This window comes from Symphalangus syndactylus, chromosome X (assembly GCF_028878055.3).
Source record: "Symphalangus syndactylus isolate Jambi chromosome X, NHGRI_mSymSyn1-v2.1_pri, whole genome shotgun sequence".
NCBI classification, from domain to species: domain Eukaryota; kingdom Metazoa; phylum Chordata; class Mammalia; order Primates; family Hylobatidae; genus Symphalangus; species Symphalangus syndactylus.
In genome coordinates, this window is record NC_072447.2 from 15,425,001 (window position 1) to 15,665,000 (window position 240,000).

The following is a 240,000-nucleotide window of genomic DNA, read 5'->3' on the forward strand; positions in this document are numbered from 1 at the left end:
CTCTTTCTCCTCCTGCTCCTTCTCCTCCTCCTCCTTTTCCTCCTCCTTCTTCTTCCTCTTTTTTTTTTACCTAAAGGAATATCAAGAGTAGTTTCACTGCCCTAAAAATCCTCTGAGGTCCATGTATTCATCCCTCCCTCTGCCCAACACCTACCAACTCCGGATCTTTTTACTATTTGCATGATTTTGTCCTTTCCACGGTGTCCAAGTGTTAGAATGACTCCGTCTGCAGCCATCTCAAGGTGGCTTCTTCCCCTTAGTCATAAGTATTTAAAATTCATTCACGTCGTTTTATGTACTCACACTTTTTTTCTTCCTCTTCTTTTTTTTTTTTCACTTGCCTTTTATAGCTGTTGCAAAAGTCAAGATTTTAAAAAAAGTATAAAAGAGCAGGGCTGGGCGCAGTGGCTCATGCCTGTAATCCCAGCACTTTGGGAGGCCGAGGCAGGTGGATCACGAGGTCAGGAGATCGAGACCATCCTGGCTAACACAGTGAAACCCTGTCTCTACTAAAAATACAAAAAAAAAAAAAAAAAAAAAAAATTAGCTGGGTGTGGTGGCAGCCCCTGTAGTCCCAGCTACTTGGGAAGCTGAAGCAGGAGAATGGTGTGAACCTGGGAGGTGGAGGTTGCAGTGAGCCGAGATCGCGCCACTGCACTCCAGCCTGGGCAACAGAGCATGACTCCGTCTCAAAAAAAAGAAAAGTACAAAAGATCAAAACAAAACAAAAAAACCAGTTATGAAAATGAAAACCTGAGCCATCCTTTCTTATTTTATTTCCCCAAATCCACTAATTATTAACAGAAAGTAAAGCTATGAGAAATGAATAAAAGTGACTGCAATTTCCTTGAAATGTGTTAGAACCCACCTTTAGTGTCAGCTATGGGTTCCCTCGTGAAAGTCAGCTGAGCCATGACCCATGAACCATGGAAGCTTGATTCTAGATTGACCATCTTGAGATGCCAAAGATGTCAACGTCCTAATCCCATGTGGGAGACAGAATAATGTCCCCAAAGATGTCCACGTCCTAATCCCATGTGGAAGACAGAATAATGCCCCCCAAGATGTCCACAGCCTAGTCCCATGTGGGAGACAGAATAATGGCCCTGCAGACCTTCCCCAGCTGGCCACGATCCCTCATTCGACCAGGTCAGCAGCTGACCCCATCATCCTGGGTTTGTTTCCCCAAATCACCTCCCTGGGGTCCCCTGCCAGGAATGTCCTGGGAGAAGCACCCTTCTCACTGTGTCACACTTTCTCTCCTGCAGCTCTTCCCTTCCCTCTGACCAGCACCATGCTTCTCCTGGTGACAAGCCTTCTGCTCTGTGAGTTGCCACACCCAGCATTCCTCCTGATCCCAGAGAAATCGGGTAAGTATGGAAACCTGGCTGAACCTTCCCTGCGGCCCCTGTTTAGATGTCCTGCATCTGGAGACCTGTCTGGATACCTGGGTCCATCTGCATTTCATCTCTAATGTTTATGAGGGACCCAATAAGCACTGGCCAACCCACCAGAAGCTCAGAGCTCCTCTTGTCCTCCGTCTCCTTTCTGCTGTTAATTCCCATCCACCCATTCTACAGATGAGAAAACGGAGGCTCAGAGACCTCCACGGTTTAACCCAACGACCATCCTGGCCCAGTGATGGGGCCAGAATGAGGACCCAGGTCTGCATGGGGCCAAAGTGTTTCTTCCTGCCTGCCTGCCTTCCTTCCTGCCTTTTTCCTCCCTCCCTCCATCCTTCCTTCTCTCCTTCCTTCCATCCTTCTCTCCCTCCTGATTCTTCTTTCTTTCTCTTTCTTTCTTTCTTTCTTTCTTTCTTTCTTTTTTCTTTCTTCCTTCCTTCCCTCCTTCCCTCTCTCTTTCTTCCTTCCATTCTTTCTTTCCTTCCTTCTTTCCTTCCTTCCTTCTCTTTCTTTCCTTCCTTCTTCCTTCCTTCCTTCCCTCCTTTCCTCTGTCTTCCTTCCATTGTTTCTTTCTTTCCTTCCTTCCCTACCTCTTTCTTTCTTTCTTTCTTTCTTTCTTTCTTTCTTTCTTTCTCTCTCTTTCTTTCCCGCTTTCTTTCTCTTTCTTTCCCGCTTTCTTTCTTTTTCTCTTTCTTTTCAGAGTCTCCCTCTTGTTGCCCAGGCTGGAGTGCAATGGCTTAATCTCAGCTCACTGTAAACTCAGCCTCCCGGGTTCAAGCGATTCTCCTGCCTCAGCCTCCCTAGTAGCTGGGATTACAGGTGCCTGCCACCAGGCCCAGCTAATTTTTTGTATTTTTAATAGAGACGCGGTTTTGTCATGTTGGCCAGGCTGGTCTCAAACTCCTGGCCTCAGGTGATCCCCTGCCTCGGCCTCCCAAAGTGCTGGGATTACAGCTGTGAGTCACCATACCCAGCCTCTTGTTTTTTGACTTCTTAATAACAGCCATTGTGACTGGTGTGGAATGATAACTCATTGTGGTTTTGATTTGCATTTCCGGGAGGAACCCTCCTGACTGAGGGTGTGAGGGTCTGCTTCAGGAAAATATTTCCAGGTTTTTGTGACCTGGTTCAGGGAAGACAGACAAAGACAGCTTTCTGTTTCTGCAATTTTCTCAAATTCCTTCAGCTTTATTTTAAACTGCCAAGAGCCACATCACTCTGGATAAAGAGCCTTTGCCTGTTCTCATTCAAGCGGTTTTCTTTCTCTTTCTTTTTTTTTTTTTTTTTTTGAGACAGGATCTTGCTCTGTCACCCAGGCTGGAGTGCAGTGGCGCGATCTCGGCTCACTGCAGCCTCAACTTTCTGAGATCAAGTATCCTCCCACTTCAGCCTCCCAAGTAGCTGGGACTACAAAAATATACCACCACATCAAGCTAATTTAATTTTTTTTAATTTTATAGAGATGGGATCTTGCTATGTTGCCAAGACTGGTTTTTGATTTTTTTTTCTTTTTTTTGAGATGGAGTCTTGCTCTGTCACCCAGGCTGGAGTGCAGTGGCACGATCTCGGCTCACTGCAGCCTCCACCTCCCAGGTTCAACCGATTCTCCTGCCTCAGCCTCCTGAGTAGCTGTGATTACAGGAATCCACCACCATGTCCACCTAAATTTTTTTGTATTTTTAGTAGAGATGGGGTTTCATCATGTTGGCCAGGCTGGTCTCGAACTCCTGACCTCAGGTGATCCACCCACCTCAGCCTCCCAAAGTGCTGGGATTGCAGGCGTGAGCCACCGCGCCCAGTGAGTTTTTGATGATTTCTGCAGTAAACATCTCTATGTGGAGAAAGAGCAAGCTGGGACTACATACGTGCACCACCATGCCTGCCTAATTTAAATTTTTTTAAAAAATTGTGTTTTTTAAGAGATGCGACCTTGCTATGTTGCCCAGGTGGATCTCAACCTACTGGGCTCAAGTCAGCTTTTTGCCTCAGCCTCCCAAGGTGCTGGCATTAGAGGCGTGATCCACCACCCCCAGTCTTCAGGTGATGTTTGAGTATTTCTGCAGTAGAAATCTCCTTTTTCAGAAATAGCAAGGGGGCTGAGAAAACGAGGGAAGATGGACAAGGGAGGAACAGATACCTGAGGATGTGGGACGTCCTGGGGCCATGTGGGTGAGAGGAAAGTCAGCAGGCTCCAGCTCTGAACTTCACCTCCCAGAGCCGGGTGGGAGGAGAGAAAACAGGGCTGGCTGGGTGCTGCGGTGGCTCACGCCTGTAATCCCAGCACTTTGGGAGGCTGAGGTGGGTGGATCACCTGAGGTCGGGAGTTCGAGACCAGCCTGACCAACATGGTGAAACCCCGTGTCTACTAAAAATACAAAAATTAGCTGGGCATGGTGGTCGGCGCCTGTAATCTGAGCTACTCAGGAGGCTGAGGCAGGAGAATCACTTGAACCGGGGTGGCGGATCTTGCAGTGAGCCAAGATGGCGCTATTGCACTCCCGCCTGGGTGACAGAGCCAGACTCCGTCTCAAATAAAAAAAAAAAAAAAAAAAGGAAAAGAAAACAGGAAAAGAGGAAATTCTGAATCCAGTGCCCGCTCCTTGCAGATCCACGAACAGCGGTACCAGCCTCTAGTCTCAATGTGAGGTTTGACTCCAGGACGATGAATTTAAGCTGGGACTGCCAAGAAAATACAACCTTCAGCAGGTGTTTCTTAACTGACAAGAAGAACAGAGTTGTGGAACCCAGGGTGAGACGAATTTCCCATGCTCAACCCCTGTCCTTTACACAGCCCTTTTTGAGTTAAAAGCAACAGGGCCAACCAGGCGTGGTGGCTCATGCCTGTAATCCCGGCACTTTGGGAGGCGGAGGCGGGCGGATCACCTGAGGTCAGGAGTTCGAGACCAGCCTGACCAACATGGTGAAACCCCGTCTCTACTACAAATACAAAATTAGCCGCGCGTGCTGGTGCATGCCTGTCATCCCAGCTACTCGGGAGGCTGAGGCAGGAGAATTACTCAAACATGGGAGGCGGACGTTGCGGTGAGCCGAGATGGCGCCATTGCACTCCAGCCTGGGCAACAAGAGCAAAAGTCTGTCTCAAAAAATAATAATAATAAATTAAATAAAAGCGAGAGGGCTACGGACACAAACAAGTGTGGTATTTGGAGAAATGTCAGAGCCACAATCTCAGGGGGACTGGGAAAGTGCTGTTGGCTCATGTCCGCAATGTGTACCAGAGACTGATTCCCTGAGGCAGAGCCTATTTTACCATATTTTAGCCCAAGAGCGTATTTTACCCCAAGATAACAGAAATCCTGGCAAATGCAGTTGGATGTGCGCCTGGGTCTGTGGTGGAAGAAGGGTGGAGAAAACTAAAGTGTCAGTGACTTTTCACTGTGTCACCATCCTGGTCCCCCAAAGGATTAAGGTCAGGGTTTTTGGAACACAGGAGACAGAGAGAGAAGAGAGGGGAGAGGGGAGGGAAGGAGGGAGAAACACAGAGAAAGAGAGAATAGAAGAGGAGGGAGAGGAAGAGAAATATAGATGATCAATAGATAGGTGATAGATGATTTATTGACTGATAGGTGATAATAGATGATTGGGAGATTGATAATCAATTCTATAGATAGATGTTACACGGATGGATGGGTGGTCCTGCTATGTTACCCCAGATGACATACATTTTTTTTTTTTTGAGATGGAGTTTCGCTCTTGTTGCCCAGGCTGGAGTGCACTGGTGTGATCTCGGCTCACTGCAACCTCCACCTCCCAGGTTCAAGCGAGTCTCCTGCCTCAGCCTCCCAGTAACTGGGATTACAGGCACCTGCCACCATGCACAGCTAATTTTTGTATTTTTAGTAGAGACGGGGTTTCACCATGTTGGCCAGGCTGGTCTCCAACTCCTGACCTCATGATCCGCCCCCATTGACCTCCCAAAGTGCTGGCATTACAGGTGTGAGCCACCGTGTCCGACCTTTATTTTTTGGGATGGAGTCTTGCTCTGTCACCCAGGCTGGAGGCACTGGCGAGATCTCAGCTCACTGCAACCTCTGCCTCCCGGGTTCAAGAGATTCTCCTGCCTCAGCTTCCCGAGTAGCTGGGATTACAGGTACCTGCCACCACGCCTGGCTAATTTTTGTATTTTTAGTACAGACAGGGTTTCACCATGTTGGCCGGGCTGGTCTCAAACTCCTGACCTCAAGTGATCCACCCGCCTCGGCCTCCCAAAGTGCTGGGATTACAGGTGTGAGCCACTGCACCTGGCCTCTAGTCTGATACTTTCAGCACTGCTAGAGTATCAGATTGAGTTTTCACCTGCAAGCTGCTATTCCGCGTATCCACTCAGAGTCCTCGGAGGAAGCGTAGGGAGACGATTTCACAAAGGGAGGCAGCTGCGTGTCACCAAATCCAGGTAAAAACCAATACCACGGCCGGGCGTGGTGGCTCATGCCTGTAATCCCAGCACTTTGGGAGGGCGGGGCGGGTGGATCACCTGAGGTCAGGAGTTTGAGACCAGCCTGGCCAACATGGTGAAACCCTGTCTCTACTACAAATAATTAGCTGGATGTGGTGGCAGGTGTCTGTAATCCCAGCTACTCAGGAGGCTGAGGCAGGAGAATCGCTTGAACCTGGGAGGCGGAGGTTGCAGTGAGCCGAGATCACGCTACTGCACTCCAGCCTGAAGAATGTAGGAGACAGAAGGTGTAATTGGCTCTGTCTGGTTGCAACTCTTCAGCTCAGTAGGAATGAATGTTCATGCACATTTCGTGAAATTTGTCTACATGAAGGAGTGACATTTGAGGTTCACGTGAATACCAGTCAAAGAGGATTTCAGCAAAAACTGCTTTATCCAAACTCAGGTAAGCAAGACATCTCTGGGATCCATTTACAGCACTACCCCCCACCATCCCACCAGCATCAAAGTACATCCCGTTGAACTTCAGAGTGAAAATTGTTTTGTTTCTGCCTCTTCCCAGGAAGGGAGGGTACCGCTGCTCAGAATTTCTCCTGTTTCATCTACAATGTGGATTTCATGAACTGTTCCTGGGCGAGGGGTCCGACGGCCCCTCGTGACGTCCAGTATTTTTTGTACATACAAAACTTAAAGTAAGTGTTCACCTTATGTGAAGAATTAGGAGGAATGCAGGGATGGGAGAAAAATCACGCTGGTTTTTTTTTTTTTTCTTTTTCTGAAGACATTGTCTTGCTCTGTTGCCCAGGCTGGAATGCAATGGTGCCATCTCGGCTCACTGCAACCTCGACCTCCTGGGTTCAAGCAATTTTCTTGCCTCAGCTTCCCAGGTAGCTGAGATTACAGGCGCCCGCCACCATATCCAGCTAAATATTGTATTTTTAGCAGAGACGGGGTTTTGCCATGTTGCCCAGGCTGGTCTCAAACTCCTGACCTGAAGTGATCCGCTCGCCTTGGCCTCCCAAAGTGCTGGAATTACAGGCATGAGCCACCACACCAGGCTCCATATATTTATTTAGAGACAGGGTCTTGCTCTGTCACCCAGGCTGGAGTGTAGTGATGTGATCTCAGCTCCCTGCAACCTGTGCCTCCCTCCCGGGTTCAAGCGATTCTCCTGCCTCTGCCTCCCGAGTAGCTGGGAGTACAGGCGCACTCCATCACACCCATCTAATTTTTGTACTTTTAGTAGAGACGGGGTTTCACCATGCTGGCCAGGCTGGTCTCAAACTCCTGACCTCAAGTGATCCGCCCGCCTTGGCCTCCCAAAGTGCTGGGATTACAGACATGAGCCACCGCACTGGGCCTGTTGTTTTGTTTTGTGTTGTGTTGTTTTGTGTTTTTGTGTTTTTTAGTTTTATTTTGTTTTTGTGTTTTTCTTTTGTGTTTTTGTTTTGTTTTATGTTTTTGTTTTCTGTTTTTGTGGTTTTGTGTTTTTGTGTTTTGTTTTGTGTTTATTTTTGTTTTGTGTTTTTGGTTTGTTTTGTGTTTTTGTGTTTTTGTTTTTTTGTTTTGTTTTGTGTTGTTTTGTGTTTTTGTGTTTTTTAGTTTTGTTTTGTTTTTGTGTTTTTCTTTTGTTTTGTGTTTTTGTTTTGTTTTATGTTTTTGTTGTTTTCTGTTTTTGTGATTTTGTGTTTTTGTGTTTTGTTTTGTGTTTGTTTTGTGTTTTTGTTTTTTGTGTTTTTGGTTTGTTTTGTGTTTTTGGTTTGTTTTGTGTTTTTGTGTTTTTTGTTTTGTGTTTTTGTTTTGTTTTGTGTTTTGTGTGTTTTGTGTTTTTTGTTTTGTGTTTTTGTTTTGTTTTATGTTTTTGTGTTTTTGTTTTGTGTTTTTGTTTTGTGTTTGTTTTTGTTTTGTTTTGTGTTTTTGTGTTTTTTGTTTTGTTTTTGTGTTTTTTTGTGTTTTTGTTTTGTGTTTTGTTTTTTTGTTTTATTTTATGTTTTTGTGTTTTTGTTTTGTTTTGTGTTTGTTTTTGTTTTGTTTTGTGTTTTTTGTTTTGTGTTTTTGTGTTTTTGTTTTGTGTTTTTGTTTTGTGTTTTGTTTTTTTGTTTTATTTTATGTTTTTGTGTTTTTGTTTTGTTTTGTGTTTGTTTTGTTTTGTGTTTTGTGTTTTGTTTTTTTTGTTTTGTGTTTTTGTTTTATTTTATGTTTTTGTGTTTTTGTTTTGTGTGTTTTGTTTTGTGTTTTTGTTTTGTGTCTGTTTTTGTCTTGTTTTGTGTTTTTGTTTTGTGTCTCTGAACTCTTTCTAATCTTTCAGGAGAAAGAGGGAGATCCGGTGTCCTTATTACATACAAGACGCGGGAACCCATGTGGGATGTCACCTGGATAACCTGTCAGGATTAACTTCTCGCAATTACTTTCTGGTTAATGGAACCAGCCGAGAAATTGGCATCCAATTCTTCGATTCACTTTTGGACACAAAGAAAATAGGTGAGAATAACACATATGATTTTCCTATTGTTTATAGGTGAAATGGAATTTGCCTTAAAATCTGTGTAACTGAGGCCAAGTGTGGTGGCTCACACCTGTAATTCCAGCACTTTGGGAGGCCGAGGCAGGCCAGTCACCTGAGATCGGGTGTTCGAGACCAGCCTGACCAACATGGGGAAACCCCATCTCTACTAAAAATACAAAAATTAGCCAGGCGTGGTGGCAGGTGTCTGTAATCCCAGCTACTTGGGAGGCTGAGGAGAATCACTTGAACCTAGGAGGTGGACGTTGCAGTGAGGTGAGATTGTGCCACTGCACTCCAGCTTGAGCAACAGAGCAAGACTCTGTCTCAAAAACAAAAATTTGTGTAATTTTGGTGCTGTAACAAATTACAACTCAGCTGACTTAACTTTCCTTTTTTTGAGATACAGTTTCACTCTGTTGCCCAGGCTGGAGTGCAGTAGTGCAGTCTCAGCTCACTGCAAACTCTGCCTCCCAGGTTCAAGCGATTCTCCTGTCTCAGCCTCCTTATTAGCTTGGATTACAGGTGCCCACCACCATGCCCAGCTAATTTTTGTATTTTTAGTAGAGACAGCGTTTCAGCATCTTGGCTGGGCTGGCCTCAGTCTCCCAAAGTGCTGGGATTACAGGTGTCAGCCAACCTCCCTCTTTCTCTCCTTCCTTCTTTCCTTCCTTCCTGCCTTTCTGCCTTTCTTCTTTCTTCCCTTCTTTCTTCCCTTCCTTCCTTCCTTCTTTCCTTCCTTCCTTCCTTCCTTCTTTCCTTCCTTCCTTCTTTCCTTCCTTCCGTCCTTCCTTCCTTCCTTCCCTCCCTTCCTTCCTTCCTTCCTCCTTCCTCCCCTCCCTCCCTCTCTCCCTCCCTTCTTCCTTCCTTCCTTCCTTCTTCCTCTCCTTCCTTCTCCTTCCCTCCTTTCCTCCTTCCTTCCTCTTTTTGTTCATTTCTTCCTCACCAGCATCTCTTCGTGTCCCAGTGCTCCGCTCCTGGCTGGCCTCTTGGAGCCAGCTCCATATGCCCACACGCTCTCCTCTTCCCAAGCCCACCACATCCCACCCGTGGACTCCTTCATCCCATTGGACATTCCCAGCCTCTTCAGGCTCAGGACTCTCACAGAAGTGTGAGTCCTGCCCACCGAGCCCATCCCTACCTCCCACCCTGGACCCCCTGCCTCAGTGGGTATCTCTCCTGTACGTGGTAGCTGCCCCACCTCCACTTGCACCCAGTGTAGACAGGAGGAGACCCTGCACCACCTCCACCTGGACACGGCGCAGACGAAGAGGTGTCCCTACTCCATCTCCACCTGGACCCAGTGTAGACAAAGAGGTGTTCCAACTCCACGTCCACCTGGACCCAGTGTAGACAAAGAGGTGTCCCTAGTCCACATCCACCTGGACCTAGTGTAGACAGGAGGAGACCCTGCCCCACCTCCAACTGGACCCCGTGTAGACAAAGAGGTGTCCCTACTCCACTTCCACCTGGACCTAGTGTAGACAAAGAGGTGTCCCTACTCCACATCCACCTGGACCCAGTGTAGACAGGACCTCTCTGGTTCAGGGTTGTGTCCTGCGCCCTCATTACAGAACGATTCAACCCTCCCGGCAATGTCACTGTACGTTGCAACACGACGCACTGCCTCATACGGTGGAAACAGCCCAGGACCTATCAGAAGCTGTCGTACCTGGACTTTCAGTACCAGCTGGCCGTCCACAGAAAGGTCGGTGACGGCTCCCCGGGGCTGGGCACCAGGAGGGAGGTGTATGTGACACAGCCACAGAGGAGCCTGGGAATCCTGGGGAAGTGGCCTGGGGGAAGGATGGGTGGGTGGTGAGCGGTGACTCTGGGGTGAATGCACTTCGGGTAGCAGAGGAAGAGGTGAAGCGTCTGTGGCCTGTGAAGCCACCTTGAAGGAGGTTGCAGGGAGGATGGACAAAGATGATCCTGCAACCATGGAACCAGGAAGTGGACCGGGAGGTGTGGGGGACGATGCCACAAGGAAGGGAGAGCCTCTGCTCCACCTCCAGCTGGACGCAGTGTAGACAGAAGGAGACCCTGCCCCATGTCTACCTGGACCCAGTGTAGATAGGAGACCCCACCCCACCTCCATCTACACCCAGTGTAGACAGGAGGAGACCCTGCCCCACCTCCACCTACACCCAGTGTAGACAGGAGGAGACCCTGCCCCACCTCCACCTACACCCAGTGTAGACAGGAGGAGACCCTGCCCCACCTCCAGGTAGACCCAGTGTAGACAGGAGGAGACCCTGCCCCACCTCCACGGAGACCCAGTGTAGACAGGAGGAGACCCAACACCACCTCCACCCACACCCAGTGTAGACAGGAGGAGACCCAACACCACCTCCACCCACACCCAGTGTAGACAGGAGGAGACCCTGCCCCACCTCCAGGTAGACCCAGTGTAGACAGGAGGAGACCCTGCCCCACCTCCAGGTAGACCCAGTGTAGACAGGAGGAGACCCTGCCCCACCTCCAGGTAGACCCAGTGTAGACAGGAGGAGACCCTGCCCCACCTCCAGGTAGACCCAGTGTAGACAGGAGGAGACCCTGCCCCACCTCCAGGTAGACCCAGTGTAGACAGGAGGAGACCCTGCCCCACCTCCACGGAGACCCAGTGTAGACAGGAGGAGACCCAACACCACCTCCACCCACACCCAGTGTAGACAGGAGGAGACCCTGCCCCACCTCCATGGAGACCCAGTGTAGACAGGAGGAGCTCTTGTCCCACAACCACCTGGACCCAGTATAGACAGGAAGAGACCCTGCCCCATGTCCACCTCGATCCAGTGTACACAAGAGTAGATCTTGTCCCACAACCACCTGGACCCAGTGTAGACAAGAAAGAGAGACTGCCCCATGTCTACCTGGACCCAGTGTAGACAGAAGGAGACCCTGCCCCATGTCTACCTGGAACCAGTGTAGATAGGAGGAGACCCTGCCCCACCTCCGCGGAGACGCAGTGTAGACAGGAGGAGATCTTGTCCCACAACCACCTGGACCCAGTATAGACAAGGAGAGCCTGCTCCATATCTGCCTGGACGACAGGAGAATACCCTGCCCCAAGGCCAGTGGACCCTTTCTGGATGGGTCACAGGAAGATATCTGGCCAGGAAGAATTCCGTGTTGGCAGCTCCTCATCCTACCTGTCTTGTAGATTCGGGGTTTGTGGAGGGAGACCTGCTCGCCGCTCCTCAGGGACTCTTTCCCATTCAGTGTCCACACCAGGGGAGACACTGTGTGAACCATCTAAAGTGTTTTAGAAATGGAAACAGTGAGTCTTGTATTGTGTTTTGTTTTGTTTCTAGAATGCCCAGCCTGGCACGGAAAACCTACTGGTAAGTGAAACCACAGACCCTACTGATGACCCTCCATGTAACCCTACAGTCCCCTATTCACCAGACCTAGTGTAACCCTACAGTCCCCTATCACCACACCTAGTGTAGCCCTACAGTCCCCTATCACCACACCTAGTGTAACCCTACAGTCCCCTATCACCAGACCTAGTGTAACCCTACAGTCCCCTATCACCACACCTAGTGTAACCCTACAGTCCCCTATCACCAGACCTAGTGTAGCCCTACAGTCCCCTACTCATGAACCCCAGAGTAACCCTACAGTCTCCTACTCACGATCCCTACAGTTCCCTACTCATGACCCCGAGCATAACCATACAGTCCCCTACCCATGACCCCTGGCGTAACCCTACAATCCCCTACTCACCACACCTAGCATAACCCTACAGTCCCCTACTCATGACCCCTACAGTCTCCTACTCATGACCCCTGGAGTAACCCTACAGTCCCCTATTCACGAGCTATAGTGTAACCCTACAGTCCCCTACCCATGACCTCTGGCAGAACCCTACGATTCCCTATTCACAACCCTGGCGGAACCCTACAGTCCCCTACTCATGACCCCTAGTGTAACTGTACAGTCCTGTACCCATGACCCCTGGTGGAACCCTACAGTCCCCTACTCATGACCCCTAGTGTTGCCCCACAAACCCTAGCGTAACCCCACATGACCCCCGGCGTAACCCTACGGTCCCCTACCCACGACGCATGTCTGACTGGACCCAGGGTAGACAGGAGGAGACCCTGCCCCACCTCCACCTAGACCCAGTGTAGACAAGAAGGAGAGCCTGCCCCACGTCTACCTGGATCCAGTGTAGACAGGAGAATACTCTGACCCACATAAAGTTGAACCACTCACAACCCTAGCGTCACCCTACAGTCTCCATGAACCCAGCGTAACCCTACAGTCTTGGTTTATGAGACTGTTAGTGCCATTGTGGCCCAGGGGTGGACACGGTGGGGCGTGACCCTGAACTGGAGGATGCAGATCTCACATGGGTCTGCTCTTAGCCTCAACCTTCATGTCCCAATGGTTGAAATATTTACACTCAGCATGTTCTACTGATTTTCCCATTTTATTCCTCTTTCCTCTGAGTGGGTTAAAAATATATTCCAGTGACTGTCTAAGGAAATTATGTCTCCCTCTAAAATGCTTTTAGAGTGAGTACTGTTGCCGGATATTTACCAACTCTTGCGGCCACTCTGACCCTCAGTATCCTCCTCTGTCCAATGCATATGCTAGACTTGGGGATCTTAATATCCCTTGCTAAACTATCCATCTGAAGCTCTGTTAATATCAGTTGTTGCTCCTGAATCATTTATTTATGTACGTATGTATTTTTGAGACAGAGTCTCGCTCTGTCCCCCAGGCTGGAGTGCAGTGGTGCGATCTTGGCTCACTGTGACACTCACCTCCCAGGTTCAAGTGATTCTCCTGCCTCAGCCTCCCTGGTAGCTGGGACTACAGGCGCCCACCCCCACACCTGGCCAAAAATTTCTGTTTCAAAAAATAAAATTTTAGCCAGGCATGGTGGCTCAAGCCTGTCATCCCAGCACCATGGGAGGCTGAGGTGGGCAAATCACTTGAGGTCAGGAGTTCAAGACCAGCCTGACCAACGTGGAGAGACCCTGTCTCTGCTAAAAATACAAAAATTACCCATGCGTGGTGGCGGGTGCCTGTAATCCCAGCTATGCGGGAGGCTGAGGCAGGAGAATCGCTTGAACCCTGGAGGTAGAGGTTGCGGTGAGCCAAGATCATGCCATTGCACTCCAGCCTGGGCAACAGAGCGACAGTCTGTCTCAAATAACATCAAATAGGCTGGGCGTGGTGGCTCACACCTGTCATCCCAGCACTTTGGGAGGCTGAGGTGGGTGGATCACGAGGTCAGGGGTTCGAGACCATCCTGGCTAACATGGTGAAACCCCGTCTCCACTAAAAATACAAAAATTAGCCAGGGATGGTGCCGGGCGCCTGTAGTCCCAGCTACTCGGGAGGCTGAGGCAGGAGAATGGCATGAACCTGGGAGGCGGAGCTTGCAGTGAGCCGAGATTGCACCACTGCACTCCAGCCTGGGCGACAGAGCAAGACTCCATCTCAAAAAATAAATAAAATAACATAAAATAAAAAAATTTAAAGCCTACATCACTCAAATTTTCCCAACTTGTCTTCCATCCATATACTAACAAGCCTTGACTCTGCTTAGCTTCCAAGACCCGATCAGACCAAGTGCATTCAGAGTGGTAGAAAAAAAAAAAAAAGAAAAAAAAAAAGGAGAAAAACATTTAAAAGACAAAAGAATGAAAAAAGACAACCTTTTCCTCCACGCAGAAGACGCCTATCTCTAACTTTCTTTTTTTCCTCCAAAGATTAATGTTTCTGGTGATTTGGAAAATAGATACAACTTTCCAAGCTCTGAGCCCAGAGTGAAACATAGTGTGAAGATCAGAGCTGCAGATGTCCGTATCCTGAACTGGAGTTCCTGGAGTGAAGCCACTGAATTTGGTAAGCGTCGGGCGGAGGTGAGGGATGTTTGTGTCATCTGCCACCATCTTGGGGCAGGCACAGAGGTCAGGTGCTCTGTCCTGGGCGCTGAGATTGAATTGAGAACGTCACTGGGAGTAGTATCAGGCTCTGAGTTTATCGCTGAGGCTCAAAAGGAGGAGGTGGTCTCGTACTCAGTCACACAGCATTGCTTTGCTGATGTTTTTTCAGGATGGATGAGCTAAGCTCACTCAATAACCAGAGAAGGGCCGGGTGCAGTGGCTCACGCCTGTAATCCCAGCACTTTGGGAGGCTAAGGTGGGCGGATCACTGGAGGTCAGGAGTTTGAGACCAGCCTGGCCGACATGGTGAAACCCCGTCTCTACTAAAAATACAAAATTAGTGCAGCGTGGTGGCAGGTGCCTGTAGTCCCAGCTACTCGGGAGGCTGAGGCAGGAGAATCACTTGAACCCGGGAGGCGGAGGTTGCAGTGAGCTGGGATCATGCCACTGCACTCTAGCCTGGGCAACACAGCAAGACTCCATCTCAAAAAAAAAAAAAAAAAGCAAAAACTAGCCAGGCGTGGTGGCACGTGCCTGTAATCCCAGCTACTCGGGAGGCTGAGGCAGGAGAATGACTTGAACCCGGGAGGCAGAGGTTGCAGTGAGCTGGGATCACGCCACTGCACTCCAGCCTGGGTAACAGAGCAAGACTCCGTCTCAAAAAAAAAAAAAAGTAGAAGGAGGTGGTCTCATACTTATACGGGGTCATGCAACATTGCTTTGCTGGTGTTTTTTTCAGGATGGATGAGCTAGAATCCCTTAATAGCCAGAGAAGGGCCGGGTGCAGTGGCTCATGCCTGTAATCCCAGCACTTTGGGAGGCTGAGGTGGGCGGATCACTGGAGGTCAGGAGTTTGAGACCAGCCTGGCCGACATGGTGAAACCCCGTCTCTACTAAAAATACAAAATTAGTGCAGCGTGGTGGCAGGTGCCTGTAGTCCCAGCTACTCGGGAGGCTGAGGCAGGAGAATGACTTGAACCCGGGAGGCGGAGGTTGCAGTGAGCTGGGATCATGCCACTGCACTCTAGCCTGGGCAACACAGCAAGACTCCATCTCAAAAAAAAAAAAAAAAAAAGCAAAAACTAGCCAGGCGTGGTGGCACATGCCTGTAATCCCAGCTACTCGGGAGGCTGAGGCAGGAGAATGACTTGAACCCGGGACGCGGAGGTTGCAGTGAGCTGGGATCATGCCGCTGCACTCCAGCCTGGGTGACAGAGCAAGACTTCGTCTCAACAAAAAAAAAAGTAGAAAGAGGTGGTCTCATACTCATACGGGGTCATGCAACATTGCTTTGCTGGTGTTTTTTTCAGGATGGATGAGCTAGAATCCCTTAATAGCCAGAGAAGGACTCCAATGATAGCCCTCCTAAAGCCCCACCTCCCTCTACCCCACTGGGAAATAGTCTTTGTCCAGTCAAACCATCACCATTCTGGCTCCCTGGCCAAGAGGAAGCTCTCTCCCTCTTTTTTTTTTTTTTTTGAGATGGCCTTTCGCTCTTGTTGCCCAGGCTGGAGTGCAATGGCACCATCTCGGTTCACCGCAATCTCTGCCTCCAAGGTTCAAGCAATTCTCCAGCCTCAGCCTCCCGAGTAGCTGGGATTACAGGCACCTGCTACCGCACCTGGCTAATTTTGTATTTTTAGTAGAGACGGGGTTTCTCCATGTTGGTCACGCTGGTCTCGAACTCCCAACCTCAGGTGATCTACCCGCCTCGCCCTCCCAAAGTGCTGGGATGACAGGCGTGAGCCGCCACATCTGGCCGGGGAAGGTCTCTTCAAAGCCAGGTCTCGGCCGCCCAGGAGACAGGTCTATGCTTTTCTCTGAAGATGATTTTGAGGGCTCCAAACTGAAAAGGGGAAGGGGCAGGATATTGAGAAGTATGTGGTTTTCACCTAAACAAAGGGGACAGAGGAAAAAATGTGGGCTGGAGTGCAGTGGTGCACCTCCACCTCCCAGATCACACGGACAAAATGGGGTACAGAGATGATCAGAGGTGCATTCATGTCTGAGGGGCCAGGGTGACTGTACCTGTAAGAAATGTTTGTTTGTTTATTTTTTGTTTTTTTGAGACGGAGTCCCGCTCTGTCACCCAGGCTGGAGTGCAATGGCACGATCTCGGCTCACTGCAACCTCCACCTCCCGGGTTCAAGCAATTCTGCTGCCTCAGCCTCCTGAGTAGCTGGGATTACAGGCATGCATCACGCTTGGCCAATTTTTGTATTTTTATTTATTTTTATTTATTTATTTTGAGATGGAGTTTCACTCTGTCACCCAGGCTGGAGTGCAATGGCACGATCTCGGCTCACCGCAACCTCCGCCTCCCGGGTTCAAGTGATTCGCCTGCCTCAGCCTCCTGAGTAGCTGGGATTACAGGCATGCATCACAGTTGGCCATTTTATTTATTATTTTATTTATTTATTTATTTATTTATTTTGAGACAAATTCTCACTCTGTCTCCCAGGCTGGAGTGCAATGGCACGATCTCGGCTCACTGCAACCTCTGCCTCCCGGGTTCAAGAGATTCTCCTGCCTCAGACTCCCGAGTAGCTAGGATTACAGGTGCATGCCACCATGCCTGGCTAATTTTGTATTTTTTTTAGTAGAGACGGGGTTTCACCATGTTAGTGAGGCTGGTCTTGAACTCCTGACCTCAGATGATGCACCTGCCTCAGCCTCCCAAAGTGCTGGGATGACAGGTGTGAGCCACCGTGCCTGGCCCAATTTTTGTGTTTTTAGTGGAGATGGGGTTTCACCATGTTGCCTAGGCTGGTCTCGAACTCCTGACCTCAAGTGATCTGTCTTCCTCAGCCTCCCAAAGTGCTGGGATTACAGGCATGAGTCACTGCGTCCGGCCCATGGTGGCGAAGTTTTAACAGCTCACCACAGATTTCCTCGTGGGCAAAACATGCAGCAGGCAGGTCGCCTTTCATCTCAGAGCCATCTTACTTAGGAACCAAAAAGAGGGAGGCAGGTTTACTCTACCCAGTTCCCAGCTTGACTGTTCCCTTTGGCTAAATGCATTTGGACACCCGAAGAGATTTAATTTCCTTTCACACGTCCGTCAGTGATTCACCGCAGACGCAAACCTGTGTGTCTCTCTAGGCTCTGACGACAGAAACCTCAGCTCTGTGTACACTTACGTGCTCCTGATCCTGGGAACCCTTGTCTGTGGCATCGTCCTCGGCTTCCTCTTTAAAAGGTAATCTGTGAAACACCTGGGCCTCCCCCAGGCAAACAGGCCAGGCCGGGAGCAAAGCGCTTTCTCCAAAGTCTCTGTCTCTGTGAAAGAGAAACAGCCTTGGCCGGGCGCAGCGGCTCACGCCTGTCATCCCAGCACTTTGGGAGGCCGAGGCGGGCGGATCTCCTGAGGTCAGGAGTTCGAGACCACCCTGACCAATGTGGAGAAACCCCGTCTCTATTAAAAATACAAAATTAGCTGGGCGTGGTGGCGGGCGCCTCTCATCCCAGCTACTCGGGAGGCTGAGGCAGGAGAATCGCTTGAACCCGGGAGGCGGAGGTTGCAGTGAGCCGAGATCACGCCGTTGCACTCCAGCCTGGGCAACAAGAGCGAAACTCTGTCTCAAAAAAAAAATGATAATAAATAAAAAGAGAGAAACACAGCCTGCAAATCTACCTGGTGGTTCCATGACCCATTCAGTAATACGGAGAACTTGCTTGGGACCCCACCTTTTTGCTGGACGTGAGACGCCTCTAGAGCTCAGCTGCGGGCACAAAGGAGGTATCTTCCTGTCTCCTGTGGCTTCGCCTCTAAGGGACGATCGTTTCTGCCTTTCCCAGCTTCTGGAGGCTCCCTGCATCCCTGGGCTTGTGGCCACATCACTGCCATCTCTGCCTCCGTCTCCACGTGGCCTCCTCCTCTGTGTCTGTGTCTCCTCTTCTGCCTCTTAGAAGGGCATCTGTCATTGGATTCAGGGACCACACAGATACACACTAAGAATCACCAAATGGGCCAGGTGTGGTGGCTCACGCCTGTAATCCCAGCACTTTGGGAAACCAAGGCGGGTGGATCACGAGGTCGGGAGATCGAGACCATCCTGGCTAACACGGTGAAACCCCGTCTCTACTAAAAATACAAAAAATTAGCCGAGCGAGGTGGCGGGCACCTGTAGTCCCAGCTACTCGGGAGGCTGAGGCAGGAGAATGGCGTGAACCCAGGAGGCGGAGCTTGCAGTGAGCCGAGATTGCACCACTGCACTCCAGCCTGGGCGACAGGGCAAGACTCTGTCTCAAAACTAACAAAAAAACACCTCCAACCCAGAAGCCACGCTCTTCAAGGCTGGTGGGATCAAGGCAGACGTTTCCCCTCTGGAGCTCAGCCCTTCAACACCAGTGACCTCAGACTCCCTGAAGTTGCCCACAGCCTCAGCCTTCTGAATAGCTGGGATTACAGGCGTGCACCACGATACCCAGCTAATTTTTGTATTTTTAGTAGAGATGGGGTTTCACCATCTTAGCCAGGCTGGTCTCGAACACTTGACCTCAATTGATCCACCCGCCTCAGCCTCCCAAAGTGCTGGGATGACAGGTGTGAGCCACCATACCTGGCCTAGTTCCTTAAGATTTTTGTCATTTGGTGATTTTTTTTTTTTTTTTTCGAGATGGAATCTTGGTCTGTCACCCAGACTGGAGTGCAGTGATGTGATCTCGGCTCACTGCAACCTCCACCTTCCGGGTTCAAGCGATTCTCCTGCCTCAGCCTCCTGAATAGCTGGGATTACAGGCATGCACCACGATACTCAGCTAATTTTTGTATTTTTAGTAGAGACGGGGTTTCACCATGTTGGCCACGCTGGTCTCGAACTCCTGACCTCAAGTGATCCACCCGCCTCGGCCTCCCAGAATGTTGGCATTACAGGCGTGAGCCACTGCGCCTGGCCTGGTTCCTTAAGATTTTCGTCACTTGGTGATTCTTAGTGAAGTTGTTTTGCGCAGTTGAGCACAGATAGCCCGCACACAGCATCCCTCGGCACAGGGTGTTGATGGAAGGAACTCTGGTGACCTGGGGTTCGTTCTCTTCACACTTTTTCTCTGTGTCTCAGGTTCCTTAGGGTACAGCGACTGTTCCCGCCAGTTCCACAGATCAAAGACAAACTGAATGATAACCATGAGGTGGAAGATGAGGTAGGTAGGGGTGGGCGGAGCAGTGACCTGGGATGGAAAGAGGGTAGTGGGGAATATGGGACACAGCCTCTGAGTGTCGACCATCTTGCTTCTCCACCAGCTGCGACTGCAGCGTCGCCACGGATGTGGCTGGAATCTGTATCCCGTTCCTGGGCCTTCTCCCGGATTGGGGTCAGGGTCGTATCTGTGAGGTCAAGCAGGAGAAATTGAGGCAGGGTAGTGGTCAAAAAAAGGAGGAGAAGATGGTAGAGAGGGCCGGGCACGGTGGCTCACACCTGTCATCCCAGCACTTTGGGAGGGTGAGGCAGGTGGATCACATGAGGTCAGAAGTTCGAGACCAGCCTGGCCAACATTGTGAAACCCCATCTCTGCTAAAAATACAAAAAATTAGCCGGGTGTGGTGGTGCCCGCCTGTCATCCCAGTTACTCGGAAGGCTGGGGCAGGAGAATGGCTTGAACCCAGGGGGCGGAGGTTGCAGTGAGCCGAGATCGCACCACCACATTCCAGCCTGGGTGACAGAGTGAGACTCCATCTCAAAAGAAAAAAGAAGGTAGAGAGGAGAGGCAGAAATAAAGAGACAAGAGACAGAGGCAGAGAAAGATGGAGGGAGAGAAATGGAGGAGAGAGGAACATAGAAGAGAATGAGAAGGAGACAGAAAAGAGACGGAAACAGGCAGACAGACTGACAGAAACAAAGGCAGACAGAGAGAGAAACAGAGAAGGAGGGAGAAAAGGGAGAGGGAAAGAGAGAGAGAGACAGACAAACAACAAACATAAAGACCCAGGCAGAGGCCGGGCGCGGTGGCTCACACCTGTCATCCCAGCACTTTTGGGAGACTTGAGGTCGGGAGTTCGAGACCAGCCTGACCAACATGGAGAAACCTTGTCTCTACTAAAATTACAAAAATTAGCCAGGTGTGGTGGTGCACGCCTGTAATCCCACCTACTCTGGAGGCTGAGGCAGGAGAATCACTTGAACCCAGGAGGCGGAGGTTGCAGTGAGCCGAGATTGCGCCATTGCACTCTAACCTGGGCAACAAGAGCAAAACTCTGTATCAAAAACAAAACAAAACAAAAAAACAACCACAGCAGGGAGAGGAGAGAGACAGAGAAGAGCAGAGGCACAGAGAGGGGAGAGAGACAAACACAGAGAGTCACAGAGACAGAAAAAGAGAGAGACGGAGAAGGAGAGATAGAGACAGGGACAAAGAGAAAAAGACAGACAGAGGGAGAAACAGAGAGACATAGGTGGACACGGAGAGGGGAAGAAGAGAGAGAGAGAGAGTGATAGAAAGAGACAGACCAAGGGATGGGAGTGGAAGAGAGACACGGAGGGAGGAAAGAGACAGAGAGGGAGGCAGAGAAAAGAGACACAGAGACACGGAGAGAGACACGGAAGACAGAGGAGTGGGACTTAGACTCAGCGAGAGCCCAGAGAGGGTGAACAAGGGCGAGGAACCATGTGACCTGCACCCCGAGACCCCATTGGCGCTCCTCTCCCACCCACCTCTCTCCAGCTCAGGGACTGTGTCTTATGTTGCAGTAGGCGAGCAGGCTGGAAAGTCAGGTCAGGGCTCATGCTACATCCCAGAGGCAGAACCGTCCTGCATTCTCAGAGTAGGAGATGAAATTTTTAAAAAGGAAATAAAACTCTTGTCCAGGGAACCTCAGCTTTTATCCTTTAGACCTTCGACTGATTAGATGAGGCCCACCCTTCCCACTTTATACCTTCGACTGATTGGATGAGGCCCACCCTTCCCCCTTTAGACCTTCGACTGATTGGATGAGGCCCACCCTTCCCCTTTAGACCTTCGACTGATTAGTTGAGGCCCACCCTTCCCCCTTTAGACCTTCGACTGCTTGGATGAGGCCCACCCTTCCCCTTTAGACCTTCGACTGATTAGTTGAGGCCCACCTTTCCCCTTTAGACTTGTTTTTTTTTGGGGGATGGAGTTTCGCTCTTGTTGCCCAGGCTGGAGTGCAGTAGCGCAATTTTGGCTAACTGCAACCTCTGCCTTCCAGGTTCAAGGGATTCTCCTGTCTCAGCCTGGCGAGTAGCTAGGATTACAGGCTCACACCACCACGCCCAGCTAATTTTTTGTATTTTTAGTAGAGATTGGGTTTCACCATGCCCAGGCTGGTCTTGAACTTCTGACCTCAGGTGCTCCGCCCACCTTGGCCTCCCAGAGTGCTGGGATTACAGGCATGAGCCACTGTGCCCAGCCACTTTTAGGCTTTTGACTGATTAGATGAGGCCCACCCTTCCCCCTTTAGACCTTCAACTGATTAGACGAGACCCAGCCTTCCCCTTTAGACCTTCAACTGATTAGATGGAGCCCACCCTTCCCCTCTAGACCTTCAACTGATTAGGCCAGGCCCACCCTTCCCCTTTAGACCTTCGACTGATTAGGTGAAGCCCACTCTTCCCCCTTTACACCTTTGACTGATTATATGAGGCCCACCGTTCCTCTTTAGACCTTCAACTGATTAGATGAAGCCCACCCTTCCCCTTTAGACCATCAGCTTATTAATTAGACAAGGCCTACCCTTACCCTTTAGACTTTCAACTCATTAGATGAGGCCCACTCTCCTCGTTTAGACCTTCGACTGATTAGATGAGGCCCACCCTTCCCACTTTAGACTTTTGAATGATTAGATAAGGCCCACCCTTCCCCCTTTAGACCTTTGACTGATTAGATGAGACCCACCCTGCCCCTTTAGACCTTCAACTGATTAGATGAAGCCCAGCCTTCCCCTTTATAGCTTCAACTTATTAATTAGATAAGGCCCACCCTTACCCTTTAGACTTTCAACTGATTAGATGAGGCCCACTCTCCCTATTTAGACCTTTGGCTGATTAGATGAAGCCCAGCCTTCCCCTTTAGACCTTCAACTTATTAATTAGATGAGGTCCACCTTTCCCCCTTTAGACTTTTGACTGATTAGATGAGGCCCACTCTCCCCATTTATACCTTCGACTGATTAGATGAAGCCCACCATTCCCCTTTATACCTTCGATTGATTAGATGAAGCCCACCTTTCCCCTTTAGACCTTCAACTGATTAGATGAAGCCCACCCTTCCCCTTTAGACCTTCCCTTCCCCTTTAGACCTTCAACTGATTAGATGAAGCCCACCCTTCCCCTTTAGACCTTCCCTTCCCCTTTAGACCTTCAGCTTATTAATTAGATAAGGGCCACCCTTACCCTTTAGACTCAACTGATTAGATGAGGCCCACCCTCTCCCTTTAGGCCTTCAACTGATTAGATGAGGCCCACCTCCTTTAGACCTTTGACTGATTAGATAAAGCCCACTCACATTCTCCAGTCCAATCTCTTTTCCTGGAAATCAGTTGATTGTGAACTTGACATCTACAAAGCACCTTCGTAGCAGCCCCTGAGTCAGGGTTTGATTCAATAATTGGGGACTGTAGCCCAGTCAGGGGACATGTCATTACTGCCAGGTATCTGAGACAGAGAGCAAGAGATGAAAGGGAAACAGAGAGACTGAACCCAAAAGAGGTACACACAGGAAGATGGAGATAGAGAGAAACCCAAAGATGGGGGTGGAAGATGGTGAGATGGGGAGGAAAGAGAGACAGAGAGAGAGAGACAGAGAAAAGAGGCAGAGAGACCAAGAGAGAGAGGCTCAACAGCAAGACTCCAGAGAGGGTGACTAAGGGTGAGGGATCTGCGTGACCTGCATCCCAAGACCCCGTGGGTGCCCCTCTCCCAGCCACCTCTCTCCAGCTCAGGGGCTGTATCTTTCTCCCATGGGGAACTCCAGTTCCAGCCCAGGGCTGTCCCCAGCGCCCTGTTCCCTGCCACATAGTTAACATCCCCCCAGTTGCCCCTTGCACACCCCCGTCCTAGACCCAGCCATCTGTCATTCCGTTACCTTCCACCCCCGCGCCAGCCTCCTCCCTGGCACCCACTTTCCACTGACCCCTAGGGGTCCCCCACGTCGAGGTGCCAGGATGACAGCTTCAGGCTTCAACCATCCCTTCTCTGAGCTCCGTCGGCCCCAGGGGCTTAGCACCTGCTGTACCCTGCCCAGGTTTCACACTCACAAGCTCTTCCAAAGGCCACCCTGTTCATCGTCAACTATGAGGCCACATAAGTGGATCTGTCTCAGATCTTTACCCCAGGAAAAGCCCCTGGCCAGGCGCAGTGGCTCACGCCTGTCATTCCAGCACTTTGGGAAGCCAAGGAGAGTGGATCACCTCGAGGTCAGGACTTCGAGACCAGCCTGGCCAACATGGTGAAACCCCATCTCTACTGAAAATACAAAATTTAGCCTGTGGCAGCTAAAGGGGGAAGGGTGGGCCTCATCAGTCAAAGGTCTAAAGGGGGAAGGGTGGGCCTCATCTAATCGGTCAAAAGTCTAAAGGGGGAAGGGTGGGCCTCATCTAATCAGTCGAAGGTATATGGGGGAAGGGTGGGCCTCATCTAATCAGTCAAAGGTCTAAAGGGGGAAGGGTGGGCCTCATCTAATCAGTTGAAGGTATATAGGGAAGAGTGGGCCTCATCCAATGGGTCAAAAGTCTAAAGAGGGAAGGGTGGGCCTCATCTAACCAGTTGAAGCTATAGAGGGGAAGGGTGGGCCTCATCTAACCAGTCAAAAGTCTAAAGGGGGAAGGGTGGGCCTCATCTAATCAGTCAAAGGTATATAGGAGGAAGGGTGGGCCTCATCTAATCAGTCGAAGGTATATGGGGGAAGAGTGGGCCTCATCTAATCAGCTGAAGGTATATACGGGAAGGGTGGGCCTCATCTAATCAGTCGAAGGTATATAGGGGAAGGGTGGGCCTCATCTAATCAGTCAAATTTGTGGTGGTGGGCACCTATAATCCCAGTCACTTGAGAGGCTGAGGCAGGAGAATCACTTCAACCCAGGAGGCCGAGGTTGCAGAGAGCTGAGATCACACCACTGTACTCCAGCCTAGGCAACAGAGTGAGACTCCGTCTCGAGGGAGGAAAAGAAAATGAACACAGCCCACTGAGTCCCAGGCTGAGCTCGTGAAGATCTGACAGCCTGAATCCTCCTTTTTCTCAGATCATCTGGGAGGAATTCACCCCAGAGGAAGGGAAAGGCTACCGCGAAGAGGTCTTGACCGTGAAGGAAATTACCTGAGACCCAGAGGGTGTAGGAATGGCGTGGACATCTCCGCCTCCGTGACACTGGGGAACTGTTTTCTTGTTGATGATGCTGTGAGCCTTTATATAATTTTCTATGTTTTTATTTAAAAACATGATATTTGGGGCCAGGCACGGTGACTCACGCCTGTAATCCCAGCACTTTGGGAGGCCAAGGTGGGCAGATCACCTGAGGTCAGGAGTTCAAGACCAGCCTGACCAACATGGTGAAACCCCATCCGGACTAAAAAAAAATGCAGAAATTTACCCAGGTGCGGTGGCAGATGCCCATCATCCCAGCTACTCGGGAGGCTGAGGCAGGAGAATTACTTGAACCCGTGAGGCGGAGGTTGCAGCGAGCCAAGATCGCGCCATTGCACACCAACCTGGGTGACAGAGCAAGATTGCATCTCAAAACAAATAATAATAATAAATAATAAGTAATAAAAACCTGGTCAGGCTGGTCTCGAATTCCTGACCTCGTGTGATCCACCCACCTCAGCCTCCCGACATGCTGGGATTACAGGCGTGAGCCACCACCCCTGGCTGACTTGCCTCCATTTAAAGCCTTTACCATTGGTAAGCTGACGTCCCAGCTTGCTCCTTCCCCCATGGGAGCTGTCTACCTTTGCTGCTTTCTGGTTTTACCTAGGAGTGGGTGGGGTGGGGGTGGTGGGACCCAGACGAGCCTGAGAGAGATCCAAGGTCTAGACTCAGGGTCTGGAAAATACCCAAAGGAGGAGGAAGAGAGGCTGTGACCCTCCCTTGGGGTGGAATGAAAAAGAGGCATAGGTGCTCACGGCTGTCATCCCAGCACTTTGGGAGGCCGAGGCGGGTGGATCACGAGGTCAGGAGATCGAGACCATCCTGGCTAACACGGTGAAACCCCATCTCTACTAAAAATATAAAAAAATTAGCTAGGCGCGGTGGCGGGTGCCTGTAGTCCCAGCTACTCGGGAGGCTGAGGCAGGAGAATGGTGTGAACCCGGGAGGCGGAGCTTGCAGTGAGCCAAGACTGCGCCACTGCACTCCAGCCTGGGCGACAGAGTGAGACTGTGTCTCAAAAAAGAAAAAAGGGGCCTAGGTTTGTATGGTGCATGACAGTATGATACATATAAGCAATTCTCATTCTGCATGGCAGCTACAGCCCACAGATTTCCTGCAAACGTTGGAAGAACAAATACAGAGCCATTACCTCCTAGAGGAAATACAAGGTTAGATCCCAAGAGTTTCTCTTCACAGTTGTAATCAACCAATCAACCAATCAACGCATGACCTTGTTTGACATGTCCTTCTGTTTAAAGTCCCCTTAATTGGTCGGCAGCGGTGGCTCACAGCTCTAATCTCAGCACTCTGGGAGGCCAAGGCAGGTGGATCACGAAGTCAGGAGTTTGAGACCAGCCTGGCCAACATGGAGAAACTCCGTCTCTACTAAAATACAAAAAATTAGCCGGGCGTGGTGGCAGGTGCCTGTCATCCCAGCTACTCAGGGAGGCTGAGGCAGGAGAATCGCTGGAACCCGGGAGGCGGAGCTTGCAGTGAGCCGAGATCACGCCACTGCCCTCCAGCCTGGGCGACAAGAGCAAAACTCCACCTCGAAATAAATAAATAAATACATAAAGAATACATAAATACACACATACATACATACATAAAATTTAAAAATAAATAATAATAAAACTATCAAAGCCTGGGAAGTCAGTTTGAGACTGTTTCTGTGGCCGGCGGGTTCTGAGAAGGCAGAGATCACAGCGTGTGCAGGAGGAGGTTGGGGACGCCTCGAAGTGGTTGTAGTGAATGATAACAAGGTAGAGAATGGCAACCACAGAGCTTCATCCTTCTGCCATCCTGGAGACCAGGAGTGTGAGGTCAAGGTGTCTCACGGTGGAGCTTCCTCCAGAGGCCCCGGGGGAGGGTCCTTCCCGCCCCTCCCAGCTCCTGGGGTCTCCAGGCATCCCTGGGCTTGTGGCTGCATCACTCTGGTCTCTGCCTCCATCTCCACGTGGCCTTCTCCTCTGTGTCTGTGTCTCCTATTCTGTCTCTTAGAAGGACACCTGTCATCGCATTAAGGACCCACCCTAATCCAGGATGATCTCATCTCCAGATCCTTCACTTAATGACATCTTCAAAGACCTTTATTTCCAAATAAGGTCCCATCCACAGGTTCTGGGGGGTAAGGGATGCAGATGGAGCTTTTGAGCAGACTATAGTTCAACCCACTACAATTGTATCCAGTTCCTTCTGGAGGCCCTAGAGGAGGATCCTTCCTGCCTCTCCCAGCTCCTGGGGGCTCCAGGCATCCCTGGGCTTGTGGCTGCATCACTCCAGTCTCTGCCTCCATCTCCACATGGCCTTCTCCTCTGTGTCTGTGTCTCCTCTTCTGCCTCTTAGAAGGACACCTGTCATTGCATTTGGAGCCCACCCTAATCCAGCATGTTCTCATCTTCAGATCCCTTAATGACATCTGCAAAGACCCTATTTCCAATTAAGATCCTATTTCCAATTAAGATCCTATTCACAGATGGATGTGAATTTTGTGGGGGGCGGACACCATTCAACCCAGTACAGTTACCAAAAAGCTGTATTTTGCCAGGCGCGGTGGCTCACGCTTGTAATCCCAGCACTTTGGGAGGCCGAGGCGGGCAGATCACGAGGTCAGGAGTTCGAGACCAGCCTGACCAACACGGTGAAACCCCGTCTCTACTAAAAATACAACAATTAGCCGGGCATGGTGGTGGGTGCTTGTGATCCCAGCTACTCAGGAGGCTGAGGCAGGAGAGTCGCTTGAACCCGGGAGGCAGAGCTTGCAGTGAGCCGAGATCACACCACTGCCCTCCAGCCTGGCAACAGAGTGAGGCTCCATCTCAAAAAGTAAATAAATAAATAAAACTGAGCATAGTTGGAGCCCCTCATCCCCATGACCCCTTTGAACAGTACCCCAGGGGACGGTATGTGAAGTTCAGACAGAAGTGGGTCAGTTTTGCAACTGCCAGGAACCGTGGCCCCTGCCCTGGGTGGCTCTGAGCAGTGGCAGAACCAGCCACATTGCAGGAGCCGGGAACCAGGAGTCAGCCTCATGGTGGGGGGAGGGTGGGGGGCTGGAGGGTGCCTCATTTTCCCGGGACACACCTGCACGTCCACCCTCTTAGAAGCCAGGGTAAGAGCAAAGAGTCAGCACGCAGTGTGAGAGACCCACTGGCCATGGAAGGTCTCAGCGACACCATCCCTAGGAGGGTGTTGCAGGGGCCTGTGGGGCTAGTTCCTGGTTCCGGGCAGCCTTTACTGTCCAACCCAGGCAGGCCTGGTTTCCGTGACCCCAGTATTGCCCGTGGAATTCCCCTGAGACGTGGGGCTTTCCTGGCGAACTTTCCCAGCGAAAACGCATCCGGTCGCAGGGTCTGCAGCCCCCTCACTCCTGGGATCCCTGGGGAAGTGGGGCTGACTCTTTGAGATTTCTTTTTTTTGTTTTTTTTTTGAGATGGAGTCTCGCTCTGTCACCCAGAGTGGGGCTGAGTCTCTGAGATTTCTTTTTTTAATTGTTGTTTTTTGAGATGGAGTCTCGCTGTCACCCAGGCTGGAGTGCAGTGGTGTGATTTGGGCTCACTGCAACCTCCACCTCCCGGGTTCAAGCGATTCTCCTGTCTCAGCCTCCTGAGTAGCTGGGATCACAGGCACCCGCCACCATGTCCGGGTCATTTTTCGTATTTTTGCAGAGACGGGGTTTCACCGTGTTTCCCAGGCTGGTCTCGATCTCCTGACCTCGTGATCCACCCGCCTCGGCCTCCCAAAGTGCTGGGATTACAGGCGTGAGCCTCCGTGCCCGGCTGACTACTCCCAGTTTAATTCACCCCAGGCAAATGCAGGCTGGATGGGCTGGGACATCACGGACGATAAAGGGTGTGGCGGGGGATAGAGGGGCCAGGGGAGAGTGGTTGGCTCACTATGCCTCCCCGAAGGATGTTCACATCCCAATCCTTGGAACCTCTGAAAATGCCTCTTTCACGGCAAAGGGGTCTTTGTAGATGTCGTTAAGTAAAGGATCTGGAGATGAGATCGTTCTGGAGGGGGGTGGACGGTAAAGGCAAAGACAGGTGTCCTTCTAAGACACAGAAGAGGAGACACAGACGCAGAGGAGAAGGCCACGTGGAGATGGAGGCAGAGACTGCAGTGATGTGGCCACAAGCCCAGGGACGCCTGGAGCCCCCAGGAGCTGAGAGAGGCAGGAAGGATCTTCCCCTAGGGCCTCCAGAGGGAGCTCAACCCTGAGACACCTTTTTTTTTGTTTGTTTTCTTTTCTTTTTTTTTTTTTTGAGACGGAGTCTTGCTCTGTCACACAGGCTGGCGTGTGGTGGCACGATCTCAGCTCACTGCAACCTCTGCCTCCTGGGTTCAAGCCATTCTCCTGCCTCAGCCTCCCCAGTAGCTGGGATTACAGGCACCCGCCACCAGGCATGGCTAATTTTTGTATTTTTTAATAGAGACAGGGTTTCACCATGTTGGCCAGGCTTGTCCTGAACTCCTGATCTCATGATCCATCCACCTAGGCCTCCCAAAGTGCTGGGATTACAGGAGTGAGCCATCACACCTGGCCCGACACTGAGACATCTTGATCTCAGATTCATGACCTCCAGGACTGGGGGATAGGATATTATGATCAAGGTGCGGCCTCTGGCACAGAGATTGGCAAGGCCTGAGGTTGCTGCAGCAGGCACACAGGAGGGCTGCATCACCGGAGGGAGACCTGAGGTCTCCAGCCATCACCCAGGCTGGGGAAGAGCAGCAGACAGAACCCCAGAGGAAGGTTAACCAAAGCCAGGTCCCATCCCACTTACCTGACCACTGTGCACCCCTCAACATCCTCACAAGGGATGCCTCAGCCTCCCAAGTAGCTGGGATTACAGGCACCTGCCATCATGTGCAGCCCATTTTTTTCTTTTTCTTTTTGAGACGGAGTCTTGCTGTGTCGCCCAGGCTGGAGTGCAGTGGCACGATCTCAGCTGACTGCTACCTCCGCCTCCCGGTGTTCAAGCAATTCTCCTGTCTCAGCCTCCCCAGTAGCTGGGATTACAGGCACCTGCCATCATGTCCAGCTCATTTTTTTCTTTTTCTTTTTGAGACGGAGTCTTGCTCTGTCGCCCAGGCTGGAGTGCAGTGGCACGATCTCAGCTGACTGCTACCTCCGCCTCCCGGGGTTCAAGTGATTCTCCTGCCTCAGCCTCCCCAGTAGCTGGGAGGCGGAGGTAGCAGTGAGCCGAGATCTCAACACTGCACTCCAGCCTGGGTGACAGAGCAAGACTCCATCTCCACAAAAAAAAAAAAAAAAATTAGCTGGACATGATGGCAGGTGCCTGTCATCCCAGCTACTCGGGAAGCTGAGGCAGAAGAATCGCTTGAACCCGGGAGGAGGAGCTTGCAGCGAGCCGAGATTATGCCACTGCACTCCAGCCTGGACAACAGAGCGAGACTCCGTCTCAAAGAATAAACAAAAAGTCGGCTGTGCTCCTGGCCTGTGCGGCACACACACGAGGGTCTGCACACACAGGTGCATGCCTTGCTGCGTTAGGGAGGTTCTATTTCAGGTGTCTCCCATCTGTGCTATCTCCCAGACTCACCCACGACCCCTTCTCATTTCCTTGTTTCTGTTCCTCCCGCCGTGTGCAGGCCGGAGTCCTGCCAAGGCCGCCACCCCTCTCGCAAATTTCTGAAGCTATTCCCAATTGCCTCCCTCCTCTGCCACCAGCCCAAGGAGTTTTTCAGAATGACCCCTGCCGGGTGCATGGCTCACACCTGTAGTCCCAGCCCTTTGGGAGGCAGAGGCAGGTGGATCACCTGAGGTCAGGAGTTCAAGACCAGCCTGACCAACATGGTGAAACCCTGTCTCTACTAAAAATACAAAAATTAGCCAGACATGGTGGCAGGCACCTGTAGTCCCAGCTACTTGGGAGGATGAGGCGGGAGAATGGCATGAACCCGGGAGGCGGAGGTTGCAATGAGCTGAGATCTCGCCACTGCACTCCAGCCTGGGCTACAGAGTGAGACTCCGTCTCAAAAAAAAAAAAAAAATTAGCTGGACATGATGGCAGGTGCCTGTAATCCCAGTTACTCGGGAGGCCGAGGCAGGAGAATTGCTTGAACCCTGGGAGGCGGAGGTTGCAGTGAGCCGAGATCGCGCCACTGCATTCCAGCCTGGGCGACAGAGCAAGACTGTCTCAAAAATAAATACATACATACATACATACATACATACATATATACATAAATACATAAAATGGCCCCCACCAGGCATGGTGGCTCAAGCCTGTAATCCCAGCACTTTGGGAGGCTGGCAGATTGCCTGAGGTCAGGAGTTCAAGACCAGCCTGACCAAGAAGCTGAAACCCCGTCTCTACTAAAAATACAAAAATTAGCCAGACATGGTGGCGGGCGTCTGTAGTCGCAGCTACTCTGGCGGCTGAGGCAGGAAAATCACTTGAATCTGGGAGGCGGAGGTTGAGGTGAGCCGAGATCATGCCACTGCACTCCAGCCTGGGTGACAGAGCAAGACTCTGTCTCAAAAAAAAAAAAAAAAAAATTAGCTGGACATGATGGCAGGTGCCTGTCATCCCAGCTACTCGGGAGGCTGAGCCAGGAGAATGGTTTGAACCCGGGAGGCGGAGGTTGCAGTGAGCCGAGATCGCGCCACTGCACTCCAGCCTGGTGACAGAAAGAGACTCCATCTCCAAAAAAAAAAAAAAAAAAAAAAAGATGTGAATTCTGAGCCTGGAGGAGGAAGTAGGAGAGGAGAGCTGTGGAGACCAGAAGTCTGAGATTCAAGTTCTTCAGGGCCACGCTCCCTCTGGAGGCCCTAAGGGAGGGTCCTCCCTGCCTCTCCCAGCTCCTGGAGGCTCCAGGCATCCCTGGGCTTGTGGCCACATCACTCCAGTCTCTGCCTCCATCTCCACGTGGCCTTCTCCTCTGTGTCTGTGTTTCCTCTCCTGTCTCTTAGAAAGACACCTGTCATTGGCTTTAGGGTCCATCCTGCTCCCAGAAAATCTCATTTGAGTTAATTATATCAGCAACAACCCTCTTCTCAAATAAGGTCATGTTCTGAGACTCCAGGTGGACATAAATTTGGGGGGCGGTGGGGAGAGAGGCAGCTCACCCTGGAGTAGCAGGAGAGACAAAAGGAGCCGGGGCAGGGCCGGGCGCTGTGGCTTACACCTGTCATCCCAGCAGTTTGGGAGGTCAAAGTGGGCGGATCACTTGAGGTCAGGAGCTCGAGACCAGCCTGGCCAACACGGTGAAACCCTGTGTCTACTAAAAATAGAAAAAATTAGCCGGGCGTGGTGGCTGGCACCTGTAGTCCCAGCTACTCCGGAGGCTGAGGCAGGAGAATCACTTGAACCTGGGGCAGAGGTTGCAGGGAGCTGAGATCGCACCACTGCACTCCAGCCTGGGCGACAGAGCAAGACTCTGTCTCAAAAAAAAAAAAAAAAAACAAAAAAAACATATCTTAGTGGTCAGGTGTGGTGGCTCACGCCTGTCATCCCAGCAGTTTGGGAAGCCGACAAGGGCAGATCACCTGAGGTCAGGAGTTCGAGACCATCTGGCCAACATGGTGAAACCCCGTCTCTAGTAAAAATTTAAAAATTAGCCAGGTGTGGTGGCAGGTGCCTGTAATCCCAGCTACTTGGGAGGCTGAGGCAGGAGAATCGCCTGAACCTGGGGCAGAGGTTGCAGGGAGCCGAGATCACACCACTGCACTCCAGCCTGGGCGACAGAGCAAGCAAAGTGAGACTCCGTCTCAAAAACAAAAAAAAAACAACAGGAGCCGGGCTGCAAGGTGGAGGCTCCAGGGAAGGGCTGAGGTTGGGCTGGAATTCGGGAAGGGTGCCAAGAACGAGAGAAGACTTGATACATTCAGAGGGAGGGGAAGGGCTGTCTGGGAGTGCCTGTGCTGAGTAAACAAATAACAGATTTCAGCGTTGGAAAGGGAAGTCGGGGACAGGTTGGTGGGTGCCCCATTCAGGGCTGGACTTTACTAAGGGTTTTTGTTGGTTTGTTTTTTTCTTGTGACAGAGCTTGCTCTTGTCACCAGGCTGGAGTGCAGTGGCGCCATCCTGGCTCACTATAACCTCCGCCTCCCCGGTTTAAGCAATTCTCCTGCCTCAGCCTTGGGAGAAGCTGGGATTACAGTCACCTGCCACTACGCTTGGCTAATTTTTAAATTTTTACTAGAGACGGGTTTCACCATGTTGGCCAGGCTGGTCTCGAACTCCTGACCTCAGGTGATGCGCCCTCATTGGCCTCCTAAAGTGGTGGGATGACAGGTGTGAGCCACCACAACTGACCACTAAGACTTTTTTTTTTTTTTTTGAGACGAAGTCTTGCTCTATCGCCCTGGCTGGAGTGCAGTGGCGCCATCCTGGCTCACTGTAACCTCTCTCCCAGGTTCAAACTATTCTCCTGCCTCAGCCTTGGGAGAAGCTGGGATTACAGGCACCTGCCACCACGCCCAGCTAATTTTTAAATTTTTACTAGAGACGGGGTTTCACCATGTTGGCCAGGCTGGTCTCAAACTCCTGACCTCAGGTGATCCGCCCTCATCGGCCTCCCAAAGTGCTGGGATTATAGGCGTGAGCCACCACCCCTGACCACTAAGATATCTTTGTTTTTTTTTTTTTTTTTTTTTTGAGATGGAGTCTTGCTCTGTCGCCCAGGCTGGAGTGCAGTGGCGCAATCTCTGCTCACTGCAACCTCCGCCTCCTGGGTTCAAGTGATTCTCCTGCCTCAGCCTCCTGAGTAGCTGGGATTACAGGCACCCACGACCACACTGGGCTAATTTTTGTATTTTTAATAGAGATGGGGTTTCACTATGTTGGGCAGGATGGTCTCAATCTCTTGACCTCAAGTGATCTGCCCGCCTCGGCCTCCCAAAGTGCTGAGATGACAGGCATGAGCCACCGCACCCGGCCACTAACATATCTTTAATAAGATCTGTCATCTGAGACCGGGGGCCACCTCCCTGTCTGGGTGCCCTTTCCCATGGGACAGGGAGGAAACACAGGTAGGAACCCCTGGACACCGGCATTGACGCCTCCAGGGCTGAATTTACTATGTCAGGAAGTTGCCCAACCCTGCCTGAATAGCTAGCACGAATTCTAATTATAGCAAACAGAAACACTTGCAGGAAAAAAAAAAAAAAATGAGAACGAGAACATGACAGTTTTCAAAGAAAGAGTCTTTCTTTCAAGGAAAGTCAGGTTCATGGTTACGAAGCTGCTGACCCCAGGATCCCAGCCTGTGGGAGACAAGGGGGTCTCTGAGAGCCCCCACCCCTCCCCACTGCCATATCCTTATTGGGTCCGAGTTTCAGGGGTGGGGCCCTGGCTGGAGGTTATAAAACAGCTCAATTGGGGAGTACAACCTTTGGTTTCTCTTTGGGGAAAGCTGCTTTCAGCACATACGGGAAGCTATCGGAAGCATCCTAGGATCAGGACACCCCAGATCTTCTTGACTGGAGCCACGAAGGCTGTTTCTTCCACACAGCACTTTGATCTGCATTTAAGGTGAGGTCCCCTCTCCAGGGTGGGATGAGGGAAAAAGAGGGCAGGCAGGGGAGGCGGTGGACTGTGGGTTCCTAAGTCCATGCTGGCAGACACGGGGCATTGGCACGTAACAGGTTTCTGCTGAGACCTGCTGTCCGTGGGCACCACACCGCACATTGAACGACCTGGTACCAAAGAAGGATGTTTGCAATCTCATTCATCATTTGTAACTGGATCGCAGGCTGAAGCCATCATAGCATGTTAGATGCCTTGGGTTTATAAAGGTGATAGCATTAGAAGTAATTTGACTGTGTTTTCTGCTTTTTCGGTGTACTTGTTGGAAAATGTAAGCAACTACACGTGGCTACAGTTCTCTGTTTATTAGAAAGCGCTGGTTCAGCTAGTCAAGGAGCTCACGCCCAGGGCGAGCTGACTGCCAGCCGGGGAGCTGCTTTTGGGACTGGGACCCCAGCCTGCTTGTAGTGTTTCTTAGTGGTTTTCAAAGGCTGGTGGGACTCATGATGTTCCAGACGGCTGGTGAAACCTCAGGTCCCTCCTAGCAGTTTTATTCACAGTAGCCAAGAGGTGGAGACAGCCTTCATACCCATCTATAGATGAATGGAGAAATGTAATGTGGTCCATCCACACAGTGGAATATTACACAGCCATGAAAAGGAACAAGCAGCTTTATTCACAGTAGCCAAGAGGTGGAGACAGCCCTCATACCCCCATCTATAGATGAATGGAGAAATATAATGTGGTCCATCCACACAGTGGAATATTATGCAGCCATGAAAAGGAACAAGGCTCTGCCACAGGCGGCAATGTGGGTGAACGCTGAGGGCATCATGCTTCCTAAGAGAGGCCAGATACAAAAAGATACACAGTGTCTGTATGATTCCACGTATTCCCTATGTCCAGATACAGGCAAATCCACAGAGACAGAAAGTAGATGAGTGGTTGCCACAGGCTGGGGAGGGAAGGATGGGTCTTTAATGGGTGTGGGGTCTCCTTTTGGGGTCACGACAATGTTCTAGAAGATAGAAGTGGTGGGTTTTTTTTGAGACAGAGTCTTACTCTGTCTCCCAGGCGGGAGTGCAGTGGTGCGATCTCGGCTCACTGCAACCTCCACCTCCCGGGTTCAAGCAATTCTCCTGCCTCAGCCTCCCAAGTAGCTGGGACTACAGGCACCCACAACTATGCCTGGCTAATTTTTGTATGTTTAGTAGAATAGTAGAGATTTTGTATGTTTAGTATGTTTTGTATGTTGGTCAGGCTGGTCTCAAACTCCTGACCTCAAGCAATCCACCCCCCGCCCCCTCCCAGCCTCCCAAAGTGCCGGGATTACAGGCGTGAGCCACCGCGTCCGGCTAGTGAAAATCTTTATCAACAAATGTTAAGAGCACAGATTTCCTAACGTTCTTACTCCGGCGTCTTCCTGGACCACGGCCCCTACAGGCAAGTGTGACCGTGCATAGTGTGCCCAGCACATTTTGGACAGCGAGGCCACTATGGGCACTCACTGCCTGGTCTCTTGGCTGAGCTGACTCTGTCCCAAGGGAGACTCTAGAGATTGCCTGTTGCCTTGGAGGTGGGTTCTGGTCCCTCTGCCCAGGCAGGAAGGGGCTTCAAAGCCTGTAGAACCTCATTTCACCTTTTCTCTGCTGCCCTCAGTCCCGTCCCCTGCCTGAAGGGGCTCAGCATTTTCCAGGCTCACCCCTTCCATTTATAATTTGGAGACAAGCAAGGTCCACTGATGCTAACGCCATTTGGTTCTTTAAAAGACGTTAGGCCGGGCACGGTGGCTCACGCCTGTCATCCCAGAACTTTGGGAGGCAACGGTGGGCGGTTCGCCTGAGGTCAGGAGTTCAAGACCAGCCTGACCAACATAGTGAAACACTGCCTCTACTAAAAATACAAACATTAACTGGGCTTGGTGGCAGGTGCCTGTAGTTCTAGCTACTCGGGAGGCTGAGGCAGGAGAATCGCTTGAACCCGGGAAGCGAAGGTTGCAGTGAACCGAGATTTTGCCACTGCACTCCAGCCTGGGCAACAAGAGTGAGAATCCATCTCAAGACAAAACACACACACAAAAAACATTATTTATGGTGGTGATGGGTTTTTGAGGACAGCCCATTAGATTTGGCACTTGAGGACCAGGCACTGAGATTCGTGTTTATCATCCCAGCACTTTGGGAGTTTGAGACCAGCCTCGGCCACATAATGAGACCTTGTCTCTACAAAAGAATTAAAAAACTGCCAGGCGCGGTGGCTCACGCCTGTAATTCCAGCACTTTGGGAGGCCGAGGCGGGCGGATGACGGGGTCAGCAGATCGAGACCATCCTGGCTAATGCGGTGAAACCCCGTCTCTACTAAAAATACAAAAAATTAGCCGGGCGTGGTGGCGGGCGCCTGTAGTCCCAGCTACTCGGAGAGGCTGAGGCAGGAGAATGGTGTGAACCCGGGAGGCGGAGCTTGCAGTGAGCCGAGATCGCACCACTGCACTCCAGCCTGGGCGACAGGGCGAGACTCTGTCTCAAAAAAAAAAAAAAAAAAAAAGAATTAAAAAATTATCTAGGCGTGGTGGTGCACCAGGAGGCTGAGCTGGGAGGATCATTTATACTGGTGAGTTCGAGGTTCCAATGAGTTATGATTGAACCTTTGTACTCCATCCTGAGCAAAAGAGCAAGACCCCATCTCTAGAAATAGAACAAAAAATGCATCTCAGTACCTCCCCACCACACCCCAGTCCCTGTATGATTCTGATACTTCACCCAAGTGAATGCCTTCAGCTGATAAGCAATGCGGGATCCTCTCCAATCCCTTCTCCGTGATACCCCCTGTTCAGTTAGAAGCATTTACGTTTTTTTGTGTTTTTTTTTTGTTTGTTTGTTTGAGACAGTCTCACTCTGTTGCCCAGGCTGGAGTGCAGTGGCGCGATCTCGGCTCACTGCAACCTCCGCCTCCCGGGTTCACGCCATTCTCCTGTCTGAGTCTCCCAAATAGCTGGGACTACAGGCATGCGCCATCACACCCAGCTAATTTTTGTATTTTTAGTAGAGACGGGGTTTCCCCATGTTGGCCAGGCTGGTCTCGAACTCCTGGCCTCAGGTGATCCTCCGACCTCGGTCCCCAAAAGTGCTGGGATTACAGGCGTGAGCCACCACACCTTTCACTCCCGGTGTATCACATTCCATTTGCGTAAAAGTTGCTGCTTGTGGAATCCTTGATACTTCCATTGTGGAGATGCTCAATTTCCTGGAAGCCCCAAGGCTCTTGGCAATGGGTCAGGAGACTTTGAGCACCTCCAGCAGAGACCCTTGAATGACAGAGGCTGGAAACAGCCCTGAACCAACCAGTAGGGAGATTTTAAGCCTTGATTCCCAGCCGGGGATCCTCCAGGTAAGACCTCCTGACGGGCCCAGGGAGATTTTTTCCCCCCTGGGGAAGGGGTGGTCCCCGAGGCAGGTGAGGCTCTCAGGCACCCCATGGCAGGGTGGAAGAAGGAAAATCTCTTTGTGTGGCAGTCCCAAGCTGGTCCCTGAGGCAGGTGAGGCTCTCAGGCACCCCATGGCAGGGTGGAAGAAGGAAAATCTCTCTGCGTGGCAGCCCCAAGCTGGTCCCCGAGGCAGGTGAGGCTCTCAGGCACCTCGTGGCAGGGTGGAAGAAGGAAAATCTCTTTGCGTGGCAGCCCCAAGCTGGTCCCCGAGGCACCATTACCCAGAAGGAAGAGTCTGGATTCTTTTTACTGTTGCTAACAGAGGTGTTAAGCGTGTTTGAGAAACATGAGTGGGGCCCGGCCGGGTGCGGTGGCTCACGCCTGTCACCCCAGCACTTTGGGAGGCCGAGGCAGGCGGATCATGAGGTCAGGAGATCGAGACCATCCTGGCTAACACGGTGAAACCCCGTCTCTACTAAAAATACAAAAAAAAAAAAAAAAAAAAATTAGCCGGGCGTGGTGGCGGGCGCCTGTAGTCCCAGCTACTCAGGAGGCTCAGGCAGGAGAATAGCTTGAACCGGGAGGCGGAGCTTGCAGTGAGCCGAGATCGTGCCACTGCCCTCCAGCCTGGGCGACAAGAGTGAAACTCCGTCTCAAAAAATTTAAGAAAATAAAAGAACTCCACTTCCCAAAGGTATTGGCTAACTCCACGGGCAAAACCATACCCCTTACAATGCTGTTTTAAGATTCTTATGTATCTCTTCTAACTCCAACCTGTCACCATTTTAGATCCAAACCCACCAGTCACGAACCTAAGGATGAAAGCAAAGGCTCAGCGGTTGACCTGGGACCTTAATAGAAATGTGACCGATATCGAGTGTGTCAAAGACGCCGACTATTCTATGCCGGTAAATCATACGCTCTATTGTTTTTTATTTTTATTTTATTTATTTATTTATTTATTTTTCTGAGACGGAGTCTTGCTCTGTCGCCCAGGCTGGACTTCGGTGGGGCGATCTCGGCTCACTGCAAACTCTGCCTCCCGGGTTCACGCCATTCTCCTGCCTCAGCCTCCTGAGTAGCTGGGACTACAGGAAGGTGCAACCTCACCCGGCTAATTTTTTTGTATTTTTAGTAGAGATGGGTTTTCACCGTGTTAGCCAGGATGGTCTCGATCTCCTGACCTCGTGATCCGCCCGCCTCGGCCTCCCAAAGTGCTGGGATTACAGGCGTGAGCCACCGTGCCCGGCCCAGACTCTCTATTGTTGACAAACGAGACGTTCCCGTCTTCTGCAGGAATCTCAGAATCAATACTGCTCCCATTGCTGGTGTCATGACTACCTGGTTTCTGCCCCGAAGTCAGCTGTGGGACTGGAAGTGTCTTTGGAGGGTCTGATTCCCCATCCGTGGGATATCTAAGATACCACACACTGGACAGGGTGGATGTGAAAGTGAAATGAGGCTAAGCTATGACTTCTGCAAAACCAAACCCCACGCTGGGCGCGGTGGCTCACGCCTGTCATCCCAGCACTTTGGGAGGCGGAGGCGGGTGGATCACGAGGTCAGGAGTTCGAAACCAGCCTGGCCAACATGGTAAAATGCTGTCTCTATTAAAAATACGAAAATTAGCTGGGCACAGTGGCTCACACCTGTCATCCCAGCACTTTGAGAGGCTGAGGCGGGTGGATCACCTGGGGCCAGGAGTTTGAGACCAGCCTGGCCAACATGGTGAAACCCCGTCTCTACTAAAAATATAAAAATTAGCCGGGCATGGTGGCAGGCACCTGTAATCCCAGTTATTTGGGAGGCTAAGGAAGGAGAATTGCTTGAACCCGGGAGGCGGAGGTTGCACTGAGCCGAGATTATGCCATTGTACTGCAGCCTGGGGGACAAGAACGAGACTTCATCTCAAAAAATAAAGATTAGCCAGACGTGGTGGCGGGTGCCTGTAATCCCAGCTATTCAGGAGGCTGAGGCAGGAGAATAGCTTGAACCTGGGAGGTGGAGGGTGCAGTGAGCTGAGATCGCGCCATTGCATTCCAGCCTGGGCAACAAGAGCAAAAATCCGTTTCAAAAACAATAAAAAACAAAACAAAAAAAAAACAAAAGTGTGTGCTCAGGAAACAAGGTCCTCATCACGAAATCCTTCCGAATCCCCCTCGTCATCGCCTGCGTTCTCAGGCTTTGAGAACAGCGCCAGGCCTCATGGGGTAGCCCAGGTGAGGATGTGAGCTATTTACGAGTCAGTGTGTTATGGGAAAGGAGCACGTTTCCCTGAGAACCTATTTGGTCCCCTCCAAGTGCTATGTTCATTCAATATAATTCAAATCACGGCCCTTTATGCGTCTGCTCGGGCCACCATTACAAACTCCCACAGCCCAGGAGGCCTAAACCACAGACATGATTCTCCCACAGTCCTGGAGGCTGGAAGTCTGAGATCCAGGTGTGGGCAGGGCTGGCTCCTCCTGAGGCCTCTCTCCTGGGCTTGGAGACACCGTTTTCTCCCTGTGTCCTCACAGGCTCATCCCTCTGTGCATGTCTGTGTCCTCATCTACTTTTCTTCTTCTTCTTTTTTTGAGACAAAGTTTCACTCTTATTGCCCAGGCTGGAGTGCATTGGTGTGATCTCAGCTCACTGCAACCTCTGCCTCCTGGGTTCAAATGATTCTCCCGCCTCAGCCTCCCGAGTAGCTGGAATTACAGGTACGCGCCACCACACCCGGCTAATTTTTGTATTTTTACTAGAAACGGGGTTTCTCCATGTTGGCCAGGATGGTCTCAAACTTCTGACCTCAGGTGATCCACCTACCTCGGCCTCCCAAAGTGCTGGGATGACAGGTGTGAGCCACTGTGCCTGGCCATCATCTCCTCTTCTTATGAGATGTCTTAGTCCATCTCAGGCTGCTATCACAGAATACCATAGACTGGGCGGCTTATAAACAACAGACATTGATTCTCCCACAGTCCTGGAGGCTGGAAGTCTGAGATCCAGGTGTGGGCAGGGCTGGTTCCTCCTGAGGCCTCTCTCCTGGGCTTGGAGACGCCATCTTCTCCCTGTGTGCTCAGAGGGTCGTCCCTCTGTGTGTGTCTATGTCCTAATCTCCTATTCTTATAACACTAGTCCTCTTGGATCCGGACTCTCCCTAGTGACTTAATTTTACCTGAATTGCCTCTTTAAAGACTGCCAGCTCCAAATACAGTCACATGGAACATTAGGGCGTCGATATGTGATTTTGGAGAATAGAGATAAAACAGTCTAGAACCCCAAAGCGACTTTACCCTATACCATGGCCAACTGACTCTGAACTTTAGAACCACAAATGCTGAAACAAAAAGTTAAGGAAGTTTTGAAAAAGAAGGTGAATGAAGGAGAACCTGGCTTACTTATATCAAAAGGCACTGAAAAGCTGTCATACGCAATGTACGGATTGCTATAAGAATACACAAGTGGATTAATGAAATATGGCCGGGCGTGGTGGTGAGGCAGGAGAATTGCTTGAACCCGAGAGGTGGAGGTTGCAGTGAGCCGAGATTGCGCCACTGAACTGTCTCAACAAAAAACAAACACACAACAACAACAAAAAGAACAACAAACCAAGCAAAACAAACAGAAAAATATTTCCCTAATATTTATTGCTAAGTGGAATTATTTTTATTCAAGCTTTTGTATCTTTAGAAAAAAATTGTGGCCGGGTGCAGTGGCTCACGCCTGTAATCCCAGCACTTTGGGAGGCCGAGGCGGGCGGATCATGAGGTCAGGAGATCGAGACCATCCTGGCTAACACGGTGAAACCCCGTCTCTACTAAAAATACAAAAAAATTAGCCGGGCGTGGTGGCGGGCACCTGTAGTCCCAGCTACTCGGGAGGCTGAGGCAGGAGAATGGCGTGAACCCGGGAGGCGGAGCTTGCAGTGAGCCAAGATCGCGCCACTGCACTCCAGCCTGGGCGACAGAGACTCCATCTCAAAAAAAAAGAAAAAAATTAATGCACACACACACACACACACACACACACACACACACACACACAAATTCCTTGACAAATACAAAATAGAGTTCAAAGCATGCCCTCCGTGCTGCCCACACCCAAAGCACCTGCCGGCCTGCTAGGGACAGTGGAAGTCCCTGGCACTCCCCGTGTCCCGAGCACCAGGCAGACAGGGATCCCTGCTGGTCTTTCAACTCCCTTAGGGTTCCAGGCGGGGCTGGGAGGTCCGGACGTCGCTCCGGGTCCTGGTACTCAGGTGGCCCACAGGTGGTCACGGTGCCTGTGCAGGTGGCACTACTGCGGTGTCCCCCCCCGGACACCACCCCATATGGCGGTCAGCTCTCTGCTTCCCAGGGCCCTGGGGAGAGCCCACGGTCCCTGGTCCCCCCAGGATGGCCCCTGGTCTGTGACCGTCTCGCCCTTTCCCCCTAGAGTGCGACCAGGAGGAGGGCGTAAACGCGTGCCTGGCGGACGTTGCTGCTGATCGCGCTGGGGACGCTGCTGGCTTTGGTCTGCGTCTTCCTGATCTGCAGAGTCTCGCTCTTGTGGCCCAGGCTGGAGTGCAGTGGCGCGATCTCGGCTCACTGCAGCCTCTGCCTCCCGAGTTCAGGCGATCCTCCTGCCTCAGCCTCCCAAGTAGCTGGGGTTACAGGCACCCAGCAGCACACCCAGCTAATTTCTGTATTTTTAGTAGAGACGGGGTTTTGCCATGTTGGCCAGGCTGGTCTCAAATTCTTGGACTCAGGTGATCCAGCTGCCTCAGCCTCCCAAAGTGCTGGGATGACAGGCATGAGCCACCTCACCCAGCCTGTATTAGTATTGTTATTATTATGTTTTGAGTTTTGCTCTGTCACCCAGACTGGAGTGCAGTGCAATGGTGTGATCTCGGCTCACTGCAGCCTCCGCCTCCCAGGTTCAAGCGATTCTCCTGCCTCAGCCTCCCGAGTAGCTGGGACTACAGGCGTGCAACACTGCGCCCAGCTAATTCTTGTATTTTTAGTAGAGACAGGGTTTCACCATGTTGGCCACATTGGTCCTGAACTCCTGGCCTCAAGTGATCCCCCTGCCTTGGCCTCCCAAAGTGCTGGGATTACAGCCGTGAGTGACCGTACCTGGCCCCTTGAAAATTATTCACAAAAGACCAGGGGCCAAGTCCTCTCTGCTAGCTGCCCCCTGCCAGGAGGTCTGTAAAGCCGAAGCTGAGGGCTCTGGTGGGACCAAGGGTGTCCCCAGGGTGGAGGAGGCAGGGCCGGTCCTCCCCTGCCCTGCCCAGCTGGCCTGACATAGAGGACGGAACGCCATGCTTTCTGGTCGGGAAGGGGCCTGGGCTAACGTCAAAGCTGTCCACTTGGACGGGCCAGGATCTGTCATACAGACCAACTGCAGTTCTCAGTCACCAGCTGGGTCACCCCAGGCCCTGTCTCCTTTTTTTTTTGAGATGGAGTTTTGCTTTTGTTGCCCAGCCTGGAGTGCAATGGCACCATCTCGGCTCACTGCAACCTCTGCCTCCTGGGTTCAAGTGATTCTCCTGCCTCAGCCTCCTCAGTAGCTGGGATTACAGGGATGTGCCACCACGCCTGGCTAATTTTGTATTTTTAGTAGAGACGGGGTTTCTCTGTGTTGGTCAGGCTGGTCTTGAACTCCTGACCTCATGTGATCCACCCGCCTCGGCCTCCCAAAGTGCTGGGATTATAGGTGTGTGCCACCATGCCCAGATAATTTTGTATTTTTAGTACAGATGGGGTTTCTCCATGTTGGTCAGGCTGGTCTCGAACTCCTGACCTCAGTTGATCTGCCCGCCTGGGCCTCCCAAAGTGCTGGGATTACAGACATGAGCCACCATGACTGGCCAGGCCCTGTCTCCATCCTGCTGGGCATCAGAGCTTCACAATCTGTCAAATGGGTGCCGTGGTGATTTCTGTATCCCGAGGGAAGGAGGAGTGGGGGGGGAGGAGGGGGGAGGGAGGAGGAGAGGGGAGGGGGGAGGAGTGGGGAGAGGGAAGGGGAGAGGAAGAGGGGGAAGAGGAGAGGGGAGAGAGGAGGAGGAGGAGGGGGAGGAGAGGGGAGGGGAAGGAGGGGAGATGGGGAAGGCGGAAGGGGGAGGGGGAAAGGGGGGAGGAGAGGAGGGAGAAGGAGGAGGGGGAGGGAGAAGGGGGAGGAGGGGGAGGCAGAAGGGGGAGAAGGGAGAGGAGGGGGAGGGGGAGGTGGAAGAGGGGGAGGGAGGAGGGGGAGGGGGAAGAGGGAGAAGGGGGAGGGGGAAAGGGAAGGAAGGGGAGGGGAAGGGGGAGGAGGGGGAGGGAGAAGGGGGAGGAGGGGGAGGGAGAAGGGAGAGGAGGGGGAGGGGGAGGTGGAAGAGGGGGAGGGGAGGGGGGAGGGGAGATGAGGAGGGGAGGAAGAAGGGGGAGGGGGGAAGGGGGGAGGTGGAACACGGGGAGGGGAGGGGGGAGGGGAGATGAGGAGGAGGGGGATGAAGGGGGAGGGGAGGGGGGAGGGGAGATGAGGAGGAGGGGGATGAAGGGGGAGGGGGGAGGGGGGGAGGTGGGGAGGGGGGAAGGAGGGGAGGTGGGGGAGGTGGGGGAGGGGGGAGGGGGAAGGGGGGGAGGTGGGGGAGGGGGGAAGGAGGGGAGGTGGGGGAGGTGGGGGAGGAGGGAGGGGGAGAGGGGGAGGGGAAAGAAGGGGGAGGGGGAAAGGAGGAGGGAGGAGGGGGGAGGGGGAAGAGGATGGGGAGGAGAGTGGAGGGAAAGTGGGGGGAGGAGGAGGGGGAGGAGGAGGGGGGAGGGGGAAGGGGGGAGAAGAGGTAGGATGGGGAGGGAGGTGGGGGGAGGAGGGGGGAGGGAGGAGGGGGACGAAGGGGGAGGGAGGAGGGGGAGGATGGGGAGGGAGGTGGGGGGAGGAGGAAGCCCTTGCTGCAAGCTGTCTCAGGTCGTAAACTCAGTGACCTGAGGCACCAGGGGTCTGTCTTGGCAGCTGCACCCCTGGGTGGCTCCGGTACCAGCGCCTGCCTACGATGATTGTTGGCAGCGTGTCAGGGCCTTAGGGGCGGGGAAAGTAGAGACCCCTCGAGTAGGTGACTTGAGTGTTTTGCTCCGTCCTGGCACTGCCTGTCCTGGACACGCTGTGTCCCGGATGATGATGAGCTGGTCAGTGCTGGGTTCAGAGCTGGGCCATTTCTCTTTCCTTCGAGGTATCTGGTGATGCAGAGACTCTTTCCCCTCATCCCTCACATGAAAGACCCCATCGGTGACAGCTTCCAAAACGACAAGCTGGTATGGTGTGTTTTCTGCCGCGGGACGGGTCTGGGGGCATGATGGCCACTTTGGGAGGCCCAGGCGGGTGGACAGCTTGAGGCCAGGAACTCGAGACCAGCCTGGCCAACATGGAGAAATTCCGTCTCTACTAAAAATACAAAATTAGCTAGGCGTGGTGGCGGGCGCCTGTAATCCCAGCTACTCGGGAGGCTGAGGGAGGAGGATCACTTGAACCCTGGAGGTGGAGGCTGCAGTGAACTACGATGGAGCCACTGCATTCTGTTTGGGTGACAAGAGTGAGATGGCCTGGACTAGGAGGCTGGACACCTGTCTGCTGGTGCTGGTGGGTGGCTGGGAAAAGCTGCATGACGAAGGCAGTGGGACACTGGGCTCCCAGCCCACCGTGATCACAGGCTGTCTCCGCGCCCTGCACACCAGGGCAGACCAGATTGTTTTTTGTTTAGATGGAGTTTTGCTCTTGTTGTCCAGGCTGGAGTGCAATGGTGCGACCTCGGCTCACTGCAACCTCCACCTTCCCGGTTCAAGGTTCAAGCGATTGTCCTGCCTCAACCTCCCGAGTAGCTGGGACTATAGGCATGCACCAACACGCCCAGCTAATTTTGTATTTTTAGTATAGACGGGGTTTCACCATGTTGGCCAGGATGGTCTCGATCTCCTGAGCTTGTGATCCCCCTGCCTCGGCCTCCCAAAGTGCTGGGATGACAGGCGTGAGCCACCGTGCCCGGCCCAGTTTTCAACAAGTTTTTAATACCTCTGTCCCTAAGAGAAACGAAGGCAGAGGAAAAGGAGGCAGACATTTCTGTCAGATTTTTTTGTTTTGTTTTGTTTTTGAGACGCAGTTTTGCTCTCGTTGCCCAGGCTGGAGTGCAATGGTGCAATCTTAGCTCACTGTAACCTCCGCCTTCCTGGTTCAAGGTTCAAGCGATTCTCCTGCCTCAGCCTCCCCAGTAGCTGGGACTACAGGCTCGCACCAACATGCCCAGCTAATTTTTGTATTTTTAGTAGAGATGGGGTTTCACCATGTTGGCCAGGATGGTCTCGATCTCCTGACCTCATATTCCCCCTGCCTCGGCCTCCCAAAGTGCTGGGATGACAGGTGTGAGCCACCACGCCTGGCCCACAGAGCAGATCTGAGATGGGACAGGCCCCCGCGGATCAGGACGTGGGCTGTGTTATCTGGGGGTTGCCGACTCACCCTGCCTCCTCCTCTCATCTCTGCAGGTGGTCTGGGAGGCGGGCAAAGTCTGCCTGGAGGAGTGTCTGGTGACTGAGGTACAGGTCGTGCAGAAAACTTGAGACTGGGGTTCAGGGCCTGTGGGGGGCTGCCTCAAATCTCCCTGGCCAGGCCAGGCGCCTGCACAGACTAGCTGCTGGACCTGCGCACGCAGCCCAGGAATGGACGTTCCTAATGGGCGGTGGGCGTGGGAGATGCCTGCGTAATTTAGTCTGAAGCTGCCAGGAAGAGGAAAGAACAGAACTTTGTGTGTTTATTTCATGATAAAATGCTTTTTTTTTTTTTTTTTAACCCACTCACTGGTTCCCGTCTCTGGATTCACCCCCGTTCCTCCAACACTACGAGACTGTTTCCACTGGTTTTTTTTTTGGAGATGGAGTCTCGCTCTGTCACCCAGGCTGGAGTGCAGTGATGCAGTCTCAGCTCACTGCAACCTTCGCCTCCCGGGTTCAAGCGATTCCCCTGCCTCAGCCTCCCAAGTAGCTGGGATTACAGGTGCCCGCCACCACCCGCGACTAATTTTTGTATTTTCAGTACAGATGGGGTTTCACCATGTTGGCCAGGTTGATCTCTTGGCCAGGCTGGTCTCGAACTCCTGACCTTGTAATCCACCTGCCTTGGCCTCCCAAAGTGCTGGGATTACAGGCGTGAGCCACCACACCTGGCGTTTTTTCTTTTTTTGAGACCGAGTCTCGGTCTGTCACCCAGGCTGGAGTGCAGTGACGCGATCTCGGCTCACTGCAACCTCCGCCTCCGGGGTTCAAACGTGTCCTGCCTCAGCTTCCTGAGTAGCTGGGATTACAGGCACCTGCCACCACACCTGGCCAATTTTTGTATTTTTAGTAGAGATGGGGTTTCATCATGTTGGCTAGGCTGGTCTTGAACTCCTGACCTCAAGTGATCCACCCGCCTCGTCCTCTCAAAGTACTGGGATTACAGGCGTGAGCCACAGTGCCTAGCTTCCAGTGTTTTATAACTGCCTCCTCCAGGACTTCTGAGAAACACATCAGCTTTACTGCTTTCCGAGGGTGCCAGATGTCCAGCCTGGCCTGTCTGTCCTCTCCGGCCCCCAGTTGTACACATGACCCTGGCTGTATGGCTTTTTATTTTTTGTGACGGAGTCTCACTCTGTCGCCAGGCTGGAGTGCAATGGCACGATCTCGGCTCACTGCAACCTCCACCTCCGGGTTTCAAGCGATTCCCCTGCCTTAGCCTCCCGAGTAGCTGGGATTACAGGCGTGCGCCACCACGCCTGGCTAATTTTTGTATTTTTAGTAGAGACGGGGTTTCATCACATTAGCCAGGCTGGTCTCGATCTCTTGACCTGGTGATCCACCCTCCTCGGCCTCCCAAAGTGCTGGGATTACAGGCGTGAGCCACCGCGCCCAGCCTGGCTGCCCGTCTCTTTCTAAGCCACCTTACAGGGCTTGTGTAGCCAGGTACACTCCAATGTCCCTAAATGTGCTGTGTCCACGCACCTTTTTACCCACAGACGTGAGGAGCTGCCCACATCCGGCGGGGGCTCTGGGATCTGCCCTGACAGGTTCAGTTGTGCTCACACCCCGAGGCCAGCCTGGGCTCTTTTCTCCCCACCCTGGCCTGACCTGTGTCCCCGCCCTCATTCCCCAGAGCTGGATGGATGCTGGCTTGACTTCTGACCCCCTCCCCAGGCCCTGTCTCCCGGTTGGGATCTTCCCCACTAAGCCTCTGCTGGGTGTGAGGGCCAAACTGAAAACAGGGGTACTTGGAGCTGCAGGACCAGCGTCGCCTGTGTGTGGCGAGGGAGGCCGGGCAGCCTGGCGCAGGAAAGCAGGGAGAAGGAATCCAGGCAGCAGTGACGCTGGCAAGGAGGGAGCCCACCAGCCCACCTGCAGCCCCTGGGGACGGTCCCAACGTCTGCGGGTTGAACGTAAAACACGGAGCCCTCCCAGGGAGTCCTGGATGCCCCACTATAAATCCACAGGAAGGAACTGTTATTTTTTTTTTAGATGGAGTCTAGCTCTGTCACCCAGGCTGGAGTGCAGTGGCATGATCTCAGCTCACAGCAACCTCCACCACCCAGGTTCAAGTGATTCTCCTGCCTCAGCCTCCCGAGTAGCTGGGATTACAGGCGTGCACCACCACGCTCGGCTAATTTTTTGTATTTTTAGTAGAGACGGGGTTTCTCCATGTTGGTCAGGCTGGTCTCAAACTCCCGACCTCAGGTGATCTACCCGCCTCGGCCTCCCACAGTGCTGGGATTTCAGGCATGAATCACTGTGCCCAACCCTTTTTTTTTTTTTTTTTTTTTTGGAGACAGAGTCTTGCTCTGTCACCCAGGCTGGAGTGCAGTGGCACCATCTCAGCTCACAGCAACCTCTGCCTCCTGGGTTCAAGCGATTCTCCTGCCTCAGCCTCTCAAATAGCTGAGACTACAGGCACGTGCCACCACGGCCGGCTAACTTTGTGTTTTTAGTAGAGAAGGGGTTTCACCATGTTGGCCAGACTGGTCTGGAACTCTTGACCTCATGTGATCCGCCCACCTTGGCCTCCCACCCCCCCCCCCCCCTTTTTTTTGAGACAGTCTCACTCTGTCACTCAGGCTGGAGTGTAGTGGCGCGATCTCAGCTCACAGCAATCTCTGCCTCCTGGGTTCAAGCAACTCTCCTGCCTCAGCTTCTCGAGTAGCTGGGATTATAGGTATGCACCATCGCGCCTGGTTTTTAGTAGAGACGGGGCTTCTCCATGTTGGTTAGGCTGGTCCTGAACTCCCGACCTCAGGTGATCCACCTGTTTCACCATCCCAAAGTGCTGGGATTACAGAGGTAAACCACTGAGCCCAACCAGAACTGTGATTTTGATAGTACCCACGAGGCAGAATTCTCTTAAAAACAGCCATGCCACCACGTATTATTTCCTATTATCTCCAACACTCAGCTTGCTAAGAGCCTCAGCATTTCAAGATTGTGCAGGACTGGCCAGGCAGTTAGTGGCTCATACCTGTCATCCCAGCACTTTGGGAGGCTGAGGTGGGCGGATCACGAGGTCAGGAGATGGAGACCATCCTGGCTAACACGGTGAAACCCTCGTCTCTACTAAATATACAAAAAAATTAGCCGGGCATGGTGGCGGGTGCCTGTAGTCCCAGCTACTCGGGAGGCTGAGGCAGGAGAATGGCGTGAACCCGGGAGGTGGAGCTTGCAGTGAGCTGAGATTGCGCCACTGCACTCCAGCCTGGGTGACAGAGCGAGACTGTCTCAAAAACAAACAAAAAAACAAAATTAGCCAGGCGTGGTGGCAGGCACCTGTAATCCCAGCTACATGGGAGGCTGAGGCAGAATGGCTTGAACCTGGGAGGCGGAAGTTGCATTGAGTTGGTTATCACACCATTGCACTCCTGCCTGGGTGACAAGAGTGAGACTCCATCTCAAAGAAAAAAAAAAAATCAAGCAAAGTGCACTTGCTGATCTTTGAATTGTAACTTTGGAGACCCTCCCCCCGCCACCAAATTCCCCAAGTCCAGTGTACCATGTAAGATTTCACTTGATCTGCTGAGGAAACCATGGCCCAATTACTAGGTTAAAATCTATTAAGTGCCAGGCGCGGTGGCTCACGCCTGTAATCCCAGGACTTTGGGAGGCCGAGGAGGGTGGATCACCTGAGGTCAGGAGTTCGAAACCAGCCTGGCCAACATGGTGAAACCCCATCTTTACTAAAAATACAAACAGCCAGGCATGGTGGTGGGTGCCTGTAATCTCAGCTACTGGGGACGCTGAGGCAGGGGAATCGCTTGAACCCGGGAGGTAGAGGTTGCAGTGAGCTGAGATCGCACCATTGCACTCCAGTCTAGGGTATAGAGTGGGACTCCGTCTCAAGAAAAAGTGAAATTAAAAAAAAACTATTAAGTATCAGGAGTGAAAATACATCCAAGAGGGAATGAAGCAGTGAGCACGGCTCCAGGCAGGAACTCAGAACCCACGTCCCCGTGGGTCGCAGCTGTTTTGTGGAGGGTGTGCTGGACCTGCAGGGCTGATGGTGGAAGGTCCTGTTTCACCACTTGCCTCTGGGCCGAGTCATGTGACCAAGACGAGGGCTCACTGAGCTTTCCTGATCTCTGATTTCATCACCGGGACACAGTGAGGGTTTCTACGTGGCAAAGTGCAGAGATATAGATTGTGCCTTTCGGGCCAGGCGCGGCGGCTCACACCTGTCATCCCACCGTGTTGGGATGCTGAGGTGGACAGATCATTTGAGGCCAGGAGCTTGAGACCAGCCTGGCAAACATGGTGAAACCCCAACTCCAGTAAAAATACTAAAATCAGCCGGGTGTGGTGGTGCACGCTTAGAATCCTAGCTACTTGGGAAGCGGGAGCAGAACTGCTTGAACCTGGGAGGCAGAGGTTGCTGTGAGCTGAGATGGCGCCACTGCACTCCAGCCTGGGCGAGAGTGAGACTCCATCTCAAAAAACAAAAAGATTCTTTTTACTACAGCTGGGATTTCTGGAGAGCCCGGGAGAGCCAGCTCTGGAACCGCAGGGCTGCAGTCTCCGTGGCCCTGCCGTGGGCTGAATGTTTGCGCAGGAAGAACTCAAAGGAAGCTGTCGTGCCTGGCGGTGGGTACCCCTTGTGGTGGATTCTCACGGGTGAACCCACGGACACACAGCTGCCACTCTGGGGACCCCGGCCGACTCCACTGTTCATGCTGGAATGGGGGCTGGAGTGGCCCTCGGGAGCCACGGGAGGTGGAGAGGAATGCAAGGTGTCACGGCTGTTTCAGTGTCCCCAAGATTCAGGCTGAAAACGCCACTCTCCCAAGTGATGGCGTTGGGAAGCAGGAGTCTTTGGGAGTGATGAGCCTCATGGATGAGATCAGTGCCCTTAAAGGGACTCCAGAGAGCACCCTGGCCTCATCCATCATCTGAGGACACACAGGGAGCAGGCGCCATCTAGAAGCCAGGAACTGGGTACTCACCAGAGACTGAACCTACCATGCCTCGGTCTTCTGGGACTTCCAGCCTCCAGAGCTATGAGACATGTGGTCATACAAATGGTCTCAGAGAAGGCACAGTAAGTGCCGGTGCCCTGGGGTCCTCCAGCATTTACCAGGGAGCCCGGCTATACTTCTGCCGCTTGGTTTCTACCCCCTACCTCTTCCCAGCTGTGACCCTGTGCCCTCCGTGCCCCGGGGGTGCTGGGGAGAAGGCAGCACCGCAGGCCAGGCCTGCCCTCTGTGCCCCGGGGGTGCTGGGGAGGAGGCAGCACCGCAGGCCAGGAAAGTGGGCCAGCCACGGGGGCAGAGCGTGGCCCCATCTGCCCACAGCACCCATCTCCGGACCCCAGACCGCCCTGTGGAGAGGTGCGCGGCCAGGCAGGAGGCCCAACATAGAACATACTCGCCAGTACTCGGCTGTGCAAAACAGGGGCTAGGGCTTAAGTACAAATGGGAAAACATGATTCTTTTGCTTTAAATAAATACTTAAAACACGACTTGGGTCCTACAAGCGTCTGGACTCTTAGGTCTTGGTATTGGAGTGTCTCACCCATGGGCCCCACGCAGCGACGCCACAGTTCCCTCCCACCCCGTGATCAAGACATGGAATCGGCAGCCGACGGCTGGATCGCAACGCGCCCCTTTTCTAGAGACTTCCCCGGCCGTCTACAGGCAGGATGCAGCTGGGAAAAAGACAAACTGGAATTTCTCGAAGGTCGATGGTCCGCACGGTTGAGGATTCTACGTGGTTCTCTTGGTTCCCTTGGCGTGTGTGTGTGTGTGTGTGGAGGAGGCCGCAGCCCTTAGATCACCTTCTTGAGCTCATCGTACAGGACCAGCACGAAGGCGCCCCCCATGCCCCGCAGGACGTTGGACCACGCACCCTTGAAGAAGGCCTTGCCCCCCTCGTCTCTGAAGATCTTCCTCCAACAGTCGACGGTACCCGTGTACATGATGTCAGCTGCAACGACAGGGAGACAGTGAGACGAGGGCCTCGCCGCCAAGCTCTTCAAGACACGGATGCCACCTGCACCCACAAAAACGTTTCACAGAAGTAACACCCCAGACGCCTGAGCCACAGTTCTGATTACAGGAGGGAAACCTGAGGTTCTGGTGACCACGTGCCCCCAGCTCAAGCCCACCTCCTAAGCCACTGTCTGAAGGAGGGCTGGACACAGGACTTCAGGCCCCGCCCTGGGTGTCCCCCATCTCCACCCCTGGGGTCCATGCAGAGAGGGCAGGATCGAGGGTGTGGATGCAACCAGACGTTCTAGGAGGTGGGGATTCGGAAATTGCTGCCTGGACCATGAAACCCCAAAAAGATCAGAAGCCCATCATTCAGGAGAATCCTTCCACACAGCCAGGTTCCTTTCGGACACACTGCTGTCTAACATGCCCTGGAAGTGCCTCCTTTGATGCTTCTTGGCCTCCCACGGGCCCGGGCCGAGGAGCTTGGTTCCCCTTCCCACTGGCAAGGGTCCCCCGCCACCCGAGCCCGCGCGGGTACCTCCTTTGCGCCCAGACTGCATCATCATCCGCCGTCGCACCGTGTCGAAGGGGTAGGACACCACGCCGGCCACGGCCGTCACGGTCTGCGCGATCATCCAGCTCACCACGATGTGCGTGTTCCTGGGGTCGGGGAGCATGCCTGCGGGGGAACGGCACGTCACCTTCCGGCGCCTGCACGGCCATCCGAGACCAGGGTCAGCCTCCAGTGTGTGCTCACGGCCACCTGAGGTGGTACCGAGCTCTTGCAAGACCACCAGTGCCCCCTCCACGTGGCTGCCCAGTGCCAGCCGATGATGTTTACGACATGAAAGGTCAGGGCAGGGACAGGAGGGGAAAAGGCCACCTGCCACCTACTGGAACCCAGCAAGACAGTCTCAGAGGTCGGGGTTAGGCCTGTTTGGGGAAGAGAATAGGGCCCTGACCTTCTAAAGGGTCACAGTTATGGGAGTTGCACTGTGTCCTCAAAATCCACATGCTGAAGTCCCACCCCCACCCCAGGACCTCAGAATGCAACTGTACTTGGATATGAGGTCTTTAAAGAGGTAAGACTGAAGGAGGTCAGTAGGGTGGGCCCTGATCCTATGACCCTAGTGTCCTTCTAAAAAGAGATGAGGACACAGACACACAGAGGGACGATCCTCTGTGGGGACACAGGGAGAAGACGGCGTCTCCAAGCCCAGGAGAGAGGCCTCAGGAGGAACCAGCCCTGCCCATACCTGGATCTCAGACTTCCAGCCTCCAGGACTGTGGGGGAATCAATGTCTGTTGTTTATAAACCACCCAGTCTATGGTATTGTGACAGCAGCCTGAGATGGACTAAGACACCTCACAAGAAGATGAGGACACAGACACACACAGAGGGACGACCCTGTGAGGACACACGGAGAAGACGGCATCTCCAAGCCCAGGAGAGAGGCCTCAGGAGGAACCAGCCCTGCCCACGCCTGGATCTCAGACTTCCAGCCTCCAGGACTGTGGGAGAATCAATGTCTGTTGTTTCTAAGCCACCCAGTCTATGGTATTCTGTGATAGCAGCCTGAGATGGACTAAGAGACCTCATAAGAAGAGGAGATGAGGACACAAGACACACACAGAGGCATGACCCTGTGAGGACACAGGGAGATGACGAAGTCTCCAAGCCCAGGAGAGAGGCCTCAGGAGGAGCCAGCTCTGCCCACACCTGGATCTCAGACTTCCAGCCTCCAGGACTGTGGGAGAATCAATGTCTGTTGTTTATAATCTACCTGGTCTATCATATTCTGTGATAGCAGCCTGAGATGGTCTAAGACATCCCATAAAGAGGAGATGAGGACACAGGCACACACAGAGGGACGATGCTTTGAGGGCACAGGGAGAAGACGGCGTCTCCAAGTCCAAGAGAGAGGCCGCAGGAGGAACCAGCCCTGCCCACATCCTATCTTGGACCTTCAGCCCACGGGGCCCCAAGGGAATGTCTGCATACTGAGCCTGTCTCTGGGATTTTGCGAGGGCAGCCACACGTACCCTTGGCCGTATCGTACACGCCGAAGTAGGCCGCCCGGTAGATGATGATGCCCTGTACGGAGACACTGAAGCCCTGGTACAGGCCCCGGATGCCGTCAGACTTGGTGATCTTCACCAGGCAGTCTCCCAGGCCTCGGAACTCACGCTCTGTGCTTGACTTTCCCACGTCCGCTGCCAGGCGGGTTCTGGCGAAATCCAGCGGGTACACGAAGCAGAGGGAGGTCGCGCCGGCCGCACCGCCGGAGGCCAGGTTGCCCGCAAAGTACCTCCAGAACTGCCTGTGCTTGTCCACGCCCCCCAGGAAGATCTGCTTGTACTTATCCTTGAAGGCGAAGTTGAGGGCTTGAGTGGGGAAGTAGCGGATGACGTTGGCCAGGTTGCCCCTCCAGAAGGACAGCACGCCCTGCTCCTTGGGGATACGGACGATGCAGTCCACGATGCCCTTGTACTGCTTGTCGGCGGCGATCTGCTTGCTGGCGTGCTGGACCTGGGGGACGCAGAAGGTGTTCAGACCAGACCCGGGGCCAACCACCCAGTAAAATCCCAGCTACAGAGTGCATTCTTTTTTTTTTTTTGACACAAGTCACCCTTGTTGCCCAAGCTGGAGTGCAATGGGGTGATCAAGCGATTCTCCTGCCTCAGCCTCCCAAGTAGCTGGGACTACAGGTGCCCACGACCACACCCGGCTAATTTTTTTTGCATATTTAGTAGAGACGAGCATTCCACCACGTTAGTCAGGATGGTCTTGATCTCCTGATCTCGTGAGCCACCGCACCCGGCCCTTTCTTTTTTTAAAAAGACAAGGTCTCATGCTGTTACCCGGGTTTGAGTGTAGTGGTGCGATCTCACCTCACTGCAGCCTCCAACTCCTGGATTAAGCCATCCTCCCGCCTCAGTTCCGGAGTACCCGGGTCTACAGGTGCAGAACCATCAAGCTCCGCTAAGTTTAAAAATTACTTTTAGAGATGGAGTCTTGCTACGATGACCAAGCTGCTCTCAAACTCCTGAGCTCAAGTGATCCGCCCTGGGCCTCTCAAAGCGCTGGGACATCACGCCCTAAGTTTAAAAAAATGTTTTAAGCCAGGCACGGTGGCTCATGCCTGTAATCTCAGCACTTTGGGAGGCCGAGGTGGGCGGATCACGAGGTCAGGAGATCAAGAGCATCCTAACACGGTGAAACCCTGTCTCTACTAAAAATACAGAACATTAGCGGGGTGTGGTGGCGGGCGCCTGCTAGGGAGGCTGAGGCTGCAGTGAGCCAAGATCGCACCACTGCACTCCAGCCTGGGCGACAGAGAGAGACTCCGTCTCAAAAAAAAAAAAAAAAGGTTTTTTTAAGATGTGGGGTCTTGCTATGTTAATCTGGTTGGTCTCAAACTCCTGGGCTCAAACAATCCTCCCTGGGCCTCTCCAAGTGCTGGGACACCCCGCCCTGCTAAGTTTAAAAAATTTTCTTACACATGGGGTCTTGCTATGTTGTCCCGGCTGGTCTCAAACTCCCGGGACACGCCACCCTGCTAGGTTTAAAAAATATTATCTTAGAGATGCGGTCTTGCTGTGTTGCCCAGGCTGGTCTCAAACTCCTGGGCTCAAGCGATCCTCCCCGGGCCTCTCAATGCACTGGGACGCTCTGCTTTGTTAAGTTAAAATAATTTTTTTTTCTTTGAGGTGACGTCTTGCTATGTTGCCCCGGCTGCTCCCAAACTCCTGGCCTCAAGCGATCCTCCCCGGGCCTCTCAAAAGCGCTGAGATCGCGGGCGTGACCTGTCCTTGCAGCCAAGCCTATTCATTCCCATCACCGAGCTGTCACTGGGAGGACGTTAGCAAGGACGTCCTGGCAGCAATGTTCCTAGGCATCATGCTACTTTCCATAAGCCTCTCTCAAAAGACAAAAAAATGCATTGCTCTGGATCAGAATTGCACAAATGAGCTAAGAAGGGGGGCTAAGAACCACCAATAGCCATATTCTGGTTATTCCAGGACACCTGCGGGCAGGCTCGTTGCCCTATTGGCCTTAGAATTACCCTTCGCGGTGGAGGGGGCAAGAGCAGACACCGGCCAAGGCATCCGCCGGAAGGGTTGGTCCCAGCCCGGGGACCCGCAGGATTGAACTCAAGGCCAAGGCCCGCCCGCCGCAGGGTGCGTCCATGGGCCCTGCTCACCGCGCATGCGCCTTCCAATCCGTGCCGCATTCCCCCGCCCGCCGGGCCCAGTGCGCACGCGTGGACGTCGCCACGCCCTGCGGCAGCCGTCACGTGACGCAGCCCCCGGAAGCCGGCGGCGCATGGACAAAGCGATCGCGGCCTTCCACTTCCGGCGCCCGCCTGCAAGGATCTGCTGCCCGCGTCCCCGCCCGGCCCAGCCACTCGGTTCCCGTCCCTTTGTCCCCGGAGCGGCCGCGCCCGCGTCCCCACCTGCAGCAGCAGCTTGACCCGCTCGATCGGAGCCACGGCCGTCTTGGAGATGGCGGCGGCGATGCCTCCGGCCAAGAAGTCCTTGGCGAAGGAGATGGCCTGTTCCGTCATGGTGGCGGGGCGGGCAGCGGAACGGGCGCACAGCCGGAGAGCGGGCGCGGAGAGTGAATGGAGGGCGTCGCTGGCTCAGCCCTGCCGCCGCCGGGACCGAAAGGACGGAGCGGCTACCGCGCAGCCGCTAAGACGCCGACGCCACGCCCACTCCCCGCCCCCGCGCCTCCTCGCGCCGCGCCCATTGGCTGCGCCGCCCGGCCATGCCCCGCCCCTACCTGCGTGCCTCGCCTCCGAGGGCTGCCGGGAAGCCCGCTGCGCCCCGCCCCGCACTCCAGCGCGCCGCGCCCATTGGCTGAGCTCCCCGGAGACGCCCCGCCCCGCACCCCTAGGTATGCCGGGAACCAGGCCCCGCCCATGCACCGTAGGGGCCGCTGGGGGTTCCGCGGCAGCCTTGACCTTGTGAAGGTCACGCCGCTGCCGGTACCCGAGCGGGCGGGCGGCTGCGGAGTCAGAAGCCCACCCTGATCCCCCGTTCGCTTCGAGTGCGCCGTCCGCTTTCTCTCGGAGGCCGAGGCGACCCCGCCGGGATGCGCGACATGTGTGCCCTGACCTCCGACCCTTGACCCTTGACCGCCAGGCGGCTCCGATCCCTTCATATTATCCGGGGTCGCGCGTCGGGAGACCCCGGCCCCTGCCCGCGTGCACCCGGGGGTCTCCGCGCGAAGCCTGCTGCGGCTTCCACGTGGGCGCGGCTCAGTCCTGCTGCCGATCCGTGACTCGGCGCCGCCCTCCGCGCCCGGCCTAGGTGGAGGGTCTCTGGGCCTCCGTCCTGTGACCCCGCGCGGTGCCCTCCGCCCTGGGGTTGGGGGTTCCCCCTGGGCCGCGCCCACCCGACCGGGCTCCCCGATTTCCCCGTGTCTGCCCGGCGGGGGCTGCGGCCCGGGTGCCCCTTCCCGACCTCCCTGTCCGCCCTTCCTCCCTCCCGCCTTTTCTGCTTTCTCCTCTCCCTTCCAGGCTGTCTCCCGCCTGCCCTTTTCTCCCTGTCTCCCTCCTTCCCTGCTTTTCCGTTTGTTTTTTGCTTCTTTCTCGCCTCCCTCCTTTTTCTCCCTCTTTCCGTCTCTCCCTTCCTTTCCCTCCCTTTTTCTTTCACTTCTGTCTCCCTGTCTCCTTCCTTTCTTGCTACCTTTCTTCCCTCTTTTTCTTTTTTCTCCTCCCTCCCTTTTTCTGCTTTTCTCCCTCCGCCCTTCCTCTCTTTTTTCTTTGCTCCCTCCCTCTTCTGTTTTTCTCCCTCTTTCCGTCTCTCCTTCCCTTTTCCTCTTTCCTTCCCTTCCTCCCTTTCTGCCTTTCCCTCCTTCCCTCCCTTTTCTTTTTCCTCTTTATTTCCTGTCTCCCTCCCTCTCGTCCCTTTCTCCCCTCTCTCTTTTCCGGTTTTTTTTTTTTTTTTTTTTGAGACAGAGTTTCACTCTTGTTGCCCAGGCGGGAGTGCAACCTCTGCCTCCCTGGTTCAAGCGATTCTCCTGCCTCAGCCTCCCGAGTAGCTGGAATTACAGGCATGCGCCACCATGCCCAGTTAATTTTACATTTTCAGTAGAGACGGGGTTTCACCATGTTGGCCAGGACGGTCTGGAACTCCCTCTCCCTCTCTTTTTCCTTTCTTTTATTCTTTCCTGTCTCGCTGTTTCCTTCCTCTCTGTTTCTCCCTTTCTCCCTGTTTTCCTTTTTTTTGAGATGCAGCCTTGCTCTGTCACCCAGGCTGGAGTGCAGTGGCATGATCTCAGCTCACTGAGGTTCTAGAGATTCTTCTGCCTCAACCTCCCAAGTAGCTGGGATTACAGGCACCCGCCACCATACCTGGCTACTTTTTTTTTTTTTTTTTTTGTATTTTTAGGACAGACGGGGTTTCTCCATGTTGGCCAGGCTGGTCTTGAACTCCTGATATCAGGTGATCTGCCCACCTCGGCCTCCCAAAGTGCTGGATTACAGTCGTGCGCCACTGCGCCCCGCCTCCTTTTTTCTTCTCTCCTCCTTCTTTTTCTATCCTACCTTCCTGCCTCTTTATTCTCTCCTCCCTCCCTCCCTCTTTTTCCTTTTTCTTCTCTCCTCCCTCCCTCCTGTTTTTCTCGATCATTCCCTCTCCCTTCCTTTCTTTTTCTCCCTTTCCCCCTTTGCCTCCCTCCCCTTTTTCTTCTTTCCTGTCTCCTTTGCTCCTTTCCTCTTTCTCCCCTCCCTCCTTCCCCGCCTTCCTTTATGCTTCTTTCCCTCTCCACTGCTTCCTTTCATTTCCTGCCTTTCCCCTTCTCTCTTTCTTTCCTTCTCCTCCTGCTATCCGTCCTTCCTCCCTTTCCTCCCTTCTTTTCCTTTCTCTTCTTTCCTTGTGTCTTTCTTTTTTCTTTCCCTCCTCCCTTCCTTTTCTCTCCCTGTGTCTTTCCCGCTCTTGTTTTTCCTTTCTCTCCCCGTGTACCGAGAAGGTGACAGTCCCTGGCTGTGGGTGGGCAGGAGCGACTCGCCCCAGAGAGTGGGGTCACCCTGGGTGACTTCTGGGTGCAGCTGTGAGCCCTGCCTGAGGCTTTTCCTGACCTCTGGGGAGGGCGGCTGAGCCTGGGGCTGGAGGTTGGGGCCAGCTCTGCAGGCTGGAGTGGCTGCTGGGTGGCGGGATGGCTGTCTCAGAAGTCACTGAGGTGTGGGTAGGTCTAACCTTGGGACATTGCTGTGGGGAGGGCCGTGGAGACCAGGTACATTCCTGAGTCTCTGCCAGGGCACCGGGGGTGGACGGTATCCCCTGAGGACCCAGGACCAAGCCAGGCTCGCTGCAGGGGCCCTGGAGTAGAGGGCAGAGGCCGGGAGTGCTGTGGGTGCTGGGCGGGGTGGGGAGTTTGCTGGGGCAGCTGCACCTCACAGGCCTGTGTTCCTTTCCCAGCCTCAGCGAGGCCGGGTGGGACGGGGCCCTGGTGCTGGTTTTCAGTGCCTCAGCGAGGCTGGGCTGGAGCTGCTATTTCCAGATGAGGCTGGTTCGCATCTGCTCTTGCTGGGGCTCCAGGCCTGGGCCCTGGAGCGTGGCGTTCCCTTTCCAAGTCTGCAAAGCCTTAGGAGAGAGAAGAAGGTTCATTCCATGCGGGTGGGGATGGCTAACCATGTCCAGACACTGAGACGGCGCCCTGTGTGCTCAGCCCTCAGCCTGCACTGGCTTGGTGGCTTGGTGACCCGCCAGCAGGGTGGTGCTGTCTGTGGGCTCTGCTCAAGGTCCTCTCAGAGCCAGCAGGATGCCTGCCTGCTTGGGCCTGGCACCCAGGATGTGCTTGGCAAATGCTTCTGGGATGGATGGATGGATGAATGGATAATGAATGCATGGATAGATAATGGATGGATGGATGGATGGACAATAAATGGATGAATAATGGATGGATGGATGGATGGATGATGGATAGATGGATAATGAACAGATGATGGATAATGGATGGATGATGGATGGATGGATAATGGATGGATAATGGATGGATGGATAATGGATGAATGGATGGATGGATGATGGATAATTGATAATGGATGGATGGATGGATGGATGTAGATGGATGATGGATGCATGATGGATGGATGATGGATGGATGGATAATAGATGAATGGATGGATGGATGGATGGATATAGATGGATGATGGATGCATGATGGATGGATGGATGATGGATGGATAATGGATGGATGATGGATGGATGGGTAATGGATGGATGATGGATGGATGGAGAATGGATGGATGGATGATGGATGGATGGATAATGGATGGATGGATGGATGGATATAGATGGATGATGGATGCATGATGGATGGATGGATGGATGGATGATGGATGGATAATGGATGGAAAATGGATGATGGATGGATGGGTAATGGATGGACGGATGATGAATGGGTAGGTGGATGGATGGATAGATGGATGTGTTTGCTTGGCAAATGATTCTGGAATGAATGGATGGGTGGATGGATGGATGATGGATGGATATAGATGGATGATGGATGGATGGATGGATGGATGGATGATGGATGGATAATGGATGGATGGAAAATGGATGATGGATGGATGGATGATGAATAGGTAGGTGGATGGATGGATAGATGGATGTGTTTGCTTGACAAATGATTCTGGAATGAATGGATGGGTGGATGGATGGATGATGGATGGATGGATAATGAATGGGTGGGTGGATGGATGGATGCACTCTGTCGGCAAATGCTTCTGGGATGGATGGATGGATGATGGATGGATGGATGGATAATGAATGGGTGGGTAGATGGATGGATAGATGGATGTATTTGCTTGGTAAATGATTCTGGAATGGATGGGTGGATGGATGGATGGATAATGGATGGGTGGATGGATGGATGCGCTTGGTTGGCAAATGCTTCTGGAATGGATGGATAATGGATGGGTAGATGGATAATGAACGGGTGGGTGGATGGATGTATAGATGGATGTGTTTGCTTGGCAAATGATTCTGGAATGAATGGATGGGTGGATGGATGAATAATGAATGGGTGGATGGATGGATGCACTCGATCAGCAAATGCTTCTGGGACGGATGGATAATGGATGGGTGGATGGATAATGAACGGGTGGGTGGATGGATGGATAGATGGATGTGTTTGCTTGGCAAATGATTCTGGAATGAATGGATGGGTGGATGGATGGATGCACTCGATCAGCAAATGCTTCTGGGACGGATGGATAATGGATGGGTGGATGGATAATGAACGGGTGGGTGGATGGATGGATAGATGGATATGTTTGCTTGGCAAATGACTCTGGAATGGATGGATGGATGGATAATGAATGGGTGGGTGGGTGGATGGATGGATGCACTCTGTCGGCAAATGCTTCTGGGATGGATGGATGGATAATGGATGGATGGATGAATGGATAATGAATGGGTCGGTAGATGGATGGATAGATGGATGTATTTGCTTGGTAAATGATTCTGGAATGGATGGGTGGATGGATGGATAATGAATGGATGGGTGGATGGATGGATGCGCTCGGTTGGCAAATGCTTCTGGAATGGATGGATAATGGGTGGGTGGATGGATGGATAGATGGATGTATTTGCTTGGTAAATGATTCTGGAATGGATGGGTGGATGGATGGATGGATAATGAATGGATGGGTGGATGGATGGATGCGCTCAGTTGGCAAATGCTTCTGGAATGGATGGATAATTGGATGGATAATGGGTGGGTGGATGGATGGATAGATGGATATATTTGTTTGGTAAATGATTCTGGAATGAATGGATGGATGGATAGATGATGGATGGATGGAAGAATGGATGGATGGAAGGATAGATGGATGAATGAATTGCTAATTGGGGCTGTTTTTCCATACAGAGTGCTGCACGTGGGACTTAGCCTTGGACACTAACTCCTTTGCCCCTCGTATCTGGGAGGGAACAAAGTCGCCATGCCTAACTAGGGCATGACCTGGGAGGCCTTTGGGGCCACCTGCCCTGGAACCCGGGGACACAGCCTCCCTGGGAAAGGAGGGTCAGGTGGACCTCACACCTGGGAGTTGGAAGTGGGAGAGACAACAGCTGCTGGGTAGTGGGGGTAGAGCTGTGTCTCTCACCACCCTGCCTCTCCAAGGACTGAGAAGAAAGGATTGAGCCCCGATCTGCCTGCCAGGCACCCAGCCAGGAGAACCCCTTCTCTGCCAGCATCTGATAAAATTACCTGCGTGGCTTCAGCGATCACTGCTGCCTGACCAGCAGCTGCTCTCCTGGAATCTGCGTCCAGAAAGCCCCTTGGGGGTCAGAAAAGTAGGTGGATTAATATAGAAGTAGAGGTGGGTTTTTTGTGTGCTTATTGAGATGGAGTCTTGCTCTGTCGCCCAGGCTGGAGTGCAGTGGTGCAATCTCGGCTCACTGCAATCTCCGCCTCCCAGGTTCAAGCGTTTCTTCTGCCTCAGCCTCCCAAGTAGCTGGGATTGCAAGTGTGTGCCACCATGCCTAATTTTTATATTTTTAGTAGAGGCGGGGTTTCATCCGTCCATTCCAGAAGCATTTGCTGAGCACATCCTGGGTGCCAGGCCCAAGCAGGCTGGTCTCGAACTCCTGACCTCAAGTGATCTGCCCACCCCGGCCTCCCAAAGTGCTGGCATGACAGATGTGAGCCACCGTGCCCTGCCCAGAAGCAGAGGTGTTTTAATGGAAAGACTTCAGGCTTCATCGGACGGCCGAGAAGGAATCAGAGCAGGGGTGAGGTTGGCTTTGTGCGGGGTGGGGTGGGGTGCCAGGCTCTGTGTTGGGGGGGGGCAGCAGCACATCTTTTGTAATTAGTCATTGCCAAGGTTCTACCTGTAAGAAGTGTGGTCCAGGGAGGGCTGATGGGGCTGCAGGATGAGGGGGCTTGACAGACCCCTTTCCCCAGAAGAGGGCCCCCAAGAGACCTTCCCCCTGAAGAGGGTTCCCCAGGACCTCCTCCCTGAAAAGGGACTCCCAGGGCCACCCCCCAAAAAGGGCTCCTCCTCTGAAGGAGGCCCCCCAAGACTTCCCCCATGAAGAGGGCCGCCGCAAAGACGTCCCCCCTGAAGGTGTCCCCCAGGACCTGCCCCCTGGAAGAGGGCTCCCCAAGATTTCCCTCTTGAAGGCTCCCCAAGACCTCTCTCCCGAGAAGAGTCCCCTAAGACCTTTACCTTGGAAAAGGGCTCTCTGCAAAGCTTCCCTGGAAGTGGGCCTTCAAGCTGGGCAGGCTGGGAGGAGCTGTGTACTCAGCATCATCCTTAGGGTCCGTTGTCCTCCCGCTTCCCCTGCCCCGGTCCCCAGATAAATCCAGAGGCTGTTTTAGAGCCAGACGGACACTCCTGGTATGCACCAGGCGCTCATCGTGTAGTGCTCGCTGAGTGGAGGAGGGAGTAGGCGAACCCGGCCGGTCAGGCTGCCCTGCACGGAATTCCAGCCTTGTCACCTCACTGGTTTTTAAATCATCACAATCCTCAGGATGTTCTGTGCATGCCACACACAGACTCTCAGAGTCCAGAGGGGCTGTTTTTGCGCAGTTATTCCAATGAATAAAAAGACGGGCTTGGTGCAGTGGCTCACGCCTGTCATCCCAGCACTTTGGGAGGCCGGGGGTGGGGGTGGGGGGGTCACCTGAGGTCAGGAGTTCGAGACCAGCCTGACCAACATGGTGAAACCTCGTCTCTACTGAAAATACAAAAAAATTAGCTGTGCACGGTGGCGGGCAACTGTAATTTTAGCTACTGCGGAGGCTAAGGCAGGAGAATCACTTGAACCTGGGAGGCGGAGGTTGCAGTGAGCCGAGATCACACCACTGCACTCCAGCCTGGGCGACAGAGCGAGACTCTGTCTCGAAAAAAAAAAAAAAGTTCTAGCAGACACAGAAGGGAGAGGGAGACGAACAAGCCCCAGGGGCCCTTTATCCAGCTTCCTTCCACCTGGGGGACTCCCTCTGCGGGTCCTTGGTTTAAGGGCAAATGGCGAGGGGACCAAAACACAGGGAGGCCACGTTGGAGGTCCCTGCTGCAACCGTGTGGCCCCCCAGCCCACTCCCAGCAGCCAAGACGAAGGGGGGCCTGGGGTCCCCCTAGGGCAGGCGCCTCTGGTTCTCTCTACCGAGAGGCCCCCCCCCCATGCCGGCCTCTTCCTGGGCTGACTTCCAGAACCTTCTCGGACTCATGAACGTTTCAATCTGGATGGAGTGGGGCCTTCGCTGGGTACCCAAGTGGTGGGAATCTGTCCCTCGCCCCTAGAACTCCCGGAGGGCTGGGCCCACGTCTGTCTCCATCCTGTCCCCATTCCCCGCCCCGGGTGGCACGGGCTGGAGAGGAAGGAGCTTCAGGCTTCACAACCATCAAAGCAGGTTGCTTCCAAGATGGCCAGTGGTCACCTGAGATGGAGCAGAGAGCAGCTGTGGCGGACATCTTCTCTAGAAGCCACCTGTGAGCCCTGCAGAGGCCCCGGCCTTTGTGCCTTAAGACAGACGGCGTCCTGCAGGTACGCGGGGGAACCCTGTAGGCAGGGACTTTGCTTGCTTTCCCAGGACAGGACAGAGGAGTTTGGCTGGGGGCAGCCCAAGGTGACCGGGATGCTGTCGTCCCAGCTCTGGACCAGGCTGCCATGGGAAGGAAGGAAGGAGGGACAGCTCCAGGCCAGGCTGACGTGGAAGGGAGGGAGGAGGGAGGTAGGACCGACGGAGGCCTGGCTGCTGTCCAGGGCTGGGCTCCGTGGTATCTCCTGGTGGTTGTCAGGTCCTGCCTGGCCCCACATCGAGGCGTGTGATGGAGGGGCCTGGAAGCCTCATCCTTCTTGGTTGCCAAGCAGTGAGGGCCACAGGCATGCGCCACCGCACTGGACTCCCCCTTTCATCATCAAAGCCGAATTTTCTTCCTGCTCCATCTAGGCTTCCTGTGGAGACACCATGTGTGATTGTAAAAAAAAAAAAAAAACGAGTTAGGCCAGGCACAGTGGCTCACGCCTGCAATGCTAGCACTTTAGGAGGCCAAAGCGGGCAGATCACCTGAGGTCAGGAGTCCGAGACCAGCCTGGCCAACATGGTGAAACCCCGTCTCTACTAAAAATACAAAAATTAGCCGGGTGTGGTGACTCATGCCTGTAATCCCAGCACTTTGGGAGGCCGAGGTGGGTGGATTACCTGAGGTCAGGAGTTCGAGACCAGCCTGGCCAACGTGGTGAAACCCTGTCTCTACTAAAAATACGAAAATTAGGTGAGCGTAGTGGCAGGAGCCTGTAACCCCAGCTACTCGGGAGGCTGAGACGAGAATTGCTTGAACCCGGGAGGCGGAAGTTGCAGTGAGCCGAGATCGTGCCATTGCAGTCCAGTCTGGGCAACAGCGAGATTCTGTCTCAAAAAAACAAAAAAACAGACCAAAAAAAAAAAAAAACGGAGTCTGTCCAGAATTATACACAGTCACCCGTGCCAGGTAACAACCCTTCAGTCAACAACGGCCTTCCTAGACAGCGGAGGTCCCAGGAGATGGTAATACCGTAGTTTTCCTGTGCCTTTATTTGTACACACACAAATCCCTACCATTGTATTTATTACAGCAGCCTGCAGCACTGGGCATACTCACCTGCTGTCCAAGTTTGTAGCCCGGGAGCCGGGGGCCCTGCCACGCAGCCCAGGTGAGTAGCAGGCTGTGTGTGCCACGGCGGTATGTGTGAGTGCACCCCGTGATGGGCACACAGAGAATCGCCTAAGGATGCATTTCTCGAAACAGGTCCTTGTCATTCAGTGACACATACGACTGTGTGTGTGTGTGTGCGCAGATGGGTGTGTACGTGTATGTATGTATACACAGCTGAACACACACACCTCTACACATGTGCCTGTACATGGATAGAACACATAATTTACAGAATTTACAGAACACATAATTTATATTACATAAAATATAGAGAGGTCAGTTTTATTTATTTATTTATTTAGACAGAGTCTCGCTCTGTCTCCCAGGCTGGAGTGCAGTGGCACAATCTCAGCTCACTGCAGCCTCCACCTACTGGGTTCAAGCGATTCTCCTGTCTCAGCCTCCCCCTAGTAGCTGGGATTACAGGCTCCTGCCACCACGCCCAGCTAATGTTTGTATTTTGTGTAGAGACAGGATTTCACCATGTTGGCCAGGCTGGTCTCAAATTCCTGACCTCAGGTGATCCACCTGCCTCGGCCTCCCAGACTGCTGGGATGACAGGCGTGAGCCACTGCACCTGGCCTATTTCAGCTGTTTTCTGTTTTCTTTTTTTTTTTTTTTTGAGACGGAGTTTTGCTCTTATTGCCCAGGCTGGAGTACAATGGCGCGATCTTGGCTCACCACATCCTCCACTTCCCAGGTTAAAGCAATTCACCTGCCTCAGCCTCTCCCCAGTAGCTGGGATTATAGGCACCTGCTACCACTCCCAGCTGATTTTTGTATTTTCTGTAGAGACAGGGTTTCACCATGTTGGCCAGGCTGGTCTCGAATTCCTGACCTCAGGTGATCCACCTGCCTCGGCCTCCCAGAGTGCTGGGATGGCAGGCGTGAGCCACTGCACCCGGCCTATTTCAGCTGTTTTCTTAAAGCACAAAGCAACCTACACATTCTTCTGTGATACCAGGTAACTGTAAGGGTGGAGCAGCTTGTGACTTGGGTGTTATTGAGATCACGTGTGACCACTGCAGAAAACCTCTCCCACCTGTGCAGCAGGCACCTTGAAATAGGTCACCCAGGAGGCAGTGGTTGCAGTGAGCCGTGATTGCACTATTGCACTCCAGTCTGGGCAACAAGAGCAAAACTCCAGACTCCGTCTCCTAAAAAGGAAAACAGCTGAAATATAACGCAGACTGAGGCCCAGCCCGGAACGGGTAAGCTGGGTGCACGCACCGTGAAAACAGCACCTGGGCCTGCTCCGGTTCTCCCCGCTTTGCAGACGCCGCCTGAACCTCGGTGCCTCCTTGAGGTCAAGGCTGTGAGTTAAAGGGCTCCACCCCAGCCCGGCCCCAGGTTGGCCCAGCCATTCCCTGACGGGGGCCAGGGAGGAAAGGGAGCTGTGTGGGCACCAGAGAGGCAAACTGAGGTCTGAGGGTCGGGACACAGCCCGGCAGCAGGAACTGGGAGCGGAGCACGGGGGAAATGTGGATACGCTCAGCTCCCTACAACCGCAGTGAGCGTGTGTGCAGGGAGGGCCTCACGGGGCGGTGTGAGTCTGGCCTGCCGGGGCTTCGGGGGTTTTACAGACACATTTCAGCCCCGCAGCAGGGGCTGGGGAGGTCCCGCTCGTGACAGTCTCTGCACCAAGGCAGGAGAGACGGAAGCTGCCCGGAGAACTACCACTCCATGGCCTATGGGCGTCCGGGGTGAGCGGCGGCGATGGCGTCCCATGGAGGAAACACTGGAAGTCGTGCGGAAGGTGGGAAGATGCAGGCTGGATTGCGGAGAAGGACTGAGACCCTGCCTGGTATGGCACTGTCATAGCAGCCGTCAGCCTGCTGGGAGGCAGGAGAAAGCCCCGTCCCCACCGCCCTCCCCGGGAGTCCCCACCGGCTACTCTGGAAGGCTGCTGGCTCCCAGGACATCCGCTGGGCTGAACAGTTATCTCTGGCTGTCCCTCCGTCCTCTCCTCCCCGAATGCAGCCTCCATCTCCTCCTCCCCCAATTCAGCCTCCATCCCCTCCTCCCTGAATGCAGCCTCCTTCCCCCCTCCCAAAATGCAGCCTCTGTCTCCACTCCCCAAATGCAGCCTCTTTCCCCTCCTCCCCAATACAGCCTCCTTTCCCTCCTCCCCAAATGCAGCCTCTTTCCCCTCCTCCCCAATACAGCCTCCTTTCCCTCCTCCCCAAATGCAGCCTCCTTCCCCTCCTCCCCAATACAGCCTCCTTTCCCTCCTCCCCAAATGCAGCCTCCTTCCCCCTCCCAAAATGCAGGCTCTGTCCCCATTCCCCAAATGCAGCCTCCTCCTCCTCCCCAATGCAGCCTCCGTCCTCTCCTCCCCGAATGCAGCCTCCTCTCCTCCCCGAATGCAGCCTCCTCTCCTCCCCGAATGCAGCCTCCTGTCCTCCCCGAATGCAGGCTCCTTCCCCTCCTCCCCAAATGCAGCCTCCTTCCCCCCCCAATGCAGCCTGTTTCTTCCTTCCCAAATGCAGCCTCTTTCCCCTCCTCTTCCCCAAATGCAGCCTCCTTCCCCTCCTCCCCAAATGCAACCTCCTTCCTTCTCCCCGAATGTAGCTTCCTTCCTTCTCCCCAAATGCAGCCTCCATCTCCTCCCTCCTCCCCAATGCAGCCTCCATCCCCTCCTCCCCAAATGCAGCCTCCTTTCCCTCCTCCTCCGCAAATGCAGCCTCCTTCCCCCATCCCCAAATGCAGCCTCTGTCCCCCTCCACAAATCCAACCTCTGCCTCCCCTCCCCAAATGCTGCCTCCTTCCCCTCCTCCCCAAATGCAGCCTCTGTCTTCTACTCCCCAAATGCAGCCTCCTCCCTCATCAAAACCCCTACGGAGGAGGCAGAGACAGGCTTTTGCTTTCTTTATTCAGTCACGACTACACGCTCCTATGTGACTGTCCTATGGTACTTGGGGACCAGGCAGTGCACCTGCAGTCTGGGGGAGGACGTCCCTATAATGAACATGCTGTCTGGGCTTCAGGGGGCCATTTTGGTGGCCAAGATGGCATCCAGGACACCCCCCAAGTGCACCACTTGCACCTGGCGGAAGCCGTGCAGCTCCAGCAAGCACTGGTACTCGCCCAGGCTCCGCACCCTGCCTTCATTCTGCACCAGCATGTTCAGCGACTGTATCAGGGCGCCCTGCACCTCCCTCTCCTCCTCATCCAGGAGCGTCTCCACCAGCAGCAGGCCGGCCCCTGAGGGGAGAGAGCAGAGAGCTGGAGTCCTGACCAGCCACGCAGGGATCCTTCAGCCGGACACAGGGGACACAGCAGGCAACAGGAGCTCAGAATGGTGAGCAGAGGCTGCCGAGAACCCTTACCCACACAGGTAGGGGAGGGGAGAGAGACAGAGACTTGATGCAGGGCGGACAGACAGGGAGAAGGAGATTTGATCGAAAGATGGATGGATAGATGGATGCATCACCTGGGCCTTTTCCGGTTCTCCTGGATGCATGGATGAACAGATGGTAGACGATGGGTAGGTAGGTAGGTAGAAAGATGTATGCATAGGTGGATGCATGGATGAGAAAGATGGATGGATGAATAGATGGTAAGTGATGGGTAGGTAGATGGATGGATGGATAGATGGATGCATGTATGAGATGGATGGATGGGTGAATAGATGGTAGATGATGGGTAGGTAGGTAGATGAGTGGATGGATGGATGAGATGGATGGGTGAATAGATGGTAGATAATGGGTAGGTAGGAAGATGAATAGATGGATGCATGGATGAGATGGATGGTTGGGAGAATAGATGGTAGATGATGGGTACGTGGGTAGATGGATGCATGGATGAGATGGATGGATGGGTGAACAGATGGTAGATGATGGGTAGGCAGGTAGATGAATGGATGGACAGATGCATGGATGGGATGGATGGATGGGTGAATAGATGGTAGATGATGGGTAGGCAGGTAGATGAATGGATGGACAGATGCATGGATGGGATGGATGGATGGGTGAATAGATGGTAGATGATGGGTACGTGGGTAGATGGATGCATGGATGAGATGGATGGATGGGTGAACAGATGGTAGATGATGGGTAGGCAGGTAGATGAATGGATGCATAGATGCATGGATGGGATGGATGGATGGGTGAATAGATAGTAGATGATGGGTAGGTAGGTAGATGAATGGATGGATAGATGGATGCATGGATGAGGTGGATAGACGGGTGAATAGACAGTGGGTAGGTAGATAGTGAATGGATTGATAGATGGATGCATGGATGAGATGGATGGATGGATGGGTGAATTAGATGGTAGATGATGGGTAGGTAGATAGATGAATGGATGGATTGATGGATGTATGGATGTGATGGATGGGTGAATAGATGGTAGATGATGGGTAGGTAGGTGGAGGGATGGATAGATGGAGGCATGGATGAATGGGTGAATAGATGGGTAGGTAGGTAGATGGATAGATGGATGCATGGATGAGATGGATGGGTGAATAGATAGATGAATGGATAGATAGATGGATGCATGGATGGATGGATGGGTGAATAGATGGTAGATGACGAGTAGATAGATGAATGGGTGGATGCATGGATGTGATGGATGGATGGATGAATAGATAGTAGATGATGGGTAGGTAGGTAGATGAATGGATGGATAGATGGATGCATGGATGAGGTGGATGGATGGGTGAATAGATAGTGGGTACGTAGATAGTGAATGGATGGATAGATGGATGCATGGATGAGATGGATGGATGGATGGGTGAATAGATGGTAGATGATGGGTAGGTAGGTGGAGGGATGGATAGATGGAGGCATGGATGAATGGGTGAATAGATGGGTAGGTAGGTAGATGGATAGATGGATGGGTGAATAGATGGTAGATGATGGGTAGGTAGGTGGATAGATGGAGGCATGGATGAATGGGTGAATAGATGGGTAGGTAAGTAGATGGATGGATAGATGGATGCATGGATGAGATGGATGGATGGGTGAATAGATGGTAGATGACGGGTAGATAGATAGATGAATGGATGGATAGATAGGATAAATGATGGATGGATAGATAGATAATAAATGATAAACAGATGACAGATAGGTGACAGATCATTGTAAGAAGGCCAGACGCAGTGGCTCACACCTGTAATCCCAGCACTTTGGGAGGCTGAGGTGGGAGGATGGTTTGAGCCCAGGAGTTTGAAACCAATCTGAGCAACATAGCGAGACCCTGTCTCTATTTTATTTTTTTCAAAAAAGGATGATAGATGTATAAAGAGAGACAGAGACAGGGTGGGGAGAGGAAGAGACAGAAGATAGATAAGGAAGGGAGGAAGGAGGAGAGAGGAGAAACAGATTGATGATAGACACATAAAAAGACAGAGGAGGAGACAGGAAGAGGGAGAAGAGAGAGACAGAGAGAGGCCGGGCGCAGTGGCTGACGTCCTCAACTCCAGCATTTTGGGAGGCTGAGGCAGGAGGATCGCTTGAGTGCAGGAGATCAAGGCTACAGTGAACTATGATGACACCACTGCACTCCTGCCTGGGCGACAGCGGGAGACTCCTATCTCCACAAAAAACTTTTTTTTTTTTTTTCTGAGACAGAGTCTTGCTCTGTTGCCCAGGCTGGAGTGCAGTGGTGTGATCTCGGCTCACTGCAACCTTCGCCTCCCGGGTTCAAGTGATGTCCTGCCTCAGCCTCCTGAGTAGCTAGAATTACAGGTGTGCACTATGCCCGGCTAATTTTTGTGTTTTTAGTAGAGGCGGGGTGTCACCACGTGGCTCAGGCTGGTCTCGAACTCCTGACCTCAAGATCTGCCCGCTTCGGCCTCCCAAAGTGCTGGGACTACAGGTGTGAGCCACCGTGCCCGGTATCAGAAAAAACTTCTTAAAAAATTAGCTGGGCATGGTGATGCATGGCTGTATTTCCAGCTACTCAGGAGGCTGAGGTGGGAGGATAGCTTGAGCTTAGGAGGTCAAGGCTGCAGTGAGCTGTGACTGCGCCACTGCACACCAGCCTGGGCAGCAGAGTGAGACCTCGTCTCAAAAAATACAAAGAGAGCCGGGCGAGGTGGCTCAAGCCTGTAATCCCAGCACTTTGGGAGTCCCAGGTGGGTGGATCACCTGAGGGTGGGAGTTCGAGACCAGCCTGACCAACATGGTGAAACCCCGTCTCTATTAAAAATACAAAATTAGCCAGGTGTGATGGCAGGTGCCTGTAGTCCCAGCTACTCGGGAGGCTGAGGCAGGAGAATGGCTTGAACCCTGGGGGCACAGGTTACGGAGAGCCGAGATTGTGCCACTGCACTCCAGCCTGGGCGACAGAGCGAGACGCCGTCTCAAAAAAAAAAAAAAGAGATAGATACACAGAGAAAGAGAGAAAGGAGAGAGAGAGGGAGAGAAAAAGGATGGAAGTCTCGACCATCTGAGCCTATGGGGAGTCCTGTTTCAAAGCACAGGTGCCAGCCTTCCCAGGCCCTGGCTCTGTTAAGATAATTAAGCATTCTCTGCAAATATTCCAGGAATTCTCACTGCAGCAACAACGCTGAACTCTTGAGGGAGGCTGAGCACCCACCAGATTCCCTCAGGGCCAGCTCCTTCAACTGTGGGAATCCGATACGCAGCCCTGGCGCGAACCGGTTCCAGCAGCCCCACTGGGCTCCCAAGCAGCCTGGGTGGACGGGGAAAAACCTGATGTGAAGGCTGTGAGCCGAGCCAGTGCGTGCCGTGTGTGTGTGCACGTGTGTCTGTGTAGAAACACACAGATTAGATCCAGCTGACCCTTCAGCAACACGGCTCTAAACTGCAGAGTCCACTCATTCGTGGATTTCCCTCTGCCTCGGCCACCCCTGAGACAGCAAGACCAGCCCACGGCTTCCGCCTCCTGTGCAGCCTCCTCAATGTGAAGACAAGAATGAAGACCTTTACGATGAGCCACTTCAGCTTCATGAATAGTAAATGTATTTTCTCTTTAGGATTTTTTTTTTTTTTTTTTTTTTTTTTTTTTTTTGAGATGGAGTCTCGCTCTCTTACCCAGGCTGGAGTGCAGTGGCGCAGTCTCGGCTCACTGCAACCTCCGTCTCCAGGTTCCAGGGATTCTCCTGCCTCAGCCTCCCAAGTACCTGGGATTACAGCTGTGCACCACCACACCTGGCTAATTTTTGTATTTTTAGTAGAGATGGTTTCACCATATTGGCCAGGCTGGTCTCGAACTCCTGACCTCAAGTGATCCGCCTGCCTCAGCCTCCCAGAGTGCTGGGATTATAGGCATGAGCCACCATGCCTGGCTAATTTTTGTATTTTTAGTAGCGACGGGGTTTCACCACATTGGCCAGGCTGGTCTGGAACTCCTGACCTCAGGTGATCCACCCGCCTCGGCCTCCCAAAGTGCTGGGATGACAGGCGTGGGCCACCCCGCCCGGCCTCCTTGTAAAACTTGAACCCAAAATACTACGTCTTAAGAAAAACAGTGAACCTGACGACAGGCTCTCACCTGGCTTGCAGCTCGCGGCGACCCTGCTGAGTAACTTGTGGACTCTGGCGTCTGGCCAGTCATGCAGGATCCGGCACAGGACGTATAGCTCAGCGCTCGGGAGGGGGTCCCTGAAAAAGTCACCTGGTTTAAAGACAAAAGGCGACACATCCGTCAGGTATGGAAGAAGCAGTCCTCCCCTGGACAGATCTTGGGAGCGCCACCCACATCCTAAATCGGGGAGAGGGGTGTGGGCGGGAATGGGTCCTCCTGAAGTATATCCCCATGAGGACTCGAACAGAGATCCATGAGGAGCTGGTTAGTGATGTCACGCCCGTGCGGTTTGACGCCGGCCGAGAAAAGGCTGGGGACAGTGGCTCACACCTGTAATCTCAGCACTTTGGGAGCCTGAGGTATGTAGATTGAGCTCAGGAGTTCGAGACCAGCCTGGGCAACATGGCAAAACCCCATCTCTACTAAAAATACAAATTAGCTAGACAGGGGTGGCGGGTGCCTGTGATTCCAGCCACTCCGGGAGGCCGAGGCAGAATTGCTTGAACCTGGGAGGCAGAGGTTGCAGTGAGCTGAGATCGTGCCATTGCACTCTAGCCTGGCTGACCAAAAAAAAAAAAAGGAAGGCAGGGGAGGAAAAAAAGGAAATTCAGGGGCACCACCTGGGCAAGGCAGGCAGAGTCGGCACAAATGGGCGTCTGCCAGGGAGAGTCAGGGCAGCACTGCCGGTGAGTGGGCAACGGCAGGGCATTCTTTGGTGATTCCAATTCAGGCGCCCAGGAGGGTTGCCTGTGGGGGGTGGGGGGGGGGCGCTGCACGTAGCTGCACGCCCCTCTGTAATTGCTGAAATGAAAAGACGGTCTGCTGTAGCGCAGTGAATGGTGTCCCCTTAAAAGATACATTCAGGTGCTGACCCTTAGTCGCTGGGAATGGGACCTTATCTGGAAATAGGGTCTCTATAGATGTCACTGAGTAAAGAATTTCAAGATGAGATCATTCTGGAGTAGGGTGGGTCCTAAATGCAATGACAGGTGTCCTTTTTTTTTTTGAGACAGAGTCTTGCTCTGTCGCCCAGGCTGGAGTGCAGTGGCGCGATCTCGGCTCACTGCAAGCTCCGCCTCCCGGGTTCACACCATTCTCCCGCCTCAGCCTCTCCGAGTAGCTGGGACTACAGGCGCCCGCCACCACGCCCGGCTAATTTTTTGTATTTTTGGTAGAGACGGGGTTTCACTGTGGTCTCAATCCTGACCTCGTGATCCTCCCGCCTCGGCCTCCCAAAGTGCTGGGATTACAAGCGTGAGCCGCCGCGCCCGGCCGACAGGTGTCCTTTTAAGAGATAGAAGAGGAGACAGACTGAGAGGAGAAGGCCACGTGGAGACGGAGGCAGAGACTGCAGTGATGCAGCCACAAGCCCAGGGATGCCTGGAGCCCCCGGGAGCTGGGAGAGGCAGGAAGGATCCTCCCCAGAGCCTCCGGAGGGAACCAGCCCTGAGATGACTTGATCTCAGACTTCTGGTCTCCAGGACTGGGAGAGGATAAATTCCTGTTGTTTGGAAGTTGTGAGGCCCCCGCATGGGGTAGTTTGTTCCGGCCACCACAGGAAACCCCGTACCTACCGTGTGCTGGTGTGCACCTGTGGATGGTCACAGAAGCCTTTGTATTTATTGATTGCTAACCCTGCTCTGTTCAGCAAATACGAACCACAGCAAAGAAAGCAAGCAAGCTGTGAGTTGCATGAGGGGGAAAGAAGGGGCGGGAGAGTGTGCGGTGGGAAGTCTGAGCTGTTTTCCCCCAGCTGCAAGGAGGAGGTGCTATTTCAGGGCTTATGATTTTAAACTTTAGCATTTCTGGCTGGGCGGGGTGTAATCCCAGCACTTTGGGAGGCCGAGGCGAGTGGATCAGCTGAGGTCAGGAGTTCGAGACCAGCCTGGCCAACATGGTGAAACCCCGTCTCTACCAACAGTACAAAAATTAGCTGGGTGTGGTGGGGGGCACCTGTAACCCCAGCTACTCGGGAGGCTGAGGTGGGAGGATCACTTGAACCCAGAAAGTGGAGGTTGCAGTGAGCTAAGATCACGCCACTGCACTCCAGCCTGGGTGACAGAGTGAGACAACGTTCAAAAATAAATAAATACACTTTAGCATTGTGTTTCTGCAGATCTGGCATCCAGCCTGCGCCACAGAGCAAGACTCCATCTCAAAAAAAAAGCACAGCTATCATGACGTCCTGCAGGAGGAGCTGTAGGGTGGTTGTGTTTTGTTTTTTTAAAAACTAGAAAAGCATCCAGGAACCTCTGGGGGAGGGGTATGGAGGTCCCCAGCGCCTGCGTCCACAGGCCTGGCCACTGTTGAGTGGTGCTGAGTTACGGCACATCAGGTGTCTCTTTTTTTATTTTTATTTTTTTGAGATGGAGTTTTGCTGTGTTGCCCAGGCTGGAATGCAATGGCGTGATCTCGGCTCACGGCAAGCTCCGCCTCCCGGGTTCAAGCAATTCTCCTGCCTCAGCCTCCCGAATAGGTGGGATTATAGGCGCCCGCCACCATGCTCAGCTAATTTCTGTAATTTTAGTAGAGACGGGGTTTCACCGTGTTGCTCAGGCTGGTCTCAAACTCCTGACCTCAGGTGATCCACCCACTTCAGCCTCCCAGACTGCTGGGATTCCAGGCGTGAGCCACCGCGCCTGGCCCAGGCGTCTCCTGTCAATCCGTCCTGGCCTCAGCAGCTGCCACCTGGAAGTTCTCCAAGTCTAACCTAAGGCCGCCCTGTTACAGCTCTTGGGTCAGTTCCTTCCGTGGCCTCGGCGCCGTGGATGCCCATGAATGCTGATCTCGGCAGTTCCCCATCTCCACTCTCCTCCCATCTCGGCTACTTGCACCAATGATAACTTCACACAGCCGTCCACCTGTTTGTTTTTAATCATTATTATTATCATTGTCTTTTTTTTCTTTTTGAGATGGAGTTTCACTGTTGTTACCCAGGCTGGAGTGCAATGGTGAGATCTCAGCTCACTGCAACCTCCACCTTCCAGGTTCAAGCGATTCTCCTGCCTCAGCCTCCTGAGTAGCTGGGACTACAGACGCCCGCCACCACGCCCTGCTTATTTTTGTATTTTTAGTAGAGATGGGGTTTCACCATGTTGGCCAGGCTGGTCTCGAACTCCTGACCTCAGGTGATTCACCCGCCTCAGCCTCCCAAAGTGCTGGGATTACAGGCGTGAGCTACCACGCCCAGCCTCATCCACCTGTTTGGAGATGCCCTCGTGTCTGTGTGGACCCACAGAGAGACACGCACAGGCATACCCACGGATGCAGACATAGACATACAGGCACACACATATACCCATCGAGATGCACACACAGACATGCAGACACAAAGGCACACATGCAAGCACACACCACAAAGACATGCACACGCAGATACACTGACAGGCACACACATGGACACAGATACACCAACAAGACTGGCACACACAGACACACACAGATTCAGACATAGACACAGAGATACACTAACAGGCACACACACGCACACAGATGCAGACATGCACAGATGGGCACACACACGCACGGACACACAGATACACCAACAGGCAGACGCAGACATGCACAGATGGGCACACACAGACACACATGGACACAGATACAGTGACTGGCACACATGCAGACGCAGACATGCACAGATGGGCACACACAGACACATGGACACAGATACAGCAACTGGCACACACGCAGACATGCACAGATGGGTACACACAGACACACATGGACACACAGAGATACACCAACACACAGACGCAGACATGCACAGATAGGCGCACACAGACACATGGACATACAGTGACAGGCACACACAGACGCAGACATGCACAGATGGGCACACACAGATACAGCGACAGGCACATGCACACAGACGCAGACACATGCACACAGACGCAGACACACAGACGTACACATACCCACACAGACGCACAGAAACACACATACCCTCACAGACACATACACACCACAGAGATGTGCGTACACACGGACTCAGACACACAGAGACATTGTGACGTACAGACATGCATGCAAGGACATACCACACAGACGTGCACACACAGACTCAAACACACAAGCACAGCAGATAGCCACATATGCACACACACCATGCACATAGACACAGACACAACCACAGCAGTCACATACGCATACACACAACCACTGGCACACAGCATGCACACAGATGGGCAGAGATGCACACAGGCATGCACACATATACCCACACAGACACACCCTCACAGAAACAACCACACACCACAGAGACGTGCAGACACACGTGGGCACAGACACACAAGGACATACTACACACAGACACACAGAAGCACAGCAGTCCCATATGCACACAGATGCAGACACACAGACATGCACACACAGACACACACAAGCACAACAGTCATATGCACACACCCACCCACCCACCGGCACACAGCAGGCACACAGATGCAGACACACACACAGAGATGCACACAGAGATGCACACAGACATGCACACATACCCTCACAGAAACACACGCAACCACACACCAGAGACGTGCACAAACATGCGGATGCAGACACACACACATTCTCACGCACAGACACGCTCCAGGGCATACCACACACGCACACACACACACACATACAAGCGCAGTGGACAGTCACATTTGCACACAGACACCTACCATGGAAACGCCCAGCAGAAACACAGGTACACACACAGCCGTGCACCCTGTCTAGAAAGAGATGGTGGAGCCTGGAAAAGGTTAGCAGGGCGAACACGAGGCAGGCTCACCTGCTGCGAAGTGGATCTGCGCTGCCTGCGGTCCGGCGGGTTGGAAGTGGGCAGCCAGCTCCATGATGTCCGGGAGGTCAAACACAGTCACCTGCAGATGAGGGTACTCACGGGCCAGCTCTTGGGCCAGTGCACCTGTGCAGCCTGCAGGGAAGCAAATGCATGCTCTGCGGCCTATGGCATTGAGACCCATGCTGGAAGGGAAAGCCAGCAATGGGGAGTTTGCTGGTGTCCCAGACAAGACCGTACAAGCAGGTGAGTGTGGGGGGCACAGACCTGCAGGGAAATCCTTCCAGCCCAGGGGTGGAGGGCTGTACTCCTCCCTTCTCCTTCCTGCTGTGGGGATGTACACACGATGGCCGGTGCTACAGCAGCCACTCTGGGCCACATGTGGGGGGCACAGACCTACAGGGAAATCCTTTCAGCCCAGGGGTGGGGGGGCTGTACTCCTTTCTCCTTCCTGCTGTGGGGATGCAGACACGATGGCTGGTGCTACAGCAGCCACTCTGGACCACAAGGAGGAGAGGCATTCAGAGGTTGGGGAAATGTAAGCTGATGGTGTGAAAATCGTCCCAGGCCCCTGATCCCCCAGCAGCCCTTGGGAATGTGTGTATTGCTCCACCCACTGTCCAGGGCTGGGGTGGGGTGGAGGGTGCGTCAGGATATAATCAGACTTGCTGAGGGGAATCCAGGGGTTCCAAGGTGCTCTGCCTCAGCTCCGCAGCCAACAGAGGGCCCCCCAGTCTCTAGGGGGGCATTAAGGCATCCCCGGGGGCCTCCTGGAACTTGGGAATATCCACCCACGATCTGGGACTCAGCCTGGCCCCGTGCAGGTCGTTATCAGGTTTGTCAATGGAAAAAGGCAGTTTGCAGGTGTCCTGAGCAGGGAAGATGCCTGTGGCTTAATAAAGTAAGGAGAACCCTGGCAGTGGGGGCTACCCACCTCCCACGTCGCAGGCAGAGGAGAAGCAGGACAGATCGAAGGCTGTGGCCACCTGGCGTGCAGTCAGCTTCGCCATGCCATGCATGGCCTGCATGAACCGCAGCCGCGTCTCCGGGCTCTGGTAGTGCACGTCCTGGAACACAGTGGGTGCTTAGGGGCACCAGAGAACACGGGCCGAGGGATCGCCCAGCCTCTCCCTGGGGGTCGGAGGGAGAAGTGCAGGGCTCCAGAGCATGGGGGCTCAGCCACGCCTGGGCTGCAGAGGGGGCTTCATGCCACAGCTGTGTTGGGTACCCCTGTCTGTGTGGGGGCTGGGCTGGCTGGGGACAAAGGACCCCGAAGTGGTGGACGATCTCCTTGGAATCCCTTGGTCCACACCACAGCCTGAACTCCAAGCATCTGAGTTTCACAATAGGCTTTTCCCAATAAAGCTTTTCATCCTGGAGGCTCCAGTGGTCCACAAACACCTCACTGGAGGAAAGCGGGAGAGAAGCCGCAATGTCTCTGCAGGTGCCCCGGCTCAGCCTTCACCGCAATAGTGCAGTGTGCAGAGGGGGCTCCTCCGAGAATTCCGGCGTGCAGCGGAGAAGCTCCTCCGAGCTTCTCCAATTCCCCCCTGGTGGCACCTACCCCGGGTCCCAGAGGACCCCAGGCCCGTCCTGGTTCAGGGTTGTGTCCAGGGTTCGCCTGGACATCCCCTGTCCCCCCAGGGCAAGCAAGCACTGCTGAGGAATGCTTCTGAGCCCCGCTCCCAGCAGGACAGCCCGTCTCCATCCTGGCTCCCTAAATCCCGCAGGGCTCCCCGGCCCTCCCCTGCGTGGCTGGCAATGATGGGGCTCAGGGATCTGTCCTCTGTGATGCCCAGGCCGGCTGCTCACTCTGGCTCAGGGCCCCTGTCCATGCCTCTCGGCTTCTCTCTCCACCACTGGCTTCTCTCTCTGACTCTTTCTCCCTTGGTCTCTGTCTGTCTGTCTGTCTCTGTCTGTCTCTGTCTGTCTCTGTCTCCCTCTGTCTGTCTCTGTCTCCTGTTTCTGTCTCTATCTGCCTCATCTCTGTCTCTCCAAGCCTCCCTGTCTCTGTCTCCCTACCTCATTGTCTGTCTCCCATCTCCATGTCTCTGTCTCTTTCTGTCTCTATCTGTTTCTGTCTCTGTCTATCTCCCTGTCTCTCCGTCTCTCTCCCTATCTTACTATCTCTCTGTCTCCCATCTCTGTATCTCTCTGTCTCCCTCTATCTCTGTCTCCGTCTATCTCTGTCTCTGTCTGTCTCCCTGTCTCTGCCTCCATGTCTGTCTCTCTGTCTCTGTCTCCCTCTACCTTTCTGTCTGCCTGTCTCTCTCTGTGTCTCCCTCTGTCTGTCTGTCTCTCCCCGACATCTGAACGAAGCCCCCGGCTCCCTGGGGCTCATCTCTGCATCACACACACTCAGTGCTCGCTGCCACGGAGGAATGAGGCCATGGCCAGCTGAGCCCACAGCAGACTCCCCACGCCTGGCTGGCACAGCCCTGCAGACCGAGACCCACCCATCTGCACAGGCCCCACGGACCCCACCACATCTCCCATGTCCACCTCAGAAAGGTTCTTGCCAGGGAAAGGGGAAGGAGGGGCGAGAGGATGCAGGGAGTGCTTTGCAAACAGCGGTCTCACATAAGCGTCAATTCCATTGAAGCAAAGAAGAAACAGGGCATTCATTTAAGGCAGCCTGTCCAACTCCTTCCTATTTCTATTTTTCAGACAGACTCTAGTTCTGTCGCCCAGGCTGGAGTGCAGCAGCACCATCACGGCTCACACTGCAGCCTTGACCCCCCAGGTTCAAGTGATCGTCCCACCCACCTCGGCCTCCCAAAGTAGCTGGCTAATCATACCTGGCTCATCGTTAATTTGTTGTTTTTTGGAGACAGAGTCTTGCTGTGTTGCCCAGGCTGGAGGGCAGTGGCGTGATCTCAGCTCACTGCAACCACCACCTCCTGGGTTCAAGTGATTCTCCTGCCTCAGCCTCCTGAGTAGCTGGGACTACAGGCATGCACCACCATGCCCAGCTAATTTTTCTTGTATTTTTAGTAGAGACGGGGTTTCAGCGTGTTGGCCAAGCTGGTCTCACACTCCTGACCTCAGGTGATCAGCCCAACTTGGCCTCCCAAGCTGGCTGGGATTACAGGCTCATGTCACCGTGCCCAGCCTAATTGTTTTTTGTAGAGATGGGATCTCACTATGTTGCCCAGGCTGGTCTCAAATCATCCTCCCAACTTGGCCTCCCAAAGTGCTGGGAATGACAGGTGTGAGCCCCTAAGCGTGGCCTTCAAACCTGTTTCTAGGAGGAAATTCTAGTTTCATCAGCTGCTGGCTAACAGTGGAGGATGTCTACCTTGCACCTGTTCCAGGGCTGAGTGACACAACAGCCACAGCACTAAGGTCTCCAGGCAGAATGAGCCAAGCCTTTGGGATCTGTCAGACCGGAGACAGACTGATCAAGGTGCCTACTGATCTGTGTGTCAAAGTGCCTTAGCAAAATGCATGCTAGATAGGTGTCCGCGGCGGTGTTATGCTACCTGGAACGGATCTTCCGCCTTCTTCCCCAACGCCCTGTGGTACTGGTTTCTTCCCTCTCGGATGGCAAACTCCAGGTATGTAAAGAGGTTCCAGGTGAGGTCATTATTTTGCATGATGAAGCCATGCAGAGAGTATTCACCGTCCGATACCAGGTAGAGGTTCGCTGTCTCTGTGTTACTGTAACCTGAAGAAACGGACAGTCCTGTGACCTCCTAATGAGAAAATCCAAGGAAACCTGACCGTAGGGGATGTATCATTGAGATGTTAAAATAAACATCATCCATCTGACCGTAGCAAACCGTACACTCAAGGAAACCTGACCGTAGGGGATGCATCATTGAGATGTTAAACATCATCCATCTGACTGTAGCAAACTGTACACTCAAGGAAACCTGACCGTAGGGGATGCATCACTGAGATGTTAAAATAAACATCATCCATCTGACTGTAGCAAACCATACACTCAAGGAAACCTGACCGTAGGGGATGTATCATTGAGATGTTAAACATCATCCATCTGACCGTAGCAAACCGTACACTCAAGGAAACCTGACTGTAGGGGATGCATCATTGAGATGTTAAACATCATCCATCTGACTGTAGCAAACCGTACACTCAAGGAAACCTGACCGTAGGGGATGCATCACTGAGATGTTAAAATAAACATCATCCATCTGACTGTAGCAAACCATACACTCAAGGAAACCTGACCGTAGGGGATGTATCACTCACGCTTGTAATCCCAGCACTTTGGGAGGCCGAGGCGGGCGGATCACGAGGTCAGGAGATCGAGACCACGGTGAAACCCCGTCTCTACTAAAAATACAAAAAATTAGCTGGGTGTGGTGGCGGGCGCCTATAGTCCCAGCTACTCGGAGAGGCTGAGGCAGGAGAATGGCGTGAACCCGGGAGGCGGAGCTTGCAGTGAGCCGAGATTGTGCCACTGCACTCCAGCCTGGGCGACAGAGCGAGACTCCGTCTCAAAAAAAAAAAAAAAGATGTTAAACATCATCTATCTGACCGTAGCAAACCGTACACTCAAGGAAACCTGACCGTAGGGGATGCATCATTGAGATGTTAAACATCATCTATCTGACCGTAGCAAACCGTACACTCAAGGAAACCTGACCGTAGGGGATGCATCATTGAGATGTTAAACATCATCCATCTGACCGTAGCAAACCGTACGCTCAAGGAAACCTGACCGTAGGGGATGCATCATTGAGATGTTAAACATCATCCATCTGACCGTAGCAAACCGTACGCTCAAGGAAACCTGACCGTAGGGGATGCATCATTGAGATGTTAAACATCATCCATCTGACTGTAGCAAACCGTACACTCAAGGAAACCTGACTGTATGGGATGCATCATTGAGATGTTAAACAACATCCATCTGACTGTAGCAAACCATACACTCAAGGAAACCTGACCGTAGGGGGTGCATCATTGAGATGTTAAACATCATCCATCTGACCGTAGCAAACCGTACACTCAAGGAAACCTGACCGTAGGGGATGCATCATTGAGATGTTAAACATCATCCATCTGACTGTAGCAAACCGTACGCTCAAGGAAACCTGACCGTATGGGATGCATCATTGAGATGTTAAACAACATCCATCTGACTATAGCAAACCGTACACCCAGGGTCCACTGGGTGGGAAAACAGCAGCCACCACGCCCCAGCTGTGGACTGCTGTAACTGTTACCCACTGAGGCTGATCCTTCCTTCATGGTTGTGGCCACGCTCAAGCTCCCAGTTATGCAGGCAAACACCCGTCTAGATGTGGCTGTGGAGGTGTGCTGTAGCTGGCGTTTGCATCTACCATCAGTTTGACTTTAAGGGGATTAACCCCCCAAAATTAAAGGAGATTAACCCCCCAAAATGTGCGCTGGCCTCATCCAGCTCACTGAAAACCCCAGAAGCAAACTGAGCTTTCCTGGAGGAGAAATTCCACTTGAAGATGGAAGCAGCAGCTCTTGCTTGAGCTTCCAGCCTGCTGGCCTGCCCTGTGGATTTTGGATTTGCCAGCCTGCACAATCACGGAAGTCATTAAGATAAATTTCTTAAGTTACATCCTAGGGGTTCTGTTACCCTGGAGAGCCCCAAGTGATACAGGGAACTTCATCCTCCACCCACTTCATGTCCAGGTCAGCTGTCCATAGACCCAGCCCCCAAGCTCCCTTCCAGGATGCCCCCTCCCACAGAAGGGGAGGCTGGAAGGTGGAGGACTTGTCAGTGGAGACCTATATATGGGAACAGATGGCCTCGCACCACTCCGGTCCTCCTGTGTAAGAAACAGCCCTGTGTTCGTGTTAATGATGAAATGTTACTATTTTCCCACCGAGCTGACCCTGAGTGTACAGTTTGCTATAGTCAGATAGATGACATTTATTTTCATCATGAATAAATGATGAGACCTATGGTGAAGCAGAAGCCTGTGCAGACGTGGAACTGCTCCTAGGACTCAGCTGCACAAACCATTGTCAAAAGGAGTTGGAACAAGCTTTCATGGTGCCAGAGATGAAAAGCCTTTCTCCATATTCATCATTATTTTCTTTTTTTAAATTTTTTTTATTTTTTTTTTTTGAGATGGAGTCTTGCTGTGTCTCCCAGGCTGGAGTGCAGTGGCATGATCTCAGCTCACTGCAAGCTCCGCCTCCTGGTTTCATGCCATTCTCCTGCCTCAGCCTCCCGAATAGCTGGGACTACAGGCGCCCGCCACCATGCCCGGCTGATTTTTTGTATTTTTAGTAGAGACGGGGTTTCACCGTGTTAGCCAGGATGGTCTTGATCTCCTGACCTCATGATCCACCCACCTCGGCCTCCCAAAGTGCTGAGATTACAGGCGCGAGCCACCACACCTGGCCTATTCATCATTATTTTCAATACAGGAGAATAGTACTGAACTGCTCTAGCTGGGGAAGATATTCTGCCTTCTATGTTCCAACCCCTAAGGATATAGTCACATGTCTCTGTGGTAAGGGCACAGCCTTTGGGGCCTCAACCAGTGCATGCTTTGTCTCCTAATCACAGAAGCACAACCACCTCTGTGCAGGTGTCATCTGTCTTCCTGGCCTTCCCAAGCTACTCAAGGACTTGGCCATGTGCTGTCTGTTCTAGCACCACGCTGAAGAGTTATGTTCAATTCAGAAAATACATTGTCATCCATCCATCCATCTACCCATTCACCCACCCATCTAGTTATCCACCCACCCATCCATCACTCATCTATGCATTCCCCCACCCATCCAATCCACCCATCCACCCATCTACCCACTCATTGATCCATTCCCCCACCCGACTATCCATCCAGTGATCCACTGATACATCTATCATCCATCCTCCCACCCATCTGGCCACCCACCCATCCATCTATTCACCCACCCTCCCAATCATCCACCCAGCCATGCACCCATCCGTCCACTCATCCATCCACCCACCTACCCATCCATCCATCCATCCACTGATGGATCCACTGATCCATCCACCCATGCATGCATCCATCCATCCACGCATCCATCCATCCACATCCATTTATCCATTCATTCCCCCACCCATCCAATCACCCATCCATCCATCCATCCACCCACCCATCTATTCACCCACACTCCCAATCATCCACCCAGCCATGTGCCCATCCATCCACTCATCCATCCATTCACACGCCCACCCATCCACACGCCCACTCATCCATCCATCCACACATCCATCCACTCACCCATCCATCCACATATCCCTCCACTCACCCATCCATCCACACATCCATCCATCCATCTGTCCGTCCACCCATCCACTTGCCCACCCATCTGTGCACCCATCCACCGATTCATTGATCCATCCATCCATCTACCCACCTTTCATTTATCCATCCACCCATCCATCCACATGCACACTCATCCATCCATCCACACATCCATTCACCCACCTACCCGTCCAGTCATCCACCCTTCCATCCACACATCCATCCATCTATCCACTCACCCACTCATCCATCCACTCACCCACCCATCTATGCACTCATCCACCGATTCATCAATCTGTCCATCCATCTACCTACCCTTTCATTTATCAATCCACCTCTCCATCCGTCCATCTATCCATCCAACTTCCCATCCATGCATCTGTCCATCCTTCCTCCCATCCATCTATCCACCTACCATCCATCCATCTATCCATCCATTTATATATCAACTCTACCCATCATCTGTGTATCTATGTATCTGTCATCTCTGTATCGTCAATCTATATCAAGGTACCTATGCATTTATCATCTATCTGTGTATCTGTCTACCCATCCATCCACCTTATCTGTCTATAAAAATAAATAAGCAAGTAAATCAACATCTGTGTGCACCCTATTGGGTTCTGTTTCTCAGGAGAACACGGACTGATACAGCCCCTTTGAGACTACAGCCCATAAGGAGGTTGCGCTTCTCCTATGTGCTCACGGCCGCCACTGTTCCCTCTCTGTCGTTCACCCTCTGCTTCTCACCCTTTTGGGAAAAGCAGCATTCCTGAGGGCAGAGGGACAGAAGGTCTGGCCCTCCTTCCTCACTCTGCCCAGGATCCAGGTCACCTTCCCTCAGTGACTTCCACCTGCAAAGATTATCAGAGCAAAACCCGCTGGGTCCTGTCACCTTGTTTTGTCTTCTTCAGGACGCCCATGGCAGCACAGATGTCCAGAAGCCTCTCCGTTCCACACGCAGAGGTGTCCACTTTGCTGGCAATATCCGCAGCCTTCTGGGGTGCTTCATCTTTTAACAAATCAAACACCTTCAGCTTGCAAGCGGTGAATAAGGCCTGTTAAAAACAAGTGCAGAGAGACTCATTAAGTCACTTGTCAAGTACTTTTTACTCCCACAGACCCAAAAGATGGAGGCCAACGTTGTCGAAAGTATACAACTTGGCCACTGAGCCTTCTTTCACAGAGAACGGTGGGGATTTATAGGTCAAATCCCCAACTATAAAACAAGGCGTACACAAGGTAAAAGCACATCAACGAATATCATGCAGAAAAACCAGCCCATGGGAGAAAAATCAACGTGCTGCAGATATGGGCTGAGTTCAAAACCCATATGTTGAACCCCTAATCCCCCCAGTCCCTCAGGATGTGACTGTATTTGTAGGCAGGGTTTTAAAGAAGTGATTCAGGTAAAATGAAGTCATTTGGGTGGACCCTAATCCAATAGGACTGGGGTCCCTATAAGAAAAGGAGATGAGGACACAGACACACACGGAGGGACGGCCCTGTGAGGACACAGGGAGAAGATGGTGTCTCCAAGCCCAGGAGAGAGGCCTCAGGAGGAACCAGCCCTGCCCACATGTTGATACTGGACTTCCAGCCGCCAGGACTGTGGAAGACTCATCTGTTGTTTATAAGTCACCCCGTCTATGGTATTGTGGGACAGCAGCCTGAGATGGACTAAGACATCTCATAAGAAGAGGAGATGAGGACACAGACACACACAGAAGGATGACCCTGTGAGGACACAGGGAGAAGACGGCGTCTCCAAGCCCAGGAGAGAGGCCTCAGGAGGAACCAGCCCTGCCCACATGTTGATACTGGACTTCCAGCCGCCAGGACTGTGGGAGAATCAGTGTCTGTTATTTATAAGCCACCTGGTGGTGGTTTAATAATCACCGCTTGGTAAATTAGAGACACAGATGGAATGTGCCGTAACCACCTTTATTCCTTATTCACTGCATATTCTCTCTCCTGATGATGAATGACAAGCAGTGTCGTCAGCCCGGTCTCCCTGTCTCCCTGTCTCCAAACCTGCGCCCCTCCTGCACCTGACAGCCCCATCTCTGCTTCCCAGAGGACGCCCTGTGAGGGACCCCTGGTGTTGGGAGGGCTGCATCCCTTCTAGGCTGCCACCGAGAGGGGCCCCTGAACAGAACAGCTCCAAGATGGGGCCTCAGGCTGGGTGCAGTAGCTCACACCTGTAATCCCAGCACTTTAGGAGGCTGAGGGGGGGGGGTGGATCAGCTGAGGTCAGGAGTTCGAGACCAGCCTGGCCAACACAGTGAAACCCCATCTCTACTAAATATACAAAAATTAGCCGGGCTTGGTGGTGGGTGCCTGTAATCAGGAGGCTCCTCAGGATCTCCTCTTGAGATTCTTAATTACATCTGCCAAGACCCCTTTTTAAAACAAGGGCCCATTCACAGATTCTGGGGATCAGGCTACAGACAGATCTTTCAGGAGGACCAGTTATGCAGGAGGCTGAGGCAGGAGAATCGCTTGAATCCGGGAGGTAGAGGTTGCAGTGAGCCGAGATCATGCCACTGCACTCCAGCCTGGATGACAGAGCCAGACTCCGTCTCAAAAACAAAAAGAAAAAAGGGTCTTTGCAGACGTAAGCTATGGGACTTCAGATGAGTTGGAGTCAGTGGATTAGGGAGACCTCAAAATCCAATGACAGCTGTCCTTCTAAGAGAAGAGGAGACACAGACACAGAGGAGAAGGCCACGTGGAGGAGGTGGCAGACACTGGAGTGATGCAGCCACAAGCCCAGCGATGCCTGGAGCCCCCAGGAGCTAGGAGAGGCAGGAAGGACCCTCTCCTAGAACTTTCGGAGAAAGCGTGGCCCTGATACAACTTGACCTCAGACTGCCAGCCTCCAGGACTGTGAGAAGTAAATTCCCTTTGATTTAAGCCCAGTGTGTAGGGTCATTTGTGAAATGCGGCCTGAGGAGACAGACACAGGTACCTTCGATAGTTTAAAGCCGTCAATCAGCTCCAGGAGGCGTGTCGGGAACGGAGGCAGGGTCTCCCGAGTCCTGTGACACTCAGCCTCTGCCATGCCCTGTCCCATCGCTCCCGCGTCGGCCTTCTCATCGCGGCTGCCCGTGTCCCTCTGAGCAGGCTCTGAGCCGCCCCGCTCCACGTCACTGAGATCTTCAAAGGTGTCCACGGTCGGGATGGAGTCGTAGTTGACACGCTGCCGAGGGTCCTCCAGGCGGGGTGGGTAGTAGAGCTCCACCAGCTGCTTGCAGAAGTGGTTCAGCGGGAATCCCACCACGTTCAGGAAGTCCCCGTGTACAGATTCCACCAGCATGCCGCCCAAGGCCTGGATCCCATAGCCGCCAGCTTTGTCCCTGGGTGGGCAGGGGAAGGGAAGAGGTGACAATGGGGAGAAAAGTTTCTGGGTCTGAAAATTTCACGGCTGGGAGGCCGAGGCGGGCAGATCACAAGGTCGGGAGATCGAGGCCATCCTGGCTAACACGGTGAAACCCCGTCTCTACTAAAAATACAAAAATTAGCTGGGCATTGTGGCCGGTGCCTATGATCCCAGCTACCCAGGAGGCTGAGACAGGAGAATCACTTGAACCCAGGAGAATACTTCAGATCTGGTGTGCTGGCAATTTTCCAGTAAGACACGCTATTCCTCTAAACCACAGTCAACAGGCTGTAAAGAGCCTTGAGCTTCTTCTCCCGTCTCACTTTTTTTTTTTTTTTTAAAAGACAGAGTCTCGCTCTGTTGCCCAGTCTGGAGTGCAGTGACACAATCTCGGCTCACTGCAACCTCCACCTGCTGGGTTCAAGCGATTCTCTTGTCTCAGCCTGCTGGGTAGCTGGCATTACAGGCACCTGCCACCACACGTGGCTAATTTTTGTATTTTTAGTGGAGATGGGGTTTCACCATGTTGGCCACAATGGTCTCAAACTCCAGACTTCAGGTGATCCGCCTGCCTCGGCCTCCCAAAGTGCTGGGATTACAGGCATGAACCACCGCGTCTGGCCCTCTTTTTCTTATTTTATCTATTTATTTTTTTTTCAAGACAGGGTCTCTGTTGTTCAGGCTGAAGTGCAATGGTACATTCTTGCTTCACTGCTCCCTCAAAATTCTGGGCTCAAATGCTCTAACCTCAGCCTCCCACGTAGCAGGGACACACGTAGATGTGTGTCAACACTCTCAGCTAGTTTTATCATTTTTTGTAAAGATGGGGTTTCGCCGTGTTGCTCAGGCTGGTCTCGAACTCCTGGGCTCAAGTGATCCTCCCGTCTTGGCTTGAGCTACTGTGCCCGGCCTGTCTTTTTTTTTTTTGAGACGGAGTCTCGCTCTGTCGCCCAGTCTGGAGTGCAGTGGCGCAATCTCGGCTCACTGCAAGCTCCACCTCCCGGGTTCACACCATTCTCCTGCCTCAGCCTCCCTAGTAGCTGGGACTACAGGCGCCCGCCACTGCGCCCAGCTAATTTTTTTTTTTGTATTTTTAGTAGAGACGGGGTTTCACTGTGTTAGCCAGGATGGTCTCGATCTCCTGACCTCGTGATCCACCCGCCTCGGCCTCCCAAAGTGCTGGGATTACAGGCGTGAGCCACTGCGCCCGGCATCTTTCTTTAAATGTATATAAACATTTAAAGTATGTATGAAAGTTCAGGTGTTGGGCTGGGCGCGGTGGCTCCCAGCGCTTCGGGAGGCTGAGACAGGCAGATCACCTGAGGTCAGGAGTTCGAGACCAGCCTGGCCAACATGGCAAAACCCCTTCTCTACTAAAAATAAAAAATTCACCAGGCATGGTGGCGGGCGCCTGTAGTCCCAGCTACTCGGGAGGCTGAGGCAGGAGAATGGCGTGAACCCCGAGGGGCGGAGCTTGCAGTGAGCCGAGATCGCGCCACTGCACTCCAGCCTGGGAGACAGCGAGACTCTGTCTCAAAAAAAACAAAAACAAAAAAAAAACAATTAGCCAGGTGTGGTGGTATGCGTCTGTACACCCAGCCACTAGAGGGGCTGAGGTGAGAGGATCATTTTGACTCGAGAGGTTGATGCTGCAGTGAGCTATGACTGTGCCGCTGCACTCCAGCCCGGGTGACAGAGTGAGACCCTGTCTCAAAAAAAAAATAACAAAATTATTTATATAAATATATGAAATAAACATTTTATGCAAATGTATTTATATACATATATTTATATATTTTATATACTTTTATAATATGAAAATATATTTTATATAATTATATATTTATATAACACATAATACATTATGTTATGTATAATTAATATGTATAATTACATATATTTAATTAATATATAATTTACATATAATCACACAATTTATACTAATTATGTAATATGTATTAATATGCAGTTACATATTAATCATACTTAATACATATTATATATTATCCATATCCTATTCATATATATAATTCTATATTATATAAATAAATATATTATATAATATATAATTATATATAAATCATATAATATATAATTATATAATATATAATTATATTTTATTATAATATATAATCGATTATTTTATAATCTATTATAACAGTACCTATTATATAATCTAACAGTTATATAACCTATCATATAATCTATTATAACAGTATCTATTATAATGGTATATAATCATATTACATTAATATTAATCATTACTTAATATTAAAAGTAATCATTAAAAATTAATCATTAAATATCAAATTAATATATAATCTATATTATAATCTAGATGTAGTATGGTTATATATATTACAGTATAATCTATTACAGTATATAATATAAATATATAATGTATAATTTGTATAATGTATAATCATATATAATTAATAGAATATATAATGTGGAATACATAAATTATATATAATTGCAAATATAATTATATCATGTTACATGATATAATGTATAATTATGTAGACATTATATATGATGTAGATAAATATAATACATATAAATGCAAATGGTGGATGATGAAGTGAAGCTGATGGGTGCAGGCATAGCTCCCACGCTCACCGATCTTTGGAAGGGATGACAGGATCACCTCTTAGGGTGACTTTGCATCACACAGTTTATTCGTGCTAATTGCAGCCAGCGTCCTGGGCACAGAGCACCGGGGTCTCCTCCTCCCACCACGTGAACTTCTGTACCCCCGCCCAGCGCCTCCCCAGTCCTCACCGCAGCCCAGCGTTGGCTCCCACCCTGCCCCTCTCTGTCCTGGGAGTTTGGCTCTTTGAGCCTCCATGGATCAGTGTGGTGGTGAAGGGTTTGTGCTTCTGAGGCGGGCGACTCTCCCTCTGCCTCAGCAGCAGGGCCTCCTTCTTTCCCAAAGGCTGGGTGGGACACCCCATGTGTGAGGGTGGCTAGGCTTCCATACGTGTCCCCCGTCCCCCCACCGCCCCCGAGACTCACATGGGCTCCCCACTGTGGATGTATTCCCAGAGAAGCTCCTCAGACAGCTCCGAGAACTTCACCTTCGTTTCCTCGTAGAATTCCGAGACCCTGGTGTCCAGCTGATGGTCTGCAAGGACAGAGCCCCGGGGATGAGCGTGGATGCCAGCTTGTCACCTCTGTGCCCTGACAGCTGCATGGCTGTGCTGTGGAGCTGTGTACTCGAGCGTAGCACACAGTTCAGATATGGATGGTTCATGGGAGAATAAGGTTTATTTCAGACAAGAAAAGAGAGAAAGGGGCCAGGCGCAGTGGCTCACGCCTGTAATCCCAGCACTTTGGGAGGCCAAGGCGGGCGGATCACGAGGTCAGGAGTTTGAGACCAGCCTGGCTAATGTGGTGAAACCCCGTCTCTACTAAAAATGCAAAAAAAATTAGCCGGGCGTGGTGGCGGGTGCCTGTAGTCACAGCTACTCAGGAGGCTGAGGCAGGAGAATGGTGAACCTCCAGGTGAAGTGGAGGTGAACCCAGGAGGCAGAGCTTGCAGTGAGCCGAGATCGCCCCACTGCACTCCAGCCTGGGCAACAGAGCGAGACTCCGCCTCTAAAAACAAACAAACAAACAAACAGCACTTTGGAAGGCCGAGGCGGGTGTGGATCACCAGAGGCCAGGGGTTCAAGATCAGCCTGGCCAAACCCCATCTCCACTAAAAATATAAAAATTAGCTGGGTGTGGTGGCAGGTGCCTGTCATTCCAGCTACTTGGGAGGCTGAGGCAGGAGAATCGCTTGAACCCGGGAGGCGGAGGTTGCAGTGAGCCGAGATCACACCACTGCACTGCAGCCTGGGTGACAGAGTGAGACTCTGTCTCTAAATAATAAAAGATGTTTGGTCTCTGCCTCAGGGTCCGGACACAGAGCCCCCGAATCCCGGGAAATCTGTTGAGTGACAGGAGCGAAAGCAGGCGTTTTGCTGTGTGGTGACAAACCCCTTCATCCACAGGGGAGCTTATGTTAATGAGGGAACTTTGGGAAAGGGCAGGCTCTGGTTGTCATTGGGAACCTGCCAGGGATTTGCGGGTGGGAGGTTTGGCAGATGGAGTTTGCCCCCCAGTAGCGGCTGATGTGATTAATCCTGGCCTTTTAAGAGACCGAGAAGGGGCCGGGCGCGATGGCTCACGCCTGTAATCCCAGCACTTTGGGAGGCCGAGGCGGGCGGATCATGAGGTCACGAGATCACGACCATCGTGGCTGACACGGTGAAACCCTGTCTCTACTAAAAAAAAAAAAAATAGAAAAAATCAGCCAGGTGTGGTGGCGGGCGCCTGCAGTCCCAGCTACTCGGGAGGCTGAGGCAGGAGAATGGCGTGAACCTGGGAGGCAGAGCTTGCAGTGAGCCGAGATGGCGCCAGTGCACTCTAGCCTGGGCGACACAGCGAGACTCCGTCTCAAAAGAGAGACCCAGAAGGACAGGGTTCAGGGAGCTTCTGGTGGGTGAACACGTCAGGGTGTGGGGGGAGCTGTGCCACGGTGGGCATGGAGGCTGCATACTTCCTGCACCCGGCACCCTGCACTGTGCCTGGCTTCTGTCTGACACTCCCTGACCTGCTCCTTCGTCACAAACGCACAACCTGGGAAGGAAAGTGCTGGCCTGAGTTCTGTGAGCCCCTCGAGCAGATGACCCAACCTGAGCAGGTGCTTCGAGGAACCCCCAGTGAGCAGCAGGTAGGTCAGAAAAGTACAGGTGTGCCCAGGGATATGGGGCTGGCGTCTTCGCGGGGAGGTCCCATGGAACCCCGCCCTTCACCTGTGGGGTCTGCGCTAACTGCGACGGCTAGTGTCAGAACTGACTGAATTCTACGATGCCTCCTGGTGTCCGCCAACAAGCTGGGAATGGGTTGGTGCACACCTGCAGTCCCAGCACTTTGGGAGGCTGAGATGGGAGGATTTCTTCAGCCCAGGAGTTCCAGACCAGTCTGGGCAACATAGCAAGACCCCACCTATGAGCCAGGTGTGGTGGCGTGTGCCTGTAGTCTTTGTGACTCTAGAGGCTGAGACAGGAGGATCGCTGGAGCCCAGGAGGTTGAGGCTGCAGTGAGCTATGATCACACCACTGCACTCCAGCCTGGGTGACAGAGGGAGACCCTGTCTCAAAAAAAAAAAAAAAAAAGAAAAAGAAAAAGAAAGGCCGGGCACAGTAGCTCACGCCTGTAATCCCAGCACTTTGGGAGGCTGAGGCCGGTGGATCACCTGAGGTCAAGAGTTCGAGACCAGCCTGACCAATGTGGTGAAACCCGTCTCTATTAAAAATACAGAAGTTAACCAGGCACGGTGGCAGGCACCTATAATCCCAGCTACTCAGGAGGCTGAGGCAGGAGAATTGCTTGAACCCAGGAGGCGGGGGTTGCAGTGAGCTCAGATTGCACATCTGCACTCCAGCCTGGGTGACAGAGTGAGACTCCGTCTCAAAAAAAAAAAAAAGAAAATGGCAAAATAGGCCAGGCATGGTGGCTCACGCCTGTAATCCCAGCACTTTGGGAGGCTGAGGGGGATGGATCACCTCAGGTCAGGAGTTCGAGACCAGCCTGACCAACATGGAGAAACCCCGTCTGTACTAAAAATACAAAAATTAGCCGGCCATGGTGGCAGGTGCCTGTAATCCCAGCTACTGAGGCAGAAGGATCACTTGAACTTGGGAGGCAGAGGTTGCAGTGAGCTGAGATCGTGCCACTGCACTCCAGCCTGGGTAAGAGAGCGAGACTCCATCTCAAAAAAAAAAAAAAGAAGAAAAAGACAAACCACACATCTTCCTTTGTCCTACACACTTCCAAATCCACCGACAACTTTTCTCAAGCAGGACATAGGCACAAACCCCTCTGGGGATGGGGGTGGGCAACTGTCCTCCTCCCCCCTCAAGCCCAGGGTCCCGAGAATGTCCCAGGTTCTTGTCGCGGCCTCTGGGGGAACCCGATCCCCGGGCCGCGGTTACCTTTGCTGGAGCACTGGACAATCGCGACGCCTGTGAACACGCTGTGTTCTCTCCCGCTCAACCTGCAAGACACAACCGGTGACCACGTGACCGTGCTGTGACCCGTGGGAGCTACAAAACGAGTTTCTCAAAACCAGGGAGGCAGCAAGGCGTCCTTGGTCCTGGCTCCGTCCCCAACCTCTTCTCCCCGATCGTCCTGCTGTGGGGTCTCCAGGGAAACCTTTACGGAGAGGCCGGGGAAGGGGTCACAAATCCCACCAGCAGTGGTCCTGACGGGAGGCCCCAGGCCAGGCAGCTCTCAGCTGGGCCTATGGCAGGCGGGGGGTGCGTCTCTTCCATGTCCTGGGATGGCAATGAGGTGCCAGGCTATGGGATCAGATCCAGGACGCCCAGTGGGAAGAACAGGGCACCGCCAACTTCTCGTGACCCCAACAGTCTGCAGTGGGCATGAGACACTCTGGGATCAGTGCTGCAGAATCCTAGACAAGGATGAGCATGGAGGGATAGTGCCTGCCTCCCTACATAGCTCAGAGAGCAGGGCTCAGACAACACAGCTCACACAGCACGGCTCAGACAGCAGGGGTCAGACAGCACAGCTCACACAGCATAGCTCACATAGCACAGCTCACACAGCACAGCTCAGACAGCACCGCTTATGGAGCAGTTTAGACAGCACAGCTCACACAGCACAGCTCAGGCAGCACAGGTCACACAGCACAGCTCACACAGCACAGGTCACACAGCACAGCTCAGACAGCGCAACTCACACAGCAGAGCTCACACAGCACAGCTCAGACAGATGAGCTCACACAGCGCACCCGAGACAGCACAGCTCAGACAGACGAGCACAGACCAAAAAGCTCGGACGGCAGAGCTGAGACAGATCCACCCTGCTCCCCGGGACACCCGGCCGGATATCACAGCTACTCTGAGGCCCAGAACCCGAGACGGCTCTGAGGCCAACACGGTGCTTACAGGGACAGCATCCTGTGGGCGTCCTGCTTGTCCACCGGCTTCTCCAGAATCAGCCCCCCGACCGTCTGCGAGAGGAAGGGAACGGAGGGAGTTGGTTCCCCTGCCGAAGTCAGGCCTGTGCAAGCCCCACAGTCCCATTCACAGAAGTCACTTCTTTATGGAAATGAAGTTGACACGTCCTGAGTCGCCGTTTCAAACAACTAACCGGAGTTATCATGTTGTACCACCACTACCTGCCTGGTTCCAGAATGTTCTGGTTCCAGAATGTTCTGTTCACTCCAGAAGGAGACCCTGTCCCCACGCAGCTGTCCCTCCCCAAGGCCCCTCCCCAGATCCTGGTAACCGCCCATCCTCTTTCTTTCACTGTGCGTTTGCCTGTTGCAGACATGGCGTAGTAATGCAATCCGGCAATGCGTGGTCCTCCGTGGCTGGATTCTGTCACTGAGTGTGACGTCCTCAACGTTCATCCACGTTGCAGCCTGTTTCGCAGCCTTGTTCCTTTTTTTTTTTTTTCTTTTGAGATGGAGTCTCACTCTCTTGCCCAGGATGGGGTGCAGTGGCGCAGTCTCGGCTCACCGCAACCTCTGCCTCCAGGGTTCAAGCGATTCTCCTGCCTCAGCCTCCCATGTAGCTGGGATTACAGGTGTGCACCACCACCATGCCCAGCTAATTTTCATTATTATTTATTTATTTATTTTTTGAGACGGAGTCTCGCTCTGCCGCCCGGGCTGGAGTGCAGTGGCACAATCTTGGCTCACTGCAAACTCTGCCTCCTGGGTTCACGCCATTCTCCTGCCTCAGCCTCCCGAGTAGCTGGGACTATAGGTGCCCGCCACCATGCCCGGCTAATTTTTTGTATTTTTAGTAGAGACGGGGTTTCACCGTGGTAGCCAGGATGGTCTTGATCTCTCGACCTCGTGATCCACCTGCCTCGGCCTCCCAAAGTGCTGGGATTACAGGCGCCCACCACCACGCCCAGCTAATTTTTGTATTTTTAGTACAGACGGGGTTTCGCCTTGTTGGGCCAGGGTGCTCTCGAACTCCTGACCTCAGGTGATTTGCCCACCTCGGCCTCCCAAAGTGCTGGGATTACAGGCGTGAGCCACCGTGCCCGGCCAGCCTCGTTCCTGTTCATGGCTGCATAGTATTCCACTGTGTGTGGATGGACTATGTTGTAATTACCCATTTATCCACTGACAGACAGTTAAGCTGTTTCTGCCTTTTAGCTGTTGTGAATAGTGCTGCTGTGAACATTCGTGTAGAAGTTTTTGGTGGAACACCTGTTTTGAATCCTTTTGGGTATGTACTTAAAAGTAGATGTATTAGTCTGACCGGGCCACCATAGCAAAGTCCTATAACCCTGGTGGCTTAAACTACAGAAGTTTATTCTCCTATGGTCGTGGAGACTGGAAGGGCGAGATCCAGGTGTGGGCAGGGCTGGTTCCTCCTGAGGCCTCTCTCCTGGGCTTGGAGATGCCGTCTTCTCCCTGTGTCCTCACAGGGTCGTCCCTCCGTGTGTGTCTGTGTCCTCAATTCCTCTTCTTATGGGGTGTCTTAGTCCATTTCAGGCTGCTATCACAGAATACCATAGACTGGGTGGCTTATAAACAAAAGACATGGGCCTGGCGTGGTGGCTCACGCCTGTAATCCCAGCACTTTGGGAGGCCGAGGTGGGCGGATCACGAGGTCAACAGTGCGAGACCATCCTGTCCAACATGGTGAAACCCCGTCTCTACTAAAAATACAAAAAATTAGCCACGCGTGGTGGCGGGCACCTGTAGTCCCTGCTACTCGGGAGGCTGAGGCAGGAGAATCATTTAAACTCGGGAGGTGGAGGTTGCCATGAGCTGAGATCATGCCACTGTACTCCAGCTGCAGCGACAGAGTGAGACTCTGTCTCAGGAAGAAAAGAGAAATGGATCTTTGCCAATGTAATTAAGATGCGGTTGGACAGAATTAGGGTGGGCAGTTTATGAGTGTTGTTATAAGAAGGGGAAAATTTCAGCCGGGCGCCGTGGCTCAAGCCTGTCATCCCAGCACTATGGGAGGCTGAGGCGGGTGGATCACTTGAGGTCAGGATTTCGAGTCCAGCCTGGCCAACATGGTGAAACCCCGTCTCTACTAAAAATACAAAAATTAGCCGGGCGTGGTGGCGGGCACCTGTAATCCCAGCTACTCAGGAGGCAGGAGAATCGCTTGAACCAGGGAGGCAGAGGTTGCGGTGAGCCAAGATCATACCACTGTAATCCAGCCTGGGCAACACAGTGAGACTCTGTCTCAAAAAAAAAAAAAAAAAAAAAGAAAAAGAAAAAAAAAGAAGAAGAGGGAAAATTTGGACACAGACACCCAGAGGGGAGACGGCCACATGGAGATGGAGGCACAGATAGGAAGCACAGGACCATGAGCCAAAGGATACAAGGGGTTGCCAGCAGCCTCCAGGAGCTGGAGACAGACCAAGACCAACTTCTCCTCAGTACCTCTGGAAGGAACAAACCCTACGGACACCCTGATTTGTGGCTTCTAGCCTCCAGAACTGTGTACCTTCCCGTGTCTTTTTATTTTGAGGCAGAGTCTCACTCTTGTCACACAGGCTGGAGTGCAGTGGCACCATCTCGGCTCACTGCAACCTCCGCCTCCTGGGTTCAAGCGATTCCCCTGCCTCAGCCTCCTGAGTACCTGGGAGTACAGGCGCAGTCTGTATTCCATATCATTTATGATATGCACTGATATTACTATATTAATTGCAATATTATATTCAAACATAATAACAGATAAGCTACATGAATCTTAAATCTTAAATGATAGTAGTATATTAATTATAATTGTATATCGCATTGTAGCATATATCAACAGATAAACTACATAATTCTATATTATAAATGTTATATTAATTGCAATCCGATATTAGACAGAATTAATGTAGCTTATCTGTTACTATGTGTTATAATATTCTCTTGCAATTCATAACGTAGTATCATTTATGATACTATCAATTAGCCACCACGTCTGGCTAATTTTTGTATTTTCAGTAGAGATGGGGTTTTATCATATTGGTCAGGCTGATCTCGAACTCATGACCTAAGGTGATCTGCCCGCCTCAGCCTCCCAAAATGCTGAGATGACAGGGGTGAGCCACGGCCCCTGGCCCCTTCCCGTGCCTTTAGGCCCCTCGTCTGCTGGTAGGTGGTGATGGGAGTTTCTGGAAGCGAGTCCACTGCTGTCTTCAGAGGAATCCGGAACATCCAGAACAGGCAGATGAAAACCAAATCGGACGTTAGAAAGGAGCGACGCTGGCTGCACTCACCACGATTGTGTCCGCTCCAATGACCACGTCGGGGGTCCGCAGGTCCTTCTGCAAGAAAGCCAGATTCTGGTTTAGCGGTGATATGCCGTGGGTCGCACAGAGAACTTTTCCCGCTGGTACGGGCGTGAAACAGCATCACAGGGGCAAAGCCAGGCCCACTTTGGAAGGTGAAGCTGGGGGTGCTGAAGGTCATGGACAAGGACACCAGTGGGTCCCCCAGGTGGTCGCCCGGCAGGGGCTGGAACGTGGGTGAGGCCAGGGCCCACAGGCGCTGCGTGATCAGGGGTCAGGCACTCACGGAGCATCTCACGGGCAGTACAGGAAACAGAATGCCTGTTCTGTAAGCTTGCTCTTCCAGCGGGGCACGTACGGTTTGATTCAGGGGCCCCAAACCTCCCTGAGTTACCCAGAATTAAGGCCAAAAGGTTTTTGATACCTTCAATGTAATTTCAGAAAAAGGTACTTAGGTGCAGTGGCTCACACCTGTCATCCCAGCACTCTGGGAGGCCGAGGCGGGTGGATCACCTGAGATCAGGAGTTCGAGACCAGCCTGGCCAAGATGGTGAAACCCCGTCTCTACTAAAAATACAAAATATTAGTCAGGCACCTGTACTCTCAGCTACTCAGGAGGCTGAGGCAGCAGAATCTCTTGAACCCGGGAGGCGGAGGTTGCAGTGAGCCAAGGTTGCACCATTGCACTCCACCCTGGGTGACAGAGTGAGACTCAGTCTCCAAAAAAAAAAGAAAAAAAAAAAAAAAAAGGAAAGAAAGAAAAAGAAAAAGGTACTTAGGACGATAAAAGAAATCCAGGTTGAAAATTCAGCCTCAGAGCAACAGGCAGTCACAGGACATCTGCGTGCACCTTTGACCTTAGCTCCCCCCAGCACTGGTCTCCGTAAACTCTGCACTGCCAAAACCCACAATCAATATTCTTCTCTTCACAGCACTACTCACAACAGCCTTATCGCTAATGTATTTCTTTCTTTTTTTTTTTTTTTTGAGACGGAGTCTCACTCTGTCACCCAGGCTGGAGTGCAGTGGCATGACCTCGGCTCACGGCAAGCTCCGCCTCCCGGGTTCACGCCATTCTCCTGCCTCAGCCTCTGGAGTAGCTGGGACTACAGGCACCTGCCACCACGCCCGGCTAATTTTTTGTGTTTTTAGTAGAGACGGGGTTTCACCGTGTGAGCCAGGATGGTCTTGAACTCCTGACCTCGTGATCCGCCTGCCTCGGCCTCCCAAAGTGCTAGGATGACAGGCATGAGCCACTGCGCCCGGCCCTCTAATGTATTTCTTATATTAATGGCAATGGTGTATTGCATGATAACACACAGCAACAGGGAAGCTACGTTAACTCTGTATCCTAAATGATAGTATTATATTCATTGTAACAGCACGTTACAACACACAGCACACAGTAATAGCTATGTTAATTTTATATATTGTGACTGATGTTATGTTAGAGTCATATATTATATAACACATAGTAATTGATAAGCTACATTAATTCTTTTTTTTTTTTTTTTTTTTTTTTGAGGCAGAGTCTCGCTCTGTCGCCCAGGCTGGAGTGCAGTGACGCAATCTCGGCTCACTGCAAGCTCCGCCTCCCGGGTTCACGCCATTCTCCTGCCTCAGCCTCTCCGAGTAGCTGGGACTACAGGTACCCGCCACCACGCCCGGCTAATTTTTTGTGTTTTTAGTAGAGACGGGGTTTCACCGTGGTCTTGATCTCCTGACCTCGTGATCCACCCGCCTCGGCCTCCCAAAGTGCTGGGATTACAAGCATGAGCCACCGTGCCCGGCCTTAAGCTACATTAATTCTATATTCTAAATGACAGTAGTGTATTAATTACAATAGTGTATTACAGCGGGGAGCAGTGGCTCACGCCTGTAATCCCAACACTTTGGGAGGCTGAGGCAGGTGGATCACCTGAGGTCAGGAGTTGCAGACCAGCCTGGCCAACATGGTAAAGCCCTATCTCTACTAAAATAATAGTGTATTACACAGGAGCATATAGTAACAGATAAATGACATAATTGTACATTATGATACAATTATATTAATTGTCATAGTATATTCCATAGTGTCACACAGTAACAGACATTCTGTGTATCACAACACATAGTAATAGATGTTAATTCTATGTCGTAACTGATATTACTGTATTAATTGCAATATTCAAACATAGTAACAGATAAGCTACATGAATCTTAAATCCTAAATGATACTAGTATATTAATTATAATTGTATATTGCACTGTAGCATATAGCAACAGATAAACTACATAATTCTATATTATAAATGATGTTGGTCGGGTGCGGTGGCTCACACCTCTAATCCCAGCACTTTGGGAGGCCGAGGCGGGCGGATCACGAGGTCAGGAGATCGAGACCATCTTTGCTAATATAGTGAAACCCTGTCTCTACTAAAAATACAAAAAGAAAATTAGCCGGGCGTGGTGGCGGGCGCCTGTAGTCCCAGCTCCTCGGGCGGCTGAGGCAGGAGTATGGGGTGAACCCGGGAGGCGGAGCTTGCAGTGAGCCGAGATAGCAGCACTGCACTCCAGCCTGGGTGACAGAGCGAGACTCCGTCTCAAAAAAAAAAAAAACAAAACATGTTATATTAATTAATTGCAATCTGATATTAGTGGCACAGTAATAAGCTACATAATTCTGTATCATAAATAATACTATTATATTAATTGTAGAATATTACAACACATAGTAATAGATACAGCACATTAAGTGTATACCATAAATGATACTATTAATTGCAAGAGAATATTATAACACATAGTAATAGATAAGCTATACTAATTGTATATCATCAACGAGACTATTATATTAATTGCAAGATAATTTTTGTTTTAATTTTTTATTTTTTGGACACAAAGTCTTGCTCTGTCACCCAGGTTGGAGTGCAGTGGTATGCTCTCAGCTCACTGCAACTTCCATCTCCCGGGTTCAAGCCATTGTCCTGCCTCAGCCTCCCGAGTAGCTGGGATTACAGGCGCCCGCCACCACGCCCAGCTAATTTTTGTATTTTTAGTAGAGACGGGGTTTCAGCATGTTGGTCAGGCTGGTCTTGAATTCCTGACCTCAGGTGATCCGCCCGCCTCGGCCTCCCAAAGTGCTGGGATTATAGGTATGAGCCACCGTGCCCGGCCACAAGAGATTATAATACATAGTAATAGATAAGCTACATTAATTCTACATCATAAATGACACTATGCTATCAATTGCAAGACACTATTATAACACATAGTAACAGATAAGCTACATTAATTCTATACCGTAAATGATACTATTAGGTTCCTTGCAATACTGCATTATATTATAACATAGTAATAGCTCAACTGTGGCACCAATTGCATCTTCTGAATGACGTTTATTTGTATCATGTATATTTACCACCTGCAAATCCCCTCATCGTAGCAAAGGAATTTTCATGAGGGCCGAAGGGCAGGGGCCCCTTGCCTGGTGCATCCGGTTGGCCACCTCCAGGGCCTTCTGCTTGGCGGTCTCCATGGCGTATCCATATGGAGTGGCGAAGGAGGCTTTGTCCAGCTTCTCTTTAAACTTGGAGGGGAACACCTCAAACCTGAGACCCTGCAACAGGAGAAAGGGGTCAGGAGGGTCGACAAAAGACCCTGAGAAAAGTGAGTGGGACGTGCAAGGTTTGCAGGAGACGTTTGCTATACTCCCCGACCCTCTCCCGGGTGAGCTCATCCATCTGCAGAGCTTTCCCTAAGTGTGGCTGGGAGCTGGGGACTCACCAGGACTTTCCCTAAGTGTGGCTGGGAGCCGGGGACTCACCAGGGGCCTCTGGGGACTGACCAGCGGCCTTCTTGGCTCTCAACAGAAGAGGCTGGCAAAGGAAGAAGCCAGGAACAAATAGGCCAGCAGAGAAGTATTCACTTGGGCCCTGAACCCACGAGCCAACAGGGTGAGAGGGTTCCCGGAGACCTGAAGGTTAGGGCAGAGTACTAAAACCATCCTGCCCACAGGAAATTCAGGAAAAATGCCAGCAATGATGGCTGTGGGAAGGGAAGCAATGACGGCTCTAAATCAATCCCTGGTACCTAGGAAGAGATGACACCGTCCCTGGGGAGGCCTGGCCTAGAGGTAGTGACCCCCACAGAGACTGTGGGGTCAGGAATGATGGTGGTAAATGCCCCCAGTGGGGTTGCCCCTGCCTGCCACACCCTGCCAGGGCCCAGGGAATTCCGCGTCTCCCCTCTGACAGAGCAGAAGCATCGCCATCTTGGACACACACTGCCATCGTGCACACACACCACCATCTTGGACAGACACCACCATCGTGGACACACACCTCCATCTTGGACACACACCGCCATCTTGGACAGACACCGCCATCTTGGACACACACCGCCATCTTGGACAGACACCGCCATCGTGGACACACACCTCCATCTTGGACACACACCGCCATCTTGGACAGACACCGCCATCTTGGACACACACCGCCATCTTGGACAGACACCGCCATCTTGGACACACACCGCCATCTTGGACACACACCGCCATCTTGGACACACACCGCCATCATGGACACACACCGCCATCTTGGACACACACCGCCATCTTGGACAGACACCGCCATCTTGGACACACACCGCCATCTTGGACAGACACCGCCATCATGGACACACACCGCCATCATGGACACACACCGCCATCTTGGACACACACCGCCATCTTGGACACACACCGCCATCTTGGACACACACCGCCATCATGGACACACACCGCCATCTTGGACACACACCGCCATCATGGACACACACCGCCATCATGGACACACGCCGCCATCAGGGACACACGCCGCCATCGTGGACACACGCCTCCATCTTGGACACACGCCGCCATCTTGGACAGACACCGCCATCATGGACACACACCGCCATCTTGGACAGACACCGCCATCGGGGACACACACCGCCATCTTGGACACCACATCGCCATCTTGGACACACACCGCCATCTTGGACACACACCGCCATCTTGGACAGACACCGCCATCTTGGACAGACACCGCCATCTTGGACACACACCGCCATCTTGGACAGACACCGCCATCATGGACACACACCGCCATCTTGGACACACACCGCCATCTTGGACACACACCGCCATCTTGGACAGACACCGCCATCTTGGACACACACCGCCATCTTGGACAGACACCGCCATCATGGACACACACCGCCATCTTGGACACACACCGCCATCTTGGACACACACCGCCATCTTGCACACACACCGCCATCTTGGACACACACCGCCATCATGGACACACACCGCCATCTTGGACACACACCGCCATCATGGACACACGCCGCCATCAGGGACACACGCCGCCATCGTGGACACACGCCTCCATCTTGGACACACGCCGCCATCTTGGACAGACACCGCCATCATGGACACACACCGCCATCTTGGACAGACATCGCCATCGGGGACACACACCGCCATCTTGGACACCACATCGCCATCTTGGACACACACCGCCATCTTGGACACACACCGCCATCTTGGACACACACCGCCATCTTGGACAGACACCGCCATCTTGGACAGACACCGCCATCTTGGACAGACACCGCCATCTTGGACAGACACCGCCATCATGGACACACACCGCCATCTTGGACACACACCGCCATCTTGGACACACACCGCCATCTTGCACACACACCGCCATCATGGACACACGCCGCCATCTTGGACACACGCCGCCATCATGGACACACGCCGCCATCAGGGACACACGCCGCCATCGTGGACACACGCCTCCATCTTGGACACACGCCGCCATCTTGGACAGACGCCGCCATCATGGACACACACCGCCATCTTGGACAGACACCGCCATCGGGGACACACACCGCCATCGGGGACACACACCGCCATCTTGGACACCACACCGCCATCTTGGACACACACCTCCATCTTGGACACACACCGCCATCATGGACAGACACCGCCATCATGGACACACACCGCCATCTTGGACAGACACCGCCATCATGGACACACACCGCCATCTTGGACAGACACCGCCATCTTGGACACACACCGCCATCTTGGACACACACCGCCATCTTGGACACCACATCGCCATCTTGGACAGACACCGTCATCTTGGACAGACACCGCCATCATGGACACACACCGCCATCTTGGACAGACACCGCCATCATGGACACACACCGCCATCTTGGACACCACATCGCCATCTTGGACAGACACCGCCATCATGGACACACACCGCCATCGGGGACACACACCGCCATCTTGGACAGACACTGCCATCTTGGCCATCGTGGACACACAGTGTCATTGTGGACACACACCACCATCTTGGACAGACACCTCCCTCTTGGACACACACCGCCATCATGGACACACACCGCCATCAGGGACACACACCACCATCGTGGACACACACCGCCATCTTGGACAGACACCGCCATCATGGACAGACACCGCCATCATGGACACACACCGCCATCTTGGACACACACCGCCATCTTGGACAGACACCGCCATCATGGACACACACCGCCATCTTGGACAGACACCGCCATCGGGGACACACACCGCCATCTTGGACAGACACCGCCATCTTGGACAGACACCGCCATCATGGACACACACCGCCATCATGGACACACACCGCCATCTTGGACAGACACCGCCATCTTGGACACACACCGCCATCTTGGACACCACACCGCCATCTTGGACACACACCGCCATCATGGACACACACCGCCATCTTGGACACACACCGCCATCTTGGACAGACACCGCCATCATGGACACACACCGCCATCTTGGACAGACACCGCCATCGGGGACACACACCGCCATCTTGGACAGACACCGCCATCTTGGACAGACACCGCCATCATGGACACACACCGCCATCATGGACACACACCGCCATCTTGGACAGACACCGCCATCTTGGACACACACCGCCATCTTGGACACCACACCGCCATCTTGGACACACACCGCCATCATGGACACACACCGCCATCTTGGACAGACACCGCCATCGGGGACACACACCGCCATCTTGGACACACACCGCCATCTTGGACAGACACCGCCATCATGGACACACGCCACCATCTTGGACAGACACTGCCATCTTGGCCATCGTGGACACACAGTGTCATTGTGGACACACACCACCATCTTGGACAGACACCTCCCTCTTGGACACACACCGCCATCATGGACACACACCGCCATCAGGGACACACGCCACCATCGTGGACACACACCTCCATCTTGGACACACACCGCCATCTTGGACACCACATCGCCATCGTGGACACACACTGTCATCTTGGACAGACACCGCCATCTTGGACACACACCGCCATCATGGACACACACCGCCATCATGGACACACACTGCCATCATGGACACACACCGCCATCATGGACAGACACTGCCATCTTGGACAGACACTGCCATCGTGGACACACACCACCATCTTGGCCATCGAGGACACACACCACCATCTTGGCCATCGAGGACACACACCACCATCATGGACACACACTGCTATCGTGGACACACACTGCCATCAGGGACACACACCCCCATTATGGACAGACACCGCCATCATGGACACACACCACATCTTGGACAGACACCGCCATGTTCAACAGACACCCCCGTCTTGGACAGACACCGCCATCTTGGACACACACTTCCATTTTAAGTTCCCTTGATTAAAAACTGCCTAAATCCAGCCCCCAAACATCAGCCTAATGGCTAACGTCAGCATGACCAGAAACATTCCAGCCTTGGGATAAACCCCTGTGTGACCAGAAACCTCCCCTCCGACCAGAGACATTCCAACCCCGCAATCAATTTTCCCTCACACAGAAATATTCCGAGCTTGCGAGAAGCCCCCTTTTCCAAAACCCTTTATTGAGCCACTTTCTGTATTTTTTTTTTTTTTGAAACGGAGTCTCGCTCTGTCACCCAGGCTGGAGGGGCAGTGGCGCCATCTCGGCTCACTGCAAGCTCTGTCTCCCAGGATCAAGCGATTCTCCTGCCTCAGTCTCCCGAGTAGCTGGGATTGCAGGTGCACGCCACCATGCCTGGCTAATTTTTGTATTTTAATAGAGACGGGGTTTCGCCATGTTGGTCAGGCTGGTCTCGAACTCCTGACCTCAGGTGATCTGCCCGCCCTGGTCTCCCAAAGTGCTGGGATTACAGGCGTGAGCCACCGCGCCCAACCTCACTTTCTGTATTTCTTTCCTCCTTTTTTTTTTTTTTGAGACGGAGTCTCACTCTTTCACCCAGGCTGGAGTGCAGTGGCGCGATCTTGGCTCACTGCAGGCTCCGCCCCCCGGGGTTCACACCATTCTCCTGCCTCAGCCTCCCGCGTAGCTGGGACTACAGGTGCCCGCCACCTCGCCCGGCTAATTTTTTTTTTTTTTTATTTTTAGTAGAGACGGGGTTTCATCGTGTTAGCCAGGATGGTCTCGATCTCCTGACCTCGTGATCCACCCGCCTCGGCCTCCCAAAGTGCTGGGATTACAGGCGTGAGCCACCGCGCCCGGCCTCCTCCTCCTTTAACTCTTACATTTGGGGCCGAAACCCAGGACAGGTGTTGGGGACAGAGGCCCTCTTGCAACCCGGGATGCAGTGGGCAGGGGCAGCCCGTCCCGGGCTAACTCCTGGATCCTTTAGAGCCTCTGGCCCCCCACCCTGTCCTCTCTCTCTCTCCCTCTTCGAGCATTAGGAGTGGAGGTTCTCTTGCAACCCAGGAAGCTGTGGGCAGCAGCAGCTCATCCTGGGCTAACTCCTGGATCCTGAGGGTTCACTTTCCGAGCAACTTGTGTGAGGAGGACAAGTCACGTAAAGGGGACTTGGAGGTTCATGCTGGAGCTAATCCATGGTGGGCTCTCAAAACCCTCAGGTCTCAGAAATCCACCTCCGACCACCTGCAACAGGTATTTCGCTCCCTAACCCTTGGTCCGTCTTTCTCTTCCTCCCTCTTCTTCCCTCTCCTCTCTCTCTCTCTTCCTTGTGCGGCTCCAGTTTGGGAGCCCCTTTGCCGATTCCAACAGGAACATCCAACATCAGACACGAATCCAGCCGGCTGGTAAGATCTGCCCTCCCCTGACTTTCTCTGGGTACCCAGGAAAAGTCAGGTCGGCCGTCCCGGTCCTCGGAGGACCAGCGAGACTAAGCTAGAAGAAATCTTGAGGGATGCCCAGTATCTTCTCAGCTTGGCCGTCCTCCTTATAAAGAGGATTCCAGGTCTCTGTCTTTTGTCTGGGGTTGCCTAAAACACAGATACTCTCGGCTTCCTTTTACCAGCCCACGTGGGTGCCAAACAACTTGACATTCCTACATCCTCCCCTCTGGGATGCCTCCTTCCCAACACAGCCAAACGTGGCTTACAGAGGAGCCTAAAGCCAGAAGTGTTGAATTTTTTATTGCAACACAGTCTGGCACAAATACAAACTACATAATCACAGAAGATGGCCCAAACATGGCACCTTTAATGTGCAAATTCTCAGGGACCTTGACAACTTTATCACTAGGAAATGGCAAGAGGTTCCCTACACTCAGGCTACCTTCTACCCTCCCTATGTCAAGTTGCACCTCTCATTGTGGGCGGCAAGCCACCCAGGGGCCGAGGCAAGAGACCGAGGACACATGAGCTGTTCCAGTATAATAAAATATAAAACAAGAATAGTTATACCAGACATAAATCTTAGATATGATTATATATGAATATCATTAATCATTAGTTTGTAGCAATTACTCTTTATTCCAGTATTATAATAATCCTCGCTCTGTAATCGTAACCTAGGAAAAACCAGGCCATACAGAGATAGGAGCTGAGGGGACATAGTGAGAAGTGACCAGAAGACAAGAGTGTGAGCCTTCTGTTATGCCCAGACAGGGTCACCAGAGGGCTCCTTGGTCTAGCGGTGACGCCAGCGTCTGGGAAGACGCCCATTGCCAGGTGGACCGTGGTCTAGCGGTAGCGTAAGTGTCAAGGAAAAACACCTGCTACTTGGCAGACCAGGAAAGGGAGTCTCCCTTTCCCAGGGGGAGTTTAGAGAAGACTCTGCTCCTCCACCTCTTGTGGAGTGCCTGACATCAGTCAGGCCCACCCGCAGTTATTCGGAGGCCTAACCGTCTCCCTGTGATGCTGTGCTTCAGTGGTCACGCTCCTAGTCCGCCTTCATGTTCCATCCTGTACACCTGGCTCTGTCTTTTAGATAGCAGTAGTAAATTAGTGAAAGTACTAAAAGTCTCTGATAAGCAGAAATAATGGCGTAAGCTGTTTCTCTCCTCCTCCTACTCTCTCTCTGCCTTGGCTGCCAGGCAGGGAAGGGCCCCCTGTCCAGTGGACACGTGACCCATGTGGCCTTACCTATCATTGGAGATGGCTCACTCTCCTTATCCTGCCCCTTTTGTCTTGTATCCAATAAATATCAGTGCAGCCTGGCATTCGGGGCCACTACCGGTCTCCGCGCATTGGTGGTAGTGGTCCCCTGGGCCCAGCTGCGTTTTCTTTTATCTCTGTCTTGTGTCTTTATTTGTGCACTCTCTCGTCTCCCCATACGGGGAGAGACCCACCGAACCTGTGGGGCTGGTCCCTACATCTCATGACATTTTTTTTTTTTTTGAGATGGAGTCTCACTCTGTCGCCCGGGCCGGAGTGCAGTGGCGCAATCTCGGCTCACTGCAAGCTCCGCCTCCCAGGTTCATGCCATTCTCCTGCCTCAGCCGCCCAAGTAGCTGGGACTACAGGCGCCCGCCACCACGCCCGGCTAATTTTTTGTATTTTTAGTAGAGACGAGGTTTCACCGTGTTAGCCAGGATGGTCTCGATCTCCTGACCTCGTGATCCACCCGCCTCGGCCTCCCAAAGTGCTGGGATTACAGGCGTGAGCCACTGCGCCTGGCCTGGTCCTGTTTAAAAGGTGGTTTTATAATCCCCTGTCAAGCAGGTGCTGTTGAATGCAGGTTTCTGGTAACTTTGGAGACTGTGACATCAGAATAGAAAAAACAAAGTGTGGGACTTTTGAGAAGCTAAAGCATTCGTTCAGATGAAGCAGGACAGGAATTAACTGCATATACCAAACTAATACGCGACTGGGGTGATGGTTCTGACGTTTTAAGTCTTCTTAATTTATGGCAATATAAATGTTTGCATAAGTGCGATAAAAATCTGTTTTCTTTAATAAGAGGACATACTTGGAAAAACTCGTTATTTTACCAAAGCTTTGACTGGAATGGTGTGCTTTCCTTTAAGGAATCAAACTTAACTTATGAAGCCAAGAAAGGCCTTAGAAAACTGGCCTTCTATTTTGTGTACGCAGTCCCTGTACAGCGTTTCTGACCTGTGCCAAGAAAAGAATGTCAGTTTCTGGCCGGGCGCGGTGGCTCACGCCTGTAATCCCAGCACTTTGGGAGGCCGAGGTGGGCGGATCACGAGGTCAGGAGATCGAGACCATCCTGGCTAACAAGGTGAAACCCCATCTCTACTAAAAAAATACAAAAAATTAGCCGGGCGTGGTGGCGGGTGCCTGTAGTCCCAGCTACTCGGGAGGCTGAAGCAGGAGAATGGCGTGAACCCGGGAGGCGGAGCCTGCAGTGAGCCAAGATCACGCCACTGCACTCCAGCCTGGGCGAAACAGCGAGATTCTTTCTTAAAAAAAAAAAAAAAAGGAAAAGAATGTCAGTTTCTGACAGGCCCAGAACCCCAAGTTATCTTGGAACCTCAAGAGGAAAGAAATTCGCACGACTCATAGGTATTTAATGGTACAAACCCATGGCTGGGCTCAGCTTTAAAAAGTTCCCATATGAGCCTCCTTGAATGGAACAAAGTTCCATTGAAATGAGAACACTACTTCTCCTGTTATCCTTCCCAGCTTCTCCCCAACCTCCCCTTTTCCCTAGTTTATAAGACGGGACAAAAGGGAGAAAGCAAAAAGTTGGAAAAGAAACAGAAGTAAGATAAATAGCCAGATGACCTCGGCGCCACTACGCACCCCTGTTGGTTAATATAATAATAATAATATTAACCGCTGACCAAAACTACTGGTGTTATCTGCAAATTCCACACATTGTACGAGAAAGCACTGTAAAACTTTTTGTTCTGTGAGCTGATGCATGTAGCCCCCAGTCACGTTCCTCACGCTTACTTGATTTATCACGACCCTTTCACGTGGACCCCTTAAGAGTTATAAGCCCTTAACAGGGCTAGGAATTTCTTTTTCTGGGAGCTCAGCTCTTAAGATGCGAGTCTGCCGACGCTCCCCACCGAATAAAAACCTCTTCCTTCTTTAATCCAGTGTCTGAGGAGTTTCGTCTGCAGCTCGTCCTGCTACACCATCAAAGCCAATTTAAAAGGCCTACGTAAAAAATAATTATTCTTGGCTGGGCGCAGTGGCTCACGCCTGTAATCCCAGCACTTTGGGAGGCCGAGGCGGGCGGATCACGAGGTCAGGAGATCGAGACCATCCTGGGTAACATGGTGAAACCCCGTCTCTACTAAAAATACAAAAAATTAGCCGGGCGTGGTGGCGGGCGCCTGTAGTCCGAGCTACTCGGGAGGCTGAGGCAGGAGAATGGCGTGAACCCAGTGGGGCAGAGACTGCAGTGAGCTGAGATTGCGCCACTGCACTCCAGACTGGGTGACAAAGGGGGACTCTGTCTCAAAAAAAATTAATAAGTAAATAAATAAATAAAAGTAAAAATAATAATTATTCTTGCTGCACTGTATACATATAATTAGGCCAAGTATAATAAAGCAAACCACTCCTACCATAATTTGTCTTTTTTTTTTTTTTTTTTGAGACAGAGTCTTGCTTGTCACCCAGGCTGGAGTGCAGTGGCGCAATCTCGGCTCACTGCAAGCTCCGCCCCCCGGGTTCACGCCATTCTCCTGCCTCAGCCTCCTGAGTAGCTGGGACTGCAGGCGCCCGCCACCACGCCCGGCTAATTTTTTTGTATTTTTAGTAGAGACGACGTTTCACCGTGTTAGCCAGGATGGTCTCGATCTCCTGACCTCATGATCCGCCCGCCTTGGCCTCCCAAAGTGCTGGGATTACAGGCGTGAGCCACTGCGCCCGGCCCATAATTTGTCTTTTAATAAAAATGGGAAAACTGGAAAAAGAAAAATCATGTTTGAAAAACTATAGTTACCCCTGTCGTGACATTCTAGTCTTGCCTAATGGTTTTCAGTTTGTATTCTTTTCTACAGTTTGAATTAAATTCTAATTTTTCTGGCTACAAGTCTCCAAGATAAGGTTTTGCATTCTTCTCCTTTTTCTTTTTCTCCAATTTTTCCTAACTGAAAACCTCTGAAACCCAAGTTCTGCGTTCTTAAAGCCCTGTGAACTAAAAGCTAGATGTTTCAACAGGTGCTGCCTGGAAGGCCCCAAAATAAAGAGTGCTACCAGGAACAAATCAATCTCTTCCCCTCCAGGGCTGTGTTTGGTGACCCCTAATGACGACCTCCCTCAGCAGAAAGTGGCCGGAGAGAACACACCACCCCTCATCCTTTTATAACTAGATGGATTCACAGAGCAGGAGCATCGCCATCGTGGACACACACCGCCATCTTGGACCCATAACACCATCTTGGACAAGCACCACCATCTTGGACAAGCACCGCCATCGTGGACACACACCGCTATCTTGGATACACACCGCCATCTTGGAAATACACCGCCATCTTCGATAAGCACCACCATCTTGGACACACACCATCTTGAACACACACCACCATCTTAGATAAGCACCACCATCGTGGACACACACGATCTTGGACACACACCATCTTGGACACACACCACCATCTTAGATAAGCACCACCATCGTGGACACACACGATCTTGGACACACACCATCTTGGACACACACCACCATCTTGGATAAGCACCACCATCTTGGATACACACTGCCATCTTGGACCCATAATGCCATCTTGGATAAGCACCACCATCTTGGACACACACCATCTTGGACAAGCACTGCCATCTTGGACATGCATGGCCATCTTTGACACACAACACCATCTTGGACACACACCACCATCTTGGACACACACCACCATCTTGGACACACACCGCCATCTTGGACACACACCGCCATCATGGATAAGCACCACCATCTTGGAGACACACCATCTTGGACACACACCGCCATCTTGGATAAGCACCACCATCTTGGAGACACACCATCTTGGACACACACCGCCATCTTGGATAAGCACTGCCATCTTGGATAAGCACCACCATCTTGGACACACACCATCATGAACACACACCACTATCTTGGATAAGCACCACCATCTTGGACACACACCATCTTGGACAAGCACTGCCATCTTGGACATGCACGGCCATCTTTGACACACAACACCATCTTGGACACACACCGCCATCTTGGACACACACCGCCATCTTGGACACACACTGCCATCCTGGATAAACACCACCATCTTGGAGACACACCATCTTGGACACACACCGCCATCTTGGATAAGCACCACCATCTTGGACACACACCGCCATCTTGGATAAGCACCACCATCTTGGACACACACCATCTTGGACAAGCACTGCCATCTTGGACATGCATGGCCATCTTTGACACACACCGCCATCTTGGACACACACCGCCATGTTGGACACACACCGCCATCCTGGATAAACACCACCATCTTGGACACACACCACCATCTTGGATAAGCACCACCATCTTGGATAAGCACCACCATCTTGGACACACACCATCTTGGACAAGCACCACCATCTTGGACATGCGTGGCCATCTTTGACACACACCACCATCTTGGACACACACCACCATCTTGGACAAGCATTGCCATTTTAAGTTCCCTTGATTAAAAACTGCCTAAAACCAGCCCCCAAACATCAGCCTAATGGCTAATGTCAGCATGATCAAAAACAGTCAAACCCTGAAATAAACCGCCTCTGACCAGAAACATCCCAAGCTCAAGATAACCTCCCTTCAGACCAGAGACATTCCAACCCCTCAGTCAACTTTGCCTCACACAGAAACATTCCGAGCCTGCGATAAGATTCTCCTTCCTAAACCCTTAAATACCCTTAGTCTGTAAGAGAGAACGTTCTGCTCCTAACCTAACTCAGCCAGAAGCCCCGCTCAGGCTTGTTCTCCAAAATAAACCCATCTTTCACTGTGAAGCTACTTTTCTTCTTTTGTCTTTCTTCAACTCTTATATCCTCCTCAGCCCTCCTCACCTCTTGAAGGTGCCCCCAGATCCTGGCCCTGATGCCCATCCTGGTCTTCAGGGCAGTAGTCACCAAGTCGTGGACCTGCCCTGCAGATCTCAACCCCAGATCACATAGACCCCTGCCCTATGCCCCGTCACCCCCAATCATGGAGACCCTTGCCTTCTGTAAGGCACCCCGACCACTCTCATCCCCGTCACTAGGACCAGGCACGTGGCGTCCCCCCTCCCAGGGCACCAGACTTCCAGTCCTTAGTCCCCAAGAGTAGACTCCTGCCCCACTGCACTATCCATAGGCCACCAGTAACTACCCTACCATCACCAGTAACTTTTCTGCCATCACCAGTAACTACCTCACATCACCAGTAACTATCCCCCATCACCAGTAACTACGCCCCATCATCACGAGTAACTACCCCCCACCACCAGTAACTACCCCCCACCACCAGTAACTATCCCTCATCACCAGTAACTATCTCCCATCACCAGTAACTATCTGCCATCACCAGTAACTATCTCCCATCACCAGTAACTATCCCTCATCACCAGTAACTACTCCCCATCACCAGTAACTATGCCCCATCATCAAACCCAGTAACTATCCCACCATCACCAGTAACTATCTCCCATCACCAGTAACTATCCCTCATCAGCAGTAACTACCCCACATCACCAGTAACTACCCCCATCACCAGTAACTATGCCCCATCATCAAACCCAGTAACTATCCCACCATCACCAGTAACTACCCCCCATCACCAGTAACTATCTCCCATCACCAGTAACTACCCCCCACCACCAGTAACTATCCCTCATCACCAGTTAATTACCCATCACCAGTAACTAACCCCCATCACCAGTAACTATCCTCCCATCACCAGTAACTACCCCCCACCACCAGTAACTATCCCTCATCACCAGTTAACTACCCATCACCAGTAACTACCCCCCACCACCAGTAACTATCCCTCATCACCAGTTAACTACCCATCACCAGTAACTACCCCCCACCACCAGTAACTATCCCTCATCACCAGTTAACTACCCATCACCAGTAACTACCCCCCACCACCAGTAACTATCCCTCATCACCAGTTAACTACCCCCCATCACCAGTAACTATCCCCCATCACCAGTAACTATCCCCCATCACCAGTAACTATCCTTCCATCACCAGTAACTATCCCCCATCACCAGTAACTATCCTTCCATCACCAGTAACTATCTCCCATCACCAGTAACTATCCTTCCATCAACAGTAACTATCCCCCATCGCCAGTAACTATCCTTCCATCAACAGTAACTATCTCCCATCACCAGTAACTATCCCACATCACCTATAACTATCCCCCTGTCACCAGTAACTACCCCCCATCATGAGTAACTATCCCTTCATCACTAGACCCTCTCCTCCATGTGATTAGGGCTCCAGAGAGAGGCAGACACCCACTGCCTAGGCGTCCTGCCACCCACAATAAGATCCTCACGGGGGCACCAGGAAACACTTCCCATACCCCAGCTACAAAGTCCAACCTTCAGTCACAGGGCCCACTCCATCCCTAAAAGTCCTGAGTCACTCACCTCCTCAATCCCTAGGGGTCCCAGGTCACTCCCCTCCCCCATCCCTAGGGGTCCTGGGTCACTCTCCCCTCCCCCATCCCTCGGGGCTTCTGGGTTACTCTCCCCAACCCCATCCCTAGGGGTCCCGGGTTATTCTCCCCACCCCCATCCCTAGGGGTACCAGGCCACTCTCCCCTCCCCCATTCCTAGGGGATTCCGGGTCACTCTCCCCAACCCCATGCCTAGGGATCCTGGGTTACTCTACCCTCCCCCATCCCTAGGGGGTCCCGGGTCACTCTGCCCTCCCCATTCCTAGGGGGTCCTGGGTCACTCTCCCCTCCCCCATCCCTAGGGGCTTCCGGGTCACTCTCCCCTCCCCCATCCCTAGGGGGTCCCGGGCCACTCTCCCCACCCCCATCCCTAGGGGTCCTGGGTCACTCTGCCGTCCCCATTCATAGGGGGTCTGGGTCACTCTCCCCTCCCCCATGCCTAGGGGGTTCTGGGTCACTCTCCCCTCCCCCATCCCTAGGGGTCCCGGGCCACTCTCCCCTCCCCCATCTCTAGGGGGTTCCGGGTTACTCTCCCCACCCCCATCCCTAGGGGTCCCGGGTCACTCTGCCCTCCCCATTCCTAGGGGGTCCTGGGTCACTCTCCCCTCCCCCATGCCTAGGGGGTTCTGGGTCACTCTACCCTCCCCCATCCCTAGGGGTCCTGGGCCACTCTCCCCTCCCCCATCCCTAGGGGATTCCAGGTTACTCTCCCCACCCCCATCCCTAGGGGTCCCAGTCTACTCTCCCCTCCCCCATTCCTAGGGGGGTCCTGGGTTACTCTGCCCTCCCCATTCCTAGGGGGTCCTGGGTCACTCTCCCCTACCCCATGCCTAGGGGGTTCTGGGTCATTCTACCCTCCCCCATCCCTAGGGATCCCGGGTTACTCTACCCTCCCCCATCCCTAGGGGTTCTGGGTCACTCCACTCTCCCCCATCCCTAGGAGTCCTGGGCCACTCTACCCTCCCCCATCACTAGGGGATTCCGGGTTACTCTCCCCACCCCCATCCCTAGGGGTCCCGGTCTACTCTCCCCTCCCCCATTCCCAGGGGGATCCTGGGTTACTCTGCCCTCCCCATTCCTAGGGGGTTCTGGGTCACTCCCCCCAACCTCATGCCTAGGGGTTCTGGGTCACTCGGCCCTCCCCATTCCTAGGGGTCCTGGGTTACTCTACCCTCCCCATTCCTAGGGGTCCCGGATTAGTCTCCCCATCCCCATGCCTAGGGGTCCCGGGTTACTCTCCTCATCCCCATCCGTGGGGCTCTGGGGTCACTCTGCTGTCCCCACCCCTAGCGGTCCTGGCTCACTCTACCCTCCCCATTCTTAGGGGTCCCGGGTTACGCTCCCCTCCTCCATCCTTAAGGGGTCCCAGGTCACTCCCCACCCCCATCTCTAGGGGGTTCCGGGTTACGCTCCCCTCCCCCATCCCTAGAGGTTCCGGGTCACTCTCCCCAACCCTATCCCTGGAGGTCCCGGGACACTCTACCCTCCCCCATCCCTAAGGGTCTCAGGTCACTGTCCCATCCCTATCCCTAGGGTTCCTGAGTCGCTGGGCCCTCCTCGGTTCAGCCCCTCCGTCCCCGGTCCCCTGCCTCGCCCAGGCCCAGGCCGCACCGCGTTGCTGAGGATCTCCTGACGGCGTGGGGAGGCGCTGGCCAGCACCACGCGCTTGTGCAGCAGCTTCCCAATCACCGGGCACAGCACCATGGCGTCCACGCCAGGAGTCGGGCGTCCGCAAATCTGTGCCCGGAGCCCGCGGTGCGCGCAGCGCGGCTGCAAAAAACGGCGTCCAGAGTCCCGCTCCCCAAGGCCACGCCCCCGCCCGCCTCCGCGAGGCCACGCCCAGTCCACGCCTTCATTGGCCTCCCCGCGAGGCCACGTCCAGGCCACGCCTCCATTGACCTCTCCCCCCCAAGGCCACGCCCATGTCACGCCTCCATTGCTATCTCCGCGAGGCCACGCCCAGTCCACGCCTTCATTGGCCTCCCCGCTCCAGGACACGCCTCCATTGACCTCTCCCCCCAAGGCTACGCCCATGTCACGCCTCCATTGAAGTCTCCGCGAGGCCACGCCCAGTCCACGCCTTCATTGGCCTCCCCGCGAGGCCACGCCCAGGCCACACCCCTGCCCGCCTCCCCTCGGGCCCCGCCCCGGCCGCTCGCTGAAGCACCGCCCCCAGCTCCGCCTCCCGGGCCCCGTCCCCGCCCCTGGCGCTCGCCCCGCCCCTCCCCGCCCCGCCTGCGGCGCCGAGACGGACAATCCCGCCGAAAGCGCAGGCAGCTGGGGGGTCCCAGGGAGGAAAGGCTGGCGTGGATACTTGGGGTTCCTTGCAGGCGCGGCACGGGGAGTGGAAATGCTGGAGTTCCCGCGGAAATGCTGGGGTTGTGGGCAGCCGTGGGGGTCGGGGGTTCTTACCCGCACATGGGGGACCAGGCTCAGAGATGGGGGTCTTGTGGGCGCCGTGTCGGGGAACGTAGAGATGGGGGGTTCCCCGCGGACCCGGTGCGAGTGGCGTGGAGATGGGGGTGTCCACGGGCCTGGTGGGAGGGGCGCGGAGATGGGGGTGTCCACGGGCCTGGTGGGAGGGGCGTGGAGATGGGAGTGTCCACGGGCCTGGTGGGAGGGGCGTGGAGATGGGATTCCCCCCGGGGATGCTGGGAGGCGCGTGGAGATGGGGGTGTCCACGGGCCTGGTGGGAGGGGCGTGGAGGTGGGGGTGTCCACGGGCCTGGTGGGAGGGGCGTGGAGATGGGGGTGTCCACGGGCCTGGTGGGAGGGGCGTGGAGATGGGGGTGTCCACGGGCCTGGTGGGAGGGGCGTGGAGATGGGAGTGTCCACGGGCCTGGTGGGAGGGGCGTGGAGATGGAATTCCCCGCGGGGATGCTGGGAGGCGCGTGGAGATGGGAATTCCCGCGGGGATGGTGGGAGGGGCTTGGAGATGAGGGTCCCCGCGAGAATGCCGGGAGGGGTATGGATATGGGGGTTCTCGCGGGCCAGGTGGGAAGGGCAGGGAGATGGGGGTCCCCGCGGGCCTGGTGGGAGGGGCGTGGACATTGGGGATCCGCGCGGGCGTGGTGATGGGCGCGGCGTGGGGACCCCCTGTGGGCGCAGTGCGGGGGGCGCAGGGATGGGACCAGATGTGCCTTCCCTCCGTAAATGGACCCCACCTCCAGGGCAGCGGGTCCCTGGCGTGCCGCAGGCTGCAGGGGGCGCGCGTGAGCTGTGCGAGGATTTTTCTTAAACCTCCCCCAGAGCCCAGCTGCACCTGCTTCGTACAATCCCACCGGGGCGTGGAGACTCCGGCACTGTTTCCCCAGCCTTTGTGACTCAAAAGATTTTAAAATAAAATGTCAAAAATAATAATATGCTCAGAGCATATGCCAGTGATGTGTAGATACAGAAAATGGAATCCTACAGTTAATTTTGTTAACCGTGCAATGACATCCGAGGGTGTCCAACACATTATGCAGAAAACGAAAAACTGTATTCAGAGAAGTTACAGAAGAGTCAAAGAAAAGAGAGGAAAAAAACATCTAAACCATGTGGTGTCTGATGTTCAATATTGTGAGTTTTTGAAAAAAATTGTTTAAAAAGCAGCACATAGATTCACATTTCAGAATTTTGGAGAAGTAACTTCCTTCGTTTTGAAGCAACAGAAGGAATCACAAGTTTACAAACTGTACTGCATAGAACTTAAACTCCATGCAGGTGAAGGGTTTGTTTGTTTGTTTCTTTCTTTCTTTGTTTTTTGAGACTGAGTCTCACTGTGTCGCCCAGGCTGGAGTGCAATTGTGCAATCTCGGCTCACTGCAACCTCCGCCTCCCAGGTTCAAGCGATTCTCCTGCCTCAGCCTCCTGAGTAGCTAGGATTACAGGCACCTGCCATCACACCCGGCTAATTTTTGTATTTTTAGTAGAGATGGGGTTTCACTGTGTTGGCCAGGCTGGTCTCGAACTTCTGACCTCAGGTGATCCACCCGACTCAGCCTCCCAAAGTGCAGAGATTACAGGTGTGAGCCACCGGGCCCAGCTGCTGGTGAGATATTAAATCATAAAGAAAAATAGCAAAGGAAATTACAGTAATTCTCTATAGAAAATGAAGCCTGCCACTTCCTACACGTGTACAGGCAAAGCTGGAGAGTTTAGTGACCTAAAGTGGGGGTTGCTGGTAAATGTCACTCAAAACTCTGGGGCTTAAAACAGCAAAAATTAATTGTATTACAGCTCTGGAGGCCAGACATCTGAAATCAAGGAATAGGCAGGGCCACGCTCCCTCCGAAGGCTCTAGGGGAGGAAGCTTCCTGCCTCTCCCGGCTCCTGGGGGCTCCAGGCATCCCTGGGCTTGTGGCTGCATCGCTCCAGTCTCTGCATCCGTCTCCACATGGCCTTCTCCTCTGTGTCTGTGTCTCCTCTTCTGTCTCTTACAAGGACACGTGTCATTGGACTTAGGGTCCACCTTAATCCAGCATGATATCTTGAAATCATGAACTAATTGCACATGTAAGGACCCTATTTCCAAATAAGGTGCCGTTCACCAGGTGGACATATCTATGGGGAGGCATGAATCAACACGGTCCCCCATACCAGCATTCCAGAAGGAGTGCTAACCAGAGATGGGGTCCAGCAGCCTTTAACACGCCTCTGTTTATCCCTGTAAGTTCTCCATTACGGCCACATCATTGCAACCCCAGCAGGCAGAGCTTTAACTGCTCTGAAGCCCTGACTACTGCAGCCTCCTCAATGTGCCCTTCAGTGACTTTCAGATTTTTCTTGGCTTTTTTTTTTTTTTTTTTTTTTTTTGTTAGACTGACTCTTGCTCTGTTGCCCAGACTGGAGTGCAGTGGCGCCATCTCGGCTCACTGCAACCTCCACCTCTCAGGTTCAAGTGACTCTCCTGCCTCAGCCTCCCAAGTATCTGGGACCGCCACCACGCCCAGCTAATTTTTTGTCTTTTTTAGTAGAGACGGGGTTTCTCCATGTTGGCCAGGCTGGTCTTGAACTCCCGACCTCAGGTGATCCGCCCACTTCAGCCTCCCAAAGTGCTGGAATTACAGGCATGAGCCACTGTGCCCGGCCGATGCCTGTTTGTTTGTTTTGTTTTGTTTTCTTTGTTTGTTTTTGAGACAGAGTCTCGCTCTGTCACCCAGGCTGGAGTGCAGACATGTGATCTGGGCTCACTGCAAGCTCTGCCTCCCGGGTTCATGCCATTCTCCTGCCTCAGCCTCCTGAGTAGCTGGGACTACAGGCACCCACCACCACACCCGGCTAATTTTTTTGTGTGTTTTTTAGTAGAGACAGGGTTTCACTATGTTAGCCAGGATGGTCTCGATCTCCTGACGTGATCTGCCCACCTCGGTCTCCCAAAGTGCTGGGATTACAGGCGTGAGCCACCGTGCCCGGCCAATGCCTGTTATTAATAAGCAACCCAGTCTATGGTATTCTGTGATAGCAGCCTGCAATGGACTAAGACATCTCATAGGAAGAGGAGAAGAGGAGCTGAAGACACAGACACACATGGAGGGACGACCCTGTGAGGACACAGGGAGAAGACAGCGTCTCCAAGCCCAGGAGACAGGCCTCAGGAGGAGCCAGCCCTGCCCACACCTTGACCTCAGACCTCCAGCCTCCAGGAACGTGGAAGAATCAACGTCTGTTGTCTAAGCTGTACAGCGTACAGGACTTTGCTATGGCAACTCCAGCAAACTCATCCACCCCGTCCCACCAGGCTGGGCTTCCTTCCTTAATGTTCTGTTTCGCATTGAGCCAGCATCGCATGGTTGGAGGTTCAAAGATTCTCAAATGTGTGCATGTGTGTGGGTTTTGTGTAATTCACTTGTCACCAACTGAGGAGAGATCCTACCTTCCAAGAAACAGCTGGCAATGTCTGAAGATATTTTTGGCCCTCACGTCTGGGGGTGTGCGTGCAGTGCAGGGGTGCTGCTCCCGTCTGGTGGGTGAGCCCAGGGTCTCTGCTCAACACCCTACAGTGCCCAGGACGGCCCCACCACAGACAGTCCTCCAGCCCCAGACGTCAGCTGTGCTGAGGTGGAGGAACCCTGAGTTAGCATGAGAGGGTTTGTCTATCTATCATCTATCTATGTATCTATGTTATCCATCATGTATCCAGCTATTCATCTATCATGTATCCATCTATCTTGTCTATGTATCTGTCTATCACCCTTTCATCTATTTAGCCGTAATATCTATGTATCTCTCTATCCATCCATGTATCTATCTATGTATGTATGTGTCTATCTATCCATCTATCTATGTATGTGTCTATCCATCTATCTATGTATGTATGTATCCGTCTAGCTATCATCTATATATCTATCCATCTATGTATGTATGTATGTATCTGTCTATCATCTATCAATCTATGTATCTATCCATCTATGTATGTATGTATCTATCATCCATCTATCCATCTATGTATGTATGTATGTATCTATCATCCGTCTATCCATCTATGTATGTATGTATGTATCTATCATCCATCTATCCATCTATGTATGTATGTATGTATCTGTCTATCATCTATCCATCTATGTATGTATGAATCTATCATCTGTCTATCCATCCATCTATGTATGTGTCTACCTATCATCTATCCATCCATCTATGTATGTATGTGTCTATCATCTATCTACCCATCTATCTATGTATGTGTCTATCATGTATCTATCCATGTATGTATGTATCTGTCTATCATCTATCTATCCATCTATGTATGTATGTATGTATGTATCTGTCTATCATCTATCTATCCATCTATGTATGTATCTATCATCTATCTATCCATCTATGTATGTATGTATCTGTCTTTCTATTATCTATCTATCCATCCATCTATGTATGTACGTATCTGTCTATCATCTATCTATCTATCCATCTGTATGTATGTACGTATCTATCATCTATCTATGTATCTATCCATCTGTATGTATGTATGTATCATCTATCTATGTATCTATCCATCTATGTATCTATGTATCAATCATTTATCTATCATCTCTCAGTCTATCCATCTATGTATCTATCATCTATGATTAGATATATCATCTACCAATCTACCATCTATCTATCATCTATCTATCTATTCTACCTATCATCTATCTGTTGTGTCTACCTACCTATCTCATCTATCATTTATACCCCTCTCTTTTGTTGTCTATGTATCTATATCCATCTGTGTATCCATTATCTACCTATCATCTCTATAGCTATCATTTATTATCTATCTTTCCATCCATTCTGTTTATCTATGTATCCATCTATCTATAGTCTGTATAACTATCCATTATCTATCTTCTATCCATCTTTCTATCTTTCCATCATCAATGTATTATCTATCTTCTATCCATCTATCCATCTATCTTTCCATCATCAATCTGTTATCCATCTATCTATCCATCTATCCATCATCTATATATTCATCTATCATCTATCAATCTATCATCTACCTATCATTCATCTATCTATCTATCTATCTATCTATCTATCTATCTATCTAATCATCTCCTATCATCCATTTATCAATCTATCATCTATCTACCCATGTATGTATCTATCCATCTATCATCTATCCATTTGTCTATCCATCTTTTTTTTTTTTTGAGACAGAGTCTCCCTCTGTCACCCAGACTGGAGTGCAGTGGTGCGATCTCAGCTCACTGCAATCTCCGCCTCCCGGGTTCAAGCGATTCTCCTGCCTCAGCCTCCCGAGTAGCTGGGATTACAGGCGCCCGCCACCATGCCCGGCTAATTTTTGTAGTTTTAGTAGAGACAGGGTTTCATCATGTTGGCCAGGCTGGTCTTAAACTCCTGACCTCGTGATCCACCTGCCTCTGCCTCCCAAAGTGCTGGGATTACAGGCGTGAGCCACCACACCCAGCCCCAGCCTCTAGAACTGTGAGCAAGCAATGCCTATTGTTTGTAAGCCACCCAGTTGATGGTTGTGATGGTTAATACCAAGTGTCAACGTGATTGGATTGAAGGATACAAGTACTGATCCTGGGTGTGTCTGTGAGGGTGTTGCCAGAGGAGATGAACATTTGAGTCAGTGGGCTGGGAAAGGCAGACCCCCCCCCCTTAATGTGGGTGAGCACCATCTAATCAACTGCCATTGAGGCTAGAATATAAGCAGGCAGAAAAATGTGAAAAGGAGAGATAGGCCTAGCCTCCCAGCCTACATCTTCCTCCCGTGCTGGACGCTTCCTGCCCTTGAACATCTGACTCCAAGTTCTTCAGTTTTGGGACTGGGACTGGCTCTCCTTGCTCCTCAGCCTGCAGATGGCCTATTGTGGGACCTTGTGATCCTGTGAGTTAATACTTAATAAACTTCCCTTTATTTATTTTTGAGACGGAGTCTCACTCTGTCACCCAGGCTGAAATGCAGTGGTGTGATCTCGGCTCACTGCAACTTCGGCCTCCCGGGTTCCAGCGATTCTCCTGCCTCAGCCTCCCAAATAGCTGGGATTACAGGTGTGCACCACCACGCCCAGTCAATTTTTGTATTTTAAGTAGAGATGGGGTTTCACCATGTTGGTCAGGCTGGTCTTGAACTCCTGACCTCAGGTGATCCGCCTGCCTCGGCCTCCCAAAGTGCTGGGATTACAGGTGTGAGCCACTGTGCCCAGCCTGAAACTCTATCTATCTATCTATCATCTATCTATCTATTGATCTATCATCTATCTATCTATCTGTCTATCATCTATCTAATCTATCTACTATCTGTCTATCTAATCCATCTACTCTCTATCTGTCTGTCTGTCTGTCTAATCTATCTACTATCAATCTATCTATCTAATCTATCTACTATCTATCTAATCTGTCTATCTAATCTATCTACTATCTATCTATCTATCTATGTATCTATCTATTCATTTATTTATCTGTCTATCCTATTCTGTCCCTCTAGAGATCTCTGAGTAATGCAATGGTGTTTTGTTTGTTTGTTTGTTTGTTTCCAGCAGGATAAACAGACTAAGACAAGGAGCCTTGAAGAGGATAAGACATTGGATCCAGCATAAAATGTGATCTGTGTTTAAAATGCAAGTCCTGCAGAAATCAGAGACAGAAACACATTTGCCCTGTGCACTGGGAAAAAATAGAAGCAGCATCAAAGCTCATGTTTTTTTCTTACGTCTTATTTTTATTTTTTACAGAGATGGGGTCTCACTGTGTTGCCTAGGTTGGCCCTTGAACTCCCGAACTCAGTCAGTCCTCCCGCCTGAGCCTCCCAAAGTGCTGGGATTACCGGCATGAGCCGCCACGCCTTGATGGAGGCTGAGACTTTTTGGAATCCCTCCCTCTCTCCATGTCCTGCCAAGAACAGAAGAAAAGTTTTCCGTCTTAAAACACGTGTGTGAGTCAATAGACCTGTGTTATCTTTTCACTCAAAGCTCAGCCGGTGAACAGACTGAGTCAGCTTCCAGGAAACATCCGCGGCCGTAAGAGGGGGTGTCGGCTGCTCTCCATAGCCAAGTGTCTGCAAAAATCATCATAATGACAAAAAAAAAAAAAAAAAAATCGACACATTTTGCCTGATTGCGACGTCTTCATTTGCTGGGGGATGTCAGGGTTCTCGCACGTTGTCGAGGAAGGATATTGTCTCAGCTTCCTCTGACTCAAGCTCTCATTTTTGTTTACAAGGCAGTTTAGGGATCGTCCGTGCATTACTGTGAAGGTGCTACTCTGAGGTTTTTCACAGTTTTTTTTTTTTCCCTCATGAGACACACCCAAGGCCCACGCTCAGCACTTGCGGCGTGTGTTCCTGTGGGGTCTCTCGCTGACTGAGGACTTTCGGTCCTGGATGCTTCTGTAGCAGCTTTGCTTTCTAGGGTTCAGCTTTGGGACAGTCTAGAGAAGCAGGGGGTTAATTTTCCTCCTTCTGTGGAAGTTCTGGGTCTCTCACGCATCCTCCAGTTCCTTCTGGAGGTTCTAGGGGAGGGTCCTTCCTGCCTGTCCCAGCTCCTGGGGGCTCCAGGCGTCCCTGGGCTTGTGGCCACATCACTCCAGTCTCTGCCTCCATCTCCACGTGGCCTCCTGCTCCGTGTCTGTGTCTCCTCTTCTGTCTCTTAGAAGGACACCTGTCATTGGATTTAGGGCCCACCTTAATCCAGAATGATCCAATCTCAAGGTCCTTAACTTAATCGCATCTGCAAAGACCCTATTTCCAAATAAGGTCTTACAGACTCTGAGCATTAGGATATGGACAAATGTTTCTGGGGGCCACTATTCAATCCACTACAATTGTATCCAATTCCTTCTGGGACGCTCTAAGGGAGGGTCCTTCCTGCCTCTCCCAGCTCCTGGGAGCTCCAGGCATCCCTGGGCTTGTAGCCACATCACTCCAGTCTCTGCCTCCATCTCCACGTGGCCTCCTCCTCTGTGTCTGTGTCTCCTCTTCCATCTCTTAGAAGGACACTGGTTAGCCGGGCGCGGTGGCTCACGCTTGTAATCCCAGCACTTTGGGAGGCCGAGGCGGGCGGATCACGAGGTCAGGAGATCGAGACCATGGTGAAACCCCGTCTCTACTAAAAAATACAAAAAAATTAGCCGGGCGCGGTGGCGGGCGCCTGTAGTCCCAGCTACTCGGAGGCTGAGGCAGGAGAATGGCGTGAACCCGGGAGGCGGAGCTTGCAGTGAGCCGAGATTGCGCCACTGCACTCCAGTCCGGGAGACAGAGCGAGACTCTGTCTCAAAAAAAAAAAAAAAAAAAAAAAAAGAAGGACACTGGTCATGGCATTTAGGCTGCTTAATAATCCAGGACGATCTCATCTTCATATCCTTAAGTGATTACATATGCAAAGTTCCTTATTACCAAATAAAATCTATAATAATTTCAGGTTCTGGGCTTTAAAACAAGACATGTCTTTCTGGGGCAACTGTTCAGTGCACCACAATTATATCCAGTTCCCTCCAGAGACTTGAGGGGAGCAGCTCCTGGGGGCTGCAGGCATCCCTGGGCTTGTGGCAGCATCACTGCAGCCTCTGCCTCTGTCTTTATGTGGCCTCCTCCTCTGTGTGTGTGTCTCCTCTTCCGTCTCTCACAGGGACACTGGATGGGGTTCACTGTAAATGCAGGATGGCCTCGCCTTACTTCATTACATTTGTAAAGACCCGATTTTCAAATACGGTCCCATCCTGATGTTCCAGGTGGACACGGGTTTTGGGAATGATAATTCATTACTAAACCATCTCTGTTTTCCCGCCACAGTGATGACGGCAGGAAAGAGGCACCAACAGAGGACCTCTGAACAGCAGCTTCAGCCTCCATCAGCGTCCGCAGTGCACAGAAAGGGAGGGGCTGGGCATCCGAGGCCACTCACTGTGGAGACACAGAGACCCTGAACAGACAGGCAGCGTTCCCACTCCCACCTCCAGACTGGTCCTTCTCGCCCAAGAGAGCCTGGGATCCAATTGCACATGATGTTCCGACACCCCTGGGGAGTCAGAGCTCTTCTTTGCCCTGAACCAGCTCAGGTATTGGGGCTGGTACAGGCACATCCCGTGTGGAAGACAGACAAAGACACAGCCTGCTCACCACCCACACAGCACGGAGGGGGCTCAGCGGCTGATACCCCTGTAGGTTCCTGGGGTCCACACCTGCACCTGCTGCTCGGTCTCCAAACGGTCTCACGGGCAGGCCAGTTGGACTTGCCATGGCTGAGGCTGTCCGTGGGGGAAAAGGACGCAGAGAATGGGCAGGAGGTGGGGAACTCCCGAATCGAGCTGCACCCTTGGGTTGGCGTGGCCTGGGGGCCCGTCTCACGGAGCCTCCTTTCTACACCTGGGCCTCCCGTGGTCCTTGTCCTGAGTCACGGAGGCCTGAGTGTGTTCCAGGGACCCGATGGGACATCATTCCCTATCAGGGACTCACAGAAGCAGAATAGGGGTGGGGTCCCACCAAGCCGGGTCAGAACAACTGTGCCAAAAATCACGGTGGTCACCTCCAGGGTGGGGGTTGGGACGTGGCGGCGCGTGGGGAAGTGGGGACGCAGAGTAGCTGACTTGCTGGAGTCTCTGAAAGAAGAATTCCAAACACAGCAACTGCAATGCTCCTGAGTGAAATAAACAGAAATTTCGGTGTGCACCAAGCTACGGAGACCAGAACCTCTCGGGGGAGGGTGGGGAAGGCCAGAACCACAGCTAAGCGACGATGTCAGCAAGGAGAAGAGCTGGGAACGGGGCTCGCAGGTCGCCCCGGGAGGATATCCAGAAACGGAGTCGGGGAGGCAGTGGGGCTGGTGGAATATCCACGCTCCGGTACGGACAGGTGTGAGAAGAGGTGTCCAAGGAGCTCGGGGGTGACACCCCGGCCCTACTAAAAAAATACAAAAATTAGCCGGGCAATGGTGGCACCCGCTGTCCCGTGGCACAGAGAGGCAGAGGCACCTTCTGCAGGATAACAAAGCGCCCTGTGCACCGCTGGGCCTCGCTTTTTTCTCTACCCTGAGTGAAGGCTGGAGACCCTTCCGCACCGGTGCCTCTGCAGTGCCTGGGAGAGATGCAGCTCTTCTCCCTGAACCTCTGGCACCGTGACCTCTCCATGCGCCCCTGGATCTCCAAGCTGCTCCCCTGCGGGACTCAGAACACGCTCTCCTGCCTCTGGAGGCCGGGCCTGGGGGCCCCCTCCACCCCTTCGGGGTGCGCACCGGCCTCGGAGCGCACGGACGTGGTCCTGGCGGAGAAGAGGCTCTCGCGACGCGTGTCCAGGGGTTCTCCGGGCACCCGGCGGTAGCCCAAATACTCCCACAGGCGCAGCTGGAATTCCCGGGACGCAAAGTAATAGACAAACGGGTCCAGACAGTTGTTGAGGCAGCTGAGACACAGGGTGAGCTTGTACACGTGATAGTAGCTCTTGCCATAGAACAGGCGGCCCACGATGTGCGCCAGGAGCACGAAGTTGTTGGGGGCGAAGCAGGTGACAAACGACAGCAGGACCACTACGGCCAGGCCCACCGCGCGCCTCCGCTGCTCCCGGCCGTGCGCCTCCTCCGTGCGTAAAAGCTTGAGGATGGTGGCCGTGTAACAAGCCACGGTGACCACGAAAGGGATGAGGAACAGCAGGATGAAGATGGTGAAGAGGAACACGGCCCACATGGCCACGCTGGGGAGCATCGTCCACTTGAGCACGTCGAAGCAGGTGACGATACCCAGGGCGTGCACCGGGTAGGTGAGATCGGTGCGCGCCAGCGGGGACAGGGCGGTGAGGAGCAGCAGCCAGGTCCCTGCGCACGCGGCCACCGCGTAACGACGACGGCGCCAGCGCTTGGAGCTGAGCGGGTACAGCACCCCCAGGAAGCGCTCCACGCTGATGCATGTCATGGTGAGGATGCTGGAATACATGTTTGCGTAAAAGGCCACCGTTACCACGTTGCAAAGGAGCACCCCGAATACCCAGTGGTTGCGGTTGCAGTGGTAATAGATTTGGAAAGGCAGCACGCTGGCCAGCATCAGGTCCGTGACGCTCAGGTTGATCATGAAGATGACAGAAGGGGATCTGGGCCCGATGCGCCGGCACAGCACCCACAGGGAGAACAGGTTGCCCGGGATGCTGACCGCCGCCACCAGCGAGTACACCACGGGCAGGGCCACCGCGATCGCCGGGTTCCGAAGCATCTGCAGCGTCGCGTTGTCCGGGCCGGTGCTGTTGGGGACTTGCATCCTGGAGGGGTCCTCGCCCGGGATCTGCAAGGGAAGAGGGTGCACGGCTCAGGGGCGCAGGTGAGGGTCAGGGGCGCAGGGGAGGAGGTGGCTGCCGGGAGGGCTCCTGAGCGCCGCTCGCCCCGGGGTCCAAGGTGGGGGAAATGCTTTAGCAGGGGCCTCCCGTCTCCTCCATCCCTCCCTCCCTTGCTTCCTCCTTCCCTCTCCTCCTTCCGTCCCTCCCTCTCTGCTTCCTTTCTTCACCCTCTGTCGTTCTTTTCTTCTTTCCTCTCTTCTTCCCTTTCTGCTTCCTTCCTGCTCTCTCCCTTCCTTCTCTCCTTCCCTCCTACCTTCTCTTCTTCCCTCCTTCCTTCCTTCCCTCCCTCGGTCCCTTCCTTTCTTTTCTCCTCTCTCCCTCCCTTCTTCCCATCCTTCCTTCCCTCACTCACTCCCTCCCTTCCTTCTCTTCTTTCTTCCTTCCCTCCTTTCTTCCTTCCCTCCCTTCCTCCCTTTCTCCCTTCCTTCCTACCTTCCTTCTGTCTTTCCTCTTTCTCCTCTCTCCTTCCTTCCCTCCCTCCCTTCTTTCCTCCTTCCCTCCCATCCCTCCTCTTCCCTCCCTTCCTCCTTCATTCCTTCCCTCCCTCCGTCTCTTTCCCCCCTTCCTCCCTTCCTTCCTCCCTCCCTCCTTTCCCTCCTTCCTTCCTCCCATCCTTCCTTCTCTTCCCTCCCTTCCTCCTTCATTCCTTCCCTCCCTCCGTCTCTCTTTTCTCCCTTCCTTCCTTCCTCAATTCCTTCCTTCCTTCCTCCAATCCTTCCTTCCTCCAATCCTTCCTTCTCTTCCCTCCCTCCCTCCTTCGTTCCTTCCTTCCCTCCATCTCTCTTTCCCCCCTTCCTCTCTTCTTTCCTCCCTCCCTCCTTTCCTTCCTTCCTTCCTCCCTCCCTCCCTCCCTTCTTCCCTCCCTCCCTTCCTTCTCTTCCCTCCCTCCCACCTTTCCTTCTCTTCTCTCCCTCCCTCCTTTGTTCCTTCCCTCCCTCCCTCTCTCTTTCCTCCCTTCCTTCCTCCCTCCCTCCTTCCTTTCCCTCCTTCCTTCCTCCCATCCTTCCTTCTCTTCCCTGCCTTCCTCCTTCATTCCTTCCCTCCCTCGTCTCTTTCCCCCCTTCCTCCCTTCCTCCCTTCCTTCCTCCCTCCCTCCTTTCCTTCCTTCCTCCCTCCCTCCTTTCCTTCCTTCCTTCCTCCCTCCCTCCCTCCCTTCCTTCCTCCCTCCCTCCCTCCCTTCCTTCCTCCCTCCCTCCCTCCCTTCCTCCCTTCCTCCCTTCCTCCTTCATTCCTTCCCTCCCTCATCTCTTTCCCCCCTTCCTCCCTTCCTTCCTCCCTCCCTCCTTTCCTTCCTTCCTTCCTTCCTCCCTTCCTTCCTCCCTTCCTTCCTTCCTTCCTCCCTCCCTTCCTTCCTTCCCTCCCCGCCCTCCCTCCGTCCCCTCCTTCCTTGGATCAGGGAGGTCACTGGAGACCTCAGCCCATGTCAGAGGCTGAGACTCTTAGAAGATCCACAGTGGGGCTTGTGGCTCCCCTGGGCAGGTTGAACGCGTTGTCATACAAACCCTCACCACTCACTCAGTGTCCCCCATGGATGGAAACCACAAAGCCACCGTCAGCCCCCAGGGTGGTCTTAATGGGAATTCTTGACACCCCAGGAGCATTAGTCTGGGTGTTAGTCCTTTCGTCTCAGGGACATCTGCTCACAAAGCATCTATCAGCAGAAAACACACAATCCGAGCGCCAGGAGACCAACCCACAGCCTGCAAAGTCTTTCTAGCTTTTAACACCCATCTCAACCCACGGCTCCTCCCTGCTCTTTCTTCCTCCAGAGGAGACCTGTGACTTCTTACCAACTGCTGTACAAACAGCTTCCTCAGACTGGTTTTAAAATGGCCCAGAGTTTTCGTTTCGGTTTCAGGGAGAAGTTTTCTGCCCCTCCGGTACGTGTCCAGGTGTGAAAGCTACAGTTATGCACGTGTCAGCACCGCCCCCCACGGCCAGCTGGGCACCTCCAGCCACCTATGGCTTCAGGAGGAAAAGCAGACTCTTCCTTCTTGGGGTTCCGCTTGGTGTGGCCGTGGGGGACGTCTGGAAGGAGAGACGCTTTAGCCGTGAACTGGAGATGAAAAAGTGCCTGTCAAAGGGACACTATTTTTATTTTGAGAATGTAAAGTGAAGAGAGCTGGAAACAGGGGTGCCCTGGAATTGCTCTTCTGTTTTTGTTTGTTTTATAGAGATGGGATCTTGCTTTGCTGCCCAGGCTGGAGGGCAGTGGTGCAAATGTAATTCAGTGCAGCCTCCAACGCCTGGCCTCAAGCAATCCTCCTGCCTCAGCCTCCCAAAGCGTTGGGATTACAGGCGTGAGCCACCACACGTGGGCTGGAATTTGTTGCTTTAGTTCTCCAGGTAGGCAGCTGTGCCTGGCACACACTTAAACATGTGCTGTTGAAAGTCCTAAATGGTGGCCTCACCCAGCCACCCTCATGTCTGTACCTGTGTGGTCTGAGGATCCAGCAAGCAGCCTCTTCACAGCCAGATCTGTTGCAATTTCGAGTCTGTCCCCTGTGGCCACCGGACAGCCCCCAGGGCAGACAGACAGACAGGACTGCTGAGCAACACGGATGATTACTCAAGAAATTACCTCTAACTGACGCCAGCTGCCCTGACACAGGAGGCACTGGCTTGCGGTTTGGGCCCCGCCGAGGCTCAAGGGGAAGGATGGAAATTTTAGAAAATCAGCACAATGGTCGTTCTTGGCGGTGTGTGGCCTGCAGAGGCGGCTTCTCCAGAAATATCTGGGCACTGAATTGTCTGAAGCAACACACCGACCACAGGTGGGCACTCACGGGCTCTAGGTGGGACCTTCCTCTCCTGTCCCCTCCCCTCTCTCCTCTCTCCCCTCCCCTCTCCCCTCTCTCCCCTCCCCTCTCCCCTCTCTCCCCTCCCCTCTCTCCTCTCTCCCCTCCCCTCTCTCCTCTCTCCCCTCCCCTCTCTCCTCTCTCCCCTCCCTTCTCCTCCTCTCTCCCCTCCCCTCTCCCCTCTCTCCCCTCCCCTCTCTCCTCTCTCCTCTCTCCTCTCTCTCCTCTCTCCTCTCCCCTCCCCTCTCTCCCCTCCCCTCTCTCCTCTCTCCCCTCCCCTCTCTCCTCTCTCCCCTCTCCTCTCTCCTCCCTCCCTCCCTCCTCTCTCCCCTCCCCTCTCCCCTCTCTCCCCTCCCCTCTCTCCTCTCTCCCCTCCCCTCTCCCCTCTCTCCCCTCCCCTCTCTCCTCTCTCCCCTCCCCTCTCCCCTCTCTCCCCTCCCCTCTCTCCTCTCTCCTCTCCCCTCTCCCCTCTCTCCCCTCCCCTCTCTCCTCTCTCCCCTCCCCTCTCCCCTCTCTCCCCTCCCCTCTCTCCTCTCTCCCCTCCCCTCTCTCCTCTCTCCCCTCCCCTCTCTCCTCTCTCCCCTCCCTTCTCTCCTCTCTCCCCTCCCCTCTCTCTCCTCTCTCCCCTCCCCTCTCTCCTCTCTCCTCTCTCCTCTCTCTCCTCTCTCCTCTCCCCTCCCCTCTCTCCCCTCCCCTCTCTCCTCTCTCCCCTCCCCTCTCCCCTCTCTCCCCTCCCCTCTCTCCTCTCTCCCCTCCCCTCTCCCCTCTCTCCCCTCCCCTCTCTCCTCTCTCCCCTCCCCTCTCTCCTCTCTCCCCTCCCCTCTCTCCTCTCTCCCCTCCCTTCTCTCCTCTCTCCCCTCCCCTCTCTCTCCTCTCTCCCCTCCCCTCTCTCCTCTCTCCTCTCTCCTCTCTCTCCTCTCTCCTCTCCCCTCCCCTCTCTCCCCTCCCCTCTCTCCTCTCTCCCCTCCCCTCTCTCCTCTCTCCCCTCTCCTCTCTCCTCCCTCCCCTCCCTCCTCTCTCCCCTCTCCTCTCTCCTCCCTCCCCTCCCTCCTCTCTCCCCTCTCCTCTCTCCTCTCTCCCCTCCCTTCTCTCCTCTCTCCCCTCCCCTCTCTCTCCTCTCTCCCCTCTCCTCTCTCCTCTCTCCTCTCTCCTCTCTCTCCTCTCTCCCCTCCCCTCTCTCCTCTCTCCCCTCCCCTCTCTCTCCTCTCTCCCCTCCCTTCTCTCCTCTCTCCCCTCCCCTCTCTCTCCTCTCTCCCCTCCCCTCTCTCCCCTCCCCTCTCTCCTCTCTCCCCTCCCCTCTCTCTCCTCTCTCCCCTCCCCTCTCTCCTCTCTCCTCTCTCCTCTCTCTCCTCTCCCCTCCCCTCTCTCTCCCCTCCCGTCTCTCCTCTCTCCCCTCCCCTCTCTCCCCTCCCCTCTCTCCTCTCTCCTCTCTCTCCTCTCTCCTCTCCCCTCCCCTCTCTCTCCCCTCCCCTCTCTCCTCTCTCCCCTCCCTTCTCTCCTCTCTCCCCTCCCGTCTCTCCTCTCTCCCCTCCCCTCTCTCTCCCCTCCCCTCTCTCCTCTCTCCCCTCTCCTCTCTCCTCCCTCCCCTCCCTCCTCTCTCCCTTCCCCTCCCCTCTCTCCCCTCCCCTCTCTCTCCTCCCGTCTCTCCCCTCCCCTCTCTCCCCTCCCCTCTCTCCCCTCCCCTCTCTCTCCTCCCCTTTCTCCTCTCTCCCCTCCCCTCTCTCTCCTCTCTCCTCTCTCCCCTCCCCTCTCTCCTCTCTCCCCTCCCCTCTCTCCTCTCTCCCCTCCCCTCTCTCCTCTCTCCCCTCTCTCCCCTCCCCTCTCTCCCCTCCCCTCTCTCCCCTCCTCTCTTTCCCCTCCCCTCTCTCTCCTCCCCTTTCTCCTCTCTCCCCTCCCCTCTCTCTCCTCTCTCCTCTCTCCCCTCCCCTCTCTCCTCTCTCCCCTCCCCTCTCTCCTCTCTCCCCTCCCCTCTCTCCTCTCTCCCCTCTCCTCTCTCCTCTCTCCCCTCCCCTCTCTCCTCTCTCCCCTCCCCTCTCTCTCTTCTCTCCTCTCTCCTCTCTCGTCTCTCCCCTCCCCCTCTCGTCTCTCCCCTCCCCTCTCTCCTCTTTCCCCTCCCCTGTCTCCTCTCTCCCCTCCCCTCTCTCCTCTCTCCCCTCCCCTCTCTCCTCTCTCCCCTCCCTTCTCTCCTCTCTCCTCTCTCCTCTCTCCTCTCTCCTCTCTCCTCTCTTCTCCTCTCCCCTCCCCTCTCTCCCCTCCCCTCTCTCCTCTCTCCCCTCCCCTCTCTCCTCTCTCCCCTCCCCTCTCTCCTCTCTCCCCTCCCCTCTCTCTCCTCTCTCCCCTCCCCTCTCTCCTCTCTCCTCTCTCCTCTCTCTCCTCTCCCCTCCCCTCTCTCTCCTCTCTCCCCTCCCCTCTCTCCTCTCTCCTCTCTCCTCTCTCTCCTCTCCCCTCCCCTCTCTCTCCCCTCCCATCTCTCCTCTCTCCCCTCCCCTCTCTCCCCTCCCCTCTCTCCTCTCTCCCCTCCCCTCTCTCTCCTCTCTCCTCTCTCCCCTCCCCTCTCTCCTCTCTCCCCTCCCCTCTCTCCTCTCTCCCCTCCCCTCTCTCCTCTCTCCCCTCCCCTCTCTCCTCTCTCCCCTCCCCTCTCTCCTCTCTCCCCTCCCCTCTCTCCTCTCTCCCCTCCCCTCTCTCCTCTCTCCCCTCCCCTCTCTCTCCTCTCTCCTCTCTCCCCTCCCCTCTCTCCTCTCTCCCCTCCCCTCTCCCCTCTCTCCCCTCCCCTCTCTCCTCTCTCCCCTCCCCTCTCTCCTCTCTCCCCTCCCCTCTCTCCTCTCTCCCCTCCCCTCTCTCCTCTCTCCCCTCCCCTCTCTCCTCTCTCCCCTCCCCTCTCTCCTCTCTCCCCTCCCCTCTCTCTCCTCTCTCCCCTCCCCTCTCTCCTCTCTCCTCTCTCCTCTCTCTCCTCTCCCCTCCCCTCTCTCTCCCCTCCCATCTCTCCTCTCTCCCCTCCCCTCTCTCCCCTCCCCTCTCTCCTCTCTCCTCTCTCTCCTCTCTCCTCTCCCCTCCCCTCTCTCTCCCCTCCCCTCTCTCCTCTCTCCCCTCCCTTCTCTCCTCTCTCCCCTCCCGTCTCTCCTCTCTCCCCTCCCCTCTCTCTCCCCTCCCCTCTCTCCTCTCTCCCCTCTCCTCTCTCCTCCCTCCCCTCCCTCCTCTCTCCCCTCTCCTCTCTCCTCCCTCCCCTCCCTCCTCTCTCCCTTCCCCTCCCCTCTCTCCCCTCCCCTCTCTCTCCTCCCGTCTCTCCCCTCCCCTCTCTCCCCTCCCCTCTCTCCCCTCCCCTCTCTCTCCTCCCCTTTCTCCTCTCTCCCCTCCCCTCTCTCTCCTCTCTCCTCTCTCCCCTCCCCTCTCTCCTCTCTCCCCTCCCCTCTCTCCTCTCTCCCCTCCCCTCTCTCCTCTCTCCCCTCTCTCCCCTCCCCTCTCTCCCCTCCCCTCTCTCCCCTCCTCTCTCTCCCCTCCCCTCTCTCTCCTCCCCTTTCTCCTCTCTCCCCTCCCCTCTCTCTCCTCTCTCCTCTCTCCCCTCCCCTCTCTCCTCTCTCCCCTCCCCTCTCTCCTCTCTCCCCTCCCCTCTCTCCTCTCTCCCCTCCCCTCTCTCCTCTCTCCCCTCCCCTCTCTCCTCTCTCCCCTCCCCTCTCTCCTCTCTCCCCTCCCCTCTCTCTCTTCTCTCCTCTCTCCTCTCTCGTCTCTCCCCTCCCCCTCTCGTCTCTCCCCTCCCCTCTCTCCTCTTTCCCCTCCCCTCTCTCCTCTCTCCCCTCCCCTCTCTCCTCTCTCCCCTCCCCTCTCTCCTCTCTCCCCTCCCCTCTCTCCTCTCTCCCCTCCCCTCTCTCCTCTCTCCCCTCCCCTCTCTCCTCTCTCCCCTCCCCTCTCTCCTCTCTCCCCTCCCCTCTCTCTCTTCTCTCCTCTCTCCTCTCTCCCCTCCCCTTTCTCCTTTCTCCCCTCCTGTCTCTCTCCCCTCTCCCTCTCCTCTCTCCCCTCCTCTCTCTCCTTTCTCCCCTCCCCTCTCTCCTTTCTCCTCTCTCCTCTCTCCCCTCTTCCCTCTCCCTTCTCTGCTCTCCCCTCTCCCCTCTCCTCTCTCCCCTCTCCCCTTTCCTTTTTTCTTTTTGCAGTCTGTCATCCAGGCTGGAGTCCGATGGCACAATCTTGGCTCACTGCAACCTCTGCCTCCTGAGTTCAAGCGATTCTCCTGCCTCAGCCTCCCGAGTAGCTGGGATTACAGGCGTGCACCACCACACCTGGCTGATTTTTGTATTTTGAGTAGAGACAGGGTTTCACTGTGTTGGCCAGGCTGGTCTTGAATTCCTGACCTCAGGTGATCCACCAGCCCTGGCCTCCCAAAGTGCTGGGATGACAGGCGAGAGCCACTGCACCTGGCCAGGTTGGACCCTTTTTCTTACGCTTTGCAGGAAAATGCACACCTGTCTGGCAGCAATGCATCCAGGAATGTTTCTCGTCTGTTGAGGGTCTGTGTGTATCTCCCCCAGCCCTCTCACTTATTTCTTCTTAAAACAGCTTTACCAGCTGGGCGCGGTGGCTCACACCTGTCATCCCAGCACTTTGGGAGGCCGAGGTGGGTGGATCATGAGGTCAGGAGATCAAGACCATCCTGGCTAACACGGTGAAACCCCGTCTCTACTAAAAACAAACAAACAAACAAACCAAAAAAAATTAGCCGGGTGTGTTGGCAGGCGCCTGTGGTCCCAGCTACTCGGGAGGCTGAGGCAGGAGAATGGCACGAACCCGGGAGGCGGAGCTTGCAGTGAGCCGAGATCGCACCACTGCCCTCCATCCAGCCTGGGCAACAGAGCAAGACTGTGTCTCAAAACAAAACAAAACAAACAAAGAAAAAAACAGCTTTACCAAGATGTGAGTTACATACCATAAGCTTTCACTCATTCATACAGTTCAATGGTATTTGATATATTCACAGATGTGCAAACAACACCATAATGCAATTCCAGAACCATTTTCCTCCCTAAACAAAACTCAGAACCTGGCCGGGCATCATGGCTCACACCCGTAATCCCAGCACTCTGGGAGGCCGAGGCGGGTGGATCACCTGAGGTCAGGAATTGGAGACCAGCCTGCCCAACATGATGAAATCCTGTCTCTACTAAAAATACAAAAAAAATTAGCCAGGTGTGGTGGCACATGCCTGTAATCCCAGCTACTCCAGAGGCTGAGGCAGGAGAACCGCTTGAACCTGGGTGGGAGGCAGAGGTTGCAGTGAGCCAAGATCATGCCATTGCACTCCAGCCTGGGCAACAAAAGCAAAACTCCATCTCAAAACAAAACAAAACAAAAACCCTTCAGAACCCCACAACTGCTAATCCTGTTCTTTCCCATCCCCAGCCCCTGTCAACCTCAAATCTGCTTCCTTTCTCTGTGGATTTGCCTATTCTAGACATTTCTTAAGAATAAAATTCTACAATATATGGTCTTTTGTGTCTAGCTTCTGTCACTGGGCCAGGGGTCTTCAAAGTTCATCCACACTGCAGCCTGTGTCAGAGCTTGAGTCCTTTTAGTGGGTGCATAATTGTCCACTGTATGGATAGACCACATTCTGTTTATTCATTCCCCTGTGCATGGACATTCTGATTTTTTCTGAGTTTTTTTTTTCTTTTTTTTCTTTTGAGATGGAGTCTTGCTCTGTTGCCAAGTCTGGAGTGCAGTAACACAATCTCGGCTCACTGCAACCTCCACCTCCTGGGTTCAAGCAATTCTCCTGCCTCAGCCTCTGGAGTAGCTGGGGCTACAGGAACCTGCCACCACGCCTGGCTAATTTTTTTGGTAATTTTTTTTTTTGAGAGGGAGTTTCGCTCTTTTTGCCCAGGCTGGAGTGCAATGGTGTGATCTCGGCTCACGGCAACCTCCACTTCCTGAGTTCAAGCAATTTTCCTGCCTCCGCCTCTGGAGTAGCTGGGATTACAGGCATGCACCACCGCACCCAGCTAATTTTTGTATTTTTAGTAGAGACAGGGTTTCACCATGTTGGCCAGGCTGGTTGTGAACTGCTGATCTCAGGTGATCCACCCTCCTCGGCCTCCCAAAGTGCTGGGATTACAGATGTGAGCCACTGTGCCCAGCCCATTTTTTTTTTTTTTTTTTTTTTTTTTTTTGTAATTTTAGTAGCAACAGGGTTTCATCACATTGGCCAGGCTGGTCTCAAACTCCTGACCTCCAGTGATCCACCCTCCTCAGCCTCCCAAAGTGCTGGGATTACAGACATGAGCCACCACACCGAGCCCATTTTTTTTTTTTTCTTTTTGTAATTTTAGTAGCGACAAGGTTTCATCACATTGGCCAGGCTGGTGTCAAATTCCTGACCTCCCAGGATCCGCCCTCCTTGGCCTCCCAAAGTGCTCGGATGACAGACATGAGCTATCATGCCCAGCCCATTTTTTTTTTTTTTTTTTTGTAATTTTAGTAGCCACAAGGTTTCATCATGTTGGCCAGGCTGGTGTCAAACTCCTGACCTCCCATGATCCACCCTCCTTGGCCTCCCAAAGTGCTGGGATGACAGGTGTGAGCCACCATCCCTGGCATGTTCCTGATTCTTGGCTATTGTGAATAAAGCTGCTCTCCCCTCATTCCCAGCCCTGGGAACCCCTTTCTAAAGGGTTCAGATGCTGAGTGCAGTGATCCTACAGTCTTGTTCGGGGTGGACCTTACAGGGTTGGGAAGAGAAAGAGACAAAAGGCATCTCCTCGTGGGCAGCAGGGATTGCATGCCGCTGACAGACCCTTTTTTGCCAGCTATTGTCTTCTGGCTATAACCACCCCTCTTTCCTGAGTGCTGGGGGCCATCCCAGCTGTTGAACAGACAGGGGAGTGAGAACCCAGCCCTAAGGAACAACAAGCCAGCCCCGTGCTTGTCATCTGCTCTCCTTTCTGGTTTTCTGGGGGTGTTTGCACCACCCAGTTTGTGGTTCTTTTGATAGGGCTGTCTCAGGAGGCCCTCAACCCCAAAGGCAGCAAATGGCACTCTGTTGGAGCTGTGGTGCTGGAAGACAATCAAAACAGACGCTGGCTTCAGTTACCTACTTTGATTACATAGGAGGAAGTTGTCGTGGGCCACACCCTGACTGATACTCTTGTTATTATGGCCATTTCTTACTTAGAAATAGGGTCTGCGTCTATGTCATTAGTGAAGTCAAAATGTGGTCATAATAGAGTAGGGAGAGGCCCTAATAAAATTCACTGGTGTCCTTAGGAGAAAGAAATTTAGGCACAGACACAGAGAGAAGGCATGGGAAGATGAAGACAGAGATGAGAGTGGATGGATGGGTAGATGGGTGAATAAATGGATGGATGGGTGGGTAGATGGATGGGTAGATGCATAGATGGGTGCATGAATGGGTACATGGGTGGGTGGATGGATGGATGAATGGATGGATGGGTGGGTGAGTGGATGAGTGCATGGGTGGATAGATGGATGGGTGGGTGGATGGATGGATGGATGGATGGATGGATGGATGGATGGAGTGGATAGATGGGTGGGTGGGGGGGAGGGTGGATGTGTGGATGAATGGTGGGTGGGTAGGTGGGTGGACAGGTGGATGGATCAGTGTTTAGGTGAATGGATGTGTGGGTGGATGAATTGATGGATTGATGGGTAGATGGATGAGTGGATGTATAGATGTATAGATGAGTAGGTGGATGGGTGGGTGGATGGATGGGTGGATAGATGGATGACTAGGTGGATGGGCGGGTGGATGGATGGATGGGGATGTGTAGATGGACAGGTGGGTGGATTGATGGATGACTAGGTGGATGGGTGGGTGGATGGATGGATGGGGATGGGTAGATGGACAGGTGGGTGGAAGGGCGGATGAATGGTGGGTGGGTTTGTGAATGGGTGAGTGAGTGGGTGGGTGGATGGGTGGATGGACGGATCAGTGTTTACGTGAATGGAAGTGTGGGTGGATGAATTGATGGGTTGATGGGTGGATGTATAGATGAGTAGGTGGATGGGTGGGTGGATGGATGGGTGGATAGATGGATGAGCGGGTGGATGGATGATGAATAGATGGTGATGGGTAGATGGATGGGTGGGTGGAAGGGTGGATGAATGGTGGGTGGGTGTGTGAATGGGTGAGTGGGTGGGTGGGTAGATGGGTGGATGGATGGATCAGTGTTTATATAGGTGGATGTGTGGGTGGATGAATTGATGGGTTGATGGGTAGATGGATGGGTGGATGTATGGGTGGGTGGATGTATAGATGAGTAGGTAGATGGGTGGGTGGGTGGATGGATGGGTGAATAGACGGATGAGTGGGTGGATGGGTGGATGGATGGATGATGAATGGATGGGGATGGGTAGATGGATGGGTGGGTGCATGAATGGTGGGTGGGTTTGTGAATGGGTGAGTGGGTGGGTGGGTGGATGGGTGGATAGATGGATGAGTGGGTGGATGGATGGATGCACAGATGAGTGGATGGATGGGTGGATGGATGGGAGGGTGGATGGGTGGATGAATGGCAGGTGGGTCTGTGAATGGGTGGGTAGGTGGGTGAATGAGTGGATGGATGGATCAGTGTTTAGATAGGTGGATGTGTGGGTGGATGAATGGATGGGTTGATGGGTAGATGGATGGGTGGATGGATGGATGAGTGGGTGGATGGGTAGGTGGATGGATGGGTGGATGGATGGATGAGTGGGTGGATGGGTAGGTGGATGGATGGGTGGATGGATGGATGAGTGGGTGGATGAGTAGGTGGATGGATGGGTGGATGGATGGATGAGTGAAGATGGGTGGGTGGGTAGATGGGTGGATGGATGAATAGGTGATGCTTGGATGGATGCTTCTATCCACGATGAAATGTCAATTGTTTCCAGAAAATCACCAGAAGCTGGAGAAAAGCTTGGAACAGATTTTCCCTCAGAGCCCTAATGAGGAACCAACCCTGCCAATACCTTCACCTCAGACTTCTGGTCTCCAGGATGGCGAGAGAATGCATTGCTGTTATTTAAGCCACCACATTAATGGTAATTAGTTACGGCAGCTGTCGCAAACCAACACACCGAGAAAAGAGAGGAAAAGTTTTAACCAACAGACTTCAAAGAAATTAGAGAAAGCGTCATCATACCAAACAAAAGAGAGGAAGAACCTTAAAGAAAGACAAAGCATGAAAAGCACAAGATTATAGGATAAGAGAAAGAAATGAGGAAGAAGCCAATGGGCCTCAGAAACTCAATGGAAGACAAGGATATCAAGACGTGAAGATATAAAGATGGCACTGCAAAGCAATAACAACAACGTGTGTTCATGCAGTCCCCCTTTCTTTGGTTGACTTACTGTTGAGAAATGTCCAACACTAGCAGAATGGACCATATAGATTATCATGTGATTTGCCAAAGCCTAGGAGGAATGGCTGCATAGGACCCTCTCCTCACCTGCCATGGTAGCATTGAACCACTAAGGTAGGGAAGGAAGCAAGGCTCAGAGCTCCCTGCTCAAGCATCTTCCCTGCATGGGCCAAGACATCTTCTTGACCTTTGATATGTGGAACTATGGCACGGGGGCTGCCCAGAGCTCTCCATGACCCAGACATCAGACCCCTTCCAGCTCCAGGAGGGAGGAGGTACAGGCGCACACCTGGTGCTGACCTACAAGGGTCATGGGAAGAATCCAGCTTTGGGACACCTCCTATGACCAGGTTGTTCAAGATTTTACAATGTGGTCTCAGGGTCACTGTTTACTGCACCCAGACGTGTTTGAGCAAGAGTCCTTGATATCGATTTAGAAATATAATGGGTTGGCCGGGCGGGCGCGGTGGCCCATGCCTGTAATCCCAGCACTTTGGGAGGCTGAGGCAGGCGGATCACGAGGTCAGGAGATCGAGACCATCCTGGCTAACACGATGAAACCCCGTCTCTGCTAAAAATACAAAAAAATACAAAAAATTAGCCCAGCGTGGTGGTGGGTGCCTGTAGTCCCAGCTACTCAGGAGGCTGAGGCAGGAGAATGGCATGAACCCGGGAGGCAGAGCTTGCAGTAAGCTGAGATCGCACCACTGCACTCCAGCCTGGGTGACAAAGCGAGACTCTGTCTCAAAAAAAAAAAAAAAAAAAAAAAGAAAGAAATATAATGGGTCATGTAGATGTTTGAGACGTAGGCAAGGGTGGCTGATGCCAGGTCTAGAAGAACAAGGGTCACCTAGAAGGCTTCCCCTACCCTCAAGAATAGCTGGAAATGTAGGCGACATCCCTGGTTGTCACAACTTAAGGAAGGATGCTACTGGGATCTGGTGGGTGGAGCCCAGGGATGGTGCTCAACACTCTACCGTGCACAGGAGGGTCCCCACCACAGAGAAGCATCCAGCCTCAAATATCTACAGTGCTGAGGTTGACAACCTGGCCTGAGCATAAGAAATTCGGTGGCTCAAGCCTGTAATCTCACAACTTTGGGAGGCCGAGGTGAGTGGATCACCTGAGGTCAGGAGTTTGAGACCAACTTGGCCAACACGGTGAAGCCCTGTCTCTACTCAAAATACAAAAATTAGCCAGGTGTGGTGGCGGGCGCCTCTAATCCCAGCTACTTGGGAGTCTTAGGCAGGAGAATCACTTGAACCCGGGAGGCGGAGGTTGCAGTGAGCTGAGATCGTGCCACTGCATTCCAGCCTGGGTGACAGAGCAGACTCCATTTCAAAGAAAAAAAAAAAAAAGAAATTCACCATCTGTCTATCCATGAATCCATTTGTTGATCTATCCCCTGTCATCCGTCCATCATCTATCGTCTATCATCTATCTATATCAATCATCTATCAATCAGACAATCGTCTTGCAACCCTTGATCCATCATCTATCTATATCAATTATCTATCAATCAATCATCTGCCTATCAGTCTTCTCTCTATCAATTACTTATCTATCTAGCAATCATATCTATCATCTATCAATTATGAATCAATCATCTTTCTATGGATCTGTCATCTATTCATATCAATTACCTACCAATCAATTATCTATTAATTACATCTATCATCTGTGAATCAGTTATCTAACAATCACATATACGTGTTCATCAATTAGCTATCAATTATTTATCTATGCATCAATTATTTATCCATTCAATGGTTTGCAAATGTGAAGGATTCAGGTATCATAATTGAGAAGATGCTCCTGGCATCTGGTGGGTAGATCCCAGGGACACTGCTCAACACCCAACAGTACACAGGATGGTCCCACCACAGAAGATCATCTGGTGTGAAATGTCAGCAGTGCTGAGGCTGAGAAATCTGCCCTCAAGCAACTGTGTGACAAGAGCAGCCTTCAACAAACACACAGAGCTCAGGAGTACTTTCCAAAGAATGTCTGCAAGAGGCTTTCAGGGAGAGAAAAGACCCCAGGCAGATGTTCCTAGCAAGGAGCTGGTGTCATGAAAAGGGACAATGGTCTCATCATGGTTAGTGACCAGCTGTGGATGAAGAGCGATTCCTTAAAATGCCTGCACGTGCCCCTCATTGCCTTGCCATCATGGACCTCCCACCCCATCATAGAGGAGGAGACCTGGTCTTCAGGAAGACAGATGGAACATGAGCTAAAGCATCTCTTGGGCCCCTGAGCTGGGGTGGGGTCAGACGTCAGAGCTGTGGCCAGAAGCGATGACAAAGAGAAGTTCTTTACTCATGTGGAACCTTCCACTGGTATCTCCTGTGTCCAGTCTTAAGCATTTCTCTGTATGATGGACACCAATGCTTTTAAAATGAAAAATGGTGCTGGCAGGCATGTGTGTGTGTATGTGTGTGCGCACACAGCAGGGAAGCAGAAATTATTACCAACATATCTTTTGCAAACAGGGGTCATATAAACTAGAGAGATTGCAGAAGGCAGACTGTAGATAAGAGATTGCAGAGGGGTTGTAGGGTGACAGACAGGTCCCCTCGGGAGGGAGGAAGTAGGAAGAGAATTGGAGGTTTTCAGTATGGGAAGCTGAAGTGGCACAGGTATCTTTTATTTATTTATTTATTTTTTGAGACAGAGTCTCGCTCTGTTGTCCAGGCTGGAGTGAAGTGGTGTGATCTTGGCTCACTGCAACCTCCACCTCCCGGGTTCAAGCGATTCTCTTGCCTCAGCCTCCTGAGTAGCTGGGACTACAGGCACCTGCCACCACGTCCGGCTAATTTTTTTTTGTATTTTTAGTAGAGATGGGGTTTCAGCATGTTGGCCAGGCTGGTCTCAAACTCCTGACCTTATGATCCGCCCACCTCGGCCTCCCAAAGTGGTGGGATTGCAGGTGTGAGCCACTGCGTCCGGCACAGATATCTTTATGTGACCATAGATAGCAGGGACTGGGAAAACACAGAGGCTAGATGGTGGGCTCAGGGTGCAAAGACTATCATGGAACATACCAGAAGCCTCCCGCCCCCTGCTGTCTGCCTTTCTGGTGGTCCCTCCCCACTGAACTGCAACTTATCCTAATAAAACCAGGGTTGATACCACCGCTTCCAGGATCCCAAGTTCCAAGTCCCTTCAGCTGCAGAAGCAGATGCAATCTCTTCTGAACTTTCAGACACCATTGAGTTTTCAACCTTGGTTTAACTTTTAGACCTTCCAATTACAGAACACACACACACACTTGTTATGAGTAAAAGAATAAAGAAACATAGAGAGATCTGTATTCGTGTTTGTCTTCGTATCTTTCCCCTCCAGGTCCCACTTCCCTTCAGAAGTAACCTCTGGGAGTCCCTTTGCTCCAGAACCTCCTTTCAGACACAGGTTAAGTTTTATTTTGCGTAGTAGGACATACACCCGTCACCACCTTTGTGAATGTCTTGTGGTGTCTCTAACCATATACCCCACAGTGAGGGGATTTGGATGGATCAACTCTGCTTCAGCCTGTGCTTACACACACTCCTCTGTAAGTATTTTTGTGCATGCCTGTGAGAACATTTTCTAGGATCGATTTCTAGGAGAAGAACTGGTGATTTGAAGGGTGTGCATATTTTAAATGGCATGCTTGTATTAGAAAGGAAGTAAGATCTAAAATCAATAATTTAAGTTTCCACCTCCAGAAACTAGAAAAAGAAGAGCAAATTAAATCTAATGGAAGAAGAAAGAAATAAATTACAAATATTAGATTAGAGGAGAAATCAGTGGATTTGAAAATAGGAAATCCATAGAGGACAGAAATCAGTGGAATTGAAAACAGCAAGTCAACAGACAAAAATCAACAAAACCATAGGCTTGTTCTTTGAAATAACAATCAATGAGACTAACAAGCTTCTAGCCAGACTAACAACAAGAACAACAAAGAGTGAGAACACGAGTTACTAATACTGTAAAGGAAAGAGGTGACATCACTACAGATCCCACGGACATTAAAAAGATCATAAAGAAATATTATAAATTCTGTGCCCATAAAATTGATCACCTAGACAAAAAGAACAAAAGGATAAAATCTGACAACTCACACAAGAAGAAATAGCCAATCTGAGTGAGCCTATATCTCTTAAAGAAAGTGAATCGATAATTTAATAACCTTCCCTAACAAAAGGCTCCAGGCCCAGATGGGTTTACTGATGAATTTTCCCCAACATTTAAGGAAGAAGTTATATTGATTCTCTACAATTCCTTCCAGAAGATAGAAAGAGAGGGAATATCACCAAATATCCACCCAATAAATTTCACCAATATGTGCTTACAGCTAATAGACAAGAGCAACAATCATTCTTATACCATCATCAATAAGGGTGACAGCAACTTGCCTGAAGGGTGAGAGGTTTCAACTCATATTTTCATCACAGCAACAGAGGTTGACATGTTTCTTTATTTTCTTTCTTTTTTTTTTTTATTGGCTGAGTCAGAGTTTCCCTCTGTCACCCAGGCTGGACTGCAGTGGCACGACCTTGGCTCACTGCAGCTTGCACCTCCCAGGTTCAAACAGTGCTCCTACCTCAGCCTCCCGAGTAGCTGGGATTACAGGTGTCCTCCACCACACCAGCTAATTCTTGTAATTTTTTTTTTTTTTTTTGAGATGGAGACTCACTGTGTCACCCAGGCTGGAGTGCAGTGGCAGGATCTTGGCTCACTGCAAGCTCCACCTCCCAGGTTCACGCCATTCTTCTGCCTCAGCCTTCCAAGTAGCTGGGACTACAGGTGCCTGCCATCACACCCGGCTAATTTTTTGTATTTTAGTAGAGACGGGGTTTCACCATGTTAGCCAGGATGGTCTCGATCTCCTGACCTTGTGATCCACCCACCTCGGCCTCCCAAAGTGCTGGGATTACAGGCACGAGCCACCGCGCCCAGCCAATTCTTATATTTTTAATAGAGATGGGTTTTCACCATGTTGGCCAGGCTGGTCTCAAACTCCTGACCTCAGCTAATCTGCCCGCCTCGGCCTCCCAACGTGCTGGGATGACAGGTGTGAACCACTGTGCCCAGACAGGCTGGCATGTTTTTACATTGATTGACCACTGGTGTCCCTTTCGGGACATGGCTTTCTTAGACATTGTCTGCTGGGCCTTTTGACCCTCTCTTGTTAATGGGATGGTAATAAATATTTATATTTTTTTCTTTTGAGACAGAGTCTTGCTCTGTGGCCCGGGCTGGAGTGCAGTGGCACGATCTGGGCTCACTGCAACCTCCGCCTCCCGGGTTCACGCTATTTTCCTGCCTCAGTCCCCTGAGTAGCTGGGACTACAGGCACCTGCCACCACGCCCCGCTAATTTTTTGTATTTTTAGTAGAGATGGGGTTTCACCATGTTGGCCAGGATGGTCTCAATCTCCTGACCTTGTGATCTGCCCGCCTCGGCCTCCCAAAGTGCTGGGATTACAGGCGTGAGCCACCACACCTGGCTGTAAATATTTGTATGTCACAGGAACTGATTATATTTGTGTGGTTTTATTTCTAGGCTCCGTATGCTTAAATCTATGTGTCTTTTCGCCAATATTCCACTGTCCTTTTTTTGGTTGTTGAGACAGAGTTTTGCACTGTCACCCAGGCTGGAGTGCAGTGGTGCCATCTCACCTGGGTTCAAGTGATCCAACCACCTTGGCCTCTCAAAGGGTTGGGATTACGGGTATCAGCTAACAGACCCGAATAGAACATGCAAAACTATAAAACTTCTAGAAGATAGTAGAGAAGAGAATCTAATTGATCTCAGATTTGGTGATGACTTTTTAGACACCAGAACAAAGGCAGCATCGGGAAAGAAATAATTGAAAAGTTGGACTTTGTTCGGGTTAAAAATGTTTGGTCTGAGCTGGGTGCAGTGGCTCACGTCTGTCATCCTAGCACTCTGGGAGGCTGAGGTAGGTGGATCACCTGAGGTCCGGAGTTCAAGACCAGCCTAACCAACGTGGCGAAACCCCGTCTCTACTAAAAATATAAAAATTAGCCAGGCGTAGTGGCAGGTGCCTGTAGTCCCAGCTACTTGGGAGGCTGAGGCAGGAGAATTGCTTGAACCCTGGAGGTGGGGGTTGCAGTGAACCGAGATTGTGCCACTGTACTCCAGCCTGGGCGACAGAGTGAGACTCTGTCTCAATAATAATAAGAATAATAATGATAGTAATAATAAAACCAAAAACGTCTGGTCTGCAAAAGACATTGTGAATGGAATGAGAAGTCACAGACTTAGAGAAGATATTTTCAAAACCAGTATGCGGTAACCTGGTAACCAGTACCTGGTAACCAGTACCTGGTAACCAGTATGTGGCCAGGTGCAGAGTAGCTCATGCCTGTAATCCCAGCACTCTGGGAGGCCAAGGTGGGTGGATCACCTGAGGTCAGGAGTTTGAGACCAGTTTGGTCAACATGGAGAAACCTCGTCTCTATTAAAAATACAAAATTTAGCCAGGCACAGTGGCTCATGCCTATAATCCCAGCACTTTGGGAGGCCAAGGCGGGCTTGAGGTCAGGAGTTTGACACCAGCCTGGCCAACACGGTGAAACCCCATCTCTATTAAAAATACAAAATGAGCTGGGCATGGTGGCGCATGCCTGTAATCCCAGCTACTCAGGAGGCTGAGGCAGTAGAATTGCTTGAACCCAGGAGGTAGAGGTTGCAGTGAGCTGAGATCACACTGCTGCACTCCAGCCTGGGCGACAGTGAGATTCCATCTGAAGAAAAAAAAAAAAGGGGAGAGCTTGTCTATATGAACAATTTTAAAATATTAGCTGGGCATAGTGGCGCATGCCTGGAGTCCCAGCTTCACAGGAGGCTGAAACAGAAGGATCTCTTGAGGCCAGGAGTTCGAGGCTGCAGTGAGTGGTCATTGCACCACTGCCCCCAGCATGGTTGACAGAGCAAGACCCTGTCTCAAAAAAAAAAAAAAAAAAAAAAAAGGATGAGTTCATGTCCTTTGCAGGGACATGGATGAAGCTGGAAGCCATCATTCTCAGAAACTAACAGAGGAACAGAAAACCAAACACTGCATGTTCTCACTCATAAGTGGGAGTTGAACAATGAGAACACATGGACACAGGGAGGGGAACATCATACACCAGGGCCTGTCGGGGGGTGGGGGGCAAGGGGAGGGATAGCATTAGGACAAATACCTAATGTAGATGACGCGTTGATGGGTGCAGCAAACCACCATGGCACGTGTATACCTATGTAACAAACCTGCACGTTCTGCACATGTACCCCAGAACTTAAAGTAGAATAATAACAAAAAAAGAGAAAATAACTTTTTTTAAAACAAAGAACCAGTATGCAAAATGTGCCAAAGAAAACTCTTAAGACTCAACCACTGGAAAAAAAAAAACCCATTTAAACATGGGCCGCCTCACCAAAGATGCTTTGCAGGTGGCAAATTCACCTACGAAAAATCACTCCACGTCGTAGCTCATCGGGGGGTTGCAAATTAATACCGCCGAGACATGCCAGCCAACAGGTCTCGGGGTGACTAAGATCTAGAGATACCAACAGATGAAGTACCACAACTGTCATTGAATGCTGGTCACAAGAAGAGGGTCCCTGCACCCTCTCACCTTCAGGTCACTCTGCAGCCTGCAATACATATTTTTTTTCTTGAGGCTGAGTCTTCCTCTGTGGTCCAGGCTGGAGTGCAATGGCACAATTTTGGCTCCCTGCCACCTCCGCCTCCTGGGTTCAAGCCATTCCCCTGCCTCAGCCTCCAGAGTAGCTGACAGGCACCTGCCAGCACGCCTGGCTGTTTTGTGTTTTTAGCAGAGATGGGATTTCACTATGTTAGCCAGGCTGGTCTCGAACTCCCGACCTCAGGTGATCCACCTGCCTCCACCTCCTAAAGTGCTGGGATTACAGGCGTGAGCCACTGTGCCCAGCCATGTAGTCACATTTTCTTCAAGCTTTGGGTTTAAGGGATCCCAGCTTTGGGTTTAGGAATCCCAGCTTTGGGTTTAGGGATCCCAGCTTTGGGTTTAGGGATCCCAGCTTTGGGTTTAGGAGAACTCAGCTTTGGGCTTAGGAGAGTCCAGCTTTGGGTTTAGTGGAGCTCAGCTTCCATCCCCCGCACCCTCAAAGTTCCCCATCTTTGTAGACCCGGTGACCCCTGTTTCTGTGATAACACCTGCCTCTGAACGAACTCTGTGTTCTACTGACTTCAAAGTGACCCACCAGCCCCAGTGAACTGGCAGCTGGCAGGCGTCGGGGGATAGAGGACCTGCCAGCATCGGCCTCAGATCACAAGGCAAGAATCCTCGTAGGTAAGCACAAAAATGCGTAGGAAATGCTCTGAACTCTATCTCTCTGTGTTGATTTTCCTCTATTGCATCATCCAACCAAGCAGACCGTTTGCCCAGCGAGATTTGCATGCCATCCTCCACCGATGACCTGTGTAGATTTTGATCTGTGTTTTCTGCAAAGGCAGCGGCCGCATTTCTCTGATTTCTGTATCTCATTCTCAGAGTGTATAGCACGGGGCTTCATCACTGGCCAGAGAGCAGATTCTGAGAAACATAAGAAGCCCCTTTTTAAAACAAAATTAATTTGTTTGTGTGTGTGTGCATGGGTGGGGATGTCTGCACAGCAGCTGCAAAATCAGCCTCGCTCTGGAAGGCAGGAAGCCACTGTACGTGGAATTAAGCTAATTAACATGAAATGCCATTCGGTGAAAAAAAAAAAACCCCAAAGTGATTGAGTGTGTGAGCCCTGCCCTGCTGCAAAAGGAGTGTGGAAGTAGCACATATGCTGAAATTTAAGCACTTCTGCCGTTACTGAGCCAAAGTGCCAACGGTTTTAGCGGGTTATGGCAGACAGATTCGTTTAACAGATGAGAGAGAGGTGAGAGGAAGGTTTCCAGTCTTGACCTCCTAACAGCTGTTCTCTGTTTAAAGATTGTTGCTCTAGATACGAAGTCCTTGCCCATGCCTATGTCCTGAATGGTATTGCCTAGGTTTTCTTCTAGGGTTTTTATGGTTTTAGGTCTAACATTTAAGTCTTTAATCCATCTTGAATTAATTTTAGTATAAGGTGTAAGGAAGGGATCCAGTTTCAGCTTTCTACATATGGCTAGCCAGTTTTCCCAGCACCATTTATGAAAATTCGGCACATGTACACCATGGAATACTATGCAGCCATAAAAAATGATGAGTTCATGTCCTTTGTAGGGACATGGATGAAGCTGGAAACCATCATTCTCAGCAAACTATCACAAGGACAAAAAACCACACACTGCATGTTCTCACTCATAGGTGGGAACTGAACAATGAGAACACATGGACACAGGAAGGGGAACATCACACACCAGGGCCTGTTGTGGGGTGGGGGAGCGGGGAGGGATAACATTAGGAGATATACCTAATGCTAAATGACGAGTTAATGGGTGCAGCACACCAACATGGCACATGGATACATATGTAACAAACCTGCACGTTGTGCACATGTACCCTAGAACTTAAAGTATAATAAAAAAAGATAAAATCAATTATTTTAATTTAAATAAATAAAGATCGTTGCTCTGGGTGAGTTTGATGCTGACTTGCCTTAGGATAGTTTAACTGTGATTGGGTGGATTCTACTCATCCTGTTTCCAGCCACGTGCTCAGCAAAGCAGTCAAAGAGAAAGATTGCTGGAGAAGAAACGGAGACAGCCTCAACTACCTTGTTTCTGTCCGAAGTCAAAGCCAGACTCCCTTAGATCCAAAGCGAGGTTTCCTTAAAACCCAAACAGGAGCCAGGTGCGGTGGCTCACGCCTGTAATCTCAGCACTTTGGGAGGCTGAGGTGGGTGGATCACCTGAGGCTGGGAGTTCGAGACCAGCCCGACCAATATGGAGAAACCCCATCTCTACTAAAAATACAAAATTAGCTGGGCTTGGAGGCGCACGCCTGTAATCCCAGCTACTCGGAAGGCTGAGGCAGGAGAATTGCTTGAACCCGGGAGGCAGATGTCGCGGTGAGCCGAGATTGCGCCGTTGCACTCCAGCCTGGGCAACAAGAACAAAACTTTGTCTAAAGAAAAAAAAAAAAAAAAGAAACAACCCAAACAGGAACTCCATTAAAACCCAAAGCTGCCCTCCCTTAGACTCAAAAAGAGGCTTCCTTAAAACCCAAAGAGGGGCTGCCTTAGACCCAAAGCTGAGCTCCCCCAAACCCAAAGTTGGACTCCCCTAAACCCAAAGCTGAGTTCTCTTAACCACAAAGCTGGGCTCTCCTAAATCCAATGCTGACCTCCTTTAAACCCGAAGCTGAGCTCCCTTAGACCAAAAGCTGGACTCCCGTAAGCCCAAAGCTGGGCTCCCCTAAACCCAAAGCTGGGCCCTCATAGACCTAAAGCTGACTTCCCCTAAACCCAAAGTTGGGCCCTCATAGACCTAAAGCTGGGTTCCCCTAAACCCAAAGCTGGGCCCTCATAGACCTAAAGCTTGGTTCCCCTAAACCCAAAGCTGAGCTCCCTTAGACCCAAAGCTGGGTTCCCCTAAACCCAAAGTTGAGCTCCCTTAGACCCAAAGCTGGGCTCCCCTAAAACTCAAAGCTGAGCTCCTTTAAACCCAAAGCTGGACTCCCCTAAACCCAAAGCTGGGCCCTCATAGACCTAAAGCTGGGTTCCCCTAAACCCAAAGCTGGGCTCCCCTAAACCCAAAGCTGGGCTCCCCTAAAACTCAAAGCTGGGCTCCCTTAAACCCAAAGCTGGACTCTCCTAAACCCAAAGCTGGGCCCTCATAGACCTAAAGCTGGGTTCCCCTAAACCCAAAGCTGGGCTCCGCTAAACCCAAAGCTTGGCTCCTTTAAACCCAAAGCTGGGGTCCCTTAAACCCAAAGCTGGGCTCCCCTAAAACTCAAAGCTGGGCTCCCTTAAACCCAAAGCTGGACTCTCCTAAACCCAAAACTGGGCCCTCATAGACCTAAAGCTGGGTTCCCCTAAACCCAAAGCTGGGCTCCCCTAAACCCAAAGCTTGGCTCCTTTAAACCCAAAGCTGGGCTCCCCTAAAACTCAAAGCCGAGCTCCTTTAAACCCAAAGCTGGACTCCCCTAAACCCAAAGCTGGGCTCCCCTAAACCCAGGGAAGATTTTCATCTTTGAACACAAAGGAGTGTGTTTTTCTCTTGTTCCCTGGACCCAAACCCGCAGTGACAGGAACCCCCAGATGTGACAAGCCTCCAGTATATGTGTTTCCCCACGTGCGAGCCAGTTTCAATCTCTCTCCTGTGAAAGATACAAGGATCCCGGGGTAGCAGTGATCATAGACAGAGACTCATTTCTTTGTTCTCTTTGTGACCTAAGGGAGGTTCTCAGGCCAACAGAAGAGGATATTTTAAAAGATTTCAAAGCAGTATGCATCCTAGGCTACCACTCAGCACAAGAAATTAACATTACAGGCCGGGCGCAGGGGCTCACGCCTGTCATCTCAGCACTTTGGAAGGCTGAGGCGGGCGGATCACGAGGTCGGGAGTTCCAGACCAGCCTGGTCAACATTGCAAAACCTCGTCTTTACTAAAAATACAAAAAAAAAATTAGCCGGGTGTCGTGGCAGGTGCCTGTCATTCCAGCTACTCGGGAGGCTGAGACGGGAGAATTGCTGGAACCTGGGAGGCAGAGGTTGCAGGGAGCTGAGATCACACCACTGCACTCCAGCCTGCGCGACAGAGCAAAACCCTGTCAAAAAAAAAAAAAAAAAAAGAAGAGGCAGCTGGGGCACCTTCCTGAGCAAAAACTAGAATCCTCCGTGTCCCATTCAAGTCCTGCGTGTTTGCAAATTGACTCCAAAAATCACCGGGTGGGTCCTGAAATAGTTAACCATATCATGCACCAATTCCCCTCCTAGGTAAAAGCTGGAGACAAAGACAGGTGGAGAATTTGTTAAGCAAACATCTGATTCCTTAATGAGGTAATAATGTCTTTTTTTTTTTTTTTAGAGACAGGATTGCACTCTGTTGTTCAGGCTGCTCTCCAACTCCTAGATTCAAGAAACCCTCCTCCCTCAGCCTCCAAAAGTGTTGAGATTACAGTCTGAGCCACTGCACCCGGCTCTTAATAATGTCTTTTTTCTTCTTTTGAAGGCGGATTCTCACTCGGTCGTCCAGGCTGGAGTGCAGTGGCTTCATGGCGGCTCACTGCAACCTTCTCCTCTGGGGTTCAAGCAATTCTCATGCCTCAGCCTCCCGAGTAGCTGGAACTACAGGTGTGTGCCACCATGCCCAGCTACATTTTTGTATTTTAGTAAAGGTGGGCGTTTTACCATGTTGCCCAGGCTGGTCTCAAATTCCTGAGGTCAGACAATCCACTTGCCTTGGCCGCCCAAACTGCTAGGATTACAGGAATGAGCCACTGAGCCCAGCCCCTTAATGATGTCTTACTGTAAATTATAGCTAAATGTGTACACATTAAATTAAATATTACCTTATTAACATTTTATTTACTTTTGTCTCTTTTATATTGTAATTAAGGCTATATGGATATGTAAATTTAATAATATGTAAATATACGTAATCATATAAAGTAATATATATTATTGTATATTACATATATTATTTATATATAATTTTTATATAATAACTTATTTACAAGTTATTATATAATAAATTAAACATGTTATATAGTATGTATATTTAATAATTATATACAATATATTGTATAGTATCATTTATATGTTATATATAATTTGTGTATCATATGTAACATATTGAACATACCATATATAAAATTATATACAACATTTTATAGATCACGTTATGTGTATATATAATATATATATAATTATATGTATAATACATTATTTCTGCATGTCATTTTGGTAAGTGAGGGTAACATTAGAAAATATATAAAAAGGGGTGTGGCCGGGCGTGGTGGCTCACACCTATAATTGCAGGACTTTGGGAGGCTGAGACGGGTGGATCACCTGAGGCCGGTGGATCACCTGAGGCCAGAAGTTCGAGACCAGCCTGGCCAACATGGTGAAACCCTGTCTTTACTAAAAATACAAAATGAGCTGGGCATGGTGGCAGGTGCCTGTTATCCCAGCTACTTGGGAGGCCGAGGCAGGAGAATTGCTTGAACTGAGGAGGCGGAGGTTGCAGTGAGCGGAGATCGTGCCACTGCACTCCAGCCTGGGTGAAAAGAGTGAAACTCTGTCTCAACAACAACAAAAAATGGTTGCACCAATAAAAACTTGCAAATGAACGTTCCCTGCAGCACTCTTCACAACAGCCAAAAGGTGGAAACAGCCCAAGTGTCCGTCAACAGACAGACAGATAAACACAACGTGGCCCCCCCATGCACACAGTGGAATAGTATACAGCTATGAAAAGGAACAAGGCTGTGACCCAGGCTACACTGTGGATGAATCTTGAAGACATCACACTCAGGGACAGAAGCCAGACACAGAAGGCCACATGGTGTAGGATTCCATTTCAATAAAATGCCCAGAACAGGCCTTTGTGGGGAATGACAAAGTGGTGGAAATAGACAGAGGTGGCCGTTTCCCAGCACTGTGAATGTCCTAAATGTCCCCCAGTTATTTGCTTTAAAATGGTGAGTTGATGTAAAGCACAATCTCAACAAGAAACAATTGTCTCTTGAAGCAGGAAGGACACTCCTCAGGTTTCTGTTTTACTTCCTGCGTCCGAGCTGGCCTTCCCCCACACCCTCCTGGCTGACTCCCTTCCCCCACACCCTCCTGGCTGACTCCCTTCCCCTACACCTTCCTGGCTGACTCCCTTCCCCCACACCCTCCTGGCTGAGTCCCTTCCCCCACACCCTCCTGGCTGACTCCCTTCCCCTACACCTTCCTGGCTGACTCCCTTCCCCCACACCCTCCTGGCTGAGTCCTGAATGCTCCTGCATTCTTAATGCTGCACCGCTTGTTGCTTGGGTCTTCCTGTCCCCCAGAGAGCCCCGGCCCTGGCCACGGTGACCCTTTTACCCCAGGACAGGGCAGCCCCAGGGCCGAGCTTCTGCTTTTGGGGGATGCAGCAGTCACTGGGGCTGTAGCCAGCCTGGCCTCCTCATCCCTCAGGTCCCCACCGGGGTGTCTGGAGCTGGCTGCGCAAGCCTTCCCTGCCTGTGGTCCCTATGGCCGAGTTGACCTTGGCTGGGCATGAGTGGAGGGGAAGCAGTGGCCACCACTGTGTGAACCAGTGACCTCATGCTGTCCGTCAGGAAGCCACAGTGAAAGGCGTCCAAGTTCTCAAGTCCAGCATTGTTTCAACTTCCTCCTCCTCTTCCCTGGCCACACAAAGCTTCCTTCCTAGCTACCTGGAGATGACAGGGAAGGAGAAGGTCAAGTGTACTTGAGTCCTCAGGTGACATCGCCTGTTTCTGGAGCAGGCGTCACATTGAATGTGTGCAAACATTTTCTTGTGCACCCATCCTAGGAAGATGCGCTTATCATCTTTGCTTTACATATAGGGACACTGAGGTGCAGAGGGCATAAGGAACCTGAGCCATGAGTGATAAGGACATGGTGACTGAGACCCAGGCCCTAGGTTTTCTGGGCATGTAGAAGATGCCACACTCTGCTTTGCAATAATCTCCAAATACACGCATCTGAGCGGAAACACACCTGCACCTCTGAGCCTGAACTCTGCACCTGTCTCCGGCTGCCTGTTTCATCCTCCTTGCCCTCCCAAAGGGATTTCAGGGACTATACTGCATACCGAGAACTCCCCAAGGAGAAGAGACCTGAAGTGTATCATCCTGGTGCTCCCTGAGGCTGGAGCAGAGTCCTGGCCTGCTGGGCAGGTGCATTTGCACGTGCTCTTCACAGGGGTTGGGAACAAGTCAGAATACAGGTAAAAAAGAGGAGGCCGGGTGTGGCGGCTCATGCCTGTAATCCCAGCACTTTGGGAGGCTGAGGCGGGTGGATCACAAGGTCAGGAGATCAAGACCACCCTGGCTAACATGGTGAAACCCCGTTTCTACTAAAAATATAAAAAATTAGCCGGGCGTGGTAGCGGGCACCTGTAGTCCCAGCTACTTGGGAGGCTGAGGCAGGAGAATGGCGTAAACCCAGGAGGCGGAGCTTGCAGTCAGTCAAGATCGTGCCACTGCGCTCCAGCCTGGGCAACAGAGCGAGACGCCGTCTCAAAAAAAAAAAAAAAAGAAAAGAAAAAAGAGGAAGCTGGGCACAGTGACTCACACTTGTAATCCCAGCACTTTGGGAGGCCGAGGCGGGTGGATCACCTGAGGTCGGGAGTTCGAGACCAGCCTGACCAACATGGAGAAATCCCATCTCTACTAAAAATTAGCTGGGTGTGGTGGCGCATGCCTGCAATCCCAGCTACTTGGGAGGCTGAGGCAGGAGAATCACTTGAACCCGGCAGGTGGAGGTTGCAGTGAGCCAAGATCGCACCACTGCACTCCAGCCTGGGCAACAAGAGTGAAACTCTGTCTCAAAAAAAAAAAAAAAAAGAAGTGGGTCTCAACAGGGTCCCCAGTGTATCACTAACAGCTGAGCCTCCCCAGGAGCCCCGCAGCCTGCCTGAGTTATTACTGGAGAGGCAGAACGAGCTGAGGAATCTCACTGCCTGGTTCTGCTCTAAACCATCCTCCTGGGAAGGGGTGAATGCAAAGCTACGACGTGACTACAACTCAAAGGCTGGGGTGCTGTTTCCCCTGCTCGCTCTCAGGCACAGATGATGTGCTCATGCCAGCTTCCTTGGTACGGTGGTCTACCTGGCCCTGCAGAAGGCTGTGTCCCCACAGCGGTGGGACCAACTCAGAGATATCTCCTGTAGGTCCTCTGCCCCTGCAGCTCCTTATGCCTGTCTGCACCCAGCACGGTGTCTTGAGTGACACCTTCAACCCTCCTTCTTGGGGCATCAGCCCACCATGGACCTGCCAGAGCCTCTTGGAAATCTGCATTTCATTCCAGCCCATGGGTGCCAGCTCCTGCCTCCATGAAGACCCTCTCCTCCCCACCAGGTACCTGCTGCAAACTCTTTTGGGTCTGCTGTCCTTAGCTTAGAGCTCTGCACCCAGGATGGTCTTGGTAAATGCAGGGTGTATATGTGTGTGTGTGTGTGTGTGTGTGACACAGGACATTCCCAATGACTGTGGAGGGAATGAATGGGTGCCTGTATGAATAACACTCAGAGCATCCACACAAATGTGGAGAGAATGGATGAATGACATCCAGGATTCAGTCACGCAAATGTGGAGGGAATGAATGAATGATACCTAGGATTCACTCCCACAAATGTGGAGGAAATGAATGAATGATACCCAAGGATTCCCCACAAATATGAAGGGAAAGAATGAATGACACCCAGAGATTCATTCCCACAAATGTGCAGGGAAAGAATGAATGACACCCAGGATTCACTTCCCCAAATGTAGAGAGAATGAATGAATGATATCCAGGATTCACTTCCGCAAATGTAGAGAGAGTGAATGAATGATACCCAGGGATTCCCCACAAATGTGGAGAGAATGAATGAATGATATCCAGGGATTCCTCACAAATGTGGAGGGAATAAATGAATGACACCTAAGGATTCCTCACGAATGTGAAGGGAATGAATGAATGACACCCAGGATTCACTTCTGCAAATGTAGAGAGAATGAATGAATGATACCCAGAGATTCCCCACAATTGTGGAGGGAATGAATGACTGACACTTAAGGATTCCCCACAAATGTAGAGGGAATGAATAACACTCAAAGATTTACTCCTGCAACTGTGGAGAGAATGAATGAATGAATGACACCTAAGGATTCCTCACAAATGTGGAGGTAATGAATGAATGACACCCAGGATTCACTTCTGCAAATGTAGAGAGAATGATTTAATGATACCCAGATATTCCCCGCAAATGTGAAGGGAACGAATGAATGACATCCAGGGATTCCCCACAAATGTGGAGGGAATGAATGAATGACACCTAAGGATTCCCCACAAATGTGGAGGGAAGGAATGAATGACACCTAAGGATTCCCCACAAATGTGGAGGGAATGAATGAATGACACCCAGAGATTCATTCCTGCAAATGTGGAGGGAATGAACGAATGAGTTGCACACAGGCCTTGCTTGATAAACGAATGGGTGAATGCATAAATGAATGACGTGCAGGGTTTTCTCCCTAAACGTGGAGTGAATAAATGAAAGAGTGAATGCATGATGCCCACTAGTTCCTGACAAGTGTGGAGCAAATGAGTAAATGAGTGAATGCCATTCTGAGAATGTAGAGTGAATGAGTGATGGAATGTGTGGAGCAAATGAGTGAATGAATGGATGAATGCATGCCACTGTGAGAATGCAGAGCGAATGAGTGATGGAATGTGTGGAGCAAATGAGTGAATGAACGAATGAATGAATGCCACTCTGAGAATGCAGAGTGAATGAGTGATGGAATGTGTGCAGCAAATGAGTAAATGAATGAATGAATGAATGCCACTGTGAGAATGCAGAGTGAAGGAGTGATGGAATGTGTGGAGCAAATGAGTAAATGAATGAATGAATGAATGCCACTCTGAGAATGCAGAGTGAATGAGTGATGGAATGAATGAATGCCAGTCTGAGAATGCAGAGTGAATGAGTGATGGAATGAATGAATGCCATTCTGAGAATGTAGAGTGAAGGAGTGATGGAATGTGTGGAGCAAATGAGTGAATGAATGAATGAATGAATGCCACTCTGAGAATGCAGAGTGAATGAGTGATGGAATGAATGAATGCCATTCTGAGAATGCAGAGTGAATGAGTGATGGAATGTGTGGAGCAAATGAGTGAATGAATGAATGAATGCCACTCTGAGAATGCAGAGTGAATGAGTGATGGAATGTGTGGAGCAAATGAGTAAATGAATGAATGAATGAATGCCACTGTGAGAATGCAGAGTGAAGGAGTGATGGAATGTGTGGAGCAAATGAGTAAATGAATGAATGAATGAATGCCACTGTGAGAATGCAGAGTGAATGAGTGATGGAATGTGTGGAGCAAATGAGTAAATGAATGAATGAATGAATGCCACTGTGAGAATGCAGAGTGAAGGAGTGATGGAATGTGTGGAGCAAATGAGTAAATGAATGAATGAATGAATGCCACTCTGAGAATGCAGAGTGAATGAGTGATGGAATGTGTGGAGCAAATGAGTAAATGAATGAATGAATGAATGCCACTGTGAGAATGCAGAGTGAAGGAGTGATGGAATGTGTGGAGCAAATGAGTAAATGAATGAATGAATGAATGCCACTGTGAGAATGCAGAGTGAAGGAGTGATGGAATGTGTGGAGCAAATGAGTAAATGAATGAATGAATGAATGCCACTGTGAGAATGCAGAGTGAAGGAGTGATGGAATGTGTGGAGCAAATGAGTAAATGAATGAATGAATGAATGCCACTGTGAGAATGCAGAGTGAAGGAGTGATGGAATGTGTGGAGCAAATGAGTAAATGAATGAATGAATGAATGCCACTCTGAGAATGCAGAGTGAATGAGTGATGGAATGTGTGGAGCAAATGAGTGAATGAATGAATGAACACTGTGAGAATGCAGAGTGAATGAGTGATGGAATGTGTGGAGCAAATGAGTGAATGAATGAATGAATGCCACTGTGAGAATGCAGAGCGAATGAGTGATGGAATGTGTGGAGCAAATGAGTGAATGAATGAATGAATGCCACTCTGAGAATGCAGAGTGAATGAGTGATGGAATGTGTGCAGCAAATGAGTAAATGAATGAATGAATGAATGCCACTGTGAGAATGCAGAGTGAAGGAGTGATGGAATGTGTGGAGCAAATGAGTGAATGAATGAATGAATGAATGCCACTCTGAGAATGCAGAGTGAATGAGTGATGGAATGAATGAATGCCATTCTGAGAATGCAGTGAATGAGTGATGGAATGTGTGGAGCAAATGAGTGAATGAATGAATGAATGCCACTCTGAGAATGCAGAGTGAATGAGTGATGGAATGTGTGGAGCAAATGAATAAATGAATGAATGAATGAATGCCACTCTGAGAATGCAGAGTGAAGGAGTGATGGAATGAATGAATGCCATTCTGAGCACGGAGTGAATGAGTGATGGAATGGACAGAAGGTGGCAGGGGCAGTGTGGACGTTGGCCCCACCGCCTGCTTCTGGCCCACTTTGGTCCAGCTTGCTACTGGCCCTGACCTCTTTGCTGCATCCATGGAAACTGTAGGCCCAGCACCCCTGGCCCCTGGGGTCACTCCCTCTCTGGGCTGTGTGGTTCTCCAGGACTGCCGATCAATGAGGAGAGGGGTGTGGTCCAAGCCTTTCAATCACTGAGGATAGGGGGGTGTGGTCCAAGCCTGTCAATCACTGAAGATGGGGGTGTGTGGCCCAAGCCTGTCAATCACCCAAGAGAGGGGCGTGGCCCAAGCCTGGCCAGTTAGGGGTCCCCCTCACCCTGTTCGTAAAAATTATCTCAAGCAGTGGTCATTTGTTTCTGACATGGCTGGTCGGAACCCTTCAGGAGGTGTGACTTGTGGGTGCCAGGAGAGAGAGGGTGTCTCTTTTCCCATTTGATTCTGCTCTGAAAAGATGGGGACCCCAGGCTACCACAGACCCTCTTTCCATCGCTATAGAGAAAGTGGTCTTCCTCCAGTGATTCCACACCCTGCAGCTGAGGGAGGCAGAAAAAGGTGGGGCTGAAACGTGGGAAGAGAGAAAGAGAAAGAGGAGAAACTGATGACCATTTAAGCTCCTGGATCCAGCCATGCCTGAAGCCCCCATAGAAATCCTAATTATCCAATTTGAGGATTTCCACCTTGACTTCAGCTAGCTCGACTCAAGTTTCTATTGCTGGCCATAGAAGACAGTTATGCCTCAAGCACTAGGGGTAGGCAGGCTGGGCTCCCAGTTGAGGGACAGAATGGTCCTAGTTTCAGAGAGAGGGCCCATGGAGCCTATGCCCCCTGCCCTGGGCTGAGACATGGTTGTTCCAAAGACAGTCACGCATCATTCATCACTAATTCCCCAGCACAGTGGTTCAAGGCTAACAAGCAGCACTCAGCGCCCACCTCTGCCTCTTTCTGGTTGTAGGTCTTGAACACACCCCCACCTCCATGTCTGCCTCAGTTGCCATTACTGGTAAAACAGGGATGATCGTAGTAGCACCTGTCCCACGAAGTTTTGAAAATCCCAGAGGTCAGGCTGGGTGTGCGGTGGCTCACACCTGTAATCCCAGCACTTTGGGAGGCCAAGGTGGGTGGATCATGAGGTCAGGAGTTCTAGACCAGCCTGGCCAACATAGTGAAACCCCATCTCTACTAAAAAATACAAAAAATTAGCCAGGTGTGGTGGTGGGCACCTGTAATCCCAGCTACGTGGGAGGCTGAGGCAGGAGAATCACTTGAACCCGGCAGGTGGAGGTTGCAGTGAGCCGAGATCGTGCCACTGCACTCCAGCCTGGGCAACAATGAAAGACAAGAAAGGAAAGAAAGGAGGGGGGGAGGGGAGGGGAGAGGAAGGGGAAAGGGGAAGGAGGAAGGAGGAAGGAGGAGGAAGGAGGAAGGAAGAAAGAGGAAGGAGGAGGAAGAAAGAAAGAGGAAGGAGGAGGAAGGAGGAAGGAGGAAAGAGGAAGGAGGGAGGAAGGAGGAAGGAGGAAAGAGGAAGGAGGAAGGAGGAAGGAGGAAAGAGGAAGGAGGAAAGAGGAAGGAGGAAGGAGGAAGGAGGGAGGAAGGAGGAAGGATGGAGGGAGGGAAGGAGGAAGGAGGAAGGAGGGAGGGGAGGAGGAAGGAGGAGGAAGGAGGAAGGAGGAAACAGGAAGGAGGAAGGAGGGAGGGAGGGAAGGAAGGAAGGAAAAGATCCCAGAGATAAAAGCCTTGTAAAAGCAGCTGCTGCGTCCTTGTCACTCAATCGACGTCAACTATTTTTATTAGCGAAAAACCAAAAACAACCTCTCGTCCCCACAAAACAGAAGCAAAATAAAAGCCAAAGACAGGTGTTAAGATTTCTGGGAGAGCGCATTTTAAAGAAGGTGGACTTTGTTCATCTCGAGAGCGACCCAAGCCAGCATCTCGGCGTCCTGTACCCTTCGTCAAAGGAACAATTGACTTGAAAATTGGGAATCTCTGTTAAAACGGACAAGATGATTTTGCTCTTTTCTTGTGGCAACGTCTGAACATGTGCAAGAAAGGGGTATTTTTTAGGCCAACCTCAGCCCTCTCTGCGACCCTCGACAGCTTGTGCGAATTGCACAGCTCCTATGTGGAGGCTGTGTGTCATTTTGCAGGACTCTGGTGAGCCCGGGTTAAAAATCACACACCCCAAAGGGAAGCTGAGCTGAGGGTCTTCTCTGTCATTCAACAGCGTCTCTGGCCCGGATATGCCCTGCTAGCTGGGGTATTTCTGCAGGGCAGCCTCTCCTACCCCAACACCCACAGGTCCCCGTGACTTACAACGGTGGCTGCAGGGAGGGCAGACATCCTGGGTGATGCTGGTCTGGTGGTGCTTGTCTGAGCAGCCGTTAAGCTAGGCAGGGGGTCCTCGGGGACCCTCCTCCTGGTCCAGAGGCGGCTGCCCTACGGGAGTGAGCACTGCACAGGAGCAGGAGTGGAGGGCCAGCTGTCTGCTCTGCTGGGAAAAAAAATCCCACAGGCTGTGCCTGCGGCGCACCCTGAGGCAGGCACCAGCAGCCTCTGTAGACCCAGAGAGCTGCTCTTAGCTGCGATCTGTCATCTGCAGACTGAGATTGGTGCACGGTGGTTATGAAACCGGCCAGACCAACAATAGATGGAAAAGGTTCCTCTTTTTTGGCCCTGGGCCCCAGGGAGCGACGTCAGGTAATCAGAGGGGGATTTTATGTGTTTTTCTCCTAATGCGATATTTTTCAATGTGACTTTTTTTTTTTTAATGAGTTTGGCCTCCACGTATGCGGGACCATTGCCTCAGAAGGGTTAGTTTAGGATTAGAAAATGGGTTAAAGTTAAGGACAGCTTCTCTTGCATATATTGGATATTACTTTATGCTTTATGTGAAAATACTAATTTTTAAAAATAGGTATGCCCGTAGTCACTATTTGTTTTCTTTTAAGACTGAGTCTCGCTCTGCCTCCCAAACCGGAGTGCAATGGCACAGTCTCGGCTCACGGTGGCTTCCTCCTCCCGGGTTCAAATGATTCTGCCTCAGCCTCCCAAGTAGCTGGGAAGACAGGCATACATCACCACACCCGGCTAAATTTTTTGTTGTTGTTGTATTTTTTTTTTAGTACAGACAGGATTTCATCATGTTGGTCAGGCTGGTCTCGAACTCCTGACCTCAGGTGATCCACCCGCCTCACCATCCCAAAGTGCTGGGATTATGGGCGTGAGCCACCGCGCCTGGCTGCGTATTCACTATTTAAAAGCAGTCAGTACTCATTGGATGATGCTAAGACAGTTTTTTATTTGGAAGCTTGAGGCTGCAGTGAGCTGAACTGCACTGTACTCACTGTTCTGAACTGAATTGAACTCACACCACTGCACTCCAGCCTGGGTGACAGAGCAGGACCCTGTCTTAAAAATTAAAGGGAGGGCCCTTTATTACAAACAGCGAGGTCCGTATATATTTTCTGAGTTTCATATCTGTTACAGGCTGAATTGTACCCTCCCAAATTCATACGTTAAAGTCCTAACCCCTGGGACCACACAGTGTGGCTGTATTTGGAGATTACTTCTTTAAAGGGTTAACAGCAGTAAAATGAGGTCACCAGAAGTGGGCCCTGATCCAATAGGACTGGTGTCCTCATAAGAAGAGCATATGAGGACACAGACACACACAGAGGGACGACCCTGTGAGGACACAGGGAGAAGACGGCATCTCCAAGCCCAGGAGAGAGGCCTCAGGAGGAACCAGCCCTGCCCACACCTGGATCTCCGACTTCCAGCCTCCAGGACTGTGGGAGAATCAATGTCTGTTGTTTCTAAGCCACCTAGTCTATGGTATTCTGGGATAGTAGTTCGAAATGGACAAAGACAGCTCATAAGAAGAGGAGATGAGGACACAGACACACACAGAGGGACAACCCTGTGAGGACACAGGGAGAAGACGGCATCTCTAAGTCCACGAGAGAGGCCTAAGGAGGAACCAGCCTTGCCCACACCTGGATCTCAGACTTCCAGCCTTCAGGTCTGTGGGAGAATCAATGTCCGTTGTTCAGAATCACCCAGTTTGCAGTGTTTTATTATGGCGGCCGAGCTGACTACCCCTTCACTCTGAAGCAGGCAGGAGAAGGCAGACGTCAGAGATGCTGCCGAAACCTAGGCTGAATGGACGTGAACTTGGGATGCCGCCGAGACCTAGGCTGAATGGACGTGAACTTGGGTACCACTGGCTTGTCCCTGCTGTCAAATCCCAAAGACCAAAGATCTTGAGGCCATCTGGAGTCATGCTCCCCCCCGATCCCCAGCTTCTCAGTAGAGACAGCATGTTACGGGGTGGGAAATGGTGGTTCCCTGCCTTGGCATTGGGGAGTCACATGAGGTCAGAGCCACAGCCACAGCCCTCCCGGGTACGACTCCCCGGGATTCCACCCTCTGCCCTTACAGAGGGTATCTCTCTCTCTCCGCTCAGTTCGCAGGAAGCAGCTGGTCTGCAGTTCCCAAATCTACTTCTTGGAGCCTGTGTCCTCTACTATTTTCCTGGAGGGAACAGGATGGGAAGGAGGCTGGTGTCCCCTTAAAACATTCAGTCAGCCGCCGCCTCAGACGGAACAGTCATGTGTAGATAACTAGGACATGGGGTCATATTCAACACTGCTTCCCGTGACTTTTTCTTTCTTTCTTTTTTATGAGATGGAGTCTCATTTTGTCTCCCAGGTGGGAGTGCAGTAGCGCGATCTTGGCTCACTGCAACCTCCACCACCCTGGTTCAAGCAATTCTCCTGCCTCAGCCTCCCCAGTAGCTGGGACTACAGATGCCCGCCACCACGCCCGGCTAATTTTTGTATTTTTAGTAGAGACAGGGTTTCACCATGTTGGCCAGGGTGGTCTCGATCTCCTGACCTCGTGATCTGCCCGCCTCGGCCTCCCAAAGTGCTGGGATTACAGGCGTGAGCCACTGCACCTGGTCAAGTATTTTTAATATTAGTATTTTAGAAACTCAGTCACTGCACTAGTAAACCAGCACGGATAGAAACACAAACATCAGGCCGGGCGTGGTGGCTCACGTGTGTAATCCCAGCGCTTTGTAAGGCCAAGGCAGGTGAATCACTTGAGGTCAGGAGTTCGAGACCAGTCTGATCAACATGGTGAAACCCCGTCTCTATTTAAAATACAAAAATTAGCCGGGCTTGGTGGCGGGTGCCTGTAATCCCAGCTACTCAGGAGACTGAGGCAGGAGAATCACTTGAACCCAGGAGGCGGAGGTTGCAGTGAGCCGAGATTGTGCCATTGCACTGCAGCCTGGGTGACAGAGTGAGACTCCGTCTCAAAACAAAACAAAAAAAGAAACTCAAACATCACAGAGAGAGATCAATTTTTTTAAAAATAGCATGTTAATTAGGGTTTTCTCGGTTTTTTTTCAAGACAAGGTCTCATTCTGTGGCCCAAGCTGGAGTGTAGGCCGGGCACGGTGGCTCACGCCTGTAATCCCAGCATTCTGGGAGGCCGAGGTGGGCAGATCGCCTGAGGTCAGGAGTTTGAGACCAGCCTGGCCAAGATGGTGAAACCCTGTGTCTACTAAAACTACAAAAACTAGCCGGGCATGGTGGCGGGCACCTGTAATCCCAGCTACTTAGGAGGCTGAGGCAGGAGAATCGCTTGAACCTGGGAGGCAGAGGTTGCGGTGAGCCGAGATCGTGCCACGGCACTCCAACCTGGGTGACAAAGTGAGACTCCGTCTCAAAAAAAGAAAAAAAAATTAGCTGGGCGTGGTGGTGCACACCTGTAATCCCAGCTAGTTGGGAGGCTGAGGCAGGAGAGTCGCTTGAACCCGGGAGGCGGAGGTTGCGGTGAGCTGAGATGGCGCCACGGCACTCCAGCCTGGGTGACAACAGTAAATTCTGTCTCTAAATAAATAAATAAATAGTATGCTGAGAAGCAAATATGGCTTTTTCTGTTTGTTATTATGGCTAGCATCTCCAAGAAGGTAACGGATTTGCTGAGGTGTGGAGTGGCATCCAGGCTGGTGAGAGATGGTTGGTTTGGGGGGCAGTGGGGCGGCGAGGGGCTTGTTGGGACCGGCTTGGAGGCCTGTGGGTGTCAGGCATGCAGCGTAGCGGGTCCTTGCCATCCAGGAAGCTGTGAGTATTTGGTTTGGGGCAGCTGAACCCGGGAAGCAGGACTGAGGTAAGAAGCAGAGAGGGATGGGCAGCAACCCCACTGGATGCCAGCCAGCAGACACGGATAGCATGAAGCATAAAAATAAAAGACCAACTGCTCCCTGCGAGCTGATTCCTGGTTTGCCCTGGAGACTCAAGCTGCTCCTGAACCTTAAACAGCAACCACAGTGTTAGAAAACTGTTGACGAGGCCGGGCGCGGTGGCTCACGCCTGTCATCCCAGCACTTTGGGAGGCCGAGGCGGGTGGATCACGAGGTCAGGAGATCGAGACCATCCTGGCTAACACGGTGAAACCTTGTCTCTACTAAATATACAAAAAATTAGCCAGGCGTGGTAGCAGGTGCCTGTAGTCCCAGCTCCTCGGGAGGCTGAGGCAGGAGAATGGTGTGAACTCAGGAGGCAGAGCTTGCAGTGAGCTGAGACTGTGCCACTGCACCCCAGCCTGGGTGACAGAGTGAGACTCCGTCTCAAAAAAAAAAAAAAAAAACTTGAAGAGGGCCAGCCCATCTTGGTTACAGCCCCTAAGAGGTGACCTTCCAACACCATGGGACCTGCAACAGCCAACTCTGTATTTTTTTTTTCAGACGGAGTTTTCCTCTTGTCACCCATGCTGGAGTGAAATGGCGTGATCTCGGTTCACTGCAACCTCTGCCTCCCAGGTTCAAGCGATTCTCCTGCCTCAGCCTCCTGAGTAGCTGGGATTACAGGCACACGCGACCACGCCCGGCTAATTTTTGTATTTTTAGTAGAGATGGAGTTTCACCATGTTGCCCAGGCTGGTCTTGAACTCCTGATCTCATGATCCGCCCTCCTCAACCTCACAAAGGGCTTGGATGACAGGTGTGAGCCACCGCGCCCGGCCCTCTGTTATTTTTTGAGATGGAGTCTCGCTCTTGTCACCCAGGCTGGAGTGCAGTGGCACGATCTTGGCTCACTGCAACTTCCGCCTCCTGAGTTCAAGTGATTCTCCTGCCTCAGCCTCCTGAGTAGCTGGGATTACAGGTGTGCGCCATCACGCCTGGCTAATTTTTGTATTTTTAGTAAAGACAGGGTTTCACCATGTTGCCCAGGCTGATCTTGAACTCCTGACTTCGTGATCCACCCGCCTCAGCCTTCCAAAGTGCTGGGATTACAGGCGTGAGCCCCTGTACCCGACCCTCTGTTTTTTCTTTTTCTTTTTTTTTTTTTTTTTTTTTGAGACAGAGTTTCGCTCTTGTCCCTCAGGCTGGAGTGCAATGGCACGATCTCGGCTCACTGAAACCTCTGCCTCCCAGGTTCAAGCGATTTTCCTGCCTCAGCCTCCTGAGTAGCTGGGATTACACGAGGTGTGTGCCATCACATCCGGCCAATTTTTGTATTTTTAGTAGAGATAGGGGTTTCACCATGTTGGCCAGGCTGGTCTCGAACTCCTGACCTCAGGTGATCCTCCTGCCTTGGCCCCCAAAATGCTGGGATTACAGACGTGAGCCACCGTGACTGGTGGCCCTGGCGTTTTCTTACACATGAGATAATGCTTGCCACAGTTACTGCCTATGTCCCTGCAAACTATCACCAGATCCCCTCTTACGCCCAAACTTTAATACAATGTTTCATGTCCTATGTGTTTACTGCCTATATTAAAACTATAACTTACGGGAAATGTGTCATTAGGTGAAACGTATGAATAAGGAAAGAAGAGAAATATAAACAAAACAAAACAAAACCCTGTAATTTAAAATACTACATTCAAACAACCTGACCAAAACTCTCTAAACAATTTCTGCAAAACAGAGCCGTAAGTAACTTGGGAACCAGACAAGGGGCAACCTGAGATGTCTTTCTATTTATTTATATCTCTAATTTTTTAAATCTGTTTTTTGTTGTTGTTTTTTTTTTTCTTTTTGAGACAGAGTCTCGCTCTGTGGCCCAGGCTGCAGTGCAGTGGCGCGATCACGGCTCACTGCAAGCTCCACCTCCCGGGTTCACGCCATTCTCCTGCCTCAGCCTCCCGAGTAGCTGGGACCACAAGCACCTGCCACCACGCCTGGCTAATTTTTGTATTTTTAGTAGAGACGGAGTTTCACCGTGTTAGCCAGGATGGTCTCGATCTCCTGACCTCATGATCCGCCCGCCTCGGCCTCCCAAAGTGCTGGGATTACAGGTGTGAGCCGCTGTGCCCGGCCTGTTTTTGTTTTTTTTTTTTAGTTTTCAGTGTACAAATCTACCTTCACGATTAATTTCTAAGTGTTTTATTCTTTTTGGTGTTATTGTTAGTGTAATGGTTTTCTTATTCTCTTCTTTATGTACATATTTTGAGGTAGGGTCTCACTCTGTCGCCCAGGCTGGAGTGCAGTGGTGTGATCTCAGCTCACTGCAACCTCTGCCTCCCGAGTTCAAGTGATTCTCCTGCCTCAGCCTCCCGAGTAGCTGGGATTCCAGGTACACGCCACCACACCCAGCTAATTTTTGTATTTTTAGTAGAGACGGGGTTTCTATTAAATGTTGTCCAGGCTGGTCTTGAACTCCTGACCTCAGGTGATCGGCCCACCTTGCCCTCCCGAAGTCTTGGGATTACAGGCGGGAGGCCCTGTGCCTGGCCACGTTAATTCTTTACAAGTCAACAGAGGCCTGTTGCTCTGAGCTGCCGCCACCCCCGGCCCTGTTTGTGACGACCAATGGGCTTCCGTGGACGTGGGATTTTGGGTGCTAAAACCAGGAAAGCCCCCAGCAGCACCCAGGCTCTGAGGCTCTGAGGCTCTGGGAGATGGAGTCTGAGAGACACAGCCTCCCCACCAGAGGGAAATGACCCATTACAATCCCCTGGGTGGTTTTCCAGGCCAAGCAGCTGGGGCCGCCTGTCTGGCCCAGGGTGACCTGAATCTCTCGATTCTGTCCTGGGAGAGCTGGGGATTTTTAAGCCTGACCTTTTAACTTTACCACAGGGCTGCTATCCAGCCTTCCTTCCTGTGACAGTCTCTACGCCCATCTTCCAAAGCTCACAGAGCCGGCCGGAGAGTCCCGGGACCCTCCTGGAAGGAGGTGGCTGCGTCTTCTCAGATACCATGTCCAGGCTTACGTCTGAATCTTTTTGGTCTGACTCCAAGCGACGTAAATGTCAGACCCCTGGAAGTGCTCTGTGCATCCCTGTGATGGTGCTTTGTAGACTTTTGGCCTGTGTTTGACTTTCTGATGCGTTTTCATTTTCATTTTCGTTTTTATGTATTTATTTATGGAGACATAAGGTCTTGCTCTGTTGCCCCAGGCTGGAATGCTGTGGTGACATTATATAGCTCACTGCAACCTCAACCTCCTGGGCTCCAGCGATCCTCCCATCTCAGCCTCCTGAGCAGCTGGGACCACAGGTGCACGCCACCACAGCTGGCTAATTATTTATTTTCGTAGAGTTGGGGTCTCATTATATTGCCCCGTCTTAGTTTTCATTTTTATTTATTATTATTATTATTATTTGGGACAAAGTTTCACTCTGTCACCCAGGCTGGAGTGCAGCGGTGCAATCTCGACTCACTGCAACCTCTGCCTCCCGGGTTCAAATGATTCTCCTGCCTCAGCCTCCGGAGTAGCTGGGATTACAGGCATTTGCCACCAAGCCCAGCTAATTTTTTGTATTTTTAGTAGAGATGGGGTTTCACCGTGTTAGCCAGGATGGTCTCGATCTCCTGACCTCATGATCCACCCACCTCGGCCTCCCAAAGTGCTGGGATTACAGGCGTGAGCCACCATGCCCAGTGAGTTTTCATTTTTATTTATTATTATTATTTTTTGAGATGAAATCTTGCTCTATCACCCAGGTTGGAGTGCAGTGCTGTGATCTTGCCTCACTGCAACCTCCGCCTCCCGGGTTCAAACGATTCTCCTGCCTCAGCCTCTGGAATATCTGGAACCACAGGCATGTGCCACCACGCCCGGCTAATTTTTGTATTATTAGTAGACACAGGGTTTCTCCATGTTGGCCAGGCTGGGCTTGAACTCCTGACCTCAGGTGATCCGCCCGCCTCAGCCTCTCAAAGTGCTGGGATGACAGACATGAGCCACCACTTTGCTTATTTCTGTTTTGGTCACGTCCTCCCGGGAGGGTGGCGGGGGGGTGGCAAACCTCCTCCCCTCCCTCCCCCACTTCGAACACAGAGTGAGTGTTGGTGACACTCAGCCAGGGACAGGGCCCCACTGCGAGCCAGGTTCCTCTTTCTACTGACTCTCTGGGGACCCTGTTTGCTTCCCTGCAACACGCTTTGCCGAAGAGCCTCCGTGCTGGCTGCCGTGTGAGCTGCCCCTGTCCCCAGCCTTCCCCACCTGCAAACCCAAATCGAGGGCCTCCCAGCTGGGTTGGATGGTGGCCCCCAGAGATACGTCCATGTCCCCAGCCCTGCTATTTGGGGAGGGGCTTCATTTGGAAAAGAGGGTCTTTGCAGATTCATTCCGTTGTGGATCTTGAGAGAAAATAATCCTGCATTGTCTGGGTGGGCCCTAAATGCAATGACGGGTGTCCTTCTAGACACAGAAGAGGAGACACAGACACAGAGGAGGAGGCCACGTGGAGACGGAGGCAGAGCCTGGAATGACGTGGCCACAAGCCCAGGGACGCCTGGAGCCCGCCGGAGCTGGGAGAGGCAGGAAGGAGCCTCCCCTAGGGCCTCCAGAAGGAAGTGGATACAATTGTAGTGGGTTGAACAGTGGTCTTCCAAAAAAGATCTGTCCACATCCTAATTCCCAGAACTTGTGAATGGGACCTTATTTGGAAATAAGGTGTCTGTCATAAGTGAAGGATCCAGAGGTAAGATGATCCTGGATTAGGGAGGCCCTAAATGCAGTGACAGGTGTCCTTCTAGAGACAGAAGAGGCGACTCAGACACAGAGGAGAAGGCCACGTGGAGATGGAGGCAGAGACTGGAGTGATGCAGCCACAAGCCCAGGGATGCCTGGAGCCCCCAGGAGCTGGAAGAAGCAGCAAGGACCCTCCCTTAGAGCTCCTTGAGGGAGCACGGACCTGAGACATTTTGATGTCAGACTTCTGGCCCCCGGAACTGTGAGAAAGTAAATGTCTGTTATTGAAGTCCCCACTTTGCCGCATTTTTTTTTTGTCAGCCTCAGGGTACTCACAGAAATGGCTTTGTCTCTGCACGCCTAAAATCGTTTTAATGATGCTACCGAACAAGTTTGAAAGATGCAGGCAGTTTCTGATGCGCCACGAGCTTAGTTACTTAAAATACAACTGCCAGCCGGGCGCAGTGGTTCACGCCTGCCATCCCAGCACTTTGGGAGGCCGAGGCGGGTGGATCACCTGAGGTCAGGATTTCGAGACCAGCCTGGCCAACATGGTAAAACCCCGTCTCTACTAAAAATACAAAAATTAGCCAGGTGCGGTGGTTCACACCTGTAATCCCAGCACTTTGGGAGGCCGAGGCGGGTGGATCACCTGAGGTCAGGAGTTTGAGAACAGCTTGGCCAACATGGCGAAACCCCATCTCAGCCAAAAATACAAAAATGAGCTGGGCGTGGTGGCGGACACGTGTAGTCCCAGCTAATCAGGAGGCTGAGGCAGGAGAGTCACTTGAACCGGGGAGGTGGAGGTTGCAGTGAGATAAGATTGCACCACTCCACTCCAGCCTGGGCAACAAAGTGACACTCCATCTCAAAAACAAACAAACAAAACAAAACAAAACAAAACAATAAAACTGCCTGCTGGGCACAGTGGCTCACGCCCATAATCCCAGCAGTTCGGGAGGCCGAGGCAGGTGGATCATCTGAGGTCGGGAGTTCGAGACCAGCCTGGCCAACATGGTGAAACCCCGTCTCTACTAAAAATACAAAAATTAGCTGGGCATGGTGGCAGACACCTGTAGTTCCAGCTACTCGGGAGGCTGAGGCAGGAGAATCGCTGGAACCCGGGAGGTGGAGCTTGCAGTGAGCCGAGATGGCGCTGTTGCACTCCAGCCTGGGCAACAGACCAAGACTCTGTCTCAAAAAAAAAAAAAAAAAAAAAAAAAAAAAAGATTTAGGAATTCCATATGCTTCTTTGCCCTCCTTGAAGCTTCTATGTCAATCTTATTGCCTCCTGATGTCATGTAGACCTGGATTTGAAAGCCTTTTAGTGCTGACCCTGTCCATCTCATGACAGCAAAACAGTTCATGTGTTGAAATTTAACCATGGGTTTCACTTCCAGGTACCATAAGGATCCCACGTGCTGGAAACTTTCTTCTGTTGAAATGTTCTCTGTGGTCAAAACTGATCAGGCTGGGTGCAGTGGCTCGTGCCTGTAATCCCAGCATTTTGGGAGTCTGAGGCGGGTGGATCACTTGAGGTCAGGAGTCTGAGACCAGCCTGGCCAACATGGTGAAACTCCATCTCTACTAAAAATACAAAATCAGGCTGGGTGCAGTGGCTCACGCCTGTAATCCCAGCACTTTGGGAGGCCGAGGCGGGCAGATCACGAGGTCAGGAGATCGAGACCATCCTGGCTAACACAGTGAAACCCCGTCTCTACTAAAAGTACAAAAAATTTGCCAGGCGTGGTGGCGGGCGCCTGTAGTCCCAGCTACTGGGCAGGCTGAGGCGGGAGAATGGCGTGAACCTGGGAGGCAGAGCTTGCAGTGAGCTGAGATCGCACCATTGCACTCCAGCCTGGGGGACAGAGGAAGACTCTGTCTCAAAAAAAAAAAATACATAAAAAATAAAAACAAAACAAAATTAGCCAGGTGTGGTGGCGCACGCCTGTAATCCCAGCTACTCGGGAGGCTGAGGCAGGAGAATTGCTTCAACCTGGGAAATGGAGGGAGTATTGCCTGAGGCAAGGAGTTTGAGACTAGCCTGGGTAGACCCTATTTCTACAAAACAATAATAATAATTGGCTGGGCATGGCGGTATGTGCCTATGGCCCTAGCAACAGGAGGCTGAGGGAGGAGGGTCACTTGAACCCAGGCACATGGGGCTACGGTGAGCCATGTCTGTGCCATTGCACTCTAGCCTGGGTGACAGAGAAAGACCCTAGGTCTCAAAAGACAGACAAACAAAAACACCCCATAACTAAAAAGTGATCAAAGCAACATAAACGTATCATACACCTTGACACACAATGATTAAACATGAAAGTAAAATTGTTTTGTAAATTAATTTCTGAATGAGATGAATCTTTTTTTTTTTTGAGATGGAGTCTCGCTCTGTTGCCCAGGCTGGAGGGCAGTGGTGCCATCTCGGCTCACTGCAAGCTCCGCCTCCCGGGTTCACGCCATTCTCCTGCCTCAGCCTCCTGAGTAGCTGGGACTACAGGCGCCCGCCACCACGCCCGGCTAATTTTTTGTACTTTTAGTAGAGACGGGGTTTCACCGTGCTAGCCAGGATGGGAGATGAATCCTTATCACGGTTTTCCTATGCATTTAATGAAGGACCTTTATCCAGCTCACACATCAGTCCTGCTGCTATTTGATGAGTTTGTATGTGAAGGCACTCAATCAGAACAAACAGATCATGTTAAGCCGGGCATGGTGGCTCACACCTGCAATCCCAGCACTTTGGGAGGCCGAGGAGGGCAGATCACTTGAGGTCAGGAGTTCAAGACCAGCCTGGCCAACATGGCGAAACCCCGTCTCTACTAAAAATATAAGAATTAGCCAGGTGTGGTGGTGGGTGCCTGTAATCCCAGCTACTTGGGAGACTGAGGCAGGAGAATGGCATGAACCCAGGAGGCAGAGGTTACAGCGAACCCAGATTACGCCACTGCACTCCAGCCTGGGCGACAGAGTGAGACCTCATCAAAAAAAAAAAAGGAGAAAAAAAAGATTTGCTGGCCGGGCGCGGTGGCTCACGCTTGTAATCCCAGCACTTTGGGAGGCCGAGGTGGGTGGATCACGAGGTCAGGAGATCGAGACCACGGTGAAACCGCATCTCTACTAAAAATACAAAAAAAATTAGCCGGGCGTGGTGGCGGGTGCCTGTAGTCCCAGCTACTCGGAGAGGCTGAGGCGGGAGAATGGCGTGAACCCGGGAGGCGGAGCTTGCAGTGAGCCGAGATCGCGCCACTGCAGTCCAGCCTGGGTGAGAGAGCGAGACTCCGTCTCAAAAAAAAAAAAAAAAAAAAGATTTGCTAAAACAAGTTATTACTGACCTGTAGATTAACACAAAGCAGATTCAGAGGACATTGCGCAAAAGCTTGATGCCAGGGATTTATCAGTGAATCTTGAAAAATGTCAGGAGTCCTTAAAATCCATTAAGTTGGGCCATAGGCCAAGGCAGGAAGATTGCTTCGGGCCAGGAGTTTGAGACCAGCCTGGGCAACATAGCTACATCCCATCTCTAAAAAAATCCCCCCAAAAAACTAAAAAAAAAAAAAAAAAAAATTAGCCAGCTATGGTGTGCACCTGTAATCCCAGCTACCTGGGGGGCTGAGGTAGGAGGATTGCTTGAGCCTGGGAGGTTGAGGCTGCAGTGAGCTGTGACTGTACCACTGCACTCCAGTCTGGAATAATTTTTTGAGCGAGACCCTGACTCAAAGACAAAAAAAAAAAAAAAAAACTAGGCAGGGGGCAGCGGCTCACTCCTGTAATCCCAGCACTTTGAGAGACTGAGGCAGGCGGATCACCTGAGGTCAGGAGTTCAGGACCAGCCTGGGCAACATGCTGAAACCCAGTCTCTACTAATACAAAAATTAACCGGGCATTGGCCATGTGCAGTGGCTCACGCCTGTAATCCCAGCACTTTGGGAGGCCAAGGCAGGTGGATCACGAGGTCAGGAGATAGAGACCATCGTGGCTAACACGGTGAAACCCCGTCTCTACTAAAAATACAAAAAATTAGCCAGGCGTGGTGGCGGGCACCTGTAGTCCCAGCTACTCGGGAGACTGAGGCGGGAGAATGGCGTGAACCCGGGAGACAGAGCTTGCAGTGAGCCAAGATCGTGCCACTGCACTCCAGCCTGGGCAACAGAGCGAGACACCGTCTCCAAAACAAACAAACAAAAAAAATTAGACGGGCATGGTGGTGCGTGACTGTAATCCCAGCTACTCGGGAGGCTGAGGCAGGAGAATTCATTTGAACCCGGGAGGCGGAGTTCCAGTGAGCCGAGATCGTGTCATTGCGCTGCAGCCTGGGCAATAAGAGCTAAACTCCATCGCAAAAAAAAAAGCCCTATCTATCAGCTTGGAAAAAAAATCAGTGTCTCCAGCCCAGAGTTCGAAGTGTTTTGACAAGGCTGGGAGAAGAAGCAGGATAATTAGCTGAACCTGTGAGTATTTCTGTAGCTGTGCTGGGCTGACCATCAGAATTCACAGCTTTCTCTCATCCACCTGTTCCAGAAAAGTCAGCAGCTAAAAGCGAATGTGGATACAATGAGTTCCTCCTGACCACAATCTCTAGTCTAGGTCTAATTACAGAAGCTAGGGAAGCTGTAGACAGAAGGAATCCCTCGCTGCTGAATGCAGTCGTTCTGTAGTCTGCGGGAGCTGGCCACTATTTCTGACAGACAGAAGATTAGGGTTAGGATTAGAAGATCAGGTCGCCATTTCAGAGAGCCGGAAGATTAGAGAAGAAGACTGCAATAATTGGTATCTTTTTTTGTTTTTGTTTTTTGAGACAGAGTCTCACTCTGTCACCCAGGCTGGAGTGCAGTGGTGCGATCTTGGCTCATTGCAACCTCCGCCTCCCGGATTCATGCCATTCTCCTGCCTCAGCCCCCCGAGTAGCTGGGACTACAGGCACCTGTCACCATGCCTGGCTTACTTTTGTATTTTTAGTAGAGACAGGGTTTCACTATGTTGGTCAGGCTGGTCTTGAACTCCTGACCTCGTGATCCACCCGCCTCGGCCTCTCAAAGTGCCGGGATTGCAGGTGTGAGCCACTGTGCCCAGCTGGTGTCATATCTTAATGCTGTGTAGAAACGTATCCAGTCTGTATTAGTTATCTTGGGCTTCTGTAACAAATTCCCACAGGCCAGGCAGCTTAAACAACAGACACTGATTCTCCCACAATCCTGGAGGGTGGAAGTCCAAGATCAAAGTGCGGGCAGGGTTGGTTCCTCCTGAGGCCTCTCTCCTGGGCTTGGAGACACTCTCTTCTCCCTGTGTCCTCACAGGGTCGTCCCTCTGTGTGTGTCTGTGTCCTCATCTTCTCTTCTTGTGAGGTGTCTTAGTTCATCTCAGGCTGCTATCACAGAATACCATAGACTGGGAGGCTTATAAACAACAGACATTGATTCTCCCACAGTCCTGGAGGCTGGAAGTCTGAGATTCAGTTGTGGGCAGGGCTGGTTCCTCCTGCAGCCTCTCTCCTGGGCTTGGAGATGCCGTCTTCTCCCTGTGTCCTCACAGGCTTGTCCCTCTGTGTGTGTCTGTGTCCTCATCTTCTCTTCTTGTGAGGTGTCTTAGTTCATCTCAGGCTGCTATCACAGAATACCATAGACTGGGAGGCTTATAAACAACAGACATTGATTCTCCCACAGTCCTGGAGGCTGGAAGTCTGAGATTCAGTTGTGGGCAGGGCTGGTTCCTCCTGCAGCCTCTCTCCTGGGCTTGGAGATGCCGTCTTCTCCCTGTGTCCTCACAGGCTTGTCCCTCTGTGTGTGTCTGTGTCCTCATCTTCTCTTCTTGTGAGGTGTCTTAGTTCATCTCAGGCTGCTATCACAGAATACCATAGACTGGGAGGCTTATAAACAACAGACATTGATTCTCCCACAGTCCTGGAGGCTGGAAGTCTGAGATTCAGTTGTGGGCAGGGCTGGTTCCTCCTGCAGCCTCTCTCCTGGGCTTGGAGATGCCGTCTTCTCCCTGTGTCCTCATGTGGTTGTCCCTCTGTGTGTGTCTATGTCCTAATCCCTTCTTATAAAGACGCCAGTCCTGTTGGATCAGAGCCTCCCCACAGACTCGCTGAATCTCAATCACCTCTTCAAAGACTCTACGTTGAAATGCAGTCACATTCGAAGGCTCTGAGCGTTGGGATTGTCATCTATGAATTTAAGGGAGACACGGCTTGGCCCATATCAAAGTCCCGTGTCTAAATCCCTGATTCTGTGACGTCCGCACATCAACCCAGTGCCTCTGTGACTGGGTATCTCCTTATTCTATTGGATTCCTATTTAATGAGCCGCCTAAAACCTCTCCAAGTGCATCTCTGTGTGTTTGCATATGCTGCGCTGCAGGCTGTTGATGGCTTAGTGCTTCTGCAGACAGAAAATCTCATGCACTGGCAGGGCACGGTGGCTCACGCCTGTGATCCCAGCACTTTGGGAGGCCGAGGCGGGCAGATCACAAGGTCAGGACATTGAGACCATCCTGGCTAACACGGTAAGACCCTGTCTCTACTAAAAAAAAAAGAACAACAATAAATTAGCTGGGCGTGGTGGCGGGCGTCTGTAGTCCCAGCTACTCGGAGAGGCTGAGGCAGGAGAATGGCGTGAACCCGGGAGGCGGAGCTTGCAGTGAGCCGAGATCGCGCCACTGCCCTCCAGCCTGGGCGACAGAGCGAGACTCCATCTCAAAAAAAAAAAAAAAGAAAGAAAAAATCTCATGCTCAACCTCAAATTGGAAACATGAATCAGGGCGTCTCAGAAGACCTGAGCTGGGTTTCTGTGACTGACGTGGTGCTCTGGCCGCTTGCCCATCGCAAAAACGGATGAGACTGTGGAGAGCAGATCTTTATCTTTCTGAGAAGGAAGCAACAGAGGGCTTCGTCACCGGCCTTTCCGTTGGCCTTGGTGTCTTAATGACCACAGATAGTGTCCACGGAATGAGTTTCCTCGTGTCCAGCAAGGACAGGGCTGAAAAATGGAACCACTCCACAAAGAGGCACTGGATGAGTGTCTGCAGACAACTGAAGATAAAGCTTGGTGTCTCATCAACAATTTCAGAATATTATCCACTAGCTTAAGAAGATACAAAAGGCCTTCCGGGAGGCCGAGGCGGGTGGATCACCTGAGGTCAGGAGTTGGAGACCAGCCTGGCCAACATGGTGAAACTCCATCTCTACTCAAAATACAAAACTTAGCTGGGTGTGGTGGCAGGCGCCTGTCATCCCAGCTACTCAGGAGGCTGAGGCAGAAGAATCGCTTGAACCCGGGAGGCGGAGGTTGCAGTGAGCCGAGATTGCACCACTGCACTCCAGCCTGGGCGGCAGAGCAAGACTGCGTCTCAAAAACAAACAAACAATAAAACACAAAAAACAAAAAACAAAAAAATCCAGGAGGAGGACTTATAAATAGAGTAATTCTTCCATTTCTACCCCTGTGTAAAATTCCTTGAGTATTGCATTTTTTAAAATCATTTCCCATTTCTAAACTTGGTAACAAAAGAATATCTTTTTTGCATTGAATGAAGCATCTTGATTTCCTTCTGTGTTTTTTTTTTTTTGACACAGAGTCTCACTCCGTCAATTCTCCTGCCTCAGCCTCCCAAGTAGCTGGGATGACAGGCGCCCACCACCACACCTGGTTAATTTTTGCATTTTTCGTAGAGACGGGGTTTTGCCATGTTGGCCAGGCTGGTCTCGAACTCCTGACCTTAGACAACCCGCCTGCCTGAGCCTCTCGAAGTGCTGGGATGACAGGTGTGAGCCACCATGCCCGGTGCTTAATTTGCTTCTTAAAACACACTCCCCTGTGCCCTTCCCCTTCTAAGATGAGCCAGGAGGCTAATTGGGTAGACAAAAAAAAGATAGAAGTTTGTCTCTTTCTGGAGAGAACTGGTGTGGCCACAAGGCTATAGATAGAGATGTCTCTTCTGGGAGAAGACTGCCTGTTGGTCCCTTCCATTGAGAAACTAGCTCCTTTTCAGCCCTGAGCTTGGGGCATCAGTTGTTTGGATGTAAAGATGTGTCTACTACGTTGACCAGAATCTTGACGACGTCACCATGAGCTTGGTGACTCAGAGGGACCCTGGACATTTTGGACGTTTGTCACTTGCTGGCTACTTTTTTATTTTCTTTTTTTTTGAGACGGAGTCTTGCTCTGTCGCCCAGGCTGGAGTGCAGTGGCGCAATCTTGGCTCACTGCAAGCTCCGCCTCCCGGGTTCAAGCGATTCTCCTGCCTCAGCCTCCCGAGAAGCTGGGACTACAGGCGCCCGCCACCACGCCTGGCTAATTTTTGTATTTTTAGTAGAGACGGGGTTTCACTGTGTTAGCCAGGATGGTCTCGATCTCCTGACCTCGTGATCCACCCGCCTCGGCCTCCCAAAGTGCTGGGATGACAGGCGTGAGCCACCGCGCCTGGCCACTTTCTGGCCACTTTCATTTCTGTAGGCAATGGATGGGTCATAGGAGTCCCCAGGGCTACAATTAAGATGCAATGTAGTTGGAAGTGACATTGATTCAGGAGTCCTAGGTGCTGGCAAGGCCACCAAGAATAACTCAGACCTGGTCAAGTTTCAAGGCATCAGGTCCCTCTTTGTTCAAATCGGGTCCAAAAGTTCCATGCTCTACTGTTTCTAACAGGCTCCTGGAGGCCTTGCATACAGGCAACCCCCCAGCTGCCTCTGAGCCAAGCAAGGAGGGTGTAAGTTCAGAGGCGTGATCAGGGCAGGCGTCCTCACTTGCTCTGTGTGTGTCCAAGATGAAGTACCCTAGATTTCACCGGACGAGATGAGACCTGACATTCCACATTGTCCTTGAACACCTGGCAGTCAGCACCCACTACTTTCTGAGTCCTGGAAAAAATCAACCTCATGTCTCCTTGGATGAGTTGTCCTGGGAGACACGTCAGGACCCCACCCAAGCCTTCCCAGCCGAAAATCATCAGTGAGCCAGAAAAACTGTCACTCATATCGCTGGTGACCGCCGACGGTGGTTGGGAGCTGGGGTGGCTCATGAGTCCCTGCAGTACCGGCGACATTCCTGTTGTGTGGATTGTTAAACTGAGGCTCGGGGGGGCCGTGACGGCACCCAGCAGACTCCCCACGTGCCGGCCCCTCCTGTTGGCGATGTGTGATTTCCACCCCCCACCTGACTTCCCTCATCTCCATGCCACATTCATGAGTAGCTTCATGCTGAGTTTCAGCCTGTTTCTGGGTACACCACCCCTGTGGTGAGGGGGGGAAAGTAAAGGTTTTTCTCATCTGACAGAAGAGGAAATTGAGGTTAGCTATTAGGTCATGGCATGGCCGTGGTCAGACCCACGGCTGATAACATTTAAAGGCGCGCCTGAATCAAGCCAGTGCTGTCTGCCACTCAACACACACCCCACGTCTTTGCAGCCGGGCAGGACCAGGCAGGACCCACGCCGCCATCCCTCAGGGGACCTCCCTGCTGCCTCCCCCACCTCTTCCACCCCGTATGGCGTGTGCCTGATGGCCTTTCATCACTAAGCCCCTGCCCCCCGCCATGACGCCCTGTGGGTTCAGGGGAAAAATCCAGCAATGGCCTAGGTCAGGTCACATAAGATTCCTCACAACAGACTCTGATGTTCTGGCAGAATTGCTGAGTGTCTCTAAAACCATGGAAAGCCCCAGGGGCCGGCAGAGCTGCAGGCAGTCAGCTGGGGAGGTGGCCTTCATGCTGCCATTAACCAGGCTGAGTGTTGATCAAAGGTTTTCAACTGGGGCCATTGCGGTCCCCAGGGGGCGCTGGGCAGCAGCGACATCTCTGGCTGTCATGACAGGGTGGAGGAGCTCCTGGCATCTGGTGGGTGCAGCCCAGGGACACGGCTCAACACACCACAGTGCACAGGACGGCTCCGCCACAGAGAGTCATGCAGCCCCAAAATGTCAGCAGTGCTGAGGCTGAGAGACTCCGTATATCAGCTATCCCCACATGAGAGACTTTGTATATTGGTATCTATGTATCCATCTATGTATCTACCTGTCTAGCCATCCATCTATTTACCTCTCTATCATCTATGTATCTATCTAACTGTCTAGCCATCTATCTATCCATCTATCATCTATGTGTCTATCCATCTATTCATCCATCTATCCTATATGTATTTATCCCTCCATCCATCCATCCATCCATCCATCCCTCCATCCATCCATCCATCCCTCCATCCATCCATCCGTCCGTCCGTCCGTCCATCCATTCTATCTATCTATCTATCTATCTATCTATCTATCTATCTATCTATCAATCAATCATCTATATATCCATCCTATCTATCTATCTATCTATCTATCTATCTATCTATCTATCTATCATCTATATATCCATCCATTCTGTCTATCTATCTATCTATCTATCTATCTATCTATCTATATCTATCTATCATCTATATATCCATTCATTCTATCTATCTATCTATCTATCTATCTATCTATCTATCTATCTATCTATCATCTATATATCCATCCATTCTATCTATCTATCTATCTATCTATCAATCATCTATATATCCATCCATTCTGTCTATCTATCTATCTATCTATCTATCTATCTATCTATCTATCATCTATATATCCATCCATTCTATCTATATATCTATCTGTCTGTCTGTCTGTCTATCTATCATCTATATATCCATCCATTCTATCTATCTATCTATCTATCTATCTATCTATCTATCTATCTATCTATCTATCATCTATCTATCTGTATATCCATCCATTCTATCTATCTGTCTATCTATCTATCTATCTATCTATCTATCTATCTATCTATCTATCTATCATCTATCTATCTGTATATCCATCCATTCTATCTATCTGTCTATCTATCTATCTATCTATCTATCTATCTATCTATCTATCATCTATATATCCATCCATTCTATCTATCTATCTGTCTGTCTGTCTGTCTATCTATCTATCATCTATATATCCATCCATTCTATCTATCTATCTATCTATCTATCTATCTATCTATCTATCTATCTATCATCTATATATCCATCCATTCTATCTATCTATCTATCTATCTATCTATCTATCTATCTATCTATCTTCTATATATCCATCCATTCTATCTATCTATCTATCTGTCTGTCCGTCTGTCTATCTATCATCTATATATCCATCCATTCTATCTATCTATCTATCTATCTATCTATCTATCTATCTATCATCTATATATCCATCCGTTCTGTCTATCATCTATCTATCTATCTATCATCTATATATCCATCCATTCTATCTATCTATCTGTCTGTCTGTCTGTCTATCATCTATATATCCATCCATTCTATCTATCTATCTATCTATCTATCTATCTATCTATCTATCTATCATCTGTATATCCATCCATTCTATCTATCTATCTATCTATCTATCTATCTATCTATCTATCTATCTATCATCTATATATCCATCCATTCTATCTATCTATCTATCTATCTATCTATCTATCTATCTATCTATCTATCATCTATATATCCATCCTATCTATCTATCTATCATCTATATATCCATCCATTCTATCTATCTATCCATCTCTATTATCTATCTATCATCTATGTATCTATGTATCTATCCATTCATTGTATCTACCATGTATCTAACTATCTTCTATCTATCTATCATGTATGTCATCTATCATCTGTATACATCTATCATCTACCACCTATCTGTCTCAATATCTGTCAATCTATCATCTATATCTATGTATTACCTATCAATCTCAATAGCTAGCTATCAATCATCTATCATCTAATCTATTCATCCATTTATCTCAATATCTATCAATCATCGAATAGCTATATCTATTCATCTATCTGTCTACACCTGGCTTAGAGCCTGATGGGCTCACTACTCTGGGAGAGTAGCTGCGAGGAACACCACCAAGTGTCCTCACTGATACAAGCTTTTTGTTTTTCTCTAGCAGCTGAACAAGCCCTGGCTTGGAGATGAACAATATGAAAATTGGTGAAGCTCGTCCAGCTCACAGATGCTCACTCATGGACCCCCTGCTCCACCAGCCATAACTACAGCTTCGATTGCACAAGAGATTAATTTCAGCCACTTTCTCCTGGTAAGAGACTCCAATAATGGGCTGGTTCTGGATGGTTGACAGAGGCTGCATACTCAGTGCCTCTGTGTCCTGGAAGCCCCTTTTGACAGACGGGCGCAGTGGCTCATGCCTGTAATACCAGCACTTTGGGAGGCTGAGATGGGTGGATCACTTGACATCAGGAGTTCAAGACCAGCCTGGCGACCACGGTGAAACCTATCTCTACTAAAAACACAAAAATTAGCCAGGCACGGTGGCGTGCACCTGTAATCCAAGCTACTCAGTAGGCTGAGGCAGGAGAATTGCTGGAACCTGTGAGGCGGAGGTTGCAGTGAGCCGTGATCGCGTCACTGCACTCCTGGGCAACAGAGTGAGACTCCATCTCAAAAAGAAAAAGAAAAGAGGCCAGGCGCAGTGGCTTACGCCTGTAATCCCAACACTTTGGGAGGCCAAGGCGGGCAGATCACGGGGTTAGGGGATTGAGACCATCCTGGCTAACCTGGTGAAACCCCATCTCTACTAAAAAATGCAAAAAAATTAGCCAGCTGTGGTGGCAGGTGCCTGTAGTCCCAGCTACTCAGGAGGCTGAGGCAGGAGAATGGCATGAACCTGGGAGGCAGAGGTTGCAGTGAGCCGAGATCACACCACTGCACTCCAGCCTGGGTGACAGAGTGAGACTCTGTCTCAAAAAGAAAAAGAAAAGAAAAAAAAGAAAACACCTTTTGATATAGACAGCCTCATTGTGATGCATTAAATGTTAAAAGTCTCCACCCCCAAGTGAACATGGAACTTCTGTCACACGCATGTTTGTCCTGTATCCACATGTCAGGGCGCCCTTCATTAAAATTCATAGCTCCTCCTGTAACCCGTCGAATACAAGTATGCTTGGTCATCTCCTACAACACAAATTCCCATCTCTGTCTTTTCTCCTTTGAAATGTCTACTTTTAGTCTCTGCCAGAGGCTACATTTCCCAGCCTGTTAGGCCATACAAATCAAGCTCTCCTCTCCAAATGTGTACATCTTGTCATTTTTTTTCTTTTAGCAACAAGATCTTGGTCTGTCACCCAGGCTGGAATGCAGTGGTGTGATCACAGCCCACTGCAGCCTCCAACTCCTGGGCTCAAACCACCCTCCCACTTCAACCTCCCAAAGCACTGAGGTGAAAGAGAGGAGCCACCTTGCCCAACCAATCTCATGATTTTAAGTTGACGCCTTCCATTCTCTTGATGGCACTGAGCACTTGCCTTCAACAGCATGTCTATGGATGGCCAGCTAGGTCCCTTCCAGGGCTCCAGACACGATTATCTTAGCTGTCTGTTGTCTGAGAGTTCTTCCTGATTGAAACATGGCCTCCTGCCTTATAACTTACCCCACCTGAGTCCTCTCGTCTGTCCCACATCACTCCCTGACAACACCCACGATGGCCAGGTGCATCCTTCTGGAATTCCAGGTGAGCAAGTGTTCTGCCTTCAGTGATATGGGGGCCCACCTGCTCCTCTGCCTTTTTTCCTAGCTCCTTTGTCCAGGGCTCATTGCACCAGATACATAAGCAAAGAGAAGAGGCTCCCAGGCTAGGGGGGTCTCCTGTCCAGGGTTTCCTCCTGTGTAAGAGTGTCCTGAGGGTATAGTAAACAATGACCCCACACTGGGGGTACTTAACAGAAATTCATCATCTCCCAGTCCTGCAGGTGAAGAGTCTGAGATTAAGGTGCAGGCAGGCCCACGGTAATAGTCTGTTCTCATGCTGCTAATAAAGACATACCTGGCCGGGGGCAGTGGCTCAAGCCTGGAATCCCAGCGCATTGGGAGGCTGAGGCGGGTGGATCAACTGAGGTCAGGCATTCGAGATCATCCTGGCCAACATGGTGAAACCCCATCTCTACTAAAAATACAAAAATTAGCCGGACGTGGTGGTGGGTGCCTGTCATCCCAGCTACTCGGGAGGCTGAGGCAGGAGAATCGCTTGAGGTGGCTGAGATCATGCCACTGCACTCCAGCCTGGGTGACAGAGCAAGACTCCATCTCCAAAAAAAAAAAAACCAAAAAAAGACATACCCAAGACTGGGTAATTTATAAAGGAAAGAGGTTTAATGGGCTCACAGTTCCACATGGCTGGGGAGACCTCACAATCATGGCGGAAGGCAAAGAAGAAGCAAAGTCACATCTTACATGGTGGCAAGCAAGAGAACAGGGGAAATTCCCCTTTGTAAAACCATAAGATCTCCTGAGACTTATTTACTATCACAAGAACAGTATGGGGCAAAACTGCCCCTAAAGTTCAATTATCTCTGCCTGGTCCCGCCCTCGACATGTGGAAATTATTATTATTATTTAATTTTACTTTAAGTTCTGAGATACATGTACAGAACGTGCAGGTTTGTTGCATAGGTATCCATGTGCCATGGTGGTTTGCTGCACCTGTCAACCCATTATCTAGGTTTTAAGCCTCACATGCATTGAGTATTTGTCCTAATGCTCTCCGTCCCCTTGCCCCCCACCCCCCGACAGGCCCCGGTGTGTGATGTTCCCCTCCCTGTGTCCATGTGTTCTCATTGTTCAACTCCCACTTATGAGTGAGAACATGTGGCATTTCATTTTCTGTTCCTGTGTTAGTTTGCTGAGAGTGACTGTTTCCAGCTTTATCCATGTCCCTGCAAAGGACAAGAACTCATCCTTTTTCATGGCTGCGTAGTATTCCATGGTGTCTATGTGCCACATTTTTTTTTTATCCAGTCTATCATTGATGGGCATTTGTGTTGGTCCCAAGTCTTTGCTATTGTAAATAGTGTTGCAATAAACATAGACTCATGAAGATTATTACAATTCCAGGTGAGATTTTGATGGGGATATAGTCAAACCATATCAACCATCCTCCCTCTGGAGGTTCTAGGGGAGGATCCCTCCTGCCTCTCCAAGCTCCTGGGGGTTCCAGGCATCCCTGGGCTTGTGGCCACATCACTCCAGTCTCTGCCTCCATCTCCACGTGGCCTCCTCCTCTGTGTCTGTGTCTTCTCTTCTGTCTCTTAGAATGACACCTGTCATTGGATTTGGGGCCCACCCTACTCCAGGATGATCTCATCCCAAACCCTTAAATCACATGTTCAAAGACTTTTTCAGCAAAGAAAGGCCCGTTTCCAGGTTCCAGGGGGTTAGGACATGGCCCTATCTTTTGCGGGTATGCACCATTGAATCCACTACACATAGACTAACAACTTGTGCCCATTTTCATTTACTTGTCACAGTTTTAGCCCTGAGGTTCTTGTGTCCTGAAAATACCTTATAAATCCAGGGCAAACCAAGATGGATAATCTTCCTGTACCCAACACCTGCACAGGTAAATGCAGTTCTGTTTAATCCTGATGTCTGCTCAGGCTGACTCTTCTCTCTGCCTACCACAGCTGGGTTCTGTGCTTGGTAGGAACACCTGCCCCTTTCCTTTCCATTTCCTTTTCCTTTCCCTTCCCTTCCCTTCCCTTCCCTTGCTTCCTTTCTCTTCCCTTCCTTCCCTCTCTTCCCTCCCTTCCCTTCCCTCCCGTCCCCTCCCTTCCCTTCCTTCCCTTCCTTCCCTCCCTTCCCTCCCCTCCCCTCCCCTCCCCTCCCTTCCCTTCCCTTCTCTTCCCTTCCCATTTCTTTCCCTTCCCTCCCTTTCCCTTTCCCTCCCCCTCCCCTCCTTTCCCCTCCCCTCCCCTCCCCTCTCCTCCTGTCCCCTCCTCTCCCCTCCCCTTCCCTCCCTTCCCTTTGACAGAGACTTGCTCTGTTGTCCTGGCTGGAGTGCAATGGCGCAATCTCAGCTCACCGTAACCTCAGCCTCCCTGGTTCAAGCAATTCTCCTGCCTCAGACTCCCGAGTAGCTGAGATTACAGGCACGCACCACCACACCCAGCTAATTTTTGTATTTTTAGTAGAGACAGGGTTTCACCATGCTGCCCAGGCAGGTCTCGAACTCCTAACCTCAAACAATCCACCCACCTCGGCCTCCCAAAGTGCTGGGATTACAGGCGTGAGCCACCGTGCCCAACCTGCCTTTTTCTTTTCTTTTATTATTATTATTTTTTAAAGATAAAAACAACTTTGTAGAGATAGAATTCCTACAGCATGCAACTCACCCATCTACAGTTCATTGGGTTTAGAACATTGAGTTGTGCAAACACCTCCAGAGTCTATTTTAGGATGTTTTCTTGCTCTTTTTGTTTTTTTTGAGACAGTTTTGCTCTTGTTGCCCAGGCTGGAGTGCAATGGCGCAATCTCTCCTTACTGCAACCTTCGCCTCCCAGGTTCAAGTGATTTCCCTGCCTCAGCTTCCCGAGTAGCTGGGACTACAGGTGCCTGCCATCACACCCGGCTAAGTTTGTATTTTTAGAAGAGATGGGATTTATCCATGTTGCCCAGGCTGGTCTCCAACTCCCGACTTCACGTGATCCGCCCGCCTTGGCCTCCTAAAGTGCTGGGATTAAGGTGTGAGCTACTGTACCCGGCCATTTAGGATATTTTCATCACCCCAAAAAGAAATCCTATACCCTCTAGCTCTTACTCCCTGCTATCGTCTGAAGATTTATATCACCCCAAAATATATAGATTTCAACCCTACGCCTCAGGATGCTGTCAGGAGGTGAGAGCTTTGGGGGAGATTAGGGTGAGATGAGTTTACAGCAGAGATGCTCCATGATGAGACAAGTTTCCTTATAAGAACAGGAAGAGGGCCAGGCATGGTGGCTCATGCCTGTAATCCTAGCACTTTGGGAGGCCGAGGGGGGCGGATCACTTGAGGTCAGGAGTTCGAGACCAGCCTGGCCAATATGGCAAAACCCTGTCTCTACTAAAAAAAAAAAAAACACTAAAAATTAGCCAGGTGTGGTGGCAGTCACCTGTAATCCCACCTACTCGGGAGGCTGAGGCAGGATAATTGCTGGAACCTAGGAGGCGGAGGTTGCAGTGAGCCAAGATCGCACCATTGCACTCCAGCCTGGGCAACAAGAGCGAAACTCCATCTCAAAAAAAAAAAAAAAGAACAGGAAAAGACCGCAGAGCATCCACGTACTCCTTCCTTCTCTCCCTCCCTCCATTCATCCCTTCTTCACCCCTCTCCCACAAATATAAGCACAGAGAACAACCCTGTGGGGACACAGGGAGAAGACGGCATCTCCAAGCCCAGGAGAGAGGCCTCAGGAGGCGCCAGCCCTGCCCACACCTGGATCTCCGACTTCCAGCCTCCAGGACTGTGGGAGAATCAATGTCTGTTGTTTCTAAGCCACCCAGTCTATGGTATTCTGTGATAGCAGCCTGAGATGGACTAAGACACCTCATAAGAAGAGGAGATGAGGACACAGACACACACAGAGGGACAAGCCTGTGAGGACACAGGGAGAAGACGGCATCTCCAAGCCCAGGAGAGAGGCCTCAGGAGGAACCAGCCCTGTCCACACCTGATGCCCAGCCTCCAGGAGAATCAAGGTCTGGCGTTTAAACCGCCTCGTCTATGGACCTTTGTGGTAGCAGCCTTCAGCTTGGGCCCCCGCCCCATCCCACAAACACTTCCAGCCTTGTCTGCCTATGTGTGCCTTGTGGGCAGCCACCAGTACATGGCCCGAGACTGATGTTCCGCCCTCCGGAGTCTCAGGATGAACTGGAAGGTATTAAGGAAGTCATCTGAGCACTCTGAGCAAAATGGAAACCAATTGCACTGGGAAAACAGGATCTGCGGTGAGTCTGTTGAGCTTGGACAGAGAAGAAGCCTGGTGTTCGGGTCCTTCTGCCTGGGCCTGCGGGGCCAGGTAATGTTAACAGGAAACATACTCAGACCCAAGCGAGGTCTCAGAAGATTTAAGGGAAGTTCAATCTTCACACGTGTCTCTGGTTTCCAGTAATATCTGGCCCCCAATATTCTCCCTGGTCCCCAATATTTTCTGGTTCTTAGTAATCTCTCGGCCGCACGCGGTGGCCCACGCCTGTCATCTCAGCACTTTGGGAGGCCGAGATGGGCAGACCACCTGAGGTCAGGAGTTCGAGACCAGCCTGGCCAACACGGTGAAACCCCGTCTCTACTAAAAGTACAAAAATTAGCCAGGCGTGCTGGTGCGCACCTGTAATCCCAGCTACTCAAGGAGGCTGAGGCAGGAAAATCGCTTGCACCCAGGAGGCGGAGGTTACAGTGAGCCAAGATTGCACCATTGCACTCCAGCCTGGGTGACAATCAGCAAAACTCTGTCTCAAAAAAAATAAAAAATAAATAAAAATAATCTTGGCCGGGCACGGTGGCTCACGCCCGTCATCTCAGCACTTTGGGAGGCTGAGATGGGCAGATCACCTGAGGTCAGGAGTTTGAGACCAGCCTGGCCAACATGGTGAAACACCGTCTCTACTAAAAATACAAAAATTAGTCAGGCGTGGTGGCAGGTGCATGTAATCCCAGCTACTCGGGAGGCTGAGGCAGGAGAATGGCGTGAACCCAGGAGGCGGAGCTTGCAGTGAGCCGAGATCGCACCACTGCACTCCAGCCTGGGCGACAAAGCGAGACTCTGTCTCAAAATAATAAAATAATAATAATAATTAATAATAATAATCTCTCTGGTCTGTAATACTCTCTGATTCTCCGAAAGCTCCCTAGTCCCCCGAAACCTGTCTGGTTCCCCAAAATCTTTCTGGTCTTTAATATTCCGGCTGGGCCCAATGGTCTCCCCGATCCTCAGTATCCTTGCTGGGCCCTGATCATCTTGTTTGTCCCCAATCTTCTCTCTGGTTCCCTAAAATCTCTTCAGTCCCCCCAAATCTGTTTGGTTCCTAAAAATCTGTCTGGTTTTCAATATTCCCATTGGCCCTCAATAATCTCCCTGGCTGCCAATATTCTCTCTAATCCTCAATATTCTCTGTGGTTCACAATAATCTTTCCAGTCTCCAGTATTCTTTCTGGTTCCCCAAAATCTCTCTAGTCCCCCAAATCCTGCCTAACTCCCCAAGCCTGTCTAATTTCCAATACTTCCATTAAGCCCCAGTATTTTATCTGGTCTGCAACAATCTTCCTGGTCCCCAATCATCTCCTTGGCCCCCAATAATCTTCCTGCCCCCAATAATCTCCCTGGTCCTCGGTATTCTCTCAGATTCCCAATATTCTCTGTGGTCCCCCAATAATATTTCGGATCCCCAATATTCCTCTGGTCCCCAATAATCTTTTGGCTCCCCAATATTCTCTCTGATTCCCAATCATCTCGTTGGTCCCTAATAATCTCTCCTGTCCCCAATCACCTCCCTGATCCCCAGTAATCTCTGAGATCTCAATATTCTCTCTGAGCCTCAATATTCTCTCTGAGTCTCAATGTTCTCTCTGGTCCCCAATAATCTCTCTGGTCCCTAATAATCTCCCTGCTCCCCAATATTCTCTCTGATCTCCAATTACCTCCTTGGTTCCTAATAATCTCTCTGGTCTCCAATCATCTTTCTGATTCCAATATTCTCTCTGGTCCCCAATCATCTCTCCGGTCCCCAATAATCTCCCTGCTTCCCAATATTCTCTCTGATCTCCAATAATATCTCTGATCCCAATATTCTCTCTGGTTCCCAATAATCCCTCTGGTCTCCAATAATCTCTCGGATCCCCAACAATCCCTCTGGTCTCCAATAATCTCTCGGATCCCCAACAATCCCTCTGGTCTCCAATAATCTCTCTGATCCCAATATTCTCTCTGGTTCCCAACAATCCCTCTGGTCTCCAATAATCTCTCTGATCCCAATATTCTCTCTGGTTCCCAATAATCCCTCTGGTCTCCAATAATCTCTCGGATCCCCAACAATCCCTCTGGTCTCCAATAATCTCTCTGATCCCAATATTCTCTCTGGTTCCCAATAATCCCTCTGGTCTCCAATAATCTCTCGGATCCCCAACAATCCCTCTGGTCTCCAATAATCTCTCTGATCCCAATATTCTCTCTGGTTCCCAACAATCCCTCTGGTCTCCAATAATCTCTCTGATCCCAATATTCTCTCTGGTTCCCAACAATCCCTCTGGTCTCCAATAATCTCTCTGATCCCAATATTCTCTCTGGTTCCCAATAATCCCTCTGGTCTCCAATAATCTCTCGGATCCCCAACAATCCCTCTGGTCTCCAATAATCTCTCTGATCCCAATATTCTCTCTGGTTCCCAATAATCCCTCTGGTCTCCAATAATCTCTCGGATCCCCAACAATCCCTCTGGTCTCCAATAATCTCTCTGATCCCAATATTCTCTCTGGTTCCCAACAATCCCTCTGGTCTCCAATAATCTCTCGGATCCCCAACAATCCCTCTGGTCTCCAATAATCTCTCGGATCCCCAACAATCCCTCTGGTCTCCAATAATCTCTCTGATCCCAATATTCTCTCTGGTTCCCAATAATCCCTCTGGTCTCCAATAATCTCTCGGATCCCCAACAATCCCTCTGGTCTCCAATAATCTCTCTGATCCCAATATTCTCTCTGGTTCCCAATAATCCCTCTGGTCTCCAATAATCTCTCGGATCCCCAACAATCCCTCTGGTCTCCAATAATCTCTCTGATCCCAATATTCTCTCTGGTTCCCAACAATCCCTCTGGTCTCCAATAATCTCTCAGATCCCCAACAATCCCTCTGGTCTCCAATAATCTCTCTGATCCCAATATTCTCTCTGGTTCCCAACAATCCCTCTGGTCTCCAATAATCTCTCAGATCCCCAACAATCCCTCTGGTCTCCAATAATCTCTCAGATCCCCAACAATCCCTCTGGTCTCCAATAATCTCTCTGATCCCAATATTCTCTCTGGTTCCCAATAATCCCTCTGGTCTCCAATAATCTCTCGGATCCCCAACAATCCCTCTGGTCTCCAATAATCTCTCTGATCCCAATATTCTCTCTGGTTCCCAATAATCCCTCTGGTCTCCAATAATCTCTCGGATCCCCAACAATCCCTCTGGTCTCCAATAATCTCTCTGATCCCAATATTCTCTCTGGTTCCCAACAATCCCTCTGGTCTCCAATAATCTCTCGGATCCCCAACAATCCCTCTGGTCTCCAATAATCTCTCGGATCCCCAACAATCCCTCTGGTCTCCAATAATCTCTCTGATCCCAATATTCTCTCTGGTTCCCAATAATCCCTGTGGTCTCCAATAATCTCTCGGATCCCCAACAATCCCTCTGGTCTCCAATAATCTCTCTGATCCCAATATTCTCTCTGATCTCCAATTATCTCTTTGGTCCCTAATAATCTCTCTGGTTCCCAATCATCTTTCTGATTCTCAATAATATCTCTGGTCCCAATATTCTCTCTGGTCCCCAGTCATCTCCTGGGTCTCCAATATTCTCTCTGATTTCTAATATTGTCTCTAATTCCCAATTATCTCCTTGGCTCCCAATCATCTCCCTGGTTTCTAATATTATCTCTGTTCCCCAATATTCTCTCTGATCCACAATCATCCCCTTGGTCCCTAATCATCTCCCTGGTTGCCAATCATCTCCCTGGTCCCCAAGATTTTCTCTGATTTCTAATATTGTCTCCGATCCCCCCCAAATCTCCCTGGTTCCCAATATTTTCTCGGATCCCCAATCATATACTTGGTTCCCTAATAATCTCCCTGATCCCCAATCATCTTCTTGATCTCTAATAATATCTCTGTTCCCCCAAAATCTCCCTGGTTCCCAATATTCTCTCTGGTCCCCAATAATCTCTGTGGTCCCCAATATTCTCTCTGATTCTCAATTATCTCCTTGGTCCCTAATAATCTCTCTGATCCCTAATAATCTCTCTGATCCCAATGTTCTCTCTGGTCCCCAATCATCTCTCTGTTCTCTAATAATCTACCTGTTCCCCAATATTCTCTCTGATCTCCAATTATCTCCTTTGCCCGTAACAATCTCTCTGGTCCCCAATCATCTTTCTGGTCCCCAATAATCTCTCTGATCCCAACATTCTTTCTGGTCCCCAATCATCTCTCTGGTCCCCAATAATCTCCCTGTTCCCCAATATTCTCCCTGATCTTCAATTATCACCTTGGTCCCTAATAATCTCTCTGGTCCCCAATCATCTTTCTGACCCCAATATTCCCTCTGCTCCCCAATCATCTCTCTCTGGTCCCCAATAATCTCTGTGGTCTCCAATATTCTTTCTGATCCTCAATTATCTCCTTGGTCCCTAATAATCTCTCTGGTCCCCAATCCTCTCCCTGATCCCCAATAATCTCTCTGATCCCAATATTCTCTCTGATCCTGAGTCATCTCTTTGTTCTCTAATAATCTCCCTTGTACCCAATATTCTCTCTGATTTCTAATATTATCTCTGGTCCTCAATCATCTTCTTGGCTCCCAATAATCTCCCTGATCCCCAATAATCTCCCTGGTCCCCAATATTTTCTCTGATTTCTAATATTATCTCTGGTCCCCAATAATCTCCTTGATCCCCAATCATCTCCTTGGTGCCTAATTATCTCCCTGGTCCCCAATATCCTCTCTGATTTTTCTTTTCTTTTTTCTTTTTTTTTTTTTTTGAGACAGAGTCTCACACTGTCACCAGGCTGGACTGCAGCAGTGCGATCTCGGCTCACTGCAACCTCCGACTCCCTGGTTCAAGGGATTCTCCTACCTTAGCCTCCTGAGTAGCTGGGATTACAGCGCTGGGCTTACAGGCACGCGCCAGCACGCCCAGCTAATTTTTGTATTTTAGTAGAGACGGAGTTTCACTATATTGGCCAGGATGGTCTCCATCTCCTGACCTCATCATCCGCCCGCCTCGGCCTCCCAAAGTGCTGGGATTACAGGCGTGAGCCACTGCGCCCGGCCTTTATCCTCTCTGATTTCTAATATTCTCTCTGTCCCCAATAATCTTTCTGGTCCCCAATAATCTCTCTGGTCGCCAATATTCTCTCTGATCCCCCATCGCCCCTCTCTTATGGTCCACTGTAATCCTTATGGTGCACCTTAATCCATCCCAACATGGACAAACCGTAAGATCATTGAGTACCCTGCATGGAACACGGGTTGCAACCACTGTCACCCTGGCATCAGCAGGAACCTTGGCATCAAAGCCACAGGCCGGAGGACACTCTGCATTTGTCTGCAGGAAGTCAGTGCACTTGGACCCTGCCTGCAGGAATGTGGACCGTCAGTCATTTGCATGAGTGCCTAGAAACGGCAAATGAAAGTGTGTTTATTTAGAAGCGAGTTGCATGGGGTGAAGGAAGCCAGTCAGCCGCGCCTCAGCTGGGTATTTGGTGGTGGAGGTTTCAGAAACTCCCCTTCCTTTGCTTCCTGTGAGCGTGACAGACAACCTCCTAATTCCCATGCAGCTCGAAAAGGGTCCCGCGAAGAGTGTTTATAGCCCAGAATGAGGAAGTGAGACAAGTGGTATTGCACGGTTATTTTTTCTTATGTCTTTCTCTTTCTCGCTGTCTTTTCTTTTTTTGAGTTGGAGTTTCGCTCTTGTTGCCCAGGCTGGAGTGCAATGGTGCGATCTCGGCTCACCGCAACCTCCGCCTCCCGGGTTCAGGTGGTTCTCCTGCCTCAGCCTCCCGAGTAGCTGGGATTACAGGCCCTCACCACCACGCCCAGCTAATTTTTTGTATTTTTAGTAGAGATGGGGTTTCACCATGTTAGCTAGGCTAGTCTCGAAGCCCTGACCTCAGGTGATCCACCCGCCTCAACTTCCCAAAGTGCTGGGATGACAGGCGTGAGTCTCCATGCCCCGCCCTCTTTTTCTCTCTTAAAAAAAAAAAAGGTGAGGTTTACATAATGAAATCAGTCATTCTAAACGGAACACCTCAGGGAGATTTGTTGCATTCATGCCTGCGTGCAGCCAACACCTCGATGTAGTTTCAGAATATTTTCCTCACCTCCCACACACGTGTGTATTGTAACTTTAAATGCAATCCTCAGATGACAAGGCTCGGAATCATCGTGCAGACACAGAGATTCAACAACCAAGATGCGATAATTATAGTGCACTGGCCAGGCACGTTGTCTCATGCCTCTAGTCCCAGCACTTTGGGAGGCCAAGGCAGGAGAATGGCTTCAGGCCAGGAGTTCAAGATGAGCCTGGGCAACATAGCAAGACCCTTTCATTAGCCAGACATGGTGGTCAGTGCCTGTAATCCCAGCTACTTGGGAGGCTGAGGTGGGAGGATTGCTTGAGGCCAGGAGTTAGAGGCTGCAGTGAGCTATGAGCATGTCACTGCACTCCAGCCTGGGCAACAGAGCAAGGCTCTGCCTCTAAAAATAAAAATTAAGTCCGGTCGTGGTGGCTCACATCTGTTATCCCAGCACTTTGGGAGGCTGAGACAGGCGGATCACTCGAGGTCAAGAGTTCGAGACCAGCCTGACCAACATGGTGAAACCCCATCTCTACTAAAAATACAAACATTAGCTGGGCATGGTGCCACATGCCTATAATCCCAGCTACTCGGGAGGCTGAGGCAGGAGAATCACTTGAACCTGGGAGGCAGAGGTTGCAGACAGCTGAGACTGCACCATTGCACTCCAGCCTGGGCGACACAGCAAGACTTCATCCCCCACTGCCAAAAATAAATAAATAAATAAAACAAAAATGGAAAAAATTAAAAAAAAAAAGATATAGCAAACAGTTTGGAGTAGCAGTTAAGGGTGTGACCTTTGAGGCTGGTGTAGTTGGAAGTAATGCCCCAGCCAGGTGAGGCTGTGCCTTCCTTTCTGTGTCCCTCAGTTTCCCCTAAGCAAAATGAGGATGTCAACAGAGCTTTCTCAAAGGGTGTAACTTTAGTCCCTAAAATCTTCACTGTTCCCCAATATTCTCCCTGGTCCCTAATCATCTCCTTGGTCCCTAATCGTCTCCCTGGTCCCCAATATTCTCTGAGTTTCACAATTCTTGCATTTAGCATAGAATTTTTGCGGTTCATCCACATTGTAGAGGTATCAATACTTCCTTCCTATTTAAGCTGAAAAATATTGTAGATTTGTGTTTGCCAGAAGGAGGAGGGAAGGGAGAAGTGGGAGCGATTGTATTTAAGATGGTGATTTTTTATTATTATTATTTATTTTTTGAGATGGAGCCTCCCTCTGTCTCCCAGCCTGGAGCACAGTGGCGTGACCTCTGTTCACCGCAACCTCCGCCTCCTGGGTTCAAGTGATTCTCCTGCCTCAGCCTCCCCTGTAGCTGGGATTACAGGTGCCGCATCACCACGCCCGGCTAATTTTGTATTTTTAGTAGAGACAGGGTTTCACTAAAAAAAAAACCCCTGTCGGCCAGGCTGGTCTGGAACTCCTGACCTCAAGTGACCCACCTGCCTTGGCCTCCCAAAGAGCTGGGATTACAGGCGTGAGCCACCATGCCTGGCAAAGATGGTGAATTTTGTTATGTGAATTTCACCTCAACAAATTAAAACAAATAAAACAGCAGTATTTATTTCGGTGACTGAGTTTTTTGGCATTGGAGTGTCTACACGTCTCCCCCAACCCCGTTCCTGTTTGATTTTCTCATCTGCAACGTAGCGATGGGGTAGAATTGGGTCTTGTACTCGGGGTTGTTTCAATAGTTTGATGATGTGGGGGAGCATTGAGAATGTCCCTTTGTACACAGTAGGCTTGTCACACTTGCCAACTGCTTACCCCTCTCTCTTCTGTGGATCCACTCATCCCTTTATTCATTCGTTCATCCACTCATTCATTCCTTATCCATCCACACATCCATCCATCCACGCATCCATCTGTCCATCCATCCATCCATCCATCCATCCATCCGTCCATCCACGCATCCATCCATCCATCCATCCATCCATATATCCATCCATGCATCCACTCATCCATCCATCCATCCACTCATCCATCCATCCATCCATCCATCTGTCCATCCATCCATCCATCCATCCATCCATCCATCCACGCATCCATCCATCCATCCATCCATCCATCCATCCATGCATCAATCCATCCATCCACATATCCATCCATCCATCCACTCATCCATCCATCCATCCATCTATCCATCCATCCATCCATCCATCCATCCATCCATCCATCCATCCACTCATCCATTTATCCATCCATCCATCCATCCATCCATCCATCCATCCACCCATCCATCCATCCATCCATCCATCCACCCATCCATCCATCCATCCGTGCATCCATCCGTGCATCCATCCATCCATCCATCCATCCATCCATCCATCCACACATCCATCCATCCATCCATCCATCCATCCATCCATCCATTGACTCATCCATTTATCCATCCATCCATCCATCCATCCATCCATCCATCCATCCATCCATCCACACATCCATCCATCCATCCATCCATCCATCCATCCACTCATCCATTTATCCATCCATCCATCCATCCTCCATCCATCCATCCATCCATCCATCCATCCATCCACACATCCATCCATCCATCCACTCATCCATTCATCCATCCATCCATCCATCCATCCATCCATCCATCCATCCACCCACCCACCCATCCATCCACTCATTCATTCACCTGTCTACAGTGAGGGTCTGTGTCCTGTTCAGCTGCTCGAGAAGGTGGTCTCAGGGTGAGGGCAGCTTCTTCACCCTCTCACAGTCCTGTAGCCAGGGTCTGTCGCCTTGCAGGGAGTTGTGCTCTACAGCAGTGCAGAGGGTTTGAGTGGCGACCGCCCGAAATCCCTATTGGTGCAATAGATCCTCTCTCCTCCTCTGATTAGGCCAAGGAGCTCAGTGTTTTGTGAAGAATTTGTTTGGGGAGTGCTTTGAGTTGGATTGCATCCCTTCAAAAGACACATTCAAAGCCTCAACATAGGTACCTGTGAATATAGGACCCTATTTGGAAATAGGATCTTTGCAGATGGGATTAAGGTGTAAGTTAGGATGACATCATACTGCATTTGCGTGGGGCCTTAATCCTATAGGACTGGGGTCATTCTAAGAAGAGACTGGGACTCAGGCATGCACCGAAGGAAAATTGCTGTGTGAAGACGGAGGCAGAGATTGGAGGGAGGCATTCCCAAGCCCAGGGACATCAAGGATGGCAGAGGATCAGAAGCTCGAGAGAGGCATGAAAGATTCTTCCCAAAGCCTCAGAAACAGTATGCATTAATTCGGGGCAATTGACTGGAAACCAGCTCCTTTCTTGTTTCATCTTTCTATTCACCAATTGACTCAGTCATGCATCCATCCACTCATCCATTCATCCATCCATCCACCCATGAATTCATTTATCCATTCGTTTATCCATGTATGTATTCATGCATCCATTCATTCACTCATTCATTTACCCATTGGTTCATTCATCCACTCACTCATTCCTTATCCATCCACTCATCCATGCATCTGTCCATCCATCCATCCATCCATTTATCCATACATCCACTATTCATTCACCCATTCATTTATTCATGCACCCGTTCATTCACTCATTCATCTATTCATTCATTCATTTATTCCTTATCCATCCACTCATCCATCCATCCATCCATCCATCCATCCATCCATCCATTCAGTCATCCATCCACTTATCAATACACCCACTATTCACTCACCCATTCATTTATTCATGCATCCATTCACTCATTCATTTATTCATTCATTCCTTATCCAGCCGCTCATCCATCCATCCATTCATTCATCCATCCATCCATCTACTCAGTCATCCATCCATTTATCAGTACACCCACTATTCACTCACCCATTCATCTATTCATGCATCCATTCATTCACTCATTCATTTATTCATTCTTTCAACCACTCGCTCATTCCTTATCCATCCACTCATCTATCCATCTGTTCATCCATCCACCCATTTATCCATACATCCACTATTCACTCACCCATTCATTCATGCATCCATTCATTCCCTCATTCATTCATTCATTCCTTATCCAGCTGCTCATCCACCCATCCATTCATTCATCCATCTACTCAGTCATCCATCCATTTATCAATACACCCACTATTCACTCACCCATTCATTTATTCATGCATCCATTCACTCATTCATTCATTCACTCATTTATTCCTTATCCAGCCACTCATCCATCCATCCACTTATCCATCCATCCATCCAGTCATCCATGCATGGATGGATGGATGCATCCACCACTCATCCATCAAAAATTCATTCATTCATCCATTCATTCATTTATGCATTTAATCATTCACCCATTTATTCAGTAATTCAGTTTTGCATCCACTCATTTATCCACTCATTCATTCCTTACCCATCCGGTTATCAGCATTCATCCATCCATCTATCCATGAATTCATCCATCTATCCATCTATACAGCCATCTACTCATTTATTCATCCATTCACTTACTCATCCATCCACTAATTCATTTATCCATGTGTTTATTCATGCATTGATGTATTCACTCATTCATTTACCCACGCAGTCATTCAGCATCTATTTATTCACTAAATCATTTATTCATCTATTCATTCATTTTCTTTCTTTTCTTTTTGAGACGGAGTTTCGCTCCTGTTGCCCAGGCTGGAGTGCAATGGCTCGATCTCGGCTCACTGCAACCTCTGCCTCCTGGGTTCAAGGGATTCTCCTGCCTCAGCTTCCTAAGTAGCTGGGATTACAGGCGCCCACCACCACACCTGGCTAATTTTTGTATTTTTTAGTAGAGACCGAGTTTCACCACGTTGGCCAGGCTGGTCTTAAATTCCTGACCTCAGGTGATCTGCCCACCTCGGCCTCCCAAAGTGCTGGGATTCCAGGCGTGAGCTGCCGCGCCCAGCCTATTCATTCACTTCTTATCCATCCACCTATCTATCCATCTGTTCATCCATCCTTCCATCCATTTATTCATTCATCTACTCATTCATTCATTCATCCACTCATCTTTTTATTCATTCATTCATCCACTCATTTATTCCTTATCCATCCACTCATCTATCCATCCATCCATCCATCCATTTATCAATCCACTTATCCATACATCCACTATTCATTTGCCCATTCATTTATTCATGATCCATTCATGCACTCATTCATTTATCTATTCATTCATTCATTTATTCCTTATCCATGCACTCATCCATCCATCCCTTCATTCTTCCATCCATCCAGTCATCCACCCATATATCAATACACTCACTATTCATTCAGCCATTCATGTACTTCATTCATTCGTTTATTCCTTATTCATCCACCTATCTATCCATCTCTTCATCCACCCATCCATCCATCCATTTATTCATTCACCTACTCATTCACTCATCCATCCAATCATCCCTTCATTCATTCATCCACTCATTCATTCCTTATCCATTTACTCATCTATCCATCCATCCATCCATCCATCTGTCCACTCATCCATTCAACCACTCGTTCATTCACCTGTCTACATATCCATCCATCCACTCACTAATGTACTAATCCACTCATTCATTCATTTATTCATTCACCCATCTATTAATGCAACCATCCATTCAACCATCCAACAAACAGTACTGAGGCCATGGTAATATCTTCTGGTCTCTCATCTACAAAGTCACAGCCCCTACAGGGACCCTGCTCATTCATTCCCTGTGGCTGAGACTGAAGGGGTATCTCCTGTTTCTATTCCACCTGTGGCCACCGGCTGGTCTGTCCCTGTCCTGAGTGCAGGGGTAGTCTCATTCTCCTCCACCCCCAGAACAGATGAGTGATAAATAAATACCGGGAGACAGAATGCCTCTAACCCCAGGGTAAAAGCCTGAGTATCCTAGAAGTTGCCTGTGTTCACGCCAAGAGCTCGTGATGGACATATGGACACTGTAGATGGACAGCAGCCCCTTCACTGAGCAGCTAGTGCCTGGGAAGCCTCCAGCTTCACTGAGCCTCAGGTTTCATCTCTTGCATCTCACAGGGAGGCTGTCTGCAACATGCCCATTTCAACCACTGGCTGAGAGGCTCATGCAGGTATGCATATAACAGGGCTCCTTGGTGGAGAGTGGGTTCCTGGAAAGTCCATCAGAGCTACTGCTGCACAACTGCCCCTTGAGGAGGCCATGACAGCTCTGAGCACCAGGGGCTGCCAGTCACCACCGTGTGAACTCAAAGTCTTGCATTAATCCTCATGCGACATCTTCAAATCCACTTTAAACGTCCCAGGGAAGCCCGGAGGAGCAAGTGCTTCCAAGAGGCTGGCTCTGGTCTTTGGATTGAGTGTGGATTTGAGTCTCTTTGAATCAGTGTGGATTTGAGTTTATTTGAATGAGTGTGGATTTGAGTCTCTTTGAATGCGTGTGGGTTTGAGCCTTTTTGATTGTGGACTTGAGTCTCTTTGAATGAGTGGGGATTTGAGTGTCTTGGAATGAGTGCGGATTTGAGTTTCTTCGAATGAGTATGGATTTGAGTCTCTTTGAATGCGTGTGGGTTTGAGTCTCTTTGAATGCGTGTGGGTTTGAGTCTCTGAATGAGTGTGGATTTGAGTCTCTTTGAGTGTGGATTTGAGTCTCTGAATGCATGTGGATTTGAGTCTCTTTGAATGAGTGTTGATTTGAGTCTCCTCATTCCTGCACTTTTTCAGTTCCCTTTGTTGCATGGGACAGTATAAATGACGCTCCCCATTGATCCAGTTTTGCAAGTAAAAATGTCACGTGTGGAAGCCAGCATTTAGTGCTCGGGCAGATAAACATGTTTGATGAGAATAACACGTACACACAGCGGGGCCCTTGGTCTTGGAAAGGTGGAGAATAAATACTCCATTTCCCCCGAGACCCGACCTGCACAGGGAATGTCTGCTTAGTCTACACATGTGTGCGTTGTAACGACACAGTCTCTTCAATTCTACTTACTTTATTATAGAAACAAGAGCATGCATACAGCACATCGGGAGATGGAGAAATGGAAGGAAGTGATCCAGAGGCCCTTGACCCAGCCCATTCTCTCCCTGAGACCTGGGGGATGGGACATGGTCTTGCTTCTCCTTCCAGGTCTCTGGAAGGATCATCTTGTCTTATCTTGCCTGCGTCTCACCCTGTGTTTCAGAATCGCGGGAGATTCTGTTCCAATGGGGATGCTTGTCTATATCTTGGGCAGTTTGGGGTGTCACAACTAAAGGGGGTACTCCTGGCGGGTGGAGCCCGGGACGAGGCTCAATGCCCTATAGTGCACAGGATAGGCTCAAGACAGAGAATCCTCCAGCCCTACATGGCAGCAGTGCTGAGGCTGAGGCACTCTGCCTGAGAATGAGAGAGTCTCTGTTAGTGACTATCTGTCTATACCTATCTATCATATCTATCATTTATCAATTTATCTATATATCATATCTATCTCTCTATCTGGCACCTATATCTATTTATTTATTAATTTTCTCTGTCATCTATCTATACCTTGCTAGCATTTATCTCTCATCTCTATCATTTATCTGTCTACCATTTGGTAGTGGTTTCAACTAGGTGTGATTTTTCTCATCACGGCACACTGGGTAATGTCTGAGGACAGTTCTGGCTGTCGCAACTGTGGGGGTGCTCCTGGCATCTGGTGGGTGGATCCCGGGGATGCTTCTCAATACCTTACACTGCACAGGATGGCCCCACCACAGAGAATCACCCGGCCCCAAATGTCTATAGTGTTGGCGTGGAAAGATCCTCCTTTTAGTATAGAGAATCTCACTCTCTCTCTCTCTCTGTCATCCATCTATGTATCTATGTATCTATGCATCTATGTATGTACGTATGTATCTATCTATCTATCTATATATCTATGTATCCATGTATCTATGTGCGTATGTATCTATCTCTATTACCTATCTATCATCACCATTATCTATCTATCTATCTATCTATCTATCTATCTATCTACATCTGTCATCTATCTATATGTATGTATGCATCTATCTATCTTATCTATCGCTCATCTATCTAGGTATCTCTCTAATCTATCATCTATCTCTCTAATCTATTAATGCATCTATGTATGTATGTATGTATGTATGTATGTATGTATGTATCTATCTATCTATCTATGTATCCATGTATCTATGTACGTATGTATCTATCTCTATTACCTATCTATCATCACCATTATCTATCTATCTATCTATCTATCTATCTATCTATCTATCTATCTCTCTATCTACATCTGTCATCTATCTATATGTATGTATGCATCTATCTATCTTATCTATCGCTCATCTATCTAGGTATCTCTCTAATCTATCATCTATCTCTCTAATCTATTAATGCATCTATGTATGTATGTATGTATGTATGTATGTATGTATGTATCTATCTATCTATCTATCTATCTATCTATCTATGTATCCATGTATTTATGTGCGTATGTATCTATCTCCATTACCTATCTATCATCACCATTATCTATCTATCTATCTATCTATCTATCTATCTATCTATCTATCATCTATCTATCTCTCTATCTACATCTGTCATCTATCTATATGTATGTATGCATCTATCTATCTTATCTATCGCTCATCTATCTAGGTATCTCTCTAATCTATCATCTATCTCTCTAATCTATTAATGCATCTATGTATGTATGTATGTATGTATGTATCTATCTATCTATCTATCTATCTATCTATCTATCTATCTATGTATCCATGTATCTATGTACGTATGTATCTATCTCTATTACCTATCTATCATCACCATTATCTATCTATCTATCTATCTATCTATCTATCTATCTATCTATCATCTGTCATCTATCTATATGTATGTATGTATCTATCTATCTTATCTATTGCTCATCTATCTAGGTATCTCTCTAATCTATGATCTATCTCTCTAATCTATTAACGCATCTATGTATGTATCTATATATCTGTCTATCTAATCTATTTATCCATGTATGTATGTATCTATCTACCTACCTACCTAATCTATGTATGTATGTATATATGTATCTATCTATCTAATTTATGTATGTATGTATGTATCTATTCTATCTATCTGATTGATCTATGTATCTATCTCTCTATCATCACCATTATCTATCTATATGTATGCATGTATCTATCCTATCGATCTCTCATCTATCTATGTATCTCTCTAATCTATGCATCTACCAATCTAATCTATGCATCTATCGATCTAATCTATTTATCCATGTATGTATGTATGTATCTATCTAATCTATCTATGTATCTGTTTATCTAATTTATGTATCTTTTCTATCTATCTCTATTATTTATCTATCTCTCTCTCTATTATCACCATTATATATCTATATCTATGTATGTATGTGTCTATTCTATCTATCTATCTCTCATCTATGTATCTCTTTAATCTATCATCTATCTAATCTATGCGTGTATCTATGTATCTATCTAATCTATTTATCCATGTATGTATGTATCTATCTAACTTATGTATGTATGTATGTATCTATCTATTCTATCTATTTATTGATTCTATCTGTCTATCTATCTATTTATCTAATTTATCCCTCATATGTCTTTAAGACAGTGATAGACAAGCAGGTGATTTTGCTACCTGGAGACATTGAGTAATATCTGGAGACATTTCTGATTGTCACAACTGTGGGTGCTCCTGGCACCCTGTGGCTGGAGCCCAGGGACGCTGCTCAACACCCTACAGTCCCCAGGATGGCCCCACCACAGGGAATTCCCCCTCCCCTAATGTCACTAGTGCCCCAGCAGGCAGCCTGTGCCTTTTGTGTCTCATGATTGGTTCTATCCCAAGATCTGTCCTTGCCCCTGTCTTCCTGCACGCCCTCTCCATCAGGGATCCCCCTGCTTACAGAGTCCCCCGTAAACAATGTCCAGGCCCCCTCCCAGCCTGACTGTGCCCATCCCGAGTGGTCAGCATGCTCAGCCCACTCCCAGCACATGAACTCCTGGGGAGCCTGGACAGCACATTGCCACTCCACCAACTCATCATCCAAAACCAACACAGCCTGTCTGTGCCACTCCCTGCCCAGCCATGGAGAGTCTCATGGGACTCTGCCCTCCCATGGAGACCTCCTTGGCTAGAAAATCACACATCCTGCTTCCACAACGTCCCTCTGCTCAGGGCAGCAGCACCTTTACCCTGGAGCAGAGCAATCTGCACAAAAGCATCAACGCAGCCCTCGAGGTCCCAGCGCAGCTCAGGGACATGAAAAAACGCTCAAAATCACGAACGATCAGGGAAACGCAAATCAAAACCAGAATGCGACACCACCTCAGCCCTGCAAGAATGGCCATAATCAAAACATCAAAAACTAGCAAATGTTAGTGTGGATGTGGCGAACAGGGAACACGTCTGTACTGTTGATGGGAAGATAAACAGCCACTATAGAAGACAGTGTGGAGATTCCTTAAAGAGCTAAATGTAGAACCACCATTTGATCCAGCAATCCCACAGCTGGGTATCTACACAGAGGAAAGTAACTCATTATACGAAAAAGATACTTGCACAGGCATGTTTACAGCAGCACAATTTGCAATTGCAAAAATGTGGAACCAGCCCAAATGCCCATCAATCAACAGGTGGATAAAGAAACTGTGGTATATTTATATATATAAGTGCCGGCACTGAGACACACACAAACACATACACACATATGTCATATATGTGTGTGCCATATATATATATACACATATGTATATATGTATATGATGTGTATATATACACATATGTATATATGTATATGATGTGTATATATACACATATGTATATATGTATATGATGTGTATATATACACATATGTATATATGTATATGATGTGTATATATACACATATATGTATATATATGTATATGATGTGTATATATATATACATATATATGATGGAATACTACTTAGTCATGAAAAAGAATAGCATTTGGAGTGACCTGGATGAGACTGGAGAGTATTATTCTAAGTGAAGTAACTCAGGAATGGAAAACGAAACATCACATGTTCTCACTCATAAGTGAGAGCTAAGCTATGAGGATGCAAAGGCATAAGAATGCCACAATGGCCGGACACGGTGGCTCAAGCCTGTCATCCCAGCACTTTGGGAGGTCGAGGCAGGCAGATCACAAGGTCAGGAGTTTGAGACCAGCCTGGCCAACACGGTGAAACCCCGTCTCTACTAAAAATACAAAAATTAAAATTGGGTTCAGTGTATACTGCTCGGGTGATGGACACCCCGAAATCTCACACATCACCACTAAAGAACTTACTCGTGTAACCAAATAGCACCTGTTTCCCCAAAACCTATGGAAGTAAAAAGTGTAAAACAAACCAACAAAAACACACATCGACTTCTGAAAAAATCTTCTGAGGAGTGTGCTTTCTTGAGGCAAATAAAAGAGATTGGAGCCATAAGTAATATATATATTCATATATTATATATTTACATATTTATTATTTAAATATATATTTATATATTATATATTTATTTTATATATTATATATTTATATATTTATTTAAATATATTATATATTTATATATTATTTATTATTTATATATTATATATTTATATATTTATTATTAAAATATATTGCATATTTATATATTATTTATTATTTATATATTATATATTTATATATTTATTATTTAAATATATTGTATATTTATATTTTATTTATTATTTATATATTATATATTTATATATTTATTATTTAAATATATTGTATATTTATATTTTATTTATTATTTACATGTTATATATTTATATATTTATTATTTAAATATATTGTATATTTATATTTTATTTATTATTTATATATTATCTACTTATATATTTATTAAATGTATTGTATATTTATATTTTATTTATTATTTATATATTATATACTTATATATTTATTATTTAAATATATTATATATTTATATATTATTTATTATTTACATATTATATATTTATATATTTATTATTTAAACATACTATATTTTATATGGTATTTATTATTTATATATTATATACTTATATATTTATTTAAATATATTATATATTTACATATTATTTATTATTTATATATTATATACTTATATATTTATTATTTAAATATATTACATACTTATATATTATTTATTATTTACATATCATATATTTATATATTTATTACTTAAATATATTATATATTACTTAAATATATTATATATTTATTACTTAATTTATTAAATATATTATATATTTATTACTTAGTTTATTACTTAAATATATAACATATTTATATATTATTTATTATATATTACACATTTACATATATTATATATTTATATATTTATTATTTATATATTATATAGTATTTATTATATATTTATTACGTATTATATATTGTTTATATATAATTATTTATATAATTATATATACAATACATATATACACACACACACACAGTTAGATATATCTGTTGCTTTATCCTAAATGAACACAGATCCTGCGTCCCTAGGGAGCGACGGTGTGAACCACAGAACCCTCCCTGGAGTTCCCTGAGCTCAGTCCCGTCCTTGGGGGTAATCCTGGGGCCACCCATCCCGCCCACGCCATTTTTGTACCTTAACAGGTGTGGGCAGGCGGTCGTGTGTCTCCCAGGGGCCGTGCAGAAACTCCTAACCCGAGAGAGGAAGAGCAGGGTTCCAGGTGGACACTGGGATCCCTGGACCCTGCCCCGCCCACCCCACTGCTTCTAGGTACAGAAGAGGGGCTGTGGGAGGGAGATTGGGGACCATGCCCAGCCACAGCCAACAAGGAGGCGCTGATGGAGAGGCAGGGCTGAAGGAGAGGCAGGGCTGAAGGAGACGCAGGGCTGATGGAGAGGCAGGGCTGAAGGAGAGGGCTGCAGGAGAGAGACTCAGATGAGAGGGGGCCATCTGCCCAGGGAAGGGGCCTCTCCAAGCCCAGGGAGGTACGTATGCACCACTGTCAACAGCTACTCTGCTGTCGTTAATCCTAAACCATCGCTTCTCCCCCAGAACCTTAAGTGACAAACTCAGAACTGCAGTGTGGGTAGGGCTTGAGGGAGGGAGCGTCTCTGTGGTTCTCCAAGGGGACCTCACCTCTCCCACCCACCCGAAGCTTGGTCAGTGTGAATGGTGCAGCCAGGTGGGGACCTGGCAGAAGGCATCTGAAAAGCATGTGCTTTTACAAACACAGGGTTGCCCACCGTCCCGTGCGTCCCATGCACGCCTCTCTCAGCCTCTGACCTAATTGTCCCCCTGGGGGTGGGGGACGCCAATATTTGGGAAAGGGGGCAGCATCCTGGTGCACGTAGGACGCTGGCACCTGTCTGGCAGTGCCTATATGAAAGTACTGTTTTTCCAACATGGGATAATTCCCCTTTTTTTTTTTTTTTTTTTTTTGAGACAGACTCTCACTCTGTCACCCAGGCTGGAGTGCAGTGGCGCGATCTTGGCTCACCGCAACCTCCGCCTCCTGGGTTCAAGTGACTCTGCTGCCTTAGCGTGCTGAGTAGCTGGGATGACAGGCACCCGCCACCACACTCGGCTAATTTTGGCGTTTTTAGTAGAGACGGGGTTTCACTATGTTGGCCAGGCTGGTCTCAAACCCCTGACCTCAAGCGATCCACCCACCTCGGCCTCGCAAAGTGCTGGGATTACAGGCGTCTGTCACCGCCAGAAAAAAAAAATGTATATGCTACTATCTGGTGCTGCTTGCCAAAGTCAAGTGGGGTACACAAGGAGGAACGGAGCAGGAAGGAGAGATTGAAGGCGCAGTCAGGTGCACCTGCTTCCCCACGGGCTTCAGCTCCTCAGCGTTTTTCACTTAGGGCACTCACGCTTCTGACTGCTCATCCACGTTACTTAAAGATAACAGCATGGGAAGAAACCACACACACACACACACACACACACCCTTTTCTTTTTGGGAACACAGCCACGTGACCATGGTTCCTCTTTATAGAAATGTGACCTAAAGCGCCACAGCAGGCCTTGTGTGTGTGGCCTGGAATTCTCAGAAGAGCTCCCTCGGCCTTTTGTCTGCTTTTTAGGGGGACAGATCTGACAAGCCCCAAGGAATTGGGGTTTCTAAGCGGACCTGTACAAATGAGGTCTGAGGGGGCTGCGAGACCCGGGTCTGGGGTCTCCCTGGCACCGAGGGGGTGACGAGGGGCCACCGTGCTCATCCAGGCACCCATAGGGCTTTAAAACCCATTTAATTTATGCCTACTGTTCCATTATTGGAACGCTAAGCATTTCGGAGTTATTTATGTCCCACGGCTCAAGGTCATCGCCAAGGTCTGATTGCAAACATTCAAAAAACTGCAACCTCAGGCATAAATGGGTTACGTGCAGCAACCCCAGCTGCTTACCCTCTCTAAGGTTAACCTCAAGAGAGGCGCATTTCATGGAATGAGTTTTTTTTTGCTTTTTGTTTAAACGGAGTCTCGCTCTGTCGCCCAGGCTGGAGTGCAGTGGTGTGATCTCTGCTCACTGCAAGCTCCACCTCCCGGGTTCACGCCATTCTCCTACCTCAGCCTCCTGAGTAGCTGGGACTACAGGCACCTGCCACCAAGCCCAGCTAATTTTTGTATTTTTAGTAGAGACGGAGTTTCACCGTGTTAGCCAGGATGGTCTCGATCTCATGACCTCGTGATCCGCCAGCCTCGGCCTCCCAAAGTTCATGGAATGAGTTTTTAAAGGAAGGGTGGCTTGCAGCCCTGGAAAATTTGAGCATTTCTCCCCTAAGTGACGAAGCGGCTGTGCAAAGGCTTCCTCCCAGGGAATTTGCACTCCTGGTCTCCTCTAGCGTGAGGAGAACACACCTCAGGAGTTTGCACCATCTTCCCCCATGTTCTCACCCTACACAGACCCTCCTAATGACCCTCTCTTCTCCCCTGACAATGAAGGACAAGAATAAAAGGCCAGCTCGGCAGCTCACCTGTGTAGCAGCAGAAGTAGCAGGTGAGAGATCAGAGGGTCTCCAGGTAACAGGATCCAACGCTTAAGTCGAAGGCTGTGCCTCAGAGCCCAGGACTCAGGGGGCCAGTCACCAGCTTGCAAACCGTGGCCACTCAAAGTGCTTGAGAAAGTGCTCACGGGTGGCAGACGGCTGCCCTTCCAGTTCCATCTGTCCAGCAACCTTGCAAACACGGCCGCTTCGTTGGGTGGCCCACGGGCTGGCACAACCGTCTCCGAATGCAAATTCTGCAGACTCCACCTCCGAACGCACGACCGCGGTTGCGACTCAGGCTTAGGTGGAAAGGAAGTCTGTTGTGAAATTTCCTCTGTGACTGTCTGAACACTCGTGCAGGGCTGAGACTGCTGGAGTAACGTCGCTCTGTCTCTGGGCAATACCGTTAACCGCCCACCTCCCTATCACTGGCTCCCAGGGGGCCCTACTCTAAGACAACCCTGAGAGTGAGGAAAAGAACAACGATTTTCCTAAATTTTGTAACCAGCGGTGAAGTGCCGTGGCATTCAGAAGAACAGATTCCTGTTTCTTCTGAAATTAAAACAAAACAAAACAAAAAAGAACAGAACATGTTTCCTTTTACACGCTAAAGCTGTGCTCATTGCGACATCTCTTGGTACACAGCCAGACTGTGACAAGTGAACAGACCTTGGGCACAGATCATTCCGGCTCTCACAGTTGGTCACGGGCGCTGCAGGCTCATATCCTCAACGTCCCACGGGGGATCGGCCAGTTTCATGAGTGAGAACCAGGTTTCCGAGCTCTGCCATCCCTGATCGGGAGGAGCAACGGTTGGTTCTTGTCACTCGTGGGAGGAGATTGAGAGGGAAGGATCTGTCACCAAGAAAGAATGAGTGAATATGGAACCACTGCTCAGGGAAAGACATGGTAGAATCACTCCTGTAGTCCTAGCACTTTGGGAGGCCAAGACAGGTGGATCACTTGAGGTCAGGAGTTCGAGACCAGCCTGGCCAACATGGCGAAATCCCGTCCCTACTAAAAATACAGAAATTAGCTGGGTGTGGTGGTGGACGCCTGTAATCTCAGCTACTGGGGTGGCTGAGGCAGGAGAATCACTTGAACCTGGGAGGTGGAGGTTGCAGTGAGCCAAGATCAGGCCATTGCACTCCAGCCTGGGTGACAGAGTGAGACTATCTCAAAAAACAAACAAACAAACAAAAAAGGCCAGGACTGGTGGCTCACGCCTATAATCCCAAAACTTTGGGAGGCCAAGGCGGGTGGATCACTTGAGGTCAGGAGATCGAGACCAGCCTGGCCAACAGGTGAAATCTCGTCCCTGCTAAAAATACAAAACTTAGCTGGGCGTGGTGGTGGACACCCGTAATCCCAGCTACTGGGGAGGCTGAGGCAGGAGAATCGCGTTAACCTGGGAGGTGGAGGTGGCAGTGAGCCCAGATTGAGCCATTGCACTCCAGCCTGGGCAACAGAGAGAGACTCTGTCTTAAAAAAAAAAAAATCAAAAGAATCCTTCAGGCCTCTGGTCATAGGGTTTTCTTCAACGGATCAATAAGTAGCTTTATATTACGTGTGTTTCTGTTTGAAAACACCTTATTAAGGAAATTGTTCTGCTGAAAGGACACCCACACTCACAGTTCATTGCAGCACTATTCATGATAGCAAAGACACAGTCAACCCAGGTGCTTATCCATGCATTGGATAAAGAAAATAGGGTACGTGACCCGTGGTTGCAGTGGCTCACGCCTGTAGTCCCAGCAGTTTGGGAGGCCAAGGCAGATGGATCACCTGAGGTCAGGAGTTCGAGACCAGACTGGTCAACATGGAGAAACCCCCTCTCTACTAAAAACACAAAAAATAAGCTTGGCGTGGTGGCAGACACCTGTAATCCCAGCTATTTGGGAGACTGAGGCAGGAGGATCGCTTGAACCCGGGAGGCGGAGGTTGCAGTGAGCCGAGATGGCGCCACTGCACTCCAGCCTGGGCAGCAAGAGCGAAACTGTCTCAAAAAAAAATAAACAAATAAAAATAAAAAAATAAAATGGGGTACATAGACATCATCGAATAGTATGAAGCCATGAAAAAGAATGAAATCATGTCCTCTGCAGCAACTTGGATACAGCCGGAGGCCATTCTCCAGAGTAAATTAATACAGAGACAGAAAGCCGAATACTGCATGTTCCCACTTAAAAGCAGGAGGTAAACATGCGGTACTCATGGATATAAATATGGGAAAAACAGTCCAGGCGCGGTGGCTCACGCCTCTAATCCCAGCACTGTGGGAGGCTGAGGTGGGTGGATCATCTGAGGTGAGGAGTTTGAGGCCAGCCTGGCCAACATGATGAAACCCTGTCTCCACTAAAAATACAAAAATTAGCCGGGCGTGATCACAGACACCTGTAATCCCAGCTACTCAGGAGGCTGAGGCAGGAGAATTGCTTGAACCTGGGAGGTGCAGCTTGCAGTGAGCCGAGATTGCACCACTGCACTCCAGCCTGGGCAACAAGACGAAAACTCTGTCTAAAAAAAAAATATGGGAAGAAGAGGCATTACAGACTCCTAGAGAGGGGAGGAAGGGAGATGAAGGGCTGAAAAATTAACTGGGTGCTAAGCTCAGTAGCTAGGTCACGAGATCATTCATACCCAAAATCTCAGCATCGCACAATACACCCTTGTAACAAACCTGCACATGTACCCCTGGAATCTAAAATAAAGTAAAGGCCGGGCACGGTGGCTCACGCCTGTAATCCCAGCACTGTGGGAGGCCGAGGTGGGTGGATCACCTGAGGTCAGGAGTTTGAGACCAGCCTGGCCAACATGATGAAGCCCTATCTCCACTAAAAATACAAAAATTAGCCGGGCATGGTCACAGACACCTGTAATCCCAGCTGAGACTGTGCCGTGGCACAATCTTGGCTCACTGCAACCTCCGACTCCAGGATTCAAGCGATTCTCCTGTCTCAGCTTCTGGAGTAGCTGGGATTATAGGCGTACGCTACAACACCCAGCTAATTTTTTTTTTATTTTTAGTAGACACGGGGTTTCACCATGTTGATCAGGCTGGTCTTGAACTCCTGACGTCAGGTGATCCACCCGCCTCAGCCTCCCACAGTGCCACGGCACTCCAGCCTGGGTGACATAGCAAGATTCTGCCTCAAAAAAAAAAAAAAATAGCCAGGTGGGGCAGTATGCTCCTGTAGTCCCAGCTACTTAGGAGGCTGAGGAAGGAGGATCGCTTGAGGCCAGGAGTTGGAGGCTGCTGTGAATTATCACACCACTGCACTCCAGCCTGGGTGAGACAGAGTGAAAAAAGAAATGCAAATTATTCTCGAATTCTGTGTCTGTGAATTCCTCCACGCACTAACATTTATTTGCAACCCCAAAACCAGGACTCGTGATGGTTTTGCAAACGTTCAAAAACAGGCACACAGTGGTGAAAATGGGGGCGTTCCGGGATCAGCTCATCCTTTTGGGGGTATAGTGAGTGCCAGGTATTTTTACATTTTTGTGCATTTTGTTGGCGATTTCTGTTTCAAATGCCCCAGAAGCTGCAGAGCTGCCTAGCATCCCTAACTCCATGAAGACGGCAGTGCATCTTATGGAGAAAATAGGTGTTAGAGACGCTTTGCCCAGGCATAAGTTATAATGCCGTTGGCTGTGAGTTCCATGTGACCGCATCACAGTATCGACTCCATAAGGCTTTTTAAACAGAAACACACGTAAAATAAGGTTATATATGGATCGGCTGTGAAAAATTTGGGGACCAGAGGTACAAAAGATACAGGCGTCTAAGTGTGGACTTTTTGCAGGATGGTTTGTATTTGTTAACTCAGTGTTTGTTCTGACTTTATGGAGCACGTCTACCATGAAGAGGGAGAGACTACTGTAAGCCTGAAGACAAACACTTCATAAACTGATGACTAGACTCCGTCTTTGATTTTCTTTTCTTTTCTTTTTTTTTTTTTTTTGAGACAGAATCTCGCTGTGTCACCCAGGCTGGAGTGCAGTGACGTGATGTCGGCTCAATGCAACCTCTGCCTCCCAGGTTCAAGCGACTCTCCTGCCTCAACCTCCCGAGTAGCTGAGATTACAAGTCTCTGTGACCACGCCTGGCTAATTTTTGTATTTTTAGTACAGACAGGATTTCACCATGTTGGCCAGGCTGGTCTTGAACTCCTGACCTTGGGTGATCCACCCACCTCGGCTTCCCAAAGTCCTGGGATTATAGGCATGAGCCACCGTGCCCGGCCTTTACTTTATTTTAGATTCCAGGGGTACATGTGCAGGTTTGTTACAAGGGTATATTGTGTGATGCTGAGATTTTGGGTATGAATGATCTCATGACCTAGCTACTGAGCCTAGCACCCAGTTAGTTTTTCAGCTCTTCATCTCCCTCCCTCCCCTCTCTAGGAGTGTGTAATGCCTCTTCTTCCCATCTTTTTTTTTTAGACAGAGTTTTCGCTCTTGTTGCCCAGGCTGGAGTGCAGTGGTGCGATCTCGGCTCACTGCAACCTCCACCTCCAGGGTTCAAGCGATTCTCCTGTCTCAGCCTCCTGAGTAGCTAGGATTACAGGCATGCACCACTATCCTCGAGTAATTTTTATACTTTTAGTAGAGACTGCAAACTCCGCTTCCCAGGTTCAAGTGATTCTCCTGATCCGCCCGCCTCAGCCTCCCAAAGTGCTGGGATTACAGGTGGGAGCCACCTTGCCTGGCCACACCTGGCTAATTTTTTTTTTTTTAATTTTTTGTAGAGGCCGGGCATAATGGCTCATGCCTGTAATCCCAGCACTTTGGGAGGCTGAGGCGGGTGGATCATGAGGTCAGGAGATTGGGACCATCCTGGCTAACATAGTGAAACCCCGTCTCTACTAAAAAATACAAAAAATTAGCCGGGCGTGGTGGCGGGTGCCTGTAGTCCCAGCTACTCGGGAGGCTGAGGCAGGAGAATGGTGTGAACCCGGGAGGCGGAGCTTGCAGTGAGCTGAGATCGTGCCACTGTACTCCAGCCTGGGCAACAGAGTGAGACTCCATCTCAAAAAAAAAATTTTTTTTTATTTTGAAATGGGATCCTCTGTGTTGTCCAGGCTGGTCTTGACCTCCCAGGCTCAAGCCACCCTCCTGCCTTGGCCTCCCAAAGCTCTAAGATGACAGACATGAGCCACTGCACTGGATAGACAGAATCATGAGAATTGATTCTGTTTGCTGCTAACCAGAAATCAGGAAGAAGTGAAACAGCTGTTCCAAGGCAGACTCAGGGTCACGTGGCATTTGGAAGACAGTCCTTTGAAAACGGGCTCTTCACAGAGAAAGCTGTGATGTTCTCTCTGCCCAAGTGTTGCTCAAATAAGTGGAGGTCGTAGGAGTATTTGGACACCTTCTTGAGTTTCCTGTGAGGATAAGCCATGGAGTGGGAGGATGGTCTGTAATCCCAGCATTTACGTATTATTATTATTATTTTTGAGATAGAGTCTCACTCTGTCACCCAGGCTGGAGTGCAGTGGTGCGATCTCGGCTCACTGCCACCTCCGCCTCCTGGGTTCAAACAATTCTCCTGCCTCAGCCTCCAGAGTAGCTGGGATGACAGGTGCCTGCCACCACACCTGGCTATTTTTTTTGTATTTTTAGTAGAGATGGGGTTTCACTATGTTGGCCAGGCTGGTCTCGAACTCCTGACCTCAGGTGATCTGCCCACCTTGGTCCCCCAAAGTGCTGGGACTACAGGTGTGGTGGCGTGTGATTGTAATCCGAGCTACTAGGGAGGCTGAGGCAGGAGAATCACTTGGACCCGGGAGGTGGAGGTTGTAGCGAGCTGAGATTGCACCATCGCACTCCAGCCTGGGCAACAAGAGTGAAACTCTCTCTAAAAATAAATAAATAAATAAGAAAATAGGGTACATGGACACCACAGAATAGTACACAGCAGTGAAAAAGAACAAAGTAATGTCCTTTCACCTTGAAATCATGTAATTACATAATGGAATCATGTAGTTTCGCCTTGCAAAGCTGTGCACAGATGGGACAGCTCCCGTCAGAAAGACATGAAGCTTATGGCTTGCAGTGGCCACAGGCTGGACATTCCGAGGAAAGAGGGAGGTGCATTGAGAAGCAGATAAGACTGAGTTATGGTTGCAGCTGACGGTCCCAGCAGAGCTCTCCGGCTACAAGCTTGCAGGCGGACATTTGGGGTCCACGCTGCAGTGAGACCTGGGGGAGTATGACCAGGAGGCCTTGGGCTGCCCGGCTCAGATCCACTGTCTCTAAGATACATAACCCTGGACTGTGTCAGGAGAGGCAGAAAGAGGAGATCAGTTGCAGATGCTGGAGTGTTCAGCAGCTGGCTCATTGGTGCTCCTGGGTTTTGCGGGATCCGTGCCTCTTCTCTCCCCATAGAAAGGGAAGGAGGCGGCCGGGCACAGTGGCTCACGCCTGTAGTCCCAGCACTTTGGGAGGCCATGGCGGGCAGATCATAAGGTCAGGAGTTCGGGACCAGCCTGGCCAATATGGTGAAACCCCGTCTCTACTAAAAATACAAAAATTAGCCAGGTGTGGTGGCACACACATGTAATCTCGGGTACTGGGGAGGCTGAGGCAGGAGAATCGCTTGAACCCAGGAGGCGGAGGTTGCAGTGAGCCGAGATCACACCACTGCACTCCAGTCTGGGCAATAGAGTGAGACTCCATCTCAAAAAAAAAAAAAAGGAAAATGAAGGAGGCTTAAAAGTCCAGAGAACGCCACTGCTGCCATCGTTCCAAGCTGGAAGTCACCAGGACATCTCTTTGTGCTGAGGAAACTCAGATGTGGGCTGAGCTCCTAGGCTGAACTCTACAGGTCGGCCCGTGAAAACTTCTTTATTAACAAAGGACTCACCAGAGAGCAACAGCTATTGTACTGGGCTTGGCAGCAAACAAGACGACAGGTAGCGAAAATCCTGCAGTCTTTTTCCATTTTTATTATTTTTTTTTTTGAGACGGAGTCTTTCTTGCTCTGTTGCCCAGGCTGGAGTGCACTGACGCGATCCTAGCTCACTGCAACCTCCGCTTCCTGGGTTCGAGTGATTCTCCGTCTCAGCCTCCTGAGTAGCTGGGACTACAGGCGCCCGCCACCACACCGGCTAATTTTTGTATTTTTAGTATAGACGAGGTTTCACCATTTGGGCCAGGCTGGTCTTGAACTCCCGAACTCGGATAATCCGCCTGCCTCGGCCTCCCAAAATGCTGGGATTACAGGTGTGAGTCACTGCAACCGGCCCTGTGGTTTAATTTTAAAGGTCCAAAATCATTTGTTTCTAAAGTTTGCCCTTGTGCTAAAGTGCCAGTGTATGTATGTAATACTTGATTTGGTTATAAACAATATTTGATGATAGATCTTAGTGTAGTAGTTTCTATAACTAAAAAGCCTTAAGCTGCTAAAACAGTATTTTTCAGAGATGTGAAATGCAGTATGGGACTAATTATTATTATTATAGTTCCTTCTCTAAGTCTAAAGATAAACTCTGAAATGCTCTGTCATGGCGTTTGAAGGGTCCTTCCAATCTTAAAGATTCATGTTGGCTGGTGTGACCCTGTCTCTACTAAAAATACAAAAATTAGCCAGGTGTGGTGGCAGGTACCTGTAGTCCCAGCTACTCGGGAGGCTGAGGTAGGAGAATTGCTTGAACCCAGGGGGCAGAGCTTGCAGTGAGCCAAGATCGTGCCACTGCACTCCAGCCTGGGTGACAGAGTGAGACTCCCTCTCAAAAAAAAGAAAAAAAAGATTCATGTTGGCTGGTGAAACCCCATCTCTACTAAAAATACAAAAATTAGCCGGGCATGGTGGTGGGCACCTGTAGTCCCAGCTACTCAGGAGGCTGAGGTGGGAGAATAGCTTGAAGCTGGGAGATGGAGGTTGCAGGGTTGCAGTGAGCTAAGATCGCACCACTGCACTCCAGCCTGAGTGACAGAGCGAGACTCCATCTCAAAAAAATAAAAAAAATAAAAAATAAAAGATTCATGCTGGTTTTCACTATCTCATAACGTAGGCTACAAAAATAGTTTAGAGTATGGAGCCAACAACAGTATGTGCAAAATATCAGCTAACCCAATAGCAAGTTAAAAGAAAAAAGTATGTGAGTCAGGTAAAAAATTCTGATGGTTAATGTCCTAAAGACAAGTTTATTATTTATTAATGTGCATAATATAATTTTGCAGCAGTGAGCCGAGATCATGCCACTGCACTCCAGCCTGGGCGACAGAGCGAGACTCCGTCTCAAAAAAAAAAAAAAAAAAAAACAAACAAAAAAAACAAAATAAAATTGTTTACCCCCCTGAAAAAAGATCTATCGTTACATGAATTGGTGTTCTGCAGAGACAAGAACCAATAGAATACATTTTTATATATACATAAGAGATAAATTTTTATCTGGGTGTGCAAGATTTATATATATATATAAATATATGTGTTTTATTATATATATCCTTAGGTAGATAAGGACATATGCATATATATTTCTTTTATATAATTTATAAATATTTATATATTCTATACATATTTACTTATTTATAAATACATATATATATTTTAACAACTATACAATATATGAGGCTTCTTGGAAGAAACTGACTCATAGCATTATGGAGATCGAGGTGTCCCACAATCTGCTGTGTGAAAAGCTGGAGACCTGGAAGAGCCAAAGATGTGAATTCCAGTCTGAGCCTGAATTTATACCCAGGAGAGCAGACAGTGTGAGTTCCCACCTGAGTCTGAAGACCTGAGACCCAGGAGGGCTGAGGGTGTGAGCTCCAGTGTGAGTTTGAAGGCCTGAGACCCAGGAGAGCTGAGGGTGTGAGTTCTAGGGTGAGTCTGAATTTCTGAGACCCAGGAGAGCTGAGGGTGTGAGTTCTAGGGTGAGTCTGAATTTCTGAGACCCAGGAGAGCAGACGGTGTGAGTTCCCACCTGAGTCTGAAGACCTCAGACCCAGGGGGGCTGAGGGTGTGAGCTCCAGTCTGAGTCTGAAGGCCTGAGACCCAGGAGAGCTGAGGGTGTGAGGTTCTAGAGTGAGTCTGAAGGCCCGAGACCCAGGAGAGCTGAGGGTATGAGTTCTAGGGTGAGTCTGAAGGCCTGAGACCCAGGAGAGCAGAGGTGGTGAGTTCCCACCTGAGTCCGAAGACCTGAGACCCAGGAGGGCTGAGGGTGTGAGTTCTAGGGTGAGTCTGAAGGCCTGAGACCCAGGAGAGCTGAGGGTGTGAGTTCTAGGGTGAGTCTGAATTTCTGAGACCCAGGAGAGCTGAGGGTGTGAGTTCCAGTCTGAAGGCCTAGGGAGACCAATGTCACAGCTGAAAGCCCATCAGGCAGAAGGAATTCCCTCTTAGTTTCTGGGGAGACGCCTGTGCATAGCTGTCCACCTGCTTGACCTCTCTGTGGGGCAGCTGCAGACCCTCAGGCCGGGCGCTACAGACCGACGTGGTTAAGTCAGGCTCATTTCCGCATCTCGTGGGGCCATGCGTCGTATTTTGTGAGTCCGTGTTGCAGGTTGCAGGAAAAAATATGTTCATCTCTCTGACACGGCGTTTGAAGGTGTCTGAGCCGAGCTGAGCTGATCCGAGGACACCAGCTGAACCCCGGTGGGTTTAGTGACCGCCATAAGGTTGTTTGGGGCTGTTTCTCTGAAGGAAACCAGGGACAGGATGTGTTCATGTCCCAGGAGAGCTGAGGGCCTGATATTGAGAGAGTAACGGAAAACCGACAGGGCCTGGAGGAAGAGGGACAGAAATAGCAGCCCCGGCCAGGCCCCCACGTCTGCCCCGGGAAACCAGGCTGCCTGCTTCCAGGGCATCCTGTAAAGCCTGCTGTTGACCCGTAAGTTCCTGGCTGTTAGCAGCTACCCTCCCAATGTGCCCACCCAAGGGACAGAGAGACCAGGAGGCTTGGGGCTGCGGTGGGGGCCAAGCCATTGTGCCAGCTTCTCTGCTGCGTACGCAAGGTTTCAGGGCTGAGTATGCCCTGAATTTTTGGTGGGTGTTCACCCAGGCCTGGGTGGCCTAGACAGTCCCAGGAATAGAATCCTAGTCCGAAAATCAAAGCATGTCCATGCAGGCCAAGTGTGGAGGTGTTATTCTATTTGCAAGAATTGGTTTATGGATGGGGAGTGTGTTCATTGCTGCTTCTCATACCCCTTTTTCAAAATAATTGTAGGTTCACCCCCGGAATGTGGGAAATGAAGCTCATTTGCAAATAGGGTCTTTGTAGATGTGAGAAAGGTTAGGATCTGGAGGGCTGCAGGCTCAGTTCTTCCTGCAACACGTCCTAAGCAAAATCCTGGGCATTGGCCGGGCGCAGTGGCTCACGCCTGTAATCCCAGCACTTTGAGAGGCCGAGGCGGGTAGATCACTTGAGGTCAGGAGTTCGAGATCAGCCTGGCCAATATGGTGAAACCCTGTCTCTACTAAAAATACAAAAATTAGCCCGACGTGGTGGCGGGCGCCTGTAGTCCCAGCTACTCGGGAGGCTGAGGCAGGAGAATCACTTGAACCCGGGAGGTGGAGGTTGCAGCGAGCCGAGATCGGGCCACTGCACTCCAGCCTGGGCAACAGAGTGAGACTCTGTCTTAAAAAAAAAAAGAAAAGCAGCCAGGCACGGTGGCTCACGCCTGTAATCCCAGCACTTTGAGAGGCTGAGGCAGGCAGATCACTTGAGGTCAGGAGTTCAAGACCGACCTGACCAGAATGGTGAAACCCTGTCTCTACTAAAAATACAACAATTAGTCAGGCGTGGTGGTGGGCACCTGTAATCCCAGCTACTCAGGAGGCAGGAGAATCACTTGAACCCAGGAGGTGGAGGTTGCAGTGAGCCGAGATCGTACCATTGCACTCCAGCCTGGGCAACAGAGTGAAACTTAGTCTCAAAAAGAAAAAAAAAAAAAAAGGCCAGGTGCAGTAGCTCACGCCTGTAATCCCAGCACTTTGGGAGGCCGAGGTGGGCAGATCACCTGAGGTCACTTCAAGAACAGCCTGACCAACCTGGCGAAACCGTATCTCTGCTAAAAGTACAACAATTTGTCGGGTGTGGTAGTGGGCACCTGTAATCCCAGCTACTTAGGAAGCAGGAGAATCACTTGGACCAAGGAAGTGGGGGCTGCAGTGAGCCGAGATCGTGCCATTGCACTCCAGCCTGGGCAACAGAACGAAACTTAGTCTCAAAAAGAAAAAAAAAAAGAAGGCCGGGTGTGGTGGCTCACGCCTATAATCCCAGCACTTTAGGAGGCTGAAGCGGGCAGATCACTTAAGGTCAGGAGTTCAAGACCAGCCTGACCAACATGGTGAAACCCCGTCTCTACTAAAAATACAAAAATTAGCCAGGTGTGGTGGCACATACCTGTAGCCCCAGCTACTCGGGAGGCTGAGGCAGGAGAATGACTTGAACCTGGGAGGCAGAGGTTGCAATGAGCCGAGATTGTGCCATTGCACTCCAGCCTGGGTGACAGAGCAAGACTCTGTCTCCAAAAAAAAAAAAAAAAAAAAAAAAACTCTCAGAATGGTTATGCCATTGGCCCAAAGCCCCGGTGGAGCCCAAAGTCTGTTTCTTTCTAATGGCATGATTTCCTTCCTCATGGCAAATCCCACTCCAAGGTCCCACAGAACCCCACCCTGGCATTCCGTATCTCCTTCCTGGGATGGGGGTCTCTGTTCTGTGACTGCAGTATTAGTCCATTGTCACACTGCTATAAGCATCGGCCTGAGACTGGGTAATTGATAAAGGAAAGAGGTCGTATTGACTCATAGGTCCACATGGCTGAGGAGGGCTGAGGAAACCTACAGTCCTGTTGGAAGGCGAATGGGCAGCAGGCACCCTCTTCACAAGGTGGCAGCAAAGAGGGAGTGTGTGGAGGGGGAACTGGCAAAGAGTTATAAAACCAGCAGGCCGGGCGCAGTGGCTCACACCTGCAATCCCAGCGCTTTGGGAGACCGAGGCGGGTGGATCACGAGGTCAGGAGATCGAGACCATCCTGGCTAACATGGTGAAACCTCATCTCTACTAAAAATACAAAAAATTAGCCTAACCTGGTGGCAGGTGCCTGTGGTCCCAGCTACTCGGGAGGCTGAGGCAGGAGAATCGCTTGAACCCAGGAGGCAGAGGTTGCAGTGAGGTGAGATCGCACCACTGCACTCCAGCCTGGGTGACAGAGTGAGAATGTCTCAAAACAAACCCAAAAGAGGGCCGGGCACAGTGGCTCATGCCTATAATCCCAGCACTTTGGGAGGCCAAGGCGGGCGGATCACGAGGTCAGGAGATGAGAGGCTAACGTGGTGAAACCCCATCTCTACTAAAAATACAAAGAATTAGCCGGGTGAGGTGGCGGGTGCCTGTGGTCCTAGCTACTTGGGAGGCTGAGGCAGGAGAATGGCGTGAACCCGGGAGGCGGAGGCTGCAGTGAGGTGAGATTGCGCCACTGCACTCCGGCCTTGGCGACAGAGTGAGACTCCGTCTCAAAAAAAAAGAAAAAAAGAATGCAAAGTGGTGACACTGACTCACAAGTCCACATGGCTGAGGCCTCAGGAAACTTACAGTCATGGCGGAAGGTGAACGGGCAGCAGGCACCTGCTTCAGAAGGTGGCAGCAAAGAGGGCGCGTGTGAAGAGAGAACTGTGAATCGCTTACAAAACCAGCAGGTCTCTCGAAAACTCATTCACGATGCTGAGAAGAGAGTGGGGAAAACCTCCCTCATGATCCAATCACGTCCCTCCCTCAACACGTGGGAATTACAATGACAGATGAGGTTTGGGTGGAGATGCCAAGCCAAACCATAGCCCCTGCGAATGCCTGGCTGATACAAGTGACTTATGTGCCTTCCTCTACCCCCAAACACAGCCTTCAGGCCGGTGGAGGCCAAAATATTTCTCCACTCCTCCATACTCACCCAAAACATTGTCTGGCACTGCAGAGACACCCCATCACTAATTATTGCATGGGAATAAAGCAAGAAATAGAGCATGTTGGCCGGGTGCAGTGGCTTACACCTGTCATCCCAGCACTTTCAGAGGCTGACGGGGGTGGATCACATGAGGTCAGGAGTTTGAAACTCTCCTGGCCAACATGGTAAAACCCCGTCTCTACTAAAAATACAAAAATTATCTGGGTGTGGTGGCGGGCGCCTGTAATCTCTATTTGGGAGGCTGAGGCAGGAGAATCGCTTGAGCCTGGGAGGTGGAAGTTGCAGTGAGCTGAGATTGAGATTGCGCCACTGCACTTCAGCTTGGGTGACAGGGTGAGACTCTGTCTCAAAAAAAAAAAAAAAGACAAGAAAGGAGGAAGGAAAGAAAGAGAGAGAGAAAGAAAGTAAGAAAAAGAGAAAGAGAAAAGAATACAAGAAGCAAGAAAGGAAGGAAGGAGAGAGAAAGAAAGAGAGAAAGAAAAAAGAAAGAAAGAAAAGAAGGAAGGCAGGAAGGAAGGAAGGGGAGAGAGAATGAAAAAGAAAAGAAAGAAAGAGAAAAGAATACAAGAAGGAAGGAGAGAGAAAGAAAGAGAGGAAAGGAAAAGGAAGGAAGGAAGGGGAGAGAGAGAACGAAAAAGAAGGGAAAGAAAAGAAAGAAAGAGAGAAAAGAAAGAAAGAAAGGAACGAAGGAAGGCAGGAAGGAAGGGGAGAGAGAATGAAAAAGAAAAGAAGGAAAAGAATACAAGAAGGAAGGAGAGAGAAAGAAAGAGAAAGAAAGAAAGGAAAAGAAAAGAAGGAAGGAAGGAAGGGGACAGAGAGAACGAAAAAGAAGGGAAAGAAAAGAAAGAAAGAGAGAAAGAAAGAGAAAAAGAAAGAAAGAAAGAAAGAAAGGAAAGAAAGAAAATGAAGGCAGGAAGGAAGGAAGGGGAGAGAGAATGAAAAAGAAAAGAAAGAGAGAAGAAAGAAAGAAAAGAGAAAAAAGAAAGAAAAGATGGAAGGCAGGAAGGAAGGAAGGGGAGAGAGAATGAAAAAGGAAAGAAAGAAAGAGAAAAGAATACAAGAAGGAAGGAAGGAGAGAGAAAGAGAAAAAAAGAGGAAAAGGAAGGAAGGAAGGGGAGAGAGAGAACGAAAAAGAAAGGAAAGAAAAGAAAGGAAAGAAAGAAAGAGAAAGAAAGAAGGGAAGGAAAGAAAGAAAGAAAGAAAGAAAGAAAGAAAGAAAGAAAGAAAGAAAGAAAGAAAGAAAGAAAGAAAGGACGCTGCCAGGGCTGTGTAGACACCGCCTTTCACTTCTCCTGAGTAACCCAGTTGTCTCCCTGGCTGTCTGCAGCCCTGGGTAGGTCTGTTGTTGACTGCAAAGGTGGTACGGGAAGAGGAAGTATCACACCCTCCAACTTTCTGCATCACGAACCCTATCTGACTCTCCTCATCTAGGGGTGCTGTTTTTCTGCAGAAGTTGGCACTACAGTCTTGAAGAAAACAAAGCAAAACACCAAAGTACTGGCTACAGGAGGCTCAGGCTACCAATTTCATTTCCTTATAAACTCAGTTCTGGGGTCTTGATTTGAACATGATGCTCCAGTGTCAGGAAGGGGGTCAAAAAAGGGAAGCATGTCTGTGACCTTCAACTCAGGAGGAAAACACTTATGGTTGTTTATTCTTTTTAAATTAAATCTATCAAGAGGCAGAACCACTGAGAAATATGCATAGCAGCACACAACAGCCAAAAGGTGGAAACACCTCCATGCATACAGGATAAATCCTGTGCATTGCAGGATAAATCCATGCAATGGAATACTACACAGCCATGAAAATGGGATACTATGCAGCCTTGAAAAAGGAATGAGGTTCTGACACATGCTGCCACATGGATGAACCTTGTGGACATCTCACATTCAGTGACAGAAGCCAGACACAAAAGGCCACATTCTGTAGGATTCCAGGCAAGCATGTCTGTGACCTTCAACTCAGGAGGAAAACACTTTATGGTTGTTTATTCTTTTTAAATTAAATCTATCAAGAGGCAGAACCACTGACGAATATGCATAGCAGCACACAATAGCCGAAAGGTGGAAACAACTCAAATAGCCATGCACACATGGGAGTGGATATGCAGGATAAATCCATGCAGTGGAATACTACACAGCCATGAAAATGGGATACTATGCAGCCTTGAAAAAGGAATGAGGTTCTGACACAGGCTACCACATGGATGAACCTTGTGGACATCATACTCAGTGAGAAAAGCCAGACACAGAAGGCCACACTTTGTTGGATTCCAGGCAAGCATGTCTGTAACTTACAACTCAGGAGGAAAACACTTTATGGTTTTTATTCTTTTAAAATTAAATCTATCAAGAGGCAGAACCACTTAGGGATATGCATAGCAGCACACAATAGCTGAAAGGTGGAAATAACTCAAATATCCATGCACACATGGGAGTGGATATGCAGGATAAATCCATGCAATGGAATACTACACAGCCATGCAATGGAATACTATGCAGCCATGAAAATGGGATACTATGCAGCCTTGAAAAAGGAATGAGGTTCTGACACAGACTGCAGCATGGATGAATCTTAGGACATCATGCTCAGTGAGAGAAGCCAGACACAGAAGGACACACTTTGTAGGATTCCATTTCTATGAAATGTCCAGAACAGGCAGATCCATACAAATAGGAAGTGGATTTGTGGTTGTGAGGGGCTGGGGAGTGGGGATTGGGAATTCCATGCTTAATGGTACAGAGGGTCCTTTTAGATGATGAGAATGTTAGCAGTGATGGTTGTGCAATGTTCTGAATGTGCTAAATGCCACTGAAACACACTCTTTAAAATGGTTGATTTTGGCCGGGCGCAGTGGCTCACGCCTGTAATCCCAGCACTTAGGGAGGCCAAAGCAGGCAGATCACGAGGTCAGGAGATCAAGACCACCCTGGCTAACATGGTGAAACCCCATCTCTACTAAAATAAAAATACAAAAAATTAGCTGGGTGTGGTGGCGCATGCCTGTAATCCCAGCTACTCGGGAGGCTGAGGCAGGAGAATGGCGTGAACCCAGGAGGCGGAGCTTGCAGTGAGCTGAGATCGCACCACTGCACTCCAGCCTGGGCGACAGCACGAGACTCTGTCTCAAATAAAATAAAATAAATAAAATAAAATAAAATAAAATAAAATAAATAAAATAAAATAAAATAAAATGGTTAATTTTATGTTCTGTGAATTTTACCAAAAGAAAAAAAAGAATGGGCATGGTGGCTCACATCTGTAACCTCAGAAGTTTAGAAGGTTTAGGTGAGAAAACTGTTTGAGCCCAAGAGTTTGAGACCACCCTGCGCAATATAGCCAGACCCCATCTCTACAAATTAAAAAAATAATAATAAGCCAGGCGTCACGCCTGTAATCCCAGTACTTTGGGAGGCCAAGGAGGGCAGATCACGTGGTCAGGAGATTGAGACCATCCTGGTTAAGGTGAAACCCTGTCTCTACTAAAAATATAAAAAAATTAGCTGGGCGTGGTGGCGGATGCCTGTAGTCCCAGCTACAACCTCACTGCAACCTCCATCTCCTGGATTCAAGCCATTCTCCTGCCTCAGCCTCCCAAGTAGCTGGGATTACAGGCGTGCACCATCACGCCCCACTAATTTTGTATTTTTAATAGAGACAGGGTTTTACCATGTTGGTCAGGCTGGTCTCGAACTCCTGACCTCAAGTGATCCACCTGCCTCGGCTTCCCAAAGTGCTGGGATTCCAAGCGTGAGCCACCGCACCCGGCCAGACATGATCCGTTTGTGTGTTTGTGGTGAGAACACTTAACATCCACTGTCTTCGAGATTTTTTTTTTTTTTTTTTTTGAGTTGAAGTCTCGCTCTGTCGCCCAGCCTGGAGTGCAGTGGCATGATGTCAGCTCACTGCAACCTCCACCTCCTGGGTTCATGCCATTCTCCTGCCTCAGCCTCTCGAGTAGCTGGGACTACAGGCGCCCGCCACCAAGCCCGGCTAATTTTTTGTATTTTTATTTTAGTAGAGACGGGGTTTCACCATGTTAGCCAGGATGGTCTTGATCTCCTGACCTCATGATCCGCCCACCTTGGACTCCCAAAATGCTGGGATTACAGGCGTGAGCCACCATGCTCAGCCTGCAAGATTTTTAAGTACACAATTCAATATTATTCATTATAGTCATCGTGTTGTACCATAGATCTCCTCAGCTTACTCATTCTGTGGGAATGAGCATGGTTTCTTTGTTTGTTTGTTGGGTCAAACATCTTTTCCATTTTAGCTGGTTTTTTTTTTTTTTTTTTGAGACAGGGCCTTGCCCTGTCACCCAGGCTGGAGTGCAGTGGTGCAATCTTAGCTCACTGCAGCCTCAATCTCCTGGGCTAAAGCTATCCTCCCACCTCATCCTCCCGAGTAGCTGGGACTGCAGGCACACACCACCATGCCCAGCTAATTTTTCTTTCTAGAGATGGGGTCTTGTTATGCTGCCCAGGTTGGCTTCCAACTGCTGAGCTCAAGCAATCCTCCCACCTCAGCCTCCCAAAGTGTTGGGATTACAGGTGCGAGCCACCATGCCCAGGCTTGGACATTTGTCCATCCGTCTTCTATTCATCCATCCATTTATCCATCCATTCATCCATCCATCCATCCATGTATCCATTCATTCATCTATCTATCTGTCTGTCTGTCTATCTATGTATCTATGTATCTATCTATCTACTTATCTATGTATCTATCTATCATCTATCTATCATCTATCTATCTACGTACCCATCTATCATCTGTCTATCTTATCTATGTATCTATCTATCTATGTATCTATCTATCTATTTATGTATGTATGTATGTATCTATGTATCTTCTATGTATCTATGTATGTATGTATCTATCATCTATCCAATCTATCTCTGTATCTATCTATGTATCTATTTATCTATCACCTATCTATCTAATCTATCTATGTGTCTACCTATGTATCTATGTATCTATCGATCATCTATTATCTATCTATCCATCATCTACCTACCTATCATCTATCTATGTATCTATCTATGTATCTATGTATCTATCTATCATCTATCTATGTATCTATGTATCTATCTATCTATCTATCTATGTATCAAATCTATCTATCTATCTATCTATCTATCTATCATCTATCTTATCTATCTATCTATTATCTATCTATCTATCTACCTACCTATCATCTATCTATCTTATCTATCTATCTATCTATCTATCTATCATCTATCTATTATCTATCTATCATCTATTATCTATCTATCCTATGTATCTGTCATCTATTATCTATCTATCCTATCTATTATCTATCTATCTATCTATCTGTCTATCTTATGTATTAAAGTGGTTCTCAACTGGAGAAGATTTTGCTGTCCATGAGACAATCAGTAAAATATGGAGTTATCCTTGGTTCTCGCCACTGGCTGGAGCAGCAGGTGCTCCTGGCATCTGGTGGGCAGAGCTAAGGGACGCTGCTCAGCATCGTACAGCGCACAGGACGGCCCCACGACGGAGGATTCTCCAGCCTCAAATGTCAGCAGCTCCAGGGCTGGTGTGTTCTTGGATAACCCTCACTCCCCACATCCTTTCTGGGATGCCCCGTTGTGGCTGCCTTCATCATCTTTTGAATGAGGGGATGAGTGAATGAAGACACTGGAGACCATCTGGGTAGAGAGTTTCCCTCTGATTCCCAGGGATGCCTCTGTCCTGGACCCCAGCACAGATCACCACGGACAGCCCCTAACCATTGCCGGGCTCCTGGGGAGGGTCACCCTTCGCTTACTCCCCGTCATACCCATCTGGGGAATGGGTGGCTTCCACAGACCCACCAGGCATCTCCCTGTATCCCTGTACCTGCTGGAGGGTGCTACGTTGTCTCTGATTTCCAGGGACAGTTTGAGCAAGCAACCCAGGTCCCTATATGGTGAGACGGTGTCTGGGCTACAAACCCAGGCCACTGATGTTCCTTGCTATTTAGGAGTCAAGACATTTATGTCCCCATTGTTTGGGGGAGTTCATCCACACAGTAACACTACAGAAAAGTTGAATGCTGTTTAGTTTGTTTTGTTTTGTTTTTGAGAAGGAGTCTCGCTCTGTCACCCAGGCTGGAGTGCAGTGGCGCGATCTCAGCTCACTGCAAGTTCCACCTCCTGGGTTCACACCATTCTCCTGCCTCAGCCTCTGGAGTAGCTGGGACTACAGACGCCCGCCAGCACACCCGGCTAATTTTTTGTATTTTTTAGTAGAGATGGGGTTTCACCGTGTTGGCCAGGATGGTCTCGATCTCCTGACCTCGTGATCTGCCCGCCTCAGCCTCCCAAAGTGCTGGGATTACAGGCGTGAGCCACCGCGCCCGGCCTAGTTTTTCTTATAATAATGCAGTATTGTTTGTAGGATACTCTACAGGTTTGTGAGTGCAGAGACCCCAAACAGGCACGAAGGGGTGGAAAAGGGGTGTGCTGGGAAAGAGGACAGAGAAAGTGGGGTCTCATGGCTCTCAGCAGAGAGACAGCTGCAGGTACCCACCACTGTAGGCTACTGTCATAGAGACCCAGCAGGTGGGACATTCAGCTGCCTCTTCAGGTTGCATCTTTGAATGCAACTAGGGGGAGCAGCTGAGCTTCAGGGATTCACGGATTCTATCAGGACAGCAGATGAGGGACTGGCAGGTACTTGGACCTTACAGCTCAGCACCTGCGAAGCAATGTATGCTTTTTTTTTTTTTTTTTTTTTGAGAGAGGATCTCACTCTTTTGCCCAGGCTGGAGTGCAGTGGTGCAGTCTCAGCTGACTGCAGCCTTGACCTCCTGGGGTCAAGCGATCCTCCCGCCTCAGCCTGATCTATGTTGCAGTGAGCTGAGATCGCACCACTGCACTCCAGCCTGGGTGACAGAGTGAGACTCTGTCTCAAAAAAAAAAGAGCCGGGCGCGGTGGCTCACACGTGTCATCCCAGCACTTTGGGAGGCTGAGGCGGGCGGATCACGAGGTCAGCCTGGCTAACACGGTGAAACCCCGTCTCTACTAAAAATACAAAAAATTAGCCGAGCATGGTGGTGGGTGTCTGTAGTCCCAGCTACTCGGGAGGCTGAGGCAGGAGAATGGCGTGAACCCAGGAGGCGGAGGTTGCAGTGAGCCGAGATGGTGCCACTGCACTCCAGCCTGGGCGACAGAGCAAGGCTCCCTCTCAAAAAAAAAAAAAAAAAAAGGAAAAGAAAAGAAAAAAGTGTTTGGTAGTTTCCCCTGTGGTCGGTCTCTCTCTCTCTGTTTCTCTCTCTCTTTCCCCTGCCACCTTGTGAAGATGTGCCCACTCTGTTGCCCAGGCTGGAGTGCAGTGGTGCAGTCTCAGGTCACTGCAGCCTTGACCTCCCTGGCTCAAGCGATCCTCCCGCCTCAGCCTCCTGAGTAGCTGGGACTACAGGCACAGACCACAACACCCACATAATTTGTGTATTTTTTTATAGAGATAGGATCTCACTATGTTGCCCCTTCCTTCCTTCCTTCCTTCCTTCCTTCCTTCCTTCCTTCCTTCCTTCCTTCCTTCCTTCTTTCCTCCTTCCTTATTTTCTTTCGAGACAGACTTTTGCTCTTGTCTCCTAGGCTGCAGTGCAATGGCACGATCTCAGCTCTGCCTCCTGGGTTCAAGCAATTCTCATGCTTCAGCCTCCCAAGTAGCTGGGATTACAGGCACCCACCATCAAGCCCGGCTAATTTTTGTATTTTTAGTACAGACAGGGTTTCACCATGTTGGCCAGGCTTGTCTCGAACCTCTGACCTCAGGTGATCCACCCGCCTCGGCTTCCCAGAGTGCTGGGATTACAGGGGTAAGTCGCCGCACCCAGTTGCCATACACTTAAAAAAAAAACAATGAGGAGATAATCTAACTATAACAAGAGAACGGGGTGCATTCCTCAAGGCTGTGGGGCAAACGGTTTTGTTTGTTTGTTTTTGAGAGAGGGTTTTGCTCTTGTTGCCCAGGCTGGAGTGCAATGGCGTGATGTCGGCTCACTGCAAACTCTGCCTCCCGGGTTCAAGCGATTCTCCTGCCTCAGCCTCCCGAGTAGGTGGGATTACAGGTGCCATCACCACACACTTTTAAAAAAAAATGAGGAGATAATGCAATTATAACAAGAGTACCAGGTGCATTCCTCAAAGCTGTGGAGGAAACAGATTTTTCAAAGGTCATTAAAGAGCAATTGTTTTTTCAGGCCTGGTGCAGGAGATATAAATTACAGAGGAGTTTTGATGTCTATTCATAACCTGTCAATTGGGATTGCCCTTCTCATCTCTACTTTCCCTGGCCAGGTGACCCTGCCCTGGGGGAAGCCATGAGAGGCTGACTTCAAAACATTCTCGAAGCCTTTCTGAATTCTGTTGCTTTTTTTAAAAAGTCTTTAGGAGTTGGTTAATTTTTTTTTTTTTTTTTGAGACGGAGTCTCACTCTGTCACCCAGGCTGGAGTACAGTGGCGCGATCTCGGCTCACTGCAAGCTCCGCCTCCCGGGTTCACGCCATTCTCCTGCCTCAGCCTTCCGAGTAGCTGGGACTACAGGTGCCCGCCACCATGCCCGGCTAATTTTTTTGTATTTTTAGAAGAGACGGGGTTTCACCGTGGTCTCGATCTCCTGACCTCGTGATCCACGGAGTTGGGTATTTTTTTACTTCATCAAAGTGAAAGAAAACAAGAGCTATATTTGTTTGCTATAACTATGATGAAAGATCTGAGTTATTTCACACTAAAAGTTATATAAGGTTTTGATTTATGACATCTCCAAAGTAAGCTTTGGAGGAATGAATGGAAAGAATATGGTTGGGTGCAGTGGCTTACGCCTGTAATGCCGGCACTTTGGGAGGCTTGAATTGTTTTTCAGTAATTACTATAGTAGCATTCTGCAAATAGCAACATTTCTTTGCTAATAGTTACATATGCAGCAAAAATAACTGTATAAAACTCATTTTTTTTTTCTACACATTATGGTGAAAACTGAAACTCTTTATCTGCATTGGTTGAGATAAGGATTTACCATAGTGTGGCTTGCTACCTTCCCCCTCCTTCTCTCCTATGCTGCCAGAGTCTGTATTTATTTAAGCATTTCACGTCTTTTATTTCCAAACTCTATTCTCTAAAAGTATATTTTGTCTTAGAATGTATTGTACTGATACTAATTGATACATATAATATTACTATAGTGTATATTTTCATACATTGTGCCTTGAAAACATTTTTTATGAACCTTCTCATGTTTTATGGTTAACTGCCAATCATTTTGTACCACAGCTTCCCCATTTTAAAATTCTTAATTTCATTCATTTCTGGTTTGGCTGAAGTTACTTTGGCTGTTGTTGTTGTTGGGTTTTTTTTTTTTTTTTTTTTTTAGATGGAGATTCACTCTTTGTTGCCCAGACTAGAGTGCAATGGCACAATCTCAGCTCACTGCAACCTCCTCCTCCTGGGTTCAAGCAATTCTCCTGCCTCAGTCTCCCGAGTAGCTGGGATTACAGGCATGTACCACCACGCCTGGCTAATTTTTGTATTTTTAGTAGAGATAGAGTCTCACCATGTTGGTCAGGCTGATCTCAAACTCCTGACCTCAGGTGATCCACCTGTCTCGGCCTCCCAAAGTGCTGGGATTACAGGTGTGAGCCACCGTGCCCAGCCTGTTGCTGCTTTTAAAAACACAGTCTTTCTGTGTCGCCCAGTCTGGAGCACAGCGATGCCATCATAGCTCACTGCAGAGTTGATTTCCTGTTCTCAAGCAATACTGGATGGAATTACTTTTAAGTCACTTTTTTTTTTTTTTTTCCCAAAAGGGGACCTAGGCGTGGTGGTACACGCCTGTGGTCCCAGCTACTGAGGAGGCTGAGGTGGGAGGATGGCTTGAGCCCAGGAGTCCCAGGTTGCAGTGAGGTATGACCGCACCATTGCACTCCAGCCTGGGAGACAGAGGGAGACTCCCTCTCTGAAAAAAAAAAAGTTGGGGGATATAAAAAATTTGCTAAAAGAGTAGAACATATGTGAAGCGTTCTTATCACAACGATAATAAAAATACATCATCATCATATTGAAAGGGAAGAGGAATCTTTTGGAGGTGATATGTTTATGACATAGGTGGTGGTGGGACTCTCAAGGATGTGTCTTTTTCTCTCAAGTTATCAGGTTGTATACTTTAAATATGTATAACTTTTTGTATGTTAAACAAACCTCAGTACCGTTATTTTGTTTTTTATTGCTTCAGGCCTTCGGTTATTTTGTTCTGTAGACGGCTGATGATGTGTTGCTTTGTAAAATAATCTGCTTATTTCTCCTGAGCATTACAGGATGTGATTTATCTTGAATATTTAAACAAATTTCCAGGAATTTTCATGTGTATCTTTTCATTAAGATACTTAAAGGGCTTTTTGTTTGTATGGTGTTATTCAGTGCGGAGATATTTTTCTCTCTTATTTCTTTGATTATCCTTTCTGCTCTATTCTCTTTGTGGAATTTATGTTGAAAATATACCATATATGGGAGATCTGTATATACAATATATGTATACATGAGATGAATTTATGTTGCAAAAACAACATATATGGTAGATATTATACAGATATGATATATTTATATATGAGATGAATTTATGTTGCAAATATAACAATATGGTAGATATTATACGTGATATGGTATATTTATATATAGATGAATTTATGTTGCAAATATAACCTATATGGTAGATATTACATGGTACATGATATGTGTGTATATATGAATATATAATATATGTACACATGAGATGAATTATCTTGCAAATATAACATATATGGTAGATATTATATATGCTATAATATTTCTATACATGGGATAAATATACCACATATGGTAGATATTATATATGATATATGTATATATATATATCAGATGAATTTATGTTGCAAATATAACGTATATGGTAAACATTATGTACGATACACCTATATATGAGATGAATTTATAACACAAATGTAACATATATGGTAGATATAGATGATATAATATACTTATATATGAGATGAATTTACATTGCAAATGTTACAGATATGGTAGATACGTATACATATGGGATACATTTACATTGTAAATGTACCACATATGGTAGATATTATATATGACATATGTATATGTGAGATGAATTTATGTTGCAAATATAACGTATATGGTAGACATGTATATATGCTACAATAGCTGTATACATGGTATAAATTTATGTTATAAATATACTATATATGGTAGATACTATATACGATATATGTATACATGACATGAATTAATGTTGGAAATATATTTGCCTATATGGTAGATGTGTATATCTAACATGATATATGCATACATGAGTTAAATTTATGTTTCAAATATTTTATATACATATATAGTAGCTATGAATACAGTCATCCCTCAGTAACGTTGGGAAATTGGTTCTGGAACCCATCTGAGGACAGGAAGATCCAGGGATACTGAGGTGCCTGATATAAAATGGTGTAGTATTTGCATATAACCTACCCACATCCTTCTATATGCTTAAAATCATCTGTAAATTATTTATAACACCTAATATAACGTAAATACTATGTAAATAGTTGTTATAGGCTGGGCGTGGTGGCTCACGCCTGTAATCCCAGCACTTTGGGAGGCTGAGGCGGGTGGATCACCTGAGGTGAGGAGTTCGAGACCAGCCTGATCAATATGGTGAAATCTGTCTTTATTAAAAATACAAAACTTAGGCCAGGTGCGGTGGCTCATGCCTGTAATCCTAGCACTTTGGGAGGCGAAGGTAGGTGGATCACAAGATCAGGAGATCGAGACCATCCTGGCCAACACAGTGAAACCCCATCTCTACTAAAAATATAAGAATTAGCTGGGTGTGGTGGCGTGCACCTGTAGTCCCAGCTACTTGGGAGGCTGAGGCAGGAGAATTGCTTGAACCAGGGAAGCGGAGGTTGCAGTGAGCTGAGACTCCTTTGCAGGGACATGAATGGAGCTGGAAGCCACTATCTTTAGCAAACTAACAAAGGATCAGGAAGCTAAATTACACATGTTCTCTCTTATAAGTGGGAGCTAAATAATGATGACACTTGGACTCAAATTAAAAAACAACAGACGCTGGGGGCTATGTGAGGGTGGAGGGTGGGAAGAGGGAGAAGAGCAGGAAAAATACCTATTCGGCACTGGGCTAAGCACCTCGGTCATGAAATAATCAGTAGCAAAATCCCCCATCTCACATACCTCCTGAACCTAAAATAAAAGTTAAAACATCAGAAAGAAAAGAAGCTAACTTGAAATGATGCAGTTTGAAGCTTATTAAAAAATGCGGAAGCATCACAAGACTCCAAAAATGGGCAGGATGATGGTTTTTAAGTTACGTGTATTTTACCACAATAAAAAAAAATTGGGTCGGGTGCGGTGGCTAGTGCCTGTCATCCCAGCACTTTGAGAGGCCGAGGTGGGTGGATCACCTGAGGATGGGAGTTCAAGACCAGCCTGACCAACATGGTGAAACCCCGTCTCTATTAAAAATACAGAAATTAGTGGGGCGTGGTGGCGCACTCCTGTAATCCCAGCTACTCAGGAGGCTGAGGCAGGAGAATCACTTGAACCCGGGAGGCGGAGGCTGCAGTGAGCCAAGATCGCGCCACTGCACTCCAGCCTGGGTGACAGAGTGAGACTCTATCTCAAAAAAAAAAAAATTGTAGAAACATGACAAGACTCACAAAAAAAAATGGACAAGATGATGGCTGGGCACACGGTGGCTCTTGCCTGTAATCCCAGCACTTTGGGAGGAACAGGTGGATGGATCACAAGTTTGGGAGTTCAAGACCAGCCTGGCCAAGACGGTGAAACCCCGTATCTACGAAAAATAAAAAAAATTAGTCAGGTGTGGTGGCGAGCACCTGTGACCCCAGCTACTTGGGAGGCTGAGGCAGGAGAATCGCTTGAACCCGGGAGGCAGAGGTTGCAGTGAGCCAAGATCGCACCACTGCACTCCAGCCTGGGCGATAGAGCAAGACTCCGTCTGACACACACACACACACACAAAAGGACAAGATGATCGTTTTTATGTTATGTATATTTTACCACAATAAAAAAAAGTTTTGGAGGACAGGGTAAGCAATACTGTAGGTGAGGATGGCTGCCTGCCAACCATTTCCTGACTCCTTCCTGTCCTAATTTTACCAAATCATTCTGCAGGCATCCTGTGGCCTCCGTGTTGAGATGGGCAGGCAGAATTGCAGAGACGTTTACAGCTGCAACGAGGCGTTGGGGGCCACATCCTACCTTCCCGTGTTCTTCCCGTAAAAAGGGTCAATGCTTACCGTGCCTGAGTCGTGACACCAGCCAGTTTCCTAGTCATCTGATACTTCTGCCTCATGGCACAGGCACATCTGAAGAAACTCCCCATGAGGACCTGCTCAGCTACCCCAGCCTGACACCTGGGCCTTCGCAGAGGCACCTGAGCTCTTGCACCTGAACTTGCAGGGAACGGTCCGGAGACCAGAGCTGGGACACCGTGTATCCAAATGCCCAGTCTGCAGGCGGATTTCAGCTTCGTCATTTGTCAAGGGAGAGGGATGACAGCAGGATGACAGGTGAGACAGACAGCCTATGAACCCAACATAGCAGCATAGCAGTACAGTGGGTACCGCCGTGAACACGACACACACAATAGGAAGCTCATTCTCCCCTGTTGAATGTTCGATATTATGTTCACTGCTTAACCAGAAAAAAAAAAAAAAGCAAGGCTGCATTCAGTGTAATCCGTGCATCATGGTGCCACATGTAGCCGTGGAAAAGTAAACTCCTCGATAAAATAATGAGAATTCACAGGTAAGTTTACAGCTTGTCCTGTGGGCTGCTGGCTTTCTTTTTTTCTTTTTTTTTTTTTTTGGAGATGGAGTCTTGCTCTGTCACCAGGCTGGAGTGCAGTGGCACAATCTCGGCTCACTGCAACATCCGCCTCCCGGGTTCAAGGGATTCTTCTGCCTCAGCCTTCTAAGTAACTGGGACTACAGGCATGCACCCATGCCTGGCTGGAATGCAGTGGTGCGATCTCGGTTCACTGCAACCTCTGCCTCCCGAGTTCAAGGGATTCTCCTGCCTCAGCCTCCCAAGTAGCTGGGACTACAGGCGTGTGCCACCATGCCCAGCTAATTTTTGTAATTTTAGTAGAGACGGGGTTTCACCATGTTGGCCAGGATGGTCTCAATCTCTTGACCTCGTGATCCACCTGCCTTGGCCTCCCAAAGTGCTGGGATTACAGACGTGTAAGACACCACGCCTGTTCTTCCAACTTGTTTTCTAACCTCATCCTAGAGCGATGAATGCATACATAGGATGACCCAGGATACACACATGTATTTCCATTTCATTCACCTGCAAAACAGACATAAGTGTTTCACCTCGGAGGAGCTGCACACCAGGAATCACTGCCTGTGGGCTTGGTGAAAATCAGATCGTGGCAGTCATGAAAAGCCAGGTGGTAGAGAAGGACGACCATGCAATTGCTGAAAAATCCCAAATCCAGAAGCACTGGCCGAGAATTTCTCCTTGTTTTCCAATTGCCTCTCCTTGGGGAAGCCGTAAAAATATGTCCCCTTGGGGCCGGGCACGGTGGCTCATGTCTGTAATCCCAGCACTTTGGGAGACTGAGGCGGCTGGATCACAAGGTCAGGAGATCGAGACCATCCTGGCTAACACGGTGAAACTCCGTCTCTACTAAAAATACAAAAAGTGAGCTGGGCGTGGTGGTGGGCACCTGTGGTCCCAGCTACTCGGGAGGCTGACGCAGGAAAATGGTGTGAACCCAGGAGGCGGAGCTTGCAGTGAGCCAAGATCGCACCACTGCACTGCAGCCTGGGCAGCAGAGAAGACTCCGTCTCAAAAAAAAAAAAAAAAAAAGTGCCACCCTTGGGGTCAAGCTCTGGAATCTCTGGCATCTCTGGTAAAGAAATATGTCTGAGAATTACAAGAAGGAACTCCAGGAAGGTGGGACAGACTGAGGAGGCACTAGCGTGAGGGAATTGAGGGATGTGCCTATGATATAAAACTTGAGGGGGTTCCCCAAACCCAGTAACCAACATAACTCATCATGTCATGCAATATGTATTTTATTTTATTTTTTTATAGAGACAGGGTTTCATCATGTTGCCCAGGCTGGTCTCGAACTCCTGACCTCAAGTGATCCACCCACCTCGGCCTCCCAAAGTTCTGGGATTACAGACGTGAGCCACCGTGCCTGAACCTCATGCAATATTTAAATAGCAATAAAGGTCGGGCGCGGTGGCTCACGTCTGTAATCCCAGCACTTTGGGAGGCCGAGGCAGGCGGATCACCTGAGGTCGAGAGTTCGAGACCAGCCTGACCAACATTGAGAAACCGGGTCTCTACTAAAAACACACAATTAGCCGGGCGTGGTGGCGCATGCCTGTAATCCCAGCTACTCCGGAGGCTGAGGCAGGAGAATCGCTTAAGCCTGGGAGGCGCAGGTTGCAGTGAGCCGAGATGGCACTATTGCACTCCAGCCTGGGCAACAAGAGTGAAACGCCGTCTCAAAAAACAAACAAACAAACAAACAAATAAATAAAATAAATAAATAGGCATAAATATTAAGGCAAAAATTTTCAGTGAGCCGAGATGGCGCTATTGCACTCCAGCCTGGGCAACAAGAGTGAAACTCTGTTTCAACAAACAAACAAACAAACAAATAAATTAAATTAAATTAAATTGATAGGCATAAATATTAAGGCAAAAATGCCATGAGAAACAAACCATAAACATTTTAAATAAGGATGGGACTAGTATGCTGATGGTAATTAAACATGAAAGCTTGATAGTCACTTGGTCAAGAGAAATTGACAAACCTGACAATCCTATCCATTGGCAATGATATAAGCAAAAATGAAAGTTTGAGAGTATTTTGGTAAGCATGCTTTCATTCAAGCCAGGAAAGTAGAATGACTCCACAAAAAGTCTGGTTTTGATAAAAAAAAAAAAAAATTTAAAAGTTAAAGTAATGCTCTGAATTTTCATATACCCGTGTTTTCTTGTTGTAATATTTTTCCAACTATTTTAATGTTCTGAAAAAAAAAACACATGAAATATTTCTAGGGGGCATGAATTTTTCCTTTTCCATATGTTTTGCTTCAGGCTTCCATCAAAACTATCAAGCACTGCTGAATCTGGTATTTGTTCACAATATTGAGGATTTATTCATGGTTGTTTATTTGAATTAATTTTGATTTTAAAATATTCAGTGAATTTGATTTTATAATATGGATTATAGGGGTTATGGATAGAGGGTGGATAAATGGATGGATGAGTGGGTTAATGGATGAGTAGATGGATGAATCGATAGATGGATTAATGGATACAGAATAGATGGATGGATGAATGGATGGATGGGTGAGTGGTTAAATGGGTGGGTTAATGAATGGAGGGTGGATAGATGATGGATAGATAGGTTAATGGATTGAGGGTAGATGGATGGATGAGTGAATGAGTGGATAGGTCGATAAGTAGGTTAATGGATGGATGGGTTGGTGGTCGGCTGAGTGGGTGCATGGGTGGAGAGATGGAAGGATGAATGAACAGACAGATGGATGGATATATGGGTTAATTGATGAAGGGTTGGCTGGCTGGCTGGCTGGATGGCTGGATAGGTGGATGGA

The 240,000-nt window shown here is 50.4% G+C and overlaps 7 protein-coding genes across 18 annotated transcripts in view; 3 read left to right on the plus strand and 4 right to left on the minus strand.

The window, feature by feature from the left end:
- The window catches only part of LOC129475916 (granulocyte-macrophage colony-stimulating factor receptor subunit alpha-like), a 40,133-nt gene extending 15,179 nt beyond the window's left edge, over positions 1-24,954 (plus strand). The window contains exons 1-12 of one of the 2 annotated variants that reach the window (XM_055268383.2): positions 1,026-1,149; positions 1,269-1,370; positions 4,010-4,152; positions 6,142-6,265; positions 6,383-6,512; positions 8,129-8,301; positions 9,898-10,031; positions 11,638-11,667; positions 14,053-14,188; positions 17,332-17,428; positions 19,290-19,371; positions 24,425-24,625. In XM_055268383.2, the coding sequence (XP_055124358.1) occupies positions 1,101-1,149; positions 1,269-1,370; positions 4,010-4,152; positions 6,142-6,265; positions 6,383-6,512; positions 8,129-8,301; positions 9,898-10,031; positions 11,638-11,667; positions 14,053-14,188; positions 17,332-17,428; positions 19,290-19,371; positions 24,425-24,502 (1,278 nt within the window). In that variant the 5' untranslated portion in view covers positions 1,026-1,100 and the 3' untranslated portion in view covers positions 24,503-24,625. Of the gene's footprint in view, positions 1-1,025; positions 1,150-1,268; positions 1,371-4,009; positions 4,153-6,141; positions 6,266-6,382; positions 6,513-8,128; positions 8,302-9,897; positions 10,032-11,637; positions 11,668-14,052; positions 14,189-17,331; positions 17,429-19,289; positions 19,372-24,424 lie in introns of those variants that run through there. The other variant, XM_063635155.1, reaches the window with a different exon arrangement.
- A 26,416-nt stretch (positions 24,955-51,370) lies between these two features.
- Positions 51,371-56,682, minus strand: LOC129475922 (ADP/ATP translocase 3). The gene is made up of 4 exons (XM_055268394.2): positions 56,357-56,682; positions 53,943-54,429; positions 52,438-52,578; positions 51,371-51,891 (listed from the first exon to the last, which is right to left on the minus strand). The coding sequence occupies exons 1-4, from the start codon at positions 56,465-56,467 to the stop codon at positions 51,734-51,736; spliced, it is 897 nt and encodes a 298-aa protein (XP_055124369.1). The 5' UTR covers positions 56,468-56,682; the 3' UTR covers positions 51,371-51,733.
- LOC129475921 (atherin-like) lies at positions 56,525-62,408 on the plus strand. The gene is made up of 2 exons (XM_063635178.1): positions 56,525-56,799; positions 62,038-62,408. Exons 1-2 carry the CDS (start codon positions 56,525-56,527, stop codon positions 62,153-62,155), a joined length of 393 nt encoding a protein of 130 aa, XP_063491248.1. The 3' UTR covers positions 62,156-62,408.
- Positions 62,409-62,559: 151 nt separating this feature from the next.
- Positions 62,560-117,457, minus strand: ASMTL (acetylserotonin O-methyltransferase like). Of its 8 annotated transcripts, none has more exons than XM_063635146.1 (14): positions 117,229-117,416; positions 102,181-102,312; positions 98,703-98,750; positions 95,399-95,463; positions 94,424-94,485; positions 91,458-91,566; positions 88,032-88,419; positions 85,956-86,118; positions 81,311-81,495; positions 78,763-78,895; positions 78,096-78,224; positions 77,820-77,963; positions 73,019-73,141; positions 62,560-64,817 (listed from the first exon to the last, which is right to left on the minus strand). In XM_063635146.1, the coding sequence occupies exons 1-14, from the start codon at positions 117,319-117,321 to the stop codon at positions 64,657-64,659; spliced, it is 1,935 nt and encodes a 644-aa protein (XP_063491216.1). In that variant the 5' UTR covers positions 117,322-117,416; the 3' UTR covers positions 62,560-64,656. The 8 variants fall into 8 exon arrangements, with proteins under 8 accessions (XP_063491216.1, XP_063491217.1, XP_063491218.1 ...); XM_055268374.2 differs by lacking the exon at positions 62,560-64,817 and adding an exon at positions 68,411-68,761 and having other exon boundaries at positions 117,229-117,457; XM_063635147.1 differs by lacking the exon at positions 78,096-78,224 and having other exon boundaries at positions 117,229-117,457.
- LOC134736038 (mucin-3A-like) lies at positions 73,075-77,820 on the plus strand. The gene is made up of 2 exons (XM_063635156.1): positions 73,075-73,175; positions 76,039-77,820. Exon 2 carries the CDS (start codon positions 76,544-76,546, stop codon positions 77,762-77,764), a length of 1,221 nt encoding a protein of 406 aa, XP_063491226.1. The 5' UTR covers positions 73,075-73,175; positions 76,039-76,543; the 3' UTR covers positions 77,765-77,820.
- Positions 112,055-113,460, minus strand: LOC129475917 (uncharacterized). Its single transcript, XM_055268385.2, has 2 exons — positions 112,676-113,460; positions 112,055-112,500 (listed from the first exon to the last, which is right to left on the minus strand). Exons 1-2 carry the CDS (start codon positions 113,453-113,455, stop codon positions 112,300-112,302), a joined length of 981 nt encoding a protein of 326 aa, XP_055124360.2. The 5' UTR covers positions 113,456-113,460; the 3' UTR covers positions 112,055-112,299.
- A 7,289-nt stretch (positions 117,458-124,746) lies between the features above and the next one.
- LOC129475918 (P2Y purinoceptor 8) lies at positions 124,747-210,737 on the minus strand. 4 transcript variants are annotated; one of them, XR_010119720.1, is made up of 3 exons: positions 162,931-163,259; positions 126,352-129,308; positions 124,747-125,704 (listed from the first exon to the last, which is right to left on the minus strand). XR_010119720.1 is itself a non-coding variant. In XM_063635157.1 (2 exons), the coding sequence occupies exon 2, from the start codon at positions 129,282-129,284 to the stop codon at positions 128,205-128,207; it is 1,080 nt and encodes a 359-aa protein (XP_063491227.1). In that variant the 5' UTR covers positions 129,285-129,308; positions 210,389-210,737; the 3' UTR covers positions 124,747-128,204. The 4 variants fall into 4 exon arrangements, 3 of the variants coding, with proteins under 3 accessions (XP_063491227.1, XP_055124361.1, XP_063491228.1); XM_063635157.1 differs by lacking the exon at positions 162,931-163,259 and adding an exon at positions 210,389-210,737 and having other exon boundaries at positions 124,747-129,308; XM_055268386.2 differs by having other exon boundaries at positions 124,747-129,308.
- Between the last annotated feature and the right edge of the window lie 29,263 nt (positions 210,738-240,000).

What these genes read in the sequence shown, in the direction of transcription:
- LOC129475922 (XM_055268394.2), bottom strand. Translation starts at nt 56,467, where the DNA reads ATGACGGAACAGGCCATCTCCTTCGCCAAGGACTTCTTGGCCGGAGGC. An exon ending in GGGTCAAGCTGCTGCTGCAG is followed by an intron (nt 54,430 to 56,356) that starts GTGGGGACGCGG and finishes TGCGTCCCCCAG; the next exon opens with GTCCAGCACGCCAGCAAGCA. An exon ending in CGTGTACGATACGGCCAAGG is followed by an intron (nt 52,579 to 53,942) that starts GTACGTGTGGCT and finishes GTTCCCCCGCAG; the next exon opens with GCATGCTCCCCGACCCCAGG.
- LOC129475921 (XM_063635178.1), top strand. Translation starts at nt 56,525, where the DNA reads ATGGAGGGCGTCGCTGGCTCAGCCCTGCCGCCGCCGGGACCGAAAGGA. An exon ending in GCCCCGCCCCGCACCCCTAG is followed by an intron (nt 56,800 to 62,037) that starts GTATGCCGGGAA and finishes TGCCTCTCCAAG; the next exon opens with GACTGAGAAGAAAGGATTGA.
- LOC134736038 (XM_063635156.1), top strand. Translation starts at nt 76,544, where the DNA reads ATGCAGACATGCACAGATGGGCACACACACGCACGGACACACAGATAC.
- LOC129475917 (XM_055268385.2), bottom strand. Translation starts at nt 113,455, where the DNA reads ATGGTGGTGTTTATCCAGGATGGCGGTGTGTGTCCAACATGGCGGTGT. An exon ending in GGCAGTGTGTATCCAAGATG is followed by an intron (nt 112,501 to 112,675) that starts GTGGTGCTTATC and finishes TGTGTGTTCAAG; the next exon opens with ATGGTGTGTGTCCAAGATGG.
- ASMTL (XM_055268374.2), bottom strand. Translation starts at nt 117,321, where the DNA reads ATGGTGCTGTGCCCGGTGATTGGGAAGCTGCTGCACAAGCGCGTGGTG. An exon ending in ATCCACAGTGGGGAGCCCAT is followed by an intron (nt 88,420 to 91,457) that starts GTGAGTCTCGGG and finishes CTGCCCACCCAG; the next exon opens with GGACAAAGCTGGCGGCTATG. An exon ending in CTGGAAGGATTTCCCTGCAG is followed by an intron (nt 77,964 to 78,095) that starts GTCTGTGCCCCC and finishes GCTTCCCTGCAG; the next exon opens with GCTGCACAGGTGCACTGGCC.
- LOC129475918 (XM_055268386.2), bottom strand. Translation starts at nt 162,957, where the DNA reads ATGTCTGCCCTCCCTGCAGCCACCGTT. An exon ending in CCCTCCCTGCAGCCACCGTT is followed by an intron (nt 129,309 to 162,930) that starts GTAAGTCACGGG and finishes CTTCCCTTGCAG; the next exon opens with ATCCCGGGCGAGGACCCCTC.